The 288,358-nt window shown below is 41.1% G+C and overlaps 3 protein-coding genes and 1 long non-coding RNA gene across 13 annotated transcripts; 2 read left to right on the forward strand and 2 right to left on the reverse strand.

Moving 5' to 3' along the window:
- The first annotated feature begins 22,739 nt into the window (after positions 1 to 22,739).
- Positions 22,740 to 136,302, forward strand: AFDN (afadin, adherens junction formation factor). Of its 5 annotated transcripts, XM_057406951.1 has the most exons (35): positions 22,740 to 23,116; positions 56,634 to 56,829; positions 58,381 to 58,493; positions 60,036 to 60,199; positions 61,390 to 61,550; positions 62,543 to 62,700; positions 68,253 to 68,364; positions 68,810 to 68,977; positions 69,991 to 70,035; positions 74,120 to 74,214; positions 74,935 to 75,197; positions 76,560 to 76,629; positions 78,727 to 78,842; positions 80,298 to 80,300; positions 82,288 to 82,349; positions 83,252 to 83,457; positions 87,061 to 87,081; positions 87,826 to 87,971; positions 90,171 to 90,265; positions 92,248 to 92,513; positions 93,016 to 93,159; positions 93,655 to 93,853; positions 95,215 to 95,318; positions 97,870 to 97,956; positions 113,207 to 113,272; positions 113,433 to 113,506; positions 114,028 to 114,146; positions 115,190 to 115,384; positions 115,634 to 115,725; positions 116,165 to 116,353; positions 119,072 to 120,094; positions 126,648 to 126,782; positions 128,577 to 128,868; positions 133,133 to 133,217; positions 134,150 to 136,302. In XM_057406951.1, the coding sequence occupies exons 1-35, from the start codon at positions 23,006 to 23,008 to the stop codon at positions 134,292 to 134,294; spliced, it is 5,520 nt and encodes a 1,839-aa protein (XP_057262934.1). In that variant the 5' UTR covers positions 22,740 to 23,005; the 3' UTR covers positions 134,295 to 136,302. The 5 variants fall into 5 exon arrangements, with proteins under 5 accessions (XP_057262934.1, XP_057262937.1, XP_057262935.1 ...); XM_057406954.1 differs by lacking the exon at positions 69,991 to 70,035 and having other exon boundaries at positions 58,378 to 58,493; XM_057406952.1 differs by lacking the exon at positions 87,061 to 87,081.
- A 4,354-nt stretch (positions 136,303 to 140,656) lies between these two features.
- Positions 140,657 to 180,769, forward strand: KIF25 (kinesin family member 25). 2 transcript variants are annotated; one of them, XM_057406957.1, is made up of 15 exons: positions 140,657 to 140,846; positions 141,657 to 141,722; positions 145,863 to 145,979; positions 147,573 to 147,711; positions 150,451 to 150,554; positions 151,803 to 151,891; positions 153,367 to 153,409; positions 157,446 to 157,513; positions 163,980 to 164,054; positions 168,873 to 169,022; positions 170,081 to 170,257; positions 174,924 to 175,075; positions 177,394 to 177,591; positions 179,868 to 180,023; positions 180,577 to 180,769. In XM_057406957.1, exons 1-15 carry the CDS (start codon positions 140,772 to 140,774, stop codon positions 180,750 to 180,752), a joined length of 1,785 nt encoding a protein of 594 aa, XP_057262940.1. In that variant the 5' UTR covers positions 140,657 to 140,771; the 3' UTR covers positions 180,753 to 180,769. The 2 variants fall into 2 exon arrangements, with proteins under 2 accessions (XP_057262940.1, XP_057262941.1); XM_057406958.1 differs by lacking the exon at positions 140,657 to 140,846 and adding an exon at positions 145,468 to 145,709 and having other exon boundaries at positions 141,707 to 141,722.
- On the reverse strand, positions 175,138 to 187,025 carry LOC130597956 (uncharacterized). Of its 3 annotated transcripts, none has more exons than XR_008971896.1 (3): positions 186,862 to 187,025; positions 184,758 to 184,839; positions 175,138 to 175,687 (listed from the first exon to the last, which is right to left on the reverse strand). It is a non-coding gene; the product is annotated as an uncharacterized LOC130597956 (long non-coding RNA). The 3 variants fall into 3 exon arrangements; XR_008971897.1 differs by having other exon boundaries at positions 184,758 to 184,842; XR_008971898.1 differs by lacking the exon at positions 186,862 to 187,025 and adding an exon at positions 184,993 to 185,070.
- Positions 187,026 to 193,122: 6,097 nt separating this feature from the next.
- Positions 193,123 to 233,767, reverse strand: FRMD1 (FERM domain containing 1). 3 transcript variants are annotated; one of them, XM_057406960.1, is made up of 14 exons: positions 233,685 to 233,705; positions 224,300 to 224,463; positions 218,548 to 218,638; positions 209,560 to 209,639; positions 207,419 to 207,495; positions 205,606 to 205,792; positions 203,004 to 203,159; positions 200,706 to 200,771; positions 200,430 to 200,498; positions 200,082 to 200,256; positions 198,076 to 198,411; positions 197,807 to 197,935; positions 197,023 to 197,102; positions 193,123 to 195,113 (listed from the first exon to the last, which is right to left on the reverse strand). In XM_057406960.1, the coding sequence occupies exons 2-14, from the start codon at positions 224,393 to 224,395 to the stop codon at positions 194,826 to 194,828; spliced, it is 1,830 nt and encodes a 609-aa protein (XP_057262943.1). In that variant the 5' UTR covers positions 224,396 to 224,463; positions 233,685 to 233,705; the 3' UTR covers positions 193,123 to 194,825. The 3 variants fall into 3 exon arrangements, with proteins under 3 accessions (XP_057262943.1, XP_057262944.1, XP_057262942.1); XM_057406961.1 differs by lacking the exon at positions 197,807 to 197,935 and having other exon boundaries at positions 233,685 to 233,767; XM_057406959.1 differs by lacking the exon at positions 233,685 to 233,705 and having other exon boundaries at positions 224,300 to 224,530.
- Between the last annotated feature and the right edge of the window lie 54,591 nt (positions 233,768 to 288,358).

A 288,358-nucleotide genomic window follows, 5' to 3' on the forward strand; every position in this document is an offset into this window, starting at 1 on the left:
AGTGTAGTGGCAAAACAAAAGGTGGCTGCATTTTTCCTGCCAGGTACACTTTGTATCATCCCAGGGGACACTTGGGGTTAGCAGCAGATACTCTGCCGACTTGTACAGCATAATTTCAGGCTTTCTGTGTCAATCAAGTTGCTCAGTGTAAAATGCCAAAGCACGCTGATGACCAGAGTCATCCAGATCAGGTCATGAGGCAGAAATGCTGTGACTCCTCTGAGCTGGGGTCTTGAGAAGCTGTTCAGCAGCAGATGTTTTGTGCAGCTTCAAGGGCTCATCACAATAAAGAGCATTATAGCTCCTTAGAGGGTGACAGCTTCATTGCCACAGACAGCATTCAGGCAGCATTCCTCAGCACTTCAGAAGTCAACAAACTAAAAACAAGCACTCCTGTGAGCATGCACAAGATGCAAAGGAGCCATGCAATGTGAATGGCACACAAGAAAGGCTCAAGCTAGCCTTCACTCACCCCATCATTTGGATGAGCTGGAATAGGTTGTTGCAAAGAAACCACGCTGTGAGAAGACCACTGCTGCTCCCTTCTGCAGAGGTTTGCTCTTCCCCAGGACACAGCCAAGTGTTATGGCTCATGTGGCAAATGGCTCATTGGATTGACTTTTCTTCCTCTTCTTGGATAATACGTCCCATCCTTTCTTCATTCTTTACGGAGCACAGCACATCTGGCAAGGCTTGGTGCACAGAGGGGTGGTAAGGAGATGGGTGCGCTGTGCTCAGGTGCCTGCCTCTGGGTTGGCACGCTCGTGAAGGCTGCAGGCAAACCCCACAGCATGAAAGCACTGTCTGGGAGGAGGACAGGATGGCATAGGATGCAGGGCTGCTATTGGCATGTTCTATAAAATGCGTGTCTTTCTGACACATTTTATGAGATAGTGCAACCGATACGCATATGCCACCTAGCACACTTCTGGGAGCATGGCAGCAATCCAGCAGTGTTACAGATTAAAGCTAAAATGGGATAGGATGTCATCACTCATTCCAAAGATGTGTATCAGGCACTTAGGGCAGGCCCTCTGGGTAAAATTTGTAACTAAAAAAATTCCTGAAGATGATCTTGTAATTTTTCATGTATTAATGATGACCTGTGTTTTGTCAGATACTTCATCTCAGACTAATGACGTTCTCTCTGTGTTCCATGAAGGACTCCTAGATCCAGACCCAGAAAGAGTCCTGGAGAAGAAGGCCAGCACTTTAAGGGAATAGGTAGCGGAATGATGTGGTAACAGGGAAATGTAGGTTGTGTTTTCTTGTCTGGTGTCAGTTAGATTGATTTTATATGGCAGACATGAACACTTTTTTTGTGGACCAGAGCAGTAAGAACAGTAGTTGCAATTCTCTTCAGATGTACTGGGGGAGTGGAGAAAAGCCCTGAAATTCCAGCCCACAATCCAGACATTTATCAGAGCTACCCCTCTGTCAAAAAGCACTTCAGCCTCTTACCTGCCAATACCTTCTAGAAGAAGAAAACTGTATGGGCAGTTCTCTGCCTTCCTCATCAGTGCGTGGCATGAATTCAAAGCACATCTGACAGAGAATCTCTGTGAGGATCCCGACAGCCATTCCGGTTTTACACGTCTTTGATGTGCAGAAGTACTCCGTCAGCACACTTCCTCTCCTCATGCGTCCGTGACTTCCAGACAAATGCAGATTTACAGTTCTTCTAGGAGCATCCTACTGAGGGCAGTGTGTGTGTTATCCATCTGCTATTAGTATTAGTCCCCATCTTCCATTTCTGCATTGCTGTTGATTGATTTTGTGCTGGCTGGTTGACTCTAATACATAGCTTGTTCACTGCCTTTAATTGATTGCAAGTTCATAATTCTTTGCACAGTACCCTGAGCAATTGCTATTAATTATCATTTACTTATCTCACAGTACTATTTATTGCTATCTTCCTTCTCATTAGCTTTTCTCTTTCCCTTTCCTGTCCTTTTTGCCTCCCCTTTGCCCTCTGCTCTTCCATCTCTCCATCTGCCAGTGGTTCTCTTTTCTTCCTATTACCTCCCTGCTCTCCCACATCATGAACCTATTTTTCACCATGGCCTAGGTGAAACTTTTGCCTGCCATAGTCTCCCTTCTTGCTGACCCCTGCCTTTGCCCTCTCTGTCTTCTGTTCCAGGGGTTAACTGTCCTCACCTCCTGCCCATCCTGCCCTTAGCAGCTCCGAGAAGGAGGAACACATAGGCTGGCACGAAGCACAGCCCAGGGGACTGCATGGACCTGAGCACATGCCAGAGCGATATGCAGTGCTTAGCCCCTCCTCAGGGGCTGCTCAGGAGATGTACAAGTCACGGCGCACCAGATGAAGGAGAGTGAGAAAAGGCAAGAGTTAAAAGCAGGCTTTCCTACAGTACAAAGAATAAGCCAGCCAGTGTCTGCGCTTTGAAGTGGGAGTGTTTTCAACAGCCCCTTTGTTGATCTGCACTGTGGCTGCTTGTGTAGGGACACAAGCCCTAAGGAAAAAAACAACAATAAAAATGAGCAGATGCCTTGTCTGCTGGGGTGACCCTCTTGCTGGTGTGTGTCAACAGTCTTCTCTGCGGTGACAGAGCAAGTGTGTAACCTCAGTGGGTGACAGCCAGGGAGACCATGGGCAGCAGCATGCTGGTGAACACCCACAGCACCCACTGAGAGAGGTAAGCCTGCAGTATGACCTGCTGCACCTGACTAAGTCTGGCCAGAATGCAGCCCAAAACCACACACATCTGTCTTTAGCACCGTGCAGAAAGAGGTACCTCTGCACAGCAAAGTATGGCTATTGAGAAGGATGCTGGGGACAGTGTGCTCAAATATGACCCAGACCCTTATACATTTCATGGATCAGCACCCGGATGGTTAGTGCACCTCCTTGCTTGCTTTCCCCTGCCCAGGCATGCTTGGCAGCCAGAGTGTGTCCCCTCTTCCCAGGCGATGGCTGCACCACAACAACGTGCTGTCTGAGCATTATTTCACAGGCAGGAGGAAAGGGTGAAGGCAACTAGCCTTCAGTCCCCTCTTTGACCCCTTCCCAGGGCAAGTGACATTACAAACCTCAAAGGAAGGCTACTGGGGACACTCAGAATACCCAACAAAAGGCTCATTTTAGACAAATCCATGCCTTTCAATCCCGTATATCTTAGAAGGAGCTCTATTGCTCTTCAATCTGAACCTTTAAAAATAGTCTGTGTTTTGAAATCATCACAGTGCAGATCATCCTTTTCTGGAGGGTTGATAGCAAGGTGTGAAAAAAAGAGCAGACAAGGATCTGGATTCAAAGACAGGGAAGCACATTGAGACGTGTTGATAAGAAGTGCTATATAGTTGCCACATTAAAGGGACTGGCAGATTTCTATCTAAGCTGTTCTTCCACCTGGATGCATACATCTCTCAGAGCAGCACTTCTTTATCCATACTGTCCCTGTGACTGCAATGGTGTCTTTCCAGAAGACCACATTTTGACCACAGGTATGCAGATTTGGCCCCCTTCCCTGTTCTTACGATCTCACCCGAAGCCAGCAAGGTCAGGTCTTCGTCCCTGACCTGTGCAGTGTGGTGATGGTGCAGATGGTATGTGGAGTGCCCGTAGCTCAAACACATAGCTGCAAGACAATGCTTCGGTCTCGTTTTTAGATTAAAAAAATGAAACTGTTCCACCCGCCCAGCACACACCAGAAAAAGCACAAATGAACAGTGCTGGTTTCAGTTCATTCAGAAATTCTTCACTATGAGGGTGGTGAGGCACTGGCTCAGGGTGCCCAGAGAAGCTGTGGCTGCCCCATCCCTGGCAGTGTTCAAGGCCAGGTTGGACTGGGCCTACAGCAACCTGGTCTACTGGAAGGTGTCCCTGCCTGTGCAAGGGGGTTGGAACTTTAAGGTCCATTCCAACTGGAACCGTTCTGTGATTCTACGATTTATTTACCGGACAAATTACACCTAATGAAGAAATGGTGGTGGGGGGACACTACTGAAATGAAGGGTGCGCAGAGGGGAAAACTGTAACAGACGTCAGGGCAGATGCTGAGGCAATCTGTGAGGAGCAGGGAAAGAGGAAAGCCCCCCTGCACTAAGCCCTGCATCTCCCCACTGTGTGTGGGTTCCCAGCACAGGATGGGACAGTGTGGTGGTCCAAGGGATGCTCAGGCCAGGCAGGTTCCACTGGTTTGGGTGAAGGGGCTAATGTGGGTCGCTGCTGGCTGGGGAATGCTGCGGGTCGCTGGCACAGCTGGGTGGACCCGCGGGCACTGATGACTTTGTCAGCCATGTCTCTGTGAGCAGGATGCAAAAGGTAGTAAGAGAACTGAAAATGCATTTCTTAAACTCACCTTGAAAGATATGGTAACATAAATTTCGGTTTCAGACTCTCAGTTCTGACAAATTAAACTTGATCAAAACATGATTCATCATTCTTACTATTTAACACTAGGGGAGAGATGCAAAATTCTCCAGAGAGGAAAGACATGTGTGATACAAAGGTGCTTTAAATAATCCTTCCTTTATCTTCAGTTTTATCTTCCTTTAACTGAAAAGATCATTACTTTTTTTCTTTTTTAAATCAAACCAGTAGAATTTAGGCATTAAGTAGAAGAGAAGGCACGTCCACCATAAACAAAAGATGGTTTGTGGATGTTTGCATTTGACAGCTGTCTTCCAACAGGTAATCAGTTGTGCCAGCTACTCGCTGTTAAGAAAGCTAACAATGACATACAGGAAGATACGACACAGTTGGTTTTAATGGTTTCCCCTGTGGTTTTTACTTCTCCTTTTGGTGAAAGTGAGGCAACTATGATTTCTTTCATTTCCCACCCTCTTCAGAATTTGTGAAAGTATCCTGTCTGTGTTTCTTATTATATCAGCATCTTCATTTTGCTGCCAATTCCGAAGCAAATCCAGTTGTTCAAATGGATTAAGACTAAAATGAAACATAACTGGAAAACCACATTCCTCTCAGTCAGTGTTTTATGCATAAAATCACCAAGTCACAGAATCATCGAACAGTCAAGGCTGAAAGGAACCTCTGGGAACCTCCTAGTCCCCTCCTGCTGCTCAAAGCAGCTGACATATGGGGACTGAAAAATAGGAGTGTGCTCCTCCTGTCACTTCAGTGAAATGCATGCAACAATTTCTGTAAAATACTAACACTTTCTTAGTGCATCTAATGAACAGTCCCTGTTTAGATATTTTGGAATACAAATGGTATTCAGAATTCATAAAGCAGGCCAGAAGCACTCTCCTATTCTTCATCCCAGAAATTAGGATACATAGGAGATGCACAGTCTCCATCAATGTTTACATACAAGAAGCAAGAACAGTGATGTTTTTGAAAGAATGTGCAAAGGCAGCTGCATCCAGTGTTTCTCTATCGGGACACTTGGCAGCAGCACATCGATGTTAGGCACCACCCCATTAAGCATGTGGTCTGCTTGTGTGCTATCCTGAGTCACTGACTCGGGTTTCTCGAGAAAACCAAGCCCCTAAACTTCAGGTTACATGCAAGGAAACATGCAGCATCCTGACTTTAGCCACCTGAACTCTGCTGGATCTAGCTTTTTGTGTCTAGTCCTGTACTACATCACCCTGTAGGAACTGAGGCCACTGAACTCATATGTGCCTGTGCTCACACACAGCTCTGAAGGGAAGCTGTCCATGCTCATTCACTTCAGGGGGCAGGAGGTCTGCAGCAAGGCTCCTCCTCCATACAGGGTTTTTCTCATTTAATCCAGCAGCTGCAGACTTACTTGCAGACTCTTTCTTCAGGTTAAGATTCATTGAGGTCTTTGGTTCATGGTCACTTCACAATTCACTGGGTGATTTTCTTACCCTCTGTTTCTTGCCACCTCTCTGCAGCCATCACCATTCCCATAGCAGAGTCAGGACAATGAGCCCCAGCCTCTGGTTTATGGGTGGACTGTCCTGGGGAATGATGCCTGAAACAGTGATGCTCTAGATGTCTTTCCCATGCCCACTATAGCTGGCCCCGTGCTACTCGTGAATCAGGGCTGTGATTCCAGTTGAGCAGTGGGAAAGCAAACCCTCACTGATTTTGTCTTGCTCAAGATATCCCATTATGAATGGGAGCACCAGAGGGACCACTGCATGAACAGCTCAGATATCTGCATGGCCAATGGGACAGCAGAAGCAGTGAGGAAGAAACTTGGTGAGCCATGCCAAGGTAAGCAGCTAAGCCAACCCCATCCATCCATGCTGGTCCCCAGTGATTTCACTGCCGTGTCAATGGACACATAAATGGGCAGCTGGGGTGCTACCTTCAACCTCTAGTGGGTTTGGCACATCTTGTCTGTCCTCAGCTTAGGTTCAGTTTCAGTCTGTTCCTGAGTGCTTTGGACAAACTTCAGACTCATGCAGAAGATTTAAAATATTTTTAATCATAGCTTTTTGATGCTCTTAAGCAGCTTTAAAATGACAACTACATTCAACCAGCACAACTCAGCAAATGGGAAAGTCCTAGGAAATCATATAGGGATCAGGAAAGGTGGTCTGGAGTTTAAGTTGACCAGTTGACAGGCTCACAGATCCTGAGTGTTGCAAGAAATGAAACTTAGTATCTACACTATTCATTAATTCAAACACCTAAATTATAAAATTAAATATTGTTGTACTCTCACTAATATAATTAATTTAGAATTAATTACGATCGTCATACCAATGCCAGATGATCCTTAATATTATACAGGAATTTAATCAAATTACTTCAAAAATAATCAGTCCTCATGCATTTTAAAAAGAATCTAAGCACAGAGATGTCCTCTGTTTAGAAAGTACAGCCGAAGAATTTTATCCAAACCTGTCAAGTTGTGATTGAAAGCGTTAACCTTCTTAGTGCTGAAATAAAACTACCCTCTGACAATCTGAGTGTCTCAGGGATGATTATTAAGGCTTTCTTCTTAGAATTATATTGCTGAATGGTTGAGTGCTTAAATGGACAGCCTGCTCTGAGGCTTTTGAAAATCATATTGGCAACCCTGCAAATGTACTTGTTATCTTTCCCTGCCTCCAGCCTCAGAGATGCTTATTGATTTGATAAGGAGTTGGAAAACTTTACTTACCTAGAGTTACAGATAATTGATACTTTTCATACTTTCAAATATACAACACACTCCAAAAACCAATTTTATAAAATAATATCTGGACAGTAAAGTCTTCTCTAGATTGACAATACATGTGCTCATATGCATGCATTCGATATGCCTGCTTTCACACAAAAGATTAAGGAACATAAAATGACCTCGGCATTTCACAGCATAGAAGAATAGAGGGGAAAAAAAAAGAATAATAAATCTCTGAAGATAGCTGGAGTCTGAAAACATATCAGCTCTTTCAGGCTTCTGGATTTGTATAAATTAAAAGTTAGGATTGTAGCCAATAGGCCAGATGGTGACCTGCTGGACATCACATCTCTTAGAACAGACTTTTGCTCCATTCAAGACAACTAGCCACATGTTGGTAGAGGGTACTTTTTAGTGCTCTGACTTTTCTCTGGCCAAGGTGGATGGTCATAGAGATTTTGGAACATTAATTTTCCTTATCCTTTTTCTGGGGCTGGTTCTTTTTGCTTTCCAGAGCATCTGTTCAAAGTCTCTGGAAAAATCTGGTATGAAGCCTCTCTCAAAATTACGCAAGTGACTTAAAAACTTTCAGGTTAACTCCTTAACATGAACTTTCAAGAATTCTAGTTCAGAAAGTAATTTAAATACACTCAGTGTTTTGCTTCCCACAGTGCCTCCCTGCCCCAAATATCTACAAAATCCATAGACAGAAGGCCATTTTTGAGGAAGCTGGCGTGGTCTTATCTGGCTGAGAGGTCTTGAGATAACATTGTGTCAACAATTTAGAGAAAGTTCAGCCTAAAATTAGAAGGAACAAAGGAATCATGATAAAAATGAATCACCAAGCATTTGCCCATCAGCGATATTTTGCATGGTTATTCTAAAAGATAAGTTTCACTATGGTGAGCTTTTTTCTCAGAAACAGCTGATACACAGTATTTCTTAGCACACAAATGGGCTCCAAGTCAAGCTGTTTGTCAACTGGAAATTTCATCTCGCAAGGGAAAAGCTATTTTAAAGCCATTCAGGACTGAAAATCATGTAAAGCACTAAACTGTACATATCAGATTTGCATTCCTTAAACTGCTCTTCCTGAGCTTTACAGCTCCCTCTTGTTGGTAGCAGAGAATGTCTGAAATGTATAGAAAATGCCATAGAAGTTTCTTCCATTGTTTTATTTCCATTTGGGGCTGCATCCATGGGAATGTTACCATCTCCCAGTACCACTGGCAGTGGAGAGTATTATTTACATGAATCCACGTAGACATTTATATCATTCTCTCCTAGGATACTGCGTCTGCATGCCATAGCAAGCCACCTTTCGTCTGAAGTCAGAGCAAACAGAAGAAAGTAAACATTGTGCTGGTGAAGAAGACATAAAACATCACACCTGTGACAACTAATTCTTTGTATGTCTTGAAAAACAGCTAATTCATGCTGCTGGCAGAACTACTGTGCCACAGGTACTCTTATAGGAAAACTGTTCCCGTGACTGATGCTCTACAAGGCAGATTTCATCACTTAACCACAAGAGAAGAGCAAAGAGAAAAATATGCTCACAAACTGCCTTTTGCAGCTCCAGTCACTTCTACATGGAAGAAGGCTTGGGAATGGGGTATTAGATACTTCAGGGGTCTGGTACCCCAAGAGGCTCTGACAAGGGCTGCTATTGTGGTCACAACAGAGGGAAGCCTAGGCTGATGGAGTTGGTGGTCATATCTACATCTGGCTACAATCCCACAATACAGAAGGAACACAAGTATTGTGTAAGGACCTCCTTTACGTACAGATGCAGTGGCAGCAGAAGTGGCACTCATAGGGAGTGAGAAGACTCGGGTCACTCAGTTGTATTCCCTTACATTAAACCTGTGACAAACACTGGAGAGTATAATGTGCATTCATACGTTTTTAGTTACACAGCTACATACATATGCATTGCGGCCAAATATTAAAATTCTTAAGTGTCCATCATTTCACACCGACTTTGCGCTGTATTTATATCATTACAAAAGAGGCTTAAAAAAAATTCACCAGATTTTCAGCAAGCATAAATCAGTTTAGCTCCACTGCAATGTGTTGCCGTGACTTTGGTACAATGTAATTCAGGCCTGAAGCACTGAAGGTGCACTGACTTGTGCCAGCTAAAAATATGAATTAAAACCCATCATAAACCAACTAATGTGTTTATCTCCTTGCATCAAAACAAGCTTGGGTGAAAGCAAGCCAATGAGTCTATCTATATACACTACTTTTCATAGGACTGCCAAAATTTTTTTGTTAGGAGATGTGACTGAAATATGAAATTCTCCATGGGAATCAAATACAGAACTGTTAAAATCGCCTCTCTTCTGCTAATGACTTCTTCCAATTCTCATCTATATAACTAAGGTTTTGCTTCTCTGGTAACTAGAGCCAGGATACTATTATGTATTGCTAAATAATTATTTTTGTTAAAATAACTGGCTGCTTTCTTCCTGTCTGAAGGACAGGTCAATTGTATTGAGTTTGTGTTGTTTTTCTTTAAAGCTCTTTAAGAAAAGACATTTTTTCTTAAGGAGCAGTAAAACGAGTTTAAGATGATACCCACTGCCACTATGTAGAAAGCAAGTTGCCAGCACTGCTGACCTATCTGAGTATATAATCTGAGTAACACTCAAAACTCCGAGTCCTGCAATCTATTCTTACGGGTACACTGGTGTTTTGGACTTTGCTCCTAACTCTTCTTCCAGACTCATCGCTCAGGCAAAGCCAAAACTTCTAGGATTTCATCTCTGCTTGGTGCCTTTTTAATTTGATTGTAACACAACTTTTACTGAGCAAGTTACAACAGAGTGGTGGAGTCCTGCCTTCAATGGTTGATCTGAGAAGGGTACAAGCAGAGCCTCTGCTTCTGAGATTCAAACACACTCTCATTGACCTCCCTCTGTAACAAAACTCTTCACCTGCAAGTAGTACACCTTAAGAACAGATTGTGAGTGGGGAGGTCCTCATGCACAGTCCTTTTTGGGAGAATCTGATGACAGAGAGGCAGGTGGCATGCTGAGGCTGCTACTGCTGCCACAACGCATGGGAAAGGAAGGCACTTGCACCTCCACTCCAGCCTCTCCACAGTCCCTGAGGCACAGGAGCCATTTGGACCAGCCTAGGTCCTTGGATCTATCTAGGGTACTTGACAGGTATTCAGCCTAGGGTGGCATTCATGGGCTCCACCCAGGGACAGCTAAGAACAGCTGTGTTTGCTAACACCTCTCACAAATGACAGCCAAGAGCTGCATGACAGGTACCTATGGGAGGTATAGTGGGTGAGGGGGCAGGGAGGAGGTGTAAGAAGCATGTCTCCTCTTTCTGCTTCATCGATTCATTAAGCATCTGCTTCCTCCTCTGTAAAAAGGGAGTTTCTAAGTTCACTCCCAGTTTTGATAGCTGGATGAAAAGAGGTGATGCACATTATGATTAACTTTCATACCATAATTTTCATAGGCAGCTATTAGGCTTGCTCATGATTTTGAGAAGCTCTGTCAAAGAGAAAGTCAGACTGAGATCATGATCTGACTCCTTCCCCAGCTCTAGAAAAACTCAGTGGATACCGAATCTTCTCATGCGGCAGGTTTACACTCTGCTCTTTGAGGTATGGCAGTTTCAAAAACACAGGCAAACTCACCGGTTGGGCATGTCAGAGGAGAGGAATATTCCCACAAGGGAACTTGTCTGCCTGACTTGGATATTCAAATTTTGCCAGACAGGATCTCCCTCTGTGGTAGGTGAATTTCCTTCTGCCCTGTCTAAGGAACAGCACAGGCATTTGCTCAGGAATGCAGTGTCATTAGGTACTTCAGCGCAGGAATAAGATGGGTGCCAAAGCAGGGTAGATTGGGGCACAGCCATGAAAACACCAAGGAATGGAGATCTGCCACAGCACAATGTCTCTGGTACACATAGCTGTGTCTTTTCCCCTTTCTAATTACTCATGTATATGTTTGCTGTGCGTATCCTAAAAGAAAACAGTATGACAAATGTGATGGATTTGTCAATGTCAGTTTTTACCCAGCACTCTCTCCTCAGGAAGGGCCACCAAAGGGTTATTTGCTGTGCCTGGTATCAGTTCTGCATAAGTCGGTGTCCCTCAGCTCCTCAGACTGTGGTAGCAGTGAGCCCAAGGCATGTCACCTGCCACCCCTGCCCTGCACTGGGCTCCTCTGCCTGCTCCTGCCTTCCAGCCCCATGGAAGCCAGAGACAGGCATGGTGTGAACAGCAGAAACAGTGACTGAAGGCCCTTACTCTGAGGCTGGTATGCGAGTTTCCACACACGGGGCAGAGGGTCTGGCACATGATGAGACATGAGGCACGTGGTATGGAAAGGATTTCCTATTGTTGCTCCATAATTAAGGAAGAGAAGCATTTCCAGGGTTTGATTCAGAATAGTGAGGTGAGAATCCTGCCCTGAAGTGCCCTCCACAAGAGCCTTTTTAATGGCAGAGAAGTCACAGTGAGTGTGGCTTTCCCGTGGTAAAAGCAGCTTCTGTGAGCATCTTGTTATTAGCTGGAGAAATCCTTGAAGATCTTAATTAAGGTCTGACTTCACCTAAATGTCTGCAGTCAGGAAAGACAGGTAATCAGATGCATAAGTTAGTATGAGCTGAGTTATGTTCTTCAAAAAGAGGAACTGAGCAAATATGTAAATGCCTTCTAGAATGGATAAGGCAAGGCAAAGAAAGGCAAGGAAGAGAAACGTAAGGAAGAATAAAAGAAGGGGAAAACAGAACATGAAAAGGGAAAAGGTAGAGTGAGAAAGGTGACTTTCTTCTAAAATGGACAACCTTTTCTTTTATTCTCTGTCCCTTCTCTGTGTATCTATTACACGTTCAATGTTGCTTTTGTTTTATCACTGTGCGTGAAGTGTGCCAAATCCCTTTGCAAAGTCTTGAACCACAAATGAGTCTCAGTTTTGGTTTTGCTACAGCCAATAGCAAATCCATTTACATCCATTACATCATTACCAAATGGATTTGCTTTGCTTGAAAAACATTAAATCTGTAGCGAGAAGGTAATTTTAATGTGTTAGGCTGAATTCTTAACTGCTTAATTTAGTTTGGGTCTTGTGTAATTCTATTTTTCCAGCACTGGTGCGAAACACGGAATAACCCTTTTAATTCTCCAGCACACTTAATCCAGCAGGCTGCTGCACAGATATCACAACAAGGCTGGGCCATTGCAGTCTCTTTAAGATATTCCTTCAGGAAAATAATGATATTTAAAAGGAATAATAACTACTGAATACTTTTTTCTTTCTCTCTGCTCAGCCTAATGGAGCCCTTTGAGCTCAAGACTTTACCTGTATATGACAGTATTAAATTATGATATTTCTTTAAACAATTCAATTCCTTACCCTTGCTGAAAGGCTGAGGGCTGTGACACTGGTCTATCTGCTTTCCAGTGACAAACGCAAGTAACTAGGACTTTGGAAGATCTTGTAAATATTTCTGAAAGCACATTTCATATCCCTGCACATTTTCTCTCCTCTTGAAGTGTATGTGCTGCAGCTTGCTCTGAGATGGAACCCCCAACACCGGCCATTGAGCAAAGCTACCGATAGCAGGGATTTTTACCTAACCCTAATGATAACCCCCCCCGACCTGCAGTAATGCTCCTACAGTGTTTCAATAAGTAATAGAGCACTCTATAATCTTTAACAAAAGAAGAGTTATCATATACATACACAGTCTTCAGAGCCATTGTGAGCTATCTGTAATTTACTGAAAACAACCAGCACTGCTTTCATTAAGGATGTCTTAGCATTTTCTCTATAAGCAAGCCATCAGACCATTAGGGGTGAGCTTTAGAGCATCCTGATGAAACACATCACTTCTTGGCCTAGAAGCATAACACAAAGAAAAAGAAAGAAGTATTGACTCTATGTATTTACTCCCATTTAGACAGATTTGTGAAGCTCCTTTGCACTTCCACACATCAAAAAGCCTGGTTCTAAGGAACAAAATTAGTTGTATCACTGCAGACAGAATTTAAATAGATCCTCCTTAAAATACTCTACATTTGTTAAAAGATGTATGGCTGGAAAGAACGCTCTTGTGCACATGAAGGAATGTTGTTGTTATATGTACTTTTTTTTATTAATCTGGTAATGCTTTGTACTTTCAACTGAAACAATACAACACAGGAAGTTCAGGAGGAACTTGATACAAGAAATACGGCCTGATTTATGCAGAGCTAACCTTCATGCCAGGAGGCTCCGAAGGACTCAGTGAGTGCTCTAACTCCTACAGCCAGAAAGACGAATTGTTGTTTGGCTGGATGCTAGTATCCCCTTTCAGAAAAGTCAAGATACACTTGCAAGTGCAGTGAACAGCCTTAGCGCTTACTTTCAAGCTAGAAAAAGTGTGTTACAGTGAGAGAGAGGGTCATCTGTTCAGCCAGTTAAAAAAAAAAAAAGAAAGATGAAGTGGTATCTCTATAAACCAGCAGGTAAGAAAAGAGTGCCTTAAATGGAAGAAAATAGGAAGTACCAAAGGGATACTGAACGAAACACAGAAGTATGACATGAGCTAGTGCCTGAAAGTTGAATTTGGACACGCTCAGTATGATATACCTTTTAGCGGTGAGGCTGATTAACAGCTGGAACAAACCCTGTGAAGTGCTTTATCCACTGTCTCTTGCTATCTTCAGTCTAAGTCTTCAGGAAACATAGGACTTCACCAAATGTAAGTTGCTGAATTAATCCAAAGACCAGAGAAATTGAATTTTACAGTTTGTATTAAACAAGCCAGAACAGATCTGCTGCTCATTCTGCTGTATAATCTATTGGAATATAGATGAGTCTTTCCATTGCTCCCTCTGCACTGGAGCACTTGTGTCACAGCTCATACCTGAAGCAAGGCATTTTATATCACATCTCCTTAGTAGGTGATGTTTTCTTAGCCCACTGTCAATCAAAAGTTACAGTGGGAAGAGGCCAAAATCTCACCACGCTGCCTTCTCACATGATAGTAATTCTGATGGTCAGATTAAGGTCAATAACCACAGGAAAATCCAGCGTAGGCTGGGGATTTCAAAACACCCTCCTCAAGATGAAAAGCTGGTGTCTTGGGATGGCTGCCCTGCCCTAGCTTTATGATGTTGCTAGCAGGATAACCCTGACAGCAGAGAGTCCCACCAGACTGACTCCTTGACTCAGCAGCACACTGGGGTAGGTTGGCTGAGCTCCCTACTGCTGTAACACCCTTGCTACCGATACCCAAGGCTGCTAGTGCAGCCCCGTGCAAATACATCATAGAGCGTGCAACATCTCCACTGTGCTCCAGGGACAGGGCTGATCCAGCAGAGCCCCTGGCAGGGAAAACCTGCCCCAGCTGCAAGCCTCCAGACTCCTGTGATTTGTTACTTTAAGCAGTTTACATCCATACATGCCATAACCATGTTGGGTGAAGTTTTTTGTGGAGCCTCCCTGTGGAATGTGCATATTTGGATAGGTGCTACTGGGAGGCAAAAGGCACATTTTTCATGCCTTGTGGTCTAAATTTGTAAATGCAGATTCAAAGGTGCCTTTGATGGCTGGGAATTCATAGCATTTCAAAACCAGGTCATTAATCTAGGTGCCTATTTCTGTGCATGTGTTTCTAACTTTAGTCAGAATGAAAGCGGTGATCTTTCTGTTTTGAAATGTGTAAGTAGTATGATTCAGGAGATCCTTCATCTAGTGAGCTGTACTCCGTAATCTTTGTCTACAACAATCTCTCAGTTCTTGGGTTCTCATTTGATTGGCCTGCAGTGACAGATCTGGATAACCTTCCTTGGAATATATGCCTTGGAAACCGTACTTTGTTTATGTCAGATCTACTCTCAAACTGTTTATGTTTGTTTGTGGGTTTGTTTTTTTTTTTTTTTTTTGTTTGGTAACATCTAAATACACGTACAATGTGAAAACAATGTAAGGAAAACTTTGCACTTAGAAAAACTGCATACAGGAAAGTTTGTCTCGGAGGTGCTGACACTGAAGGTGCTTACAAGGTAGAGTATTCTGTCTTTAAGATTTGCTTAAATAGATCCTGCAGTGCCTTGCTGGGTAACATTAAGGATGCTCTTACACATTTCTTAAATTACCTGTGAGGCTATATGTTGTGCATGACAGGGTCATTAACAACAAACTCTAGCTGACAGTGTTTCAGCCTGCCTGGACTACCAGGAGATGGTCTGTTTTTTTCCATTCCCTGTTGTACAAAATTGCACTCAAGGGGGAAAGAGCCAAGGATACGAAATGCTGATGATTATGGCACCAGGGTCTGGCAGTCACACTTGCTTTCCAGCCAGCTTTAATACATATTACACAGTGACGCATCCTGTCCTACCCTTCTGAGCTGTGCTAACTGCTGCACATGTGCACATGAAGACAGTCCCTGACTCAACATGCAAATCCCAGCTTATCAAACCCTTACTATTAAAACACAGTAAGGAGGAAAGGCACATAATGACCAGACAGGAACATGAAAGATGTGGAAAACATGGTAAAAATGTGAGGCTTGTGTTTAGCAACACAAGCAGAGGTCACAGCACACCAAGAACCTTATCCATAGGCTGGTATTTTACAAGCATCGTGACTAGTGAATTTAGAAAGATCTGAAGGAAGTACCTTTGTGATTTTGGCTGGGTTTCTTCCCACAGTCAAGGAGTGGCATGGGATGAAAGGTGAGGGTGTTTGACAAGAAAAGCGTGCAATCCAGTATTAAAGGTTGGTCTCACACAGAAGAGTCAGGGCTCAGTTATTTCAAAGTGCAATTATTGAATATTCCTATGCTGGCACAGATGCAGCGTTGAGCACAGACATCCCAGCTAGCTGTCTAGGGGGTGAGGCAGGAAAGACTTTCACATGGACAAGTTAAGCTAGCTGAAAAGGACACTGTATCTCTATGTCATGTTCTGCAACGTAAATATATTTCCTAACATGCTTCCCTGTAACTATTCCCTTCAGTTGTGCAGGACTGAGCTGCAATATCCATGAGGTGAAAAACAAGTTCTTCACTGAGTCTGATGCAGTTGGTTTAACACAGGTGGAGGGATTCATTGTCTTTGTATAAATGAAATGACCAATACAGCTGTGTCATGGCTGATACAAAACCAGTGTCATTTGCTAAGTGAAAGTGGGCTTGGAAGGGAAGCCTATGCCATAATCAAAAGACTGAGGCTTTGAAGAAGCTGAAAGATGGCAGCATTACTCTCAAGGAAGGAGTCAACTCACTTCTTCATGGCCATCTAAAAGTTAGGGTTTAATCCTGTCACAAGATAGATGTCAATCACTTGCTGGAAATGGCTGCTTCCCTCCACTACCTATAGAGAGAGGCTATACTCACCCTTCTTGGTCTAACTTTTAGACAATTTCAGGTTAGATAAAATAAATCCAACTGCAGGTTTCCACAGAGGACTTCCCTGTTGCTTTCCGGTGCTTTTCATGTGTACAAACCTCACTTCTACTCCATACTTGTTCTAGAAAAAGATCTCAAGAATGCAGAAGCATTTCTAAGGAAAACTTGCCAAGGGAAGAATTGGCCTTATTTTGCTGAGCAGGCATTTTCATTTCACAGGTTTACACCAATGTTTTAACTTATAAGCTTCCTGAAGTATTTATATCTCCACATACAGGCCTTATGCTTGTTATATGACTCAAAAGATCAAATAATTAAATATCCATTACATTCTTAGCTCAGCAGTAAGATATTTTTAAGTGAAAATCCTTTCAGTACTTTCAGATTGGTTCTAAATAAATGAAATTAAACGAAAAAGCTAATTGCATTACAACTCGGTTTGCTCCCACATCAAATTTTTCTTACAAAAACTGCTCAGATGTTGCCAAATGACTTCTGCTCACAAGTGAAATGTACGCACGAGTTATAGCCATCATGTGAGTGTGAAAACAGATTAAAATTAATGCTCTTTTAATTTTCTGTACAATGTATGGTTTGAATGGTGTTATTTTTTAGACAAGTAATTACAGGGTGGAGAGAATGCATGGCCAATGGCAGCAGGTTAATTACAAGATCAAACACCCACTACATCTTGCTCAAAGAGCCTTGAAACGATTACACATTGTTGTAACTAATAGCCTAGTTAGGACTGCTGATTGGAGAGCTACCCTCAACTTAAAAGAAATGTATAACTTCTACCTAAGCATCTTCACCATTTTTACAAATAATGCTGTATACCATAGAGAAATTAGCGAAATTTCTGGACACAGGGGATATGAGATTATTTACATTGTCCATATGACAATTTTAGATACAGACTACCTTCATCCCTTTGCCTTCTTGTGGTTGGCCAATTTCTTACCCTCTTTCACAACACAGCAGTCTGGTAGAAAATACTTGAGAGATCTGTGATTAAAAGTCAAAACTATCAGAAAGCTTTTGTAGCACCTGCAGCAGCTCTGAACTTTAACTGACTGCATTTTAAATTATATGGGATAAGGCCAGGAGAGATCATCTGATAATGTGTATACCAGCCGTTAAATTTCTCCTCAATACCTCTACATTGAGAACAGCACTCCCTGGATAAAAAGCATTTTCCAGGAAAGCACTCCGTATTCATCTTAGGATGAATCCAGCAAGATTCTAATATTAGGCTAACATTGACTGCTAACCTCTAACTGGGACCTGGCCCTTGTCCCATGTGCTTCTGGTTTCCAGGAGCTGTTCACCTGAAGACAAACATACATGTTGCTGAAGCCAACACAAACACTCACATACTGCAACTGTCATTAAATTCTCATCCACATTGAATATGGATCAAAGAGCACGCTTCACTACAGGACAGAGGCTGTGTGTGCTCTGAACCTACAAACACAGGTATGCCCAAGCACCCTGCCCAGGAAGAGCACCCTGCCTTGAAGACAGCTGTGGAAGAAGAGCTCCAAGGCTCTTTCTCCACTAAGTGACCCACTGGACATTTCAGCATCCAGATCCACTCCTTTGTGCCTGAGCATATGCAAGTTAAATTGTTAGCATGGTCTGGCTATGGACCTGATAGCTCACAGAGTGCTACAGACTAGGAGTCAGTACGTGTTAGGATCCACTCCAGCAGGCAATCTGCATGTGGCCACCCTGTTTTAGAGCTAAAACAATTTAAAACCATGGAGGTGCCCAGGCTAGGTCAGTTGGCTGTAGGGCTAGAGAAAGCCCCTTACACTGTTTACCCCCAAGGGGTCTTGACCCAAGAAGCTTTTATCAGTAAATTGCTCTGAAATATCTTCCATACATAATGCAAAAAATAAACATCTTCTTTGAGGGAATTTTCTTTACAGCTTTCATAATTTAACCATATATAAATCGAAATTAAGATACATTTATTAAGATAGCTGCCATTTATACAGTTTTATGCTTCCCTCTCCCTAAAAATAGAGCAAGGATAATTGAACTGAAAACCTAAGATTTCCAAAACCCAATTACGTAAATTGCCACACCTGCCCTGTTTTCCCCCCTACTTCCCTCCCTCCCCTCCATTTACTTGCATTTTAAAGAGGTCAAGGTTATTAAACTCCTACATTCATACAGCAAGAAACAGGGATCTAAACATAAAGATCTTTCATGCAGCATGAACTTGCCCACAGAGTCTGTATGTACTGTTTGTTTACCAATTAGGCTATGAAATCGATACTTTGATGTACACAGTGCATACAGTTCACACAGCCGAGATAACAGTGCAATGCAAAACTTCTTTTCCCCTCTTGGACTCGTGTTTATAGTGTCCAAAGCTGCAGTTCTTACTCTGGCTGATTTATCTACCTCAGTGGGTGTGTCATCTATGTAAGGACTGGAGTTTGATGACCCAGGTTTGCAATGTTAATGCTACTTTGACATCAGCTTTTGCATTGCGTTATACAAAATTACAGCTCCGTCTCTCCTGCTCTAGAAATGCATGCACACTTGGGAAGCCATGAAGAGGGTTACTTGAACAATTTCAGTCTTATCTATGAATTTATAGCTTCCAATAGTGCACTGATTTATACAGCATGGCACTATACATCAGATATATGCTGCCTCAGAAAATTAATGCTGCATTCTGGCAACCATATGGGCAGCTGGCGAGCAGCCAAGAGACCAGCAGAGCACAACCCTGCCTTCATGCAAACCTTCCCTACACAAGAGAACTGTTTGCATGAACTGCGCTAGCCAAGGAGCAGAAATAAAGGGATTTTGTTGCTGCTTACACCATCAGACCCCCCAGGGGTAGATGTATACCAACATGATTAATGAGAGAAGCTGCAGAGACACAACCACCTTGTGGCACGTAACCACATGGGCACCGCATTTCTCGATGTCTCAAGGAATGGAGAAGATTGCAAAGGTCTCCTCATGTATCTATTTCTTCTCCATGGATGTCTCTTCCAGTTGTTGCTCTCACATGTGAAAAAATTTAGCTTGCAATCTCTACGGGGAAGGGCATTTATCTTATTTGTTCTGTAAAATGTACATTACGTTTTGAGTGCTGAACAAACAATCACAATAATGGCTTACAGTAGCTTAGTTATCTTAAGCACCTTAAAAAAGAACATTGTTCAGGAAGGAAAAAAGTAAAAAAAAAAAACCCAATAAACCCAAACATTTCTTACTGCAAGTAGAACACTTTTTGTTCCCTGTTTTCTCATTTTTCTCACCCTATTATTTCTTATCAAGTACGTGTATGGAGTTAAATCTAACTCTGCCACTGACTTCAGTGGGCTACAGGAATGCTGGGCTGAACTTGAAACTCTTCAAATAGGATTTTGTCTTCTCATTATGTAAATGATAAAAATCTCAGAAAGAAGACAGAGGAAAATTTAATTTAATGGTTTCATGTAACTTTATGCAATACCTTAAATGGAAGATGCCTTGATGATAGCTCAAACACACAATCCTGTTTATAATGTATTTTATGTATATAATGCTTTCCATTCATAAATATCTCTGAATTTTTTTTTACAACTGTTCACAGGAATCATGTCACTTCCTAGGCTTTACAGCAGCTGTTTTACTTCTCATTGCAACAGCCCTGTGGAAAAAAAAAAAAAAAAGGATTGAAAGTGAAGCAGCACACATTTTCCACTATAAACTGGCTGGTATACTATAATTTCATGCTTTGGCTTCCTGTACACTAGCTTTTCCAAGGAGACCAGGGCTTACGCTTTATCTCCTGCAGTACAATCTCCATACGCATACTGTCCTGCTGGTTCACTCAGCCAGCTACATTCTTGTCTACAGTAGGATTTTTCTTAAATCCTGATGCTGTACTAAAGCTTCTGCCATTTGACTGTTTATGGCAACAACTTCTTCTGCAGGTACAAGCAAGCCTGGTTTCTTTTCGTACTGATTCAGCACTGCCCGGTTCAGTGCAGAGCTAATCAGCACAGTTGCTGTTGCTATCTGACCATCAGTAGCATTTCCATTGCTCCTGCCAATACAGAAATACATTGCAGTGACTTGGGATTGCTGAGAAATGACATCTAAGCACTGTTAGCTCGCTCCAATTCTGCTCAGTTTGAAGGATTTGTTTGTATCCAGGCTGGAGGCTAGCTACAGTTTAGAAATGCTGACTAGCCACGGTTAAAATAGAAATAAATACATTCACAGTGGATTATATACACCACATCAGCCCAGCATAGTGATAATTTTATTCCTGGTGCTCCTCGGCATTTGAAAACCCAGGCACGCCTGCAATGCTAAATCAACTACTTGCAGCAACCAGTTTTCCCAGAGCAACTGCCTCTTTTCGCCCAGGAAAAGCAATTTTATCTATGTAGCTTGTAATAGTGAAATGGTGATCTATGCAGACCCTGAAGTCCCCTTCCAAATCATGAAGTAATACAGCCACTGTTCCTCATCCTGTGTCTTGAACAATCCCATTTCACCAATATCCAGACAGAGCCAAGCATCCAAATCAGCAGAGTACTCTGCAGACGTCACCTGTGACAGAGCAAGCAACTATTCACCTGAGTTGCAAACTACCATATCACAGATTTTACATGGTTTCTTGGTCTTTGCAGGACTGCCAGAACATCCAACGTTACCTGGTAACATACTCTTTCTAGATGTGGGGTTAAAAAAACCAAAAAAAACCAGCATAAATTTTTTTTTCTTTTATGTAAGAAGAGTTTGTTCTCTTTTTTCTTCTTCTATCCAAATTACTTCTAAAAAGAATACAATACAGTTTTACGATGATATTACAACAAACTCTCCCCCTTCCCCCCCCCCCCCCCCCCCCCCAAGCTCTCCGAGGACTCTCAGAAGGGCTTTCAACACCTCCCAGGGTTTAGGACCTGAGAAATAGGATCTCTTCCGTCCTTGGAACTGCAAAGCTCTGGTATGGCACAGTTACAGATGTAGGGCAAAAGCATAACTGACCTTCACCTGTAAAACCAGAACTGCTGGTACTTACACAGGAGCTATACTGCTGGATAAAAACAATAATTTAATTGCTTAATGTAGACAAGGTCTCTGAGGGATCCCCTTCTTCAAATAACCCAGCCAATCAAAACTTCACCAGTAAAGCCCACTTGTCTGAACTCCCTCAGTGAAGAGGAACCGTAAATACTCTGCTAGGCTCACTAAAAAGAAACGGTATTTCCCCCTTTTTAACCACCTGAAGAAACCACAGAAAAATGGGCACTTGGGCAACCCAGCTCAAATATGACTGTTCTAGGATGAAGTTCCAGAGTCTGCCCAATGCCAAACAAATGCGACCGAGGATGCGTTACTTCCTCCAGCGGGTTAAAAAACAAAGCAAATCCCCTCCTTGGATTCGAGTCTATACAATGGGCAATGCCTCTTACAGCCAACTGACACGTTTCGTTAGAAACCACACCTAAATTACGTATCTAAAAACCATCAAAACGCATCTGATGCTTTAACTTCACCTCAAGTTCACCTCAAGCTGTAGCGATTTCTGACAATACAGCATTTTCAGGCAATTCCTTTCACGCAGCGACCCAAAGACGCTCCTTAAACATCATTAACCACAGCAGCAGCACCCAGGGAGAGCGCGGGGTGCCGCCGAGACACAGCAAGGCCAGGGGACGAGCCGGCGGCCGCACTGTGAACGGGCAGCACCGCTCCGGCCTTGCCCCGGTGTCCCCCCCACCACCCAGGCCGTGTGCCCTACCCGCGGACACGGAGGGCACTGGGGGGGTGGGCAGCAGGGCCTCCACCCGCGGGGTCTTTGTTCCCGCAGCCGCCCAAGCCCCTTTGTTGGTGTGAGCGCCCGGCGCGAGGCCTGCTGCCAGCAATGCCCCCACGCTCCATTCCGCCTGCCCGCGCCCCTTCACCGCGCGGAGGCACCCGTCACACCTGGCCCCGCCGCGCCCCAGCCCCCCTTCCCGTCCCGGTGGAGCGGCGGGAAGCAAAGGAAGGGGAGGGGAGGGGGCGCCCTCCTGAGGCGCGCGGCCGTCGCCGGGAGGTGACGGCTGCGGGAGCGCGCGCGCGCGCCCCGGGAGGAGGAGGAAGAGGGGGAGGAGGGCGGGCTGTCCGGCGGCCGGGCGGGGGCGCGCATGGGACGGTGTGTGAGGGAGCGAGCGAGGGGAGGGCGATACCGGGGCGGAGAATAGGCGGCCGCGGCGAGTCCGCTCGGCTCAGGGCAGGCAGAACGGCGACAGACGCTGCAGAGCCGGGAGACAGAGCGGCCGCCGCGCCGGCTCGGGGCATCCTTTTTCCTCCTCTCCGCCCCTCCCCCTTTCTTTTTTCTCTCCTTCCTCGCCGTCCTTCGGGGCCGATCGCTATCGGCGGCGCGATCCCGGAGCGTTTCCGCGGCGGCAGTGCCGGCAGCGGCAGCGGGGGGAGCCGGCCCCTCCCCTCCCCAGCCGCGACTGGGGGACCCCCTGCTCCGTCCCCGTCTCCGCCCCTCGCCGGGGCTCGGCGGAGAGGGCCCGGCCTCGGCTCGGCTCGGCTCCCCGGCGGCGGGCTCGGCGAGGATGTCGGGCGGCGGCGGCAGTCGGGAGGAGGAGCGGCGCAAACTCGCCGATATCATCAACCACTGGAACGCGAACCGGCTGGACCTGTTCGAAATCAGCGACCCCACCGAGGTGAGCGACTCCGCCGCTCTCTTCCCCCCGCCGCCCGCGGGCCGCCGGGGAGGTGAGGCACCGCGCCCGGGCCAGGCCGCGCCCGCCTCCGCCCCGCGGCCAGCCTGGCCCCCCGCTTGGCCGGGGGTTTCGGGCATAGGCCTCCTCCCGCTCCCCGGTAACGCTCGGCCCGCTCTGGCCGGGGAGGAGGCGCCGCTCCTCTGCAGGGAGGGCTGGGGAGCGAGTGTCGGGCCCCTTGCCATGTCCGGAGCAGCTCGGGGGAAGGCAGGTTGCAGCAGCCGGGGAAAGAAAGGGAGCGCAGGGCCGGCGCCGTCCCCTCCTCCCTCTCGCAGGCACATGCCGGCCCGACCCTGCGGGACAGACGGCTCCGGGGCAGGAAACCCTCTGGGAGCTAGAGGTGGTGAAAGGAGGCGGTCAAGGGCGGTAATACAGAAGCTACCCCTAATCCCAGGTTATCTCCGTGGGGTTTGTTTTTTTTTGTGTGTTTGCCTGTGAGTTACACAGAACCGAAAGGCGGCTGGTGGAAGAGAAGGGCTGAGAAGACTGATTGTGGGCTTTTATTGTTGTTGCTGCTTGCTTGTTTCTTGAAACACTCGGCTTTGTGCAGAAGGTGCCTCGTCCAAGGCGACCCGCTGTACTTCAGCGGCTGCCCGAGCCGCTGGTGCAGTCTCCGGGGCAGCTTTCCCCGGGGCGTGACGGGCGGACGGAGTGCTTTGGCTCGGTGCAAAGTAAATATCAGGAGCAGGTTCGTAGTCCTGAGTTCACATGTTGTACTGGAAAAACACAGCGGGTAATTCCTTCCTAATGAAATGGGTGTTTCTAATGGCTGAGAGAGGCTGGGTTTTACTCTTCAAAAAAAGCCCTAATAGCCAAACCACACCCTACCGCTACCCCTTGTCGTGTTCCCTGTGGCTGGTTAGTGCTGTGCGTCTGGTTTGAAAGCGGTGGGGGGGGGGGGGGGGGGGGGGGGGGGGGGGGGGGGGGGGAAGGGAGAGGGCTGGAGAGGCAGGTTACAGCCCAGTGTGTGTGTGTGTGTGTGTGTGTGACAGCCCGCTGAAACCCTGCTCGGAGGGTGGAGGCTGGTCATGTGCATGTTCCTGGGGAAAAGTAGGAAACTCACACTTGCTCTTGGCCTGGCCCTGGTCCCGGTTGTTTATTATCAGAAGCCTCTGAGAATTCACGTTGGCTTGGTCTTTGAGCTTGCTGCTGTTTCTGCACCCAGGTGCTGTCTGCTAGTGTAGCCACGAAAGAAGTCTTGAAAGCAATTCTTAAGATTATGATGGCTTGAAGAGAATTGCTTTGGGTATATTCAGTTCTGCTTGCTACATGCTGTTTCGTGAACTCCAAGGCAAGGGCTTTCTGTGATTATTTTGTACATCTTGCAATATTTATCATAATTAGAGCTTCTTGCTTGCGTTGGTTAGGTTTTAACAATATCACTCTTGGCAGACAAGTCGCTTGTTCAGAAAAGCAGGCTGATGCTAGCGTGAAGGAGTACTCCTGTTTGAGAATAGGTACAGTCTGTCTGGAATTGCAGATTGACTGCTGACTGTAGCTCAGTTTTTGTCCATTCCCAGTACATTCTAACTTCAACTTCTTTTCTTTGTGTTTATGGCAGACTGTGCTTCTGTAGTTTTATTGGCAAGTAGTTTAACAAATAATACCATTTTTTAGGTCAGCTTTATGTGTTGATCATAATTAACTAGACTTTGCACAAAAGCTACCAGCTTTATTGTAGTTACTGTAGAAAGAAATAATAATTTTACTTGCATTAGCTCCACACTTTGGCAGTTAAGCCTCTGAACCTGTCTAGGAGCACTTACCACTGTCAATGATGACATTTCAGTTGAACTATGGATAGTAAAATTAAGTGCATGCATATCTCTTTGAACAGTTGAGCTTTTTAGACTACTAGTTCTAAGAATGTTTAGTAAGTCTGCAGGTGCATTTACAGCAAACAGTAGGTAACAGTTTTATAAATATATTTTCAGATAATTACAAATGTTCATGTATTTTTTTCACTGTTACCTTGAGCTGACCCAAATTCAGCAATATTATCAATGCAGATGATGGTGTGATTCATAGGTGAACTATTTATCAGCTTTACTAGGCTGCTCGAGAGCTGACAATCTTCTGTTGTTTTCCCCACTTTTCCAGTCTCAATTTGGCCACAAGGCACATCTTGCTTATTGTAGGGGCTGCATCGAGCATGGCACCTGTGAAGATGCAGTAACGTGGATGTGACTTTTGTTGGCTGTGCCTGAGCTGGGTTGAACTGGGTCATTTTAAACTGTACAGACATGGTTGCAGGCCTGCAGGGTTAGCTTTCCAGCTAGCACATATCCGTACTGCAAGCTGTCACCCAGGAGCTTCTGGTTGTGTTTATCGTGGTTCAGATACCCAGTCTTGATGCGTTAATAGTGATTCTTCGGGCATTTCTTCAGATTAAGTAACTTGTCTTCTAAGTTTCCTACATATATGGAGAGAATTTTCCACTTCCTTAATAGTAGGGTTTCAGGGAGGTATATATTGTCAGCAAAGAAAAGGAATAGTTAAATCTAATGTAAATTGACCAGAGCTGTGACAGCATAGCTTAGACCAAGACAGTGAAAGGTGCTTGCATGTGACCTACTGATGTACCTCGGTGTTAGTTTGAAAAGTCTAATTCTTTGGTGAGACACAATTGCTCTAATTCCATTGGGTCCTCACCACTTACATTGACAGTATAAAATGTAACTTGGCTTTGAATTCATAGGGTAGTATTTTGAAAGCACTCTAAATGTGTGTGTGTTTTTTGTTTGTTTTTCCAGATAAGCGTTTCATGAAATTAATCGGTTGGAATTCCTGTTAATATTTTATTATGTAGACCAGTCCTAAGGAATTAGAGATTTGCATGTCCACTTGCCTCTTCTGAGAGTTAAACACAAATTATTTCTTAAAGTATATTGACAGTAAGATACTGAAAAGCAAATGCCTTAGGTAGGGCATATTGAGTTCTGTTAACTTTTTCCTAGATTGTTGTGTGATGTGAACAGTCAACGAAGTCATTCAGTGTTACTTTTCCCCAGTGAAACAGGGATGAAGGGAACTTTGTTCCATGCTCAAAGTTGAGTGTTCTTCTGTGTCTCCATGTGAGGAAGACTGAAGACTTACTGGGAGTGAGGGTTTCCTATCTTCACTTCTGTTTTTGCTGATGTCACTTGTGGATTCAGGCTTGAGAGCGAAGTGGAAACTTCAACTTTATTAGATATTTACCTATTCTAAAGCTGCTGTTCTGAGAAATCTGGTAATTTGCATCATTTTTGTTCTGAAGATTTTTGGTGTTTTATTTAGAAAATAGCTGAGAGAAGCTCTGCGGCTTGAGAAGCTTAGAAATGAGCAAACCGCAGACTGTGTTTAAAGTGTTATGATTCTATGATGCTAGGTCCAGACCCTTGCTAAATATGTCTGTAATACTGGTACTAATTTAAATTTGATTAAGCTTTCCTGTCTCTATTGTAAATGATGAGGCAGCTATTCACTTTTTCAAGTCTAAGAAAAATCCAGGAGATTTTGGGGAAATATGGGATGAATCATGTTTTTGTTTGTAGATAAATCAACAGTCAGATTCAAAGTGAAACAGTATGGTAACTCTTCTTTAAATCTGTTTCCCTTTTCATTCCACTTTCACATTGCCTTTGTTCCAAGTATTTCCAAGTTTCTGGATGCTCTTAGTATTTGGTATGCCTTCTTTATTTTTCTTGTTTCTTTTATTTTTTTCTTGGGGTCAAGGATAGAAATGCAGTAAAAAGACTTAGATCTTTTGCAGTAGTAGGTAATTGATGTTCTGATCTTGACTTAAGTCTTGGGTGATTACAGTACTCAGTTTTCAAAAAGGAGTAAGTTTGAATTAATGATTAACAAGTGCATAGTTTTTCAGAAGCTTGTATATAAGAAATTATTTGCATTTATGTCCTTTTTTTAAATTAAAGTGTATACATCGGTTGCAGTTTTGTTTTCCGATAGAGAAAGCTGTTCTAAACTGATCTGATATACCTATGTATTAACAAAAGTAGAAAGATCTAATCAGAAAGCTTAGAAAAGCAGCATTGCATTATGGGTGATTCTACTAGTGGAAGTGTAAGTGATAGGGAAACGTCATCTAAGTGGTGGAAATGCTTGTGCCCTCTGAATGTGTCAGATTCCAGTAGTTTTAACTAGTGTGACCCTGCAAACTTGTATAGCTCTCAAGAAGCTGATTAATGTGTCTGAAAATACTATATTTCTGAGTTTGTCAAACCTATGATATGGAAAATACATTCTCTTTGCAGCAAATGTTTAAGCTAATATTTAGGCAGCCAGGAAAGGTGTCTTAGAATCTTAAAAGCTGGTGCCTTTGTGTTTTAGTGAGCAGAATATTTTTCAGTAACTGCTATCACTAAACACAGTTTAAGAGGAGGTAAAAACACTGAAGTGTTACTTTGAGGTTAGCCATTTCTAGTTGCAGATTACTGAGTCTGTTGAGTTCTGGTTTTGCATTGAAATGGCTGGAGGAAAGAAGTCAGGGACTCAGGTCTGCTCATTTGCATCAAAAGAGCTATTTGGAGACTAGTTTTCTTTTACAGAGTAAAAGTGAATATGTCTGTCTCTTTACAAACGAACTATAACCACTGCTATCTAGAGGGCAGTAAGAAATATGAGTTAAGATCTTGACCACAATCTACAGATACCATAATGTCATGAAAATATTTCTAGGAAGAAGCTTTATGCTGTGCTTTTAATATGCCTCATGTAAGATATTTCTTGAGTTAGTGGCTAATTAGGTCCATACAATTCAGGCATACTGGCTTTAAGAATTCCCTCCTGATGTGTGAATATGTTCCCTGCCTAAAATGCGATTGACAAGCATTATTTTTCAGTTGGAAAAAAAACCTGCTAGTACTCTGGACGTGTTAGAGGTTTACTTTGTTTGCACAAGTGTGGTTTTTTTTTTTGTTTTGCTTTCCTGACAAAAATAATTCTCTTTCAGAAAGGTTAAAAGAAAAAAAAACCACCCCATACTTTTATGATTTTTTGGAAGAAAATCTTGCTTTACAATTTGTAAAATCTTGCTTTTGTCTGTAAATGCTTTTGTCATCTAAATGGGGCAAGAGAAACAAGAGCTAAGCTGGGAGGTGTTAAAAGCTGAAGTGAACTGGTGTTTGTGGTAAGGATATAGAACTAAGAAACCGCTCGGAATTTATCTTTCTGTCAATAGTTTCTTGAAAAGTTGCTTTGTTACAAATGAAAGAAAGTAGATTGTGGCAATGCACAATTCCATGTGTGTTGCATGGAGAACAACTTCTTTTGACCAGTGGTTCTGATGAAGGTGGAAATGGAAAACAGGATGTGAAGTGGTAAACTGAATGTTACAATAAACTTAAGTGAAATCAAATTTAGGAGTTATTCCAGATAAGTAATGGATTATTTGTTCTGTCTTCCAAAATTAACTTCACAGTTAATGGAAGCCTCTACTGAAGTGTATTTGAATCAATATATAGGTAATTCTTGATTTTTAGAGATTTTTAGTTAGGAAAACTAATTAAGTATAAGATACATATTTAGTGATGCTTGTTTCGGTGAACAGATAGGTACGGGATTTTGCTTTTAGCTTGTGAAAAGGCCAAAGCCTGTTAATCCTTTCTGTTAAGGTGTTTATGTTGTTTTTGGAGATCTTTTCTCTTTTCACTAAAAAAAACCACAAACCAAAAAACAAACCAAAAAACCCGCAACAAACCCACAGAACCAAACAGCTGCAGTTAAATGCAAAAACATTTTAGGAGGATGGGCTTTTTTTAAACTGGGTATAAAATCGCAACGTATGAATGATTTCAGTAATTGTTAAGCAGCGTATTCACATAATTGCGTACTCACATAATTATGTTTGTTAAGTAGCTGAGATGAAGGCAAGTGGGCAACATGTTGCATTATGTCTAGCTCATAGCAGAGTTAAGAACTGCCATATAGACAGCTGTCATCTAGTTTTGTACGTCAAGATCTGAAATGGTAAAGTTGAGCGCACATTTCCTTGGAACTTTTTTGATATTTTTGTAAAAATATCATGGAATTGTAGAATGGTTTGGGCTGGAAGGGACCTTAAGGGGTCATCTATTTCCAGCCACCCTGCCATGGGCAGGGCACCTTCTACTAATGCAGCACAATATGTTTCTCTTTCTGTATGGAATCAAGATTACTGAAAGTGAAAATCCTCAAGGACCATTGTTTTTTCTGATTTGTTGGCTTTCCTTTGTTCTCTTTTTCTCTTTGCTTGTTCATTTCCTAACCTCCTTCCATACTCCTTTTCAAGGAAGGGAATGTAAACTTGACTGATTTGCATTAAGGTGCGCCTTTTGTTTTTATTACTTGCTAAGCAGTCAAGAATGTGGAAATTTAAGCTAAAATTTACAGTAACAACACTAATTTTAACATTTTCATTGAGTTCAGTGGCCTCTGTAAAGGAAATGTTCATATCTTTTCAAGTGGCGGCTCAGTGTTTTCTGTAGCCAAATATTGGAACCTGACTTTTTTTTCTGCCTTGGTTTATCTTTATGAATAAGGGGCTTAGAAATACTCTTTAGATAACTTTTTTTTTTTCAATGAATATTGTCAAGATAAAGCCTAACTGGGTATTAGGTAGTTCTTTTGGATGCACACATGACTTAGCTCATAATGCTAGTTAAACACTCTGAAGAGATTCTCCCTTCTCTCCTCCCCCTCCCCCTTTAAAAAGGATAAAAATTATCTACTGCTTTTCTGTAACTGTCCCTCTTTAGAACTTTGATATTCTAAGATTAAATCAGGAGACAACAGAGATAAAATTCTGCATTAGTAGTGGTAGTTCAGGTCTAGCAGTAACTTCTGAGCAATCTTCCTGGGCCTTACATTGCCTTGTGAACTTCTTCATGATGAACAAATGTATAAGGTCATAACTACTTTTTGCAGCGGGAAGGTAAACTTTCCATGTGATTGGTTGCCCTCAGTCATCAAACTGCACGTCTGCCTTTCATTGCTGTCTAGTTTGGTTCTCTAGCAAGATTAAAAAAAACCTGCTTTGACACGAAGTCCCATGTTTATTGCTGCTTTTTAATTGTTTAGTACTCCTGTTTTGCTGGTACTTTCTTATTCTAGGTGACTTTTACTTTTTCTCTGTTAGGCGTCTATAACTTGGTAGAACCATTTTTGTGTAATACTTCAGGATTATGGTCATCTACTTCTGTTAAAAGCTGTAGCCTCAAGGTTATCAACAGATTAGTATTATCATATGTTAGATTTCATTGCATTTTCTACAGCTGCTTGGTTTCCTTGTGTGCTCACCTATAAGTTAGACCCTTTGCTCAGCCTCTCTTCAGATCATCTTTTATCTCAGATAGTTTTACGAGGGAGCCATTCTGCTGATACCACCTTTCCTCCTTATGAAGAAGCTGACTAGATACTGCTTTCCACATTTCTCTCCATATTGGGCAGGGCTCTTTATTACCCTGCTTTGTCTTGAACAGTTGTGGTGTAGATTACTAATTACTTATGGAAATGTCTTCAAAGTTTGAGTCCTGAAAGAATCTGCAAATGGGACACTAGGAAATGTAAATAATATTCCAGTACACATACTTATAATCTGTCTTTGAATTTCATTCTATAAATAGAAGAGTTCATGATTGTACTGATGAAATTGTATATACTCTTCTGTAAGTTTGTCCAGTCAAGAGCAGGAATTACACATCATCAACTTTGCAAGTTTTAAGCTTTCACAAGAATAATTATCAATTCATTTCTTTTTACTCATGTATTCCAAGAGTGTAAGGTACACTAGACCTGAAAAAAGTACTCAAGTTTACTGTAGTGATTATTCTCAAGGACATTAGAAAACTGCTGTGATGTAATTGGAAATTGAGTATCTTGTTTGAATACACGACTCCTAATGCCAGGTCAGCTCTTGGGTAAATAGACCAGATTGTGTGATACAGCGCTAGTTGCTATAGAGTGGTGTCACACTGAAACAAAAAGTGGTGTAGATTAATGGCTTCAGGGTGGGTCTTTTAATTTATCTGTCCATTGTTTTTGTTGCTACTTTGATATGTGTTACTCTGTTGTAACTAGAACTATGGTATATGAAAACTCTCACAACAGTTTACTACCTAGTGCTACGTTATGGTTTCCTGATGAATTTTTTTTAAGGCTTGCTCTTGGTGAGTTGTATCCTAGGGCATGGCTTAATTTTTTGTTTTCTCTGTAGTGAAAGCACCTTTATAGTGGGGAAGAAGTGAAAGAATGAGCTGTCTGGCAACTATGTTTGGCAAACAAAGTGTGTTTTCTGTAGCAGTATCTCTGAACTCAAGTTTCAGTGCCTGGATTTTTCAAGCACCCCATGAGCTCTTTAGTAGAGCATTCTCTTTGTCAGATGAGTTGTCTTCTCAGTCCACACTTGAGTACAGGCAGATGCACAACTTAATTGCAGTGTCACGCTTGCAAAACCCAGTGGAAGATCAGAATTCCCCTTAATGAAGTTTAGTGGCTGTTGTATAGCCTGCAGTTGGGCAAAAGAGTTCAAACCACAAAGAAACTCTCACCCAATGAATACGTCAACAAAGGGTCTACTTCTGTCTGCCCTCCCAGAAAGTGCTCTACTTTGAGCAGTACATCAGCTTGAAATTAAAAATGACCCTTTAACTATTTTGGTTTTGTTCTCAATTTTAATAAAAACAATTGTTCCAGGTTCTGAATTCTAAAAATACCAGGACAGTGCTGTCTGTGTTGCAGTGTCCTCCTAGACAGGAAGATATTTATGTGGAAACAAACCAAATTGTTACCAGGTTGCGTTTTAGAAAGTTTTGCATAGATAAAATCATCTTTGTAATGTAATTTCTTTTATGTTGAGAAATCTGGCTTGTATTCACCTTCCATGTATAGTTTGATAATATTTACTGTGCTTGGATCATATCCAAGCATTGCATGCTTCTTGTAGAATGCTGGGTGTTTTATTAGGAAACATGTTATTTCCATTTAAAGTGATAACTGTACTGAACATGAATGCTATTCATTTTCAGTGTAGAATGGAATGACAGAATGGAAGTTTTAAGATTTAACATCTACTGTGTTTATTCTGGCTATTGAAAGACTGGGATAGATTGTTTTCATATCTGGAAAAGGAAAATAATTTGAAAATTGTGTTGGAAAGACAATGTTTACTAATGAAAATATTGCTCAATCCTGCTAATTGGTTTTGGTGGGTTGCCTGTTACGTCTAGCATTTGCTCTATAGTGAGGAAACTAAAAAGTGCAATTACTTAAGATTACTGCATTTTGCAGTCTAATTCTTTAGCTTTGTCAAAGCTTTAACAATAAACGGAGGGGGGAAACAGCTGTTCCCTACTTCAAAAGTTGGTGAAATGCTCTGACAAAGCCCTTCTTTATTTTGTGTATAAGAGATATATTGGAATGCTTTTGATAAAGTCTCCAGAAATACTGAAATTATGTCTAATATTACAAGTTGTTGCCATAGCACAGCAAGAGCTATTTCAATAAATTCAGCTGTAAATGCCTATAGCAAGTTTTTTTCAGGCAAATAAGAATTGACGTGTAGATTAGAAAATGAAGAGACAAATGAAGTAATTTTATGCAGTGACTGTTGGCATATTCACTGGAGCCATTTACAAGCATCTAAAGACCTAACCATTACAAAGTCATGAAATTATTACAGTCCCAGGAAGTGCTCAAGACATGAGGTGGGCTTACAGTCTGTCTCAGGTGTTTTAGACGTTTAACAAGGAAAAAAAAATGTAGAAGAAGAGAGGTATTGTCTCTGTCGTAGAACCTTTGTTAGGGTTTACAGTGAAACATCTGGTTTTCTGTTACCTTCTGATTACTGTCTGTCTGTAGCTTTTGACTGAAGTTGGCCTGTAAGGTAAGATCTGTGATGACCTTACAGTGTCTGAATTTCAGTGTTCAAAATCACTGAAGTAGCTATCAAAAAAGAATACCTTAATGGTAACAATGATCTTAACTGATACTGACTCAGTATCTTGAGTAGTAGTAGTTCTGAAGGAGTAGTTCTCAAGTAATTAGGAGTTATTAATTCCTATTGGAAGTAAATTCTTTGCAGGCTTCTACAGGCTCCAGAATACTTATGTCACACTTCACTTTCCCACCTGCATTAAGATTGAGCATGAACTCAGAAAATCAGGTCATCAAATTTATGAGAGATTAGAGGAATCTGAAAACTTTGCCTTCGCATAGTAATAACCTTCATTATCTTGTGTGATAACTGTCAAGTGCAGTGCAGAATTTGGGCAGCTGTACCAATGTGAGGCAGTCATGTACTAAAGCAGAGTAATGTACAACACTCTGATCGTGGCGGTCTGAAGTTTGTAAAAGCCTGTTGAAATACAGCACTTACCTAAAGTGTCTGTCTTACCTGCAGTGGTTCACAACTGTCACTAGGTCTTTGAGCAGCCCTGTGCGCATGGATGCTCATAAATACCCATATGCATAATTATAAATGCACTGATTTAGCTCTCTCAGTAAACCTGCTTATGTGGAAATCTCCCACGTTTCTCATACAGACACTCTGCCCTCAAAATCTAAAATGCACACCCCTGAACTGGACACCCAATCTTAGGGTGAAAAATGCCAGTTACAACATTTGTACCTGTTTATCTTGCTACACAGGGAGACCCCAGGAACATGGCTTTGTGATTATCCAGCTTTATCAATAGCTTCCCATAAGGTTACTGATCAGCCAGTCTTCTAGCACGTGCCTTATGGACTTTGGAGTTTGGAACGGGCAGACTGTTGCAGTTGAGCTTCTTTATAACCAGCTAGTCCTTGTGCTGATGGTGGCTGAAGCAGTGTTTTTTTTTTTTTTTCTAAGGGGGTGAGGGAAAAAGATGTTTATTTTTTGCTTGCTGTAATATTGTAAGTTTTCAGCTTGAGTGTTACCTATTCTGGGTACCTGCTAGGTAAAGACAGAATGAGTTTTCTTGATTAACCTTGCGCTGAATTCCTTAGCTGCTGCGAAGGGGTTCTTGCACCAAGGGGAAAAATTACTTCCTAACCACCTCAAAGGCTATTACAGTGGTACTCACAGCAGGTAGAACTAAATTTAGCCAAATCCTGAGGATAAACAGGGTGTTTATGGAGCAAAATGGGCAAGGCAGTTGCTCTAATCGTTGATACGTATGCCTTTTTCTTAGTTTCAACTCCCTTCTTCCCAGGGTAGTACCATGGAAATATCAGTGGTAGTAGAAGTCTGCTAGCAGAGTGAAATACCAGCATATTTCTGATACCATTATACCCTGAATTTCTGAGGTAAAATACTGAAGAGCACTGTTCTTTGCCGTGACTGATAGTTGCTTAAATAATCTGAAGCTTTTTCTACCTCAGCAGCTGTAAAAGAGGATGAATAGTTCCATGTGTGTGTACGTATATACCTCTGTTTTGCAGCCACTTCATCAACCACACCTCAGCACTTCTGAAGCACAGTAAGACAGCTGGTAGCATTGACCTTTCTCCCACCACTGCTGATTGCCATCATGGGAGTTCTTCAGCAGGGAGCTGGCCATCTTTAATTCTCTTCCAGCTCTATGGTGGTGATGACGCTGAAAGGCAGCAATGGGGTTTGCCGCTTCTAATGTTTAGCAGTTGCGTTGCGCTGATCCTAAGCACTTTTGCAGCTTCCAGAAGCACTGAATAGTAACAGTTAAATTTGTATGTCGATATTTACTGTGACTTTCAGAAACTTTGGCCAGCCTTTGCTTTATCCTCCACCCCCAATGTCCATCTGACTTTCCTGTTCTTAAAGGTTGTCAGCATTTTAATTGGTGTTTAGTTTATTTCAAAATTTCTTTCCCTGTTTACATGTATGACATTATGTCAAATATGAAAAGATATTGACAAGTTTAAGTTCTGCTAAAGCTTCCTGCATTGGTTGGGAAAAGTTGCTTGCTGTGCACAAGTGGACGTTTTTTGTGTGTTACTGAGCTTTCCTGTTAATACATACCAGCACAAGTGTTAATATTAATCTTTTTCCTTACATTGGCTATTGACCTAAAACAGTTTCGTATCTAGAATGTATATGATGTGATTTTTGTGTAATGAGCAGTGTTGAGTGTAATTCTTGAAAGCAGGCAGTGCTCAACAATAAAAAAAGAAATAAAAATAAATGTTTGGAGACTAGTGATACTACTTGATTTTTATTTATTTATTTTGCTAGAGTGCTTCTGCAAGATGATGTTAATCAAGATGAGATTATTTAGATTGTACTTAACTTCTACGTGTGTGTAGTTGTAGCCTCCTCTAAAAACTGCCTTGTGTTTGTATTAAAGGCGCATCAAGCATTCTCACATTGTTACAAGATTTCCAGGACGTGGAGATAGCAAAACAGTGATGCAGATACATGAAGTAATGCGTTCAAAACTGTGCTGTAAATTTTATTACTTCAGAGCTAGAAGGAGAAGCCAGATTTCCCGTGTGTGTGCAGTTTGCTACTTGCTGGATAATGCAGGGCTGGGCGGGGAGTTATACTTATGATGTTGTATACCACCACCCCATCTCCAATTTAAATCTTAAACTGACTTGTATGGTATAGCAGAGAATGCCTCTTTTCTTTCATTTGGTATCTACACACAGTGAGAAGTAGGTTATTCATTCTTCAAAGAAAACTTGAGTAATTTTAATATTTGGGGGTACTTCATTTTTGTCTCAGAAATACTTAAATATCAAATCTATGTGAGACTGCCCCATTTCAGTAAATATGTAATTTAAGTTTTGAACTGGATGAATAATTTCTTTTTTCCACGTGTGTAACTTTCTGGTATTCAAACTGCTAGGAAGCTTATAAACTGTTGATTGTCTCAATCAAGACAATTCACTGTTAATTAAGACAAGCATAAATGTTGTATTAACATTCTTAAAGTGAATACTGAAGAAAATGCAAGCCCCAGATACTCTGTCATAATAATAATAATCATCTTCATAGAATCACAGCCTGGTTTGCGTTGGAAGGGACCTTAAAGATCATCTAGTTGCAACCCCCTTGCCATGAGCAGGGACACCTTCCACTAGACCAGGTTGCCCAAAGCCCCATTCTTCAACAAGTCACTCAGAAGTACCTAATCCTGAAGAAACCGTGCTTCTCTTTGTGGATAACAGTAAAAAATACACATCCCAGATAATATGGTGTTAACTAACATATGAAATGTGCATGATCTTTTTGCTTGCCTTGGGATTTTGTTTTATGTTTGTTTCTATTTCTGTACAAGTTAAATATTTTTGTACAAATAAGTGTGGAAAAGTTTGTCCTTTTAGTAGAGGAACAAAACTAACTAGCACGTGCATCACACTGAGATTATTGGTTGCTAATTAAATGAGGAAAAGAGGCTGGAGACTTTAAGTCTCTTTCCACTCTCTGTTTCTTCACAGATTGATTCCCCTTCTCGTTTTGATTCATTTTTCATATTCTTGTGACATACTTTCTCACTACTGAGAATGACAGACCTGTCTTTTGGTGTAACTTCAGCTGCCTTAATCCTCATTTGCTGCAAAGATTCTTTGGGTGATATCACCAGTTAAAGCCTAGATTGTTTCACAGTGAGTCAGAATATACTTGAAATCTTGCATGGTAGTATCATTTATGCTTTAATTAACTGTGTTTTAATATCTGAGTAAGCCAAACCAAGTTACTAAATGCTTTTGTAATCTGAGCCTGTTTGAACTTGAAATACTCCTGTTCACAGTTAATCATCTGCATTAATGTTTGTATTGTAACTTGTCCTTGGTCCATGTGCTACTGAAATGACAGCCCCTTGATAAGAATAAATTTAAGGTTATTTGATACAGTTGTATTTTGGAGCAAGAAAATATTTGAAATTGACCAACTAATTCATGTTCTGGTTGTTTTTTGTAATGTAGTGTTGCCAAATGGAATATTAGAGGGAGTTAACTAAACATACAAGCCATGTCACTGGCTGCAAAACTACCTACTGGCGGAAGTGCAAGACTTGATCAAAATAGGAATTCATGCATAAATACACAGGTGAACACTTTCTTCTGATTAACACAGCTGCAGAAACCAGTTTTGTTAACCGCTGCTACATGATGAAAATATTAATTCGTTGTCTCCTAGAAGAAATCCTTAAAATAGAGCTGCTAGTTCTTTTTAAAATGTAGCTCCTTTGGTAATCAAATGTGCTGTTTGAACAGTGAAGTAATCACATTCATGGGTGTATTTCCCAGTGCAGTGTTATTTCCTGACTGGGGAAGTGCTTTTTACTTTGTTATTCTACGTAAAGAAAATAAAAATCATGTATATATTTTCTAAATACCTGAGACAGATTACAGAAAACTTAAATGCTGTGAATTGCAAAATAAGATTTGCTTAAGTATACTGACAGCTTAGATTGTATTTCCAGGCAGAAAAGCATTTTTTCCCAAAGCTGAAGTGTGTTCCAGAGGGTTGGAATTTTTTAAGTAGTGAACAAGTTAAAGTAAAATGAAAAATAATGCTGTGTGTCTGATCTGGGCTCAGTTATTGTCAAAATCTGCTCCTTGGGATCACTTCTTGAAACAATCATGAAAGTGTTCATTGCTTAGTCATGTAAACCTTACTGATGATGTAGAGTGGGTAGCCTCTGGCACAGGGAGGAGTTGTGTCTCTAAACTCAGTAGTTCTTCATCACAGCTTAAAAATGAATGGATACTGGAATTACTGTTTCTGACTCTGATGTTGCATGTTAGTTCATCTCACTTTATTAGCATGCATCTGTCCAAAAAGAACAGCTTGCAAAATGGAAACTATATCCTTTCAGAGAAAATTATACTTGCTGCTTTTTGTTGTTCAGCAGAACCTCTTGAAAAACTTGGCTTTGGGGAAAACATGTTCTCTTTCTGATTGTTTATTTGTGTACCTTTAGCCATTTCAGATATTACATAGCTATAAAATTTAGGGTGAATACCTTGTGGGGGTGACATCATTAGAAATGTCTCAACATCTTGAGAGGGAAGAGTGTTTGTAGTTGCTCAAGACTTCTGTATAGTTAGTGATGTATCTCAGTTTATAAAGGCACAGATGTGTTTTTCACTGTATGGCAGTTGAATTTCAAGATGGAGAACTGCAAATGTGATTCTTGTCTTCTACAATTAATTAATTGAAGTAGTCAATTTCAGTATTCCTGATTTCTGCTGTATATAATTTTAATTAAAAAAAAAATCATAATTGGCTGGACTAACTTTAGGGATCTGAATTAAGTGCTGTCTCTTGGATATGCATTTCAAAGGTTCAGATCAAAAAGACTAACAAAACCAACTGTTCTTCTCCATTTGATATCAGAAACCTTGGAGCTAGTTTTCCTAGTTTTTCACCATTGAGGTAGCTCACTTATCATTAAGGAAAAGCTTATTTCATTATTGTGATAAACTGAAGAGAAACTGATACAGATTGCTTTGGCAATTGACCATCTGCCTTCTGTATTGAAAATTTTGGAACTTGTGATAATGAGAACCATGTTTTTGTAGTGCTGAAATGGGGAGACTTGTCCCTGTGATTTTGTGGACATTAGATATTTTTCAGATAATTATTGATTACCTGACAAGTACTAAATATCCGGTTGCTCTTAGAAGATGAAGAGGTGATGCACATGTTAAAAGTAGTGTCAGTGACATGTTTACCTTGCTCTCAGTGGAGGAGCAGTCCTCTTGCCTGCTCTGGGTAAGTAAATTCCGATTTGGTTACTGCAGGTACAGGCCATCTAGGTTTTACAGTTAATTGTTGTTAGTTTAGTACTGTCAGCAGAGCTGAATATTTACTTGAGAATTTTCAGTCATGAAATTATTGACAATGACAAAGATCTTAATTTTTAGTGTAGTTGTTTTCTAGAAGCAGCGCTGTGACAAATTCACATCGTGCAGATCCTAGACCTGTATCATAAAAACAGTATCTCCATTGTTGTATAGCTGTATTTATACAGTGGTGTCTAGAAAACAATTCTATTATTATGTAAAACTTCAGCTACACACTAGTAGTAAGATCATTTGTCTGCACAAAGTGAAATTAAGGAGAGATAGAAAGATTAATTGGTTGCCTAATATTTTAAGATTGGTAAATTGAACCACAAGGGCAGATTTCTTCTTAGAATAAGACTGTTATTTCCTAATTATTTATCTGTTTGACTTTTTTTTTTTTTATGTGTGAAGGAGGAGCTTTTCATTTAATTTTGGATTTTTGGTTCATGAGACAAAGAGGCTTCCTTTAGTGTATGACTTTCTCGTACTGTTTGGGCCTCTTTCCCTCTTTCTGTGTACTTGTATGAAGTGAGCAACTGAGAATCTTCAAACTAGGTTGTTCATGTAATGAGATCAGTGTTCCTTCATTCTTCTCTTGATCTCTCCTGTCTTGGTCTATCCTACTTTCCTTTCATTCCTGCTCTTGGAGTTTGTTTTCTTCTGGTGTTCTGTTGCTTTGTGGTGTTCTCCTCAAAATCAGTTTATGTTTCTGTGGTTAGTATATGATTATTATTAATAATAATAATAATTCCACCCACTCTTGCCCTCTTGTGCCCTACATACCCTATAGCAGCTAGAGAATAGCAACAAATTGGTATTGATGCTGGTGAATCGCTTTTCCTGTTGTACTCAGATGCTTGTCTGGAGCTTCAGAACTGAACTGTGTTCAAAAGTAACACAACCTGGTCCAGCGGAAGGTGTCCCTGCCCATGGCAGGGGTTGAAACTATATAATGTTTAAGGTCTCTTCCAACCCAAACCATTATATGGGATATATCCTAAGGAAATTTCACTAGTTTGAAGGTATAGGGAGGGCGGGGAATATTGAATTTATTTTTTAAAAGCTGCTGCTTCTAAGGCCTTGCCTAAATTTCTGTGTGTTTTGCTTTTTTTGATCTTTCATTGCTTTTTGGTTGTATAAACTTTCTTGAAGAATGAACTGGACTTCGATGTTAAAAAAATCATCCTGAAAATTCCTGATGACCTATTTATGTTATAAAATACCACTTTGTATTCTTAAAGGAGAAATGAGCTGCTAGTGTTAGTGTTTCACAGTGGTGAATAGAGTAAGCCTATTTAGAGGCACTGTACAGTGGTTTACCTGTTACTATTAAAAACCCCATATTTTCAGGCTTACAGTTCACTTTATCCATCTAGAAGTGAAATCATTGCACACTTGACTAACTACAAATATGTTCTGCAAAATAAAACTTTTCAGGTGCCAGTGAATAGTCAAGTAGTGGGACAGGTTGCACAGGGAAGTTGTGCAGTTTTTGCCCTTGGAGGTTTTTAAGACCAGATTGGGTAAAACTGCAGACAACATGATCTGACTTCAGAGATGACCTTTCTTTCAGCAGGAGGTTGGATTGGAAACTCCTGAGGTTCCTCCCTCCTTGAATTATCCTGTGATCCTACATGGATCGGTGGTGTATGTGCATGTTCCAGTTTATTTCCGTCTGCGATGGATTGCATTGCATTAGTTGGAGAAATTACTCTTGATACGTGTCTAACTTCTATGTTTTATTCCCATTTTCTGCTCCTTTGTTTCTTCATACTCTGGATCAGACACCTCTCAGTTACACAAAAAGATACTTCTAGTGAATTAATTATGCTACATAATTTTTATTGGTATGTCTTTTTGTGAATAATAATCTGCTTTCACTCCTGAATATTACTACCTTTATAATGCTGGGTTTTTCTGCAGTCCAGTGGGTTGACTAGTTAAATTCTTCATACTGAACCTCACGTTCTTTGTGTTTTGAATTCTGCCATTGTGTTATGGGTCTTTGTATGATGTCTAAAAAATGTCTTAAAAACCAGCATGTATTGCTTGGTAAAGTAGTAGCTGTGGAATGTATCTTGCATTTGTGATGTTTAGAAACGAACTGTTTTATCTGAGAAACATTAATTTTAACCTCAGAAAGGTCTTTTGTCATGGTATCAGAACTTCAGAACCTCTGGTATAGGTGGTTACATATGGAGATTACGTCAGTTGCATGGAAATATAGCCATGCTGATAGGGAAACATTTTTGGTGGAAGAAATTCTAAAGTACTAGTTCAGAAGTAGACTATAATCTCATCTGGCCACCTATGTTTAATATTACTATTTGTTCCTTCAATGGGTCATTCATACCATTAAAGTCTGAATTACTACCTTGAAACTTGGGTAGCATTAATCTGTTAATTCTGTAAGTGTTCTAAGGCCAGTATTAACATAGCAGGAATTTAAAGCCAAAATGAGCCAAGCAAGCAAAACCTTAAAACCCCCAAAAACCTTAAAAGTTTATATGTTGATATTAATTTTAAACAAAGCTTTAAATCACTTTTCCTGCATGCTGTATTGAAATCTGTTTTGATAAAACCTTGCTACCCATTCGGAAGTAGCTAAGTTGCCTCTTTAACCATGCCAAGTGCAAGGTCCTGCACCTGGGTCGGAGCAGTCCCAGGCACAGCTACAGGTTGGGCAGAGAAGAGATTCAGAGCAGCCCTGTGGAGAAGAACTTGGGGGTGCTGGTCGATGAGAAAATTAACATGAGCCAGCTTCAGTGTGCACTCACAGCCCAGAAAGCCAACCATATCCTGGGCTGCATCAAAAGGAGCGTGACCAGCAGGTCGAAGGAGGTGATCCTGCCCCTTTACTCTGCTCTTGTGAGACCTCACTTGGAGCATTGTGTGCAGTTCTGGTGTCCTCAACATAAAAAGGGCATGGAACTGTTGGAACAAGTCCAGAGAAGGGCCATGAGGATGATGAGGGAACTGGAGCACCTCCCGTATGAGGACAGGCTGAGAAAGTTGGGGCTGTTCAGCCTGGAGAACAGAAGGCTGCGTGGAGACCGTATAGTATCTGAAATATCAGTGCAGTATCTGACCACAGCAGCCTTCCAGTATCTGAAGAGGGGCTATAGGGGTGCTGGGGAGGGACTGTTTGTTAGGGACTGCAGTGATAGGACAAGGGGTAAGGGGTTAAAACTTGAACAGGGGAAGTTTAGATTGGATATGAGGAAGAAGTTCTTTACTGTGAGAGTGGTGAGACACTGGAATAGGTTGCCCAAGGAAGTTGTGAATGCTCCATGCCTGGAGGTGTTCAGTTCCAGGTTGGACAGAGCCTTGGGTGACATGGTTTAGTGTGAGGTGTCCCTGCCCATGGCAGGAGGGTTGGAACCGCCTGATCTTAAGGTCCTTTCCAGCCCTCACTATTCTATGATTCTATGATGCATCTGATAACCCCATGGTCCAGATGATTGTTCTTGGATTTCCACTTAAAACCCATGGCTAAAAAGGTTTAGTGCACATTCTGAGAAGTCATTAGGTCAGGACTGGTTTGTCCCAGAAGTTAGAGATGACAGTCTGGAGTTCCTCAAGAAAAATACCTTTCCAGAAGACTCTTTTCATAAATATAAGCTGTTCAGCTGAAGACAGCTGCAGCAGTGTGCGGTGGAGGGAGACTGCCTGTGTTATGACAATATGTTGAACGAACAAACTCTCGAAGGAGCTATTGAGTTGTATTCTGGAAGATCTGTAGCCGTCTGCTCTCCCAATTCTGGAGTGAAGCTGCCGCCTAGTCTAAGCAATGTACAAATACAGAAATGTATTGTTTATTTTTAAGTGCATTATTCCAGACTAGGGTGGATAGGGAGGGTGAGAAGAAAGCAGTAATGTGAAGGATGCTTATGTTATGATTAAGCACTCAGCTTTTCAGTTGCCTTTATGTTGTTCCTATCTCCTCCCAACTCCACACACCCAGTCTCATAACTGGTGATGTGATCGACCTGCCCTCTGAAACTTCCTCAGTCTTCTGTAAGCAGCCGCTGGCAGCCCATTGTTGAAGCAAAGAACAAGCCACTGTGAAATGATGGGGCAGTATTGGTTTAGTTGGAGTAGATTTATTCTGATGCTTCAGTAACAAGTGAGCAAGTGACTCTGGCTACTTAAAACTTTGAGCACTTAACCGAATCAGTCTCATACTTACCTTTCAGCACTTCATCATGACTCAGAGTGTAGCCACATTCTTATCTTACCTGGTATCACAACAAAATGGGAATTCAAGATGCTTTATATAATTTCAAAGATGTAATGAAATATCACTATTTATGAGTGGGGAAAAAACCTGCCTTGGTGCTGTTTCGAAGTAGTTTTTCATAAAGCATGAACAGACTTGCATAGAACACTTAATCTAATTAGAGGCTAGAGCCTAGAATATTTAAGAGAGCAGGATTGACAATTATAAAATAATAACTCAAGCTTTTAAAAAAACCTCAAACCTAGGACCTATATCTTTGCTCCATTGTTTGAAACAATTAATGAAATGATGATTTCTAATCAAATTCCTCTTGATAAAAAGATGCAAATTGGCCTTTATGCTTGTACCATATGATACCTCTTCTACATGATTTATGCTATTATGAAGAGAACTGCAAAGGAAACGAGGAGCTTCCTATGTAATCAAGTGGTCAACTGCTGTTTCCTCTATCGGGAATAGGGTTAGTGATTACTCACAGTCGTTGCATTTGCATTGTTGTGTTGAGCATGGAATAAGAGACTCTGAAGCAGTAGGAGGGAAAGAGAAAATAACAGCGGCCATGGCTGAAATCCTGCAATTGTAGAAAGAGAGTAGCTTTCTACTGTTAGGAGGTGTTTTCGAGTGCTTCTTGTTTTAACGACTGCTCGGTGCCACAATTAAGTGTTACCTTTAGCAGGTAAACATGTCTTAAAACATGTTTAACCCACCCCATCTCTGCAATGACTTTCTTAATTATGACTGCTTCAAATCTTGTTTTCTTTTAATTTGCTTGCTTTCCTCTTCTGGATTGTTTTGTTGAAATGATGCTGTTGTGGCCTCTGCAAGACTTCAGAGACTCTCAGGATTGTAAAACTGTTGGTATTTGTGTGTGGACAACATCTGAGAGGATATCTGATGCAGTGTTTTGCAGAAGGTCTCTTGGGACCACTGAGTAATTCCTCCACCATTTATGTTATTCCTACTTTAACCAAATCCTTGTCAGCATTGTCTTTTTATGCCCAGGACATGGAAAAATGTTTCAGAGGCTAGTATTAGCAGACGGTGGTTATAGCTCTAATGTACTATGTATTCAGTGACTCCTGACATTTTGGGGAAAATGTTACTTCCAGTAGAAAATAACGTCACCTTGGTATTTGGTAACTTTAGTTGTTGTTTGGTTTCTTTTGGTAGAAAGAATAGGAAGCAGTATTTATTTTTAGGCTACTCTTAGATGCCATGTCCTGTAGTATTATAAACAAAAACGTGACTTCTGTTTTCCTCTGTTAAATGATTTATTAATTGAAATAAAGCCTATTTTTAATAGCCTTTCTTAGGCCTTTTATACTGAGTTTCAAATACTCTATTACTTTCATAATGTTTTGTTTGTTCAGCCTTAGACAAGTGAAATAGATGTTTAGACAGGAATGACAAAATGCTTAGGTTCCCATGGATAAGCAGCTTACTGGTGCTGGATGCTGTTAAAGCTAGCCTCTAACATACTCTGGTTGGTTGGGGTTCTGGGTCTGCAGGGACATTCCTTACTTCTGTAAACTGTTGATCTTGGTTTTATTTTGAGTGCCAATAACTACACAAGGGAAAAAACTGTGGGGATGAGATTTCATATTCATAGCTTAAGCTAGTAAAATGGCTTTCTAGCAGCAAGAATGCTCCCCTCACCCTTTCTTCAGTTAAGCATTTCTTTTAATACCCTCCTTTATGTTGCCATTGGGGCTTTGCATGACTCCATGGTGAAGTTGTTAGGAAAGCTGGGGGACTATGATTAATTTTCCTTGGGCTTTTCTCTCTGAACTAGCTCATTAAGAGTTCACCTCAATGCTTGTGTTAAAGCAATTGAAATGACACGTAGCTGGGGGGGGGGGAGGGTAAGTAGGGAAAGAGAAAGCCCCTTCAAATTTAACTGCTAGTTGCTGTTGGATTAGCTTAATGTCATACTCTACCCTCACTGCTATGGTCAAACAGGACTCAGGGAGTAACTTTCCTACTGATATAACCTTGCAGCAATTGGCAATTAGGGACTTCTGGGGAATTTACTTCTAGGTCTATGTGAGTATTATATTCTGTGTTGTTCTAATCATAGGTACATGGAGAATACATAAAAGAAGAAAGCATTTAGGTACAGAGATCTTGTTAAATGAACCTCTGTTTACAGAGCAAGACCTTTCAGCCAATGAACTTGTTTTCACTCTGGCAAAATAGACACTGCTGTAAATGGGAGCAAGTGTGGACCCCCCCTAGGGAAAAAGGAAACCAGTAGGGAATTGGAAGAAAGAATGCTGCTTCATGAGAAGGGGGCTAGCTCAAGTATAACATAGCAGGAGTGTATTGTTAATTAAATGCACTAATTAAAGTGTATTGTTATGTTGACAGCTACAAGGTATCTTCTGCTTAAAATTTAAAATCAAATAGAGTGCTGAGGGAGTAAAATTGGAACTAAAGCAGAGTTTTGGTTGTGCAAGTACCTCGGTAAGAAATCCGTTTGAACTAGCTTTTGTGTTGGAATGGAGGAATTTGTAGTCTGAGAATAGTCAAAAGAAAGCTTCACAAAACAGTGGGTGCAAAATCCCTATTGGTCTGAAGATGCTTAGATGGTGTTACTGCAGAGAAAGACTTTTTTTAACTTGTCAGCAGTTGCTTTTAAATGCAACTAACTGAACCTGAATGTCATTCATCAAGCACAGTGCTTGATGAAATTGTTGCCAAAGATTATAAAACAGGATTAAGTAGGATTTGCAGAGAGAAGGCTATCAACGAATAAATTTTACCGAAGTATTGCAACTAATGTAAAGGTTTTTTTCCAAGCTATCTGTGCCCTTGGTAGTCCTGTCAACCAGCATTAAGATCACTAACAGCATTAATAAAAACAAATGACCCAATTCCTTTAAATAAAATCAGAAATGACCCGGTTCCTTTAAATAAAAAAATAAACAAGTCATTCAAAATTATAATTCCTGGAGGAGTTTTTGAGTGACAGAATTTTTCAAAATTCAGTGTCTCCTGTCTGGAAATTTCAATATGGACCTAGTATTTCTTTTAAATGTTCAGCAAGGTTACATTTGATGCTTCTAGTTCCGTTGGTGTTTTCCTGTGTAAATTTGTCTACCTTTATATCTGTAGTGAACACATACCCTTTTTCTGAACACATATCCTTCTAGTTACTTCTACCACACATTCAGAAAAAGGGTGTCTTCTTGTGAGTGTGTGCTCAAGGCAAAGCTGCACATGCATATTGTGGTTGTGCGTCTTTAGTTACGACACAGCTGATCTCACTGAATTTCATTCAACAGTCCAGATTTTGGGTTTTGGGGTAACTTTTTTGGAGCTCTAATGCTGTAGTTATCAATGACCTTATAGCCTGAAGTTGTTTTTTTTCCTTAAAAAGGAAAAGGGAAGGTAAGTATTTCAGGTGTGAAGGGGAAACAGTAATAGTTCATTTGTTACACCAAAATTGTAGTTTAGGCTACATTTTGAAATGGTATTATTCCTTCAAACCTGCTTGACTAATCTAATCGACTAATCTAATCTCTAATCCGGCAAAATGTTGGGTTTCAATCAATACAGCCTGGCATGTATGAATTTAATGATTGTAGACCAAATTCCAAGAAAGTGCAGCAGTAATTGTGCAACTGGAACTAATTTAAATGTTGCACATCAGTGTCTCCTGAGGTAGTAAAATTGGTAATAAGGTTAATGAACCTGCCAACAGTCTGGTGCAATTCCTATGTTATCACATTGCTATTTGGCAAGCTCTTGACCTGCAAAAAACCTTTAGCAATGTCAGTTTGGCAGTGAGCTCCTGACAGTGGTGTAAACAAGAGAACTCGGATTGAGAGGGGTTTCTTTTGCTAGGGACCCCTTTCCCTCCCAGATTTACCTGCACAATCCTCCCTTGTCAACCTGCCTGTTTTGCATTTTGCTCGATAGCATCCTCTGTACATTTTGTTTGGCTATATTAATCTTCATAGCTACAATAAGGTCTTCTCGAAAACAAGTGAATACTCTGCTCTTTTTAAAATGTTTCTAAAGTCAGCCTGCCATTTCTCAGAGGATGTAGTGGGACATTTGGGAACTGGGTCTAGTCAAGAATAGATTCTGTGTGAAGGTAAGGGTCTGAGAACATTTTGCTGTTGTACGGGATTTTGATTTTTCTTTTTTGTTGTTTGGCCTTGAGGTTGTTTTTTTTTTTTTTTTTTTTGCAGGGTTTTTGGGTGTTTAAAGTCTCAAATTTTTTGTTAGTTGTGGGTTGTTTTTTTTTTTTTGTTCCCCCCCCCCCCAAGTAGGTTTCCTCTTGCAGTTTGTCTCCTGTAGGAGAATCAGGTGCTTGTTTCCTAGTTGCCTTGTTAGCATTCCTTCTTTAAACTCCTGGCTAATTAGCCCGGTTGCCAGAGCACTTGCATGCAGAGTATCAGATAGCACCCTTGTTTTTCTAGTTCAGTCAGTGTAGCTGGGTGTCTTAACCCTCTATGGTGCAGATTCCAGCTCATGCCGCTGGAGGAAGAACCTAACGTAACACAAGTTAATCACTGCAGAGTAGACTTTGGAGCAGTCTTTACTGGCTGTGTGAGCAGAAAAATAAATATATGACATGACCCCTGGGTGCATTATGTAAAATGATCCTGTCTTCATGGCTTCTTTTGAAGGCCTGTTGCATCATACTAAAACCTGATAGTGAAATGGTAAAAATGCAGCAGTAGTTGTGAGAAATTAGCCCAGACAGCTGTTTATTTAAAGGAATGTTGTTGTCACATTTTTTGTCATGCAGTGGGAGTTTATGTCCTGTATTTGTAGTGCACAGGTACTGAGAGCAAATAAAAATGAAGTGAGAGTGGTTTCTAAGCTGCTGTGTGTTGGTTGGTGTAAGCCTATGGATGGGTACCAGCTTGGTACCAGCTTGTTAAATTTGGGTTTTGACTGACCTATTGGTTGTTTGAACCTTCAGCCCATGGCAGGAATGTGAAGTTTCCACAGTAGGTGGTCATATAGAGACAAGACATGAGATTTAGTTTGCACTATGTGGTGTGTGTACTTCTGGATACTATAGAATCCACATAGGAGGTAAATGTTAGCAATAATTTGATTTGTGTCACTTGTAGTAAAATTATGATCAGTTTTGGGAAGGACAGCTATAAGAAACAATGCTTGTTCTTTATACCATTCTGCTGGTTTTAGTGGATTTTAGGATTATTCCTAATAAGTTCCTCTACCAAAGTTGTATCACAGAGGAAACAATTCGATTTTTATTTATTCTTTTTTTTTAATTGTAGAGCAGTTGCTGTGTAGCATCAGTATCCAGCAGCTCTTGTAGTATACCTGTTAAGGAAATGCCCTTAAGACTGCAGTATTCTAAGCTTCAGTTTGTGACTTTAAAAAAATACGATTACTCTTCTGGATGTGTTTGTGGAATGAGTCTTAAATGTTTGAGATTTGCCCTTCCTGTAGCAGGCCACAATTAGCTCACTGGAACTATTAGCCTCTGCCAGGCTCCTACATTTCTGCTCCCTTCTGGTCTGGTGCTTGTCTGACCTGTGCAAAGACTTCACAGTATGCTAGGCCAGCATAGCCTGAAACAATAAAAAGAAGCGCTTGCTGGCTTATAATGCTGTAAAATCTCTGTGCAGGGTCTGGTATGTGCTGGTCAGTGCAAACATGCTAATAGTCCAGGTTGGTAGAGACTGCACATTCATGGTTCCTTCAAGTTAATACAAGGTGCCAGAAGAAGGACAGTTTTTCCCAACTGTTAGTATTGCCAGTTTCCTCCACATTGAGTGGAGGAGGGGAAGAAATCCCCACCTTCTGAGTTATTTAACCCGATTCATGTTGCTGTACAACTGCAGGATGCTGGTGTCTGGCATAAGGGAAGAGGTGGGAGTGTCTCGGCATGAGGAAAGGCTTTCTGCAGCAGCTAGAGTTTCTGTTGCTTCGAAGTGCCTACACTTCTAATGTTAAAGTAAGGGCAGTCTTTTTTATGGCCTGATTGATGCTTAAATACAAGGATTGCAGCTCTGCAGGTTGTTGACAAGTAGCAGTGCCAGTGAAAAATCAGACTTACAGTGTTTTCATTCTCCTTCTTACAGTTTTCCTGTGTTTTGGTTTGATGTGGATATAATAAACTGTTCCTCTTCCTCCAAATCAGACTGTTTAAAAGGAACAGTCTTTAACACAGTAAATAATACGGAGAGCTCTGATTTACGTCAGCTTTTTTTCTAAGACATACTTGAAAGATGCCATAGTGGATTGTCTGTACTTCTAATTCTTCCCCTCTTAAGTTTCTGGAGTTGCTCATAAATATTTGGCTCTTAGCTCCACAGCAGTGACAGGTTGTTGGTAAATACTAGAAATGATCTATTCTTGAGGATCATGACTTTTTATTATTTTTCCTCTTGCCTTTAAATATGTCGTGACTAATTCAAAGGAGGATTTGTTTAGGTTTTGACTGGCTTTTTACTTAGTTTCAGATACATTTGAACACTGCATGTATCTCTGTTTTGTTGTTGGAGACTCTATCAGGGTATTTTGATACACTGAATGTATGTCAATGAACTTTTTTTTTCTTTTTTCCTGTCATGTTCCTAGTAATAAAATGATGATCTTTTAAGCATTTTTCGGGGTATGTTTTCAAAGTGTGTATTGACAATGATCACCAGATCCTCAGTATTATGGTATTGTGAGAGTCGCCGAGTTGCACCAGCATCAATAAAGTTTATAAAAGGTGGTATGATTTAACCTATGGGTGTGTTTATTGCATTTTGAATTAAAGCAGTCTAGTTTATAAATGATTAAATAGTTGCAGAACTCTTAGTAGTCCTCATTGTTGAAAATATTTTTGGTTTTATATGTTTTTTAGTTAATTGTAGCAGACATCATTTTGTAAGAACAATAATAACCTTTCACAATTAACCAGAGAAAATGCAAAGTGACTGTCTAGCGCAGCCTAACAAAAAATAGCCTGCAGGTGGCAGACAGTAGCTGTGAGTTGCAGATCGCTTACTGTAGGTTTGAAACTTACTTAGAAGGTTAAGCCTGTAATGCTTTTGGGGATCACCCTTGGCAGATTTTCTTGTAATGGTAGCTGCTTCTGGAGTCATAAATCTTGCTTGAAGACACTTCATGTTGCTTGTATGACAACATCTTTTGTAGAAGGTGATGAAAACTTAAGTGTTTTCAGAATGCAGCATGGGTGATGGCTGCAGACCGAGTCTGGTGGCTTTGGCAAAAATAGGATTCTGAAAACAACTTTATTTTATTTTTTTGTTGTTTTGAAGTCGGCAGGGAATATACTGCTTCATCTACCTCGTGTAAATGGGTCTGTTCTGAAGCTTAATTTTTTGAATTGAGGTGTAACTCACCAGGAAAATACTCAATATTACTGTAATGTTTGTTTCATCCTGACTTACTGTATTAATCAGTCTTGCTATTGATCATTGAAATATGTACATCAGTGATAATTCAAGGTTCACAGGGGCATTCAAGTTGTACTTATGAAAGAATCCTTTTTTAGAGTATGTGGTAGTTATGTTTATAGACATGAATTTTGGCTGTAGTTTAAGATTTTATTTGTGTAGCATTTGTCATGTACCATAGTGGGTTTTGTATTGACTTTGCATTATACTTATATAATGAAAATGTTTGTAGTACCTCTTGGGTTTTGATCTTGAGGCTTTGTTTGATGTCGTAGTGGGCCTGGTTCCTACGGTGCAGTCCCCTTCAGGAACATAGAAGGGATTTCATTTAGTTATGCTCCTTTTGTTGTGGATTATTGATAATTCTCTCTTGACAGCTCATCTGTTGGTCCTGCTTCTGTGAACATTACTGTGTGTGTAAATTGTGGTGGAATGAGTCATTCTGTAGTGGAAAGTCTTTGTTGATCCAGGTGTCAAAGGTTTGGAAGAGGAAATAAAGCTGATGAAAAATATTTTTATAGGAGCTGGTTTTTTTTCATCTCTATTGCTCTTCCTCACTTCTCTTGGAGCCATTTAAGGCATTGTGTTAATCTTGAAGCTGCACTTTTTGAAGGTGTCTGAAAAGCTGTACTTCAGCAAAAGCATTGCTTTTCTCCTCTATGTGTAAAACAGGATATAACAGTTAACACATTTTTTTTCTTTAAAGATTATTCAGAAGTCATTTTGAATAGTTGGCTGTAGAGTCTGTGTACAAAAGTACTGTCTATTCTTTACTTTCAGGTTGAGAATTCATTGCTGAGAATGTATTCTAGAAACCCAAATCTGATGTAATTGCAGTGTTTACTCCCTTAGTGATTTAATATGCTTAGGCTTTTAAAATCTTAGATCTTGTATGATTTATATCTTTTAATTTTGTTTTTTTATCTTTTTTGTTTTTTTATTCATTAGAATTGCATAATTTGCTACATATTTATAGCTTTTGAAGAGGCAAAGGAAGCAATTCCGTTCTATCCTGTAGGCTGACAAAGGATCAGGTACAAAGATGTTAGATGAATTTTTCAGAATATCCTGCAGTGATAATACTGTTATATCTATATATCTATCTATGCTATATCACTATTGTTACCTGAATTCATTTGGAAGCAACATGTATTTGCTATAATTCTAAGTGTTGCGCTGTGAATTGGGTTTATTGTGATTTATATTTTATTAGCAAAACTCCTGAGCAACAAGTACGTGTACCTGAATAATAATTGCAGCTTAGTTTAGGACTTAGTCTTCTGTAGATTTTGCCTGTAGAATTTGAATGGCACAGGAAGAAAGATGTAACATTCCTAGCACTGGGCTTTGGTATTTTCTAGATGCAGTCATGCAGAATGCTGCTTGCAAGGCAAACAGTGTTATCAATGCAGCTAAAAGAGATCAAAGATAGGCTCTTGGAGGGGTTACAGATGAGGTTTTTTGAAGGGAAACTTGTATGTTCTCTACTGTGCAAGAGATTGAATAGTTCACAAAATGAATAGTGTGTAATATGCTTAAGTATTGAAATATGTATTGGTTTATGATTGATGTGTGTGGGATAGTAGTTTAAAAGTCTAGGGGTATTCTTTGCTTGGCTTGTAGGAATAGTGGTCTTGATCTCCTCATTCATTGCTGTGCCCTACACATAGGAATAATGCTCTCATTGCTTCCTCTGACACTTGAAAGGAGGGGTTTCCTTTCTCGTATGTAAGCATGGCTATGGATTACTGCTCCTGGATATAACTGCTTTGTTTGCAGAAGCCTCTCTGATTCTTCAGGAAGTCCAGGTTTGCCTGCTACAAATCCCATTGTGTCATGTTGCAGGCTTTTTCCAGACCTTGCTTACAGCACAGTCTTTTTATTGCTTTCCACTTGTTTTTCATAGTCCTGCTTGACTGTGATTTTCTTGTGTAAAAAGCATGGGACAGTTGGAAGAGAGCTGGTTTTTCTGTGGGGATTTTCAAATAACCAAAGTATTAACTACAACTATTAACACTTTTTGTATATGTATGTAACCAGTCTCCATAGTTGGAGATGGAAGCTGGAGATGCTCTTCTCTTTTTTATGTATTTTCAGTTCTGTATAACATAACTTCAGAGGAGTGATTATCTTGATTATTACTGGTTACTGCTTTAAAGCAGGAATACCTACTTGATAGTAAATAATTGGGAGCAAGTTTTAAAGATCAAACAAGCTATTTTGAGAAACAGGAATCACTGCTGAAGCTCTGTGGAAAACTTTGGTGATCCATTTGAAAACTTGTATGTCACATTTTAAGTTTTAAATGTGGCTTAAGTGATCTGCGTGACCCTATTATGTATTAAAGTTTGTTTGCTTCCTGCTTTTGTAGTACTCTTTCAGCTGATGATGGTCTGAGGTCATCAGGAGGAGTGTCAGAGGAGGGTGATGGCGCTTGAAACCACATGTTTTGTAAGAGTGTTTCATCAAAGCTTTTCACAAGATTCTATAGAATTTTGAATTCTTTTTGTGTTGTCAAAGTGTTGTTTCTAGTGTGCCGTTTTGATGCTTTGATGTGTGTTTATTCCCCCTTCCTCCCCTCCCCAGACACACTTTTGGAACATTTAATCTGTTAGTTTTGAACTTTATGTAGAAAGTCGTAATGAACTAGTTGAATAGTTGAATCACTGGGCTTTGTGCCTGATGAAGAGGTGTCATAATTTTGTTTGTAAAACCAATAAATAGTGGTTAACTGGCAATTTTTTACTATGTAAGTTGGAACCTTCTTTTAAGTAGGGAACACTTCTGAAAACCAATTTCTTATAGGGATAAAAAACCATTTAGGCTTTGTATTTGAGAAAAATGGCCCTACGATTTGAAAGACCTAAAAAGAGCTGACTTCTGCTAGGTTTTCTTTAAAATACATTTTGCAGTCTAGATGATCAGAATTGAAAAATTGTTAACATTGATTGTGCTTGTGTAGCCAAAGACAGTTCTGTGTCCTCACATTCCTACATAAGGAGTCAAGAGACTTGCACAGTAGATACATGAAATATAAAAAATGTGATTAGATGAGAAAGCTAAAATTGCCTGTGATGTGTATCAACTCCCTAGGGGAGCTGAAAGAACTAAATACATACACTTATGTAATTAGTCACTTTTGGAATCCAAAAAACATTTTAACTTCTCTTTGGTAATTTATAAACGGCAGCTCTCATCTTTAGAGAAAGATGGTTTTAAGAGGTTTGTAGATGTTTTGTATAGATTTCTCCACTCACAAGTACATGTTTGGCAGTAACAGATACTTGTATATCTATTTGGTTTAGGACAAGTGTTTTTTATTCTTTAGTCTATTCTCATGAAACAAGTCCATAATACAAGCTGCCGTGAACTGACATGGCAGTCTTGACACAGATATGTAAGAGTGGAGTGAGTTTGGGAATGAAGTGACTCTGAAAAGTGAGCACTTTAATGCAGTTAGAGTGGAGATAACTTGGAACTTGAGTGGCGCCTACCTTATTGTCTTAGTGTGAGTGGTGGCATCAGACTCTGTGTGTGTGTGTGTGTGTTACTGGTCTGCTAAGCCATGGCCAGGAAGTTAAATGTATCTTGAACTGGAGCTATATACTGGAGCTATATATACATGCATAAAAATCATATATAATGATGATGATAATAATAATGAAGACTAGAGGGGGGGGGGATGTGTCTTTTTCTAGTCTCCTACTTTCCTAATTTTTTGAAATGTGAAGTGGTTACTTCCATGTCACCAAACACTTGTATTTAAATAATTTAATACTTCTGTATCTTCTCTGAATGGATCTGTGTTGCACTCCCTTGCTCTTGAATCTCTGCAGTTTTGTTGTGAAGAATTAAAACCTATAGGCATAAAAGCATTGCTAATGGAGAGTATCCTCAGTAAAATAATCTCCTCTCCTTAAAAGGAAGAAAAAAATAAACTAGAACCTTATATGTGTATGGAAATTCTCACAGTGTGTAACACCTTAAAGAGATTTGTAGAGTGCTCATTGTTCTCTCCTAATTCTTGTTTCAGCAGTACCTTGAGATAGTATTGGTGAAGTATAAAGGGAAATAAATGTTATAAATGGGATATGATTGTGCTTCATGACACTTCTGCAGAAAGCTTGTGTGTCGTCGTTTTTTGCAACCATCAAACAAGTGGGTCAAAACCTTAAGTTGCTTATAAAAATAGCTGTGGCTATATTGGAAGCATTTATGGTTAAGGAGTATTTACAAAAGAGGCAACCATTTTAATTGGTCCAAAAGAGCGTGTGGGATGTGGCTCAAAGTGTTACCTGTACTAGAGATTGAAATGTACTTAGATTCACTTTTCTTACAAGAACTACGAGATTTTTCCAGCCTGACTTGAAATACAGCATAGCTACACTAGGGAAGCTTGTTAGAGCTGAAAGAGGCAACTAGTAGTGGCAAAGTACTTGCCACCTGCTGAGAATTAAGATGCCATGCTGGAGGTACAGAGCAAAAGCATGCCGAATATCAAGGGAAGTGCAAAAGGAAGCTGACATGGCTGAACATCAGGCAGATAGTTATTAGAAAGCTGAAGTAGTATCCAAATGAGGAAAGCTGTAAAGATGTAAAAGCTGACAAGCAGAATATAAAAGTGCAAGATAGCACAAACAAATTTGAGTTTTAAATTGTGAAAGTCTTTAATAATAACTGCCTTTCAGCACATTAGTAGTAGTAAAGCTACCACAAGCCATAGGGCTACAGGATGATCACTTTATAAAAGAAAATTTCAGAAGGTAATGTGTTCATTGCTAAAAATCTTGGAAAGGTTGCTGTGCCAGGAACATTCAATGGGTGACTTATTAGAGGAATGCTCTCAAATCAGCATCTGGTAAGAGTTTAGAGAGCAGCTGAACAACATGGAAGTGCATTGGTAGAACCAAGTAGTGTTTGTCCAATTACTCCATAGAAAGTGAGGGATGAAGTAATATTCTTAAGTGGTATGTAATGATTTATTTAGCTAGACACCTTCAAGTAATTGGATATAAATGCAGTGTGAGGCAGGTATTAAAAGAACCTTTACTCAGGCTGTTGTCTGTGCAGACTAGAAGCTACAGCAGTGTACAGAATCCACGAGCACATAGTAATTAGAATAAATTGTAGAAAGATCAACAGAGCTTTGTGAAACAAAGTTGTGCCTTACGCCTTTTGGAGGTCACTGAAGGTGTTAGCAAGAACACATAGTAAGGAAGTTCTAATTTGCTGTGGTGGGTAGCATTTCCAGAAGTCATTTGATAGCCTTCTGCATAAGAGGGGTTAAGTCCTCGTATGGATAATTCATTAATAAGTTGAAATAGATAATTAAAGACAAGAAATGAGGAGAATAGGGTGCTCTCACCCCTAAAGTACTTATCTGAGGATGTGAATTTACAATAGTTGGAATGGATTGATGTTGCAGCTGGTTAACAGTTGCAGTCCCTTTCTTCCCTCCATTTCACCTTGTGTTGAAACTGGAGCTTTTCTTCTCTCCCAGAATATACAGAGGGAGCTGTACCGAGGACTAACCGGCTGTTCTGTATGTTCCTGAACAGGCTGTTTCTGAGACCAGCATGCTAGCATAAGAAGGAGTAGCTCATGCAGGGGGGAAAGAAGAGAGAAAGATGATGCTTTTCTTCTGTGACAGCTGTTTTCTTTGAGACATGTTGCTGTTCCTCGAGCATATTTAGCCTGTGCTCTTAGAGATGTGGAATATAGGGGCCTACTCTGGGTAACAGTATATATTGAGACTAGTGTCAAGACATGTTTCTGGGTAAAAAAAAAAAAGTTTTTTTCCTTTGCTAAACCTGACAATAGTTGTAAATTGGCGTATTTAGAGATCCAAGTTTTAAAATATTTCCACGAATGTACCTGATTTATTTTTACAGAATATCTTTTTTTTTTTTCCCTTTCCAAGTTCTTGGTGTCCTTGTTAGTAAATTCGACTGCCCTCAAAATTTTGAAAATCAGCGTGGTATTTGAATGTCTCATATTTTCATTAAATATTTATAACTAATAAATTACTGGAGGACTCTGAACGCTATTACTGTTAGCCAGCACTCAGATTTGTATTTTTATTTCTTTACAGGATCTAGAGTTTCATGGAGTAATGAGATTCTACTTCCAAGACAAAGCAGCTGGAAATTTTGCAACAAAATGTATCCGTGTGTCTAGTACTGCCACAACTCAAGATGTGATAGAAACTCTCGCAGAGAAGTTTCGACCAGACATGCGAATGTTGTCATCCCCTAAATACTCGCTTTATGAGGTGCACGTCAGCGGAGGTTAGTACTGAGTCATGAAGCCTTGCCTGTATCCACACCACTTTCCTGCCCACCCCAGCCAAAGTATGTTTACCATCAGCTTCTGAACCATATAAGTTGGGTCTTTTTTTTTTTTTGTAGCTGTTCCTAAATATATTGCTACTAAGTGTTATGTGGGGAGAGGTGTTTAGAAATGTAAGTACTCATATCAGGCCTGCAGTTTATGTAAGTTTTGATTATGTTCTATTAAATTCTGTACTTGACATCCTGTTAATTTGTTGCTAGAATTGATATTTTTAGCACTAGTAGGTAAGGGCTAAATTTATAATGGGTTAATAGGAGTGTCAATTTGAGAACATCCTCAGTTCTTTGGTGTTCCTGCACTTTCCTTCTGGGAAAAGTTCAACACAGTATTATTTGAAGACACTGTGTTTCTTAAACAGATCCTTTCATGTTAACTGTGACCAACATAGATATCTAAGCCTGCTAGCATTTGTCTTCCCCCAGTAGTAGAAAGATTCTAGTTGGAAGGTGGTAGTGGTGGGGACAGGAATAGGAGAAACTAGCATGTTGTTTGCACTTTCTTTTTTGTACTTTGGAAGCTTAGACAAGTGGTTTAACTCCCTTGAATTTTGCTTTTGAAAGGCTGAAAATTATTTAATTTGAGATAGCGAATGGAAATTTATTGGCATATGCGTCACTTTCCAGTCTGTGAATGATGACTTGATGCAAACAAATTGCATGGTATTAGGAAAAAGTGCATGTGTCATCACTAATTTAAGCAATTAATAGTATGTGGTTATTCTGTTTAGGTTTCCTTAAAAATCTGGTAGCACCATACCAGTAGTCAAAATGAAATGTTTTCCTTTGCATACCATGTTCCTGATGTTTAAAATGTGGCTTATAAGAGAGGTGCCTCATCCAATAGGAGTGTTTCTCATTAAATAAAATGTAACTGCAAAGATGACACTGTCTTCCTATGTTTATGTAGTGTCACCTACTTCTAGAAGGGAGATAAATGGCAGCATTTGTTTAATTTTTTAAAACATTCTCAGATTTTTTCATATACTTAAAATATGTATAGTGCGCTAAATGAAATATTGTCTAGTAGATGTATGAAATGAAGAAAAAAGCCGTTATGTGGTCTGGTTTATTTTTGTGTAGTCTTTCCTGAACAGCAATTCTTGGGCCACAATCAGGCTGGTTAAATTTAAAATAAGGAAAACAAGAATTTGGAAGTCTCATGAAGTTATAAAGTCTGAAACATTGTAACTGTAGATGTAACTTCTCCTTCTGAGTGATCATCTTATGTTCCCATATTTAGTTCTGACAAAGGAGGTTTGCAAGACAATTTTATGTGGACCTTCAGCTTATGTAGCTAGAGGGAATATACATAGGCTGGTTGCTGGAAAGGGATCATGCATTACTACCTCCCTAGACTTTCTGTCCCTGTACTTGAGGGAAACATCAGCTGATGTGCACTGTTAGCAAGCCTTCTGCTTTTTAAGACCTGTAACTTGTTTCTCAATATCTTTGCTTAGTAACTTACTGCTTGTCATTTTTTTGAAGAAGAAAGAAGATTAGATGTGGATGAGAAGCCTCTTGTTGTGCAATTAAACTGGAACAAAGATGATCGAGAGGGAAGATTTGTTCTCAAGAATGAAAATGATACGCTTCCTCCAAAGGTGAGTATTCTTATGGAGTATGCTAGTGGTAACAGTGGTTTTGAAGTGTGTGGGACTTGCTTATATAGCAAAACATAATTACTGCTTTCCTAATTCCTGAGAATAACTGCTGCTGCTGACCTTTGATATCTGGAGCTAGTCTTTTGAAATACTTAAAATGCACCTTCACAACACAGCATTCAGATGGAACACATCAGCAATGCATCTTTCAAATGGCTTGTGATGTTTTGATCCATATAGCTGTCTAGAACTGGAGCATGTAAAACCCAGAGAATGTACAGCTTGCTTTGTTCTAACATGAATTAAAACTTTCCTGAAATAGTATATGATGCCAATCCTGCCTCTTGCAGAGCCTTTAAAAGGGGGTGCAAGAGGGAGTTAAATAACTAAAAATTGTTACCTCCCTAGGTAACATGGTGTTTCTTAACAAAACTGCTGGGAGACTCTTCCCTTTGGGGGAGGTGTGTTTTGTTTTGTTTGGGGATTTTTTTCCTTCTAAGTGCAAAATGAGGTACATAACATGAGCCATACAAAAGTGTTATGGTTTGGGGGTTTTATATGTTAATAATTGAAATATAAAATTAGATGAGACTTTGGCTTACTGGAGTCAGATAATTATATATATATATATATCTAACTAAGGAGTTTATATCTTTGGAAAATGTGCTGTTGTGTGGGCTATCTTCAGATAAATTTTTCCTCTTGGGCTGAGCACTAAATTCCTTTTGCTCTTGGAATTAGAACTTGTTAATTGTAAAGGTGTGTTGGGTATCGGGACATGAGCTAGCTATTCTTACACTATATTTTTGGCTGCAGGATGCATCCATGTTAGAGGTGAGGAGAGTAAATTAATGATGTCTTCCACTACATCTACCAGACTTGCTCTTCCTATTCATTGAATTAAGTAATCTTCAGTCTTCTGTGTTCTTTACTTCCTGATAGAAAAAAAAACAAACCCTGCATCATCTTTCTCTCATCTTCTATCTTCAGAAGGCAGATGAGCCTAGAATTATAGTTATCTTTTGATGCAGGTGTGTGCAAGGAGCAGGAGTTGGAGAAGAGAACACTGGAAGGACAACTCAGAAAAAATAAACCATAGGGGAAATGTCCTCTCTAATGTTTTTCCTTCTGTAGTTTATTATTTGATGCTCCAGCATGGTTGTCTTGAAAACAGATGAAGTGCAGTGTTGTTTTGTGAAGTATTTTTGCTGGGAGGCAGAAATTTGTTTGCAGCCTCAGTTAATCTTTTAAGGTGAAATAGTAAGCATTATTCAAGTACATTTCTGTTTTTTCTTTGCTTTCTTGCATACAAGATGCTTAATCAGTCCATACCTGCTTTGGAACTTGAAATTATTTTTGCCTTCTGTTTTATTCTGGAGAGTATTAGTTCCATCCCTGTGTAATGGAGTGTTGTTGCCTGAACTATTGTTTTTGTGTTAGTGATACTATGTCTTAATCAGACTTACCTGGAAAGTTGCAACTGATACCGATATTTAATTGGACTAAGAATGATGGAAGTTGTATTAAACTCCTTTATTTCAGAAGGCTCAGAGCAATGGCCCTGAAAAACAAGAAAAAGAGGGAGTAATTCAGAATTTCAAACGAACTCTCTCAAAAAAAGAAAAAAAAGAAAAGAAGAGGCGTGAAAAAGAGGCGTTACGACAAGCATCAGATAAAGATGATAGGCTTCTTCATGGGGATGATATGTAAGTCTGTTAAATTTTGATCAGCTCATGTAACCTGCATCTTACTTTAAAGGATTCATCCTGTCTAACAAATAAGTTGTTTCTTTCAATAGTAGTTGATGTGGGTGCAATATCATGATAAACCAAAATATGTGATGGCAGTTTCTGTGGTTTGTATGTACATTTTGCCACAAGGTTTGTTTTTAAAGCATGAAATAAGCTTTTTCCCACCTATTTGTCCTTGGACAGAAATTGACATGCTTGATGACATGGACTTTTCTTCACTATGTTTATTTTGAGCATTTACTCTAGAGTGGGTTTATTTCTGTGACTGTGTTTGATTGCTTTGTCTTGTGCCAGAAAAATTAGTATATGTAGGTGTTTGCATTTGGCTTATCCCCTGACTATCAGTTTGCTTTTCTCCGAGATGTATTTTGAGACAGGGCAGGACATACATTAGTCCTTGTACAGAAAGCTGGAGTACAAGAGTCAGGCATGAGTAATTGTATTAAGAACTAGAAAGCTGAGAAAGATCTACATTAAGCTTAGTCTCTGTACCAGATTTTGTAGATTTCATATGTAATACACAGTGGGAAAGGGGGAATCATTAATGGTGGATTTTTAATACACCCAGAAAGTCAGTGATGATCGTAATTGAGAACAGATTCTTAGAGATGAAAGAAATTAGTTAACTGGTTGACATGTTTTTCTTACCTGTAGTACTGCTCTGCATGGATATGTGTAGTCTGTTTCAGATGTCAGCATGACCTTTTCAGTATTCTGCTTGATCTTGATTTTTTTTTTTTAATTAAAATAAAATTGTATTTAAGTGCATTAGGAAAAGAAAAAGCATGAGCTGCAAGCACACGCTAACTGCTTCCACAGGATTTGCAGTATTGTAAATCAGAACAAAGTTAGGGGTACAGTATAAAGTTTCTTTAAGGCCTTTCCCCCATGCTCTTCAGGAGTCAAAACGTAGCAACCGTCAATACTTAGAATGGTGGTTGTCTATTTCAGGTGAACGGGGTACATGAACAGTGGTAATCCTAGCAAAAGTAAAGTTCATGTAGAAACCAACTTACAATAATTGATTTCCTATGTGTATGAGTTCTACTTGCCATTTATCTTTTATGAAATGATGAGGATATATGTATTTTAAGATGTTAATAATGATTTTTTTTTTTTTCTGTTTGCTTAAACTAACTTGGCAGTGAGAATTCTCGCCTTGCAGCTGAGGTTTACAAAGATATGCCTGAGACCAGCTTCACTCGCACAATATCAAATCCTGAGGTGGTTATGAAACGGCGGCGACAACAAAAACTGGAGAAGAGAATGCAGGAATTTCGCAGTTCTGATGGCAGACCAGACTCAGGTACTCAGGTTAAGTTCTGAACAGTAAACTGTTTACTGAAAGAGTATTTTTAAGGCAAACAGTGTCTGTAGATTTGATTTCTGCTTTCTCCAGTGTTTTTTGTACTTCATGGCTGATTTAATCTGTGATGTAACTGAATGAAGGATTTGTAGATGTAGCATTCCACAGGAGTGTGTTCTGTGCTGAGCGCACGTCAAAGCTTTCAGTGATGAGCAAATTGATTTAAGAGAATATGCTAGAAATCTTGCTAACCGTGCTAAACTGGGAAAGAATGAAGGACAGAATTAGGCTTATTAAACTGACAAACTGTGGAAGTTTTTGTGAAATAAATGTCATTCATTTTACTAAGAATAAGCTGAATGACCTGAATGTAAAAATGCAATCAGTAGCACAAATGCAGGATGGCAAGGCATGATTGTTCAGGTCTGCACAGAGGGTTCTGGTAGAACTTGTGAATATAGATGATCAAGTATTTCACGTTTTTGGGGGTGATGATACAAAACCAGTGCTTGTGTAAACATCAGTGTTAAATAAATGAAACAATATCAGTACTGATAAAACTTCCAATGATGCATTCTCTCTGTGTAGGGGTAATGAAGAGGGAGTTGCAGGTGTAGAAAACATCACCTGAGGGAAATCTTAAATGGGCTTTTTAAGGAGGGGAGAGGTTCTTGAAAGTCAGGGCAAGCTTGCTGTCAGGTTGGGGAAAGGTCAGTTCTTCATCCAGTCATTGTGTCTCTTTCATTTTAACTTCAGGTAGCATAAAGAATGGTAAAGGACTAGAGAAAAGACTTGCTGGAGAAATTAGGAAAGCATTGGTGGAAATTTTTGCCAATGGCAAAGACATTATTCTAGGGATGTTATGTAACTTTTCTTGTATTAGTGGATTGACTAAATGATTTCTGAAGGGGTTTGTTCTTATGTTCTGCCATTTATTATATTTCTGTCTTTTTATTCTTTGGTAGCATTATTAATTAAATTTTGTTTCCAAGGTGGGACACTGAGAATTTATGCAGACAGTTTAAAACCAAATATACCGTACAAGACAATCCTACTGTCCACTACGGATACTGCAGACTTTGCAGTTATTGAAGCACTGGAAAAATATGGTCTGGAGAAGGAAAATCCAAAGGATTATTGCATTGCTCGTGTAAGTGAAGTTACTGAGTCACAGTCTTCTCGTGCTTCATACTTGATTTTTTTGTTTGTTAATTCTTTTATCATTTTTTCATTAAAAAAATAAATAATTCAGTCTGACAGCCTCAGTTATCCTGAAGTGATTTGTCAGAGGTTTTGCTTTTAAAACCTAAATCTTCCAATATTGCAAAGTTATTACTTGCTACATGGATAAACATTAGGAACGAAAGCAACATATTTCTGAACGGTGCTGTGGTTTTATGCCACTAAGTGTGCTTATGGTTCACAGATGTATAAACTAATAGTTAATCCTGCAGATACCTAAATTAGTGCTGTTTGTGCACAGAACTGTTCCCCTGAATTAAAAGCGAACAGACTAAAGTGCTGAGGCAAGCTCCGTTATAAAAGGTGTATGTTACATGCTGTTGCCTTATGCCTTTCAGTGGTAGCTTACCCTCATTACAGATCAGAAAAGATTAAACATTTAAGTGAAACTTACACCTGTTTTCAGAATTTAATTGGTTTAGAAGTTCTAAAGGAGTTGTATGGAATTGCTGTTTTATTAGAGATACGGCTTTATTCAAGCAGTCCCATGGACAGTACTGACTAAAGGTTATAAACGTCTGTCCATATCTTCTGAAGAATAATAGTGAGACTTGAAAACATTTGATCCTTGTTTGAGTCCAGTCTTTGATTACATTACCAGTTATTTTTTGTTCAATGAAATTGGATGTATTACTCCTTAAAATGATGAAAGGAAAGGGAAAAATCTTTGTCTCTCGTGATACTGTGCTCTCTTCATCTGCCCCTTCTCCAGTGCTTGAAATGACACTGGAAAAGTAAAGAAGGTTATATTATGTTCTATTCCCACACGTTCTAGCTGCTCTAAGGGTGTGGATATATCTTTGGTCTTAAAGTTGCTTTCCAATTTGTGTTTTATGATATGTTTGAGTAACCTTAGTATCTAATTTCTCTGTGCTTACAGCCTCTAGTGGTAGAATCAGCTGGGAATTGTCATGTTGCTCTAATGTTCTGATTAGTAATAAGGGAACTGTACAGTAGTAGTGCTTTTGTACTTTCGTAACAGTGGACTGTTCTTAGTTTTTATTGTTTCAACAGTTTTGTCTTAGTTGTAGACATACTTTTAATGAAGTTCTGGACTTTTTATCCTTGTCTTCATTAACCCATAATTGGGGTCCCAACTGTGAAAGTTAATTTTACTTAACTTCAGAAAAAATGTTACATAGGTTTTTATTATAGAGAGGAAGAATTTTCTAAGTAATAGGTTTTTTTTTCATGACACAGCATATTAAAATTGTTTTACTCTTGCCTGCAAAGTGTTTTTATGTGTAGTTTTAATTATGACAGTTATCTTCATATTGTGGGTTCTGTAATTGAAATTAACGATTCTCAGGCATTGATCTTATCAAACAGGCTGCTGAATTGGCACGCTTTTCTTTCTGCTGGTTTGAGAGAATTCTGGGTTACAGCAAAGATGTGACTGAATTTGGAAGATAGTTTTGTATCAGTATTTAGTTAGAGGGTATTATGATGTATTACGAAATATTTAGATTTTATAGAATTTAGTGAACTGATTGCACACTTAACGAGGAAGCTATTGCAAGTCACTGTGGTTCTGGTGATTCTATCTTCTCTCCTATGTTCTCTAATTTTGTGTGAGGATGTTTAATGTAGAAAATAGTCTGAGGAATGTTGCTTTGATCTTGAGAAAGATTAACAAAATCTTTGCTGTGAAGCAAATTGATTTAAATTAGCTTTCTGGAAAGCACTTCCGGAAAATACTTTGTCTTTTCTGAGTGGCACATCTTCTTAATGTAGTAAGCTTCTATACTGACATGAGTTGTATGCTTATGTTTACATTTGAAATACGTGGGTGATCTTCACAGGCTAATAGCAGATCTGTTTTATACCCTTAAGTGCAGAAGACGTAACTCTTTTGCTTACCGTAAGCCATTGCAGTTGGTTGAAATCTACTTGGCCTTTCTCTTGCTTCTGCTGATAGAGAGCTTGGGTTTTCAGTATGATAATCCTTCCTTTATTAATCAAGTTTAATATTTGTAACCTAACTTTTAAAATCCACTTTTTATCAGATATTTTATGGAGTTGCTTTTCTTGCTCAAAACATTATGGTATCCTAGCTTTAGCTTTATGTCTTTCATCACTGTTTGTCCTTTTTTGAAACTCACAAATACATTGCTAAATAGGTGTCATGGCCATTGGTACTCCTTTACACTGAAGTCTCATAGCTGTTCGTTACCCCTGGTGGGGCTTTTGCCTGTGTTCTTCTGGCACTTCACAATTTTCCACAGAAGACAGATTTGTTTTGCACGTGTTCCTATTTTCTTATTTGTTGGGTTTAAAACAGTGTTCAGTGGAGTGTGTAAGTTCAGTTTCCTGCAGTTTGGGATTTTTAAATATTTTGTTCTCTTCGGGTAGCAGGTGAAGTGTCTTTAAATAAGACTTAAACAGTTGGCATTTACTTAACTGTTAAGATAGATAGTTATATGACAAAACCTTTATAAGGTTGCGTAAGTTCCTCTAATAAAGTTCACTCACTTTTGAAGTTTCAGCTGAAAGATGAGCACTGTAAGAATTTTTCTTAACACTTACCATTGACAACTGTAATGGTAAATGGCAGTTTCCTGTTAGTTGCTTGTCTTCGTACCCTGGTTTGCAGTGTACCAGGCTGTACCTTTATGCCTACCTGTAAAATGCTTTTCTATGTAATCAAGTAAATACAGGTTTGTTACAATACATATTTTGTTTGTTTCAGTTTGCTTAGCTTGGGTTTTCCTGAATAATAGGGAGTTCACTGCACATATCTCAAGTTGTCAAATTAATTAGACAGTCTTTCAAGCAATCTGTACATATTCACTTAGGGCTAAGCCTTGATCACACAGCAAACTAGTTAACTCTTAAATGTAGAGTTTTGATTGGACTTTTGATTTAGCATAGTCTTACTCTTGAGAATAAGGCATAAAGAACCTTTTGTAATGTCAAGCAAAACCATACAGTTCATAGCAGTTGCAGTTAGTTTTGGGTGTGTTTGCTTAAGAAATAAAGATTACAGACATGAGATTTTAAATATTTTTTGTAGCAAGTTCAATTTTTTGGTTGTTTTGGATTTTTTTGATTTGGTTTGGTTTGTTTGGTGTTTTCTTTTTTTTTTTCCTTTTGGGTGTTCCCCCCCCCTTTTTTTTTCCCAAGGGCATGTGCAGAGCCTGTATTCCCAATTTCTAAGGGATATTGAGGATTCGTTCATTTGAAGGAGTCAATATATTAAAACATAAAATGAATCTAAGTTTTTCATTTAAAAAATGGTGGAATAGCTTATTGAAGACATGTTATAGCATGGGTTCTTTTTTTTGTGTGTGTGTGTGCAATTTTTGTGTGTTTGTGTAACTTTGCTATGGGTCAGTCTGATAACTTGATCTATAGTTAATACTGACCACAGGAAGGCTAAGTATTTGAGTATTATCTTCTCTTGTTTATCCCAGCAAACACCTTGGAAGTTAGGTCCTGAGTTGCTATGGACTTCATTTAAATTTCTTAGGTTGTATTTCATGCATGTTTCACTGCATTTTTAGCTGAATAAAGATTGGAATGACTTTATAAGTATATGCTAATTAGTGCAATTATGAGGAAGCAGAGTATGTTCTTCTGAATCATCTGTTATGCATTTGTTTCAGTTGGTAGACTGAAGAGACTTCAAGTCTCTTCCAGGACTTGTGATCCTAAGCCGGTTTTACCAATCTCCATTTCCTGTGTTGTCGCAGAAATCAGTAAAGTGTGTGTTCCTGGCCTCAGCAGTCTGCATGGATTTAAATTCATGAAAGGATATTTTGCTGCATCTTCTGTTTCTCAACATTAAAGCAATTTTCTACCTATGAGCCAAAACCCAATCATAATATAAACTTGTTCCCATGTTTTATTCTAAAATGTAGGAAATTCAGCTTTGTGGGTGAAACTGAGACAGCATTTGCCTGAAACAGATGTTTTCAAAAACGACTTTTTCACAGCTAGAACTCTCTTCGCCTGCAGGAGCTCACATGTGGTGGTTTGTGTCTTTCCACAGGTTAGGTCACACACTTTTTAAAGTGAGGTATGGCTGAGTTACCAGCTTACGCCTCCTGAGAGTCAGGGAGGAATGCAACTGTCTGAGAGGACAAGGGGCTGCCCTTGAGACCAGTACCCAAGTACAGATGCTCATCCAAGTTCCAAGGCAAAAGTAGTAACAGGGTCAAGTAGTAGCACTGCATGTATTTCATCTGTCCTTTTACTTCACTGTGTTTGGCTTTTCTTTGGTTTGCTCCCCAGTCCAGTGTTGATCAGCCCTGGTACACATACATAGAATGTAGTTCTTGTGTAGCAACTGGTTGCCTTCTGTCACTAGGGTTTTGGAATTTAAAAATCGTTGCTTTTTGAGTAAGGCTTGAAACACTGTTACTTTAATTAGCTAGTCAAAATTGTCCTGTAGGTATAATTGATTTTAAAATTGGAGACACAAAATAGAAAAGAGTGGTTTGGCAAGATTAGATTTGAGTATAGATGTGTTTCCGTTTCCCTTTGGCTTATATATTTTAATGTTTTCCTTATTTTATAATATCTTGTCTACTTGAAAATCTAATTAAAGGTAATTTAATTAGTCCTATGTTTAGCCAGGGTTTGCATAGAAAATGTTTTAGGGAAAGGCAAATGACTCTATTACATACTTTAGATCTTACATGTACTTGTTTCCTTGCTTGGGAGAAGATGAAAGGATGTTTGAGGTGGATCTGTGAGAACTTGATTAAGACTAAAATGGGTGTGGAAAGGAGGTGATAAATAAGAGTGGAAAGTCTCTTGAGTGCTGCAGCACAGAAGGGTGCAGCAGCCAACAGTGCATCACTCCAGAAGGTGCTACCTGGGTCATAGTTCAGAGATGGGAATAATTTTGAGTAGCTTGTTTAAAATAGAACTGTCTGTGAATTTAAGTAGTATCGTTGGGTTCACAAATGCAGTATAAAAAAACACCCTATTTTATTATTTTAGTCACCTTTGAAAGATCTATCTTTAACTTGGAAGATACTCATGCAGTGTAATACTGGCTATCATCGTTTTTCATGCTTGATCACCGTGGGGAGCAGTAATGCAAATGTGCATGAAATCACAGGTTATGTCTCCTTTAGAGTCAGAACTCATGAACCAAGGTTTCTCCCTTCCACTGTCTTGTCAGGATATAGCTGTAAAAGGTATGAGCAGTCTGTTTTTCTGTTCCAAAAGTATACTTGGTTTTGGTTCTTTAGACAGCTTGTCTATGTTACATGTAACTTGCTTTCCTTCCCTTTTTAAATATATCTGGTGTTCTGGGAAGTGTGATTTAACTGTGGCAAGAGAGATGGTTGGAAAAACTCTTTGAAGGCAAAATGCTTTTCAAGTAACTCAATCCTTTTACTTTATCTTTTGTTATAAGCAAGCAAACAAGAAAAAAATCAGAAGTTATATCAGTTCTCTGTTCTAATTGTCTGCTAACAGCTCTAAAAACTGGTAATGGTTCTTTTCTAGGTCACGCTTCCTCCTGGTGCTCAGCACTGTGATGATAAAGGTGCTAAAGAAACTATTCTTGATGATGATGAGTGTCCCCTGCAGATATTCAGGGAGTGGCCTAGTGATAAAGGTAAGTATAAAAATCTTTTAAGAGTTTTTTGTGCCGTGGGTGTTGTAAGCCTTGGTATGGAACCCCTGTAAAGTAAGAAATGGGAATGTAAGAATCATAGAATAGTTAGGGTTGGAAAGAGTTTAAAGTGTTTTGTTTTCAGGCACTTGTAATACTAGGTGTTTTTAGAGTTATTTACTGTTTGATTCAGCACAGTTTATAGTACTACATCTTTAATCAATAGAAGAGTTTTACATTTTATCCTAAAGTTTTTAGATTACATACTGTGGAGGAGTCTGCTACTAATCTTTTCATTAGTTTTAACTTAAAAATAACTACATAAAGAAATGTCAGGAACTTAGTAAGCCGAAAGTAATCCTGTGGAACATTTATAAATTAGTAAATGTTTGGTGTGTGCTTGTTCACTGATAGTGAGATTCAAAGGATGTATAATACTGTGTTTTAGGAATACTAGTCTTTCAGTTGAAAAGGCGGCCTCCTGATTATATCCCAAAGAAATCCAAGAAAATAGCTGATGGAAAGCCATTAAAGGGGAAGGAAAGAGTTGACGGGTCTGGCTATGGCTCTTGCCTTCCTCCTGAGAAACTACCATACCTGGTAGAATTAAGCCCAGGTAAGAATTCTAGTTATCTAATAATCTAAAATACATTATTAGATAGGTATTTAGATTTTCAAAGATAAAACTTTCACTGGAAGACCAAGAAAGGATGATAAAACACATGCAACTTCTATTCTGAAACATATGAAGACAATAGAAATGAAAGTTTTGGATATGGACTTCTAGTTGTGGTGATTTATTTATTTGCAGCTCTTTTTCCTATTAAGTGTAACTTGAGTACACTCAGGTACCCTAAGAGGTGATTTACAATTTGAAGTCTGGTTGTTCACCATTTGGGAAACCAGGCTGGAAGTTAGAGCTGACAACTTTTGTTCAGAACTGCAACAAAAAAGGGAAAAGGTTAAAAATCCAAGTCGTGTGGTGTGTTTAGTTCGTGTTTGGTTGGGTTTTTTCCTTGTTTGTTTTTGGTTTTTTTTGTTGTTTTGTTTTTTAGCCAGATGAAATTAGTACTACACAGAATGTATTATTAAATTTATTTTATACTGTGTTCTGTATGCTGAGGTTTGATTTGCATAGTGGTACTTTGGGTTCTTCTAATAGTGCTTTTGATTTCTTTTCTTGTGCTCTAAACTCTTCATGGAGCCTAGTCGCTTTAGTATTAAAATGTTGTGCTTGAACAGTGGAGCAAGACATCCATTAACTGGGAGAGGAAAAACAATCTGAAATGCCACAGGTGGCAACACTGTGTACTAGGCCTTTGCCATGGTGCCCATGGGACTGATCTATTGTTCATGTTTTTCTTCTAACAGCTTGTTGTCGCTTTTCTAAACAATAGGGATTGTTTCATTCAGTAGCTTGGTAGTACTGATGTCTTTATATTCTGTGCAGTTTCTAAAGTTGAAAGAGTTTAATACACTTCATCCTTATAAATTGAATAAGTGTTGTCTGGCTACAGTTTCACCCTTTCCTGTCTTTTCTTTTCCTGCCCTCTTCCGCATGTTCTGCATGGTATCTGTCCTGCTGGTGCTGCCTTCACCTGGGTCCTCTGCATGTGTTTCTAACCCCAGGGAGAAGGAATCACTTTGCCTACTACAACTATCACGCTTACGAAGGTAACCCTTTATTTAATACTGTTCTCTCATTGGTCACTAAAAACATCACTGGCTGTAAGTCTTCTGATTCTTTTTGACGAATGAAAGGCTGTCTTGCTTGTCTTACTATTTTTCAAGGGATTACTTCTGTGAAGTAGTTATTTGGCTTGTCAGCTGCCATTTAATTATTCAGTCTGTGAACAACTATCAAATAGATGATACCATCCAGAAAGTTCAAAATTCCAGCTAAAGGTTAATGGCTAAATTTCATAGGGTGGTTTGCAGGCAGTGTTGTAGAAAGAAAAACGTTCTTTGATCCATCTACTTGCTGAATTCATTGTTCTAAAGTGAATTGGGTAAATAGTATGGAACTTAACTGTGCTTTGCAGTGCTTTACCATGTGGATTCAGAGGATGAAATTGATGACTTTTATGTGAAATAGTGTTTGGACCACTGGTGAAGTGACCTCACTTTCTGCTGTTTTGTGTTTCATAGCATCCTCTGCTATTTTTACTGCCTGATTTGTGGTGTTGTGTAACATTTATGGTGTGTGTCAAAGAGTTTAGCCATGCTAGGCAGTACAGTTTCACTCCGTTTTATCTGTAGTAGTTGAAAATGATAATGTAATTATGGATTTTGATACTCCTTGGAGCTTGATCAGTAAGCAGGTATGTCCTGGTGTGGCTAAATAGACAAGGATACAAAGCCACTTTATCATGAAATGTCTGTCAAGATACTTTTTTTTTTCTATTTTTTGGGGTGGGGGGGGCATCTGTTTTCTCTTTTTTTTTTTTCCAGACTACTATAACGCTACTAGACCCATCTGATGGTGTTGCTCACCCTTTTCATGGCTATAGAGTACAGTACTGGGGTTTAAAGAACTCTGTTCAAACTTACGCCTGCAGTGATCAACTCTTTGGTGAATTCAACTTCCATTTCATTAATATCATTATTCCAGAGAGCAGAACTGATAAGCATAGAGGAGCTCTGCAAGAGCACCTGACCATTGAGTAGAAAGCTTGAAATTTGGTTGCATCTCACTGGGGGGAAGAAAAAATTACTTTCTTAAATCTTTGTCTCAGAATGTGTAAAAGAGGTCTTAGTACAATAGAGTCCAGTCTGTCTCTTTGGAACAATGCATTTTGGCATATTTGTATTTAGAAATAACTTTGTAGAAGTGTCCTTCTGTCAAAACATTGGCTGTTTATGTTCTTGCAGAAGAACCTGGCAGATTTCAATTTCAATTTCATGTCCTGAGCAATTGCACAAATTCAGTCAGTTTGCTACTGGAAGTTTGTCCTGTTCTTCTGCTTCTCCACAACTGACATTGCTGGTTGTGGACTGGTTGGAGCTTTATGGACTGAAGATCAAATTCTGCACAGTGTGGTAGAGGATGCACTTCAGTGGCTTGTGGCTGCAAATGTGGTAGTCAGCAATTGTCTCTGACTTCCAAGTCCTGTAAATGAACCAATAAATAGAGATGAATCTGATAGTAGCAGAAATAGACTGAATAGATTGAAGTGTATTATGATGGCACTTGAACGGCTGGCACTATCGATGTTATCTGAATATGACTGCTGATGAGTTCAGGGATGTTACTATCTTCAGGCTGAGAAAAATGACAGACTTTTTTTTAGGATATGAGCTCTGAGATTTATTTACAAGCCTGAAGTAAAAATTACAAAGCATTACATAAATAAATTCAAAAAAGGAGGCAAAACCTTAAGGCTTTTTTTCTCCCTGCTTCTTCACAAAAAAAAAAAAAGCAATACTGAACTGTAGAATTGACAGCAATGGAAGATGCTGAAAACATGCAGGTACAAAACCTTGCAAAGAATTGCAGGAGGTTGAAGAAGGTTAAAAGTCTTGGGCAGGGCTGTTTCCCTGGCCAACTTTCTGAGAACAGAACTGCGGTGTGGTATGTGGTAACACTTTTTACACTTTCATGTGAAGGATCTTTGTCATCTGAAACATGTTTACTGTTGGCTGTTTCGGCTGGAAGTGCGCATCTTGTCTGAAATTTAGTAGTGAATTATCTTAATTTGTTATCATATTTCAAATCTGCTCAACCAGTCTCTTAAACTTCCTACTGTTTAAACTATTAGCACTCAGGAATTTGTACAGGAAATCTGCTGTTCCTCAAGCGTGGATTTGAATGATTTTAAGTCAATAGGTGCAGTCCCTTATATGGATGTTTTTGTTCAACTTTGAGGCTTGCTTTCTGTGGTCTGATCTTCATTTGGTTTAGTCTGGCTTTAAGTCTGTACTATTTCCCAGCATTGCTTCAAGCACCGGGCTAACAAAATCAATTGAAATTGCCATCTCCAGAGTGGTGCAGTGCTCACCTTTTAGTGGTGAAGTAGTGTGTTTAAAATACATATCCGTGAAGGCAGGCCTGTCTTTTTTTTTTTTTTTTTTTTGTATTAATCAAAAAATCTACTTTTGTATTAGGAATTACTGGGTTGATGTGCTTAGAGTGACTGTTCAATTCTGTTCACTACATAGTTTGGTGGTTTTGTTGGTTGCGTGTTTTTTTGTTTGATTGGGTTTTTTTTTTCAAATAACACTGCTGTTTGAAGCATGAATGTTGACTTGTAACTGCATAAACCCAGACACAGGTTCTATTTGTGTTGCGTCCTTAGCTTAAAACGGCCTTCTTGGACTGTCATGGTGTGGGGAGCCAGGGAATTTGTCATAGGTATGGCAAAACTTGTGTCCCGGTGTAGTGAGTTATGGGGAATGCATTCCAAACAGCATTTAGGTGAGCTTACAGCTGTTGAAAAACAGGAAATATAAGACTTTGTACTGCAGCATAATGCAACCTTCCTTCCCTCCTGCATCCCTCCCTCCCCTAAAACAAAAAGGCTTTTCATCTTTTTTAGAATTTGTAGTAATTCTCTTCAAGATAACCTTTTTACTGTAGAAATGGGCTTTTAATGATGGATGATTACATGTGTGCTCCAAGTAACTTTCAGCTTAAATTTTTCTCATTTTCCTTGGGGGGGGGGGGGGGGGAGTGTTTAGTGCTGTGGTTTAAACTGTTTACTTGTTACACTGGACACTCCAGAGAAACAGGGCAGTCTTGATTTGCCTCAGCAGAAACGTTGTGTTGCTAAAATACGTTTCTTGTGTGAAAGCATGACACGCATTTATACTAAGGATATATGGTGGTGTGACATAAATGTTGAACTCAGGAATGAAATCCGTAAGTTCTCTTAAATGAGCATTTGGAAAACATATTTTACCATCTATTCCACAGAATACTTCAGAAATATGTAGAACTGTCTTTTTTTGTTTTTCGTTTTAAAATGTCAAAAATTAAATGGGGAGGGGGGAAGTGTGTTTAACGTGGAGTGAAATCACTGGACTGTAAAGACTGCTCTCTAATCTGTGCCTAAAGGGATTAGGAGAAGGTGCTGTAAGAAATCAAAAACAAAAGCCCTAGATAACTGGCTCTGACTTTTATGTCACTGACTTCTGAAATTCCAGTAATTTTGCCTGTTGAATAAGAGTCCCTGCCCCCGAACTAGATCTTGTATTTTTTGGGTGCCAGTTTTAACAAACTGGGATGTGCGTAGGAGGAGGAAATGTCTGACTTTGGGATTCATAAGTAAATAAATGAAGGAGCTACTCTAGGTTTTCATGTGTAAATTGTGGGGAGACATAATAACAATTGAGAGAATTTGGGGTAAGCAGCCAAATGAATGTCTGCATTTGGTGACATTGAAGATGCAGCTGTATAATTTCTGATTAACATTGTTAAGTATGAAAAACTGCATACAGTCTAAGTTGCTGAAGATACTCCTATTAGCATTGCTTTTTTATAGTACAGTGATACTAGTTGTATGTCTCTATAGAGTCAAGTATTGAGATTTAATAAAAGGCTATCCCCGTGCCTGCAAAATGTTCATAGGACTGAGTGCTCTTGTGTTGAATGCTTTTTCTGTGATGGGTGGCACGCAACTTAGTTCCTAACAAATCTCGAAAGAATGTCACTCAGTTAATTTTGGTGAACATTGCTATTCTGAACTAAATTGCAACAACATAGAAATTTTGTGCATTTGAAATTTAACTTGCAAATTAATTTTTTTCACTTGCTGTACAGATGGTTCTGACTCCAGAGATAAGCCAAAGCTCTATCGTCTACAGTTAAGTGTCACTGAAGTTGGAACTGAAAAATTTGATGAAAATTCCATTCAGGTATGGAAAAAAGCAGGCTCAGATGACAGAACTTATCCACTCTTTGGTCAGTTATGTGTAAATGTAGTAACTGGGTAAGTAAAATATTCTGTAGATACCCTACAAAGCTAGAAGGGTTAAATATTGCTGCAGTTTCATGTTAATGGTCATAACTCTGACTTTATTTCCTCTCTTGTAATCTTAGAGGAAAGTAAAGGTTTCATTATTTAAAATGGGGTTTTCTTTTCTTTGACTGGACGCTGGGTCCACTGGTACTTACCAGTGTTATTGTGACTGCTTAATGGCTTCCAACCCCTTTGAGCGAGGCTGGATTTTGTAAATGTATTAAACGAGCATGGCTGCATGAAGTTCATGCCAGAGAGTCTCTTACCAGCACCCTGGGTCCCCGTCAGTGCAGGTGGCTGACTTGCAAAAACTTGCATTGTGAGATTCTACATCAAAACAGCAAGTGGAAGAAAACAGTTCTGAACAGCATATGACCAAAAAAGGGAAAACCTTTTTATTAAGGGATTTCTGCTGCATGTTTTAGTTGTGTGTTTTATTATCTCTGTTGCAAGGAAAATTGGAGTGAAACTCAACTAATTTTAGTACCACTCACCTGTGTTAAATTCATAAGCAAGTGAAGTTACTAGTCTGTAAAAATGGTAAACTGCTCATTTTGTTTTAATTTCTGCTGCTGTATAATTTAGCTTATTCTGTGTTAATTAATTCTATTCCTAGTTATTTGGTCCAGGAATTCAGCCTCATCACTGTGACCTCACTAATATGGATGGGGTTGTCACTGTAACTCCAAGAAGCATTGATGCTGAAACCTATGTGGAAGGTCAGCGTATTTCAGAAACCACTATGCTGCAAAGTGGAATGAAGGTTCAGTTTGGGTCATCTCATGTATTTAAGTTTGTGGATCCCACTCAAGACCATATTATTTCTAAAAGACCTATTGATGCAAGTCTTATGGTCAAAGGTCCTAGACACAAAACTGGGTAAGTAAACTTGGAGCTCTCGAAAAAATAATGAGGGTGTTATAAATGTCCTGTGTCTAGAGTATGACTTCAAATGAGTTCCGAGTAGCTTCTTGAAGTGTTAAATATATAACTATTTTAATACTTGAGCTCCACCTTGTGATTTTTTCTAGGATTAGCAAGTGTCTTTCTCATTGTGAAGTATTCAGACAAGTTTTCCTGATGCTCACTTCTGTGTTAAAAACAGTGGAACACCTTATTTTAATAAATTTCAGAGTTCATCCAATCTCCAGGGAAAGTAAAGAAGTCACTGAATGTTTTCAGATAGCCTGGTTCTTGTTTTTTTTTGTCAGATAGTAACTTCTAAAATTCCCCCAGAAGGATTTGGAAATCAAGCAGCATAGTCACGAACTGAGACAGTCAGGATAGGGACTTAGATGTCTCAATATAGCAACAACTTTTTGCAGTGTGATTACTGTTTTTCAAAGACCAGCAGTCCTAGAGTCCATCCTGTTGTTTCTCTGTATATTCACATTATTGATAGGTGTGTAATAAAAACACTGGTTATAGGTTTAGTGACTTGCAGGGGCTCAGGTATTCTATTCAGTGGCTATAGAAGTTCACAGGAGAAACAATTTTAGTTAGTAAGGCTTAATATAGGTGTATGTTTTAACTATAATTTTTTCTCAAGTTCATTTTAATGTGGAAGTACGCTGCGTGCTTGTTGTAGGACCAGTCTGCTGGAAGGCCTCCAGGAATTTAGCTGTCCTGTAATATTTCTCCTTAAATCTTGAGTTCACTCTACATCAAGCTTGCAGATCAATAAACAAATGATCTCTCAGGTTTATGTAGTCAACTGCAAAGCACGGTACTACTGCAGAACTTTACACCTGGACAGCAAAATCACTGGCAAAGGGTTACTGCAGTTTGAAAAATCAAATATTTTTCAAACTCTTTAGAATCAGCAGATAATAAAATTTATTGCTATGATTTATGAATTATTTACATTATCAAGAAGGTATGTTTGGTACTGAAGGATTGGGCAAAAAACTGTAGCAAGTTTACTACAAGGGAACATAATACCTTGAACATATTTTTATGTGGTTTTATCTTTATGTCGTTTATGTGTATTTCTATTTTTCTCATTTAACTGGGAAAAAAGTTATCAAGAATCTGTTTCTCCAAAGAAAATTACCTGTATAGATACCTGTAGGTGTTTTTATATACTGAATCGATACAGTGTTTTAAAAAGTGAGTATTAACTGGACTTATGGTATACCTCTTGAATTTTAATTTACTGGTTTTAGCTACTCTGTTCCTTATTTGTTAAATGTTTAATGATGTAGTTTCCAAGACTTACTTGAAATGTTATCTTGCTTGTAGAGCTGTTCAGGAAACCACATTTGATCTGGAGGGAGATGTTCACAGTGGAACAGCATTACCAGCAAGCAAGGTATTGTATTATGACTAAATTAGCAGTAAATAATGGAAGATCATGTATAAGGTCAAAATTAAAACATCAGTAGTATTTGGTGAAGTGCAGCTGGTTCATCCTTCTCCCCAGCCATTTCCTGCTGTGGGTGGGCTTTGGTATCATGTGCGTTGTCTTCCCTCCCCACAAAACTGTTCTGTTTAGGCATTTGGCATGTGTTCCATGCCAATAATACTAATTTTTTTTTAGAAAGGGAAATTTCTCCAGCCTGGGATAGTTTCTCCCCAAGCTGACCTTTTGAAGGCAGATTTCATGCAGGTAGACATTCATGTTAGAAATGGTATAAGTCATACATCATTATTTCCTGTATGTAGCCTATGACTGTCATCTGCAGTAGGGTAAATAAATGTTTTATATAAAATTTTAAAGGGCATTTGATTTTAATTTAACTAGGCTTTTAAAATTTAATGAATGTGACTTTTGACTTCAGTACAGCTTCTGTGTACACGCTGACTAAACAGTCTCTGCAGTCAGAATTTTAAACTCTTTATGAGGTGATAATCTTTTCTTGCTTTCTTTCTGCATTGTCTTTCTGTTAATAATTTCTGTGCCAGAGTTACATATTCTAAAAGCAGAGTAAAATGACACCCTGGTTAATCCCTTTCTTGGTGCTTTGGTCACATGCCTCAGATGAAATGAGAGAATGAATTATTTCAACAACATGAAATATAGTAGTCCTCCCAGAAAGTTATTTCTTTTTATGTTTTATTACTACTATTATCAAATTGAAGTACTTGTAAAGAAATTTTGTGATACTGGAATGGCAGTGTAGGTATTAATAATACTTTGATAGCTTCTGAATATGTTAGTCTTATTTTTTTTTCTTGCCACAGACTTCAGTTTCAGTTTTTCTCCTTTCTTGTAGCTTTGTTTGTGACAGTGCTTTATTTTATCCTCGTTGCACTCTTTACCTCAGATAGGTATTTATTTAGTGACATTATGGCAAAAAAAACTCCAAGGAACACTGCAAACTTAAAATACTTCAAAATTGCTGAGAGGTGGAGTTTGTGACATTGTTATATAGCATAGCTCATAGTCCTTTCAGACTCATGAGAAGAATACTTCTAGTGGACTTAGGAAAGCTTGAGAAACTTTTTTTTTTAATTTGTTTTTTTTTTTTTTTGTTATTTGAGAATGTACATTACATCTTGTTAAATTGCTGGTTGAATCACTTGTTTTCTGATGGTTGCTCTTAAGAGTTTGCTGCTTCTATATGGTAAAGGGGTAACAATAGCTTTGTTCAAACTCTTGCTTTGAAGTGCATTTTTTGGTAGGTTTTCTTGTGTCAAAGCAAATTATTTAGTCCTAAAAATTTCTTGGGAAATGTGGTAACGCTTTATTTTACTAATGGTTTATTTTCAACTGTTACACTGAAAAATAATTGCTATATATTTTGCTGCTTAAAGCAGCATGTTTTTTCCTTTCCTGGTAGGGTTTGATGTAATTGGAAGTGATAAATTTAAAGCTTCTTACTAAGGAGCTTGTGACACTGACAGAAAACAACTCATGGAATTGTACATTAAAAATGGCATTGTTTGAATTGCCACTTCTTGCCCTGGAAAATTATGTACTGTCTAGCAGCTCAGCCTTTCCTTAAGAGCAGGATAAATGGTGGCATGGATTAGAAATGTAAGTGCTTGGAAACTATTGCAGAGGCAGAGTAGGGGAGCATAGCCAGTTTTAATTGTGTTAATATATTTCACTTTGTCTCTTAGCTAAAGTTTTCATTAATAATTCATTCTTACTTTTTATTGATAACCACACAACTTTTAAATAAATAAGTTTTACAGTTTCATTATCTGTTCTTGCAGTGCATTAACAAATAGCTGCTTCTCACTGACCACTGTCATCTTTTGACTTTCAAGTGTACTCTTCAAAATTCTTCATTGTGGTAAAAACACCTGCTGAGCTGCTTGGGTTCTGTGCTGTACTCTTCTGTTTTGTTTTCTCATCTCTTTTAAAGCCTCAGATTGACACTTCATTTTAATACTGCCAAGCACAAATACTGGCTAATCCAATGTTTGCATGCTAAGCACCTGTCCTGCTGTTTTGAATTAGAGCACCAGCAGGCTTGATGGTGACAGGACATCATCAGCATCCAGCACAGCCGAACGAGGAATGGTGAAGCCGATGGTTAGAATAGAACAGCAGCAAGATTACCGCAGACAGGAAAGGTAGGAAACGTGTAATCCATTACTTCTCATAATGGAAAAAAACAGGTACATTTTTCTGATAGATAAAGCGGTATGTGAAAATAGTTTAAACTCTGATTTTCCTAATGGAAGATGAGATTTCCTTTCAGGTCATAGAATCATAGCATGATTTGGGTTGGAAGGGACTGATCATCTAGTTGGAATGATCATCTAGTTCCGACCCCCCTGCCACAGTCAAGGACAGCTTCTACTAGGGAAGGTTGCTCAAGGCTCTGTCCAAGCTGGCCTTGAACACTGCCAGCGATGAGGCAGCCACAGCTTCTCTGGGCAAGCTCTATCAGCACCTCATCACTTTAATAGTGAATAATTTATTTCTTATATCTAATATAAATTTATTGTTTGGAGTTTAAAGCAGTTACCCTTGCCCTGTCACTACATACCCTTGTAAACATGTCCTGTCACTACCCACCTTCCCTCCAAATAAAACCTAGGATTAACAACTAAAGCAAAAAAACTTCAGAATATTAAAAAAAATAATTATTTTCCTTCAATATTCTATTATTTGTAGTTCTCTTTTTGTAAAGCCAAGCTGATAGTCATGTCACAATGATTTGTAGTTAGGAATGTCATATGAAATAACTTTAATAATGTTGGTGGCAAGATGATGTGGTTTACTCAGGAGAGGAAAAAGGTCATTCCCATTTCTACGGTAGTCTTGTTGGCAAGTCATGTGAGCAAGAATTTTAGCTACCTCTGAATGCTTGTAATACCTCTGAATGTTACGTAATTTATAAATGCATGTAATACTTCTTGATTTTTGCTTTTATGATGTAGTGCCTGTGATTAGGTAGATAAATGGTATCCCATTTTGCTCATAAGCCCTTTTATGAAGTACAGAACAACATTTTTCGTGTCTTGCATATTCACTTGGTTTCCAAAGTTATAATGAAAAACACTGACTTCCAGTCATGTGCCATTTTCTTGCTATTCGGTATCTGTGTATTCATAATACCATGTTCAATTTCAACTTGCTCCTATCCAAAAGATCTCAATTCCTTGTTAGACAATTTTTTTTAAATATTAGCATTGCTTCAAAAATTGTCTCTATTTCCTGTCATAAATGGAGAAGACCTGGTGGGATACATCCAAAGATGCTGGTAGTTGGCTGACATCACTGCAACCACACAGGGAGAGAATATATTTTATTTTTTTAATGCATTTTATCATAGACAATCTAAGAGAATCCAGAAATACCTCAAGAATGTTTCTGTTTTTAGCGCAATTTAGAAGTGTAATATTACCTGACACTATAGAGAGGAGGCAACCCCTAATCAGTATTTTATGGCCTTGCTAGACATATCCTAACTAGACTTTCAGACTGGTTTAGCTCAGAGAATTTCATCGCTACAGAGAGGATTTTTCTATAAAAGCAATATCAAAAGACAACATATATTTAAAATGCACGGATTAACAAAGCAGGTTGAGTGGGTGCTATCATATTGGAAGCACAGAGAGAATTATTTTATCTAAATTTCCAATTTGCAAAGCTGATTTAGAGAGTATTTCTTTTGTGTGTGATTAGGAAAGGCAGAAAATGGCATATTAATTAAAGGAAATACTTAACCAAGTTAGCTGAAATAATTGACTTACTGCATCTGTTCTTAGAGTATTAATTTACTGGCAAAACTAACTTTTTTTAAGAAGTCTTACCTCTTTCTACTTCATATTAATTTTTCTCTTAAAGCCAATTTTCGAAATTCTCTAAGCAATTACACTAATCCATACCACGTTTCATATCTTCATGCTGCTTTCTCTTCCACTGGAGGGAAGACTGAGAATCCTGTTCCTGTGTGCTGAAAGGGATCACTATCTTTTTGTTCAAAAGAGAAGGAGATAAATCATCAGCTGAAATTTGTACTGGTTCACCAACCAGTTATTTCTTTGTCTGTTACAATTCCTGTAGGGAGAGATTAAGAATTTCTCTGGAGTTGTCACTGTAGTTCTGTTTAGATAATGCTGTGTGAATATTAGTTATTCTTCGCTGAAAGTAATTAAGTTCTTTGTGAAGATGATGCATTTTTGACAGCGTGCAGGTGGTGAGAAATTAGTTAATCTTAAATTTATAGCAATAAAACCTGAGGAAATGCTACAGTTTACACACCAGCTGAGTGTTCTTCATAGAGTGCTGTCATTTTTGAAATATAACCAAACTGGCAGAAATTACCGCATGCATTGCAGTACTGTGCTGCTCCTTCACTTTCAGCTCCCAAAACTTCATTTTGCTGAGTGCTGTTTATAATAAAGCATTACCTGAATGGCTTAACTGAGATATCTGTTGGTTTAATTTTTTGCAAGTTAAAAAAAAACAAACAAACAAAAAACAACCAAAATAACCCAAACAAACAAAACCAATAATAAAAAACCTCAACAACCCACAACACCAAACCCCAAAGGTATTTTTAGTTTTTTGATTAAATCTATTAAAATTTAATTTTAGATTTTCTGACATCAGCCTTCAAAGTTATCTTGCGGATTTTTACTATAGGAGGTAGTTGAATAAAGGCTTTTGGTGTCCTATCTTTGCTTCCTGGAATAACTCGTAATTCTCAGGAGAATGAGGCTTACATAATTGTATTACCTGCCTTTTTTTATCAAAGTTGCTGGGGGAAGTAGAAGAGCTCTACCTATTGTGTTACATGTGATTAAAAATGACTGTTGCATGCAGAAGACACTGAGCTTTTACATGTTCCCTAAAAATAGGTGCCTAACTACAGAGAACAGTTCTGTTAATGATTTTTCTTAAGGGAGTAATGAAATATGTGCTTAACATTTTGCAGATGCCATAAAAATCAATTTTCTGTTCATTTTTCTCCTTTGTGAATTCTCTGATAGGTAGTGATAAGCAAGAGTGCTGCAGTCAGTTTAAGTCAGGGCATAGTTCTCGGGCTCGTGGAATGACTGCTGTTTCTTAATAGCGTAGCAACAGACAAGTGAGGGCAGAGGCTAGATTTTACCTGCTCATCAGAAGAAAGGTAAAATAAATTGACTAAGTTCTCACCAATTTTAGGGCTCTTGCTATTAAAGATGGGAAAGAGTATTTGTTGTAACCAAGCTGATGTTTCAGGTGAAGCTTCATTCACTTTCTTTCATGCATCCATGAGTAATTTGTTACTTGAATCCTGTCAATGGCAGATGGCAAACTGATCCTATCAGTCTGCCATACAGTGCAGAGGAGGATGTTCATTAATATCACAGACTCCACAGTTGAAGAGTCTGTATTTTGATCTGTTGTGTTGCAGGCAAATCTAGCTTGAATGATTCTAGAGGAAAGGTAACAAAAGGATAATTTTGGGGAAGGCTATTGTGTCAGCCGTTTGGAACCAGTGTATTTAGAGAAATCTGTCATTTTACAGTGAAATTGATATCACCCGTGTGGATTGTTTCAGTTTTTGTCATCTTTCTTTAGATCTCAGGATACCCATGGACCAGAACTGATACTGCCTGCCAGTATTGAATTCAGGGAAAGCTGTGAGTAAATTGTGAAGTTACAAAGCTAACCTGTTAACATGTTTTTCTGTAGTGTAGTACATTCAGTTTGAAAACTTAAGGATAACAAACATTGAAAAGAATAATGATTGAATAGATGATAGCTAATCCAGCAATGTAATTTATTTTGTTGGGGAGGGGGAACAGACATTTTGGATATTGAGGCAAGTTCATGCATATCTAATTCTAATTGTATTTCAACTCATTTATCTTCAGATACAAATTTAACTGTGAAAAAATTGTTAGTCCCACCTTTCTACATGGAATTCATTCTCTTCTATACAGTTCTCCATGGCTTGGATAATAGATTGCATCTTGGTCAAAAATCCACTTTATATAAAATCTGATTTGGTTTAAATTTTCATTTAGTGTTCTGTTTTTTGTTGTTTTTTTTGGTTTGTTTTTTTTTTTTTGTTATCTTGGTCTCCAGGTTTTTAAAGTCTCAGATCTAGTAGAAAAATACCATACCAGAGATTGTCCAGAATTCAAATATTTGAAACAAAATAGATTTGTGAGCAAGCAAAGACATTTTTTTATTAGTATAAAATTCCTTTTAATAGGGGAGCTTTGTAGAAAGAGAATGGACAAGAGAAATCTTCCGTTTTCCTGTTCCCCTTGAAGATGCAAATTTTTAGCAAAGAGATAGGAAGTAGCACAGAAATGTTTCCTGATGATCAGATTTTTTAACTTTATATAGGAATGTGTTGTTAGTGTGCCTAAGTAACTGTAGTACACAGTAGAAAATATATAGAGTTCAAATTCCTGTGAATTGCCCCTCCCCCCCAAGAATTCCTCTATTCCCCCAAGTTATAGAATTGTTCTGTTTCATTTTCTTTCTGTCTTTGACTTTATGACATGCAGGGTTTTTTTCTCTTTCTCTACAGCTGAAGATGCCTTTTTATCTGCCATTATAAATTACACAAATAGCTCGACAGTTCATTTTAAGCTGTCACCTACATATGTTTTATATATGACATGTCGGTATGTATTGTCAAGCCAGTACAGACCTGATATCACTCCTGCTGAGCGTACTCATAAAGTCATTGCAATAGTCAACAAGATGGTGAACATGATGGAAGGAGTTATACAGGTGAGTTTCTCTGCAAAAACATGTAAAGGGATTTAAATACATGTTGTAGGTTATCTGATGAAAACCTTAGTCTTTTTCTTAGTGTTTAACCGACTTTTGTTGAGGGTCAGACCAATACCTGTATTGATTGCCCATGTGAAAGGTTTGCTTTTGTGTCAATGGATGATGTCAGTGGTAAGAAACCCTCTCTTGAGTAGTGTGGGAGGTTAGGGACAATCTGTTGCTCTGAAGATACATTATCTGACAGGAAGTTACTCTTCTGTTCTGTAGAAGGTAAGAGCCCTTGTAAAACAAGTTGGGTGGCTTATTAAAGAATATTGTACACTTAGCAGTTATTTTTACTGATTGATGCTTGAAGTGAACATATTAAAAAGAAACGACTTTAATTTTGATCCTGTTACTTTTACAACTTCTGTAACCACAAAAATGGTAATAAACAATGGTAATAAAACTGTACTTTTTGCACCAAGCTAAACCAATTACCCTGTAAAGAGAAACGTAAGTTCTCAGATGTTCCAGCGTCTTATATGTAGTCTGATGCTATTGCTGTCACATGTGTAAGACTTCTACAGAAGCACAGGGGGAGTTCAGTTTTGTCTGGGAATGCACATAAGATCCACTGGGTTGTCTGTGAAATTAAGACAATAACCTTGCAGTGTGTAACGTGATGAACTGTAATGGTCACTTCCTGAAAAAGGGGTGCTAGTGCAGGTATCCTCACTAATTAATTATTGTAACTTCTTTGTCTGCAGATTTTTCTAAGAGGAAAAATCAAAATATATTTCTATATTTACTTAAGACACATGCATATATTGCAGAAATGCTGCCATGGTAGCCCGTACAGAGAAAGGACCCGGTTGTGCTAGGAACCGAACAAGCATAACAAGACACATCAGTCCTGCTTTAGAGAATTTACGATCCAAGTATTACTCACCAGGTTGATTAAGGAAGAAGAGGAATGTAAACAAATGACAGTGGCATCAAAGTCACAGCAGACCACGACTGTTCACCTTTTATTCAGGTTTTGGAAAGATTTAGTGGAGTTTTCAGCAAGGAGAATGTTACAATTAGACAGCTTTGTATCAGTTATAACAGGCTCCTACTTTTCCCAAGAAAGAGTGGGAGAAGATGCAAGTGTTGAAGACGCTTTAAGAAAACAAATACTAGCCTTTCATGTACATTCTGAAGCTGATGAGAGGTTGAAAGGTGTCTTCCATCTGAAGAACTACTGCATTGCTTTGAGGTGGATGGATACTTGACAAAATCAAAATGGTATCAAAAGTTAAATATTCAGATTCCGCTATTAAAAAAATAAATATGGCTGTGGAAGAGGGAGTTTGTTAAAGTCAGAGATTAGACTGTGGCAGTAGTGGAGAAGATTAAATGCAAAGAGCCTGAATATAAACGATGTAATTGGGAGAATGGAAATTGAACAGTGAAAGGGTAGGCGTCAAATCTGAAATTGACAGGGCTTAATCAGTCACTCAGTTTATATAACTAATATAAACCAGTAACAGTAACCCCTAAAAGACTTGGGGTGACAAAGATGGGAACAGTGAGAAAGCAAAGATAAAGTGCTGCATTCTTTATGTTAAACTAAAATGGATAAGCATGAAACAAAGAGAGAAAAAGATTGTCTTGTGAAAACATTCATTTACAGCACCCAGAAGGGCTTCCCAAGTCAAGTCCAGCTTTGTGGTTGTTGCAAGCAAGTATATTTTATATAATCTTGCTAATAGCATTCCCAGGCTGTTAAAAACAAGTGTTTTTCTGGACTGTCCTTTGTGGAAGGCTGTTTTTACATTACTGCAACTCTGTAGTTTGAATCTAATCTCCAACCTATAACTTAAGGAAGTGGTAGCTGTATTTGTGGTTTGTGAAAGATGTTACCTAGTTGCAAGAACTGAACTGATGAGTGTTGGAGGTTGAAGAAAATTGGAAGGAGGTTCTTTGAGATGTCATGCTGAAGAAACAGGAGGAGAGGGGGAAAGCAACAAATTTGATAAAAGAGTGGAACTTCAGTGAATTTGAAGGTTAGTGGGCTGGAGACAAAGAAATGCTTTGGTTCTAAAGCTTGACCAGGAAAAAAAATTCATTAGCTTGGACTTGTCTTAGTAGAGTATAAATAGTACTAGGTAAATTAAGTCAAATTACTTCATCTGAGCTGTAGAATGAGTGGTTACATTGATGGCTGTCAAAGTTAAATTGCCACCCTAGTCCTCACTGTATAACAGCAGATTTGTGTCTTGACTGCAAAGCATACCTGCACTGAAAAGGGTCTGAAAGGTGTGAAAGACAAAGACAGGGAGGCAAGCAGAGACAAAAGTAGGGGGAAGGTGCACAACTTAATGCTGTACTGTGGGAGTAAAATAAATTTAGATCCTGATTTTGCCTGCCTAGATTATAAAGAGACTTTCTGGAGTTACTCAAGATGTACTTGCTGATAAATCTGTGACTTTCAGTAGTCTTTGCATTAGTGTATGCAAATATCATAGAATACTTCATATGAGATAGGGATAAAATTGGAGAGATCTGTGAGAAGGGTCAGTGCTTTCAGTGAAAATCTAGGCATGGAAACTTCATCATATAAAAAAGCCTTTTTTAGCCTGATTTTTATTTTTCCCTTCTCCCCCTCCACCTTCAAATAATTTCTGATACTCTGAAAATTTTAATGTGTCGATTGAAGGAGCATCTCCTTTTGTTCTCTGACTGCACATCTTCAGTCAGTTCAAGACCCTGTAGTTGGAAAGGGAAAAGAAACAAAAGCAATGGCAATTTGGTTTCGTTTTTGAGCTCTAACTAAAATTCTAATAGTAACAGCAAACACACCTCAAATTACTGCTTCTGTCCTGGGTTCAGCAGTGAGCTTCTGTGTTGCTGGTGAGGGAGAGTGGTCTGAGTAGAAAGCCAAAATGTATTAAGTAAGAGCTCAGTTTCAAGTAATCAGCCAGATATATATGGTGATTAGGTGTTGGTTTTGTTTGGTTTTATGTTTTTGATTACACAGTGTAACTTTTGTACCAGCATTTAAGAAGCTTAGTGTGGTATTTCATTTGACTCTTTTGTTGTTTTTTTTTATTCAAATATCACGTATTAAATCTGTCCTAGGTGTGTTATGTTTCCCATTTGTTTTTTTTTTTTTTTTTTTTTTGTGGGTTATTTTTTTCTGGTGGGGATTTTCTGTCCACCTTTGTGTGTTTGTACACTGTCTTCATTGCAGCAGTGTGGACAAATAGATCCCTGGATCTGCCACTGGGATGTCTAGTTACCCCATTGTCCACAAGCAATTCTGTGGGGTTTTAGTGGCACACTGAACTAATAACCACCTATTCTGGGATGTCAACTAGTACAGGGCATTCCTGGAATTAAATGTAACATGTGGGCACTTCAGTTCTTAGCTGTTGTGCTACTAGTCCTGTTAAAGTAATTAATTTTTTAAAAGGGGCTCAGTTGCATCGTAGCTACTGATTAATGCATCTGTGTGTAACTGTGAACATAAGTGTTGTACCTTCATATTTAGTGTTTGATTTCTAAAGCTATCATGATTGTTCACAAGTTTCTTTCTTCTATTCTGTTTGATTTCCTTCGTCCGTTTTACTCCAGGAGGTAGACCAGGTTGATCAGGTAGGATATATTGCTGGGAACTGATCCTAGCTATGTTGGCTTAGCTCAGTTTCTCATGCTGCTTCCATATCAAAAAAACAATACTCAAACAGCTGGACTTGAACAGTTCATAACACTCATTCAGCAACTGGAACATGCAGTACTAAAATCCTTTTTTGACTTTGCAACTTTTACGGCATTCCATAATTTCTGCTTAACGCACTTCAGTGTGGATATGAAATGACCAAAGTTCTTTTTTCTTCCCTTTATTTTCTTTTTTTGTTGTTTGTGGTTCCTATTCTTTGGATTTCATCTGAGGTTGCCTGGCCTGGCATTTGTGGTCGGGAGATGGTGAGATAGATCAGTACTTGATACTGAATCACCTGGTATCAAAGCCAGTGAGCGCAGTATCAGAGTGGCAGTGGGCAGTAGTGAATATGCGCTTAACAGTGCACAGATTACCAGATACTGCATTCCACTAAACTCTTAGCACTTTGTAACTAGGTGCTTATGCAGTGACTTTATTGATGTGGCTATTGGCAATTTAACAGAATTTCGTATGTTCCGTGGATGTGTTAAAATTGGACTTAATCAGTCACAACAATTGCTATGTTGCATATAAACATTTTGCAAATATCTGGTATCTGGGATATGTTTGGTGAAATGGGCAAAGGTACTGGTCTATCTTTTGGAGCCTTTATAAGCTGCCATGCTTTATCAGAATACCATTTCCCTGTATTATTTCTTGTTTCTTTCTACTTACAGAAACAGAAGAATATTGCTGGGGCACTTGCCTTTTGGATGGCAAATGCATCTGAATTACTGAATTTCATAAAGCAAGACAGAGATCTTAGCCGAATTACTGTTGATGCGCAAGATGTTTTAGCACACTTGGTTCAAATGGCATTCAAGTAAGGCTATCAAACATTTGTTTCACTTAACACATTCTGTGTTTCTTTGGGTTTTAGAATAACTTCACATCTCTGCCAAATTTTAGGTATAGCAGTAATGTCTTTTGTATGTTATTAAATATCTGAGAGGAGGACTTCTGAAAGAGGCCAGACTTCCTTCTTTAGACATACTCTGCTTTATGAGAATGGATCACTGGGCTACGCAAGGAGTTTCACCTGTTAGCTGTTCTTATGCTAGTTGAGGCTGCAGTGAAAATTAAGGGAAATGTTATTTAAGTGTAGTTTATGTTGATTGCTTTCTTTTAATTAATATTTTTTATGGAGATGTGAGGAAAAGTTATCTTTCCTGTTAATATGTAAATACATAGGCTTAAATATTATGGGCTTCTAATGAACTTTGTGCACTTTAAGGGCTGCTAATTATAAATCCACTTTCATAATTTGCACAAATAGCAATTTGCACAGTGATTTTTTTTTTTTTTTGCAGTTTTTTCCTTAAAAACGTAAGGGCAGGTTTTAGCTTGAGTTAAAATCAACCTGTGCTCATCAGCTCAGGCAGTTACAATACTTATTAAAAGAAAAATTGAATGAAGCATCCAATGGAAAGGGAAGTCCAGTGAGGAAAAGGGTCCTCAAAGAAAGATGACATGTAGAGAGCACAGCACTAAGCAACGAAAAGGGCTTATTTTTTGTTCATATTTAGATTATTTTTTTCCCAAGTGACAATTGAACAAGTATTTCTCAGCAAATCTGTGTCTCTGAAACTAATGTATAGAGAAGTCACAGTATATCTTGGGTTACTTATACCCACCCTTTCCCCACTCTCCAGGATGTCTTTTCATACGTCTCTAATAATAATCTTATACCATGACAGGCTTGGGAGACTTAAACATGGTTTGTTTAGTTTTTTAAGGGGGGCTGTATTGCTCTGAAGAGCAATATGCAGTATGTGAAACCTTATCATTGCTTTCTGAAATTCCGAAAGGTTTCAGAGAGGCACCAAACCAGTTTGTATGTACTCCCACAGACTTCCCCGCCTCTCTTGGTGAATTACGGGCAGATAGGGTATAGCAAGTAGCTATTTTGACAGGTCTTTCCACTTACATAGCACCTCTAAATTCATAAGTGTTAATGAAACTGTGCCTTTTTGCCATAGGTCAGTGTTTTAGATTTGTGTGTCAAAAAACTCTTCGCTACTTCAATTTATTAGATAGTCACTGAAGACACAACATTGCTGAGGGTAGAAGAAAAAGGACTGTGTTTTTCCCTGTACGTTATGAGCAGGCTGGATGCGGAAGTGTATTTCTGAATGTCAGCTGCATGAATTCTCCCCTAAGTACACTAAACATGAGAGAGTCCAAATGGATGTATTAAACTTTTGAAGAACTATGGAATACATATTTAGAAGGCAAATAAAAAAGCAAAACAGAAGCATGAAAGGATTCTGCTGTGAAAATGTTATTTAATGGTAACAACTGGCATACAAGAATTGGTTGAAAATGTCATGGCTTTTGTTTTCTAGTGGAAGATATTTCATTAAAAATGTTACCAGTGAAACAGAAGGGGGAGTTGTAGAAAGCCATGAAAAATTTCGTGTTAATGTTACTACAGTTTGATTTCCTTTTAGTTTCAGTGCTCAACAGTAAATGTATAAATGAATTATCAAAAAATGCTGTTAAAACATTTATTAGAATACTAAACCAGGCCTTTCGTTTCACTCTTAAGGTTAAGAGAAATACAAGAAACAAAATTGCCTACAGAAACTAATAGGACTATTTCAGGTTCTGTGCACTGGTTAAGAATAGAAAATTTTCAATTTTGTAAGTATTGCTCTTGGTAGATTTTAAAACAGAGAAAAGTGTATTTCTGTTTTTAAAAAAATTCCCAATCTTGCAGAATCAAAGTATGGCCTGGTAGCGTCTCTTTTTGTAGCGTATGACCTTTGCTTACAAGTGTGGTTGTGATACTGCATTTACTTTGCTCCCTGACTACATTTTTCCAGCATTTTTAGGAAAGGTAAGGGAGAACTGGTCTCCCTGGCTTTTTAAAAAGTGTTACTTGGTTCCCTGTAGTCACATACCAGACACTGCAATTTCAGGCTCCTTGTAACTTAATAATTTCTTTTCTTCAGAAACATTCATAGCAAGCACATAAAGAATTTTAAAATGTCTTTTTTTTTTTTTTAACTCTTCCTTCCAGGTACTTGGTTCATTGTCTGCAATCAGAGCTTAATAACTACATGCCAGCATTCATCGATGATCCAGAGGAGAATAATCCTCAGAGGCCTAAAATAGGTTAGACTGCTTGATCTTTCCTTGTTTATCTTCTAAATGAAAAAAAAGAAAAATAATTTGATTTTTTTCTTAACAGTGATATGACATTTTAAAGTTTTCCTAACCCCTGTTCAGATAAGTTTTGTATGGATAAGAAAGGACAGAAGTAGCATTCAGATGATGTCTGTTGAGTTTAAAAATCATGGAATAACGTAGTGTGAAGGGTAACATCTGCATGTCATGTGGTGCAGCATCTTGCTCAAGGCAGGTGCAACTGGATCAGGTTGTTCAGAGTATTACCCAGTTTACTTTTGAATCTCCACTGATGGATGAAGCTGCCACAACATCTCTTAGTAACCTGTTCCAATGTTAGACTACCCCTCACAGAGAAAATAGCTATATATGCATGGAATACCTCATGTTACAACTTTTGTGTTGGTTTCAGTAGTTTCACTGTAAGGACGCTATGGGCGAATCTGGTAAAGTACTTCCCAAGTACTAAGGTTAAGCTGACTGGCCTTGTAGATTCCTGCCAAGGATCCTTGCCACAATATTTTAAATATGGTGCTGCTTCATAGCAGTGTCAGCCTTCCTGGGTTGTCCCTGTCCATGACAGCACTCTGGTCATGTGTGCTATCCCACTGTATCTGTAATCCCAACTCAGCAACAGTGATCAGACTTCTAATGCCCCTTGCTGTTTTCCATGCTGAACGCATTCATGTACAGGCCCCTGAGGCAGGACCCCATGTTGTTCTTTTCATGGGGAAAGTGTGAAAGCCTTTTTTGTAGCCTGATGACTAAAGAAGAAAATGGAACATGTAAAAAATACTCAAGTTTGGAGGGATTAACTGCGGATAAAATGTTAGAAAAATTAATAAAATAGTGACATTCTCAATAATTGAAGTAAAGATGATCTGCAGAGCTATTACATACGGTCACTCTGTTCAACTGTGAAGAGTATTTATCCAAAATTCATATGTAATTCCTGGTCTTTTGAATATTAAACTTTCTGCACTTGGTTTTCCCTGTGCTGAACACTGAAGGAAGAATGTAAAGATGTACTCTTTAAGTTTTTTAATGCCCTGTACTGTGAAAGAGAGTACATTCTGGGAGACAGATGCTGAAAAAGTAGCAAACTGATATTGGAATAAAGGCAGATGACCATTATTTCAGACATTTATGAACTGCTGTATATATTTCTCTCTTGCAACATACAGATAATGCTTTTCAAGTTAGAATCCTGTGTTTCAATTCTAAAGAAATTACTTTGGTGTTCTCTTGAAGAGAGATTTCAGATAGAAGTATTGACTTAAATATTCCACTTCCACCAGGAAGCATATAAAGATGTTTGCTCTTGGTGAAGTTAATAAGAAGTCACTATTGCTTCAAATACAATATCACAGTGAACTAATGGGCAAAAGGAAATGATGTTTTAAAAACCTTTAATGTGTAAACAGAAGGTACGTTCTGCAGCTCAAGTGCATCATGCAATGCAAAAAGTTTCTGCTGAAATTTTTGAGTATTGTTTGATACTCGACTGGATTCAGCATTTATGAGACTGCAGTTGGAGCACTGCATCCAGTTTTAGACTCCCCAGCACAAGCTGGAGCTATGGAATAATCGCGGTGTGCATTTGAAACAGTAGAATATAAAGTTTTTCACTTGTTATTAAAAATAGCAGAAAAATGAGTTTGCCCAAGTGAGGACGTAAGTGTCAGATACAACCAGTGAAGTACTTGCATACTAAATAGTTCTCCAGAAGAGTTTTCTTTGATATCAGCAGTTAAGAAATATATTTCAGCTGTCAGTTTAATGTTGCTCAATCTTGAAAACCATGGAGCAATAAATTTATTTCTGAAAGTCTTTATAACTTAAATACATGTAGGTTCCACCTATCATTCACCAGCCTGTTGTGGGTGTCTTTGTATTATGTTTTTTATGGCCTGCACCAGTTGTACGTTGCAGTCTATGAATGTGGTTTACTTTTCATTCTATCTCTGTAGATGATGTGCTGCATACATTGACTGGAGCTATGTCTCTGTTGCGACGATGTAGAGTGAATGCTGCTCTGACCATACAGCTCTTCTCCCAGTTGTTTCACTTCATCAACATGTGGCTTTTTAACAGATTAGTTACTGCACCGGATTCAGGGTTATGTTCACATTACTGGGGAGCTATTGTTCGTCAACAGTTGGGCCACATTGAAGCCTGGGCAGAAAAACAGGGTTTAGAATTGGCTGCTGATTGCCACCTGAGCAGAATAGTGCAGGTGAGTATGTGTATTGCTGATTGAACACTTCTCACATGATTGTATATTCAGAGAGAACATTTGTATATTCTGTGTCTCCAGAGAATAGCATGAGGACAAGTGTAGTTTGTGTGTAACATTTGTAACATTGAGATAGCATGCAAAGACATAAAATATGCTTTCAGCATCATAAATATTTAAGTTACAAGTGAAATTAATAGTGATTTTTAGCCAACATGCTGTTCAATTTGTTTATATGATTGAGGGATAATTCTGTTGACAGGGACAAGAAGAATAGGTGAAAATTTGATATGCCTCATTTAGGATAGGTTTCCTATTAATTTGCCTTTTATGTACAGGAGGTGTATTTAGTGGTCGTTTGGGGGATATTTATGTAGCTTTTGTTAACAAATCTGGCTTCTTGATTTGTCCTACCTCTTACCTGAAGAACATTCAGAAACAAGGCTTAGGATTTCATTCTGGTTTGGATTTGTCTCTTATGACTATTTTTCCTTCTCCCCAGGCAACCACATTGCTTACTATGGACAAATATTCACATGCAGATGTTCCAAATATTAACAGTACTTGCTTTAAGCTGAATTCTCTGCAGCTACAAGCTTTGTTGCAGAATTATCACTGTGCTCCAGATGAACCACTCATCCCGACAGTAAGTCTCTTCTGTCACTTACTGTGCTGTTTTAACATACCTGAGCCATTGGCCTTCTGTGGATATATGTGTCATGGTGGAGCTGAAAGTCCTGGTTTACACAGGTTGTCAGTTTCTTTTCTTTTTATTTAGACATAGCAGAAGTCTATATGCATTCAACAGAATGTCAGAACTTTAAAGCTGCTGTGATTCCACCTCTGCACATGCATGTTCTCTGTTACATATTTTTAAATATAGTTCTCATTTTCAGTAAAAAACGCACCACAGATTTCGGAAATGTTCAAGTAAATGCTTCTGTTATATTCTCTACATAATTTGTGATTTAATCTAATAAAGCAATATGGTGTACTGACTATACATAGTGGAGCTAAAGAAGTTTTATATCTGATAATTTATTATCAGAATTCCTTTTTCTTGCAGTCTTACTATTTTCTTAATGTTAGGGTTTCAAAATTATCCCTTAATAGTAACAATGTCTTTCTGCCTTCTGTCCAGGAGTTGATAGAGAATGTAGTAACTGTTGCAGAAAATACAGCTGATGAACTTGCTCGCAGTGATGGCCGAGAAGTCCAACTGGAAGAGGATCCTGACTTACAGCTGCCTTTTCTTTTACCAGAAGATGGCTATTCCTGTGATGTTGTCAGAAATGTTCCAAGTGGTTTACAAGAATTTTTAGATCCGCTTTGTCAGAGAGGTTAGTTCTTGTGTTGTTTTATAATTATCTCCTTTTTTTAGTGTAGTGAACACAGATTGCAAATTACATTCTAGTTAAATGTAAACCGCTTTATGTATGTATGTTTCAGTCTTTTTATACTGTGTTCTTCAATTGCTTATTTTTGCAACCCATAGGAAGTATGCAGGATTTTTAATTTCCTACCCTTTTTCCAAGTCCCTGTAATTGAATTTCAGGGTTCTAAATAAGCAGTGCTGAGTTAACTAGTGCCTACTGAAACTTTGTTTTGCCTTTCCTCCAGAGCCTCTTTGGATTTTGGTGCTAGAGCAGCAAAAAAATCATATAAATGTAAATTTTGTAATACTGAAATACTTTCACAGTTAATATACTTTTAAAATGAATGTGAATTAAATCGGCCACTTTTTCTACTCATCAGCTGCTTCAATATAATGTTAAAACCCCACAGTCTTAAAATAGTTCTTTTTATGTTCATCAGAATAAGAATGTATGTTCAGTGAGTTGCAGAGGATGTAGTCTTTAGCCTAAAGGAGACTAGTAGAATTAAATCTTTAACTAAGTATAGTTCATTTGCCATACAAACATCTGTACAGTTATTACAAGTAAGGGCTTTTTAATGCATACTTTCAACATTTTACTTTTTACGTATCTCTTAAGTTATACTGAGGGCCTGGTTTGAGTAAATTAGTGTAAACTGAATTGCTGAAAGATGTCTTCGTGAGGAGGAGAATCTCGGTTATTTTGATGGAGTGCTTTGTAATTTTAATGTGATGTGGATAGTCACTGACCCTGATGTAGGAGTCAGTGTTGGATACCTCTCAGCTGCTGTGGCTCATTTTTTCAAAATTCTAGGAGTTACTCGATTAAGAGGGGAAAAAATATCAAACAAACCCTCCACTTTTAATTGCACAGTTGCATTAAAAAAGGTAATGACTCCAGGTGAAGCTTCATCTCTGCCAAATCTGTGGTAAGACCACTAGAAGCAAAGTTACTTAGCAAAGCAGAAGACTTACTTGGTGCTGTCTCATAGTTCTGGTGATTCGTATTATAAAGATGACTTGGTGTTTAAGGACTTTTCTGAGCCTGTTTGGCACAAGCAATATTTTGCAGCCTAAGAGTTTTCTGTGAGCTTATAGTGTTTGTAAATACATGTTTCTCAGGAGCAATAGCTATAGAACAGTAGGGCTTTGTAGATAACATAAAATTGCAGTGAAGCATATAATGGCATTTGAGATGCCAGATTCAGCATACTAATGAATATAAGAAGATAAATACTGCTATTTGGGGTTTCCTTGTGGCAGTCCATTTGATTTTAATTTGTTGAGAGAATACCATGACTGTGGTGATGTTACTGTCTCTTTTAGGTTTTTGTAGACTAACGCCTCACCCACGATCACCAGGCACGTGGACAATATACTTTGAAGGTGCAGACTATGAAAGTCACCTATCACATGAGAATGCTGAGCTAGTAAGTACTGATTCAGTGAACAATTTACCACTGTGTTTCATGTGATTAGCAAGAACAGGATTCATCATTAAACTTAGTAAACATCAGTGATTTGGTAAATTTAAGGAACTGGTTTTTTTTAGATTTTTTTTAAGTGAGTGTGTTTCTAGGCTGTTGCCTAAATGATAAAGGTTCTCACATAAGCAAACTTTGACTGTTGTGTTCCCCCACCCTGGGGCTAAACAGTGGAGTAATTGCATTTAAACACAAGCAAAAATATATATGGACATGTGTCTGTAAATAACTTGTAATATGAATGCAGCTACTGCTTTTATTTATAAACTGGCAGTTATCAACTGAATGTTTAGTATTAAGTTGTGATCTGATACTTTTTTTCTGCTAGATTTTCAGGAAAAAGTTTTGATTTTTCTTTTTCATTATACTTGTTAAAGAAGGGTTTCACTTCAGTGTGAGATGGTGTTTTTTTTCTGGTTTGGGTGGGGTGGGGGGATTGTTTGGTTATTTTTTTTAATTTGTAGTTATTTGGGTTTGTTTCTGTGGTTTTTTTTTTTAATATCCAGTAGCCAAGAATCTCAGAGTTACAGAACAGCTCAGTTTTGGAAGATGGTGACTTGCTGTATAAAATAGGTAAACAGAAATAGCTTCATGCTTGTAATTAATATTTCAGTGAAATCGGGAAGGTCAACCTGAAACTAGAAATGCGTTTCTAAGGCTTTCTGTGGAAAATACTTGCCCCTCACTGTTCAAAGGGACTTGAAATCTTCATTTACTCTGTTCGGAACCTGGCATTTGTGAGATGACTTCATGCAGTCTTGCTGCAGGAGCATAAAGAACATGTTTACTTTACAGAAGATAGCATCTCCTAAATCTGTGTGACTGGTGTAGCAGAGCCCAGTGCTGAACCACTAAGTCAGGTTCTGCAAACTTGCTATCTTGATAAACGGGCATTTGACTGAGGAAGGTATTGCAGAGACATTCTTGACACATAATGCATCACTATATTGGTCTGAAGAAATGCGTTTTTTAGAGCTAGAGGAAACAGGAATCATCTGACGTTATACTAGGTACTTTCTGTTCTTCATACCAAAAAGAAAAAGTTCTGGCCAGCCTTCCTTGTAAAGGCTTGATAAAGAAATGCAGGATGAGTGGGTGCTACTGTTTGATTCTTCCGTGGAAATGAATACCATGTAAGACTGTTCAAATAACCTGATCTAGTAATTCTTCTGTCTTTTGTATGTGTCTTAGCTGAATGTGGTAGGCTTCCGAGTTCTGAAAGTCATTAGTCTTGGTGCCTGAGCAGTGCTCTAAATCACCTCTTGGTGCAACATGCCTATATAATCTAAATACTATATAAATGTTCCATTTTATAGCTATGAGGTCAGGTTGTTTTGCTTGGTTTTTTTTTTTATTTGGTTTGATGTGTTAAGGGTTTTTCTGTTTTGGGTTGTCTTTTCCCACACCCCAAGCCAAAACCGTTCTCTCAGTTGCGCTTCTGTTGGTAGTCTGTCGAATTGGCCACACTAGGCAGTCCTCCTCAGATTTTCATTGAAGAATTTCTTTTATTCTTAGACCGAGAGAGAAATTCAATATAGACTAACTAATAGCAAAGTTATCTTCACAGTGGCTTACCTTTTCCAGTGTGTATGGGATTTTTGTTGATTTAGTTTAATAATGTTTATATTTTAAATTAATGTAAAAACTCCTCAATAAAGTAGAAACAGATTTTGTTCTTTTGCCGTCCTTGGCACAGGAGTGCTAGAATACTCCTGGCTAAAAATATGCTTTCTTTTCTAATACATGAATTTAAAATTTTTTTGAATTAACTTCCTTTGCTTGTGTTTTTATTTTGTCATGGGTCTTGTGGAACTTGCAGTTAGGTTTGAATATGAATACAAGCTTGGGTGCTTTAACTTACGTGCTTCACCTAATGAAGACTGGGATGGCAACTTTTTGAGTAGGGGGAACTGACAGTGTTGAAAGGTAAAAAAAAAAAATGCTGAGCATGTTCAGGGGCTTGGGCTGCATTTGAGTTAACAGTTTTCAGAAGTGAAATCTTTTTGAACTTCCAGGATTTTAACACTTTGTTTGAAATTAGTTAGATTCTTTATATCTTTGCAGAATTATTACCCCCCAGATGCAGCACTAAATCCTGAGCTCTGTTCATCACCCTCACCTTTCTAATAGGAGCCTACTGAGTCTGAACTTCAGTTTTTATTCAAAGTTCCTGCAGTCTTATAGACCTGTTAAGATTCAAATTATGAATCATTAATAATCTCTGCTGAATTAGAGAAGGAAGAACAGTGGATAGACTTAAAAGCTTAGCAGTGTTCATAACACAGGTGTAGTACTTGATAATATGAATCCATATTAATCAAAGGTTGGAGATACTACCTTGAAAATGGAGTATGAGACATATTATTTAGGATGTGAGATCTGCTGCTGTATTAACAACTTGGTTTTGACTGTAGGTGAAATACTTTGCACAGTAATTTTCCTAGCTTAGCAGTGAATATGAACTCTTTTTTCTTATTTCCCTTTCCCTGTTTGATAGGCTCAGCCTTTGAGGAAAGAACCTGAAATTATCACTGTAACACTAAAAAAACAGAATGGAATGGGCCTCAGCATTGTTGCTGCCAAGGTATGGAAGTTAGTTTATTTAAATGTTACTGGAAAAAGCTTGCTTTTCTAAAATCAGCCGACTATGGAAAATGTTAATGGAAAAATCTATTTCCCTGAAGTTTGTTGTGCACATCACGTTGATCATACTTCTGTTCTGGCTGGGGAATGTTTCTGTAAAATACACAGATGTGAACAGTACAAGAAAACATAATATAGATGTAGTAAAGACCTCTACTACAGGTTTATTCATTTTCCAAGCCAAAAATTGTCAGTGTTATTAAATGGAGTTAATAAACAGGCATGTTTAACACTTCTGCTGAGAAAACCCCAGAATTATCTAGAAAAGAAAAGCAGTGAATATAAAGAATGTATTTTTTTGAGAGGTAAATAAACCAATCCAAATACATACATTAAAGTCTGTATACTTTCTGTATGAAGACAACACCTTATCTTTTGCGCAGTGTACAGATACATGTGTTACTTCAGTTTTGCTTCTTTAGAGTGCTACAGCCTATTAAGTAGCCTGGCGAAGGAAGGCATATTCTCTTGCTCTGACTTGCCAAGATTGTGGGTGTATGCTACTCTTAGTAGTACTTGATAGTAGTGTATAGAATGCACATACGACTCCAGCCACCAGATGGAGGACTCCACTAGTTGGTTGGTTTTGCTTTATTAACTGGGTCACATAGCAGACATAATCTTCTGAGTTTTAAGCATGTTATAAATTATGCAACGGTGATATCAAAAAGCCCTTGTTGTGGTTGTGTGGTTTACTACAGACAGAACAAGTCCAGTGTCTCTCCACTGTGTAGCACATGAAACTTCCGAATGCTGTAGTCCTCCTTGGTACTTGGTGCATGGGCTGAAAACACGATTGTTTTACTGCTTTTAAGTTCTCTCACACAGTTAATTGCTTCTAAAAAGTGCTGTTTTTTTTCCTGTGACTGCTCATTTCACAGTTTGTACTAGAAACAGTATCTTGCATGGTATCAGCTTTTAAGATTTATATCTGGCATCTGTAAAGGAATACCAGGTATCAGGTGTATGTTGCTAACAGTCAGCAGTTATTGGGGAAGCTATTCAGGGTCTGTAAAATGTAACTCAATATTCTACTCTTATTTTGGTAGAGTGGGTTAATAATTTGACAAGTAAATATTAGATCTTCAGATAACGCCAGATTATGTATTAGACTTCTGACATCTGCATTTCTGTTTAATGTTTCAAAATGCACAGTGGAAATTTTATTTTTCTTTTTCACTTTAAGCTGTGAAATCAGAATTCTCATGTAGAGAGAAGCAGGCTATAACAGGAGGGAAAAGTTTCTGTTTTCACTGGAGCTGGCTGGTTTCTGTACACTGTTTTAACAACTGACACTTTATCTCCATTATCAGTATGTAGCGGTGCCACTGGTCAGTGTATAAGCTTGATTTGAAAGGGTTTTAGAAGTTGTTTAACCTATTTCATGGTTTCTTTAACATCATCAGTGACATCAAGACATGAGCAGTCTCCATCTCAGCTCAGTTGCAGAAACACTGGTTCAGGCAGTGATTTCGTTTTGTTTTGCTGCTATGTGCCTGCCACAGTAGTGTAATTCTGATATTTTAAAATGATTATCTTAAATCTCAATCTGAAATAAGTGAGGGGCAAATTTTTCTTTTAGTTTCAGTGTACATAAACGGAAACTTGTTTAACTGAAGAAATTCAGATAGAAATACTCATCTTGCATTAAGTGTTGAAACAAGTTGCTGTAGTAGCTAAATATGATTATTTTCAAGAGGTTATTTCAAAGGGTTCGAAGTTGTCTGTTGTAAGTAATTAATAGCATGTTGTTACTGTAATAGGCATTAGAAAAAAAAAGAGTAAGAAAGAATAACAGTCATTAATTTTCTCAATCTGGCCAGAGCAGAACAGATTAGAGAACTAAGTAACTGTGACTGAGAAGCTAGCAGTAGTGGGTGGATTTTTATTTTGGTTTATCTTGTTGGCTTTTACTAAGAATTTTTTCAACATGTCTAAAGTTGGGTATCTTTTACCAGCGTAAAAATGAAAATTCTTATTTTTTTTCCTTTGACTGGGGAAAATGGAAGAAGAAGTTCAGCAGACTGCTAAATTTTTCTAAATGCTAATTGGATAAAATACCTGAAATGAGAGGGAGGCACAAGTGTGAGAACAGATTCAGTTTTTACTGACTTTTTAAATAGTAAAATGTTGGCTATCACATGCTTACATGAAAGTACCTTGTAGTTGAAGAAGTGAAAGCTTATACTGAGTTTCAGAAATACACAGTTACTGCTGCTACAGTTTGATTGCTGACCCAGTTACAGTGATTGAGCTGGTTTCCAGAGTGCTTCAAAAGTGCTGTAATAAAAGAAAATGCAGCATATGGTCAATAGGTGGCCCTGCTCCAAGCAGTGAAAGACAACCCTGAATCTAGTCAGTTTGCTTAGAAAAATAGTTGTTTTTTCCCTGGGATGTGACAAAATAGTTGCTCTCAGTAACATGTTGTGACAGTGCCTTTGCATGTCAGTGCAGACCTGACTTTGTTGTGAAGTCTTAATGGAATCCTGGTACTTGTCACTGGCTTTGGATTAACATGTAGGTTGGTGATATTCTAGAGATGGATGAAATGGGCAGATTCTTAGAGATCATTTTGAAAGATAAGTCTACCGACTTGCTTTTCTTCCTTCTACCCACTGGAAAAAATCTGTGCTTTCCTAGTAATCTGTGCTCATCTCTGAGGAAACATCTAACAGATTCATCATTTAGTAATTACTTGAATTTTGATTAGCTTGCTGGGTTTTGTAGATCAGTAAAGTCCCTTACACACCAAATGTGTTTAATTACCAAGCGATTGTCACACCTTCCCTGCTGCAGTTGCAAAAGGTGACTGGAGTTGAAGCAATGATTATACAAGCAGAGAAGTGACGCAAGTTGCGCTGAAATGTTGTGCACCTGCTTTTTTTTTTACGATAGGTGGTTTCAGTTTGTGATACTAGGTGATTGCAACCTCATTGACGTTAATGTGAGAACAAAACAAAAACCAAAGGAGATGAGTCAAGGAGTGTATGAAAGTGTTAGGTCCCTGGGGAATCTTGTATTTGTACCTTTTTCTACCTAAGGACAGGTAAAATGTTTAGGTGTGTTATTTCTAATTAGATAAAATACGAATCGCTGTGAAATAGAAGTTTTAGAGGCCTGCCAGGAGTGCCAGAGAGCAGAAATGCTGTACATTCACTTCATTTTGCTGTGAGGGCGTTTCTGAGCCAGGACAGCCCCTTTGAGCAACCATTTAGTAAGCATGTATGCTATATGCGTACATACCAGAGAAAACAAGTTTAGTTATGAAGCAACTGTTAGCTGCCAGAGCACTGTAAACATTGTTGTGTGTGTTAGGAGATCGGTTAGCTTTTTTAAAAAATTGGGAAAATACCTAATAGCATTTCTTAAACTGAATACTTTGCATAGATTTTTATTTAAAGTCAAATTGTATAGCTTCAGATGTGATCCAAAAAGGTAACTTGTTCTACCCTTTTGTAGGTGTTGCATGTTTTCTTACAGTAATACTCCTGTATCTTTATTAGCAGTAGCTTTTATAATAGGTGTATGGAAAAGTAGTTAGTAGGAGTGGTTGGGCAGCAGGAACAGTATTGCTTTTTGAGGTTGTGTGCAGACTTTGGTTGCTGTAACCCTGAAAGATATTTTGATGTTAAAAGCTGCCAGACTCCCAACCACATTGTGGTTAAGTTTTTATGAAATCCAGATGATTTGGAAGCAGTGTGTGCATGCAGTTTACTTTAAAAATATATCGCTTTTTGGGGGCTTTTGCATGTGACTTCTTAGCCATCTGTGGGCCAGCACATTACTTCCTGTTTAATTTGGAGGAGGTTTTGTCTTTTGTACAAAAGGGCTCCCTTTTTGTTTTTCTTTTTTCTTTTTTTTTTTTCCTAGCAGTTTTCGAAGTTTAATAAAGCTTCTAAAGTAAATGGAAGTCAGAAACAGCATAACTGATTACGTAAGAGCCTGAATATTGTATTGGTTATAGCTGGTGTTGATAAACGCTACCCTGTGTCATAGCATCCAGCTCCGAGTTATCTTGATGGGTATCTTGGAAAATCAAGCAGACTAGAGCGGTGGTTGCTGTTGAGGGCTGGAAGAGAAGTGGAGAATTGTTTTTTTTTCTTTCAAGGATCTGTAGTCCCGGAGATCAAAATGTGGTTTTCTGTTGTTGGAAGAACAGAATCCATGGTAAGTCTGTTCAGGTTTCTGTTGGGACTTTTCTCTGAAGTTTTAAATACTCTCCCTGTACTTTTTCCTGCTCTCTTGCTTGTTTAAACCTGCCAGTAGTTATTTGTTCGTGTAGCAACGATGTAATACAGCATGCAGTTAAATATAGTCAGATGTTAGTAGCTAACTTCCTAAAGTCTAGAAAGAAAAAACTAATTTTTTAGCTTATTCTTCACATGCACTTCTCACATTTGTGGAAGTGTCTATTAATATTTAAAGTTTCAGGTGTGATAACTACTGTTTTACTGTGGCAGAGCATGAATAGCATGACCTGTGATCTGTTTACTTGTCATATTTAGTTGGCTTTAATCCAGGTTCCTCTAGAAGTCTGGTTTTCCCTTATAAAATCTCAGAATAATTGAAAATGAATTCCCAAACAGTATATACATAAGATTTTTAATACTCTCTAGACCCTTCTGAAAAGACCAGAACATGCAAATACATTGCAGTTAGGATATCTTATGTTCAACACATTCCCAGAGTACTGGCATTTAAATTCACTTTAGATTGCTGCTGGACCAAAGAAAGCATCCCTGTGTTCTGCGAGAATGACAGAGAAGGTTTTGTTGATTAATCTTTGCATGCTGGTTATATTCATTAGTATGCTACGATTTAATTCTTTAAAGTATGACACACTTCAACTTCTTGCTCAGTCACCTTCTATTAGTATAACAGGAAAAGTTATCTTAAAATATATATAAGCGCTTCAAAATGCAGATGTATATGCCCCTGCTGGCATATAAATCAGTGTATTTTCTAGAGGGGTTTAACACCTGGTCAGATTAAATATTTTCAGAGCGCTAGCTAAAGTAGGGTGAAATGGTGATGAGGTGTTTCTTTTTTAATAAAAGCATTTCAAGCAGTGTGACATTTCGTCAATAAATACTCTGGGGAAGAGACTTTTCTAAAAGAAAGTGTGTGGCATCTTAATGTATTATTATTTGGCAAGCTTGTGTGTTTTTGAAGGTTTAATTAAATCATTCAGAGTTACTTTATTTTCTAAACTGTTGCTCATCACTTTAACAGTCAGTTTAAGGTGTTAAATTTAAGGGGGGTTTCAGGCTATTGGGAATATTACTTTTGATGTGAATTTTTTGTGCAAGTTTGTTCTACAAATATCTTGTAGGAGTTCTGTGTAGAAGGAACAGGCTTAAACATTCAGGTAGAAATTTTTCTCCCTGTCCCCCCCCCCCAGTCCCCCAAGTTGATGATAACACTGGTAACAGAATATACAAATATGATTCTCTTTACTCTGTGTCTGCAAATATAAACAGTTGATGGGAATATTTTTTAACTGTTTGTTAGCTCCTTACTTGTATTCCAGGTTTTAGGATTTCTTAAGATTCAGATACCTTGGTGTCTGAAGTCTTCTTGTGTCTGTGCTTTCTAAGTATTTAAGGAAAATTTTTGCCCTTTCCTCTCAGCATAGATGAATCGAAATGTTGGGAGTAAGATGTAGAAGTTTTGTTGTGGTTTTAATCTTTGATACTAATTCACATCAGCAGTCTGAACTACTGATGTTGCCTTAACAGGCTTCTTAGACAGAACTTAAAGTAAAAATAATTGTTGTTTTGAACACAGATTTCTCAGTCTTGCAGGAGCAAGATGGTGTGCAAGTTGACAGTTTAGTCTTCACTGTGAACAAATAAGTAGCTGTGTGTTAGCAACTTGCCTGTCTCTTGTCAATTCATAACTTCTGGCGGGGTTTTTGGTTAAATTTTGGTACCCTGTAAATGTACTGTAAAACTTCGCTAATGCTTTCATATGTTGCGTAAAAACTGAAGCTTATGCCAGCACAGCGTGATTTTTCTTCTTGCTATCTGTGAAACCGCAGCTCTGCTCAAGTAGAGTATTTTTGTCTTTTTCATTTGTTTATGTTTAGCTTGATACTGCAGATGGGTGACCCAGACCCTTAATGCCTTCCAGAATGGAGTGGGGTTTGGAATTCAAGTGCCAGTTTTTCCTTGCACTAATACCTTCTGCATGCGGGCACTAGCTAGCAAGCATGAAAAAGTTATAGTGCACTTATGCTTTAGCTAGAATTCTTCTACCAGACTTCATTCAGTTCTGGCATTCAAATAACTTCCAAAATTTTGCTTACATATATGTTAATACAGCATTTTAATTTTAAAGTTTTTACTCCTGTTGATGTAGGAGGCTTTCAGAAGTGAACAATTTCTGTGTAGACTTATACCTGTTGAATAATACTGTCAGCTGGAGTAGAAATTGGGGTGTTTAATAGTACATGGCCATGTATGTACTGATACTGGATTAAGCTGTATCCATGTGAAACTGTAGAGCAGCATTATGAGGAAGACTCTGCTGGGGAGGGGGGCTGTGTTTGATTGTAAGTCATGCGCAGCTATAGAGCCAAGAGCCATATCTTCAAAGAAGTGCAGAGATGCAGGGTGGTTTATTTTCCAAAATAGATTACCTGGTATGTCTTGCCTGTAAAGCTCTATCCATAGACCTAATTAAACTGAGGCATTAGTTCAGAGTTGCCTTAGCAGGGAAGAGCATCACAGAACCTGTGATTGATACAATTTGTAGGTTCATATGTAACTCTGAATAGCCCTTAGCATGTCACTGCTCATAGAGTATTTATAGCAAATGTATGTTAAAAAAGTTGACTCTTGTTTGGGGAAGTAGAGCTCAAGCAGTGTATTTTCCTTGAGCTCAAACCCAGGTTTTTCCTTTAAAACAAGAGAGAAACAAATGAGAAAACAGGCTTGTTTATTTAGTTTCTTTAGTTAAAAATGAAGAGTGCTTTTATGCATTTGTAGAATATCATATGAATCTGAAGTTGCAGTGTTTATATTGAAGCTTCCTTTTCAGAAAGATTAAGAAAGACTAATAAAACTTCAGTCTTTTATGAATGTTGCATATTAATCATTTCCCCTTTACTTGCCACTTTTCATATTTCATGAGAGCAGGAGTTAGGTAGGAACTGTTGAATACTTGATTCCAGTCTCAGAATGAGACTTCAGGCCAGTTGCTTTAGCTAGTTTGTTTAGTTGCTTTGTTTTTTGTAGAATGGAGACCATCTTTTAGAAGCACACAGTTTCCAGAGTGTGAGAGAAATCACATGGTTAACAAATATATATACTTCAGTTCAGCACACAGCCACAGCTATTTTCTGTCAGCATGCCTGCTTTCCGTGTTAATCTAATTGCCTTATTGAGGTTTCTGAATACCATGATTTGATAAAATAACCCAACAAATGAAAACCAAAAATCAGTGCTATTTCAGGGAGCCCATTACAGAACATCCTGGTTTCTTTGGTCTTTTTATCTCCTGGGAGAAGCACGCTTTAGTAAGATCAAGAACATGTTATTAACTTGCTTACTTTGTGTGTAGGTCAATTTTGATTGCAAACATCTTTCTATTAAAAAAAAATAAAAATTAACAGGTAAATCTAGTTCCTTTAAAGAGAAGAACAGAACTTTTCAGTCTTCTTTTGGGACTATTTATAAATAGAGCTTCTGGATACATTAGATGTAAAGCTTCTAAGTTGTCAGATGCTACAGTCCTATGGTCCTGTACTGTGTGCAATCTAGCTTTTTTTATCCTCTAAATAGTAAGGCACTTGTTTTTCATCTATTTTTCCACTTAAAGGGGAATTGGTCATAGATGTTAAATGTTTCTTTACCAGTGAATAATGCTGATGGTCAGCGAAGTTTGAATCTCCGCCTGTTTTAATTGGATGTGTTTTGCGCAATACTGACTGCACTGCCTCCATCTCCAAAAAAGTTCTGTGTTTTCCTCCACCACCATGGAGGAGGATTTGTGAGGGGAAAGCTGAAGTTTACATATGTGGAGCATGGGTCACTTCTAAATTCCTTTTAAGTCAGGGTACAACGTGACTCAGAGCAGCTGTAGCCACAACTAACAGACCATTTTTACATACGGTAGGCTGGTTCACCTCATTTATATACGGAAATTATATGGGGCATGCTAGGAAGTATTTTGTCTAACAGTGACAGATTTCCACAGTTTCTGTATTGGTCTCAAGTCATCTGAGTCCTCTGACAAAATGGGGGGGGGGGGCATTTCTTATCTGCAAGTCCAGAGAAGTTTGCCCTCGTTGGAGGTGGGACCAGTACCTACAAAGTTGTCCTTTCTTATTCCTCAGAGCTGACAGCAAGTAGCTTAATGAGATGTAGATGTAGTATGTTCAGTACGTGCAGTAGGTAAATATGTATTCATCCAGATACAACCTAAAAAAAATGGATGCAGCTTCAGGGAATGTGAGTGTTTGGGTGACCAGAAACCATTCGGGTTTGCCTCTTAGACAGTACATTTGTAAACCGACTGCATAGTTTAGTAAACTGATATTCTTTAAAATACTTACAAGCTTGGGTTATGTAAATGCTTCTAGACTAATTACTTGCCAGGGAGGTCAGACTGAGACTTGATTCTGTTGCATAAACTTGCCTTTAAGGATGTTTATAAGAACTTAGAGATCTTCTGTGTCAACTTAAAAGTCTGGAATCAGAGAATTAGATAAAAATCAGTGAATTCTACTCTGGGCGTAGGCAGATAAAAGATTTCAGGCCTTATAGCTGGTATCAGGCTTGATAGCTACATTTGTGTCTTAATGTTTTTGTAGGCGTTTTAGTTGCAGGGTGGATTCATTCTGGTTTTGAACTGTTTCATTTTTATACAGTACAACAGAAGCGTAACAAAAAAAGAGTGCTGAGACACTGGAAAAGGCTGCACAGGGAACCTGTGGCTGCCCCCTCCCTGGCAGTGTTCAAGGCCAGATTGGACAGGGCTTGAAGCCACCTGGTCTAGTGGAAGGTGCCCCTGCCTGTGGTAGAGGATTGGAACTACACTGAGCTTTAAGGTCCCTTCCAGCCCAAACCATTCTATGATTCTATGACTGACTTGGGTAAACAGTGCAATCCTTGAAATGTAATGAGAGATACCAGATCCTAATAATTCAACAAGTTGTATTTGCTTATGCTTATACATAGATGCGTATGTGATATCTACGTTATTAAAATGAAGTATTTTTAAATGGTTGAGTATTTGGGCAAAATCCAAGAAAGTCCTGAAAATATTTTAAAAGAATCTCTGATGGTTTATGTGAACCGGAGTGTTTTGCCATGTAGTCTTGGCCTCTGAAGCTGCTTAAATTGGAATGTTACTTTGAACAGGTTTGTAACCATGACACTTTCTTGTGGATTCAGTCAAACTATAACTAGACAGTGAAGATATCTTCACTTTCGGACTGCTCTTTCTTGTTGCTGTTTATGTGAAGCTTGAAAACATTTAAATGTTCATGTATTTAAGACCGAAATCTTTGGTACTGAAAGTTCATTGGGAACTTTTTTGCATTTTACGTAAAGTACTTTTTGATACGTGTAATGTATTTTTAAAAAATGTTATTGAAGTGTATTCCTTTCTTTAATTAAATGTGATTCTGCCAGTCTTTACTGGAAGCTGTTCCTTGCTCCAGTTTTATTGCAGTGATAAACAAAGTATGGGAAGCTAAGCAGGTATGGACAAGTGATGGTTTAGAACAAGTAATGACAAGACTTTCCTGTTAACTGGCAGGAGCGTTACCAGTTTGGGTAGGTGCTGTACCTACAGATATGTTTTGCAGAGGCATAGTTTTTCCTTAATTACTTAATACTAGATCTTGCTGTTGTTCCTAACAGCTGGAAAGATGTTTTTGTAATAGTTTTCATAGTTTTAATTCTAATTATAGGTAGTGACAGAACTAGGTAATCCTACAGATCTAAAACTTACAAGAATATGACTAACCTCACAGAAAGTACATCTAGTTCGTGATCCACCTAAGCTAGTTGCGGAGCATGATGTTTGAGTAGCATAATGTTTGAGGATGGGAATAGCTTAATTGTTCAGAGGTTATAACCTCATCAACAGATAGACTTTCGTTCCTACTCTGATACCTTTAGATTGGGGTACTGGTAGGGCTGCATGGTGTCTCAGCACCTCCAGCCCATCACTTTGTGACAGGTCCTCACGTGGTGTGGCGTGGCATAGCATTGGTGGCTTACCTGGGAACCCAGCAGTGTGTTGATGCTCACCGGATGAATTTACCTGTTGTTTCCACCATGCAGTTACAGCTGCTTGTGCTGGCAAATACCAAATGGAAGGGAGGAGAAGGCGGCATTTTTTCTGCCTGCTCTTAATGCTTCCATGGTGATTGAGTCACCAGCTTGTGGGCCAGCTGCAATGCTGCCATTAGGAAGACTGTATCTGATGATCCTGTTATTCAAACTGCTACTTTATCTACAGTTGTGCTATATGGCATGTTCTGATTTTATGGCTGATATAATTTATGTGAGCCAAAGTTTCCTCTGTTACTGACAAGGAAGTCTTGAGTTATAGATCTTGTGACATAGCAATAAAATATGTTCTCCTCCTGTCATTTTTGATAATTCACCACTACTGTGGTCTTGCACATCCTCAATTTTATATACTTCTGGTGTAGAAGTAATTGCTTCTTTTTTTCAGATCACTGTAGTTTATCTGCTTCTTGTCTTCATTGGTCTGACTACTCCATAGAAGTAGCTGTAATTTTTTTTTCTTTTAATGCTACCTCTTCTACAGTAACTTTTAAAGTGAATGCCGTATTTTGAGCTCAATCCTGTTAGAGCAAGGAGAGGCTTGCAAAAGAACTCTTAATTGTAAAACAAGTATGGACTACTGCACACTGATGCGTTGCTTGATAGATGGCCCAGATGATAAGCGGATGTGATGGAAAGTGACTAGTTTCTTGTTAGGCTGTCTCAAAAGCTAAGGTTAGATTGTTAATATCCAACTCATTCCTTTGCCTTATTTAGCATCTAAAAATCTTGTAGTCAAGCAGAGAATTGTGCCGAACTTAAAAGGGGCAAACAGTTTTGGGTGTTTTCTAGTTGGCTGTGTGAATATGAGAAAATGTGCTGTAGGTTCCGGTATGTTAACTGGGGCAGGGAATAAGCCATCATTTCATACTGCCTACATTCTTGCTTTCCACAGTCATCTAACTTCTCTACAGTTCCATTCTTCTGTTTGGATTAACAGCTTTGCAAATACATATACTTTTGGTATTCAGAATTGGAGAAAATAAAGTGAGTGAAAAGAATGTCTACCATGTTTTGTTACTGATACACACGTCATTGTTCTGTCTTGTTTACAATAGTTTGTTATGTTGAACTTTGTTCCTTTGAAAAACAGAAGGTTAATAAGCAGTTTACGAAGAAACCTGTTTTATTGTAATGTTGGTACATGATGGGAGAAAAATCCACGTGCTTTGTATGAGAGTTTTGCTTACTTTGGAGATCAGTATGTGTGTCTAACTACATATTAACATCCTTGTTGTGTTCTTACTTACTGTACATTTACTTCTAATGCAGTTTCTTCTCTTTCAATAGATCTTAAGAGTTTTGATTCAAACGACTATAAATCTTAGGGTAAAAGTTGGAGGAAGATGATGAGTTAACTTTGAGGATGCTTAAGTGAGAAGTCTTCCCAAGCGTGAGAGCACTGGCATGTTGATACAAACATGTTAAATGGCATGTGAATTAGGCAGAGGAGGAACTCATTTGTCCTAATAATATATGAGTAGATGTGGTAGCCGATAATGACTTTTTACATAATCTGTAGAGATTTATTTTTAAATGATTTTTTTATGCTTTCAGAATTCATTAGTTTTGTATTAAGTGAGATGACTTGGAGCTAACACATCTGCTGATAACATCTCTTAAAAAACAGGAAACGGATTGACAAACTGTATAAGCTTCATAAGAAACATCAAAGAAGAAGGGGCAAGGAATAAAATGCCAGCTCTTTCAAATCATAATGAAGAATTACTATACAGCTTTACAGTACAGGAACAGTTACAGCATAACTCCATCTGAGCTGGTATCCTCCAGCTGTGGGGTATTTAGCCAAAGAAAATAGCAGAAAGTACAAGATGGTTCCTCCTGGTTTCTAGCTTTCTGTAGTTGCAGAATTTCTTCCAGAGTGCGTTGTATCTGTGTGGGGTTTTTCTCTGGTGTTTTTGTTTCTGAAAGCCCTTGAAGGGCTCAACACCACCATGAATTTGTGATTTTTTTTGTCTATGCTTATACTTTGGTATCTACAGCAGTCTTGTTCCTGGCAGTTTCCCAATTTAATTATGAAATCCTATGAAAAATGTTTTGGGTGGGTTTCCTTGTTGTTGCTGTGTTTTGTTTGGTTTTGGTTTTTACTCTTTAAAATATGCTAGCTATGATGGCATGAGTAAGAAAGGTTTCTTTTTAGGCTGATTAGAAAGATGATAAATAATCCGATTTATGCCACTCGTAATATCGTAGACCTTCACTTCTTTGCTGCAAAGCTGAGGAGTCCATATCTAGTTTGTTCTCTCAAGAAATCTGTTCCTTGTTGCTGATCACCTTTGTTGCCCTCTGAGCCTCATGGTTCTGCTGGTGTCATTTTGTAATGGAGTAATCAGAATTATGAACAGTTTTCTAAATGTGAACCTTTTAAATGTGACCATGGTGGTTTCTGTTTTGTTTGTTCTTTTCTATTAGTTCTGTTGGCTTCCAGGTATTTGAGCTGGCACGCAAAGATAGCTTTGAAAAGAACTTTCTCAAGGAGTTAAAGCTAGTTTAAAAATTATTATATGGGTATTTGTGCAATTGCAAATGCTTCTCTCATCACTGTCTGCAAACCAGTGTACATATCGTGGGCATAAACAGAAGGTTTCACCTTCATTTAGTGTGTACTAACAATCATAATCAAGCTAGCATCTTTTGAAGCTAGGACTGGCTAAAAGCAGTGTCAATCCTGGGTGGCTTCAGAGGCTTCTGGTTAGTCTTGGTCTGTCTGACCACTAAGAAAAGCAGCTGTTTGGTCCCTCCAGTTACATATAACTACATGATGTATAATGTTATAACTACAAGGGTGGGTGGGTGAGTTGCTGTTGACTGTCTTGCCCTTTGGAACTGAAGGAGCTTGCCTATAGGTATGTTTAGTGGTTGGAGGCAGAGGAAGGAGCATATAAACCCAGTCATCTTAATTTTCAGTTCTCAACAAGGGAGGTGGTAATTGGTTCTGCTGACAGTGCCCTGATGGGGCCTGATCCTTTTTAAGGTTGGAGCATTACTTCACATTTGAAACAGTGAAATACATTCTCCCACCCCCCCCCCCTTATTGCTCCAGTGGTCAGCATCATGTGATCCTTCTCCAACTCTTGGTTTTCACTTGATAAATATTCTATACGGTAAATTTAGTTACATTATTGTTTGCCCTCTTTCTGGAAGATTTACAAGCATGGTGAACAACACATTCATTTAGGGCTTCTCTGAAAACTACCATTCCTTGTGAAAACTAATAACTTCCTATCCAATGCTGATCCAGTTATTCATATATAAGGACAAATTCCTTCTTATCCCATGTCACCCTCAAGTCATGAAGCATTCCTGGCTTTACAGCTTTGCCAGATCTGTCTTGGAAGAGTAGGTATTCTGGCAACTAGATCAACCCTCCCTATGCTTCTTGGTTGCTTGGGGAAGAGATTTTTGAAGGTTGATTTAATTTTTCATTGTATTTATCTGTCTGTCTTCTGACTTGTGTTTCCTCACAACTTTAACCAGTTTTTCTGGTATAAAGCTAAAAATATTCTGTAGTTACCTTGTTGTTTAAGAGTCTTTTAAAAACAAAAAAAGTAACTAAATTTTAATTGCCTTTATAGTCCTTCCATACAAAGAAAGTGTCCTTATTTCAGTTATTTTTTGCATATTTTCCCTCCTTTATTCCTGTAAGTATGGCTTAAGCAATTATTATGAAAAATGTGGACATGTAGAATGTTAATCTGGAATCATGGGACTCGAAGGAATTCCTTTTCTGTGGCTTTTGAGCAAACTTTTGGGATTAACTCAAGATATAATGAATAAAAATAGGTCTTTCACTTGCTTAGAAAACAGTGTGCAGCATTAGCTTTTGAATAATTTGGTTTTTAGTTTACTTTATTGTAACAGTGGGAGCAATTGCTGCCAAAAGAGTTCGGGAAGCTGGGTGGGGAAAGATTCAGGAAGTTGCACATTCAGTATTAAAGCAACTTGGGGGTTTATTTTAGAAAGAAACATTACATTAAAAACCGCTCTGTTGAAAACGTGGCACTCCCAAGCAACTTGCAGAGTAAAATGGTACTGTTTGCTATAGCAGATAATGAAATCACAAGTCATTGTGTTACATTGTAAGTGGCAATTTAAAGGTCTGTTGTACTAACATTTAGACTGATCTGTGTGGTGTCTTGTAAATTGGAGCATGTGGATGACGCAACAGCATGGCTTGAATAGATGCTTATGTTCTCTTGTCTTGAATGCGTTGGTTGCCTCTCAGTGAGTTCACTGTTAACAGTCCTTTCAAAGTTTAGCATAATACTTTGTGGCAGATGTTTTATGAACAAAATTGCATGGTTTTGCATAAACTTAAATATCTGTCAACTCTAGAAGACTTAGTAAATATAATATCTACTTGTTTATTATAAAGCTGGCAGCACTGTTCCTTTACAGTAGCTTCTATACAGTCCTTTTACAAGTCAATGTAAAAAGCATTTCTAATTATTCTAATTGTAATCTGCAATTTACCTTGTTTCATTTGGTTATTAGCAAGGGAAACTTAAGTTTTTGGAACATAATACATAGAGGTATAAAAATAATAGTGCGTGTAAAAGTGCAAATAAGTCTTATTAGAAGGGGATTGGAACAAACTTATGAAGTGTGGATTTTAGTTTATGTATTTTCTTTCTTATTCAAGCTTGCATTGAGAGTAAATATTCTTCTAATAATGCTTGCAGGCTTAATAGGTGTAACATTAAAATTTTCATTTGACTTTAAATGAATAACTCTTCTGTATAATTGTTTTTTTTTTCCAGTTTGGGGATATATAAAAGCAATTAAAACTTAGCAGTGTAAAATTCTGATTAACACTTGTGGAATGCTTAATACAAATGTAATGTATTAATGCCTCTTTCTCTGTAGGGTGCTGGTCAAGATAAACTTGGAATATATGTCAAGTCTGTTGTGAAGGGAGGTGCTGCAGACGTGGTTAGTAATATTCTTAAAATCAGGAGTTCAAAGGTAGAAAGATCCTTTGGAAATGCTTTCAGATTCTTTTTTTACTAGTATGTGTGAACAATTGTTTTAATTTAGACCATGTTGGCATTGATGTATTGAAAATTTTCTTCTCCCTTGAATATGTATTTAGGATGGTCGTTTGGCTGCAGGAGATCAGTTGCTCAGTGTTGACGGTCGAAGTTTGGTGGGCCTGTCCCAGGAAAGGTACGGAATGCTTTCCTTGGGTGTCTTTACATGAAAAAAATGCCAGAGAAATAATTTATTCCAAAGGGATGGGGTTTTTTTTTTTGTATTTGGTTCTGTTTTGTTTTTTATTTTTTAATGTTAGGCTTTTTATAACTACTACTTTGTGAAATATTTTCCATATATGATACCGTTACCTATCTAGAAGAGATATATTGCATGTTTGGGCTTTAGTTTTAAGCAAACTTTATTTAGCTCTGATTTTAAATATTGTGGCTTCTGACCTTAATTGTAGAAATTGGGAATAGTACTTGCTTGTAGTTGTTGTCTGCTTAATAAGCTTATCTTCCAGTCAACATCTTCTAATTTTTTTCAAAGTGACTTTAATATTAATCAGAAAAAGTGTGTTTTGTCAAACAAAAGATTACTAGAATAAATGTGAATAATCATGACATACAAACTGGTAGTAAGAAAAACTAAGTAATACTAGCCTAAGTAAGCCTAATTTTATTTTGTTTTGTTTGCTTTGGCTTTTATTGCAGGGCAGCAGAACTTATGACTAGGACAGGTTCTGTAGTAACATTAGAAGTAGCAAAACAAGGAGCAATATACCATGGTCTTGCAACCCTGCTTAATCAGCCATCCCCAATGATGCAAAGAGGTAAAAATGATAATATTATTTATGTCAGTAGCAGGTTTATAAGTCTTAGAACACAGAAAATATAGTAAGTCACAGTAGCTTGCCAAATATCACCAAATACAAATGAGAAAAGAAACATCATTGCACAGAAAAGAGAAGAGTTTCCTTTTTTATGAAAAGTTCATCTGATTTTCAGTATTGTTTGAAATGGTGCTAGCCTAATCATGAATAAAGGCTTTGCATGTGTACCTTTTAAAAATCGCGCATTTAAACACAGTTCTAGTTTGTCCATTTTAACAAATGGAATATAATGAATACAAAGGGCATTAAGCTTCAATGGCTTTTCTTTTTTTTTTTTTTTATTCCTTTCATAAAAGCTTCTCTCGTCCTCTCAGAATATGACTTCCTTGTAACCACAAAGCGCAGTGTAATTACTAAGAGAGAAATAAATAGAAACAGAAGCCCATGGAACATGTTTCACCATTGAATTTTTTTTTACTTTTTTTTTAACTAGAAATATTGAAACATATCTTCTTAGGTTTCTGTGTCTGATAATAAGTTCTCAGATGTTTCTCCAGTGTTATATTTTATCATCCTACTTAATTGACCTAACAAAAGACATACTCAAGTCTTATGTAAAATAATGTTGTAAAGAATGTAATTTTGTGAAGGAAGATGTTTTCTACATATGGGGTAGTATTACAGTGTAGAGAAGAATGGGTTAAAAGAATAAATCCTTATTATCAGAGTTTACACCATCCCAGCTGCCATATGCCTCCGAGAGTCAGCAAGAGACTGCTCAGTAAAGCACATTTGGCTTTTCCAAATATTGTTGTACCTTTTCAAAAGCTCTTTTGAAGCATGCAAATCGAAGGAATCCCATATAGTTGGTACAAGAGTAGGATTGTATATCTGAAGAATTAAAGATTTTAAAATCTAGCATTTGCTTTGCTGGAAACTCATTTTTAATTATAAATGCAAGATAGCTCCGGTTTGGAAAAGAATATTCTAGACAGTAGTTAATGTAAAGTGAAAGGGGGAAAATACATATCCAACTATTACAGTTTCTGACCGCCGTGGCTCAGGTAAACCTCGACCAAAGAGTGAAGGTTTTGAGCTGTACAACAACTCCACTCAAAATGGGTCACCTGAGAGCCCTCAGCTGCCATGGACGGAGTACAGTGAACCAAAGAAGCTGCCAGGGGATGATAGGTTAATGAAGAACAGAGCCGATCATCGCTCCAGTCCCAATGTAGCAAGTAAGTAAGGTTATGCTTCTTTAAGGGGAGATGCCTCCTCCACTAGTTTTAGAGGGTGTTGAATTGAAAAAAGGAGTTACTGTTTTTAAGAATGGATTAAGATGCCAATGTAATAGTAACATTTGCAGCAAGCCTCTTGTTAAAACTATTCAGAGGAAAAATCATAGTTATTTTGTGAATAATACTATTTTATTAAGTTATGTAAATCATCATTTAGTCATATAAATGCTTCCTTTAACTTTCCAACAGATCAGCCTCCAAGCCCTGGGGGAAAGAATGCTTATGCATCTGGAACTACCACCAAAATAACCTCGGTCTCCACTGGAAATCTTTGTACAGAGGTCAGAAGTGGCAAGCAAAATGTTGGCTATTAAACTTTCCTTGACTATCAATAGCGTCAGTGTGCTTTAGTCAAACCAGCATCTCGCTTAACTATTTGAACATAATGCTGGTGTTAGTGACTGGGTGGGAGTTTTGCTTATTACTGCTTATGAAAGACTGAAGCAGCTTTGATTACATTAAGTCTTGTTCATGAAGTTGTTCTTGTGGTTTCTTAGGTTTGTACAACATTCTGTACTTGTTTTCAGATCATAAAAACATGACTCATAACCACAACTGTATTTGATACTAGACAACCTCTTTATCTCCTGCTCCTGACGAGTAATGTTCTTAGGAGCCAAAACAAAAAAAAACATTTGGAAAATGCATGTTTAGAACAATATTCTGTGCTGATCTGTTTGATGAGAAACTTGTACCTTACGTTCTTTCTACCTTTTTCAGGAGCAGACTCTGCCCCCACGACCTGAAGCTTATCCCATCCCAACACAGACATATACTAGGGAATATTTCACATTCCCAGCTTCAAAGTCCCAGGATCGAATGGGTCCAGCTCCGAGCCAGTGGCCAAGTTACGAAGAAAAACCACAGGTCCAGGCAGAAAGTAATCATTCGATCAATAGTACAATGCAGGTGAGAAGTAACTTCTTTCAGTATGAGAGAAAAGCAGAAACAAAATGCTTTCCTTCCACTCCCAGGCTGCTGGAGATGTTTTTGCAGAACACTAAACTCTCTGTAATCTCTGACAAACTACCACACAGGGGAGTGCAGGAGAACAGCAGTTACACTTTTGCGAAGATTGGCTTAGGTTCAGAAACCCTACTCTTTTCCCTCTCTGCTTCCCATAGAATTTATGTTACCATGTTCTGCAGACCTTCTTATCTGGGATGTTTTAATCCCCTGTTAGAGATAATGGGGTGTAGGCTGTAGTAGGGTTTGTCTTGTAAAATGCTTTGTGGTTTTCTGAAAAGCAAAATAAATCTTTCATTCTTCCAAGAAGGTTTATGTGGAAAAATCTCTTTGCCTGCGGGATGCGTGGTTTAAGTGACAAAGCAAGGTGTTAAAAATTAAATAAATGGGTACTTTGAGATCTATCCAGGGTTTTCACTGAAGCACATTCCTCACTCTCAGTTAAAAAATACATCCAAGTTGCATTTGTTATCAACGTGCAGATGCATCTTGACCGGAAATGCATTTACCCCACTGTACCTTTATAATTTAAAAAAATAATGTTGTTCTGCTCTTTGTAAATGAAGACTTTACTCAAATCCACATGGGAAATTAAATCCAGATCTACTAAATCCAGTCACTGAATCATCCTTTTCTCTAACCTGCCAGAGACTTAAAAATGTAGAGAAAAAAAAATATTATTCTTACTATTTTTTTTTATTTTATTTCTTCTTAATTTGGGATAAAAGCAGAGCCTTGCAGCAGGCTCAGTATTTTGGAAAAGCAAAGACATGTAAATTGTCTTGAGATTGTCAAAGACATAAAGTAAGGATTGGGTATTGATTCCTCATGTGTGTTTTGGCAAGTGAATTCAGTCAAAAGCCAGTTGAACAAAAGCTTAGTGCTTTTTTTTTTTTTTTTTTCTGGTGTTAGAGATCATAGAATCAATAGATATAAAATCCTAATTATTTCAGCTGTTATGACAATAGATGTTACACCCGAGGTAAGATCTTAATTTTGATGGAGAATGCTACAAGTTAAATAACCGTGGCAAAAAGCTATGGAAATATTTTGATGAATTTTCGTGCTTAACTCCTTCACATTTTGTGATTTGGTATCACCTAACCTTATCCGCGTAGTTAGTGTCTAGGCATTTCTGCCAGTGATGGGACAGGGGGAGGCTGATACCTGCAGAGAATGGTTCCTACCCATTTGTCTTAATGGGATGAAGGCATTTCTGCCAGTGATGGGACAGGGGGAGGCTAATACCTGCAGAGAATGGGATGAACAGCTGTGTGGTCGTGCATCTCTCCCCTGCTTAAGAAAAGCTTAAGTGAGTAGCTTAAATGAGGTGGGTAAAACTGTTGAGATGAGCCCCATCTGTTAAAGCTGTTGACAGATACTGAATTTGAGCTGTTGTCTTGTGGCTGAATGCAGAACTTGAAAGTGTTTTCATAGAGCGAATGTCTAGAAGCTTTAGCTCCTTATAAGCATTGAAAGTGTACAGTTTTCCTTGCCATACAATAGTTCCTTTACGTTGAAAATTAGAGAAAAACAGACTTTAAAAAAAGATTATAAAAATACCCTTTTCATCTTTACAGCAAGAACTGGGCTTATAAAAAAAGCTGCCACAAGCAACTGGCTGTGAAATGAAATGCCTGTTTTCTGTTCTGCAGGCATTAGCAAACTGTTCGGCTAGGTGCATCCTTACAGCAAATCTAACACAAATAGCTGTGTGTTCAGCTCTGCTGGACTAATAGAGCATGAAAAATACACTTGTTCATCTCAAAGGAGGCATTCTTTAGAGGTCATGCTTAAGGTCATTGATGGAGGAAAAAGAAGAGTTTGCTTTGTTAGTCTTCTCTCAGTTGTTGATAATTGGTACATTGTTATTGAGTGTTTAGTAAATGCCTAACATTCGAAGTATGAGTATGTACTTCAAGAAAACCATTAACAGATTTGATAAACCTGATTTTTGGTATTCCTTTAGAGGTGGTTGTACAGTGCAGTGAGACCCTGAGCTTGTATAAAGAAAAAAAACCTTGGTGTTTGTTGCACTAAAATAGGGACAAAAAGTGCAGACCATGCCCCAAGAATAGGTAAAATTACACCCAACTGTGGAGATGCCATACTTGTGAATGGTGCTGAAGTAACAAGAGCTTCCCAAGGGTCATCTAGCCTGCTGATGGAGGAGAGTGAGCAGAGATTCCCTTGTCTCTCCCTCAGCAGCCTTTCTGTTTGCCTTCCCAATAACAAAAATGTTCAGTCAAGCACGCTGAAGCCTGAATGGCAGAGCTGGTAAAGCTGGAGCTTACTGTTTGGGCTGCCAGGACTCCCATACTCCCATACTCATATGTGGGGGAAGGGGTGTCAGTTATAGTCCTGAGAAATTGTGTGAGCTGTGGAGGTTTTCAGCTTAAACTCAGTCCTGTGTTCAGTCTTCCTCCCAGTCTGGGTTTCCAGGCATTTCAGAGGTTGGTACATCTTCCATCACTTGAACGAGTTAAAAAGAGTGAGAAGAACATTTTATTGTAGGTTTTGGGATTCTTACTAAGCATGGAAATGCTGAAATTCACTAAAAGTAATTACCATCAGTAATAAGAATGTGGTTTGTGAGCCATTTTCAAATATGGTTTCATATAGATGGAATATGAAATACATGCCTTGTTTAATTTTTTCCAGCGTGTAGCTCGTTCCCAGGAAGAACTCCGAGATAAAGTTTTCCAGCCAGAGAAGAATCGTTTGGAAGTTGTTATACGGAAGGATGTAGAGTACATCGATCGGAAGTCAGACAGCGATCAGTGGATGAATTCATCTGTGGATTCTAGCACATCTAGCCAAGAACACCTGAATCATTTAGCCAAACCAGTCTCTCCTGGTTCTTGCTTAACTAAAAGTGGACCTGGCCGTTGGAAAACTCCAGCCAGTAGCCAGCCAACTCCAGTGGCCATTTCCCAGCCCATCAGAACAGATCTTCCCCCTCCACCACCGCCTCCTCCAGTGCATTATGCATCTGAATTTGATGAACTACAAATGGATTTGCCTCTGCCTCCCCCTCCTCCTCCAAATCAGATAGGAGCACAAGCATCCTCTCAGGTAGCTGCTGCTGAGCGTAAAAAAAGAGAAGAGCATCAGAGGTGGTATGAAAAGGAAAAGGCACGTTTGGAAGAAGAGCGAGAAAGGAAACGTCGTGAGCAGGAGAGAAAACTGGGCCAAATGCGTTCTCAGCCACTAATTCCTGCTCAGCCGGTGGTTCCTCCGGTTTCCCTTCAGCAAGTGAAATCAGAAAAACCGTCAACTTTGCAGAGGCCTCAAGAAACAGTCATTCGAGAGCTGCAACCCCAACAGCAGCCTCGGACTATAGAGCGGAGAGATCTGCAGTACATCACTATTAGTAAAGAAGAACTGTCCTCTAGTGACAGCCTCTCTCCTGATCCCTGGAAACGGGATGCTAAGGAGAAGCTGGAGAAGCAGCAACAGATGCACATTGTGGACATGCTGAGTAAAGAGATTCAGGAACTTCAGAACAAGCCTGATCGTACAGCAGAAGAAAATGACCGTCTCCGCAAGCTCATGCTTGAGTGGCAGTTCCAAAAGCGACTTCAGGAATCAAAGCAAAAGGATGAAGATGATGATGAAGAGGAGGATGATGACGTGGATACTATGCTCATCATGCAGCGACTGGAGGCAGAAAGAAGAGCAAGGGTAAAAAGGGATAATTTTTTCTAGACAAAAGTATTGTAAATCTGTATCTTGGTTGGTTCTTTGGCTTTGAGTATTTTGATGTTCTTACAGGGTAAAGGAGGATGAAGCTTTCTTAAATACCTTGAATTTTAATATTGCTAACTTACAGTGGCTTCACCAGTTAACTGATGTATTATGAAAGTATCATAGCTACTTGTTAGGTTAGCAGTTGAATTTACTTTTCTGCTTGTGGGGAAAGAAACTCCCTTTGGATAAAGGGATTTTGCCATGTACCTGGACTAGGATTAGAAGGTTAAATATAGCAGGATTTTGCTTACATGAAGGTAAACAAAAACATTTGAAATGAAACTCTGTAAGAGAATCAGTAGTGTGATTCCCATTCCACCTCCTCCATTCCTTCTCCCCTTCTGTGTATTTACCCCTAAGAGTTCTTACTTACAGTCTCAGACCTGAACGCAGGTACTGAATGCATGCTGTTCCCAGTGAACTGAACTGAGATTACACTTGCTGGTCTGCTCCAGGTAAAGGCATATGGCAGCTGCTACCTCTGCCTTTACTACCACCTCAGTGATGACCCCAGCAGCGCTGGAGGGGAAGCATCAGGTTGAGACATGTGGTTTGGGTGTTGTAACAACTAATATACCCCGTCTAGGGCTCCAGCTCATACATACCTGGATTTTGCTTGGTGTTCAGTTTCATCAGTACTGACAAGTTTTGCTTACTTTGCCTTCAGTACTGTGAAAGCTCATAATATACATAATAAGATAACACAACTGAATAGTGTGATGGAGTTTTTATCACTCTGCTGGTGGCTGTTGTCTCAAATCTGTTGTTACTGAGAAACAATACAGGAAAACCTGTTTTTCTTTTCTAAATAACAGCATGGATACCAAAGTTACATACCAGTAGCTGTGCTTTCTCAGGCTTAAAATCTATCTCTCTAATATGCTGAGTGTCTTCTGTTTGTTTATCTTGAAGAGTTGACTCACTTCTGTGGTATGCAGTTTTTAATTCTTGAGAAATGTATGGACATGCTTATTTTGACATTCAGAAATGGTGATGGGCTTCAGTCGTGTTTGAGTTCAGGATTGTTTTGGCAGCTTGATTTCCTAAACTTGCTCTTCTTGTATTTGCTGCAGTCTGTATTGCTTTCCTTTTTTTCTTGTGGCTAACTTTATTACTGTGTAAAACAATGGATACCTCAGAGTTGGAAACTGAACAAAGGAAAAGCTAAATATATCTTTGGCAAGCAGGTTGCGCTAAAGCCCAGCATCACTAACGTCTAATTTGTAGCACATAGGCAGTTACCTATGGGCATAAAAAAATCCATGCAAAACTGCCATTTTAACAGTGTCTTTAAAATTTCACTGTAGCAAGGCTTAAAAAGCCATGTGTCATGAATAGAAAACCAGTTGTGTTGCATAACATTTTATCAGTCTTCTCCCCAAATGCTGGATTTAATATGCTATTTGTGCTTAAAGTTCTTCCAGCGTTTTGGAACATTTTGGAACTAAGAAAGTTGTCTTGAACTGAAGCAATGTTTGCATTTGGTAACATTCACTGTCTGTACTACTAGAGATGCAGTAACTCACATCTCTGGAGAGTCACCAAGGTGCTGAATGAGTCAAATCAGTGCTTATAAAAAAGCTGGATTATTGATTGTTCTGATTTCTGTATTTCAGGATGATGTCAATTCAGTTCCTCATTCTAAAGCAGCTGACTTAACAAATAAAAGAAAATGCTTTGAAAATGGCACAAGTCTAACCTATCTTTATTTTCACTGTGCATCTTTCTTTTTTTCCCCTTTCTTACTACCTGCAGCAGACTGCTGTGCCAGCAATCTCTGTTCTAGATTTGGTATGTTTGTTTCTTTCTCTTCAATATCTCTTTCCCGTTTCAATTCCTGATGTTACTAATAACCACCCTATGTGCTTTGGATGATGATTTGGCATTTTTGGGTGTTCAAAAATCATTGTGATACAATCAGCAGTAAGTTAACTGTATGCATGCATTTGAATGTTTCCAGATGTGGTGACTGCTTTCCCTGTGTTTCCTTCCTTTTAGATGTTGTGTTCTGCTTGCAGGCTTGATTTGTTGTAGCAGTGATCTAATTTCAAACTTTGATGTTTTGTGCAATGGTGTTTATAAAAATCTTACTAACAACTTCGAATGAACATGCTGTGAGGCAAGATTTCCTTCCTTCCCCACCCTGGCAGATTTTAGAATAGCTCTAGCAACACCATTCCTTTCCAATTTGAAGTGAAGTTGTCCTGAGAGCCTAATAGGGCACACTGTTACAGCACATGCTGAAACACTGGTGTTTACAGGTGTCACAATTTTCTCATTAAAGGGAAAAAATGGATTGTAAACTCTGAAATTGCTTCTGAACTAGTATCTCCAAGTAGGTCACATAAACGTGCAATTATTAAGTTACCATATAATTTCAGTTTCAATTGGTTAATACCATTCTCTTGTGTCTAAAACATGACAGGCTTTCAGATTGGAGCAGTAATTGCTATGACTCTGGCGAATTGTGTATTTTATTGCTCTCATTGGAAATGGGTGCATGGGAAAAGAGTTCTGTAGTCTTCTAGAGAAGAAATACATCCCTTTCAAAGAGTATTTCTATGTAATTACTGTACCAATTTGAAAGAAAGGTAATGCTTGCAAGTCCTGTTAGTATAATTAACTTGTTCTGCTGGAAAGAACTGTAAACGTGACTGTTCAAAATATGGTTTTGAACATTCAGCACTGCTTTATTTGAACAAAAAAATAATCCTCTTTTAAAATGCATACCTCGTATGATTTGCTAAGTCTGTCTGAAGTGGTTGGTTTTGTATGTGTGGTAGATGTGTGTTAAGCAGATGACAGCAGTGAAACAGGTGAAGCATGTCAGCTTTCTGCTTTAATGGACAAGCCAAGCGTCACGGATTTCTCAGACTTGGTATCTATCAATATTTTTTCTTATTACTACTCTTATTTTTTTTTGCTTAAGCCCTGGTCCCTTGTGCTGTGACTGTACAGATAAAGTACTGTGCTAAGCTGGCTGTAAACTTCTGTATCTTTCTGCTTGTGAAGGCAGACAGTACCGTCAGCTTTAAAAATGGATTAGACAAAGTCATAGACATCACGCCTGTAAACTGCTGCTCAAAGGATTAACAAGGCTGCACCAGCTGACATCTCTAGTACCGTGCTGGGGAAATACTAGCAGAAACGTTCAGGATCGTGTGCAGCTTCTTGCTGTGGTCAGAGACGGAATACTGCACTAGATGGGTCCATGGCCTGAATCAGTTGAGGATTTATTATGTACATAAATTTAGCTTTAAAAACAAGAAAGAAATTAATTCTGAAATAGGTGGTGTTGAGCACTGTACTCGGAAAATACCTCTGTTTTCCTAATTTCATACTGTTCACATGACTTTCTGGGCATAGCGGCGTCTATCCTTTGCCACTTCACATACCCAAGTAGTTACTGCTTTGTTTCTAGAAGAAAAATCCGATGCTCAGTGCTTCTTATATATGTGTAAGTGAGCACTGGTGATAGCTGCTGTGCTAATTAGGGGGCTGGTGAAAGATGACAAATGTATGAATGAATGAATTGTGAGCTTGGCTAGTGTGTATCTTTTTAAATTCCCTATGCCACTAACAGATCTGACCCAGCTTTAGTCAAAAATAAATAGGTATACATTTAAGGTTCTTCTGGATCATCTTTTAAAACGTTCAGAGCAGTGCTCGGAGAAATGAATTTTGTCTGGAATCTGAGCCTTCCTGGATGCCTGCCAGTGCCCTTGATATCTTAACGTTGCTGATACGGATCAGCGCATCAGCTCCTGTATGAGGAGCCAATAGCTCAGAAGAAAAGAGGCCTTTTTTGCCATCCTAGGTAGAAGTAGTGCTGGAAGCATATGTGGTGGTGGTAGGGAGGACAGAGCTGTGCAGCTGAGCAAACTGTTGGTAGTTTGCAGTAGAACTGGGACAGAGCAGGGGGCAAGAATAAGTGCTTTGTGCTAAGCTGCTTCATGCAGTCACAGCTGGAAGAATGCTCCTCTCTGTCACGAATCAGTCATTTCTACCTGGTATAATACAAATGCGCTGCTTTGGAGAAACCCTGGAAGTACAGTAAATCAGATGAGAATGTGACTTTCTAAGTAGAGAAAAGCTAATTGGGATAGAGAAGTATCAAATCAAAATATTCAACCTGGGAATCTAATAGCCGTCTTACTAGAAATGGGACATGAAGCTAGTTTTCCTTCGTGTCTTGAAATTTTGGGATAAAGTTTGAAGTGAGTAGTGTGATAAATACAATTAAAAACACGTGCCTGCAAAGTACTTTGGCATGCTTCACCATCTTACCGCTCCCTGCCTTGGTGTAATAATGCTCCAAAGCAGGAACTAGTTACTAATGGTAAAGAAGTGGAATGTCACTCTTAATAGTTGCTCTATTCCTGCTTCTGTCTTACTTAGTAAAAAGGCCAATAATTATACGTATATGTTATGTTTAGCATAGCCTCTGACCTGGATACAGTCGTCTTAGCAATCATTCTGGTTCAGATGTTGACAGCAGTTCCCAGGTGGGCACCCTGCCCAGTTTTCCCTTCTATCTGTTAGTTAAGGTCACAAGAAAGTAAGTCAGTCCTACTCCCCCTTTAACTTAACTTGAAAAATTTTCTTGTTCAAGTGCACTTGAACAGAATATGTGCTGCTAAGCAAAAAGGCATCCGTGTTGTAATCTGGGATCTGGGATCAGGAACTGCCGAGTTTTTCTCCTAATGCAATTGGGCCAGAGTTAGGGAATGTTTCTGTATTTTTTCACTGTGCAGTTCCCTCCCTCCCCTTCACCCTTTCTGGGTTTTTGGTTTTCTTTGAGAGGAAATTACTTCTCTTCTATAAGCCCTTCTGAGTTACTGCCTGTCTTTCCTTTTGACAGCAATATTATCTCTTTTGCTAAAATAATGTCTTTTTAATAACCCAGACAAGAAGAGGTCATAATCCACATAGGGAATTTGTTAACTGCTCTACTGTATATGCTGAGCTTCATCACTATATTTATGTTGGGCTTGGTTAGGAATGATAAAAGTTTTAGCCCTAAATAAGGGAAATTTACTCAGAGGTACCATCCTCTAGTATACATTTGCCAAATGAGTGCCTAAACGAAATGAATTAATTTTGTTCTTTAGCTTTCATGCTCCAAAATAGTGGGTTTTAACACTTGAAATGAGAGGTGTTTTCACTGCAGTGAGTCCGTACAGCAGCTTGAAGATACAGAAGGCAAATGTTTTCAAAACTACCTGTTGTACAAAGTCATAAGATGCCCATAACAGAAATACTGCATGAACAGTGGGGGCAAATTATTACCAGATTAGTAAAAATAAAAACCCAGAACAAAACAACCTTCATTTTTTAGAATTGATTGGAAAATTGATTAGAAAACCTAAAGTTTCTAAAAAGACCCACCACATTTCCTGTTGATTAGCGGGCGGGAAGAGATACCTACATGAAGGTTGTCCTCACAGAGTCTATTAAAGCTCAACTTCTTTTCCTATATCCTTACTGCTTTGTGTCTTAAGGTCCTTTCTCTGTAAATGAAACCAGAGTGTAAAAACAAATCCAGAGGCAGAGAAGTATCTAGGCTGCATGCAGCTTATAACAAGATCCAATGATTTATTGATTTATAGCAGTTGATGTAAAAGGTGGGGGGCGGGGAGGGGTGTCACTTTAAAGCATATGCTGCAGTAAGAAATAACAGCATGTTGTCCATTTAATTTCTGCTTGTGACTGTTATTGTACTAGTAAATATTCCTGTCCATCAAGGGCTTAGATAGCCTTAGCTTTAGAGAATCATGCAAAGTTTAGATTGTTGCTCAGTTTCATCGGTGCAGTGTTTATCATAAGCATTTATAAAACAGTACTGTTTGTTGGACAACAGTTGTTCATGTGAGCTGTTCAATCTCGATGGTCAAAGATTTTGTTGCCTTGTGCTCTCCTTTTTCCAAAACACATCTGTTTGCAGATACAGATGGGAGATTTTATTTATCTCCTGAGACTATTTGCAGACTTGTTGAATGAGCCTGTTACTTTAAATGGATTGACCCTTTGACTAATGAGTCAGGATTTTCCGGTGCTTAAATACTAATGCAGAATGAAAAACCAATTGGCTACTTGAGCTGTGGGCTGTAGGTTCCAAGTATTTAATTTCACTTTACTGTACCTATGAGACCATGATTGCTGAAGCTGTCTGGAACTCGAGTCTCCTCAGTCTTCTGCTAGGGGTTCATGTAGGACTGCTAAAAATGTCAGAAATGTCTCTCTGTGTGTTTTGTGGTTTTATGTATGTAGTTCTGTGCATCTCTTCCCTTCCCACCCTCTTCTTATTGATTTTAGAGAAACCAGCGTAACAAAGTGTACTCTTAACAGCTGGAAATGATACTGGTTTATCCGTAGTAAAGTGTTTTCTATAGATGGGGTTATTTTTAGATGGAAATACTTGGGTTAAATTTGTTTTGACCCGTGTTACTCACAAACAACCAAACAATTGAAGATGCATCTCCATTAGTTACAGGATGAAGAGCGCAGACGGCAGCAGCAGTTGGAAGAAATGCGCAAACGAGAAGCAGAAGACAGGGCCAGGCAGGAAGAAGAGCGCCGACAGCAAGAGGAGGAGCGGACCAGGAGAGAGGCTGAAGAAAAGGTTGTGGTCTTCCAAGTGCTGCAAGGGTTCTGACAGGCCTCTCCTCTTTAGCCCAGCCAGTAACACTTGGGTCAGCAGGGGTTAAATGCACCAGCCCCATTAATAAGGGTCATGACCCAAGGCTTCGATTTATCCAGTATAAGACAAAAAGTAATTAAACAGCCCATTCATGGAGGCTGGAGGATGCAGAAATAGTACTGTAGGTTCACCATTTGTAGGTGCTCAGTGGTGTCGAGGGCTTTCCTTCAGAGTCTTCTCTGGAAGTTATGACAGAAATCAGTTACCTCCTGGTTTCCTTCAGCCCCCAACATAACTTGGCTACCCTCTTTATTATACTACCTTAGTTAATGGTGTTGGGGTTTGCTGTGTCTCAGAGATGGCACTTAAATTCTGCAGTAATTGTTTGATGCACATACAGAGAGAAATGCAAAACACAGTGTAGTGAAGATGGCTACTCCACATTGTCTTCCACGTCTGGACTATGGGAGGAAAGGAATTGGTTGGTTTCTAGAAAGAAAGTAAATAATTCCAGCAGTTAGGTCACTGTGCAGTCAAGCAGATTCTAAAGATTCAGGCTTCTAGGTTCCTTCAGAACATTTGAGAAGCTTAATTGTTCAAAACTGGGCAACAGTAAAACCAACCAAGGCTTTCTTAATTTTGGGCAGTGACACAGCCAGATGACATTTGGATCACCTGCTTGGAAGGGTTCTCACTGTCAGATCTTGACTGACACACTCATGTATCTACCAGCTCAGAACTTGGTACTATCTGACCACTACTGTTGTTTTAGAGAGTAGTACAAGGCAATGAGTTTCATGTCTTTGCTCTAGATGAATAAGATCAGATTTACTTATGATTTTTCTAGGATAACTGACTCACAGAGCTGAGCGGATAAGCAGATATGGTGGAATTCTTTTTTTTAGACACATGGATAAAAAGCAGAAAGGATGGTTGTTTGAAATGCCATCATACTCCCAGCAGAAGTTACACCATGCTTAGGCAGAAGGTTTCTTGTAGCATACAGTTTCCAAACATTTTCGTTATCAAACTAACCCCTGAGTAGACCTTTGTATTAATTTATGATGTGGTGTAGACTAAAGAGCTGAACAGAATTAAATGCTATTTAGTTCAAAGCCAATAAAAATCAAACTGGAAAAATACATAGAAGATATTTCATGGCCTTTTAAATGGTGAATAGGCTGATATAAGTATCACTAGCATAGCTTTTTAAATTTTTAATATTTTTTATTTAAAAACATTTATCTGTAGAAAAGTTCTTTGTAATTTGACTTCTGTAAGTACCAGTTTCCCTCGTACTTGTATGAGAAGCTTTTGTTAGGAGTCATCTATTCCAAGGCTCTATTGATTAATTTACTTTGTATAGGCATGCAGCAAAATGACAAAGTTCCTTTTTTTAAAGGCTGTAGTTAATTTTAGTTCTTTTCCTCTCCCACAGATTCTTTACAGCTTTATTAAATCTGCCTCTTATTAACTGTGGTTACATTTTGAGCAATAAAAGCTGGAATCGCCCTTAGTTCGCACAGGCAGTTAGTTGCCTTAGTTACTGCAGGTAGAGGTAAATGTGGAAATAAAAGCAACGCTGTGTTGCAGGACAGCTGCCCTGGTTTTCGTAGTAAATATTCTTTGTGTGAGTCCATATGGATGCCCTGCTGATTGCCAGAAAAGGAGACAAAAAAAGGTGTTTGTAGCTTGGTGCTGGAGTGCTTAAATTGCTCTTAGATAGAAATGTCTGTGTTTCTGACCACTGTGTTTCTGTTTCCTCTGGACTTGCAGAGGCGACAGGAAGAGGAGTATTACAGTCGCTTAGAGGCTGAAAGGCGCAGGCAACACGATGAAGCAGAACGAAGATTACTGGAGCCTGATGAGCCTGGTCTGTACAGACCTCCGCTTCCACGGGAATATGAACTCCCATCCCCAACCCCTTCATCTAACGCTCCTCCTCCCCCACCTCAGCGAAACACCTCTTACCTCAAAACACAGGTCCTCTCCCCTGACACGATTTATACTGCCAAGTTTGTTGCATACAATGATGATGATGAGGAGGAGGAGGATTCCAATCTAGCAGGTCAGGATAAGTACTCCAGCACACGAAAATCTTATGGTGACTTTCCTCCTGCCACCCTTAAGCCACAGCAGCCCTCCCGCCAGCCTCGCCCAGTTTCAGATGGCCTCTTTCTTTCAAACTCATTCCAGTCATCTCCAGTCAATGCCAACAGTACTACTGCCAAAAAAAGCCAGCCCCCGCCCCCACCAAACAAACCAAGTGTCATCCATGCCAGCAGCTCTAAAGGTAGACACCATGACCTCAACCGTCTCTGCAGAACTGTCCTCGTGTTTTCAACTCTGGTGTTGTGGATTGATCTCTTACTTTGTGATTTATTTTCCTCCCCACTTAATCACTATTTTCACTGTGGTGATCTGATTTAAATCCTGATCTTAATATCAGTTCTCCAATTTTTAATTATTTTGATCTCTCAAATTTCCTTGTTCTTTACCCAAACTCTTCAAAAGCAAAAAATTCCATCTTTCACACAATGAATCAGAAGTGATTTTAACTGTTACTCAACCAATTCAAAGTACTGTTGGTTTTGGCTTTCACTCTGTATCTTTCAGTGATTTGTTTTATATGACTGACCACTGTTTACTCAGGGCATCTGGAAGTGCACCTTTCTTGAACACAGGAAACCTTTTCATATGGGTTCATGGACAGAGCTTATCTTCTGCTTTCATTATTGGTACCAGGGTTCTGTCTTCCAATGGTGTGTGCAAATGGCTTTAAAAATGACCTGTGTAGATGCAGTTCTTAAATACACAAGCATCAAGAGGCATATAGGAACATGCAGTTAGTTTCACGTATTAGACACTATTCCTGTACTTCTGGCTTGTACAGTGCAGTTCTCTTGCAAAAAGAGACAAAACCCTAAATTTCATCTTAGTGCTTTTTGTCTTTGTCGTTCCCTTCCCTTCTACGTCCTGTATTTCTTTGTCACCTCATCTTGTTTCTTTTACAGCTCCAGGTGGGCAACCATAATGGAGTTTAATTTCAAGTAGAGCTCTAGCTGCTGGTAACTTCAGCAAGGTGTTTTATCTGCAGAGTACTACTTTAGTTAGACTCATGAATTCAAAGCTAGCTCAGTCCAAAGTTCCATGCTAAATTTGTTTAAACCACTGCTCTGCAGGAGGAATCTTAAATACTTTACTCTTGGAGTACGTGTCTGTGTAGATCTCACTCTTACAAATTTGCACTTTATTAGTACAGTATTTCGTCTTTAAATAGCAGCATCGGCCACTGCTTCCCTGACATTTTTTCTCTGCTTCTGTATCCTTCTGAGGGGAATGGTGGCAATGACATTTCCCTAGTTTGTTCCTTTTACTTATGCTGGAAGTCAACAAGTGCCTGATGGTGAACTCCAGCTGATCAAACCATCCTTCTAAAACACAAAGGTTAGCAAAGTCACCTGTGAGGTAGCAATAGAAAGTGTTTATGCTGGCTTCTAGCCAAATGGCTAACTTGTTTACTGGATTCAAGGCTCAGTGACAAATGTGGAAACCTACAATATGGTATATCCCTGATCAACTTTTTGGCCACCTAACAAGTTAGAAAAGTCACTGTTAATCAGAGGTGTGGCGTGTGCCCTGATCATAGGGAGCATATGAGCCTCAGAATGGGTTCAGTCTATCAGAAGCACTTCTAATCCAGATGCAGTAGTGTATGAATCTGAATTAGGGTATGGATCAGGCCAAGCAGGTACATGATACTCTGAGCTTCCTGTGCATCCTTTTTAATTGAGGCTCCAGTCATTGTTTCTGAGCAAGGCATCTTTTCCTTTGCATGGCAGATTAGCTTCTGCTACAGTTGGGCTGCGTTCAGTGCCACGGTGTAGCTCTGCACAGTACTGTGTAGTTTTAATGTTGCTGAAAGAACAGTAGTTCAGCTGTTAAAATTGCTGTCCAACTGGTAACAGCTGATGCTTAGCAGTTTCATTCTTTGGGGTCAGTACAGCACCCAAGTTGCACAAGATACTTGTTTAAAGATAAAAAAACCAACTTTTTATTTACTGTGGTGTTGCCGCATGATGATCTTGTGATGTAGTAGTCCCTATGGATCTTGCAAGCCCGTCTGTCACTCCTGTCTGGCTATGTCATAGGTTCTAAATCTTAAAGGACGGTGAGGGAAGGTTTTAGCTTTTCAGGGTGTTGTCGCTAGACTGTAAATAAGACACACTGCATGCTACCTGCGATGTACTGTCATTACAATGGAAATACTGCCATTATGCCTGCCTCCCATGCATGTTAGCCCTCAGCCAGTGAACCCGAATCACGGTTTTGTATCAGAAGGGCTCTAGCTTTTGAGCGCCTTAAGTCACAAAGAATTAATGAGTTAAAAAATAAGATTAAAGACAGGAAATAAGCAGAAGAGATTCTCTTTAAACACTATGACTATGTTCTTAGCTTGCTCTTAGGAATATTCTGACATGAAACTTTTGGACTGTATGTCTGTACTGAGTTTGTGTTCATTCAGAGGACTATCTTTTTCTAGAAATTCTTATTTGAAACCAACTGTAATAGAACACAAACTGTACCTACCATCACAACACATAGGCTCCCAAAGGCCCTTGCTTCCCTTCCTGTTTTGGCACGTTGAAGTCTGTACATGTAATAAATTAAGTAACTCTGGAACCATCAGTCACTGATTGTCACCTCTAGTCTTCTTGCCTCCCATCGTCCATAACCCAGAATGCCATCTCATATGTAACTGCATTTCCCAGTCCTGTTTTTTGTTAACTTCAATGGAAAAATGAATCTCAGGAAAGTGAAATGTTCAGTGATATTTTTTGCGTGCACGCGTTTGTTTTTCCTGGAAAACAATCAGCAGGACAATCTACAGAGATCTGGTTAGGGGTTTGGTAACAATTAAGGAATATTGTAGTATGATGCTTCGCCTTTAATAACCTAATTCATAAACCATACAACTAATTCTGAATACTCTTATTTCATAATTTTCAAAATAGCCATGAGAACAGGTTAACTTCACCTGATTGCTCAAGCTTCTAAGAAGACTGCCTGCGTAACGTACAAAGCCGTTTGCACAAAATGCAGAATTCACTGTGCAATTTACCATCTCCCATCTCGCTGACTCTCTTACATTCCTTTCCTTTATGGCTCTCTTCTGTTCTCAACGTTAACTCCAGTAAACCACGCTTCTGCAAATTTTGCTCTCGTACCTTCTTCCACTGGGTCTCTTAAGACCATTTGGTCTGTCAACTAACCCAGAGAAAAATCAACACCCAAATCAAAACTGCCAAGCAGGTGGAAGTGTGAACCACAGCATGTGGGCCCGTTCAAAGTAGGGACACGCATGTAAGATACATTTCTGAAATGAAAAAACCTTTTATATGCCTGGCATACCTTGTATGATTTGGTCTGCTGCAAAGTTTTGGTGGAAAAAAAACAGCTTATCACACATTAGCTGAACTTGCTTGTGTGTGCCATATGTCTTACTGAGTATTTATAAGTTACATATACCAGTGGAAGAAGCAAACATTTCCTTTTGTACCAAAGAAGGTTCACAAGACATAACACATACAATATTGACACTAGAACTGTCTGCAGACAAATCTGAGTATTGTGCTGACACTTTTTACTCTTTTCCTGACAGTTACTAAGATAATATGGTCCTAAATATCAATTAAATTGATAAACTTTTTGATTGGAAAGAAAATGTTTTGTCTTGTGGCCTTTAGAAACAATTAATATAATGTGTAAAACCTGTGTGTTAGATCAAGTTAAACTAAAGGTGCAGTGCTGCAAGATAACTTGCTTGAAATTTAAATTCAAGGGAGGGGGGTGCATTTTCTGAGTGATAGTTTACTTAATGAGACTAAACAGAGACAAAAAGTGTGACTGCTGAATTGCAAAGATGGTATATCCTAATCCTGGCTTACTTACAGCCTTGTAAAGAGCAGTGGCAGCTAACCTGTTCCTTTGGAGCTTGTTGCAGGATATTTAGTGTGCTGCTCTTTCTGTCAATCTTGAACAACCTCTAATGTCTCTCAGAGTAAGCCATTTTACGATAGAGACTGTGAATCAATATGTGCTGGATAAGCTATACAAAATGAGTTCTGGCTCAAAATTAGGAGTAACAAAACTATAGCTGTTTGGGAGGGGGATGGAATTTAGTAGTACTGGTTTTAAATATTAATGGCCTTCGAAATTTATTTCTGATTCTAGTTTGAGATTAGTTCTTGAAAGAAGCACTGCACCTTTTTGAAGAAATATAAAACTTTCATGTTGTAACTGCAGTCTTTCAACTTTTACTTTTGCATAAGGAGTAAATTCATACACTGGATCTACAGGAGCAGCTGTTGGGGCCCATGAAGTGTATCGGGATCCAAGAGACAAACGATCTAAAAGGTGAAGTCCAAGAGTCAGTTAACTTTTATATACCTGGCTTGGCTGTTTTTTATTTCTGTGGGCTATTCAAGAGTTCTTCATCTGGCTCTGGAGTACCTTGGGTTACTATAATATACAACTGAGTTCTCCACAAGTCTTTCGGTGATCTGAAGTACTACATGACAGCAGCAAATTTCAGTGCTACAGCTGAATAAATGGAATGATCAGTGTAAATGAACAACTTCAACCAGTTTAAGTACATTTGTAAATCAGAAGAGTACCTCTCTAGTGGAATTCTTACCAAATTGCTGATAAGCATAAATAATACAGGCTGTATCTTATATGTGAATGGCAGCTTTACTGTGTAGCATACTGAAGCTGTGACTTGGGCTCAGCTAGGATTCTGTAGAAGCTAATTAGCCCAGTTCCTGCGTTTTAACATGTAGTCAGTGATTCTCTGCAGAGCAGACACCTTGGAGCTAAAGTGAAAGTTCTGATCAAGAAATTTAAATATATAGTAAAGCTTTGTTATATGAGGGTTAATCACATATGTAGAGATTAGTCCAGAATGATTTGAGACCTTCACTGTGGTAAAACATAATGCAAAAATCTGTTTGCTACAGGGATAAGAGATCAGTGCAAGAGCTGAGGCAATGATTGCACTTGTAAGCTTTGCCAGTACAGAACGAGATACAGGGGTGTTGCAGCCGCTGCAGTGTACTTCAGTACTGGTAGCTTCCTTTGCTGAGACCTAAAAGCTTTGTCATGAGCCCTTAATTTGTCAAAATGATAGCACAATGTCAGAATTAAAGGTACATGTGGGGAGCAACACCTTGTGAAACACTAAACAGAATCTTTTGCTGTATCAGTCCATACATGTCACCAAGAATTATTATATTTAGGATTATTATAGATAAGAATTATAAAGACTTTTTTTTTCTTCCCATTTCCAGTCAAGATACAGATTTACCTGGAGCACCAGAAAACTTGACATTCAGGGAACGCCAGCGACTTTTTTCACAGGGTCAGGATGTATCCAATAAAGTAAAAGCTTCTAGGAAATTAATGGAACTGGAAAATGAGTTGAACACAAAATAAAGCACCTTATCAGATGTAACTGAAGATCTCTGAATTGAGGGATTGAGATGGGGGGGCACACTACTAATGAACAGAAAATGAATGTTTTCTGAAAGGAGTGACTTTGATTCCTCTATATCTAAGACTGTTAATTAAGATTTAGAGATGTTGCAATAGCAAGAAAACTGATTACTTTGCCAGGAGCTTGTGGTTTATACAATGAAAGCACTGTAAAATTTTAAAGATATGAATCACGTGAAGGTAACTTTTTTCCTTTCTGTTTTGGGGGTTAAGTTCTTGTGCACCAGACCAAGTAGCACTTGTCAAAGTTCTGTTTCCTGGTGTTCTACAGACACACTTTTGTTTTAGCTGCTGAGCAGAGAGAGTGAGAATAGCTTGAACTGCCTAAACTAAACTGTGCACTAGAAATTAGTAGTTTAGGTTGGTAAGAAGGCAATGTCTGTGCCACCTTGAATAAGACTTCATATGCAAGTCTGACTATGGTGTTCATAGAATGATCAGCATATCAACGCATTTTACTATTATTTAGTACTGGATAACACACATCCTGTAGGTAGAACCTTGGAATAAAAATATTTCTAGTCCTATGTATTTTTGGGGTCCAAAAGGGTTGCCTGTCTGTTATTACAGAAGTCTGTATGCTGATGCATCCCCACTGTAAGTGCTTCAGACTTTTGAAAACGTGAAGATACGACCTTTGGATGGTTGATTTATTAAACATTACGTAAGCAATAGCTAGTAGGCTACAGTAATGGCCCTTCATCAGCTAGGACCAAAATGTTAGGAATGTGTAAAAGACAAGGAGTAATGATTCCTGTTCCAAGGTGAGCAGAACAGATAGGTATGTCTCCTGAGGAAGGTAGATTAGAAGTTACGAGGCGATTAGGCATGGAACAGTACTGCTAAGTCTGCTATTATCAGTTCAGCAATATCTTTATTTTTTTTCTATGGAGAAGTGAACTGGCATATTAGAGACAGAGACTGAAGTGTGAAGCATCAAATACAGTACTGCTGGTTGGGATTGGGAGTGTTTGTAAGGTCGTTAACAGAGCTGGTGTGCTAGCAATGGACCATCTCTGCTTATGCTGAGGAAGCAGTGCTAGTGAGCTGCTCCTTAGTCTACCTGGCTTTACTGGCATTCCATTACTGTTGTCCTGAAAATCTTGTTGGCAGTTCAAGCTATTTTTCCACACTGTAATAGCCTTATTTAATTTTAAATTGTTAATTTTTTTCCTCCCACCATTTCTTCAGCTGTGCTTATGTGGCTGATGATGTTGGGAATAAGGACCTCATCAGAGTTTTTCTCATTGTGTGATGTTAAGACAATATATATTGTGATTCCAAACAAATTTTCTATTTGACAAAGCCCTTTACTGGCTTTAGATGATTTTTTTTTTTCTGTATCATATTGTTCTCTTATAAATATATATTTAGGAAATTGTGCACACTTCCAAATACAAAGGGGTAGACTTTCACTGCCTTGGGAAAGAAATCACTTTTAATAAGAGTTGTATGATAAATAAATGCAAGTTAATGAAAATTGGAGTGTAAATATTTTTTACGTATTTCAGGTTTCTTATTTGAAAGTGTGCTTTTACCGTTTCACCTGTTAAATATGAAGTAGAAGATTAAACTGGTTCAAAGTGTTAATGAAGGATCTGCATGCTTGCTCTGTCTGTTAATCAGGAAAAGCAAGCCTCTCCCAATTTATCTTGAGAACACTAGCAGCCTTACAGTGACAAATTTTTCTTAAGGAAAAAAACTTATGCTGTGGCTGAATTACTGTTGCTGCTAGAATCTGAAAAAGGCTTAGCAAAAAAATACCTATAACCTTCAGTTGAGTGGATTTGGCCGCTATTGGGCATTCGGGTCAAGTGTGAATATGTGTAAAAGTGCTTTTCGTATTTGTCTGTGCATTATTATGAAAAACATCAAAACTGCTGTAGTTTCCCATTTCTACTGTATTTCACTTGCAACCTATTTTTAATAAAGTTTGTATTGTATTTAACTTTGCATTAAATGTTTTTTTGTGCTGTTTGTTATTTGATTCTGCGTAACAGCATTATTGTAAACCAGAGGGACTCCCATTATTATGTTTTGCCTTACCTGTCCTTTTAAAATACCCTGGCAAACAAAGTCAGTGTATTCATAATGAACAGACTAAAACCTCAAATTAATTCTACATGGAGAAGTCACTTGCAGAGAAGGCTAATTCTTAACTGATCGGAGAGGAGAATTTCTTGGCCTGATGTTCAAGATCTGCAGCAGGGACTTGAAAGAATAACTAATTTTTACAGCTTAACCAGCAACTTAGGAAATAGTGAATATTGGCAGGATGAGTTGCGCTGTATTTGTATCCTCCTCAAGTGCAAAGTTGTATTTTCTAACAGTGAAGAGGAACCTGGAATGCAGCTTCTTTCAGAAAAGTAAATAGTATGACAACTGGAGTCTCCAGTGTGATTGCTGTGGTTAAAAAGTCATTTGATCTCTTTATTTTGAACACAAATGCAGGATAACTTTTGTCAAATCTCTGGAGGGTGGAAACTGTTTGGCTGACTTGGAAATTTTGAGGGGTGGGCTCAAATTCAGTGTGTAGTTTTGAATGAAGGTTGAGCTAAATGGTGGTGCTCCTCTTTTATTGTTAGATTGATAAGGCTGGATGATTTGACTCTTGGGAGACACCAGTTAAAGCTTTGCATGGGAAGGATGCAGGAGGGAACTAGGCCAGTAGCTGCCTACTGCTGTTGCTGAATATCCTCTAGAGCTGGGATAGGCACCTTGTGTCTTTCCAGGTGAGTACCTTGATCTCTTGAGTTGTGGGATCTCCATGCTGGAACTTTTAAAATCAATGATGAAGATATTCTAGTTTTTTAGTGTAATAAATGTGTGTGCAAAGGCAGGGAAAGCGCTAAAGGAACCACAGAATGTCAGAAATGCTGTTTAGTATGTTTCAATGAAATGACTGCCAGGACCTCAGGGTAGGGCTGAGGGGAGTCTTTCATCCATGTTTTGAGGATAGCTTTTGACTGTGAGAACAGCCTAAAGAAAAATAACTTTTGAATACAGAATGTGTAGTCTAGAAGAGAAACGATCCATTCTCCTCCTGTATGTCAGCCCCTTAGTATAAGCAAGAGCAAAGAACCAGTACAAAAGCAAAAAGTGATATATTTGATGAGACTATGGTTGTTGCAGCTGTGAACTGTCATGGAAACATTTATACATTTATTTCCAGACTAAAGTAATCCAGGGGTTGGGGGGGGGGGGGGGGGGGGGTGGGGGGGTGGTGGAGGCGGGGAAGGAGCTGTGCACTGTACAACAGTGGTAATGCATTCTCAGTGAGAAAACAAGTTTTGAGCTATGCTTTGCAAAGTTCAGGTCAGGTTTGCCAAAGGATCAAACCAGTATGGTGGGAGTTGAACAGTGATGTGGTTTGCTTTGCATTAGGGACATGAGTTGTCATCCTTCGTAGCACAGCTCTTGCTACTTTAATTGATGATGACCTTTGTGATAACTGTATGAAATTATATTTGCATATGCAGCCAGGTCTGCTGCTCTGAGCAGCCCTCCTGATCTGGTGGTCTGCAACAGACCCCCACAGTAATGTACAGCATCACATTCTCCCTTCAGCCCTTACCTACAGCCTCTCAGTTGGCCCATCACCTGTCCCCAGGCAGAGTTCCAAACTCTCCAGCCTATCCTTGACATAAATAGCTATACCCCCTGCCCACCTGCCCAGCCTGTCTTTCCTAAAGAGCCTATAACCTTCCATTCCAACTTTCCAGTCACAGGAGCCACCCCACCATGTTTCTGTGATGCCAATGATATCATGCGCTTGTATGCACACATCTCTAATTCCTCTTGTTTAGTCCCCATATTAAAGGCATTTGTATAGAGGCATCTCAGCCAAACTCCACTGGAGCTGTTCTGCATCACTCTGAGCATTCATTACAGGTGCTGGCATCCAACTGGTAGAGTTGGGATGGATCAGTGCCACCCCTACAACAAATCTAGTTTAAAGCTGCCTTGACCAGTCTGGTAAATCTCTGACCAAAAATGTATCAGAAGTGTTCAACACAATGCTTCCTCAGTGGTATCTTAAGCTTTATAATCCACCACTGATGCTAAAATTAAAAATGGATTGAGCCATTTTCATTATATATCTGGCCCTCTGGTTCCTCAGAAAGATCTGTACCAAGGAGGGCTCTGCATTTGCAGGGGGATGATGGGATCAAGGTGGTAGAAGTTGGGGGGGGAACCAGAGATTCTTCAAAATTCTTCAAAGTAGAGAATCAGTGTAGACAGGCATGCTTGGAACACAGCCTTGCAGCATTTCCAGCAGATAGCTGGATTTTGTATTCCTTTCTTGCCTAGATCTCACTGACAGACTTTTTTTGTTCCCCATACATCAAGCAACTTCCCCTTTGCTTTGGAAATAGAAGGAAAATGCTATTATGGTGAGTGACAACATACTGTAATTGGGGGGGGGGGGGGGGTTTATTGGTTGTTTTGCTTTTTTTTTATACAGAAGGGACTGATTTTTCAGCACTATGTAACCTGCTGTGTACAGAGGAATGACTAAATAAGAGCAGTCTGGGGCTGCTCAGTTTTAGGTTGCTAGTTTAAAGTCAGAATGATAGCGAATTAAGTCTTCTCTGTTACAGCCTACAGAAACCAGATTCTTAATATCATTCGATCAACCATTACACTTCAGAGGTGATCTTTCTGAGATGAAGCTGAGTTCTGTTGGAACTGTTCTGATTTGATTCCTGCTGCTAGAGGATAAACATGACATCTAAAAATCACAGCTCAGTGTCAAGAATTGTGAATCATACCCCTCAAGCTACTAAACTTCCAAAAATAGCTGATGTTGATAAAAACCTGTCTGCTTTACTTAGTGCCAACATCTCCAAAAATCCACAGTATCACAGTACTTTGGGACTCTTTTTTGAAGCCTGTATCCATTTGTCAGTTCTCATTTTTCCACCGATATAGAACTAGTTGCAAGGATGAACTGTTGAGGAGCTGCCAGTCAGTTTGTTGAGGGGTTTTGGTTTTAGACTGAGGCTACAGTTTGTGGATGTTACAGTACCACCAAGACAGTTGATAGAGCTGCACAGGAATGTTTGGTTTGGTATGTGATAGGTGGGCTTCATCTGGGTTCCTCTGTGAAGCATTGCTATCCCTTTTGTGCCAGACATGGAGAAGTCCACTGCTGCATGCCTTTGGATTTTCTACTGCCTGTGTGAGAGCGCATTCACCATGTTCAGTAGACAGTAAATTGAGACTGCTGTTATGCAGAACTGGATTCCTCTGTAATTATGATGCTGGCTTTGGTTTCAAAAACAAAACAAAACAACAACCCCAAACTCTAGTGCAAAAATAGCATTATTTCCCACTTCCGAGAAGCTGGCATGTTTGTATCTGGTGTATGTTCACATTTAATAGCCAAATAGTATTGCGACTCTTTTTAAGATGTTAATCTTTCAGTGCAATACAGTTGAGCACTACGTAGTATTACTAATGTGTATAGCATTCACCTTAGTGTGAGACCCCCTGCCATAGCCTGAATGAATAGCTTCCACCTGGGGCAGCCAATTAGGGCTCCTACAGCAGCTGGACCCGCAGGCTTTGTCCATCCCCTAAGACTAGCACTGGCTTTGTTCACAGGGTAACTAAACAGTTGCAGTTTAAGGGACCTCTGTGTATCATACAGCCCAAGGTCAGAGCTCTGCTTAATTGGGGTTTGATTATCTCCAAGGACGGAGGCATGGAGACTCAACCTCTCTGAGCAACCTATGCTGGCCTTTGACTACTCTCACAATAAGAAGTATTTAAAGTTCAGATGAAGTTTCACATCTCAGTTTGTACCTGCTGCCTCTTGTACTGTCATTGGGCTCTCTTGTTTTTATAGCCTTCCATCAGGTGCTTACAGACAGTGACCAGATTTCCCCTCAGCCGCCTTTCCCCCAGCCCCAACAACGGATGTTCTTATCCTTTAATCTTCTTTGTGGCCTTTCCAGCCTTAGCCCATAGTACACATCACCAACTGCTCAGGAAGGAAATCCTGTACCCAGTATAGGAGCTCTAAGCTCTATCCTCCTCCTCCCCCTTTGTTGCCGCCACTGACCCTCAACACGAGGCTTGCACACCCAAGAACTAGTGTTCTGAGGAGGAATCTTTCCGTACCTTAGACCTTTGGAGTGCTAGGCTTCCCTTTATCCCTTCCCTACCCTAACTTAAGGATACTCCCACTCAGAGACCGAGGCCACTTATCCCAAGTGACCCAGGCGAAGGAGGGATACTTCCATCCCCTATGGAGCGCCTAAAGGCCGCAGCTGGCGCCCGCTGCTGGGCGGGGAAGGAGGCGGGCCCTGTCACCGTGGCGGCCACGCCAGCTGCGTCCCGCATTGGCCGGTTTAAATCCCCTTGGGGCCTTGCTCGGCCCTGCTGTGCCGCGGCGCCGGAGCGGGGAGGACGATGCGGCCGCGGAGCGGGCTCGATCCGGGCTCCGTGTGGGCGCAGCGCCTCCGGCAGCTGGAGCAGCGGTTGCGAGTGAGCCCCGCGCCGCCGCGGCGAGAAGGGAGGCGATGGGCGGGCACTGGGGCGGGCTCTGGAGCGGCAGGGCGGGGCACCTGGAGGGGCCTTGGGCCGCTGGGAGAGGGGGTGAGGCCCCTCCGGCCCCTTCTGTTAAAAACGTGTGTTCTAGCCCTAACATTTGGGCGAGAATCCTCAATACAGCAGCCTATAGGGGTGTGGCAGGGGAGAGACTGCTTCACCTCGGGCTGGGCTGGAAACGGGGCTTCAGAACTGTGAGGAGCCCTCCTCGGCAGAGCGGGCATGCCCCTGTGAGACAGCACCTGCACCGAGAAATAGTCTTGCTGCCGCACTGTTGGAGGTGTCCAGCAGTGCAGCCTTGGAAATGGACATCTGTGTGGTTGTTTATAAACAAATGAGAATGTTCTGAGCTGGTCAGGGTGTTGGGACATCAGGTCCAAGTCATGCTTTGCCTAGAAAGGTTGTACCAGAGGATCCTCGGGGGCCCTTCCAACCTCCTTTTCTATGACTAGAATTTCTCTAAAGGCCATACATCTGAAAAATGTCAGGAGATGGTTTTATAAAGCAAAAGCAGTTGAAACCTTGTACATATGTATTTCTGTGCAAGCAGGCAAAATGACAAGAGTACAGGAAATAAAGAGGTGTTAAATATTACTGTGCTGAGGAGATTGGGGGTAGGTAGTCCTGTCATTTCAGAAGGCTGAGAAACCTGAGAAACAGAGCAATGCAATAATGAAAGCGATCATAATAGTACCATCAAACTCATGGTTCCGTCATTTTTAGTTTTTGGTGGGTTTTGTTCCTTAGGCCAAAGAAGAAAGAATAGTTGTCCTGGAAACTGAAAATGCTGCTCTCCATCTAAAGCTTGCAGAGGTAATTATTGTTTGTTTGTCCAGGAAGAATTCTCATGAAAATAAGATATACGCTGAAATCTGCCTCCTGTTTTCAGGGTTTGAACTCATCACCTGTTGGGGAAATCTATGAAGGGATCAAGGCTCAGCATTTCTGTGTTTCTGTTTGTTTACATATGAATCATAAATGGTAGCAGTAACAATAGACTCCTTAACTAGAAGTTGGCATGCATTTAAGTAATTGCTGTTGGTTTAAATCTATAAAAGTGAACTGAGGGAATGGCTCTGCTATTGTTAAATGCAGCATACTGCTTTCTGCTTGCAGGGAAATGTATGAAAGTCAAAGGTAGGTTTTGAAGGAATACTTTTTAGACATAATTAGGATCATGCTTAAAAAGGACTGTTCTTAGAGTGCAGAAAAGACATTTTGTTAACAGTACACTTACCAGAGATGCCCTTTTGCATGTCTTCATAGCACTGGTGTTACACTTGTGTAAAAATTGCAAGGTACTGTTGCAGAACTTGATCACAGAGCGCACAGCAACAACTGGATGCCCTCATTTCCTTATCTCATTCTACAGAAACATATGTTGTTCTTAGACCATTACTGAAACAAGAAACAGTCTGTGATAATGTTTGGGGTCTTCAAAGGTAGGATTTCCGAGATCTAGAGAATTTTGAGTATTGATCTGCGCTGCTGGAGTAGAGCCAGCTGTGAATATTAGTTGTGATATGGACTGTTGGCCAAGAGTTTCTAATCTGGGCTGAAACATTAGATGGTTGGGTGACCTCAGGAAAGCCATTTGCCTTCCGTGTGGGTCTGTTAACACCTGTGGATAAAAGTGGATTTAACGTTTTTCAAAGCCTGACTGGAAGCAGATGGTACATCTGAAATGAGTTTTGGTAGGTATACAGAATAATACTGTCATTTATTCTGAGAAAATGTTGCTGTTATTTTTGTTCTGCTTTATAATATTTACCAAAGACCTTAAATATGTCAACTGATTTTTATTTATTTTATTCTCACAAGCACAAGAAATAGATTTTTCTCATCAGTCAGGTGCATTAGATGTAGGAAGAAGTTATATGAATATTAGATAATGAAACCTTGTTTTCCAGGGTTTCATTTTCAAGCACTGTTTCAGTTTAGTGAAAGATGTGCTGAAAGATACGAGCACCTACAGACACATGAGGAGCATGGCAGTGTTACCACCAACAAGGTCAAATGATCCATGGAAATACTCTGCAGTTAACTTTCTGCTGATGTTTCTAATCAGATAGTTATTAAATAGATTTTCACTTCTTGGTTAATTTGCCCCAGCAATGTGAAAGCATGAGCTAAACTGACATCTGCAAAATAGTTCTACCTCAATGAAGAGTCTCTATTAAAAAGAACACTAATTTTAAATAGATGAATTTAAGGTTGTGCTATGTTGCACCGTATCTCCTGGTATTTCATCAGTTATGTTGGCAAAAAAAAAAGCACTTGCCCTCAGCTATCAATCACTGATCCTTCAGATCTGCTGGTGAAGTTGCCTGAACGATTGAGCTGTAACAAGTTCATTCACAGTGACCAGGGTTAACAGAGGTCTTATTCTTAACTTGTAAAAGCTAATTGGATTCATTTTGGATGAAGGGAGTTAGGGAGCTGTGAAGACAAACTTCTGATGATAGCTATAAATTAGGATTTGCAGTGTAAATGTTTGCCTATGGGTTGTATCAGGCTAATAAAAATGTTACCTCTTGCTGTAGACCTTCCCTTCCTTGTATACTTGAGACAATCACAGATACCAGCACTGCCACTGTTTTCTGCAGCCTAGTATGTTTTAATCTTGACAGCATACTGTAAGGGTTATTACTGAACATAAGAAGTCAGATTCTTTCTCTGTATATTTGCTTTTGCCCATTTGGAAATGTGTTTGTCTACCGGCATGCCCCCTGCTTTTGTTAGCAGTCTTTGAGGTCGATCCTGCAGCCTTCCTGTCTTTCCATTCCTGATCCTGCAGCCTTCCATACATAAAGCCAAGTCTGCCAGAAAGGATCCAATTGCAGAACTGATATTTTACTTTGGAGAATGCTATTAAGTAGTTCAGTTTCACTTCTGTTTATAATAAAGCTGACTATAAAAAGTTTTATAGTAGTTTTTTTTTGCCTCTTATGCGTGAGCACAGATTTGCAAGTTGTGACCTTGGAACAAGTCTGATGAAAGCTAAAACTATTTTAATGGAGAAAACCTCAAAACCAAGGCAGGATTTGCAATAAAGATAAACATTATAGTGGAAGTGATGAGAGGTTAACTGCAATGACAGTAGGATAGACCATTCCACTTTTATTGTTCATGTTGAGCAAAATGTGGGGTCAGGGGAACCCTGTGCAGATGGTGGAAAATGTATTAGATATTAAAAGTAGGTTTTAACTAGCTTAAGCTTATTTAACAGTAAGGCTTGAGTACTGCAATTGCTTATATATATGCTTAACTTTTCACATGTGATTAGACCTACTAATTCTGGTGTGCTACTTGTATGCATTTTTGTCAAGTATATATGTAAATACTGTTTCAGAGTAACTGCACTCCTGAAAATCCTTGAAGGAAAAGAGCGTGTGAACACTCTATAGAATCACTCCCAATGTCTGGGAGCTTAAAGCCTGTAAGAAAACAAAACAAAACAAAAAAATAGAGGAGTTGTTGTTTTGGAGTTTTGTTTTTTTTGTCTGGGCTTTTTTGTGTGTGTGTGTGTTTTGGTTTTTGTTGGTTTTGGTTTTTTTTAATAATCTTTTTCTGCTATTTCATTGCCACAAAACAATTATTTATATTAGTGCTAAGGTGTGTAGTTGTGCAGGATCTCCAGTTGCACTTAGAAAATGCATGCTTTGTGAATGTGAAAAAAGCCACATGAAAAGATTGGTTTAGATAAGTGAAGTACTTTTCTTGGAAAAGATAATCTATCTCTATTTTAACAGCTCCACGATGTTGTATTGTTGTTTTTGCAGGTATCATCTGTAGTTAAACTGCAATTAAATGTTTACTTTTTACCTACCATTATCAGATGTTGTAAGTACATTTAGCACTTTTATGTTGTACTCTTCTATGCTTTGTTAATTTAAATAACAGGGAAATGCAGGCATAGAATTTATGGTCTCAATAAAGTAGGAAATAAGTCTGTGCTAAAGACAAGGGCATTCCAAAAATAAAGGAAGAGGCTGTTAGTACTAGCTAAGGATAGATGTCAACAGGTGGCAGGGAAAAGTAGGTGAAGAAGTTGCAGCTCATTTTAAGCACATGGACTGTCAGTAAATGATGAAAATACAGTTTGTCATATAATATAGATTTTGTCATATTACAGCAGTTTGTCATATAATACAGATTCTGTCATATTACAGAATTTCACAAGTACTCTACAGAGATCTTTTTTGTGTTCATGACCTTCAGTATTTAAAGTTGCACTATTTCTTTTTATTTCAACATCTCAAAAAATTTGCCATAAGAATTGCTTTTGCATAATAAGTAATTTTAGATTATTAGAAAGCATTTTTCTCCACATCCTTTAAAAGTTGCTTTGGTTGCTTTGATCACTGAAGACACAGCTTAGTGCTTTATTAGTACCATTTTGCACCACTGCAACTCTACAGAATGTAATGGAATTGGTGTTAGCAGAAAGCTAGAGCAATGAGCACTAAGTTGGGGGCTGTGTATTACCACCTTCTTCAGGACTTTAGCAGCAAAAACGTGTTTATGTGTGTCCTTGTTCTATTTCATGTCCTTTCAGAGACCTTCCTGCACTGAATGTAGTTACCAGAAGACATTTAAACCAGCTGTGTAACCAGCCCTTTCCCCTAAGTGAAGGCAGAATTTTAACCATTCATATCCACCTCACACATAAGTAAGAGGTCTTAGGTACTGCAAACGCGTATTAGTAATCTGCTGCTGAGGTTTGCCACCCTAAGGAAGTAGAATGTTCTGATGTTAGCCAGTTGCCTCAAGGTGATCCTTCACATGACTCAGAAAAAGGTAAAAGCAAAGAAATTACGTGTTTACAACATCATATGTGATCAGATAGTTGAATTAAAAATGTTTACAGGGACAAAGGGGACAGAATGCAACAGAAAACATGAGCGCTTTAAGGTGATTATTAGCTGATTTGGGTGTTTTTTATTTAAACAGTATCAAGGGTTGGCTGGAAGAAGCACTAATGAAGTATTGCAGCTCTACTCTGCTCATAGCCAGCAGCAGAAATTGCAGAAGAGTTCTGTTGTAATCCAGATGTATGGAGCAATAAAGGTAAAGACATTTCGTAATCATGCAGGCATGATCTATGTCCTGAACATTTACGTGCTTATCAAATATAGTAAAACGCAGGAAATAGATATGAACATGATCTATGGTTTTACTGTGTTCACAGCAGTGCTTGCAGTAATGTGTGGTCATGCCTGAGTTGGCTTAAAATTTGTAGTGGTTTTGCTGCAATAGGTTGCAGGATCACCTGAGAAGCTGGTAGAAGTGGCTGCTTCTGAGCTCCAGGATCTTTATATAGGTGCTGTCAATATCCAAGCTAGATATTTGTGTACTCAAAACCTTGCAGTCCCTGATTTGACTATCATATGGACATCCCCTAAAAAACGGTGATTGTGATATATTTTAACCAGATCCTTTGTAAAAGCATTGGAGAGCTCCATTGATTTCACTGGGAGTTTTGCTCTGGCAGACCTCACCAGAGGGAGTAGTTCGCTCTATGCTCACTCGTCTCAATTTTGCATGAAAGAGACTGGAACTGTTCTGCCAGTGCCATAATATTTTCTTTTTTTAAAGTACTTATTCCTTAAGTTACCCTGTAGAATAGTGAATTCATTTTAGAGACACTCACAAATGACAGCTTTTCTCAAGGCAGCACTGAATGTCTGTGTAAAATAACTGAAAGTACCTAGGGAAAGAAAGCTGATTCTTAACAGGCAGAAGGATGTTGTGTAATTGTAGCATAGTTGAACTAGATGATTGTTGTAGTTCCCTTCCAACTGAACTGTTCTGTTCTAATTACAGTGATTCTGTTCAGTAAATTTTGTGGTGGTGTTTCACATTTTAGGTTAGTTAGAGCAGCAGAACTTCTTGTGATGCAATAACAGTGGACTGAGATGATTTGCTATCAAATATCAGTACTTGTTAGGTGAGAAAGCAGAGCTCTCCAAATAAAAGTCTAGATTAATGGTAATCCCATACCCGTAGTAAAAAACAAAACAAAAAGCTAAAACTTCTTCCCAGTTCTACTTTGTGGCTTTTAAGAGTGAGAAATGCAGTGATTTTTTTCCTTTTAGTTTAGATTATGTTTTATTATTGAAACTAGTCTATTAACACAAGCTCTGTACCCCCACTGGAAAAACAAAATGTCACAGAATACAGCTATTCTCATAGAAAGGCCTCAAACTGGCTTATTTAAGAAATGACTTAGAGTGAAGCTTAGCAAGTACCTCCCAATTAAAGTGTGGAAACTGAATGCCGTAATGGATATATGGATCACAATTTTTCATTGGTAATTCTGGATATGTCTTGTAAGTGGACAGAATGCACACATGCTCACACACACTTATTTTTATTTGATGAAATAAGAAAGTCTTTGTTATAACTGAAGCTTTGTTATGGTCGAAGCATGTACCACAACATGGTAAGGATTCATAAAGCCTTTTTAGGAAATGCCATTGCTAAATATCTTGCAGGATCGTTCTCTAAACATGCTTAAAGATATACCGAAGACTTTCCTTCACCAACTAGAGGGTCGTTCCTGATGCTGAGATCTCACCATAATTATCTGTGGTGGTGTTATGTTGATTCTTCTTTAACTGCTGCTGTTGTGTCTTAATATTTTTTGTTCTTGCTGAGAAGAGGCTTAAGCGCGACCTGAAGAGCCTCCATTCATTCGTTCTTGAACTTTCAAAAGACTTTCAGCGTCAAAGCAAGACTTATCTTTACCAAGTTTTGACAGCAGTCCAAGGGATACAGCTGCAAAATGAAGCAGTGCAAAGTAAGGCTCATTACACTTATATTTCAAACATGTAACACCAACAATGTCATTGTTAAATGTTACTAACGTTAAAAGGTCGAGTTTGATTTTTGAGAGTCATTTAAATTGTAGTACTTGTTTTTTTTGTTTGACATTAGATCAGCAAGGAGTTATGATGCATTAGAGTACAAATAAATCTGCAGAGGTTGTGACTAATAATTTGGATTTAGCTTTTGTGTTGATTGCAGCTGCTACTAGACTGCTGCTGAGCTGGCTCAGCTGTAACATTGTAAATCTGAAATTCTCAGCCTTGTTATCTGGACTATTTTAGAATAGCTGAAGAAAGAATGTGTTGCTTTAGTTGAAATTTGTCTGCTTTTGACTGTACCAGAAAAGGACTCCAGTGACTTCAGAGATTTCTGAAAATACTGTCTGAAATTAGAACAGACTGGATTCTTAATATTTCAGTGTATCATAGAGAAATTTTTTCTTGCAAATCAAAATCTGCTCACTAGATTTTCCATTATACTGATGTAACTGTTTGTGTGACCACACACAGATCAGGGAGCTAATCCAGGACAGAGGTTCACCTGGCTCTGGAAGCAGTTGTGTGAGCACAGCAGGAGGTTTGGTGGAGCACTGAATGGGAGGGGATGAAAGGCTCCTTAACCAGGACTGTCAATTAAAGAAACATAACAATTCTGAACATGTTTGCAAGCCATCACTCTTCTACAGCTGTTAGTCTAATTATTGATGAAGAGTCTAACTGTGCTCAGTGATGCTTAAACAAAAAAATCATCATTCCCAGTTCCCCAAAGGCTTCCATATAGGTCAATGAGATGGGCAAAGTGTGGGGGAAAGAGATGTCTATAATGGCTGCAGGCATGTAGTGGCTACTTCTCTTGAATAATGAAGAGCAGGTTATTAGTATTAAAAACAGATGAACCCAGTGGCTGCCTCTAGGTTATGGACCAAAGTACAATTTCTGAATAGCTTGCAGCTGATGTCAAGCAGAAAACTAGAAAAATGTTAAGTCTTTATAACTATGTAACTGTACTTTCAGAAAAATTAGAAGTTCAGAAATAATTGGTGCATCAGAAAATTTGCGGAGCTTCTGTTAAAGAAATTTTTCTGTGCTTCATGTAAAGCTTTACAGAAGATGGACATTAAAACTAATGGTTCACTCTTACAAATATCAATATGCCATCTGCTAAATGCAGCAACTTGACTCATTCTCTGCAGATTGCTGTCCTTCACCTCTCTGCTTAAAAGCCCTGGTGTCAAATTAGGAAACCCCAAGGCTGATTTCTGTTTTCATAGTCATCTTCACCATAGGGGGGCCTGGTTAGAAAAAAATATTGAGTAATTAGGGCTTAAGTTAACTAAAACTGGATGTGCAATGTCCAGTGGGTTTCTCAGAGTCCTCATTAAGAGACCATTTAAGTACTGAAACAGAGTAGGTTTTGTTTTTTTCTTTCAAGACTCAAGAATGGCAGAGTACCCTTAGCACCTGTTGCTTTACTGCTTCTTCAAGAGACTTCAAAATGTGTGTACACAAATTTATAAATGAAGATGCATATTATGGAGATTACTTAATCAATGGATTCCAACCTCCTGTTTTGAAAAATACTGTATGATTAGGGGTCAGTGACTGTACAGATCACTTTGACAGTTTATTGTAACATATTCACGTGTGATTCTCCAAACAAAGACATACTAGTGTTACTCCACATTTTTCTTGTTAATTTTCTCAGTGAAACTCCTAGATTTTGATTCTCCAACTATTGACAGCATGTATATTACAAAAATAAGATCTGTGAAATCTCAAATGTAGACAGATGTCCCTTGAATTTGTCAGATTTTTAGTTACACCAGCGACCATAAATCATAGCTGTGACATGCTGAGATTTTAAGTCTGTTCCTTTGTTTGAAAGGTGCATACTGAGACTGGTGGCCATCCTGCTAACTCAGCTCTCAGGCTATGGTTTTGACTGATACTCTACATCTTCAAACTGCTCACCAATTAATGCTGGAGGAATTGATATCCTGCTGGGGTTCCTAAAAGCTTTCTTTTTATGCAAGTTTGCAGTCACATTGTGTGCCTTTGGGCTAAGTGTTCATTTTAGGCCTGCTCAGTGTTCATGTAATTGTAATGAAATACAACTATTTGTGAAGTTAGAAGGATTTTGTAATGACCATATTGCTCTCCCCGGTTTTGTGAAGCAGACTCCCTGGGGTTCAAAAGATCAATCTTTTTAATGAAATCCTACCCATGAAGTGAGTGCACCTATCTCGAAGGGGATCCTTATAGCTGTTTTACAGGATTAGTAGCACTGTAAATGAGGATAAATGATAGGTTAACTTCTTGTAAAGGTAGCTGGCATGAATCTAATAATCTGCAAATATGTCATGAGCCTTGCAAGTGACAGCCCCATTTAGAAGCAGGTTGCTTCAAGTTTAGGTTTCAGGCTTCACTGACACATAACATTAACTAAATCAGCACATTTGAACTGCCTTTAAATATTTTGTATTTTTGATTGTTTTTCAAGATTTCATATGTATACCTTTGGTAATTATCTGTAATTTCACACAGCAAGAAGTATGATGGGATTTTTCAGGTGTCTAGTAAATCCGGAACTAACCCTCCTAATTAAAGTTTGGTAGAAGTTAAAAAGGTTCATGCTCGTATTTCATGAGGTGCTACTGGAAAGTTCATTTTGTGAAGTAAGAGTTCAGTTCTTTGAAACTGCTTTCTTCTAGTGTTTCAGATAAAAGCTTTTGATCTTGAGCAGTCTCTACAAGAGCTGACAGAGAGATACGAGAAAGAAAAGCAAAAGAGGAGAGCTCTACATAACAGCTTAGTTGTAAGTATATTTAATGACAGATCATTTTCTTATTTTGTTGTGATCACCATTTCCTCGCCAATAAAACTAATGAATATACTTTAAATGAATATATCACCTGCCCCAGCTATCATATATAATACATTTCTTTGCTGAGGCCCATTTGTCTTACAATAAATCCCATTCTTTTTACACAAGTATCTTCCAAATGCACTAGTACAACATTTTGCCTTAAGGAGTATCATCCATTTTGAATAGTGGACAAAACTTGAGTTTCTTCATCCTCTTCTCTAAATTGCTTCTGAAATTGTTTCAGAATTCATAAAATGATCAACTTGAAATTACAAAAATATCGTGTGTTATTTTTCCAGGTATGCCTCTCTGTATCCTGCTCTGCCATAGCTGTATCCTGCTCTGCTGTTAGTGATGGTTCATTTGGAATTAATATTTTCCTTTTTGCCCTTTAACTTTGCTCTTCCTCTCTACCCCACAAATGTCTAGTTTTGGGTTGCCTGATTCAGGACCTGATTTTTAGAAACACAAGCCACTCCCAAACAAAATTCTTTTAAGTTCTTCTTTCTGGGAAAGTGAATGTCTGTTAAAAAGTACTTACTTTCCAAACTCTGCCTTGTGTTGCAGTTTACAGAAAGGCTGTTCCTCTAAGGCAGTGGGGAGTTAATGCCAGTGATCACTAGCCATTACAGGCAAGCTGTTTTAACTGATATAAAATGAGAAGAACTGATCACCAACACAAAGGAAGAAAAAACACCAGGTCAGATAAACTGAAGTCTGAAATAGCCTGCAGAGAAAAATTACTTAATGGCTTTTTAGTCATGTAAGAACACACCGTGGAGAGGAAAAGGTACAAAATGTTTTATATTCTACATCTTCCTCAGGGGTGATGGAAGAGAAATGGAGTGTGTAATCTTGTATGTTGAGTTAATAGAAGAAGCTCAAGTAAAAAGGAGACTGAAGAAATGGCTCATATTGAAAGCCCTTTTCTTGTTTGTTTGTTGTTTTTTTTTTTGCCACATAGACTGGAGAGGGCTGCACCATTCCAGAGCTCTAAAGAGCCTATAATTCCTCAAGTGTTTTTTCCTAACTTCTCAAGGCAAATGATATTGATGCTACTTTTCTCTCCGCAGAGACTAAAGCTGTGATGTTGTACACGCCTGATTTCCTTAACATGTTCCTGTCTGCTTCACAAATCCAGTGTATTTACTCTCTCCAGTAGCTTGTGTTAAATACATCTTAATATTCTAACCCTAGGAACTGAGAGGAAATATCAGAGTCCACTGCAGGATCAGACCTTTGCTACCTTTTGATACCGCTGCTGGGCATTTGGTATCACAAGACAGGTAATTTATTTTGGCTGTTAGATCTTAGCTGACTTGTAATTAATATACAGAGAAAATAATATGTATGTGAGAACAACTGTCTTACTGATTTTTCTGGTTTTATGCATGTGGGGAGATGATGATGGTATCATAAATACTAACTAACTGCATTTTCCTTTTCTTTCTCCTGCTAAATTGGCTTTAGCCAATCTCATCCCCTTGTCTAAAAGTATGTCCATCTGCATAGAAACCCATAGCCATTCTGCCAAGCCAAGATTACCCCTGGCTTTGCAGAAGTAGCACAGCTGCAATCAGTTTAGAGTATATTCACAATCCTATACAAATTCTGGGATACAATAATGGAATAACTGTCAGAAGACATGGGTAAAGAAACACACTTGGTATTACAGTTGTTTTGTTATGCTGTAGAACAGGTTTTCTGTCTGTACAAACACTGGTAGTTCTATTTCAGTGTAATTTGGCTCTGCATCCCTAATTCATAATACACTTACTGAAGTGTCAAAACAAAACATTCCAAGATCCAAAAAGAGAAGAGGGATTAGATGCAAGTATGTGCTATAACAAGCCAAATTCCCCATAGATGACCAACATGAAAGGGTGAAGGGACTGAAACACAGAGAAAGAGAAAAAGGGCAAATCTAGGTGGGTGGCTAGAAACCAGTAACACTGTCATTTGCTGTATCAGTAAATAACTGATTTCGGGTTTTATTTTACTTTTGCTGGCTGGTAATTCTGAAAGAGTACATTCAGTGTATTAAAGTTTATTAATTTCTGGAAAATCTTAACAGAAATATAGAATTGTTTTAATTAAAACAACATCAAAAAGAGTAGACAGAAATTTCAAGGATCCTGAAGGGGAAACTTGCATTGATCTGTGCTTGCTATAGCTGGGAAGGAATCCACTTACTGTTTTTGTTGCTCTATGGACTAGTGCAGTCAGATTCTGAATGCAATGTCAAACAGGATGGACTAGGACAAACAAACAATCACTAAGACTAACTCTTCTTAATATATCAAAAAGTAATAGAACTAAAACTTAATTGTAAAACTAAGGACTGATTCTCAAAACACTTGCTCACATGAATGCATTTATACACCTCAGCTATCCCAGTCAGTTTTGGGGCTAGTAATAGATGCAAGAACAGGGACAAATATCTAAAAAGAGGGTGTTTTCACTTTAATGTTCTAAAGTGAAAGCCACTTGTTACAAGCTCACATTACAATCTCAACACAAAAGCATGGCTTGCATGTGATTTAGTCTTAATTGGGTTTGTTCTATATTTCTTTTTTTAAAGCAGATTATTTTGCTTGGTTGCACATTAATTTGTTTTTTTATTCACAATGAACTGTGGTGTTAGTATGTACTTTGGGACGGTGTGTAGCTCACAGACATTTTGAGTGTTGACTTACCTAAATGTAATGCTTATCTTGAAAGGTGCTGGTCTTTTCCTTACTGGCTTTTTTTCCCTTTACAGGCAAAGAAACTTTTCAGAAGAAGTGGCATATGCAACTGATGATGTGAGTATTTGATGGTAAAATTTAAAAGCACATTCACAGACACTAGGACAGAGAAACAAGAGGGACACATGAGCCATGGGTACTTTGTTGTCAGGCGTTGCCCAGCTTTCATTACCCACGGGTGCAATAGCAGGTGATTCATGCTATTTTCATCCTCACTCTTTGTAATAGTAATACCTTGGTGCTTCTGCTGGTGCAGTCACCCATGAAGTGGAGGTTGTGTGTTTGCAGTAGTCAAACCGCCGCAGGCTTCCTGCAGTCAGTTCCTTGGAGACACTTGTGTTTGCTGTAATGATTTCTAAAATTAAGTCAGGCTTTTTTCATTTTATTATTGCAACACACCTCATGCATTAGGAGAGAAACACGGTATCTCATGGGTCACAACAGCCTACGTGGTACTGTAGTCAAGCATATTAAAGTGTTCTGGCTTAGATCTATCGAAGGAGAATGAACACTGAGGTTGCAAATCCAGATGACATTCCAGCATTAATGGAGGCCATTACCAAGATATAAAACTTAAACAGGCACAGTAGCGTGAGCTAAGGTCAAAATATTAACTTAGGATTTAATTTTCTTTGCTGCCAGTGTTCTTAGTTACTGCTCACTGTTACTTACATGGTGATTAGCTAAAATCTCCTCAATAGTATCATGATTAAAATATTGCTAAAGTGACCTACAATGCTCTATGCATTTAAATCTTCTAAATTGCAGCTTCATTAGGCAGATCACTCTTGCATAAAGTAGATACTTATATGTGTATATATATATATATATGCAATTAGGAAACTAATGGAGCACATGAAGTCTCAGCTAAGAAACAGTAGATATGCCAGGAGATTTAAAATCAGGGATCTGTAATGATAGATGTATTCTGGATGTCATGACCCATTTATTGTACTATAAAATGCCATGACCATTTCTGACCTGTTAAATTTTATTCATAAAGATTAAATTAGATAGTATTTAGGTTTTGGATTCTTTAATATAGATAACTGATATATTACAGTACCTATATACTTACAGGCAAAGCAGTGTATGCTTGCTGATGCCAGTTCGTGAATTCCAGTTTGTATGAAATAGTGATCTGGTAACCTTCAGTATGCTAACCTGTTCTCATGTTTAAAAATCCTTATGGAATATTGCAGGAAAATACATGTATGCATGGACTTGTCTGTAAAACAAAATTTGCAAGGTACTAACTTCCTGTATTTGGAAAACACCACAATGACTTAAAATATTTTGTTGGTTTGCATTGGCATTTGGCTAAATTGCTTTCTTGTTTTGATCAAACACCTTAAGTCTTTGTGTTAATTTCTTAGTATAATTTTTTTGATATTTTTTAAGAAAAAAAATTGTTAGAAGCACCCAAGTTCATGAGGGAGGATAAAAGTGCACTGACTTTACAAAAAGAAGTCAATTTAGACCAATCTAACAAAAGTAAACAGTGTTTATTGCCTGCTTATTTTGCTTTTAATACCTCACAGTGTTATTGTTTTGGCTAGGATAAATATGCAATTTTTAGATAAAATTATGGGGCTTGTCTTGTTATTGAGATTTTAGTTGCAACGGAGTCAAAGCTCATATTTCTGGAAACAAATTAACCATTTCTCAGACAATTATTTATGATTTAAAGAAAACTTTAGATCAAGGTGAAGGAAAGATGTGTTGGAGGTGCTGAGTTTATTAGTTTTGCTTTTTAGATCATGGCTGTCTTTCCAGATTTTTCCCTGAAAATACTGTATACATGTAATATAACCAGGCAGTTATATGCCATGATCACTTTAGAACTAATGTGTGTTAGAAAGCAGAGCGGTATTTGAGAACCAGTCACAATGCAGTCCAGCATACATACAGGAAACTATGGTTGGATCTTCTGGACAAGCTTCAGCTTGACATTACTCCTGAATTGGATGGTAGCTCTGGTAATCTGCTGATCTGTTTCATCTGTGCTACAACTTTGTCATGTTATAACTAGAATTGAAAGACCACAACAGAAATGGCAGTATAAAGCAGCTTTGCTTCTCTTCTGCCATGAGCTGTGTTAGGTCTTCAAATTGACTATAGATGGGCAGAACTGATACTTGGACAGAATAGTTGAGTATCTATTTGTGAGACTGAGACTACTTGAATTCCATTTAGTCTTTGAGTGTTTTTTCTTTTGTTTAGAGATTCATATCATTCTTCAAAACACATATGTGATCTTTACTATAATCTTGCTTATCTTGTCTAGAGAATCATTATTCTCATTCTAAGTCTAAAAAGAGAAAAGTATTTCATTTCAGGCTTTGAGCTACTTTAAGATTTGTGAAGTTTTCTTTTTACTTTCCCATGTATGCCCAACTCAACATTTCCAACGGTCTGAGCCTTTCTCCTATAGTTTATTGTACTATAATGGTGGAAAGTAAGTACATAGTGCGCATCAGGTTGAACTGCTCCACATGGATTAGGGAGCAAGCTTGGATGTCAGGACAGATTGTGGATATTTATGAAGTATACTTTTGTCATTTCAAGGATTCATATTGCCCTGAAAGAACTCAGACTAGGAGTATTCCGTGACTCTGGGGTGAAAAAGAGATTTTTCAGTGTTCTTGTGAGACACCTGTCATAAGCACTATTGACAGGGAAACTTGATGAGATTTTGTAGGCCAGTAGCAGTAGTGGATATATTTTAGCCTGTACTGATCTCCTGAGAAAGGAAGGTCATTACAAATGCTCATATGGAGCTTCAGCCTATTAACAATTCTTCTGTTACTGTGTCATCCAGATAGCTTTTTATGTTCCATTTCTCACCTTATGGAAAGCTGGTCTGCAAGTACATCGATCTCTGAATCAGAAATGTGTTCCATAACAATATAATTCTTTTCCTTTTTTTTAATTTTCTTTTTTTCTCCTTCCCCCAGTGCCTGTTGGTTACTGATCCTATTAGAATTTTGGTGTCAGGCCATTCTGTAGCAAAGTGTTGTACTTACATCTGCACTGCGGCTAAATTTGCCAGTATTGGGATGGGTAACAGCTCATTCTGTAGAGTGAGTGTAGTCATCATTAGTTTGATAATGGTTGGCCTTCTCCAAAGGAGAGAAATACTTGTAAACTCAAACCAAGAAATTTGGTTTTTATTAGCCATTTGCATGCTGGACATAGTGTTACGCAATTGTTATTTGCTCAGTTGTTTACAACTTCAGTCTGTAGCAATGCTAATTTGAAGGCCATTAGTTTAGTACTCCAATCTACTTGTCTGAAGCACAGTAGGAATTTCAGCACTCCCATCAAATGCAGTAATGTTACCCCAGGTTAGTAAACTAGGAAACCTCCTTGGATTAGATGAAGTATTTTCTGTGCTTTTCTCTGCACTTAAGCAACATTTGCCAGAAGGAACAGACGGGCACAGAAGTTGCTATGTAAGGAATGTCAGGCTGCTGTGACTGTACTCTGGTAATAGTTTAAAAGAGTTACTTACTTACTGTCAGAAAACTACTATGTAATCCATCCGGAAAGTGGATTTCACTATAAACTCATGTAATTCCGGCTATTGTGCTAGTGCAGATCTTTCTCACAGTGGTGGTCTAGCGTGTTACTCTATAAAGTGCACATCTTCTGCTCAGTTCTAGGCACAAATGTACATAAAATCAGTCTGAAAAGATACTGTGAAAACTGGCTCTATAACAAAAAAGAGTTTTTTGCCTTTTTTTTTCTACCTGTGGTGGCAGTTAGGGAGGTTGGATTTACTTGCCTGTGGCTTTCTACGCACATAAGTTCAGGTAAGGGTTTGAATCATCCTCATGAACTTAAGTGTGCATATTTTGTGTTGGTTGGTCTTTAATAATCCATGTCTTGAGATCATGTCTTGTAGTCTTGCTGGTTTCACTGCAGTGTACAGACTGTACAGACTCACATGTTGGTGACTGCTGGAGAAGGACCTTGGACTTCATGATCCTTTATTACTGCTGTCAGCTCAAATGTTAGAATTGATAAATATTTCTTTGTGTTTCTGTGTGAGCCTATGATATTAACTATGACTATTTTGGTTTTGTCTTAGGAAACTGTCCTTGTAAAGTGTAGCCGTCCTGGTCATGCATCAATAAACAAGACTTTTCAGTTTGAAAGGTAGGTAGTCGTATGCAGCAATCTGGATTGCTGGAAGTTCTATATAATCAGAGAATCACAGAATAGTTAGGGTTGGAAAGGACCTTAAGATCACCTGTCTGACCCTCCAAAAGATATCATGATGGTTGAAGTCCCTCATGAGGACAAGGGCCTGCGAGCGTGAGGCTGCTCCTATCTTTCTGTTGTGAGCTACATGCCTGCTACATGTTGTGAGATAGTAAAATGTTATCCCCATTTTAAAGGTAAGGAAGTGATGTTTGCTTTTCAGTACTTAAAGGGTGCTTGTAAGAAAAATGGGGACAAACTTTTTAGCAGGGCCTGTTGAAACAGGACAAGGGGTAATGGGTTTAAACTAAAATAGTGTAGATTAGGACTAGATATAAGTAAGACAGTTTTTACAATGAGGGTGGTGAAGCACTGGAACAGGTTAATAGGTAATCCCTGGAAACATGGGTGGGGGTCTGGCTGGATGGGGCTCTGAGCAACCTGATCTAGTTGAAGATGTTCCTGCTCATTGCAGGGGTTGTGGACTAGATGAACTTTAAAGGTCCCTTTCAACTCAGACTATTCTGATTCTATGAACTGAGGTGGATTGCATGACTTCAGCATTAGACATACAGCATGACTGAGCAAAAAACTGGACTAAGGACTTGTAAGACTTTGTCGAGGTTTAAACCCAGTCAGACAGCTTGTTCACTCACTTCCCCCCCCTTCTTGCCCTCCCCCTACTCTGCAGCTTGTTGCTGGGGACTCCATACAGCTGCCTTCCATCTCCGACTCTTCCAAAGCACTGGAGGGGCCCAGTGGACTAGATACTTGCCCATACTGTCCCACACACCCTGCCACTCATGACTGTCCAGCTTTGGGGAAAATCTCCTGGTCCTCCTATATCATCGTCTAACCCCAGACAAGACCCAAACCTGACTCTGCTTAACTTTTGAGATCAGACAAAATGGTTGTGGGTAGAACACAGCCTGTGTGTGTGCCAACATGCTGATCCCCATCACAATCAGCAGGCAGGTCCCAAGGATACCCAAAGGCCATTCAAAACCTTCAGAACTCTCACACGATGCTGCTGTACTTGTCACTGGGGCTGGGGTAGCTGCTGTGCTTGCCGGCTCTCCCACCACCAGCTTCTCTTCTGAGTCCAGCTCTTCCTCCTCTGCCCTGCTGGGAAATGCTGCGTGGTCTCCTGCATCCTCCTGGGGCTCGGCGGGCGGCTTCCGGGGAATGCTCTCGGCCGTCGCGGGGCTGGGCTCGGCCGCGGGGCTCGGCTCCTCCGCCGCGTTCTACCGCTGCTTTGCAGCCGCCTCCTTCCTCTCCTCGACCGCCCCGACCTCCTCCACCGGCAGCCGTCCCCTCGCGGCCTCCGGCCCTGCTCCCGCCGCCGCTTGGTCCCCGGGGCCACTCTCCCGGGCCGCTTCAGCAGCCGCCGGCTCCCGGGGCCGCTCCCCCGCGGCTCCCCGCGGCCTCACCAAGACGGAGGCGAGGGCGAGGGCCAGGCCGGTGAAGAGCAGCCGGACGGCCAGGTACAAGTCCACGGCTGCGTCCGTCCCGCCCTGCTGCTGGAGCCCACCCGTGTTACAAGTCATTGCCATAAAGTACAGTGAGACAAGAACCTTAGCCCAAGCCCCACACTTGATAAACACTAACACAGCGAATACCGGCTGTAAGTAATGTACTGCATTCTGAAACTGTGAGATCAAGAGGAACAACTCTGAGAGCCAATAAATCAGCATTGTGACAAGTGACTATTAATCTGGTCAGATCTGTCGTTATCTCAACCCTTCGAGCCCCACGTTGGGTGCCAAAAGAACTGTCGTGGTTTAAACCCAGTCAGGCAATTAGTTCACTCCCCCTGCCTTCTTGCCCTCCCCCTGCCCCCGGGGGGACAGAGAGGAGAATCGAAAAGAATGCAACTCCCACGGGCTGAGATAAGAACAGTTTAGTAACTAAGGTATAACACAGATCACTACTGCTACCACCAATGATAATAATGATAAAGGAAATAACAAGGGAAGAGAATACAACACCTCACCACCAGCTGACCAATAACTTGCCCCCCCCTCCCCCAGCCCGACCAAGCACCGACCCATACTTCCTCCAACCCCGCAGTCTCCCAGCCCTTCCAGGTAACTCTCCGTTACCTCCTGGGCATGACGTGCTGTGGTATGGAATACCTCTTTGGTCAGTTTGGGTCAGGTGTCTTGTCCCCGCTTCCTCCCGGCTTCCCCTCCTCCCTGGCAGAGCATGAGGCTCACAAAATCCTTGGCCAAACCAAAACATCATTGTTATCAGCTCTGTTCCCAGGCCAAAAGTCAAAACACTGCACTGCACCAGCTACCAAGAAGGAGAAAAATGACTGCTACTGTTGAACCCAGGACAGACTTGAAGATGAGTTGTGTTCCTTTTAAGTTAGAGTTAAAATAGCCTGAACATGGACAGCAGGGTAGAGTAGTGGCATGTAAATCAGTGCTCTCCAAGGGAAAGGCTGTGGTGTGACCACTTACCTTATTAGATGCTCAATAATCCAAATAAACGAGAGATTTTGAATGCACTGGCTGTGGTAAGGGTTTTAGTTAGTGTTTGTGCCTTATGGGCCACCAGAGAGTCAGTCCACAAGACAGAAAACTGCAGGGAATCAGGCTGAAAAATGCCTTATGTACTTTCAGAATGGAGCTGATCTGAACTTCTGAAAATAGGAATGAAGGATTAAATTAATACAAATGAGATTGCTGTCAATGAAGAAATAGCGAAATTTGCCCTATGCCTTTTTCTAGTGCAAACTTTGTGTCTGTACCTCACAATGCCTCATACAGTAGGCTCTCTACCCTGAACCATGCCTCAGAACCCTCTGGAAACATAACACATAAGGACAATTTCATGCTTCCTTGCTCGGAGACAAAGCTTGATTTAAAGTCAGATTTATCCAGCATGAATTATCTGTCCTGGTTTAAACTTAAGTTCTGAGCCTGCTCAGCCTGAACTGCTGTAGGTTTGTTAAATGTTGCCAGTCATTCACCCTTTCCTTGTAGAATCCTTCTAAGATGCTGCCTTTTTCTGCTTATGAAGACTGGGGACTGCTGTTTTATAGGCCACCAAAACCTGAAAATTCCCAAGATAATGCAAATCTTGGGGAAGCTTTAATGACCCCATAGGTTATAGGACTCCTTTGATACCAGGCATAAGAGATTTGTCAAGGTACATGGCCTCATCGCATGTATGCTAAGCTACTCAAAGTAATTTCTTTCACTCTCCAGCTATACCTAATACAGCCGTGCCAGTTGAAGTAAATGCAGAATTAACTCCGTAGAGCAACACCACTAATAGTGTTGACACAGAACTCCAGAGATGCTGTGACTCTGGACATGTGGTGGAGATCCTGATAATCAGGAAAAGGGTTAAAAAAATGTAAATCCCCCAAAGAATGCAGTTCTTGGGGAATGTTTTTCTAGTGTCCCAGCACAGCTCTTTTCTATAAACAGAAGAGCATATGGTTCTTATGAACTCAAAAATGTTTATTTTTTTAGCAACGTTTATGGAACTAATAAATGTCAAAATATTTGATTTCAGCTCACGAAGAAAATTCCAGCTTTCAGCATGTTATGCTTTTATAGTTTTATTGGCAAATCAGTTAGCAAAATAAAAAAGATGATCAAAATTTCAAGGCAAAATTAACATTTATCACTGCACAGGCACAAATCTATCATCGTTCTGGTAAAAATACATGGGCTTATAGAAAGAGATTCCCTGGGTTTGCTGCATCTTCCATGGTCTCAGATTAATTAAGTGGGTGTCCATGCCTCAGCTAGTGATGTGATTACAGCATAGCATAAACTAGTTGAAGACAATTTTAAGCTACTTCATTTGGGTACCAGTAGCATATGAATCACAGCACCTAAGCAGTGGCAATAAAACCTCTTTAGGAAGTTGAGTAAACATTTGGAGTAGTTACTGTAACATGGAGCCCTGTGTCTTTCCTCTATAGAGCTACTAGAAACTGAACCTGACATAGTTAGCTACTGCTGTAGTTCTTCACAGTGCAAACAGACTACTAAGACTGGTTTATTCTACCTGGTAACGGTTGGTAGCAAGACAGTATGAATGTTCTCATTCCTAAAATAACTAAGTTGTAGGGTTTTTTTAATGTAGTAGCTCTGAGATGTTTTGATATGTCACGAAAAATAACATCATTTCAACACGTACCGAGTTAGAGACCTAGCTGGTTAAAATGGAGGGCTCAGTGCTAATAAGTATTTTATGAATTGTAGATGATAAATTAAGCAGAGAAAAGTGTTTGGAAGTGCTTTTTGCTCTCTTATATGGACCTTGCAGATTTGATGTGCAAAGTTTACTGAAGCATATGCGTCTATGCATGCAAAACAAGGATAGGGGATTGCTATTCAGTGTCTATGTCCTCCTAGTACAGGCTGTGCCACATCTCTGCATATTTGTTGGTTTCTCAGTGTAGTGTGACAGCACATCAGTGGAATGGCAAGACAAGCAGTATTTGTCCATCAAGCCAGACAAGTGCTTCTTTCCTGATTAAAGAGAGTACGTTTTCATGCAACTTATAATTAGTCTGTGGAATACACTGCCACAGGATGTTACTCTAGGCCAAGAATTCAGCAAGATGTAAAAAGAAATTGAATGCTAATTCTAATAATATTTTCTTTGAAACAGAGATTCAACTCATATTACAGTTTTGAGGCCAGTTTACGTATTTTAAGGATTAGGATGTGGCACAGAGTTACAGTGTTTCCAGCCACCAGTGTTTCTTGCTCCTTCCTCTGGCTATTGTCAGGAACAAAATGCTGAATTAAGTGGGTTGGCTCCAATACTATATCTGTTTATCAGTGATCCATCTGTAAAGTCTTTTTTTTATGGAGAACATGAATGCAAAATCTGCATTTGTGCAAGCTATAGACTGTAGTGGCCAAACCGTGGTCAAATATAGTAGAGCTTGAGCAAATGCTAAAGTGCACAATATGTCTTCATTCAGTTACACTTGTAGTATAATACACAAGCTGTGGGATACACTGCTAAGTGAAGTGTACTAGTATACTACATACACAGGGAAGTGACTATGCTTTGTAATGTTTGTTGCTACCCAAAATTCCTGTTTCTAGTTAGTCATTTTGCTATAAGCCATAAAGAACACATATCACTCATTGTTAAACAGAGCTAAACAAAACAAAAATCACAACAGAAAGATATCAGAAAAGGAAGCTTTTTCCAAAGATAAACATCCATACCTCAAATACTTAAATGTGGCTAATGACATTCGTGTTTTATATTCTGTTCATCTTGTATAAACAGCGCTTGCTGCAGGCTGTAATCTTGGGGAGGATATATTTTTGGTGTGCTACGGAAGAAATGAGAGAGTTAGAAGTCCATGTTTTATGATCAAAATTATCCTCCCTTTGATGATTTCCTATTTTCAGGTCTTGATTTTATGTTGTACAAACTTGAAAGGATCAGAGGAAATATTTCTTTGAAGGGTCCTGTGTTAGTTTGGGTTTTTTCCTTGGATTTGAAAAACATACACAGTTGCTTTAGATGTTGTTCTGGCCCAAGGATTGTACTGTCCTTGTTTTCTGAAAGGTAGAAGAGCATTCAATTTCATTGTCTTTCCTTCGGTTTAAAAATTAGTTTGAATCCACATCACAATGTAAAAGACAGTCTTCTCTCCAGTGAGAAGGGTTTATTTCAGAGCAGATAGTTCAGTTGGGATGGGGATGGATGTACCTTAGACTGATGCTGTCCACAAAGACAGTGCATTCTTAAGCAAGATCCTCAGGGCCTTCTTATTTCCTCTGTGTCACTGACTCTTGTTAGACAAGCCACGTGGCAAGTCTGCAGCCTCTGTACCCCAAAGCCTTACCTGCATCTAAAGGGAAGCACAATGTGACCACTCCCTTTCTTAGGGATGCAAAGGAGACACGGGAGGCAGGGATATTTCAGTTTGGTAGGTGGGAGAAAGTAACAGGGATCCAGTACAGCCTGAAAAAGTAGAGTCTGTCTGTCAGAGAGGCAGGCAGAAGGATTAGGATAAGCTCAGAGAGTCACAAGTGTACACCTGTGGGTTGTTCCCTCCAGCACACACAACAGCCGCTCTCCAAAAATGGGCGAGAACCTTGGAGTTCTAATTTTTAGCTCTCTGACACAGAATCATAGAATCCCAGACTGGTTTGGGTTGGAAAGGACCTTAAAGATCTTGTTCCAACCCCCTGCAACAGACAGGGACACCTTCTACCAGGTTGCTCAAAGCCCTGTCCAACCGGGCCTTGAACACTGCCAGGGATGGGGCAGTCACAGCTTCTCCGGGCAACCTGTGCAAGTGTTAAAATGTCAGCAGGTCACAAGTTTTATGTCACTTGCCTTCATTTCCCCTAGTTTATGTTCTTGAATTGTGACAACATAGTTATTTTTTTTCTTCAGTTAATCATTGCACTTTTCTCCTCAGAGTTTACAGTGCTTCGGAGTCACAAGATGCAGTATTTGCAGATGTGGCCCCTTTGCTAACATCTCTCCTGGATGGGTAAGTTAAAAGGTGGAAGTAAGAAAGCTAAAGCAGAATAATCTACTTAAATACATCAATTGAAAAAAAACCTCAACATTTAGTTAATATCCTGTTAAGTTTTGTAGCTTTGCAGTTCCATTTTCCTGTCTTCTTTCTACTGAACACCAAGTAAATGTTTCTGCATAAGGACAGTGAAAACACTGTTTGCAAAATTTAATGGAGCAAATTTGGAAATTAAAAAGTGTGTTGGTTTTTGTGTTTTTTTTTTTTTCTGGTCTCCTAACTGGTGAAGTGAAGCATCTGTTCTGTTGTTGTGTACAGCACAGGCCATATGAAGATGAACCAGGAATCAGTTCCTGGTTGAACCAGAACTGAGCATTCTCAGTCATAGTTCTAATGTTCCTTCAGGCACTGGATTTAAAACAGAATTCTGGTTTGAATACAAAACTGATTAGTAAGAAGGACTAACAAATATATGTAATTATTTCTAGCCAGTGAAGTTCATAAGTGTGATTTTTCGTTTATACTAGAGCCAACTTAAGCTACTTTTGCAAAGTAGTCTTGATGTGCATATTGAATCTTTGAATTGTGCGTATTTGAATTGTGCAATTCATGTGAATATTGAATCTATTGAATCTTTGAGTCTTGAACTGAGATTTATACAAAACTTAACTTCTCCTTTCTCAACCCCGCTCCAGTTCCACTCAACTATAGACGGTGGTTGTAGAGTTGTCATGGACCTTTCCCTCCCTGTAGAGGTAAAGACAGTCCATTTCTGTCCACAGTGGCATAATTGGACAGTAGCAATCCTTGTTCCTGTCAGCCTGCGCACTGAGGTGTCCAAGTCTTCTTTTCTTAAAAGCAGCTTTGAAGAGGAAATCAGGATATTGTGAATACTGGGAAAGCCCAGCCATCCCTTTACACGTGTCACAGTGAGGCCCACAGTGGCTACCTGGTCTAAAGATCCTATATGACATTATTCTCGTTTACCAAAGATGAGTAAGTACAGTTTCCACAGCTGAGCAACCTAGGGACCTAGGTTGGAGGAGCCTGAAGAAATCCTTATAACCACTGTTTTCTCTCTCTACTTTATTTAGCCATAACCGTTAAGTTTTCTTTGGCTTAATATGTCATTTCTGTATCTTCAGACATACCTGATCTGTACTTGATCTGCTGTACTTCCCACTTTCTAATTCCCATGTTGGGAGAATCCTGCCCTAAAAGCTAGGGTTTTATGTTCAGTTAGGAAATGCTCTGCTACTGAAAACAAAAGACCTGTCTTGTTCTTCCAGAAGTGTCATTTAAACAGAAGCAGATTTTCAGGGAAGGCAAGGCTGTGCATACAAGCCCTGTTTCTCAGCAGCTTTGCCATTGTAAATGGGAAACAGACATACATAGTCTGAACTTTGAACCTCTTTGCTGCTCCTGGTTGTTTTAGTCTGGACTCCAAAGTGGTCTGTAACAACTTTTAGCTTAAGTAGAAAGGTGTGTTCCACTCCCTTTCTTTATTTTTCTTCCCTAATGAATTGTTTCACTTTTCAGATTATTCCATATGCAAAAGAGACAAAGTACAGCAAGCTTCAAAGTTTAAAGTTAGATATACAGGGCCAGCAAGGGAGGAAGATAACATTTCTTTTCTTTACAGCATTGAGGAATCCAACTTTTTATTTTAAAGAAGAATACAATTCTCTGCCTTTGATTTCCTTTAATAGTGTTCTCTCCTAGTGATAACTTTGCTGGACTGAATACCCATACTCTTTTTAGGAGAGAAATACTATGAAACTATTTTATATCATAGCAGCCTTCCAGTATCTGAAGGGGGCCTACAAGGATGCCAGAGAGGGACTCTTCATCAGGACTGTAGTGATGGAACAAGGGCCAATGGAATCAAACTTAAACAGGGGAGATTTAGGTTAGATATAAAGAAGCAATTCTTTATTGTGAAGGTGGTGAAGCACTGAAACAGGTTGCCCAAGGCAGTTGTGAATGATCCATCCCTGGCAGTGTTCAAGGCCAGGTTGGACAGGCTTTGAGCAGGCTGGTCTAGTGAAAGGTGTCCCTGCCCAGGGGAGGGGGGTTGGAATTAGATGATCTTAAGGTCCCTTCCAACCCAAAGCATTCTATAATTCTATGATTCTATTGATATTCTAGCTTGACAATAAGAACTTTTCTACTCAAGAATATAACTAAAGAAGCAGAGAGTAGAAGGAGAAATATCAGGGCACATAGATGAATCATAGTCTGAAATTTTCAGATTGCTCTATTTCTAACCCTTTTGTTGGAACCGGAACACCAATGAAGTAAACTAGTTAAATACAAACTAGTCTGCTGTTTGTCATCTTGTTGCATCTGTCAACAGTTCATTCTCTCCTGTGCCTATTTAGATGTGATACCACTTTATCATTTTAGGTCATTTGGGCTTACTGTTTTTGCTTTGGTGGAGAAGTTATCACTGATTGATACTTGAAGATTTGAATATCTTCAATGTTACAAGCACCTGTCTACTTAGCTTCTAATCTGACCATCTGTATCTTGTCAGAGCTATTTTGTACATAATGCTTACTTTCTAACAACTAGCAATGAAGGAAAACTTGAATAGCTGGACTATATGAAAGTTTGAAGGACTTCTAAAAAGGCTTCCATTCTGGTTTTCCTAAGGAAAACTACTACTTGCAAAGTTCTGGCTCTCTTTTTGGTTCCAACGTTCTCTTTAATTTTGGAGCAGGGCTGGAAATCTCAAAAAGCTATGGGCTGGCCACGCAGTGTGTGTTAGGATGGAATTGTGAAAATGGCTCATTGTAAGCCTAGTTAAAAACTACCAAACTTAGTAGGAGCTCTTCCACTAACATATATGGAAGCAGAGTTATGTCAGCAGTGAACTCTTAGAGAAATCATTCATTTCAGATTTACAGCTCTAATGTCTAGCCCATTTCATTTTGCTGCAGTGCTATTTTCAGTTAATCCCCTTTACTTCACCAAATCTATGACTAGACTTCTATTTTATACTCTGCATCCCGTGAGAGGACCTCACTGTAGGTTCACTGGCTGCAACTTTGATTTCGCATCCCCAGAAGAGGTACCCAGATATTTGCTGTGTTGCTTATCAGCCATTTTTTTCTAGCAAGAGAAAGCTTGCTAAATACTTCTCCAAAAAATAAATGCTTCTAGGCATGTTTAATATGCAAAAAATCACTGCAAATATTTTTCTCTGCATTGGCCATTTAAGTATTTCATGACTTGAAACCATAAATTTGAAATAATTATATGAGGGGTGTTCATTGAAATACGCTGGCATGGGCTTGAAACAACATTTTTGATACGAGGAAAAGCATCGGATAACCAGAAGCAGCTGTTCAGGTCTGCCCACAGAGGAGGTAGCTTAAGCAGTGAAATTTTACTCCCTGGCAGAACAGGAGCAAGCCCATTGCTTGCAGCCTCCAGTAGAATAGAAATTTCAGCATACTGCAAAGCAGTCCTTGAGATTCTGCTCATGGTGTGCCTCTGAGCAAACAAGATGATAGTCCAGGGAAGGAGCAGTCCTGTCAGCATAACTGCGTATCTTCCAGGAGTGTTTACTGGCACAGTTCTGTGGTCAATACCAAAGTGATGGCAGATGCTGCAGGGCAGATGCGGCTGAGTATGGACCAGCCTTCAGCCATACAGTACAGTATTGGTCCTCAACACAAAGTAGTACTGTGGCTGGATAAATCACACTTTCTGGATAGGACTCTTACATCTAAATTCAGATCCCTGCTGCACAGACATCCACAACAGAGCTCATAGCTATGGACTTTATTTATTATTTTCAGTGCAGAGAGATGGGCATTTTCAGAGTCCTGTTCGTGAGATGTACTTTACCTGTCTACTTCAGAAGATGATGAATTGGGTTTCGTGGGTGCCTGTACCTCTGCAATGACAGTGCATATTTTCACCTTCTACAAGTCCGTATCAGAACAGTTCCTAACGCCTTTATTCCAGAGTATTCTTTGTGTGCATGCTTATACTGACCTAATGCATTTGGTTTAAAATGTATGCCTCTTACTATTAAGGCAGTCTTATCTCTTCCAAGTGGCTATGACTGATGAGCCTGCCTGAAAAAGACTATGAAAGCTGAAGAGTTCCCAGCTGTTAAGCTGTTCCCAGCTGTTAAGATATTAGTGCTGTGGTTTGTAGTGTAGTGCTGTTAAGACAAATCAAACCCAGCAATGGTTTACTTTAAAATGCTGTTCTTTAAACTGCAGTGGTTCGGGAGCTGATTAACAAGCAGCTCAGTAGTGCATGAACTGGAAGTTGGGCAGACAGGAGGTTTAACCTCGTCAGTCATTCCAAGCTAAGCATCCCTTAAACTCTGCTTAAAAGCATCCATTCAATTCTGTTTAAAAAATAAAATCTGTTTAGGCAATGATGTGAGCAGTACTTTAATTTCTGTCAGACTTTAAGATCTCCAGCAAGAAATCTGCAGGGGCGCTGTATTTATTTTTTGTTTCAGTTTTTGTTCCCTGTTGTGAATTAAGTTTAGTTAGCGGACCAAAATTCACCAATGCACCAAGAGATGCGTGAACAGTGTGTGATGGTTGGGTGCATAGAATGTAAGGGTATAAAACCCCAGGAATTTCTTTGTTCTGGATCCCTCCCCAGAGGCACCCAGTTCGAGCTACTCCTACCACTCAATTATTAAATTATTTCTCTAAGAATCAGATATGTCTGAGATTCTGCTCTGAAAAACCTAGGGTGACGCGTTTTCTTTAACATTCCCAAACTGTTTGGGGTTTGACTTGCTACCTAACAAACAAATTTGGTAATGGTAAAGAAAATGAAGGCCCTTTTAACTTTCAGGTACAATGTGTGCATCATGGCTTACGGGCAAACCGGAAGCGGGAAGACATACACAATGTTGGGACCGCAGTCAGAGGAGAACCTTGTGTTTGCCATAGAAGATGAATCAGAACTTGGAATTATTCCTCGAGCTACCCAAGAAGTGTTCAGGTAACAACCAAGTGGCAGTGGCAGTTATCTTAAACTTTACAGAAAAGATGAAATTATGTTTGTAATGTATTTACCATAACAGATTCCAGCTTCATAGTGATTAATATTTATAGTTTCTCTGACTGCCATTCAATATTTGATTTTTGATACAGATTTCTAGACTCTCTCCTGCTTAGTCTGATTTTCTAAGAAAATAAATAAGATTACGCAGTCTTGCTGTGTGTGATCTGCCTGTCTGTCCTTCAGACTCCTAATTAACTTTTGAAAATACTTCAACCATAGTTTTAGGAGTCCAAAGATTAATTAAGTGCCTACATGTTTTGTGAAGACTGGTGATGGGAATAGATTGAAAGGATCCAGATTAGAACCTGGTCCCCAGGAAGAATGATAGTAGAGGTTTTAATCACAATCTGTTCTTACTTTGAGAATTCTTAGATTTTTTAGTTTAAACTAATGCATGATTTCAATTGATACACTGCTGTGTTATAGTAGAAGAGCCATTAGAGCTTTTCCAGCTAAGCTTTTTCTTTTGGAGAAGGGTATAAGCTAAATCAAAGATCCAATTTTGTATCAGATAACTATATCTAACTGTAAATACTCTCCTTAATTAAAGGAGAGCTATGGACTCTGAGGCTATGGACTGGCAGTCTCTCTTACAGATCTAGCTGTGCAGTTTACCCTCTCTACCTGTTCATTGCTTGCACTCTGTTTATCATACCTTGAGCTCTGAATGCAATGTCTAGCAAAGAAATGGTATAAAAAAATCTTAAGGAAGGAGGGAGGCTGGTAGCAAAAACCAGTTTAAGCTGGAACAGCTGTTTGGAAAATGAAGTTTTATTTACTGCTTCATGTGTAATTTAACTGTATATTCTGATTCTTCAGCTTAATCTTAGTGTATGGGTGAGGCAAAGCCATGGCTGCAGATACTTAATAAACAATTTTATCAGACTGTAATTAGATTACAGTTAACGAATAGTTCTTTATTTACAGACTGGGGCTTGACTTCAACATCGTTTAGCTTTTTTCTTCCTTTTTTTTCCCCTATTTTCATTCTCCAGGCTTATTTCAGAAAAGCCACCAGGAAGTTACTGGGTTGAGGTTTCTGTTGTAGAAGTGTATAATAATGAAATTTTTGATCTTCTGGCCAAAGATAGTTGTGGAAAAGGATCTGGCGTCAAACGTGATGTTGTCACAACCAGAGAAGGAAAGAGCGACGTTCCATTGCTTACACATGAGTAAGTACATGATTTGACCCTTATCATCTGACCGTGATCTGGTGTCAGTGCAATGTATAGCTGTCACAAAACTGCATTACAGGCACCAGTTATCACTTCTAAACAATGAGTCCTTGCCATATGCAAAATAACACATGGCAAACTCTCACTGTTTCCATTAGCTCAGTCTATTAGACTGCAGTGGGCTGCAACTGTCAAAATACTTTCAGAAACAACAGTACAGTTAATTTGGGTCATAATCCTGTATTAAGCATCTTCTGCTCAGAATGCCTGAAGATAGCTGTGTGTTTTGTTGTTGTAAGATCTATGGCCTCTCATAAGCTGTAGAAAAAGGGGTAACCTGTTACAAAGCACTTTCTCTTCAGTCTTACTAGATTATAAAATTTACATCTTATAACAGTAATGTATGTAGTTGTAGATTTTTAAGCAGCTGTAGAGTATTAGCTTTCCCTACATGCATTGGGGTTAAAAAAAATACCTTAGAAAGAATAAGATTTGAAGGGATCTTTTAATATAAATACCCTTCTTAAATGCTTAGTGTTCTATTTTCATAACTGGAGGCATTTGAACTCATAGTTCTTGAAAATCCAGGTTCTTCAAACTAAAAGCTAAGAAGTAGCTAAACTTCTACCCATTCAGTGTTAAGATATATACCTTCCCCACATCAGTTCATGGTCAACTGGATTCTTATTCACACATCTTGATGGTATAGGGACTGCTAAGGTATTTAAGACTACCGCTATACTTATTTTAATGTTTTCTTGTACTTATTAATCATTATAAAGGCTTGTCCTAGTTCACATGGGAATAATTCCTGGTTTTACATATGTGTAGAATACAAAGCAAATGTATACTACTTTCTTGTTATACATAAAACACTTGGCTGATCAGACTGTAAAAACCACATGTTCATAAAAATTCAACTATTAAGAAGAGTGAATATGTTTCAGATTTTAGTAATGGCTGTTTTATTTATGCCAGTATTAAATCAATGTTAGCAAATAAAAATTATGACAAGCAGTACTAGTGCCACCAGAGGAGTGATGCTACCCAGTGGAGTTAAGCTACTGGACATCTCCATGTGAGCACCCAGCATGTGAACACATTCCAGAAGGGGACATCTTTCTTGTGTACTACAGAGAGCTCTAGAAACTTTAAAATATTATATTCTGCTCCTAAGCCAAATTATGTTTGTGAAAAGAAACATCTTGCCCTATTGAAATGTTTAGCACGGTATTATGGTTTTTTATATTTCTGAGGAAAACACAATGGTTTTCTTCGCTTCTTATAATAATTGTTTATCATGGTCTAATCTGTACTTTTCCAGAAGGAATTAGAAGTTAGATATGAAAAGCATCCCTCCTTCCCCCCCCCCTTCCCTTAAAATAAAATACACCCTCAGTGGAAATAATTGAAGGCAGTATTTTGTCTTGTGGGACTTAGTCACATAAGCAGACTCATAGTTGTTTGCTCATGTGGGTTTATGCTATTGCCAGCAAGCCTTGATAAAAATACAAGGAAATACTGGAGGACTGCACGAACATACTTTCATTCTACCTAGTTATACTTATTCATTGATTTCTATTTTCTAGCCCTTGAACTGCTCATAGAAAAGTGGGAGCCCAGAGAAATGGTGAAGTGCCTTTTTTCACCATGGGGGCTATGTAACTGTCCTTTCTTTCTATGAAATAATAATCACTGCAATATTCTAGGATGAATTAACATTTGTATCTAGGGTATGCCTGCTTTTCAGTCTTGAGGTTAAATATGATTTCCAGAGAAATTCTGCATCCTTGATTGCACTCTGCATGCTCTATATAGAGCATGGAATGAATTAAAAATGACTGGAGCTTGAAGTGATGAATCCTTTTGCCCTGTCTGTATTATGCTGACTTGTAGGTTTCTCAGTCTCTGTTCTTGGATTTTGCCAACTGTGACTCTACTCCAGCTTTTAGCGTCTCGTAAAGGTTCTGCTGTCAAGGGAATGAAAAACTTCAGAAGAGGTTGGGAGCAGAGCCTAACCTTTGTGTGCCAAATCTTTCTTGAAGGAGCTAATCTTTTTCTTTTGACTGGAGAAAAAGGAACCATATGACTTAGAAAATTAAGACAGGTACATATAGTGTGGGTATGATGGGAGTTAAACTTTTCCTGCTTCATCAGAACCTCCAAGTAATTTTTAAGTATAGTATTTAAGCTGGTTTCATTCCTGAAAAGTGCCTACTTGCCTTCCCAAGGGATCTTTGTGTAGTTAGTGGGTGACCCATCTCTTTTCCTAGGCTTTCGGGAAGGACAAGATGTAGCTTGTGCCACACAGACAAGAACTAGAAGCTACAATAAGGTTTCATTTGTACTTCTAGTTAACAAAATGGCTGCTTTCTTTATTTCTGTAATTTTTAATTTGTGGTAAAGGAACCTGGAGCCTTGAACTAAGCACCTCTTAAAACCCACTTAATTGATAAATACTGAATTGTAATGCAAATACAAGTAAGAATATGGATTTGTATCTCAATTACAATGCAAGCAGCAAAAAAAGTCCAATTCATAAACAGGTTATAGTAATAATTACACAGAAAGGTTAATAAGAAAAAGCAAACCCAAGCAAAGTAAGGGAATCATTGAAGGAGGCTACCCAGCTGCCCAAAATCTAAAGTAAATAGCTGGTGCTTTGAATAAAAACACATCCTCATTTGTGATAATATTTCATCTAGAATATATTGGCCTGCTAGGTCTCATTGGCTTCTCCATATATCCAATAATGTCAGTAGTCTCTTCTGCTAGCATGTACATCTTACTGAATCACAAAAACCTCAGTCTCTTTCTTCTTTTATGGCTTGGTTGACTTTGGAGAACATTCAGCATCAAATTTTTAACCTAACCACAACAGGGCTTCTCTTTGTAGGATCTGGTCCTGGAACATGCAGTATGTACAGCATGATAAAGTTGTAGAGATTATACTAAAAAATCATTACTGTCAGTCCTGCTGAGAGGTTGTTGCGCCAGGTTTGCAGCACTGGGCTGGGGATGCTGTTTCTCTCCAAAGTCAACTGCAGTTTCCCTGTAGGAGACTAGCACTGACAGCTTAGTCCAAGGCCTATATTCTGCAGACACTAGTTAAAGGACAGTGGCTTGTAGCACTGACCCCTTGCCAATGCACAGCAGCAGCCTGCAGAAGCCAACAGCTTGTTGCTGCATCCTAGGAAAGGCTGCTTACCTCTCAAACTTTTCAGTCCTGGCTGACAGCTACTGGAAAATGCAGTTCAAAACTCAGGAAGGTAGGATTTGCCTCCTTGGACTTGAGGCAACTGTCAGATCACTCCAGTGTGCGGCTCTGTCTTCTCTGCCAGTAGGAACTAAAGCCACTGGTTACCTCCTGGTGGCAGGTCAAACAACCGGGGAGACATTACCAGTGGCTGTACAGAGGTAAGAGTTATTACAGGGGAGGCCAGCATGTGGATTGACAGGCAAAGTCTGTAGTGATCGTTTAGTTCCTGCAGCCCTGGTTACACAAGGAACTGCTTTTAGGTGGCTGCTTCTCTTCTTACTTGTCTATAAGGATGGTGTGGCTAAGTGGTATTCTGTTCTTCAGATGCCCTTGCTTTGTTTTCAAAGGAAATTGTTTTACTTGGATACAGCTCTTTTGTCTTCAAGTATGGCTGCTCTTAGCATAAAATAAGTCTGTGCCCAATGTGACTTTCATTGAAATCAGCCAAATCTAAGTCACTAAGCCCTCACTTTATATCACACGACTGCTTTTGCTGACTGCAGTGATGTGGAACCAAGCCTGCAGCCTGTCAGGAGAGTTATTAATGGTGCTGGTGTTACAGGGCATTCAGTAACCAGGCTGTGATATGCAGGCATAGCAATTTATATCCCCATCTAGAAACTAATGTTTAGATGATGTAACTTGTATGGTCTTTGAAGAAGGCAGTGCACTGACAGGAAAGGGTAGGCAATCTTACCTTGTTTGTTTTAAACACTGCAAACCTGGAGGGAATCATAGTGGTTTTCTTCCTTACCAAATCCCTTTATTTCACTTTCTGTGTTAGGTTTTTGCCCTTCGATTGGTCATATTTGCATATCTCTGGAAAAGCAGATGGATAGTATGAGATAATATCGTCTGTAGAAACTTATGTCTCTGTATTCTGACGCTGTGGTGGAGTCCCTGCTCATTGAACAGTGTTACTAACCTTTTTACCAAGAATTTTGGACTTAAAGGCAAAATATGATTTCCAAAGGCTCAGAGATACCTTTTTCCCCTGATTCTGTACCTCCCACAGAACAGGAGCTACCTTAGCATAAACTGGAAAACTCCACTTCTGTAAGACCAGATTCTAGGAGTGTCTAAATCTGTGCCTTCTCTTCCAAAGTGTAGAGGTATAGGAATTTTAGTCACTTCTAGAGCTGAGCTACAGTACCTATACAAGGCTGGAAGGCCAATTCTTCACTTTCAGTACTACAGCTCAGCTTTTGTCTTGAATTTTCATCTTGACTATATCCCATCTGAAAAAGTCTGCAATACAGTTGTTTTCTAGCTCATTACACTATTCTCAGTTTTGAGCTGCACAGAGTGAGGAAGTGGAAATGCTCAGATTCACGTCTAAGTTGTCAGCTTTCTTGTGATTTTTACTGTGAGTCAGTTAACTCTTCTGCTTTTTTTACTTCCTAGGACTGTTGAAAGTGCATCTGAATTTTTGCATCTAGTCAAAAAAGGCCTGCAGCTGAGAGTCAGGCACCCAACACTGGTGCATGCTCATTCCTCTCGTTCTCATCTGATAGTTACACTGACCATAACCACAGTTGTCTCTGGAGATAGCTTTGGTAAGTAGGATGTTACTGAAATAACATCTAGAGCCAGATGGTTTTTGAAAAACAGTCTGTGGCCTGAGAGATTCTCATATTGTTTTTTCTCCTTTTTCCAATGTTTAATCCATTTCCTCAGTTCTTATTCATTTTTTAACTGCTACTTACCTTCTTAAATAACAAACCAGTTTGATGTTTGGATGCTACTGAAACTTTTACTTTCATAAAAACTTTTCATTTTCCTTTATGTATCTTTATGTATGTAAAGAAGTCCTTGAAGTTTTATAGTATAGTTCATAGTAAGTTTGTTGTAAGGTAACCATGCATTTTAGGGATCATCATATGCTTCTGGTTGAGAAAAAATGATTTTCTTAGTGGCTGTCTTGCAAAAACATCCATTAAATTGAGTTTCTTGAACTGCTAATAAAAGGCCATTGGAGGAACAGACAGCAGAGTTATTTTTATTTACTATGCCAAAACCTTTATTTCTACTTTTCATTACCACACCACGACTTACCAGTTTATTGCTTTAGGAGTAACTTTGGCTGTGGGGGGTTAACTTTGTTTTCTTTTGCTCATGTTGTAATTAGGCTCTGTGCTTTCAGTGCCGTGGTCCATCTCCTTCATGCTCTACAACAACAGTATGGGTTTAGAAAGTGGTAAATACTTAACATTTTTTCCCTTAGATTGCTATCAGAAATTAAACCAACAATATTAGCAAAACAGAACAAACAGTGCCCTCACTTATCCATGGGCCTTGCCAAAAGACACAGTTATTTCATGAGTTGCAGCTCCAGTGTTCCAGGTGTTAGCTCTTGCCAGTTCCAGATTCGTGTCAATCAGACAGGAGGCACTTTTCAAAACAGTGTTTGCACCAATAGGGCACCAGTCATCTTGTCTAGTCCAGACTTCCCTTTGCCACTTCTCATTGCAGTCACTCTTCTATGCCATATTTTCTGGTAGCAAAGCTTCACAGAAATGTCTGATTTATGCTGAATGCAGACTAAGGCTTCCAGCTTATAGCACATGGATGAAGATGTGCAATATGGTGGGTAGAGCAGCACTGGAAATGGGACCTCACTATAGCAGTGTGACAGCATATCCTGTCTTGTTTAAAAGGAGAAAATCCTGATTTAAAAGCTAGGTGCAATTGTCAAGTATCTCAGCACCGGAGACTTAAGGTGACTAAGTTAAAGAGTTGTAACATCTGTGACGAATTCTGTAGCTAAAGCCAGAGCTGACCAGCCAGTGCTTTTTCAGGTTTGATTAAAGTCTTTTAGAATTTTGTTTCAGCATTACCAGTTTGAGGAGAGCAGTTTCTTAATTTCCTCATCTAAAACTGAAGAGGAGTGAGAACACTTATTTTTACACACTATGGCCTAAAGCCACTTTTTCTGTATATACTAACACAGCTGCTCTGTCTACACTGCAAGCAGCTAGCTTGGGTTTTAGCAACAGCCTAGCTTGAGAAGTTGAGAGCTCTACAACGCAATTTAGTCTGCTCCTTACTCAAGTTTTGCAGCTGGGAGCCTATTGCAACTAGGCTCTTTAAGTCTCCAAGTCTATTGTTTCTACTACATGTAGCAGAGTATGTGCCTTTTACTCTTTCACGTCTGTCAGAGAGATGGATGAAAACCAAAACACTGAGGGGGAGAAAAAAGAAAAGCTGCTTTGGGAAAATGCTTTTGCATATACTCCCGCTAAGCTAATGTGAAAGTGGCTTTCCCAGAGAATCTGTCTTCCTCTTCCTTCCCAGCAGAGAGTGAAAGACAGATGCTGCTGGTCAGGAAAAGGAAGGATATGAAGCAGTCTAGCGCAACTACAGAACTACCAGCAGTAACCAACCTAAACAACTGGGACTTGTGTTACTGAGGATATTAGCTCATCATGGGGGATGCAGCAGTGGGATATGAGAGCTGAAGGAAGTCTAGAGGGAAAAGCAGCAAAGGGCAAAACTGCAGAGGCCCGGTGAGGATTTCTTTTTTTGCCCATAGCACCAGCAGGTGATGACATTTCAAAGATCTAAAAACAGACTTCAAAGCTTACTGCTCCCAAACACCCAGTATTCACTTTGAGTGAACAGAAGTGTGAACAATGTGGATAATTGGATAAACCACAACCTATACCAAGTCTTGTTACCAAGTGGTACAATCGGTTTGATGAGCAAAACCTTAAATAAAAAAGTGATTCAGCCAGCCTATGGCATTGATTCTGACTTGTATATTGCTTCTGTCAGAATAGGTTGAAACAACATATATTGTACTTCCTCTGTCGATGCCCCATTTTTCCTCATCTCAATTTCCATTGTCAGTGAGAAACTTTTTTCCACTAACCAGGTACTTCATGGGAAGATGAACAAACGAGTCAGAGACTACACAAAGAGGTTTCCTGCACCTTCCCACAAAAAATGAAAGAAAGTAAATCTACCTCTTCTTCCAGAGCCTCTTCACCAGCACAGCTTGAAGCAACTGAGAAAATGAAGCAAGTCAAAGCTAGATTGCAACTGGTGGACCTGGCTGGTAGTGAGTGTGTCGGTAAGCAAACACATCTGTATGGGCTTGGATCCTCCCAGATCCAGGTTACAATAGTAGCCTTTACTCTTTATGTATGCATACATGCTACCCTGCTTTCACACATGGGGCATAAACACACATCCTGGCATAAACAGAGTTTTGGGGGCGGATTGTTCTAGCTTTAAATCTGACTGCACAAGCTTGAAATAAGCCTGGGGCGGTTACCCATATCATAGGTATGTTATTTGTTCAGACTGGTTTTATTAAGCCTGTTTTTCTACTCTGAGAATTAGCATATCTTTGCACAGAAATATTTAAAGTGCATAAATTACTTAAATAGTACACATATCTGTAATAATTGGTATCATCATGTGTGGGGTTTTCTGCCTTATTATAGAAAAAGTCTTGGAGGAAGTTGATGTTGAAAAGATAATATTGTTTTCATTGTTTCTTCAAAGCATTTTCCTCCTCCTGCCTCCTGTATGCACACAATAATTTCAAAAACTTGATTATTTCCTAAAGGACAAGCTTTTTTACCAAGAAAAGCCATGCAGCCAAACGTACCATTCCAGAAATAATGTTTTGAAAACTGAACGAGTATTATGAAAGAGTCTTTTACTTTACTGCCAAGAATTCTTGCTGTTGCTCGCTGCTAAACTTTTGTTCTAAAGAAACCTAATATAATTCATCCTTTTTCTCATTTGCTCTGAGTGCTGGAAACTGTTTGGTAAACACATAATTGAGCAACAGGGTGTGTGTTTGCTCTCTCAACCGGGACAAACATTTGCCTGGTCTGGGGCTCAGTGGGCCAGGTCCTCAAGTGAAGCCTGAAGAGCTGTGCTCACATTGGTGTTAGATGTGGCCCAGCACATGCAGCAGACTAACCTCTGCCACTAGCTACACTGGTGGACTTACTCTGATAAGTGAGGGCAGCTGGTAACTCGTAATTGTGCTAAAATGTGAACAGGTCTAAGCAAGCAACAGTACAGGAGGCTTCTCACACACTTCGGCACCCTGCCTTCCTAGCTCTACAGCCATCCCGGATCATGTACAGCATTTACAAGATAAGTGGTCCCTTTTTAGCAAACCAGGTTTCAGTTTGAAAACTCAGCCAAATGCTTTGTGGAAGTTTATCTAACCAAATGTAGATAATCAGCAGTTTAAACATGTACCCCATCACCTATTTGCAGTTTTCTGCTTTAGGGTGATACCCATTGTCTCAGGAGTCCATTTTTACTTGCAGTCTGGGGATGGCTACATACACAATGACCCCAGTAAAGTTAGTCTGAGATACAGACCATGACAGGGTCTTCCAAACTGTTTTGCTCTGTGCCTGTCAAGAGACTTTACCACTCCAGCCCCATCCCCTTCCACAGTCACATTTCTCCAGCCCTCACTGTCCAGACTGTTGGGGGTTTTGCTATTACTGAACCTTTTCACATTTGCCTCTTGAACACCTCTCTTGTTCTCACAGTTTGGAAAGTGCTGTATTCCTGAAATGGAAGAGGTAAAGACAGGAGGAACTCTTAACTGCGTGCTCACTGAGACCAGTCAAAGAGCTGAGCTTGCAGCATCTCTTAAAGCGGTGCAATGTGATGCGTAGACCAAACCTTTCCAGTTGTTCAAGGGTAGCACAGCTGCATACCATCATGCTGGGTGGATGGTAGAAGGGCATCATTTTTCTTTATCAGTTTCCTTGCAGCGAATCATACCACAGATCAGCACCTTGCAGACTCTGGTGAACATAAACCCCTCACATTTATAGCTGCTGTGCAGTTTTGTCTCTGGAGCTTGTGCCGTCACTGTCACTTCTATTTTTCCTAAGGAATACAAATGGGACAGTTAGTTAACTACTATAAAAAGTGGTGGACCACAACAGGCTCCTCTGTGGGGGACCCTGTGGACTCATGTTTTCAAAAGCAGCATTGTCTTGTCTGATCTTATGGTGTTCCTACTTTCTCAGTTCCCTGTTCTTAATACATGTGGAGACAAGATGAATTGTACAGCTAAAGAGAGCAAATTTAACATGAGACACTTCATGCAGACCATCTGCTGGCACTGAACCTTCTTTAACCTTCCTTCAAGAGAGCAGAAGCACTGAACAATGTACTAGCAGTCCAGAGTGAAAAAACGCTGTGTCTTGCTTTTGGCATGGGTGGACTGGAAGTCATGGTTCAGACCTTGTATTTAAAAATGTTGCATCAGAAGGAGATGATACAGCAACAGAATTTTTCACATATTACAGTTGAAGCAGCCTTTGCTTTATCTTACCCTTGTTTTTATCTACACTGTTGTAGGTATGTCTGGAGTGACGGGTACAGCACTGAGAGAGACCTCATTTATTAACCGCAGCTTGTCTGCCTTAGCAGACGTTCTTGGAGCAATAGCAGAACAGCGATCTCATGTACCATATCGAAACAGCAAACTCACACATCTCCTGCAGGACTCTGTAGGTGAGGGATGAATTTTTCCTGTCTTTTGTTTAACAATGTAGATTTCCCAATATTTCCCTTCCTTTGTTATATAAAACTAGAGGATGATCTTGTACTCATCCCTTGTATGTGGGCCTCTGTTCAAAGACTCTGGCTTTGGAGCATTGTGAGTACAGTGAGAGTTCTGAACTGCTCCTGAATTTGGCTAAGCCTTGCTGTTCCCAAGGTTCAGTTTAGGAATGCACTTGTAAAAAACCACAACATCTCTAATAGGATCATGTAAAGGGTAACAATTGCATTTCACTAATGTTTCATGTCAGGTACAGTTTGCAAGTTAAGCTTCAATCTTTATCACTACAGGGTGTAGTCACATATTTACACATTCCTTAATACTATGTTTGGGTCACTTGAAGGAGCTGTCTGTTGTCAACAGCCCTTCTTATGGGCAGTCTTCTGCTTCATAAAAGCAACAGCAGGAAGCCTATGCTTGCTGTTCTGTAGATCAGTACATTATCAATGTATAACTTCCAGAAAATAATGAGGTAATTGTGTTTTGTCTGTTTTCTTCTTTTAGGGGGTGATGCTAAGCTGTTGGTGATGCTGTGCATCTCTCCTGACCAGAAGTACTTAACAGAATCAATGCAGTCTCTGGGCTTTGGAACTCGTGCTCGGCAAGTTCAGAGAGGACAAGTCAAGAAAAAGAATTTCCCTGTGCTAAGTAAAATAAAACCTAAGACTCCTGTGGATTAAAGTATTATTAATGAGTTCCTCAGACTGAAATGTATATTGCTGTCCTAAACCCATTCTTTTAGGTATCAACTGCCAGATAAAATAAACAATCCTCAACATGGCATTAGTAAGTCATAAACCTGCTGATAATGTTCTTGCTCCAAAGATAATAGCAAGTATTGACAACAGCTACCAAACATGGTGGAACGGCAGAGAATAAATCAGGCTGTTTTAGGAAAGCTACTTCAAGATGTGGTTTTGGCAATGTCTTTTCTTTGGGCAAGTAGAACTAAATCAACAGAGCCCTGATTTAGGATGGCTTCTGAAAGGCCAAGGGTGCATTCTGTTTTCTCAGTAGAAGACAGAGGTCTAAATATCATTCCAGTGCTTCAAAGCAGCAAGTGAAATACTTCCTTCCAGCTTGGATTAAAACAAGACACATCACTGTAGCTTGCTTTTCTGTCTAGCATAGATAGGGTCATTCCTGATGCACTACCAACAGGTAGGAGTGTAAATGAATCCATCATTTGTAATGAGTGGAGTTCTCTTCTCTGGTTTTAAGTAAAAAAGTAATGGCACTAATAAGAAGGAGAAAAAAGGAGTAAGGCTCTATGCATCCCTCTGGAAAACAGCTTAGGAAGCTTTTTGAAAATGCTCAGGTTAAATAGTTGGAGTGAATGCCAATGCTGCCAAGTTCAGCTTTGCCTATTTTGGGGTGGGTTTTTTGCTTTATGAGTGATAAAAGGCCCTGAACTACAGATCTTAACAGGACCTAACTTGCACAGCTGCTTTAGTAGTAGTCTGGCTTGTTGTTTCCTTGTACTTCTGATGCAAGTTAACCACAGCAGAACCTTGAAGATGTGCCTGCACATTAGGAAAGGATAGCTAATTGCTTCCCATCCACCACATGAACACAAACACCAAAAACTCAGCTTGTAATACGATGTTTGTCATCTTCAAGAGGCTTTCACTCTCTTACACCAATGTTGAGACACCATCATGCAGGGTTTGCGAATGAAGTTGCACTGGGAGAAGTTTGAAGGAAATTCAAGCATGAATTCTCATTTCAAGTCAGAGATGAGAAGCAGTTCCAAGATGAGTAGCTGGGTTCAAGTAACACCTAATGTGCTTCATGCACTATGTTACTGCTCAGCAGAGACCTCAGGATCTGCTGAATTTTTACCTCCAGCACTCACTCTGCCTCTAGACTGAGAGAAAGGTCATTGGTAAGTCACTGCAAGAAGGCTTAAATTGCCATGGCCTGTCCAAAAGGCTGGAGTTAATAGTACTCCAAGTCACTTAACCTTCACAAGCATAAATATTTATCCAGAGATTATATAGCATCCTATTATTGGAATTTCACCCTTGAATATGTAACAGCTGCTATTTTGCAAGCAGTGCTCTACTGCTCAGAACATCAGCATTGCAACCAGAGCTGCAATACTACTTGTCTTCTCAAATAATGCTGTGAGGGTAAAAATGCCTTAATTTTACCCGATTCCAGCAGTAACATATGGGTAGAAAAAGAATCTGGATGCAGGACCTTAGGAAGCTGAATGGTCACTAAAGCCATCTTGGGTCAGAAAGTGTCAGAGCAAGGGATGTTAGTCTGAAAACAAAAGGCAGGATCAGACCACGTTCACCTCAGTCTCCTGAGAGGTATGCTACTAAAGCAGCCTGGATTACAGCTCCTGGGGAGGTTAATTGACAAGGAAGGGCTAGAGATCCTCCAGCATTTTTAAGTAAGTTCCTTAAATATTTTTAAGGATTTGGCATTTCCTAAGTGTTACACAGAAATGTAACTTGTCAGGAACTGCGCTTTCTTTTCTGGAGCTGCTCTTCAAAACTTGGCATTTATTTACAATCTGTGTGGTAGTGGAAAAGCAGCAATACTGACTGTTAAAGCTGAAAACTAAACCCCTGAAGTATCAGCAAATATACTTGCAGCATTCCCTATTCCTGTTTTCCTTGTCAGCATGGCGTATCACTCACTGTTTGGCCTGCACAATGAGGTGTATGAGATATGCAAGGCAGCAAAGTTAACATCTTGGTCTAAGAACTTTCAGTCTTGGAATTTCTTGGGTTATGGAGACATGATTGCTCAATCCCAGTGTCAGATGTGACGCACCAAAGGACTGACAAGAAAGTTGAAAGGGTAAAATGGCTTTACTCTGGTGTCTAACCTGAGTTGTCTTCTGCCTGAACATTCACTCAGACCTGCTACAGGAGAGGCAAGGGTCTTCAGACCCTTTGAACTGATGCCCTGTGTAAGGCCTTATACCTCTCTGCTGTATTTCTTTTAGTTTTCAGATCTTTCATGCTCTGAAATAACAGCTATGTTAGAAAAGCAGGTGTGACATATCCACACATGTAAGTCTTCCTTTGTGCCCGCAGGGAGAAACTTTGTGCAGAGCAGCTTACTCCGAGAGCACCTGACATGCTGTAAATGCACAGTGCAGTTCGCAGCACCATGCACCCCCTGCAGATAGGTATTAATCTTCCCCACCACTGAGGAGTATACCTTTAACCAGAGCCCAAGGAGGTGATATGATCCACAGTTGCTTAACAGTGCTGCATCTCATCACAGGGTTAAAAAAAGCAGTAATTAAACCAGGCAGCGCCTTTGGCCCATTCTTAAACCAAACCTTGACCTATGCTGATGTTTGAAAATTATATATTTAATTTCCACATGTGGCCTCATGCCTTGGCAGCAGCTACACCACAAAGAGAGGCTGCTCTTGGGTTTAGGCAGGCTAGGGAAAACCATAATCAACGTTGGAATGTTCACAAAAATGTTTAATTTGTTATTAAATTGCCGATTCCACTTTATGAAGCACTTTTCCAAACCTTTGCAAAATGGGAGGACCAGGCAGAATGAAGTGGTTACTGGAAAAGCCTTTTGGCTCCTGCTGTGGACAAGCAGTTGCAAGCTGATGGGCTTGCAAGCGTCTTCCAACCAGGGGGAGAAGCAACAGCATCTGCTCATGGAGGAACAGAGGGACTCAGAGTGCAGGAACATCAAACATACCACTGTCTTTCACAAAACCAACTTGGTATTTTAGCAACAACAATCACAGCCCAGCCAGATATAAACGCAAGCCACGTACCATACAAAGGAGGACACAGGGTGATCTAATTGAAGGGCACAAGCGAGGGGAAACACTGCCTATAATTCTGATTTTTCTGGCATCCATTTTATCAAATCAGGTTTTATCTCACAACACATTCGCCCCTATTTTGTTTATATAGGGGAGAGAAAAAAAATCTGAGATAAAATCTGAGCCCTCCTGAATTCCTGCAAGTATCTCTCGAGAGGCGAGAGCAGTGGTCAGCTGCATTAGTTTCATTTACTTGAGCTCATCTTGAATAAGTGGAAAGGTGCCTGTGGTCTTGGTTGGCAACATGTCCAAACGATAACCATCCTAAAGTGGTGTTCAATTATACCCTAGTGACATTTTGAAGCAAGCATTTCCCAGAATGCCCTGGGGTCAGGAGAGCAAACACAGTAGCAAACGTGGGCACTGCAGTGCCCAAAAGCCTCAGCCTGTGCCAGGCAATAGGCTGGTGCCTGGGACTAAGGCCTATGGCTACAAAGGCACATAGGTGCTATTGATGTGGGGTATAACCTGTGGCCTCTCTGATGGCACAGAGCATGCTGAAGCCACTGGGTAATGCACCTTTATGAGCATTCCTCTCTGAACTCTTGGGCTGTGAAAGTGTTTCCAAGAGATAATCTTAACGACCCCTTCCTTCACAACAACGCTCTCCTCTGCCTATATTTTTACCCAAGATCTCAGATTTTTAAAACAGGGATGATCCTTCCTTTACTTAACCAAGGATTTGGGATTTATCAAAGTATTTGGAAGGGGGGTCCAAACCCAATACTTGAATAACATGATGCGATGCTCCAAATTCACCTCTTGTTTGTTCAGTATATGACATGTCTCCAACAACTTTGGGATCTGCCCCAGAAAACCTGCTGAAATGCTGGTCAAGATACCAAACACATTCAGGTGTCAGTCCTACCTGTTCAAACACCAGGGCCTAAATTCAGCAATAACAGAAGGGAACTGCAGTGCTCCAGCTCTCAGGACCAAGTATTTAACATCTGCTTTAATGGAAACAATGTGGGAAAAAACAAAAGAAACAACACAGATGTCAAACTCCAGGAACATGAGGTTTGCACATTTTATCCATAGACTGGCAGGCTTAAAGTTGCACCTCTGCTCTTTTCCCTGGGGATCCACAGCTAAGCTATCACCCCATTGTTCTTTCAGCTCCTCTAGCTCCATGCTTGCAAGTACCTCCTCCAATACATGTCTCCTCTTAGTCTCTCTCTTACATGAAATTACTATCCTGGCTGAGTCACTGCCCAGCAGATCACTTAAAGGCAAGCACCAGAAGCAGTCATTTTCCCTCTCTTTTTCCTCTGGACTTTGCTAATCAGTTCCTTCCCTCTTCTAAACAAAAAGAACAGAAAACAGCAACAACAAAACCCATCCCACTACCATAAAAGGTTTTGGAAGCCACACCAGAAGCTTTGAAGATCCAAGAGGCAGAAGATGGTATTTCCTCCCTCACTTCAGATGTTTGGATTTCTGCAGTGTGAGCATCCTCTACCTCTTTTTGAGCACACATAGACTCTGCCCACTATACGCTGTGAGCTGTTTTTGAATTACATAAGCTCCAGGTTAAACACATGGCTAGATTAAGAGGTGTGAGCATTTAGCACGGCAGCCCATGCATTAGCAAGCAGTCCTTCTTCACACTTTAGCCACAGGCCTCTAATACTTCCAGCCCTACGTGCTTTGGCCAGGCAGCCCCAACGCTCCCAACACAATGTGCAATACATACGCTCTGATGAGTCTCATCTGCATTTGAGGTCCACCTGCCCGCACTCCTTTTCCCCACACGCATTTCTCAGGGTAGGTGGCTCAGCATGGGCAGAGGCACACACTCATCCACGTGTGACTTAGAAAGTACCCATGCTCACTCACGGGTTTGCTCCTACTGCATCCATCCTGAAGTGAGCCATGCACCGCCACAGGACAGTGAGGTGGTCCCTCTGCAGAACAGACCAAGCCCAAGGAAGGGGAAGTGTCACTGGGGACACCTCTGCCTGTTTGCTGGCAAGTGTGGTGCTGCACAAGGAAGCACCAAACTGCCTTCAGCCAGGACACCTTTCTGGAGACCCCAGACAAGCACTCAAATACAACACAGTATATAGTGACCCCAAATGCACTGTGAGACCCAGAGAGGGTTCCACACCATCATCAGACCCTACCAGGGCTGCCAGGGACACGGCCAGGCACAGAAGGCACACACAAGATGCCTTCAGGCAGCTGAGCTCTGGGTCACACACAGTGCTGCCATCACAGGGTAGCCTGAAGGCAAAGAGACACCTCATCACGGGCACAACAGCACAAAAGTACCCAGCCTCAAAGAACACCACCTACCTCCCATAAGGGCTGGAAAGGGAAGCAGAGAAAAAATGCAGAGTCCTGAGCGAGGCCTGCTGAGGTTCCAGCAAGCATAAGATACCAGAGAGACTGTGACACTAACTCATACAACATTAACTAAGGCCCCAAAACCAACCCTGGGAGTTCAGATTTCCTCAGCACTTTGCAGCCAGATGAAGTCCCTGAAAAACCTCAGTCAGGGCAGAGGTTTTGCCAGACCCTGGCCAAAGCCTCAGTTTAGGCACCTGCTTTTAACAGAGCAGGTCTAAGAGTCCCTTGGAGAAGACTGATAGTGCCCCCCACCCATTCGCTCCAAGCAGCACTGCCTGCCACCAGGCAAGTCCTTGCAGTGTCCCACCACCATGTCCCAAGCTGACACCTTCACCTGGCTCCTCATACTGCCAGGTATGTGGGGTCTGCAGATGCAAAAGGCTGTTCCCAGGAGGTCAGACTCAGCAGCCACATGTGCCCTGGGAGATGACACTGCTGGACTATCAACACATGTGAGGCCAAGGTCCTCTGCAACCCAAGACACTAGAACTGCAGAGCCCTTCTCTTAGGAGAGCCTCAAGCTCCAGATAAGACAAGAGCCACAAACAAGATAAAATAAGGACAGCCAGACATAAAATAAGCCCTGGCCTACTGATGCAATAATCACAAGAGTCTCTTACCAAGGCCCTGCCAAGTTACTGCTGCCCTCACCCGTGCCATCACTGACTGCAGTCCTTGAAAGTTACTCCTTACACCAGTGCATGCCGTCAGCAGCTTCACCACTAGGACACACCTGACATGGGGGAAGAAGAGGCAGTTTCCAGGCCCCATCCCAGCAACTGCTTAGGACTTCTACAGTGAACAACATTTAGACAAGATGGAGAAGCAAGCCCTACCCCACCACACCAGCAGAGCTCTCCTTACTTCTTCCCGGGGCAGCTCCTCCATAATACCATGACACCACAGCCTGCTGATAACTTCTCCCAGAAGATACACAAAGACCTCCTCTTTTCCCTGGCCCTTCTCCTCAGAAGACAGCTGATTTCCTGTGCCTTGATTGCCTTTATCTGGAGGCATCGCCACCTGGACCTGCTACCAGCTGCAGCAAGGTAAACACTTGAGCCAAAGAGCCCTTTCTTTCCAGCCCACTGCCTTGGGAGCTTAGGGACGCCGGAAACCACCTTGTGCTCCTCCACACCTGGGATGTCACCGCTGAAGCAGCTGTCCCTGTGCCTCAAGGGGCTGTGTGTTTTATTCATACATCCTTTACATGGGAAGGAATTGTATTTGAAGCTCTGTGGACACCTGCCTGACACTACAGAGGCAGCTCTGAGCCTGCAGGATAGCATCAACAAAGCAGGGTTGGAGTGGTGGTAGCAGCAGACATGGGGAGCAGCTTTGGGAAGTCACTAAAGCTTGTTAACCTTAAAGGTGGAGGGCTGTCTGAAAGATCAGCTGATGCTCTGGCAACGCCCTTGGGAAAGGCAGCCTTCAAGAGCTCTTGCCCTCCTCTGTTTATTCTGAAAATAGGATAAAATCAGCACCGTGGCTGTAGAGCTCTCCCTCAGCATACTACCCTATATTTTTCAGCAGTAATCCTTCTTTGGATCTCAAAGCGGTTTGTGTTGACACAGATTGAAAAGCACTGGTTTGTACCCTCTCTATTATTTGCAGGGCACGTGTTGAGCTAAATGGTGCCCAGCTGCTCCCACAGCAAACCCTGCTGCTCATCTCTGCTGCAGGATGTGGTGAGTGGAATGCCAGTGCTGGCAGGGGCACTGCCACTCAGAGGAAGGCCTCACATCTGCACTCCCAGCCTTAAAGCATTTCTTAAGTGTGAGTCTGGATCTACATGTTCAAATACATACCCGTACTTGGGGCTTCCTTTATTGACCTTCTGGCATGGGCCCTTGGAGCAGTCCTATTGCCAAACTTTCACTTCAGCCAGGTATGCTGGGAAGGGTTCCTTGTTTTTCTCATTACAAGCTGTTAGCCTTGGGCAAAAGTGTGACTCAGGGAGCTGAGGCTTTGAAAAGAAAACGTAGAGCACTGCAACACCTGCAAGAAATGTGGTCAAAGCTGGCAATACTAATAGTGTCACCCTGGCCCAAGTACCTCACCTGCCTTAATGTACCCACTCTGGTGACTGGCATCTCCTTCTGAGCCATCCCAAGAATGGGAGCTCACCAAAATGTATCTCATAACCCATTAGCACTTTAACAGAGGGATTATGGAGCCCTCTCTTCATGTCTAACTAAAAAGACCGTAGTAGAAAATTTGCTTTAGCTACAGAAAGATCATATGAGCAGAAACCCCTCCTTGATCCCAGCTGTTCTTGCATACCAGAGGAGAGGAGGGGGCATTGCTGTTCCTGCAAACATAGAGAGCTCAGAATCCACTTCAGGGGATGCTACAGCCAAAAGCCAGTCTGGCTTCCCATGCTCCGCCCCTACACACACCCTAAATATAGGAGCACAGCCCACAAGCCAGACAAGAAAGATTTCAATACCACCACCAGGAACAACAATAAACTGCAATACAGACCTTATTTCTAGCAGTGGACAAGCAGAGATACCTCAGAACAGGTCAAAAAGCCCCCTTGCTGTCATCCCCCAAACTTAGGCATCAAGGAGAGAAAAGTACCTGGCTTCCTATAGCATATGTTTTTGCTCAGAGGTCTCCATCTAGATAGCCAGAGCTCTTTTGAACACACTTGGGTCTGAGGTGGTATGAGGGGAGGGTAACTCCAAAGGCTGCATCCAGCAGAAGAGCAGGGAGCCAGTCTGAAACCCCTGGTTAAGAGACCGAGCCACATTCAAAGCTTCATTTCCTACAAGGGTGGTGAAATCAGTCCGTGGGAATCAGTCTCTGTTGCCACAGCCCTCAAATAGCTTGGGCTATTTGTCAGCTGGTCATAGCAAAGAGGCTGAGTATGTTATGTGGCTAATGCAAACTAATTTTTCCTACACTGCTGCTAAAGCATTCAGAGGTATTTTCCACTTAGTAGCTTGAGAATTGAGGCTTCTAGCACATGCCATACTTAATTCTCTAACTGAATATTGAGAAGAGCAGTGATTTGAGAAAGAAAAACAAAGACTGGCATAAATACATTTATGAGATTTTAGATTAAAATGTGAGTCTGATATTTCCAGGAAAAATATAAAGCAGAATTTTTAAATACCACAGCTATGCTTGTCAATAGCCCATATTCAGCTCCTCCCGCAGTCTACCAGAAAGGATGAATATGATTTTTGCTCATTACATCTCTGTGGTAGAACAACAGACTTCCAATGCACGGGTCGCTATCTGGATCTTACACTAACAGCTACAATCTCCGCCATGCAAAGCCAAAGTCAGGCTTCAGAAGGACAGACGCAGCTGGTACCTGGCTGACCAGCAGTGTGAAAATGCAGCACGGCCATGGGCTGGAGTATGCCCCCCAGAAACAAGGTGCAGGGATGCAAAATGCCAGCAAAGGAGAGGTGAGAATTATTCTGAGGTGGGTTTACTTTATAGAATGTCGTTTGGATGCAAGAAGTGAAATAATCCGTGGGGGAAGAAGTCCTTCCCATTCATTTCCCCATCATCCCATCCCAGCGGTTATATTGCACAGAATCACAGAATGGTTTGGGTTGGAAGGGACCCTCGGAGATCATCTGGTCCAACCCCCCTGCCAAGGCAGGGCCACCTAACAGCAGGTTACACAGGAACATGTCCAGATGAGTTTTGAATGTCTCCAGAAGGGGAGACTCCCCAGCCCCGCTGGGCAGCCTGTTCCAGTGCTCTGCCACCCTCAGTGTAAACTTCTTCCTCATGTTGAGGTGAAACTTTTTGCGGTTTAGTTTATGGCCACTGTTCCTCATTGGGCTTGTCCTCCATACACTGACTTACTGGAGGGAGTTTGTGAACTAGTGTCACCATTTCACAAACCAGCATCCCCACGCCAAGATTCCCAGAGACCGAGAAGCAAGAGCTTTGTCCCCAGTGTAGCTGGGGCATACAACCCCCCCTGCAAGAACCGGACATGCTCCTCTGGGCCCAAGGGATGCTGCCCCATGACCTGGGACCGCGTTTTGTACACGGTTCGGCGAGCTCCCGATGGGCACCGCAGGTCTTGGGGTCTGCTCGCTCAAACACAGCGCCTTGTCCTGCGCGGGCCCTCCGGCCCACCCCCGTTTCACAGCCCGCCGTGCGCCCGCGTCCTGCGGGCAGCCTGGTCTCCCGCCACGTGTCGACGGCAGCTCGGGGCGTCCCCTCTGGCTCCGACACGGCCCGGGCCCGCCGCCAGCTGCGTGAGACCGCCCGGGACAGCCGGGGCCCGCGGGATAGCGGCCGCCGTGCTCCTCGAGCGCCCCCTCGCGCCCCGGCCCGGCACTGCCGCCACAAGGCGGGTGCGTGGCGCGCCGCGTCGACCTCTGTCTCCCGCCCCGCGCCGGCCCTTCAGCGCCAGCCCGGGGCCCGCTGTTAGTGCAGGGGGCGCTGCGGGAGGGGCGGTCGGAGGGGCCGCTCGGGCGTGCCGGCTGCACCCAGCTTCTCCGGAAGCAACCCCCACCAGCTTGGGAAGACGTGGAAGGGGTGTGACGGGAGACGTTGTGACCGGTTGTTGTTGCTCGAAAGCGCTCAGGCTCCTAAAACGCCGTGCCAGCCAGCCTTCGGTGTCTCAGACCTCACTGCCAAGAGCCGCACTGAGGAACTGCTCTCGCTTCAAGCAGAATTCCTGGGTGTTTCATACATCAGCTTGAGCACGCACCTCCAGACCTTACCTCTGCATATAGCTCCGGCAGTTGGTGCATCTCACCACAGACCTGGGGCAGTACCATTCCCCCCTGCCCACACTGTATCACTTTATTTAACCCACACAGGATTTGGTGGTGCCACGAGAGGTCCCATCCTCAGAGACAAAACCATCCTATATATTATGGTCAGCAGCAGTGCACTCCAACAGGCCAGGTGCTATTACTTGCCAAGCAAGGAAACAAAACAAAGTGACAAAGCCATTCAGGTATAGGTGACTTCGTATTTGCCTATTATTTAATTTTACCTCCATAGAAAGCTCGATGTGTAACCTAGCCACCTCCTTCCAGCATCCCCAAAACTCCCCCCCCCCCCCCAATTTACAAGGGAACCCCAGTCAACAAGCTTCTTTGGGATGGGGATAGTTATACTATGGCACTCCTTCATAGGTCCATGTGTCATGCCTGGCCTCAGATGCAGCCACCGGGAGGATGCTGGTATATCTCTCTGCATCCCTGGGAGTGCCCACACTCAGTTTTCTTGACCAGCTGCCACGAGCAGCTCAGCTTGTCTCTTCAGTCAGATTCATCTCCCATCACTGATCTCACTGACTCCAACCTGACTTGAGTGGGTCCTCGGTGCCCGACAGCAGCCTGATGCCAAAGCAGCCTCCAAGAGTGGTAGGGAAGAAAAAGACTTGTTCCAGTGACTACAGTGCCTCTGGGGTTGCCATCACAAGCCAAGATCATATGGGTTAGAGCCTGGCAGCAATTTCATTTCTACAACATGCCTATCACACAAGGAATATGTCACTGACATGCACCGCTTAAAGGGAAAAAAATAATGAAGATAGACAATTACCTTTTTCTATCCATACTTTATTGCAGGTATACATATAATTATTTATATTTTATTTTAACAAGAAATTCCTTTCATGGAAAGGAGAAACTTTTACCATTAAAATAGAGTGATTATACCATGAGTATTTTACAAATATATACAAATATTGGCAGCTAGTTTCTAACATGAGCTAATAAATGCTTACACATTACCCTCTACCAAACTAATCCAAAATGAAAATAGCAAGAGACCTTCTAAATCTAAAGACAAACAAAAAATAGACCTATTACTAGAAGGAACAGGGTTGTGGTGTTGTTTGTTTTGTTTTTTCATATGAATACAAAAACTTGCATAATAGATATTCACAGTGCTTTTAAGATATTCATTCATTATCAGTTGATACACAAAAGCGTCCAGTCTCCCCTTCATACACATATGTAACTTGCAGTTCTGGAGGAAGCTGCATAAACCACAGAGATAAGACAGTCAGACCTGGAGAGTCTGCCTTCCCCACCAGCCATGAATAAATACAAGAAACCCTTATGTACATACAAGGCAGTGGATGCTCATGCAAGAGCCAATTATACTGGTTTTGGGCATTGGTATGCTTTACAACCAGTGACAGCAGGATTACAGGTGGATTTCACCAAATCCATTGAGTGCTTAGTCATTGCAACAAGAAACTACCAATCTGCCTTGTGGCAATCACCACTTCAGTAAGGTGGTTAGGCTGAAGCAGGTATGAATGTGATTGTCTTTTGAGACAAGTGTGCACAGATGTGAGCACGTGATGCACACACACGTTTTATGATATTTCTCCAAACAACTATACCCACTGAATTTTGAGCTTCTTTCCTGTTAACAGCCATTGCCACAACCACAAGTAACTGTATGCCTGCATGGTTGGAGAGCAAGTTTAGCAGGACTGGTGCTCCAGACCCCTCACCTTTCCCTTGGACAGACAGGCACCACTGCTGTAAAAACCATACCTCTAGCTGTGATGCTGCAGAACTAAGGCTGCTCCCTGCAGCACAGCCCCGGGCCTCCTGGATCTGGGTTGTGTCTGTCTCCCATGGCTTATGGCTAAACAGAGCCCAGGTAACAAGGAGCAACCAACAGCAGGATACTTGACTGTTTGTCCATTTAGATCCATTTAGGGGAGTATTTTGGATGACGTAAATACACCTCAGGTACTCTGTAAAGGTGTTTTGGCTTTGCTTAGAATAAAAGAGGTTATGGTGAATACACAGCTCCTAATTATTCATTACAAAAAGGAAGAGTAGTGTGATCAAAGCGGTCACAGTCAAATAAGTCATGACTATGGTGAGCTTGTGCTCATTCATTCCTCAAACACCCAGCTAGGGTTCATCTCAGGGGATGTACAACCACAGATGCCACTTTAGTAAATGCAGATGAACCTGCACACACTGTCTCTACACCTCACTCACTTGGATAGGCACAGCGAGATGAAAAACTTCATAGATCTGCTATTTTAATAAGTTATGGGAACACAATTAAGCCTGCAAGCCCACTGTCAAAGCAGCAGCTCCAACCCTCCTCATTGTGGTCCTCTTTTCCTTTCCTGAATCTGGCTATCTTCAGCTTTTGAGTGATGGACACTGTACAACACACACTTCCTCAACCAGAACAGTATCAGTCTGTTTCTAGAGTTCACAAAAGAATTATTAGCTTCCACCTGCAAGGCTGTCAAAACCTGGGCACAGGTTACACATGCCTGTAAGTACAAGCTTCCCAAATGCTGGGAATTGATATGGGAAGGAGGTACTGGGGGAAGGCAGGGAAGGAAATCAAATGAACATAGGCTTATTTGGATCTAACAAGGTAGCAGGATGCTTTCCACACCAAGTGTTTCCATCAGATGGCATAATTAACATTATTTTCCTAGTGAGAGCCAGCACAGCCAGCTCCACCACTCAAAATCACCAAACAAGTACCCTTTGTTTGACACACAAACATCCTATGCTTCCACCACTGCCAGCCCTGCAGCACCACACACACATTTGCATGACCTATCCATGACTAGGTAGGACACAGTCACTCCGTCTGTCCTTCCAAAGTGACTTTTCTCTGGTCCATACTTGCCTCCTAAGCAGAGGGAAAGATTTCTAAGGAACAGATTTATTAAAAACAAAGGAAAGAACAACATTAAAGTATGATTCAGCGTTAAGGGGTGATCATGCCTGGGCAAATTCTCCAGTCACACTCCTGTCTTCAAGAGCCAGTCAATTAACTTGGCCGCTTCTGAGAGCACAGAAGACAAGTCACTTGTTTTATTCCCTGTCCCATCTCCCCAAAGATATAAGCATTTATTTACCAATCTGCATCACAGCAGTAGTAGTAAACAGCTGAGAGACGGTTCAATTTGTTGCATTAAAGAAAAAAGGAAAAAAGAACACATAATGTATTTGGCTGGATGCTTACAATAAAACAAAAGAAAGAAAAAAAATGAAAGAAGAGCTTCTGGCAGAGCAGGTCTTGCTCCCAGTAAAGTGAACAGGCAACTTGTGTTCATTACAACAGCAACAGGCTAGACACTTTCAATACACGGCTCTTCAAATGTGCTCAGAGTATATCCTGGCCTGACAGCTGTTGGCAGTGGTGTAGCAGCACAAACTCAAGACAATGCTAGTGTACAGATAGTTTGGTTAACTTAAGTGAACCACAAAAGAAAGGCAGGAAGATAAACTGACACAGACTTTAAATTTCTTTCTGATAAATCCATTTAAGACACAGTGTTTGCTTTACTAGCTCAGTGCCAGTTTTGGTCCAGGGTTTTTTGGTTTTCATGTTGGTTTTGTGACTGCTAATGGTGCAGGCCACTTATATTTTCTGCTCAGACAGACACTTCAAATGCAAACATTAAGTGCTACACTCCAGTTGATTTGCCCTTTAGTCAGGTCTGCAGAAGTGATGCCACTTACTGATTATGGAGCTGAATAAACAAAGCTGCTCACAATCTCCTGCAAGAACCAGAGTGACATCACACGTGTTAATGAGGTATATATTTCCATGACGAGCTGTTTCCTGGTATGGAAGAACTCCAATCTCATTACACCACAAATTCCTCTGGGAGCTGGTCTTCTCCAAGAAGATCCAAGGAGAGGCAGTTCATGGATCGCTTCCCATAAAGAGCAGACTTGGTTTTGCAGTCTGCTGTGGAATAAACGCAGCCATAGATAGACAGCTTATCCTCCAGGCTGCAGCCAAATGTGTAGCTGTGGGACGTGTCTGAAGACAGCGTGGCACTTAGTGGTGGGTGCCGATGCTTGTAAAGGCGGATGTCATCCAAACTCTGGCTGTGCTGGTCTGTGCAGCTCCTGTTTTTGAGCGATCTGACCTGTCAGTTCAGTCACACACACAGGAATAAGACCAATGAGCTCAGACACAGCCTGAGGTTGCTGGCTATGCATGCTACAAGTTTCCCAAAATTGTTCTTCTACTCCTTCAAAAGAGCCCCACCAGCCTGAAGGATGTTGGCTTAATGAAGAAGCTGTGAACCATTGAGAAATTACAAGTGCATTAAGCTGCCCTGCCACATTCAGCCAGATCCTGATCTGTCTGCACAGTGTCCTCAGTGTCCAGTACAATGTACCAAATACTTGACAGGTATTGACACCTGACTGACCTGGTACTTCTTGGGAGATCCATGCAGTCATCCTCAAACGGAGGAAGTGCACGTGACAAAAAATTACTCCAACAGCAGATGAATATGCCGAGTTAGTGAAAATCTAATAAGCTCAAAAGAAGGTTCAAGAAGGCAACCATGCAAACTGGTAAGTGTCCAAAATGGTGTAACACCTAATGGTGCTACTGTGTCCAAAATTAACTAAGTGTGACATACAGTTTCATCTACATAACTTTGTTTAGCAACGAAGAAAACAGGAGTGACATACCAGCAGTAATTCCCAGAGGCAGCATCTTACTACACAAGCTGTAGTGACTCAGCCTCTGTGGAGAAATTACTGACCATTCCAGACATTTCCAACTTCCCCACCTGTTTTTTCTTACTCTGTCTCTTAAATTATCAGCTTTTAAATGCTAACATTAAGGCTGATTTCAGGAATGTAATTTTTAAACAAGATACTTCTGTCAGAAACGCAGAAAACTTCCTCCCAGTATCATTTCTCTCACCTCCACAGGATGGGAATTAAAAACTACCCTGAGGAAATCCTGTGCTGGCTCAGCCGTGCTCCCAGAAACAGGCACATGCTGTATAGTCTAGTCAATGCTAAGGAAATCCAGTCCTGCAGCATGGCCTTGTAAGGAAGTTTGTGAGGTTTTTGAAGTACCAAAGTGGCAGCCAGGTCTTTGCAATTGCTTAGGCAGTCCTATGTTGATCAGAAACATTCTTATAAAGCAGATGCCTCCTGATCAATTAACAGTACAAAGCATGTGCTCGTAAAAGCATTAACATCAAAAGCATTACTTTAAGCAAAATGCCCGCTCCCTGCCTTGCAGTCTGTGAGTCACTCCACTCATATAGGAATAAGTTCATTAGGATTTGTTCAGCTTTGGAGAAAAAAGTTAAAAACCTAAATCATTCTTTTAGCAGATAAGGCTAATTTGGATTCAGAAAGGAAAGAAATGGTGGAGACTTGGCTTTGGTTTTGTTTTTATCTACCCCAGTGGGTACAGCTATACTTTGAAAAGAAATATTGTTTGGCCTTAGAAAGGCATTTTAATAGGCTTTTTCCAAGCACAACTTACGATATAACATATTTTACCATATATAGTTGTCTTTTCTCAAGGGCTTGATGAAAAGAAAATGTTGACAACAAAGACTTAAGCACACACATAGTATAATCACACAAATAATAGTAATTAGGAGCTTGAGCATCTGGTTTTGCTCTGATGTGAGCTCCTTTTGGCTTCAGGAACAGGAAGATTATCAAGTTTGCAATGCACATCCAAACTGCATGGATGTGTGGCTATGACTTGGCTCTATCTTGCACTGAAAATTTGGAAGTGGGTTATTTTCCATTTCCCATTTCTGGAAGGCAGACAGAGCTGGACTGCAAGATTTTCCCACCGATGGCTCCAAACCCCTTTATGCTATTCTGGGCCCAAAGGCTGCTCTCATCCTACTCCTAGTGAGCAGTAGCTGGCCAGCAGCTGGTTTTGGTTACACCATTTAAAAATCAGTCAAATCCAGACTAGTTAAGGTCATCTGATTTACTGCTGTCTCCATTGCACTAGACCTTGGTTCAATGCCCACACACCGACCCTCCTGCAAAGCACCCCCTTACCTGATGAAGGGATTCCACACTTTGGCCTCTCATTTTTATTAGCGTGACTTGGACCACAGACAACGATTCCTGATTTATAGCTACAAAGGAAAAGGAAGAAGTGAGAAGCATTGCAGATTTGAGGTTTTGTGGGCTGCAGAAAAGGGAAGTCGTTCTCACAGGCCACATTCAAGCAGTGCTGGCTTATAGGTATAAATATACATCAGTAAGCACCCTCAGCGCTCTGGAAGGTTTGCTCACAAGTAATTCTTTTCGCCCCTAAGGATTAATGTTTAAAAACCTCAAGAATACAGCTTCTCACCAATGTGTCCCATATTCACCCATCTTGTTTTGCTATAAAGGCTGCGTGTCTTATGGCCAGACAGCTTCTGTGTGACTCCATTCTCTGGCATTCCCTGTATTATAAGCCACAGACCTTTACCTCTTCATCCCTGTGACTAGCCTGTTAATCTGTGGTTGAACACCTCGTCTGTTTTGTGGTATACAAGATTTTACAGCAAATTCTTTCATGACAAAAGGTTATCTGTTCATCATTAACCGAGTATAACCTTGGCAAATTTGGAGAAGGGAGACCTTGAGGAGGACAGAGAAGAGCAGCATAGTATAATACAGGGTGCTCGCCTTTAACTGCTAGATGAGCTGACTTCAAACCATGTTGCAGTAGGGCAATAAGTAGTACTGGCAGTAGTTTGGAAGAAGATACAGCTTTCTTACATCCCCTCAGATTACGTCTGGTGCTAAAGCCTAAAGAAAAGCATTGAGCAGTAGCAGAAAGCCGTCTCACCTTGGCAGCTAGCAGCATCTAGAGGAAGAGATTCAACAGATTCTCCCACAGTGGCCTCCTCTAACTGGTCTCCCTCTAAAGGCTCATCTACAGGCACCTCCTCTGGCTCATCTACTGCCAGCTCAAGCTCTAGGAGGAAGAGAGCAGCAGGAGGAGGGTTAGCATTACACTTCCGCTCCAAGCTGCTTCACATTCTCTTACTCCCCGTTTTCCTGCAGGAGTAGAAAAGAGCAGGTTTAGAAGTTGATCTGCATCTCCAAAGCCTTTACCATCATCCTGAGATTCGTCTTCAGCCCGCCCTTTGCTGCCACTGTCAATGCCTGAGCTGCCGTAGCTGATGGTTGAGCTGCACGATTTCTCTTTCTTGTGCACCCGGTCGATGCTGAAGGGCTCATCCACCGACATTTCCACTGACACCCGGTGCCTGGAGTCAGCCTCGATGCCTGATGTGTGGGAGCTGCCGTGACTCCCCGTGGACTGGCGTGAGAGGCGGTTGTCTCTCCGGCTGCCCCCGCTGCTCCCGCTGCCACGCGAATTCTTATCGCATGGGTCTAGGTCCATGTCCAGTGTGTCACTGATATAGGACTCCCGGTAGCGCTTCTTCTCTGAGGAAGAGAGGCGAGAGAAACCAGTGGGAATTTTAAGCAGGACTGATGGAAGAGTAGCAAAAACAACATGGGCTGGGACAAACCAACCATTAAACAACAGCTGCAGCTACTGAACAGGTACAGAGACAGCTTTGTATTTTGCTTCCTCAGCAGATACCAGGATGCTCAGCTAGTTGTAAAAGAATTAGTGAGTCATGCTTGCAGTAAACCCAGCATCTCCTGAATTAGAACAGGCAGGTAGAGGCAGTTATGATACAGAAAACAGTAGCTTCCAAACTGAAGGAAAGGTAAAAAAAAAAGGGGGGGGGAGGGGAGATTACTCAGCTAACCCAAGTGCTCAGGTTTTAAGAACCGAGTGCAATGATACCTTCTTGAAACAGTCAATAACGTGTGGAGACAGCCAAGAACAGGATCCCTGTGGCTGGCATTTATTAATGATTTATTAATTATTTTCCGATGGCTTGTACCTGTTACCTACAGAGAGGTGTGCTGAGGGTGGTCAAGAAATCCATGAGACACTAGTAGACACAAACCAATCAAAGGCCTTTTGCACGCACACTTGATTAGTGAGCCTTTCTACAGGCAACTGGCACGTGCCACTGGCTGCACCCACACAGCTCAAGGCCACTTTTATAACCCCACTGAAGAGAAAGACAACCAAGCTAGATGAGACCAAGCCCTGCCTTGCCCTATACACTGATTCCACGCAACCGGTGATCACCACTTACACTCCTTAGAGCTAGTTGAGATGGGACGTAACCAGAAATAAGTTTCCAACCAGAAACAAGTTACCGACTACTGCTGGCTGACTTCTACTGACCTTGAGCATAACAACACAACTCTTACAAACCCCAGTGAAAAGAGAGAGAGCATGAATGGAGAATGCAGGGAACAGCAGTTAGGAAAGAAGTGGGGCAAAAAAGGCACTCAGGAGAAGGCTAGAGGGAAAGGACACAATCCTCTGAACGAAAACCTATGCAATGTGTTAAAAACAGTCACCAGGTAGAGGCAGGCTGAGAAGTTGTAGGAGATCCTGCTTGCAGAGTTGGAAAATGGAACAGCACAAGCTGGGAGGTAATGAAACAACTGAAATTTGTCTGGAACAATACTAGGGACTGTCAGTTCACATCACTGTTGCTACAGAGAGGGGACCCCATCAGAAGAGACAAATTCTGGGAGTTCTGATCTCCTCTTGGGCTTTACCACCTGCAACTCCTAGCTCTTAACTGTCAGACACTATAGACTAAATTGTGTGCAGTCTTTAGCAAAGGGCACTAAAAAATAAAGACACAGGCTCACAACTTGTACTGCTGCTTGAACACAATAAGATCTAATCCCAGTGGAAAGCTTTTTATTCAAAATTACTTCCACTTAGAAACATGTGTCAAATGTGCACAAATTGGGAGCATAAAGAGCAAAGATCTCCTCACTTAAAGTAAGATATTACTCTTCTACTGCACTCACACTTTCTGACCAGAGTCTAGCAATGTGAGAACCATAAACACTTCCCAGTAATGGAATTGAAACATACCTAACACCTCTGTTTCTCTCACTGGCTTCCTGATAAGGCAGAAACACCATTAATTAGGTAGAGAGCAGCCAGCATGAAGCAACAGCAGAGCCTAACTCTTCCCCTTACCAAAGTCACCTACTCTTCCATCACATACCTTCAGCCTCCTCCAGTTTTTGGATTTGCTTCAGCACCGGTTGGATATTGAGAAAGAGCCGGTGGCTATTGCTGAGGAGCTGCAGCAAGTGCCGTGACCTGAAGGGGCAACCCGTGTAGTAAACCAGTTTCCGTGCAGAGGGCAAACCATCTGGCTGGATCTCAAATTTTTTCCCCTGCATAAAGAGGAGAGATGCCAGTGAAATGAGCATGTTTCCAGCCACAAACCTACCAGAGATAGCTGCAGTCTTGTGTGTATGAGTAACAGGACTTGACATGGCAGAATGGGCTTTGCCAGGTCCCAGGTTGACAGCCCAATGCCAGATGGCCTCTGTTCCGTCATACTCACCAGAAACGCCAGCTTCCCAATGTGTGACCAGGGAAAGTCGTAGAGGAGCTGTCGAACGTGGTTCACCTCCTGCAACACATCAAGCTCAGATTGACACAGGGACTGGCAGGTACAGGGTGGAGTCAGCGATGTGCAAAGAATTTGCAAACAACCAAGAATGTGAGATATGTGGGTCCTGGTGCTCGCAGGGGAGGCAGAGGAGCCGCGGCTGGGGGGAGGACAGGGAGCTGGGCAGAGTTAATGCTACACCAGAAAGCTTTCAGAGCAGTCTGTTACCTGATAGATGTGCATTCCTCTGAGGGTCAGGCCCAGGATAACTGTCGGGCGATCTTCCTTCTTATCCTGAAAGAACAGAAGAGCTCAGAGTAAAAGGTTAATCTATAAAGACCACACTCTTGTTCTAGCACCTACTGCAGGAGAGGTAGCAGGACTCCTCTATCAGGCAGATTCCATCAGCTCATTCAGTTTTTATTGTGCTTGTAAAAGGCACCTTGCCTTGTTGACCCCTGAAATATCTACACCTAAAATCCCCTCTTGCTGGGCAACTCAAGCATTTCACCAGCAAATGAACACCCTAGCTACCCTGGCCAGGCAATCCAGCTTTAGTGATCTGAGAGCATGGACTCATCTGAGAGCATGACTGCTCTTAGAGGTACCTTGTAACCTCTCATGCTGCTATGTGCCATGTTTGCTGTAACCATGAACATGCACCACTCACTCTGCAGGTGACAGGGAGCCCAAAACAGAAGGGACACATGTCCCCTTCACCTTGCCACAGCACTGCTGCTAGAACCCAGGGACTTGCTGGACCTTAGGTGTCCCTTGGCAGGGAGAGGGCTAATCAATGTCCAGAGTTACAGAAACTTTCTTTATAACCTTTTGACCTCAGTGTTTGGAGCAGGTGATCTTAAATGTTTGCAGCTCTGCTGGAATACTGCCTTGTTTTTCCTCATACCGTGTCTTGGTATGATATACTGTCTCTAATGAGATTCCTCTGCTTGAAGACCAAAAAAATATCATAAACCAGTTCTTTCAGTCCTTCCTGGCATGGCAGACTAAGGGAGGGGAACACATACTTTTCTTGCTAGGAGGAAGAAGAACATTTTGGGGTAAAGATTTATGGGGCACAGAACTCAAACTTGCTATCAAAATTTTGCCTCCTCATCTGGCATGTAAGATACAAGCCTCATGCTTATATCATCCCATTACTTCCCCCTTTGCCCCAGTACCATCTACGTCTCCAGTCTGAAGTCATTAGGAAATGCTTTCTGCCTCCTAAGAGCTTTGTAAATCAGTATTGGTCTGGAGGGAAGACATGGTGCTCAGTGCTGTGTTTTCCTTCAGAGTTCCCAACCTCAGTAGCAGGCATGAGGAGGGCGTAAGACAAAAGTAACTGCTACTGAAATCTCAGGGCAGCCAGCACACCAACACATTCACCTGGCACCCCTGCGTGTGACCCAGGTATCACCTAGGAGGAGGAAATCTCCTCATAAGATGAGATAACTGTGTCACACAGCAGGAAGAAGAGCACATTGTAGATCAAACAACACATGAAAGAGTCAGCAATGAATAAAATATAAATTCAAGTTAGACAGGAATTTGGATATTAAGAACAACTATTTCACAGCCCCAGTGTTTTCAGATATAAATTATATCCTGTCCTGCCAGGTGGATTTCTTATGGCATTCAAGTATAACCAAAAATCTTACGACTGCATCATTAACAGTACTGGAATCAAAACTGTGAGGACAGAGGAGAGGTAGGGGGAGCATCTACAGTTTGCAAGGAACTGAAACTAAGCCTGGACTGTAGACCTGGACTGTAGAACAAACTGGAACTTATTTCTTCCAGAAAAATGCTCCAGTAACCAGAACTGCTAGATCTGGTCAAAGGACATGGTTACCTCCCAGACATAATTCCCACTGAGCACAACCAATCAAGATACTTAATTATGAGTCTGACAAATTAGAATATCTCCATTTGGAAAAAAGAGGTCCAAGGCATTCCTAATTGCATGAGCAGGTTTCACTCGCTTTAAGCTGAACAGAAAACTTCTAATTCTAGACCTAAACTCTCTTAGCATGTGAAAATGAAGTACATTCTGTTTAAGCCTGCTTGGGTAAGGAGTCTAAAACTCAGGGACAAACAACACAGGAATCCAAAAACTGACAGCTGAAAAAACACCAACCACTCTAACAGGGTTGGAGGCGTAAGGGAATAAGAAAGTCAGGATGACTCAGTGTCACCTCAGTTATTACATGGCATTTATGTGAAAGCTGGCCAACCTCTTGTCACCATTTCAACTGACTGTACAACAACAAAAAAAAGGCTTCTCTGTGATTCCTGATGCAAGTCCATTGACAGGCAGGGACAAAAATCAAGTTTTGCCATTCTGCTGCCAGTTTCTTGGCCAAGGAACAAAACCAGGTTGCAGCTATACCTGTGTATCGACAACAGATTTGTCTGCGGGGACAGGCCTTGTAGGCTGAAAGTTTTAGACTTGTTTTGCACGTTCAGTGGTGCACCCAGTTAATGATGGGAGGGAAGGTCAAAATAAGAAGGAATTTGTTTAACCTTCTGCAGCCTGTAGAAGTGGACAGGCACATCTTCCAGCAGGCAGGACTCCTTAATGAACTTCAGCACTGCTTCCTTAGCACTCAGCCCTTGCTGTTCTCGGTGCATCTCTGGGGCATGTTTCAAGATATAGTCGCTCCCCCTCTTTGCAATTATCTAAACCACAAGGAAAACAAACAGGTCAGCAACTCTTCAGCAATCCCCACAGGAGGCAGCAAAGCAGAGACTGGAGATGGAGGAGGTTCATACAGTCCCTCAAGATGTTAATCCACATTCACCTCTGCCTCCCTGGAAGACAAGCGTTTAAAGTAGATGGTACCAATGTCTACAAACAGATCCTAGATGGCAAAATCGTAACAGACCACGACTACAGAGGTCGTGTCAGCTCTTTTCATTTTAATTACTGGAATTAGCTTTTCTAACCCCTGGCATCCATAAATGCTTGTAGGCAGATAACAAATACTGCTCTGCATGCCAACACAATCAACAGCAACATCTCTAAACACTGCAGAAATGCTAGGTGGTCCTTTGAAGACCAGAAACTACACATTACCTTGTTTAGCATTTCCATCCTCAAAGGGGTGGATAACACTATCTCAAGGTATTTTTTTATCTGTTAGGAGTAGCTGGCTGGCATGTGGCTTTGCTAAGCAGTATTAAAACCCACACTGGGCCATTTGCTCTTTGCCTTGCAAGTGCCCAGTTTCCATGCTTGCCCACATGCCCTCTCCATAGGAGGCTACAGGGCAGCCTAGCCCCATCTCAGACCACAAGCAGCGGTGACAAACAAGAGGGGCATTGGCTGAATTCACTTCATAAAATCCCTCACCAGTGGGGGCATTTAAAACTGGATCCCACTGGATACCTGAGAACATCCTGCCAGGAACAACCTGCCTAGGCTCAAAACAACCAGACCCCATCACCACCTGGTTTATATTAAGCCCCCTATTTACTCTGCTTGGTAACACCTCTGCCCTCCCCAGCATGCCTTGCCAGATGATTTTGCCCTCCCATGAGAAAGGCTGGGCTTGGTGGAGGACAACACCGATGCCATCAGCTGTGCCATGTTAGCAGAGAGAGATGCACTAAAACCACAGTTCAAAGTCAGGCTGATCACTCCAGGGCATCACCACCTCTCCTCACCAGCACAGGGCTTGGGGCAGCCCTTGGCCAAATTATCTGAAGCACGTGTTGGAGGAAGAGTTCATGTTGGAAGAGATCACTCAGTATCTCCCCATGGAAGCCCAGGGGCAGGGAGAGAAGCGTCCCCATGCCTGCCAGATTTTGCTCTTTGTAATGATGTAATAAATCACCCACATACCTCCTTGGGGTTGTGGCTCAGTGCAGGTGAGCCAGGATTTGCCTTGGCCTTTGCAATGTTTGCCAGATGAGCAATAGTCTGTGATAAGACTTTTAACGGCCCCAGAAGTGGCACAAATGAGACCCACCTTTTCCAGCCCTTTGTTAGCTACCTTCTGCCAGGCAACATATAACAAGGAACAGCAAGGGAGGAAGGCTTCTTGCCTGGGAGAAAGGCTCATTTCTGCACAGCAAGGCAGGCAGGCTGGGACTTGTGCATGAAGGAGGCTCTACCAGCCTTGCCTCCCCAGTACAACTTCTGTCACTGCTCTGAACCTTCTCCCCAAAGCAGGGGACAGTGCCACCAATCAAGGGAGACACAACTTGGTTGAGGACCAACTACCTGAGGTTGTTTGAAGCCCAAGCATCTGGGCTTGAAATCTGCTGTCACAGCAGAGAAGGGGGCTCCAGAACTAAATCAGGTTGCAGAGAAGGTTCTGTCCAGGTCACAGGGAACATCCCGCTCCACCAGACATCCTCAGACATTACAAGGATGTGCCTGTAGCAAAGCTAGCTTCCCCTTCTATTTTTATGGAAGCTAAAGTGTTTATCAAGTTTCCTTGACACTTACCACTAGAGGTGAACTCTCTGTAGGTAACCAGCTCTGTCAGCGTCTTAGCTAATTCACCTTCATTTGATAACTAAACCAACTCTTAGATTTCTAAGTCCTGAAGGTCACAGCCCATGCGCACATGCTTGTAAACAAACATGCAAACCCATTTCCAGGCTCTTCCTTTTCCTCTTACTGCAGTTGAGCTAGAGGTTAATGACAAAGCAAGCACTAGAGGTATTGCACAGCAGTATTACCCCTTAGAGTTTGGGTCTAACCATCCCATTGATTGGGACAAAGGGCAGTGGACTTGGCTTCAAGGCACTAAGGTTTTCTGTAGAGCTTAGGTTGTGCAGATCTTGCTGATGTACCACTGCAAACATGCAACCCTTTGAGCCACAGAAGAATTAAATTAAGACAGCTGCACTGTCAGAGTTCTTAATTTGACACCAATACAGTCCCTCACCAAGGAAGGTTACACACCTCACTGATGAGTAAGCCCAGGAGAAATGGGCACCTACATCCAGTGGAAAGAGATGTCGTCTCCTGCGGGAATTCAGGGTCCCACTTTACCATTACGCCTGATCATTGCAGTGGGAGTTGTGGATATTGTGTGGCTGCAGTTAGGTACCACCTTGACATAGCTCCTGCTGCACATGCAGTCTGTTGACAGAAGGATGCCCTGAAACTCACCCATTGCGGGAAATAAGCCTGAGGTTCAAAATATTTGCCAGTGTGGACCTTTTCTCTGTAGTTGCCCAAGTCTGCCTGTAAGCTGTAGGCCGCCAGCAAGAAGTAGATTTCTTCTTTGTGGTTGCACCGAGACATCAGAACTTGCTCTTTGAGATGGCAGTAGTAGAGCTGCCGTGCTACCTTATCACTGCAAGACACAAAGGCAGATTTACTTGAAGCAGAAAGTCTGGGCTCAGACAAGGCCCCTTAAACACATCTGTTTTGGAGAGGAGGGGTTAAACTTTGACATCCCTGATGTGTGCCAATGCCACCCTGATATAGCTGTGTGTAGGGGGCACCAAGCCAAGATCAAGGTGTTCTCCCACTGAGTGCTGTACAAACATGGGAAATAGTAGCTCCTATCTTGCCGAGCATGAGATCTAAGAAGTTAGGGTAGGGGGTAGATGAAAGAAAATCACGTCACACCTGTTTTGGAGACTGACTACATTAAGCACTCTGTTTCTCTGGGAAGCCTGTAGCAATCAGGAGAGCCAACCCCCTTGAATCCCAGTCCTGTTCTTGCACACCTGTCCTCCTTTCCCCTCTAAACCCAGCACTGCTTTTTCATTTCACCTTGCCTTAGGCGCAAGGCACTTTTCAACAGCCAATTCCTTGCAAGGTAGATCAAAAGACACTGGAGCCTTGGGCTTGTTTTTGTCTTCTTCCTCAAGCTGCTAAACAGGGATAGTCTGATAAGGCATAACTATCGCATAGCATTGATAACCCACACAGCCCCCGCTGTAAGAGCTCATGGGAAGCAGGCTGCTGACGTGTGCATGTACAGATGAGGTGCTGGACACTATGGTCTGGTTAGAAAAGTGTGTCTGTGTATAGTCTGAAGGGGGCATGCAGCTACCTCTCCAATTAAATTACTAGTGCAAGAGAAAGTTGTTTGTGATGCTAAAGGATATGTATGTCAGGGGTGGTAGAATGATATGCAATCTCCCTTTGTACCTATAAGCAAAACTAAGTTAAACACACCTAACAGCCAAACAGACTCCAGAAGAAAGACTCCCCTGTATCCAAAATGAAAGACTATGGTGAGAGAAAAACAAAACAAAAAAAAACCACCAAGCTTTGTTCAAGATGAGAACAAATGCCAAAAATTTGGTAAAGATTTTAATCCACCCAAATGATCCCAGCTCTTGGATTGCCCTGAGGTCACAGCGATGCCAGAAGTGCTGATGCAAATTAACTCTGTCAGTTGTTCATTTTTAACTACCTCATCCTTTGTTCTGTACCAGGGGTGAGGGTGGTGGTGTTTTGAGTGCAGCCCATATTCCATGTGAATAGACTGCAAATGCAAAACTTATGAAGTAATTTCTTTTGTCTGCTTACAAAAGTCCATTTCCAGGAACAGACTGCACAGGGCACTGCTCAGATACAAAAAAACAGATTCAAAATTATTAGCACGTGCTCTGGAGTATAGACAGATATTTTTGGTATATTCATCTGATGCTTTTCATACAACCAAAAGACGCAAGCAGAAGAGTATTAACTGTGCTTTGGATACTGTCGTCATTCAACCTGCTCTCTAAATACAGATGGAAAAGCAGTCACTATTTTCACAAGGATAAGGAGTATGATTCAAGGGCAAAATATTCATGGCTGGATGAGGAACTCTGTGACAGATAAAAAAAAATAAAGCAAATCTTTTGAGCTTATTTCTGAGACCTCACAGAGATAAACTCAACAAATAAATGTTATTTTACTTGCCTCCTAAGAAAACAGTGACTAATTCAAAACATAGTAACAGCCACAGAGGGGAACTTACCTTATTACTCTTCCATTTTCTACGTAGTATTGTACTCTGAAGAATGCAACAAAAGGAGGGCTGAATTTTTCTGTTCCCTAGAGCAGAGATAGAAGACAGATTAAGTAACTTTCAGCATCCAAAATTCCTGTTACCCATCTGGTAACTCTCTCTTCTCCTTAACTCCCTCTCTCCATACTGCTTTTCATTTTCTGCTCTTAGCTCTTGGCAAGTTTTAGGGAGGAGATCCAACCGTCTTGCAGGCTCACAACAGTGAGACATCATAAAACATAAAACAGGCTGAATGTCAAAACATCCCAGGGAGGGTAGAAGGTTTTGGATGGGGGCAATGAAATAATAAATAACATAAAGGAGTCCCAGTGTAGCCTGGGGATGCCCAGCCTGGCCCAGAGTAACCCAGCTCAGCACCTGGCAGCACATTAGTGCTGAATGCAGCAGGTTGAACACAGCCTCCCTAGAGCACCAGGCAAGGCGGCAGGGCAGCGTGCCACACTGGCACACCTAGGAGTAACCAGCTACCATAGTGCCGCACCACATCACTCAGCACGGACACACGCGCTGCTGCATGCAGCATCTACTGCCTCGGGCTCAGGTGCACCAGCCTGATATTAGCTCCTTGCCTGTTGTTTGGCAGGGCTAATGGTTAGTTATCCACACCTTCCTGCAGCCACAGACCAAAGGGAGACATTGATGTCTGCTTCACACTGAAGAAGTCTGTTAGAAGAAAGCCAGCAAGAGTTCTGCTGTTGCTTTAACTCCAGCCTTCCTTTCAGACTTAGAGGTTTGTTTAAACAGGAGAAAAAAAAAATATATGTCTATGAGAAGGGAGGGAAAAAAAGGAACAGCTTATGTCACTAGCTCATTCTCTCATCTTTCCTACTTTGCCACTCACTTCTTTAGCATTCATACAGGTAACTTAGCTCACACAGCCAGTTTCAAGGTTTTGCTGGTCAGACCATCTCACTGGGACAAGGTATATGGCATGCTGTGCACATCTGATGTAGACAGTGATTTCTTGATCGAGTATTTACATGTTATTTTTCTGGAACTTGTTCATAGTCACCCTATATTGTCAGCTGGATGGGGCTTTCCACCTGAAACCTCTCAATAGGAATTAAATCCCTGTCTGCTAACCCAGTCCAACAGCCCAGCTCCTCTCAGACTTCAGTACTGCCAATGGCAACTCATCCAGCCTTTTACGATTCACCTTGCACCAAGGGTTTGACACTTGTCCCAACTTAAAAAGTGTTGCAAGAATCCAGCCTCAAAGCAACCACAAAGCATACCACATTCTGAGGTGACCAGAAACACTTGCCTCAGAAAAACCTCACTGGCTGGATAGACAGCCCTCTGCACAAGTGGTAGCTATCTTTGGAGTAACCCTCATGTATTTGGGAGAAGCAGTGTGGGATAAGATTGATCCCCAAACCTCAACAGTCACCTGCAAAGTTCTCTAAGCAGCAGAAACGGCAAGCAAAAACCCTTAAGGAAGGCGGAAAAAGTCATGATGAGCTAATTAAGATATTTGAATGTAATTGCACACTACACTGTGTTCTAGACTGTGGCTCCTCTAATAATGACACATGCAAACAGGCACTATCATGTCTGAACGACCAGCACTACACAATTATGTAGGCTTGTCTTTATTTCACATAGCTTTCCTCTCCCTTGACAGGCCTGGGTAGCCTTAAAGAATTAAAACTCTTCTCAAGCAAAATATTCTTCTCACTGCACTGTCCTTCTGCACATACTCTGAAGGAGTCAGAGCTCCAGCCTCTTCCTCATACCAGGTTCAAGTCACAAAATGTCATTTAAGCTCTTCTGCTTAACCACAGTGAAATCTCCAGACTCTTTGTGGGCTCGGATAAGTTCAAATGGAATACTGACCAAGTGACCTTCTCTACTCTTGTAGCAACTAAACAGCAACCATGCAGCTACTATTGCTCAGGTACAGTTGTGTAAGGGGCTGGTTTAGATCTTTTAGTTGTACCACCATGCACAAAACATTGCACTTTGCTACCAAACAGCATTCTGCAGACCTTCTTCAAGAAATGCTCTATGGACCTTAGCTTAAGAGCTTTAGTTTCACTGTCTAGTCCAATACAAAAGCAGTAGCCTCCAAAACCAAGCATTTGTCTTACTTTTGTGGTCTCTTTCTTCCATTCTTTTGAGAAGTATTTGCTAAGCTTCTGTTCCAGGTCTATAAAAACATACTCATTATCTGAAAGACAAGAGGAAAAGGAATTCAGTGTTAAAGAATTTCTAATTCTTATTCATTAAGTACTTAGATGACTATACAAGTTGTTTCCAAGCAATGGACTTTGAAACAAAGCTGACCAGGGAATAGACAAGGCAGGGAAAAGAGAGGGCACCAAGTCTCTTTGGTATGTATGCTTCTGAGACAGTATGGAAGGAAGGTCAGCTATGCCTCAGTTCGAGAGAGCCAAGGTTTCCCAAACACCCTCATCAGAAATGCAGAATTCCTGCTTCATAAGGAAGGAGCCACTTACAGAGGGGAAACATCACCTTACCAAGCTAATTGTACTGCCACAGTTTAGCAGATTCAGCTTTTTATTATAATTATTTAACAAGTAATCCCTACCCAAACTTACATTCTGCCATCACACATTGCCACAGCCCAACATGGCATAAGCAAGTGGAGAGTCAGGTATTTGACAGGTTTCATCCTCTATATATGAACTGGGTCCTCCAAAATGGTGAGGAGGACAACAACCAAACCCAAATGTCCACCTCAGAAGGTGTGGTATCTCCTGCTCACTTCTTTCGTAGAAGAAAGAGATGAATAAAAGGAAGGGAAACCTGGCCTCTCACAAGACCAGGACTTGCTCTCCACCCAGGTGAGTGTGAACAAGAGACAGCCTGAACAGCACATCACCTTCAAAGAGCTTTGTGCTGCTTTCAAAGGCAATGCTTTGTTTCACTGCTTACCAATTATCAAATCCAAAATAACTCTGACAGTAAACAATTGTTTCCAGTCTGCACAAGTCTCTTTAATAATAATTTTTAATAATAAATAAATAATAATAATAGTAAAACCTGATGGGTGTTTCAGGCTTCAGCAGCAATGCCACCTGAGCATTCACTTGACCAGTCCCTCTACTCTTTGGTCTTGCCCAATAAAGTGCTTTGACAGGTGACACAAGTACCAAGTTGAAGAACTTGTTCCTTAGACATGAAAAGAGCAGGAAAAAGGAGGGGGGGGGGGGAAAAAAAAAATCCCAAAACAGGAAAACCAAAGGAGAAAAAAAAGAACCCTTCACAAAACAACCTTCCACCCCTGATGACCAGCCCAGACGAGAGCCTGCACTTCTGTCTGTACAGCAGATGGAAGATCCGGTAGAGGCCACGGTTCCAGTTACAGCAGGTATTCAAGGGAGCTCTGAGCTACCTCACAGCCATCCTCCCAGAGCATTCTAGTTCCTTACAGGGGCAGATACAGCAAATACTTCTTTTGCAACCTTTTAAAAAACAAGCAAGCAAAACAACCCCCTATTGCCTCCTCCTTCAATTCCCATCTCAAGTCAAAGAAACCACATGGGTCCATATGCCACACTAACAGGAAGCCTTACATAAAATACCAGTAACACTGGACAAAAACAAAGAGGACAGTCCCCCAAAAGTCCCTTTTCTGCCTCTATGGTCTTCCTTGCATTGTACTGATTGCAGCTGTAGTTTTAATACAATTACACTTGTTTACCACATTGCTTGATATGTTACATACATATACATACAACAGTACTTAACAGAAGTGTTGAAACTGTACAGAAATCCTGAAAATTTTAGTGGTGGGAATCTAAGTGCCGCAGCACACAAGGTGATACAGAAATTGCTTTGCTATTTTGACAAGGAGAGGAAGGTTTTAGCACCACAGAGACTACATCTTGTACCTGCCTTTTCACTTATGCCTGTACAACTGGGCAGCTGGGGGCCTGTGCTGGCACCAACCCTTGATTCTCTAAATCCATTTGGATCAGATAACGCTGCCTTAAGAAGGTTGATAGAAGCCCCAGTCAATGACAGAGATGGGTTTGGTGTATCTCTTGGACTTGTCTCTGCCGCTTGTCAGCTGTCAAGCTGATAAGCATCTCACTGTAAAGCTTTTTCTTAAAAAGTAAGTAAAATCTCATTTAGGAAGTGACTGTACAGCAAGCAAGAGGAGTGGGATAACACAAGCACAGCACGCAATCCCTGCCTGGGCTTTGGCAGTCCCAGGTCAAGGGTACTTGTGCATGATAGGCTCCTGCAGTGGGACTGAGGCTGCTCCTGGCACAGGAGTGTTGGGTGAAGCCTGTACTGGTTCTGCCAGCGCCCGTGTTTAGCTGCTACCTTGTAAAGAGGGTAGGGTACCTACATGGTTGTACAAGCCGAGGGGTCAGTTTTCCCTTCTTGCTCAGGAAATGATGGATACATATATACACAATGAATCAAGCCACAAGGGAAAGACAGCAACAGAAAGTGCAGTGATATACCCTGAGCCATCCCAACATACAAGGATACTGGGACAGAAAGGGGAAAAGGATGACAGAGTAGTTACACCATAATAAAGCCATTTGTTACCTACAGTCCCTATTTACCTCTGTCATGTTGATTAGGTTACATGTGGCCCCTAGCACGGCCCACATGCCAAGCCTGAGGTCTCCAGGTCACTATCATGCCTACTGAGAGGTGCACACAAACCCCAAGAATAAGCCAAGATGAAGGAGGAGGACAACCTGATGTATCAGCTCTCCCTGGGGGTCCTGCTCCTTCCCAGCCCAGCATCCTCCTCACCCTTCCTCCCTCCCATGCAAGAATGCAGCACTGCATTCCTGCCTTAATGAAGTTAATATTGCTGGAATGTCAACCTGCAGTGTAAGACTCTATCTACAAAAACAAAGAGGTATTTCCCTCCCCAGCCTTATGTGGGTTGTGGTTTTTCTTTTCTCCCCTTAAACTGGATTAGCAGTGAAATTTTGCTATCTTTTGCCAGATGCCAAAACTGTCTGCGGCTTGAAAACAGCATCTCTAACAGAGATGAGGGCACCAAATTGCAGCACTCCAGAGCAGTGCTGTAAAGTACTGCATAGAAACACACAGATGGCTGCCGGCCCAGGGAAGAACATGTCTGATCTATGGATCAAAACAGTGCTGGATACTCAGCAGGTACAAACTGTCATTGCTTCACAGGCTTCAGCTGAAGGACAACTGAAAGGTAGTAAGAAGCTGGCTTACAAGTTGCATGCAAATATGCACACGTCCACCTGCAGCTACTGACACTGCATTCATGAATCTCGTCTCAGCACTGTCAGTGAGCTTAAAAATAACATATCAGCTTCTCTTAAAAGGTTCCCTCATGTATGTGTGTACAATACCAGACCTGGCACAACACACCCATGCGTTGCACAGCATCTGGATACCCAGCCAGTTTCCAGTAACATAATTTACTTTTAAGAGCCCTCAAATGAAATGCGAGGTTTATGCTGTAAAAATCTCACTTCAAATGAAGCACTCACCAGAAATGCAAACATTCAAGTGCTCCAGCTCTGCAAAGCTAGCTCAGTACATTTACATATTTAAGCAAATATAGGACAAGCATTGTTGTGGAAAAATAATGGGCCAGGTCTCCAGTCAGAAAAAAGTGACAGTTTCAGGGAGTGATGCGGATTTACAATAGGAATTATTTACACTGCAGGGAAAATGGGAATAGAAAATTATGGCTGTAATACAGGGTCAAATAAATTTTGAATCATTGTTAACTCTAAAAGCCAATGTTATGCATTAACCAGTGCCTCCCCATTAAATTTTTTATAAAAGGTAAGTTTCCCTGCAGAGAAAGTAAGTAATGGTGAATGCCAATAACTTATTCTCCTCCTGTGCCCATTTTGGGCTAGGAGCACTGAGAAATTCCAGAGGGCTAAGTCCTGTCCTACCAAGAGGCAGAGCTCAGGCCCCACTGGCTGCCAAGAACATCCCTTTAACTCCTTTGGTTGAGTGAAGTATATTTTAGTGTAACTATTTAGACAGTCCAGAAAATTAGGATTCAAATAAAATATGAATTAGTGCAAAGCCAAACACAGTGAGCATTTTCTGCCTTAAAGGGGAAAACCCCCAACACTTGGCTATAGCGCTTAACTTCTCCTCACAACACACACTGTAGACCTCACATAACCTGTTTAACTTCCCTGCATACCAGCATGGATTTTTTTGTTTGTATTGAAGAAGAGCTGACTACACACAGGCATGTGGAGTTCCCCAGGTTTCCAAGTTCTGGTGGCCTGGGAACATTACCACCTGTACATAATCTCTTGATGCTCCTGGTGTTACCTTTCAAGCCAACAGAGAGCAACCTTGTCCATTTTTCAGTACCTGGCTGATTAGTTTACTAAGTGATCTAGAAGAACTTGGTTCAGGTCATCAAGCAGGCTTGTGCGTTTAGTTTCAGCTGGAAAGTACATGTACACCAAGTGAAGAAAGAAAGAAACACAACAGACTGAGAGTAAAGCAAGGGAGGCCCTGACCGAGATTGATTTACCTGGGATGGGCAGAATGTATATGGAGGAAAGAATGAAAGGAGGCAATATCAAGAAGCCCAAGGCTGTGTGGCTGTTAGTAACTGTTGAGGTCTGAAGACCAAGATAAAGGTTCAATCATTCCTGATGATGGATAGGTACTGCAGGAATTTTATGTTGGCATCTTACAGTTAGCAACAAGGCATGCCCAGGCACAGATCTTCAGACTTTTGGCACTGTCACAAGGGATTCTTCTGCACAAGCAGAGCTGCAGAACCATTTCCAGCACTGCTCATCCAGGAGCAAACAAACTCCTTGCAATTCTCAGGCAGGAGAGCACTTGGTTAGGCAAAAAACCCATCCAAAGAGTATTACATACTTTTTGAACACCTGAATCCCTGCAGTTCCCTCTAGGTGGCACATTTCTGCACGTTTTTCTTGCATCACATTTAACTCATTTGAACTATCAAAGTCGTTATAATAGAGGTGTATCTTACGTTAGCATGCAGAAGAAATTCATAAGACAGATGTAACTATCCAAGCGGATTTAAGGGAGAAGAGGCAGAAGAAGGGATAGAGGGAAAAGGACTAGGGTGTAGAAGTCAAAGCGTATTTTGGAGAAATTCTGTTGTCTCTTAAGAGAACTTTTGTTGTAATAATAATATAAAGATAACATACTAGCATATTCCATCCATGAACTTCAGTACTGGAGGATACACAGATGCAGGGAGTTAACTGGAAGTGGAATGGCCCAGTTAAACACCAAGTTGCTTGCTAAGAACGTGCTGGGAGGCATAGGTCTGGCAAGGTGAACAGCACAGCTGTAATAACTAGAGGATGATCCTTGAGGCAGGGGAGCTGAAGTGAAGGGATCTGGTTTTGTTAGAAAGCCAGCCTAACAAACTGGTAAGAAGACACAGAGACAGCAGCAGGGTGTAGGAGCTGCAGGCTTGCTTGCTCCCTCTCAGTCAAAGGCTTCCATCTGCTTGGGTCAAGCAAGGTTTGCTCCTGGAAAGGAGAAGCCCAAGATTCAAGATCGGAGGGATCTAGGTTATAACAACAAAGGAGGCCTGGCTGTTCTTTGTCTGCTGACAATCAGTTTTGTTTTAGAAGACTGAATTGTGTCACTGCATATGCTTTCTGATAACAAGGGGGAAACCTCCTGTAAGCTACTAGATAAGATTGACCCTGCAAGAAGAGCTGCAACATAAGACCCATCTGCTGAAGCTTATGGAGCCAGCTTGAAGCTGGCAGGTTTGCACGGTCTTTCACTAAGCAAACTACAGGAAAGGATGCACTGCAAGCAGCAGCACACAAGGTACAGCCTGCTTGATTATCTGTGTCAAAACTAGAGGAGCAGCATGTCCCAGGCTTTGTGGTGGTGAGACCTCCTATTAATATATACTCCTGACCTCAATTTTCAAAGTGATCAGCTAGCTTCTTACAGATGCAAGTTTTCTTCCTCCCAAATACAGTCGGTTGGAGTGGTCTGCTCAAGAGCAGAAAAGGTGAAAAACTCTGTCCTGCCACCATTACTGACAACTTAAATCCTGAACCTTGCCCTCAGCATCTGTAACAGTCAGAAGTGAAGGCAACAAATTTGGACAATAAATGCCGGAAGACAGGCTCCATAACATACATCTTACATCTCACAGCATTCGTGGTTCCCAGTTTGCATGGTGCCGTTTTCATTTTTGCAACACTTAGGGGTTAAACTTATGTTTATGATTAAGGACCCCAACCTTCCCCCCCCCCCATGCTTACTATGAAACCAACTGAGCATTAGTGTATCTGTACAGTGTCTGCAGGTCAAATGGGCTCCTAATCCAGATAATCCACCCAGTGTGATTGGTTACAGTTCTGTAGAAATCCTTTAATTTTCATTCTCTTGCCACTGCTGACAGTCAGGGTTTCGCTGACAAATTAGCAGCAAGGTAATGGATATAGGTGGATTAAAATACCTTGTTTTGCATGTGGCAGCATCAGACTGCCAAAACCAAATGCATGTTAAGAAACTGGGAAATCTACCCTTATTAAAACAGGACAGTTGTATCTTTGAAAATGACATCTTAGAGCTGCAGCACAGAGGTGAAAGCATGATGCAGAAGAGGAATACTTTGGTCCAAAACACAGGTGCTTTCTCTCCAGTGTTTGGAGCTCTAACCTGCCCCTGCCTCACTGACCAGCCCCATGCCTTCCCTTCACAGCCTCTGCAGGAGACACACCGACTTGCTGTCTGGCCAAGGCAGTTGATTTAAGTACCCACATGACAACCCTGGGCAATGCAAAACTTACCCAGGCCTCCCCCACAGCCTGACTGGATTGCTTCCCTTTCTTGACATGACAGCTTGCCATGAAACCAAAAAACCCCGAGAAGCAGGCCCTGAAAGGCTACTTCCCAATGCCAGAGATGGAGAGTGTTACATTTGCAAGAGAAGGAAAACCGCTTACCACTGGCAGCAAGGGTGATCACCAGCCTGCTGGCCAAAACGGGGTGGGGGTGGAATTCAAGTTGGGGAACAGAAAACAAAGTATTTCCTTCTCTACAGTAGTAAACATGAAACTATTTTGAGAACAAAATAAAGATGACACTTAAAACTACTCCACAAGACTCCGGTCAGCAGCTTACTGAATTTTTACAGTAAGGACCATAGGAAGCAATAACAAACAGACCATGTTGGCTCCCTCACTCAAGAGTGGGATGCAACCTTCCTTTGGGCTAAAATCTTTCAGGCTGAGAAACTCACTGCTGATGCTTTCCTGTTGGCCAACCCCAACAGTTTCTTAAACAGAGGCACAAACAACAATAAATCTGGTCCTCTGTCCAAAATACTGACACTTGCCTGGGTGGTGGAAGGAGATGGCTGTCTGGAGGAGCCAGGGCGAGCATGAGGAGCTTTCAATTAAGCAGCTTTACAAACTGAGCTACAGCAAGGATAAACGAAGAGCCGTAAAGAAGAGAACAAACCAAAAAGGTTAATTCAGTCTGCTGGGCTCCTGCAACTCTTTTCCTTGATGTTTTTCTGAGAGCTGTGCAGAGAATTAGCTGCTCTAAAAAGGAAGAACACTTTTGTGAAGAGAGAAGATTGTTTATGTTTAAAGCCATGGGTAATATTCTTTAAGGTCTAGTCAGCACAGCTTTATTGTGCTCTTTGGGTTGAGTAATTATACTGCATTTCCAACAGGCTGAAAGGCATTTGCCACAATAGGGTATTCTGGGGCCCGAGTCCCTGTGCTTGACATGTTCAACTGCCGCATGCAAAAGGTGGGAGAAGTTAAAAACAGGGTACAGAAAATATGAAAAAAGGAAGATGGGGGGGGGGGGGGGGTGTGAAAGAAACATGAGGAGAACAGGAGAAGAGCACTTAATTCAAAGAAAATGGTAATGAAATTGCCCTGTCTTACATGGGAGGTCAGGTGCTCCAGTTTCACCGAAGATGTTCTGCAAGTGTAATAGGTGAAAACTGGTGTTAAAAAAGGCAGTGAGGAGGGGTGGCTCACAGGTACACAGCTGGTTCATGAAAAGAGTTAAGAGCATTCAGGTCTTCCTCACCTTAAAAAAAAACCCCAAACCTTTGCTGGTTTAAGCACAGAGATATAGTTCTTAGCTACTGTTGTAGTTACACTGATGGAATTTCCTGGAGACTCTACACACCTTATGGAGATAAAGAGCTTATGCCTGTCTTAGTTTGAGGACTATGCTCAAAAAAAGTGCAAAAGTTCTCAGAGAATAAGAGCAGAAAGGAAATGAGACAAGCAAACTTAAAGGGAACTATTTTATCCCATGTAATCATTAGAAGGCAAAAGAAACCTTATTTGGAAGGACGCATAAAAGACTACTCTCATTTCAATGTAACAATATCTAGAGTTGCAGTAGTAAATAACACACTTGAGAAAACTTGGAGGGAAGTCCTTTCTGTGCTTTTGGAAATGGGGGGAGGCAGGATAAGGAGGACAACAGATCCGTTTCTTATTACTAAGAGTTGGGGACAGAGGGGGTGCCAATGCACACACCATCCTAGAAATGCAATATCTCGTATCAGTTTGCTCATTTAAGGCATCAGCTTACACTGTTACCTGGTCAATACTGAGCTGTAGGACCAAGACTGGACTTCAACCCACGGACTAAGAAGTTTTGTATTTCCCATGCAACATTTCAAAACCCAGTGTCCCCAACACATGCATTCAGTCCCCCCAAACCATTTGGGTTTCCTCCCCCTGCTGCCACATTCTTTTCCTGTGACTTCAGAAGTAACACTTTCAGCCCCAAGGTCCTTTTAAAATTCACCTCTTGTTCAAATATGGACAGTTCTGAATTCAGTGACAAACATGTTGGCTAGCAACTTGGCTACAGGAGAGAAAGAAAACCCCACGAAGAGGTGGAATGTGAGAACAAAGGTGGAGAACAAAAGCCCCCCCCCTTCTCCCAATTTGTCTGCCCACATACCAAAGATCAAAAGAGCTTGAGAAGCCCATGCATAATCTACATACTTTGTGACCTTACTACAATCAAGTTCCCTGCAGGCACGGCTGCTGTGTATATATGCACACACTGTAAATACACAAGCGGGTCTGTGGACGTTTGCCAAGTCATTTGCTCCGCGTATTGAGTTTGCTTACTTTTAACAATGCTGAGGCCAAAGAAGTGAGGCTCCTTAATCTTCACTAAATCACAAACTTGCTGAAAGAGCTCCTGTCCAGTGGCTTTGACCTGAAAGAAACAACCAATCCAACATTACAGAGGGCTCACACACCTGGATGGAGCAATTCTACTTCACATTGGCCAGTATATTTTGAGGTACCATAGCAAAAAAAAAAACCAACCCTGAAACAGCCAAATAAACCCCCAAATTCTCCCAAAACAACCAAAAAAAAAAACCAAAACAAAACCCCAAAACAGAGCAAGGTTTGTTTTCAGTATTACTGCTGTTATCACAGAATAGTAATTAATGCGTCATTCTCCTTCCTTCACAGCGCAGCGTTGCTCAGTTTAGCGAGATGAATTTAAAAGGTTTCCTACCTATTGGCATCTCTGTGTAAGAATCTGGAGCGCTGCTGGAGCCCTGGTTTTGTTCAGTACTGACCAGACTATTTATAGGTGCTCTTACAAAAACGTGCTTGTAATTACAAAAATGAAAATACGAATTTCTTGAAGAAATTTTCTTTTAAGAAAGAGAGGTTAAGAGCAAACAACAAAACCAAAAGGCTTTTATTCAGGAGAACTAAAAACAAAAGTACAAAACTAAACTCATAACTGCATGGTTTGAGAGCAGAAATAGATCGTGGGTTAGAGATGAGGTTGCTCGGTACTGCCACAGAAGAGCTTATTCTGTCCCCTGCTGACTCCTGGTCACAGAGCAATTAACATCTTCATCTTCTGAAGCTGCCACCAATGGCCAATAAGCTCTTTCCTATTTCCATGAGACACAGAGATCTTCCAATACCCTTGCTTCCCATAACACTGTGCATGCTCTGAGGAAGCACTGGGAAAAGCAGAGCTGCCAGCATACCCTCCTGCGTGGGATCAGAGGCTGGGGGGAATTTGCAAGCATGGTACAAGGGCAAGAGAGCACCGTAACACTGTGGCACAGATACTGAACGCACCACTAGCAAGGTGGCTCAGAGTACAGGCTCCCCCAGTAAGAATGTGATGCTGGCTACCTGCATATGCAGGCCTGGATGTGTACTGTGATCACAAGATTCCTCCACTAAATGCTCCCCACCTACAGCCTCATTTCCTTCTGCCCCATTGCACCACCCCAGAAGCACAGACAGATAACCACAGGCACAATCAAAAACCCTCAGAGGCACAGGGGCAAGAGCAGATGGGGAAAACAGTACAACAGTGACACAGATAAGCTCAGTTCTGCACAGGGTGCAGCCAGCTGCAGACATGAAATGGGCCAGAAGCTCTGAATTTCACTGCATTGCTGCTGGATGATGCAATTAGCAGCAGCAGAAGCAGCCTTCCCGAGGGGACACAGTGCAGCACTACCTTCACAGCAGCAAAGATAACTGGGCAGAAGCCAACTGCTGAACTCTCCTACAAACTAATCACCACCAACAACTAACTGCCACTGCAATTCTTCAAACCCTTTTAGTGCCACACTCCCCAGAAACTGGCTGCGCTCCCCTCCCTGCCCCAGTCTATGCCATGTCACTAGACATGGACAATGGGAACAGGAGGTCATTTAATTACTCGTTTTCTTCTACTTGCCAAGCATCGCTAGCCAAACACTCACTACTGTTTTATTGGGAGCTTTGAAACCTGTGCTACACCCATACATACACGCATGTGCATGTATGTGCTTTGGGAAGAAAGGAGGTGATGCACAGTTCTGGTAAAACCCAAAACCACAGCCAGGTCTTAATATGGGTCTCCATGTGAGACTGCACCCTTACAGTCTCTCAAATAAATGCGGTATTTACTCAGCTGCCAGGAATACACAGGTGGAAGGGAAAGTTAGGCACAGATTGACCTCCTTCCTGAAGGAAGCTCTAAGCCTGTTCTCCTACCTGGGAAGGACTAAGGAAGAGGTGACCTGCCCCTAGCCAGAATGGTGACATGAGTCACTAGCAGCACAGGACTTTATGGAAAAGTTGAAATCAGATGAATTTTGTAAGTGGCACACTTTCACACCTAAGGGAAGAAAAACCTGCTTTAAGACACTTAGTTCCAGGGAGCTGAGCACTTTAGTGTTTTGTGACACTCTAAAGTACTGACTTAATCATATTTCTTGCACAGCAGGTATGTGAACTACCATTTTGTCCATTCTCCTTTTGGCACTTCCCTTTTGTATCAAGTTTTACTCCCAGCCTTCAAGGCTATGCAATACCAGCGACACTTGCAATGGCTATTCCCTCTTCCTGCCTTCCCCTATGCTCAAAACAACCAACATTTCCCTTTTCATTTTTAATCCGTGCACTTCTCTTTGGCCTTTCCTCCCTTTGCATATGATTCCTGTGCCAAGCTCCATCCCAGACATGCCATGAATCATTCCTTCCACTGATCCTCAGCTTTGCCCCACATCAGACTCAGGGCTTCTTTACATGTGGAATTTAGTCCAAAGCGAAGTCAAGTGCAAGCTTACAGAAGGTACTGCTACTCCAGGGTCATTCTGTATACAAATATTCACATATATTGGTTACCCATCTCTATTTTAACTCAATCCATATGCTTTAAAACATCAGCTCTCCTGCTCACAGAACAACTGAAAGACTCGAGACCTACGCTTGCCATTCACCAACACACAAAATCTGCTCATAGGACTTCCTCATGGCAGAAATTCCTGCTCATGGTCCCATGGTTTCTCCAGATTCTAGGCAAGGAGCAATATCTGCTGTGGCTTCTTCTGAGACCTAAACACAGGTAGGGTGGCTGCCTGCCCTGCTACCCTCCTTGGCAGCCAGACCTTCCCTAGCATAGGGGTCTTTACTTTATTCAGCTGCTACCAGCCCAGAAAAGTTTTAGAAACCTAGTTGATCAACAGGTTCAACACCACCAGGAAGATAAGCCACAATGCTGGCAGACAAACAAAACTGAGCAAATTGGATACCACTCCAACATCTCTGGTGCAAGCAATACAATTTTTAGTTACCCCATTCTCACTCAAGCCCACTTAAGCTCTCTGGTGCTCATACTCCACCTCCCAGCTTGGGCTGCCTGGAGCAAGGCAGATGGCTTTGCTCTGTGCTCAGAGGTCCACTCTTCCCCTTTGCCTCACTGTCCTCAGGGCAGCTGGTGGAGCTGCAGCTCCCACTAGTTCTCCTCACTGCTTTGCTTCTCATGCTCACAGCTGCATCCTGGAAAGATAACCTTCCTCCTCACCATCCCCTCAAATTCACCTATACATGCAGAAAGGTGGACACCAAAGTTAATTAAGAGATACCCAATTATGAGGGAAGAAACTTTAAAATGCCTCCTGCTGTTCCCTCTTCAACAGCACTGTCTGTTAAGGACATAAATCCATTTTAAAGAGCAGAATTTAATCTACCTGTGACCACATAAAACATATAGGTAAACTCTTATCTGGAAGGGTGGAATTTATATGGGAGGGAGGAGAAAGGAATTACCTGCATAAACACTGTGCTTATCATGGGAAGGATCTATAGTTTATTCTGCTGCAAGGATAACCATTCCTACCTACCTCACTGAGCTGCAAGCTTGTTTAGTATTTGCATTCCACACTGAAGAGGTTAAAAGGCTTTGAAAATCATAAGTAGTGGCATTATCATTCTAATAAATGCACAAAGTATCATCTGCGGTTGTACTAATTGAATTTGAGTTCAACATCATTAGAAAATTGCCTTGATGTTCCTTTTAAAAATATATATAGATCTCCAGGCGTGAAACCTTATTTTTTGTTGCTGTTTTGAAGGGGTGTTGTGGTAAAGACAGAAGCCAAACGAAAAGCTAGTTTTGGTGACTTGCCCAGTTTTAACAGGTCATGTTTCACCCTCTATGCAATTAGGACACAACTGCACATTAAGGTCTCATGTTTTGGCCCAGGCAGCTATTCCGTTTCACACAAAAGCATCTCCACATATATATTTTCTCCAGTTTTCCAGCCACCAAAGCAAGCAGCAGCAGAAGCAAGGAAGGGCAATGTCTTTAGAATCATAGACTAGTTTGGGTTGGAAGGCACATTTAAAGGTCATACAGTTCAACCCACCTGTGATGAGCAGGGACATCTTCAACTCAAGATCAGGTTTGCTCAGAACCACAAAAAAGAAGGCTGCTGGGAGGTGCTGTGACAGGGACACCCCTGCGGGACAAGGCAGCAATGCTCAAGGCACCCCAACTCTTTGGAGGGGCAGCAGGCAGGACATGGCACCTTCCTTCTGTCTCTGCCAGCACTCAATACAAAGGTCCATTTCTTATGCTTATTAAATACCCCAGAGGTATTTAAAAGATGTATAGATGTGGCACTTAGGGACATAGTTTAGTGGTGGACTTGGAAGTGTTCGGTTTATGGCTGGATTCAATCTAAAGGGTCTTTTCCAACCTAAATGATTCTATGATTTTAGGATAAACTGCAGGTATCCAGGATTTACTGTAGAGTCTAAAAACTGCCTGAACTTAATATGGTGGAGCGTGACCCAGCAGTGGAGGAACAGCCATGTGCCCAGGAAGGAGCAATGACAGCACCAGCCCTGTTGATACACTGCCCTGCTACACACCAGCCTGCACTTTCCCCACGGCAGTGGCCTCCACTATCTCAGATCATCATTCTCCCTGATAAAAGCTATAAGAAGGTGAGATTTAGGGTCAGCTTCAACAGACCATTCCCAGGCCTGTGCACCTGCCACCAAGAACTTAATTAAATTGTCATTCTGAGGCTTGCACAAAAGCCAGCAGATTGCAAAACCCCTCTGGGGCAGTAGCTGGGCTGGGTTTGAACGGGTAACCTAGAAGCAGAGTGCCCCAGATTTTGTTGTTAAAGCCCTATTCCATCCAGCCCTGGTGGCTGTTTCAGTTAATGATGCCACACAGGCACAGCAGGTAGGAAAATTCCTACATGGATTTTGAAGATTACCATGCAGAGTTTCAAAAGCCACCAGCTCAAATCAAGTGCTTGAAATAACAGTTCACCTCAACTGTCTTCTCCCCCTCCCCATCCCAGAGGGGGGGAAAAACCCACGCAAAACAGAGCAAAACCTTCCCAGCCTACACATGAGTGCATGTACACACAGGAGAGTGCTTATCTTGCAGGCTGGCTTGTCTTCTGAATGTGAAGTGCCTCTGTCAGCTCCGTTTCTCACAAGTTCAAGGAGCAGCCGGCATTGCACAAAGAGGCACCATGCCCTGGTGGACACTGTGCCACTCTGGGCTGCCAGCTGACCTGCTCTGCTGTCACTCATGCACACACTCTTGGGCATTTGAAGTGGTGATCAAAGGAATGAAGTGACTTACCTCTAGTTTTTGTGTGTACACGTACTCAAAGAATGGAGAAAACCCTACCTGCAGTGGCTGTTTCCCTTAAGACTCTGAAGCAATCTGCAGACTATCAAAACCAGAAATAGCTAAAAGTCGGAGCAAATAGTCATGTGTTGGTTACAGCTGCCAAGTCATCAAGGCATTTCAGGCTCAGCCCTTAAAAACTGCTAGATTATTAGCAGTGACAAAAAGACTCTGAGAAAATAAAAAAGAGCAGGGGGGACCCTCTGTCCAAAACCACCACAGAGACCTTTAAGGAACTCTGCAAATGAGTTGAAGCTGCCCAATAGAAAATGGAGCACCAATTACCCTAAGCTGGCTAATAGCCTTTTGGTCAGCAGACCCACACCAGGCTCTTGGGAGAACAATGGGAGCTAACAAAACTGAACCACAGCCCTAAAGCAGAGACCTCCCGTCCTCCCTCCAACCACTCACCCCAACGACGAGGCTGAGCTGCTCGCGGGTGGGCAGGAACACACAGACGCTGCGGCTCTCTGGCTGCATCCTGCCTGCCAGCAGCACCCTGCTCATGGTGGGCAGCTCTGTGGGGACAGGGTCTCCTCTCTGAGCAGGCGTCAGGCTCAGTTCATCCCACGCACCTGTAGAGAAGGTGAGAGCATCAGTGCCATGCTCCAGCCAGCACTGGGAGCAGCCCATGGAGTGCATTTGATGGGAGGTTATCCTCCTTGCTGTTTAAAACAGAACAATAAACAAGCCACGCACATTTTACAGTGCCATTGTCAATGTTTTCACCAGCATCACAGCACAAACTGGGAAAAAAACAACCTTTAAATAGCTTGTGAGTCCTAAAAGAGTGCCATAAAGTGATGAGGTCTCCCTGAAATAACCAGACTCAAGGTTTTGAGGCATATTAAGTGATAAGGGAGATGACACCATGGACTGCTCCCCAGAAATGCCCACAAGAGAGGGAGGAGTGCCTGTCTTTCAACCAAGTACCTCACTCTCACCCAAAGCAGATATGTCAATGAGCCACCCAGCAGGCATGTGTCAGTGCACAAGACTTCATCTGAGCTGCTTTCTCCCTGACCTCACCCCTAGTCCTTAGGAAACCACTCCCACAAATCCTCTATACCTCAAGGTAGAAAAGCATCAACTCACAAGGCTGAGTTGCTGTATCATACTTTTTGTGAGGTGAGCACTGCCAGCATCCTTCCTAAGATTGATCCCAAGCTACACAGGCCTCTTAGGAGCTTAAGTTATGATAACAACAGAAATAAGAGACAGAAACTCTGCTCGCACCCAGAAGCGCAGTAGACAACATCATCTTCATGTTATAGCTAGGCTACACACAGTTCCCGCAGCAACTTGTGACATTTTACAGCCCTCTCTACTCTGATGCTCTCCAGAGCAAGGAAGGCTCCTCCAGGCCCTGAGGAATCCATTGCTCATTGAGGGCAAATCAGGGATGAACACCAGCAGACACCTGAACCAGCAAGATACCAACCAGTTCTGGGGTCCACATCATCCCTGTGCAAGATGTAATGCAAATCAAACCCTGGCTGCCTCAAAGTCACCCTGGCATGACTCCCTTCCAGCAGCAACACCAGGTGCTGCTGGCTGATGCCTGCCTGCAAAGCCCCCAGAATTGGATTTACCCCTCTCCCTTCAGTTCTGCACTCAAGCATTTTATTTTTTTCTTCATCAAATGCAAGAAAGAGATCTATAAGTGTCCTTTTGCAAGTACAAAAGCTGTTCTGTGCACCTCCTTCCCTGAGCTGGAATATATAATGCTTCTTAATAAAGCATTTTGATACAATTTCTTTATGTAGAGCACCTCTTATGAGGCAAGTGCATAAAAATTGCATTTACTGTAGTAATGAAAAGAAGGGGTTAATAAAGGGTGCTATTATTACCTTTTTTCAAAAAAAATTTAAACAGGAATGAGGAGTTTTAAAAAGGATATTACTCTAAATTATTAGCAAGCGGGAAAAACATTTGATTCCCTGAGAAAGATAAGAGGTTCTATTAAATATTAAGAGAAAAACTATGATTTATCCTCTCTTATTGATATAATTATACTGATGAGCCCTCTTGAGCTCCAGGCTACACACTACTAACAGTTGTATATAAATTACAGATGTCTACTGAATGACTCAGGGGCAACAGATCACCATCATTATTGCCAGCTGATGTCATATGCACTATAAACTTTATCAACAGCATAAAGGCCTCAGAGTACGAGCTCAAGCTTTCCAGTGCAAGGAGACTTGTCAAACTGTTGCACTGGCCTGTACATATTCCCACTCACACAAGGAGATCATGACCTGCAAAGATATTAATTTGGCTTCTAACAGAACTGAAAATAGAAGGAAGAAGTGACCATTAAAAACACAGCCACAGAAAACTGTGTGCACGACCGGAGAAGAAGAATCCCACTTCCCCATAGTCTCTATAAAACAAAGCTTCTGGAAAGATTTTTCTCTGGTCTCACACCTGCTTTGTCCGTTTGGATTTTTATGAGAAAAAGTGTGGACCCTGGGAGCAAGGAAATGAGAAAGGAAGGGGAGAAAGTGTTGTCCTCCCTATGTTTTTAAACCAATGATCTTGTGGACCCAGCCACAGCAGGCAAGAGGTTAAAGAGGCAACATCCTTAATCTGAAGGGGGAGGTCAAACACAAGCCCAGCTCAGCCTTCTCCAGAGGTATGTTAGGATGTGATAAACCATAGTGAACCATTAACTTGCTAGCATTACATGCTTACACCTTTAAAAAGAAAAAAGTTGCGTGCCAGGAGTAGCTGCCCAATGAAAACAAGTGGCCAGAAGGAATGCTCTTACTTAAACATACACAATTTCAGACTGCCCATATGCCATTCTTTTGTTTACCACAGATTCCAACCTCTTAACCTCAATTAAACCCTGAAAGCTTCAGCAAATGCACTGCAGATGAATTAATAAAAGCTGAAGTCAATCACTGGCCTCTGAGACACCCTACAAGGTGTTTGGGTTTGTTTGTGGTTTTTTTGTTTGGTTGGTTTTGGTTGCTTTTTAATTATTATTTCATTTATTTAGAAATAATATCACAGCATGTTTTAGCTCCTGTAGAAGTGCATTTCAAGATGTAATTGCTTGGTCAAAGGCCCGGAAGTCTATCAATGAAACAGTCAAAGGCACTATTTATTTGTATTCTTCTGGTACCCGTCAGGAAGCTTATTAGTGCCAAGAGAGGTGTCACAGCTTATTTAACACTGTTTACCTTACCTGAACACACATACAGCGGAGCTTTGGAAAACCTGTCATTAATTTCAAGACTCTTCCAATTAAACAGTTCTTACATGGCTGCAAAAACTCATTAAGCCCCCCAGTCATCCCCTCTTCTCTCTACAGCCCTTTGAGCTGCCTTCCAGCACTGGTCCAGAACCTCAGCACTTCCTGGGTCCAAGGAGGAATGGTTGAGGTTTGCCCCAGCAAGAGGGATAAGAGTGATAGAGACAAGGAGGATGAGTAAGGAGACTGCTTTGGATTTCAATGGAACAGCTGACTAAACCACCTCACACAGCCCATATACACAATGGCACAAGGATGACCTGCCACCACTGAATTTGGGGACCCAGTGCAGCCACAGCCTGTCTGGAAGCAGATCCCATCCAAACAGCACATGGGCTCACACAGCCTTATAAGCACTGCTGTATTTTACACAACAGTTCATGGGACCACAGTGAACTGGGTCCCGATCCTGACTTCAGCCTCTAGGTACTATCACAACTACATCTTAAGGGGACAAAGCAGTCACCTACCAACTCATAGCAGAAAACCAGAATGAAGTCATCTTCTATTGAGAGAAAAGCACAGGTAATTCCATGCTTCTCGGGAACACCTGGAAACATGCTTTGTAAGGTTTATTACAGTAAAAACAACTTGGGAAAGCTGGTTTTGCTACAGCTGACAGAAAGTGAGCATTGAGCATCCTTCCCAATTAAACCCTAACAGAGTGACCCTATGAAGTCCCATGAAAAACTGTCCAGAAACATTAAGACTCTTCTGAACATTTCCCAGACATTATCCAGAGATGTCTTCGGCTTCTAAGACAACCAGACTCTTAGACTGCAGTTTCACAATCAGCTTAATCAGCTTTAATCAAGGCAGTCCTGCAGCAAGACAGACACACAACTGCCTGGAAACAAATCTGTCTTTGGCAACAACCCACACTCAGGCTGCCTCATAGTCATGAGGAAACACAGCCTTAAAACTGAGAACTCCCCTCACCTTCCTGGTATTTCGTCTCTTCAGAGGCATAATGTATGGCACCTACAGAACAGTAATAAAGAGCTCAAGCGAATGAAAGATGTAATGATGGCATGCATTAACCATTCCCAGCAACCTTAACTCCCCACCTACCTCCTTTGACTATCACCTGAGATGATGAAAACTTCTCCAGAAAGATGCATCAATCAGGAGGGAGGGAAAAAAGGTTGCTTGTCAGGCCAGAAAAGAAGACTGAAGCTAAACAGCTTTGTGTCACAGGTGAAGATGATATGAAAAGTGCCACCTACAACCAACAGCCAAGACAACTAGGCTTCCCTGCAGCAAATTCCCAGAAGCACACTGACTTTTCAAATGTATCTGCCTCAGCATCACTTCAGGGCTAGCATGACACATCCAAGGCCACGGATGCCATAAGGAGGTAATGTGCTGAATTTTGTGTGCAGACACTGCTTTTAGGGTGGACTGCACACCTGCCTTCAAACACCGAGCACTACTTAGTAGGAAGTCCCTATTCAAAGCCATTCATTGAGGAATACTGATATACCTCCCAGTTACTTGCGTGCTCTGAAGGACTGGATCCCAAACCAATGTAGCTTGGTTACAGGACAGACGCAACACTGGCAGCAAAGACAAATATCTTTCAGTCCACAGTATGGGAGATGCAACTCCAGTAGGCCTTCTGCATCTGCAAGCAACACTGGTTAGATCTGAGTGCAGTCTTCTTGCAGGAATGGGATGTATGCCTGGCTCCCACATTTCCTTTAGGATTTTCAAAAGGTACCATGCAAGATGTTTCCACATACTACAGCACTGTGGAGCCCTAGAAGGCTTAACCATCACCCTGTACCTTTTGAGACATATGGAGAAATCACTGAGCATTGGTCTCAGATAGCAACCAGCATCCTTTTTCCTTTCTTCTTGTACAAGCAGCACACCCTGGTGACACCGAGCTTTAACAATAAAGAGGAAAATGCTCTCTCAGTCTTCATTGCAGGATTAGACACAGCTCTTAGCGAGGCATCACCACCCACACCTTTGTGCTGTGAAGTTTTCCTGCCTCATGTCAAACAGCATAAGTGACTACTAGAACACAAAACACGCTCTTGAGTTTGTAACTCTTCTGCTCTGCACCCCTACAACATGGCCAGTGTGCTCAGGAAGAAGGGATCTCCCAAAATTCCCAGGGACATCCATTCCTAACCTGGGACTGAGACGCTGTGCTACTTAGTCTGTAGGCTGCACCAGCCCTTAAGCTCAAAGACGGGGACAACTCTTCTACCCAGGGCTGGTTGTGTTGTCTGGTAGTCATGTAAAAGTGACTCTCACTTCTGGGCACACATCAGACCTTACTGCTGCTAACTAGTCTTCGAAGAGAGGAAGAAGTCTTAGCTGACACAGAGTACCAAAGGACATGACATCCTACAGCACATGGAAGCACAGCAGCAGGGCAGTGGTGGCAGGACTATGCAGGGTGGCTGCCACACTTCCATCTGGCTCTCCCATGGGATGAACAAAGCTCCTCAGCAGTTTACTCCCTGTGAGGAGAGCCCAGCATGAATCATCTGGGCTTAATCTTTCCCTGAAACCAAAACTGAATCCAAAGCCTTCTGAGAGAAACAGACAATGAGTATTAAAGGCTCCAGGCAAAGGGACAGAATCAGGATCTCACAGGGACTACATCTTTCCATCACTGCTAAGTGATGGAAAGTGCTTTTGAATTTTTGTACACAAAACCATGCAGCCTTTAAAAACACATTTTATCAGAAGCATATGTAAAACTTAGCAATATACATGCTTTAAACAATACCCAAACAGTAAAGACTGCAGTTAGAGCATGCAATTCCTTGCTAGCAAGCCCTTTCCCTGGGAGGACAAACATTCTCTTGCCAACAGGGGAACAGGAACGAATCAACTGATCCTGCCTTTTCATTGATTGGTAAAAGTAGCAGCATGTACCCTATCATGCCTATCTATCAACATGAAGTTTCTCATTACAATGAATTTGTTTACTTCTGCATAATCTATTAATGGACTTGTTTATTATTGATTACCAATCATTTATAGGGCTTCCTCATACTTCATAAGCCAAGCATATTAAAGTTCATGAGTAAGTAGCAACTGAAGGTGTCGATTGGCCTAAGTAAATGCAGACGCATTAAGAAAGAACCAGCAAAATATGGGACAAGGCATGAGGCAGCCTCAGTGCCCATTACACCTTGCATAAAGCAGCTGCAAAGGAAGCCTGCTCACAAGTGCAAAGCTCTGTTTTCTAAGCTGGATGACAAGACAGCATTGCATGAGAACTTCCAAAGGTTAAGGGAAGTGAATTACTTGAATAGCCACTCAGTAACACAAGCTTGCCTCCACTAAAACCCATAGACACATCTTTTCCAAGATGCCTACAGAAAGCTTAATCATGAGCATACATATAGAGAGCCAGGAAATGCAACTGGAAACACATTCCTGTTAAGTTTACTAAGGCTATAAACAGGATTACATTGAATGGTTTGGGTTGGAAGGAACCTTAAAGACCATCCAGTTCCAACCCCCCTGCCATGGGCAGGGACATTTTCCACTAGACCAGGCTGCTCAAAGCCCCATCCATTCCACCTGGCCTTGATTCTCCCAAGCAAATCTACTGTACTCTTGGCCTTAAGCACAACAGGTGAGAGACACTACTGTCTTTGAAGAAGTTATTCCACAGCTGCACTGAATTGGGACAGGTCACTAAGCCTTCTGAAATACCTTCCAGAGCTACCCAAAAAAGTGTGAATAAACTCTTCCTTCATTTTCTATTCTCACCAAGATCTTGTAACAGAACTATTAGTAAGCAGACTATGAAGTCTTTAAAAAGGAAAAAGCATCATTATAATCTCACAAGCAACACCTGGAGCTGCAGCACAAATAAGAACAGACAGGCTTTCACCAATATATCATGTAAAGAACTCTTCTGAGCAGGAATAGCTTTGCTACCAGTAATAACCAGGTAAAAAAAACAAACTAACTTGGCTTACTTCCCCAGAGGAAGGAGAAAGTCCACTGCTGATCTCCCGCATCTGAATCACCATCTAAATATTCAGACCAATTAGGCAGCTTACGCATCAGCTTGCTTCTACCTTTTTTCCTCCTAAAGTGTCCAGCTAGCCCTGATAATATTCAGAGCAGATAGGAATATTGATCTATGTAAAGTGGCCAGACATCCAGAAAGAATAAATAAAACTCCGCCTGGAACACAGCTTGCCTCTATTACAAGTGTGAAAATGCCAGTCTGCTGATACCTTGACAAAATTAACACAAACAGCAGGATCTTTATGATTAGATGCAGCTTCAGAGACTGCAAGCAGTACTGCCAGGCATCAGCATTAGGGAAATGGGAAAACATGGCCCAAAAAAGAAACAGAACAGAAAAAAACAAAAATACAAAACCCCAAAACAAGAGTGCTGCATTTTCTGAGGTGATGCCAAATTCTGCAAAATGATGAAAGAGAGGGAAGCAAAAAAAAGGGCAAGCATAAGGCATGGTTTAACAAGAAGCAAATTACTTCCTCCTGCAAATCTCCAAGGAGCAGCTCCTCCTTGTCAGAGAACCTCTCTTGGGCTGAAACCACCATTTGCCCATGCTCAGTTACTAACCACAAACCATGAATTAAGGTACCATTGATAAAAATCACCAAGATAACCAAGCAGCAGTGCAGTAATACAGGACTTTCTGCAAGAAAAGAAGTGTAACCCTGGAGCACAGAAGCATGCAAGCAATTCACATTGTCTTGCATTGGATGAACAGTAGGGCAGCCACTTTACTACAAAAGCTAACTGATGCAGTTAATCACTGGATTCAAAGACTTTTACCTGCAATGTTGGGAGCAGAAAAATGTGCTATAGCTTTAAAGCCCTATCGGTTTCACTTTTCTTAACAAAAACAAAACAAAAACCACTTTAAAACCTACGAACACTCCCCCCTCCAAAATGAAATTACATAGTTCATACCTGTTATCAAAAAACTTCCTCTATCAAGAAAAGACTTAAATCAGAAACACACATGTAAATACAATTTATTTCAGGGGATTTAAGATTTTTTAGTAGAGGGAAAAAAAAAACAACAGGTGAAAAGTTTGACACTGCTGTTTAGCACTATACAAAATTCCACATAAAAAAGTCTTTAGAGAAAAAGACCTGTCCAAAGAGCAGAGACAATATTTTTTTGGTAAACCACTGAAAAATAAAAATCACTACACCTCAGGGTCTCCAATAGCATTTTGTAGATGTATTTTTGCTTATACTTGTCTTACTCTTCTTTTTTTTTTTTTCCCTTAAGGTAATCTTTGCAAGAAACCATTTTTCCCCCCCTTTTGGATTCCATTTTGTTCTGATTTGGCATTCCTCATGTGAGGCCAAAACACTGGCTACTACACAGACTCTCGGCATCGCCAGTACTGAAAATAGGACACTGATTAAAAGTGCACAATATTTAAAAGGGAGGAATAAACAACCATGTAAGGCCAAGGCATTCTATTGCATGCCACGTTTTTCCAGGAATAAGAAAAAATCGTAATAATAATATAAAACATTATTTTATAATATTAAAAAATATACTAAAATATACTAAAAAATATAAAAGCTGAACAAATGAATGGGACACCAATACATATATATCTGGTTTTTTTTTCCTCCTTTTTTGACATCACAGGTGCTAGAAATAAACCCTCATTATTTTCTCTGGGAAAGTGCCCTATGCTTTTGAAGTATTTACTGTGACGGCCTGTGCATCACAGCAGTTCTCTGGAGAAGGGACAAGGTTCAGACAGCACATTGCAGTGGAAAAAACCAGATGTGCATTTTAAATGCCACAGGGGAGTTAACCTGAGAGCCCGTCACTGCCGAGCAGGAGGAGAAACATCTCTCGATGCAGAGGAGGATGACTTCCCACCACAGGAAACCCAGAACCTTTCCCTGCAAATCATTACCAAGAAGAAACTTAAGAGGTGCAGAAAGAACGAAGTATGGAGACTTTTTCCTTCTTGACACCCATCCCTTCCCCTGCTGGGACACTCCTGCCCTATCCTGTCCCATGCCGGCAGATGGATGTCTGTCCTCACAGTCAGACCAGCCTCACAGGATGCCTCCAGCCCCTCAGCCCTAAGGCCCTAGAGGAGTCCCAGACGCTCAGCTACTTGCCCCACACTGCTCACACTGCCTGAGATGCTAAAGCATGGGGGGCAACCCGCACCCCACCGGCCCCACAGCTGTCCTGAACCTTCCGACTATGGCCGTGTTACTCTCCATCAGCACCTGCTCGACAGGTACCAGCTGACTATACGGCTACTGGGAAGCGTCCAGACTTTATCCCACGGGAGCCCTTTGGGACATAACCAGCTGCCTCGGGACATGCCGGAGGTGTCTCTCAAGGAACGTGTACAGGTATCACCTCTTCGTCTAGCACCGGCGAGACCCACCGGTGGCAGAGGATGACGGCGGAGTTGCCACGACTCCAGAGCCCCATTCCCTCCCGTTCCCAGCCGGTACTGCCCACCCTCGCTGTCTCCAGGAGTCCAACATAGGTGCAGGAGGCATCGACAGCCTCAGCCCTCCGCTCACCGCCGCTTTAACGGCAAAGTTCCCTGATAACATAACAGCAACACGAGAAACCGGTGCAGCGCTCCAGCCGAAACTCAGACCTCCCTTTACCTACCAAGTTGCAAACGTACTCCTGCAGCGTGCAGCGCACGGGTACGCGGCCGGCTGCACGCTGGGGGGGAGCACCGAACACACACCGCTCACCGAGCCCTCCCCTCGCGGTGCAAAGGGCTCCCTCGCACACCCCGGCAGGCGAGCGCAGCCGGGCGCTTCTCAGGTCTCCTCGTTCAAAGCAGCCGCACCGTCCTCCGAGGTGACCGCTCCCCACAGCCAGATGGGACAGGTGCCCGTGCCCCTCCCGCCCCGCACTTGGGACCCGTCCCACGTCCTTTGTCCCCGGCAGCTCACCGGGGCCTCGCCTGCCCCACCCGCTGCCAGAGGAGCTGCAGGCGGACACGCACTCACCGCGGGTCTCCGCAGCGCTCTCCGGGGCAGCATCCAACACCAGCAGAGCAGAGCTGAGCGGAGTAAAGCACTGGTGCGGGCGGGGTGCCCTGAGGGGGACCGGTGGTGGGGCGGGGCCGGGCGGGGCCAGGCGGGGCGAGACACGTCCCCAGCCCCGGGCCCGCCCCGCCACTGCACTCCGACACCCGCGGCAGCCCCGCGCGGGGTTCTCCCACCCCCTCCCCGCCGCCGCCTCAGCGGATTGGTAGAGCAGCGCAGCGGTGGGCGGGGCGGGTTGCGACATGGTCTCTGGTTGGCCAGCGCGGTGACGATCGGCGCCGCGGTCGGTGCCGAGGGAAGGGGAGCGGGACCGTCGCGGTCGGTGGTGGGTTCGGGTCTTAGTGACCCTGCTGAGGGGAAAAAGGGGGCGGCGGGAAGGTGATGTGTGCGATGGGGAGACCCCAGCAGCTGCCTGCGGCGGCTGGCGCGGGTTTGCCCCGTTTGGGATCGGTTTTATTTCTGGCAGGGTAGTCCGTGCTCCGCGGTGGCAGTGATGAAGCCTCTGTAGGCTTCTGAAGTTAACTCTGCGTTAAGAGTGATGAAGGCAAAGCACGATCAGTTCAGACCGGGTCGCCCTGCCGTAACCGGGTTGGCCGGGCAGAAGAAATAGTACAACGTGTAAAGAGATGCTGTCGGAGAGTCGGGGTCAGATACGGAAATACGGAGTGCCTGGTGGGATCCTGGAGCCTGCGTGTGCAGGAGGCAACGTGCTTGGGAAGGAGATACTGAAAATCTTCCTGCCTCCTTCCTTCTTCTATGTTATAATTCACTTTTTAATGCGATTTTCCCAAAGAAGGCTAACGTCATAGAATAGTTTGAGTTGCAAGGGTCCTTCAAAGGTCATCTAGTCCAGCCCTCCTGCAATGAGGAGGGACATCTTCAAATACATCAGGTTGCCCAGAAGCACATCCAGCCTGGCCCTAAATATCTCCAGGGATGGTGCATCTGCCACCTTTCTGGGCATCATCTCAAGTTCTGTAGTGTAGCTCCCTCTCCCTCATAAGTAGATTGTTGTTTAATTTCCCCGCGTACCCAGCTTGTTTAAAGGTGCAGCCCGCAGGGGAGCTGGGATGGCAGCAAGCTCTAAGTCGAGCAGGTGGGAAGGCTTTTGTAGTGTTGTGCTGCTCTGCAGAAAACAGATGAAATTTGCCAGGAGGGACCACAGGAGTGAGCCTGACTCGCTGGTGTGACATGGGCATCTGGCAGGGTGAGGGAAGCAGGGCATCCCTCTCCTTCCTCCCAGGTTTTTCTGTGTTTCAGGTTGAGCATGAGACTGGATAAAAACTCAATGTGGATGACAATTCTGCTTCTTCCCAGCTGGATTGTAATAGTGAGGCTCCTCTGAGTTCAGGGGACATCTCCCCACCAACCCTTTCTCTTCCCACAATAGTCTTCTGAGAGAAAATATTGGCATCTTACTCATGATCTGAGGAAATGTGTAAGCACCACATTTCAGGAGTAGTTCCAGGGCTGTGGGTCCTCAGTGAACAGATGGGATCCCCACTGTCTAAGGTTAAGTCCTTCATGGCTTGTTCTTTTGTTAAGCCTATGCTGATGTGTAGTACCATCTCCACATGCCAGATGTTTCTAAATCTGAGGTGCCTAACATGGGGTTTCACAGGCAGCTGAGCTGGCATGACAGCTCCCCTCTCTGTAGAAAGATGACTCACTGTCTTCTTTTTACTTCTTCCCATCTTCAGTCTTCTGTCTCCTTCGCTCCCTTTGCTCACTGTAGGAGCACTGAAGGCTGTATCATCTTCCTTGTGACAGCACTGAAGGTAGCACTTCAGACTGCTGGTCAAACTGGTCAAACTCACTAAAGGGACAGAAAAGAGCAGCTTCTTTTTTTTTGCTGGAAGAGTGTTCTGTCATGTTGGTGAATTAGATTGTCCCACGGAGTGATCCACTCAGTGCTGGAGTCAGTGTCTTGTAATATCACCACCAACATCTCCAGTGAGCCACTGGAATGGGTTGCCCAGGGAAGTTGTGAACGCCTGGTGGTGTTCAAGGCCAGGTTGGACAGAGGTTTGGGTGGCATGATTTAGTGTGAGGTGTTGGAACTAGGTGATCTTAAGGTCCTTTCCAACTCTAACTATTCTATAATTCTATGATTCTATGCCTTACTTTATAGCATGGATTGCAGGATTGAATGGGAATCAGTCAGGCAGGGAATCTGATGCCCAAGTTTAGGCTCTATTTTCAAACTTGTTCTTATTAAACCTGCCCAATACCACATATGTAGCCTGCTTCAGAGCCAGTTCACCGTAGGACTTTCTGTCATGCCTTGACAGATAGTGGAGAGCTTGAAAAGTCAGCAAACAGCTCTGAGCAGTTGCTGCATGCTTCTGGGTTTTGATCATTTGAAAATAAAATGTTATACTTGCTTACAAACTCAGCTTGGGTTTCTGTGGCAGAGTCCTTTATCTATCACAGGAACAAAGGGCTGCATCTAGGCTTTTGGGACTGTGGTGTGCTTCATGGCACCTCATGTTAACCTGCTGTCCTCATTCCCACCAGAATGCAGTATCATACAGTTTGTCAGGTATGACTACTTTAATTAGAAGTATAGTCATTATCTTGCATAGCTGGTCTCTTAGGGTTGGCAGATGTTGCTTGTCACCCTAGAGAAAACAAGCTGCATTTTGAGAAACATCAGAACTGCAGGAAAATTGAGATAGTGTTAGCCTGTTTGTTTTTGGAGGAGACATCAAAGTGTTAGAGGCTGTAGATATCTGTGCTCAAGGAAATACCACTGCACATTTTCAAAGCGTGAATTCCAGCTCTCCTTCTTGCAGTGCAGATAAGCCATTTCATCCAGCTTGCTCTGTGAAGTGTATGCTGGAGAGGGGGATTTGTGGAAGGGTTCTTACAAACCAGTGTCTTGATTCAGAAAATTCAGAAAATAGAGCTCCTTTTGTAAGCCTGTATCTCATGCAGAGTCGTACTGAAGTCAGAGGGACCCAATGCAAAAGTTTGCATAAGCAGATGTCTGCTTATGGTCTTGGTCTATGTTGCATGTAGACAAAGAAATCTCCCAGTGCAAAAGGGAAAGCTGAGGTTTGCCTTCAGTCTTGGAAACTTATCCCTTTCCTTTTCTTACCACAATTTTAGCAATGAATATAGGGGTTAATTTTGTTGCTACTATTTATTATCTAGTTCACAAACAACACCTAAACTTGGAAAGAAATGGATTGTTTGTAAGAGTCTAGAAACAAAAGGAGTTCTCACTAATGATCTCAGGGAGCTGAAGCTGGCTTCAAGCTGTTCAAGTCATGAGAGGATGACTCAGAAGTCAGAAATTTGAGGCATTCTTATGTCCAGCATTTAATCAACAGGCAAAGCGTTGGGAGGTAAGCAGAGGAAATCAATGGCAAATCAAAGAAGAATAGGTCAGCTATTCATTAGAGAAAGGTTTGATCTGGGGGATATTAACAGAAAGGAGAGCATGAAATGAAACCTAAAAAAGTTTGAAGTAGCTGTGGCTGCAGTGAGCTGACAGTCAGGGAACCTTAAAGAAAAATTACTTTTCTGACTTGCATGAAAAAGATTATTTGCAGAACTCTGTGTTCTCAGTTTAAACTGGTCAGATTTAACTAGCTGCAAACGTTACAGACACCTTCCAACCATAATGCAGCTCTTGCAGGAGTAATAATTCTTTGCATATATTCATTGTGCATACAGTCATCATAGGCATTACACATGAAATTATGATAATCATCTACTTTCTGTTAGCATACATGCTGAAGCCAAATCTTATTTTGCGATGTTTTCAAACATGTTAGAACTTGAGTGTGCTGGCTCTTGCCTTATTCCTAGAAAATCATCGATAGCTCCAGTGGGACTATTAATGATTAGCATGTTGCAAAATCGCGTTTAGTTTTGAGCTCTGGGACAGGGGGTTGGTGTTGTTTTTTTTCACCAGTAAAATATGAAATTTTTCTATGATAGCATGCAAACAGTAAAAAATATTTGTAAAGTTGCAGGGTGGCTTATATGCCAAAAACATTATTAGTAATAACTACTCTGTTATACCAAAAGCTGTGTACAAGGTATAGCTATAATTGGTGAGGTTTGAAATGACAGTTTACATTAAATAAAAATCAAATCCTTGTTGCAATGATCATTGAGCACACTACACTGCAAGTGAGGCCAAGGTACAGATCTGGTGCCATAAACTGCTTGTGGGCAATTGAGGTATGGCTTGCGAGCCAGGGACGTGCCATGTGACTGTGCAGGCATAGGTGACATTGCAGTGTATCTACTGGGTCTGGTGTCTTATAGGCACTGTGTACTGGACCTTTCATCCCAGCGGATCCTGATGTGCTTCCTCCATAAGCTTTTTCATTTGCCATTGAAAGAGAGGCACCTGCAGGTAGTTAGGGAATAGCTCTTTAACACTGCTCCATCGACAAACTTTGGAAACCATGTGAGTAACCTGGGTAGGGAGAATGGATTCATAAATTTGGCCCTAAGGCACAAGAGGCTGTAACTCTTGCCCTTGGCAGCCTCCGGGACTGCATTTATTAAATGGTCATGAGCTTCATTTCACTTCTAAAGTGAAACAGAGAAATAGTCTTTCAGTAACATTAAATCATTTAACATCATTACAGGCTCATGCTTTTCTTCTAACTCAGACCAAATTCCCAGGACCCTTTGTTTCAAGATTTCCTAACCCAAGCTCTAATCAAGCCCAAACCTGTATTCTTTACACAGTCTTCTGAGATCACAGCTAGTGATGGTGTGGCCGCTGGCTATGGGGAGTTTAAATCGCTTTCTCTCTCTGATAGGACCCGTTTGACATATGTGTGCTTGTACAGGAGCTCTAGGAAGTTGGTATCATCTGTAGCTAAATACACACAAGGTGCATAAGCTGCTGGTGTAAGTCCCTTTCTGGGGACAGGAGTTGTCAACGTATTTAACCATATGCTGCTGTTTGATCTGTGAAGTTTTGGTTACTTTTTAGAGGATATTGAAACCACACCAGAACTGTTAAATCCCTGCTTATGGTTTCTCAGTGCTGATCACGTCTGTGCTAGGCTTCGATCACAACGCTAAAATAATTATATGCCCCTGCATGGCAAACGTACACACACATTGTCAGTTGCTGCTTAATAAAATATTCTTTCCTGCTGTCTGTTCCCTGCAAGTTTTCCTCTCTCAGCCCCTAAAGCACAACAGTAATCCTACAAAAGCCATACCTCCCAAAGAAGTAAATGCTGTCTCTGGAGAGGGGTGTCACAAGGGCTTTTCTCTGCTTGTATTTTATTTCAGATACATGTTTATTTTGGCTCTGATTAGAATACTTTCTGTAATATTATTTTCCTATATTTTCTCTTTTTCTCCCTTACTTAACTATTTTTATCCAAAAGGAAGAATAACGCCACTGGATGATGGGGAACGGTAGGTCTTGGTTACAAAAACGGATCAATTTTTGAAGTATTTGGAACAATATTCCCTGGTTAAACTTTTTTTTTTTTTATATATATATGAGATGCAGATTTTATTTTTCATCTGAATTTCAGTGTTTTACCTTCTTCAGATTTTTCATCTGCATTTCTCTGTTGTTCCCCAGATCAAATAATGGAAATGTCTGCAATTACAGAGTGTTGCAGTATTATTGAGAGGCAGGAGAAGAGAAAGATTCTTCTGCAAAATCACTGTGGTTTTTAAAAGTGCTGCCCTTTCCTGTGTTTTTGGAAATGCTGTGTGTGTTCCCTCTGATCCACCCCGCTAGCAAATTGAGATGTGGAAGAAATGTAATCTTGGCTACTGGAGTCCTGCCTGCAGCCTCCTGCCTGTGGAGCACCTTGCGCTTTCACACAAAGGAGAGCTGGTGTTCCCGGTGGGGGAGTGGGGAGGGGGGCTGGAGGGCAATGGGGAGTGAAACGTGCCTGGGAGCAGCTCCACATGCTCCAAAATCCTATAGGCAGGAAACAATTGGATGAACAGAGGCCGCCACTTGCAAATGCCTCAGCCCCTTCTCTACCCCCTGCTAGCAGGCAGTGTTGCGGATTCCCCCACCTTGTGCCTAGATGAGAAAACACTGGAAAAAGTGGGGAGAAAGCCAAAAAAGAGGCTACAATACTACAAATTTAAGGGAAGAGACTAGACATCCTTATGAGCTGTGTCATCCTGCTGCTTAAATAAGAAATAGGGGATGCAAGTTAAAAGAAAAGGCTACATTTAGGCTGAACCTTTCCATGAAGTAATGGCACTAAGACAATTTGAATTACCCACAGGATGAATTCAGCCTGACATGTAAAATCTATTTCTACCATTATCACTGCTAACCTAAGCCTATTTACAGATAATTACAGTCAAGTACTTACCCTACTCTTGCTCATCTCTTTTTCCTTTCTGCCCATTTAGTAAATGCATCAGTTATGTATTAAGACTGATATGCTGTGTCAAAGTAGCAAGAGCTTTGAAATTAGGCAGCAGGAGTGGAACATCAGGAAAGAACCAGTGAAATCTGTAAACAAAGGGTTGTAAAAATGATAATTACAAGTCAGACTATGTTCTAACAAATTAAGATCTTAGAGTGAAATAATTTGAATTTACATCAGTGTCAATGCAAATGCAGGCCAAATGTAGTAACTTCGGCTAAAGCATTTTTGCATTGCTTGGGGCAAAACAGTTCCAAGCATAAAGAAAAGGCATTGCCTGTACCTGACTTAAAAACTAGTGGAATTCACAAGTTATCTTATGCTGTACTGTGTTCATTTTCTGCACGGATAAATTCCATAGATATTCTTCTTTTCTCCAGCATGTTCTGGGTAAAATTACCAATGTGTAGGTCCCATCTGCTTCCCTCCTCATCACATTATCTGGGCACTGTGCAAGGGGTTTGGGTGAATTCCCAGCTCCTGTGCAAAGCTGAGAGAGGTCACTGGAAAGAGTGCTGTGATACCTGTCCGTACAGGAGGTGACATTAGGAAAAGTGACTGGAATACGAGGTTTATTCCACCTAGAGAGTGTATTTTGAAGTCAATGAGTAAAGAGGCAACTAGATCTCCCTTCATTGCTGGTAAATGTTGGTCAGATAGGTGCCCCAGGATGGAGTTAGTCAGGCTTTGCTCTCACCTCTGAAAATGGGGGTCGGGATTAAAGGAGCTCCAGAAGCTCCACACAGCCCCCTTCTTACTTACAGGTAGGGCTCTGCCCCTACCCATTGTGAGTAACACTGCTCCAGTCAGAGGCTCAGCTGCCTGTAGCAATATCTCCTGCCTATTTGTGGTTTTGCCTCTGAAGAGGATGATGGGTCTTTAAGTGAACAAAACCATTTACCCAGAGTTGAGTATTTCAACCTGACATTCTCCGGGAAGAAAAATGGCATGCTCCTGAAAAAGAAATCAGAGCTGATTTCAAAGCTTGTATCAAGAAATATAATCACATTTCACCAAACTCTCATAGTTTTAGAGGCTGCCTGGAGGTGTTAAAATGTCTGCTGCAACTCTCCTCATTGAAGTACTTTTGACTTGAAAGCTATTTTGTCACATTATAAACGTTTCATCAAGTTATAAAAAACAACTGATGTGTCTTACAAGTATAAAAAGTCTCGAGCACTGAAACCACCTTGTAAATAAAGAATGTGGCTGTGAAATATAATCCTTGGTGGGATTGGTTTCTGTCCTTTAAAAAGGACATTACTTTGAGATAGGCAAAGACAAAGTAAAAGCTGGAGATGAAGGGTGGGAAAGGGAGAAAAGCCTAAAGTGATAAAAAATGTACACACAAGGGTTACTAATCTGCAATAACTGCAAGCATGTCTCACTGACTTCAGTTCTGAATAAATCATGCTGTCTATACCAAGGTTATCTCCTTTTGTCATCATACATCAAGTAAAGATGAGAAACACAAGTCAGCCTACTTCACTTAAGGTTGCTTCCAAATTGTATTCTAAAACTTTAAAAGGTAAGAACTGTTTTCTGATTCTTTCTACGTATCAGTTATGTCTCGTGAAAACACTTACTGTTATTGATTGTTTTTAATCTTCTAGTTCAAAGTTGAGGGTTGAGTTTTGGTTGGTTTGTTTTGGGGGTTTGGTTTGCTTGGTTGTTTTTCCCCATGGGGAAGACGTCCACAGCCTCTAAAAATGATCCCATAAAGAACTAAGACCTACTTTTTAAAAATAGCTGGTTTTATTCCTTCCATTAAAATGACAGAAGAAATGCTTATCTGATAGCAGTGAAACCAGTTTTTAGAGCTAGCCCTTGCCATCTTCAGTAGTAAAGCTGAACTCCAGCAGAGGGAGGCCCTGCTAGCACTGACGAGAGTCCCTTGGGCATGGGTCTCATTCTTAGCGGATGCAGTGGGCTCTGGATGCTCATGGAAATGTAGCACTTTGTCGTGTTGATACAAGCAAGTAAGTGAGCTGCTGGAAGAGCTTGCTTCAGCAAAGGTCAAAGCATGTTCAACCAGGCATCTTAGGTTGTAGGTTTCTCCTTTTTCAAGTTAGTGAGAAATTTTGTATTAAGGTACATAGCACATTATAATGCCCACCCCATATTTCTTTCAGTCGTTTGACTTGCTTTTAGATGACCAAAACCTTTTTTCAGCAGATTTTGTGTTGAGAAAAATTATAAGAAAAGTAGAAACAGCTTTCCAGTTACCATACATGTCCCAGTTATGTGGCCATCTGTGATCATCAGGTTTTTATTGACTGCACTGCGGCATTATAGGGGTGAAAATAAGTAGGGTAAGTAAGTACTTTTAAGTAAATAGAGGTACCTTTGTCATGCTCTTAATTAGATGTCAGATATAGAAAGCCAGTTCCTGCACGAACAGGTATAAAGTACTTTCAGAAGAGAAGGCTGCTTGGAGACCTCATAGCAGCCTTCCAGTATCTGAAGGTGGCCTACAAGGATGCTGGGGAGGGACTCTTCATTAGGGACTGTAGTGATAGGACAAGGGGTAATGGGTTCAAACTTAAATAGGGAAAATTTAGATTGGCTATAAGGAAGAAGTTCTTTACTGTAAGGGTGGTGAGGCACTGGAATGGGTTGCTCAAGGAAGCTGTGAATGCTCCATCCCTGGTGGTGTTCAAGGCCAGATTGGACAGAGCCTTGGGTGAGATGGTGGAGTGTGAGGTGTCCTTGCCCATGGCAGGGGGGTTGGAACTAGATGATCTTAAGTCCTTTCCTAACCCTAACCATTCTATGATTGTGTGATACGTACAACATTTTTGCTATCTAGATACTTAGCATTCCGCCCTGCAAGCTCACCTCTGAAGCAGGTAATAGCATTTCCAAATAATTTGGGCTTGATCACCTCATTTTACTTCATCCATAAATGCCTCTATGCATGCATCCAGGCATATCCTACATTTCAAAGGAGGAGGGGAGCATCACTGATACCCATGTACTGGGGATGCCCATGGTAGAGATTGCTCTTCTGTGTTGCCCACACATGACCTGAAAACAGGGATGTCATGACCTGCTGAGGAAGTAAAGAGATAGCATGGTTTCCTGATGACTGCATTAATGGCATGTGGCCTGAGCATTGCTCCTGGGTGGCAAGGGGGCAAATTCCTGCTCTCTGTGTTTGAGGCACCTCATTTATGGCATGGTTTCGAGTTACAGCTAAACTGGTTTGGACAAAAGGAAGGCGGGGAGGGGAGTTGCCCTTTATTTTAGGGATAGGCTGGAGTGTATGGAACCCTGTCTGGGGACAGGTGAGCAGTCCACAGAGAGTTTGTGGGTCAGGGTTAAGGGGAATATAGCTATGGGAGACATTACTGCGGGGATCTGTTACAGACAGCCTGATCAAGGAGAACCTGTGGATGAAGCGCTCCATAGGCAGATAGGAAAAGCCTCACGCTCACAGGCCCTTGTTCTCATGGGTGACTTCAACCACCCTGACACCTGTTGGAAGGGCAGTACGGCCCGGCACAATCAATCCAGGAGGTTCCTCGATTGTGTGGAAGACAACTTCCTTCTTCCTTCTGCAAGTAATAGAGGAGCCGACAAGGAGAGGTGCCATGCTTGACCTCGTGCTCACCAACAGGGAAGGGCTGGTTGGAAATGTGACTCTCCAGGACAACCTTGGGTGCAGTGATCATGAGATGCTCGAATTTGAGATCCTCAGGACAGTGAGAAGTGCGTGCAGTGAGCTCACTGCCCTGGACTTCAAAAGAGCAGACTTTGGCCTCTTCAGGAACCTGCTTAGTAACGTTCTGTGGGATATAGCCCTAGAGGGCAGGGGGGCCCAAGACTGTTGGTTGATATTCAAGGATCACCTGCTACAAGCTCAGGAGTGTTGCATCCCAACTAGAAGGAAATGCAGCAGGAGGGCCAGGAGACCTCGTTGGATTGATAAGGGGGTCATGAGGAAAATTCAAATTAAAAAAAGCCTTATAAAATGTGAAAGGAAGTACAGGTGGCCTGGGAAGAGTACAGGGATGTTGTCTGGGAAGCTAGGGACCAGGTTAGGACAGCTAAGGCCCAGTTAGAATTAAACTTGGCTAGGGATGTTAAAAGGAAGGGATTCTACAGGTACATAGCAAATAAAAAACTGACTAGGGAGAACGTAGGCCCCCTCAGGAAGCTCTCGGGAGAACTGGCTACACAGGATTTGGAGAAGGCTGAGGTTCTGAATGACTTCTTTGCCTCGGTCTTCACTGGCAAAGGCTCTGACCACACCACCCAAGTCTTGGAAGGCAGATGCAGGGACTGTGAGAATGAAGACCTTGCACCCACTGTAGGAGAGGAACTGGTTCGAGACCATCTTAAAAATCTGAATGTGTCCATGGGTCCTGATGAGATCCATCCGCAGGTCCTGAAGGAGCTGGCAAATGAAGTTGCAAAGCCGCTGGCCATCATATTTGAGAAATCATGGCAGTCAGGTGAAGTTCCCAACGACTGGAAAAAGGGAAATATAACCCCCATTTTCAAGAAGGGGAAAATGGATGACCTGGGGAATTACAGACCAGTCAGTCTCACCTTTGTGCCTGGAGCAGATTCTCCTGGAATGCATGCTAAGGCACATGAAGAACAACAAGGTGCTTGGTGACAGCCAACATGGCTTCACTGAGGGGAAATCCTGCCTGACCAATCTGGTGGCCTTCTATGATGGGGCTATGGAACTGATGGATGGGATAGAACAGTTGATGTCATCTACCTGGACTTGGTGGAAAGCGTTCAACACTGTCCCACACAACATCCTTGTCTCTAAACTGAAGAGACATCAATTTGATGGATGGACCACTCGGTGGATAAAGAACTGGCTGGATGGCCGCACACAAAGAGTTGTGGTCAATGGCTCAGTGTCCGGCTGGAGACCAGTAACGAGTGGTGTCCCTCAGGGATCGGTGTTGGGACCGGTCTTGTTCAACATCTTTGTTGCTGACATGGACAGTGGGATTGAGTGCGCCCTCAGCAAGTTTGCCGATGACACCAAGCTGTGTGGTTCGGTTGATACGCTGGAGGGAAGGAATGCCATCCAGAGGGACCTTGACACGCTTGTGAGGTGGGCTGATGCCAACCTCATGAAGTTTAACCATGCCAAGTGCAAGGTCCTACACCTGGGACGGAGCAATCCCAGGCACAGCTGCAGGTTGGGCAGAGAAGAGATTCAGAGCAGCCCTGCAGAGAAGGACTTGGGGGTGTTGGTCGATGAGAAAATGAACATGAGCCGGCTTCAGTGTGCGCTTGCAGCCCAGAAAGCCAACCGTATCCTGGGCTGCATCAAAAGGAGCGTGACCAGCAGGTCAAAGGAGGTGATCCTGCCCCTCTACTCTGCTCTTGTGAGACCTCACCTGGAGTATTGTGTGCAGTTCTGGTGTCTTCAACATAAAAAGGACATGGAACTGTTGGGGCAAGTCCAGAGGAGGGCCACGAGGATGATCAGGGGAATGGAGCACCTCCTGTATGAAGACAGGCTGAGGAAGTTGGGTCTGTTCAGCCTGGAGAAGAGAAGGCTGCGTGGAGACCTCATAGCAGCCTTCCAGTATCTGAAGGGGGCCTACAAGGGTGCTGGAGAGGGACTCTTCATTAGAGACTGTAATGATAGGACAAGGGGTAACGGGTTAAAACTTAAACAGGGGAAGTTCAAATTGGATATAAGGAGGAAGTTCTTTACTGTGAGGGTGGTGAGGCACTGGAATGGGTTGCCCAGGGAGGTTGTGAATGCTCCATCCCTGGCAGTGTTCAATACCAGGTTGGACGAGGCCTTGGGTGATATTTTTTAGCGTAAGGTGTCCCTACCCATGGCAGGGGGGTTGGAACTAGATGATCTTAAGGTCCTTTCCAACCCTAATTATTCTATGATTCTATGAATGCTCTGCTCCTCTTCCTCTCTCTAGTGCTTCTTTAGGGTGCAGCCTAGTGATCCTACAGCTGCAGGGGGAACTGGTCCATTTGGCCAACTCCAGAAGACTAATACTGTCCAAAAATGAGCCAGCTGAATTGAAGCACTAATTGGTGCTTCAATTTCCAAGAGGATATGGGGAGGGATGGGAGGGACGCTGCAGTTGGAGACTTTGCAGCAGCAAACAACCTTCTCAGCAGAAACACACTGTTTAATCAGGTTCACTAAAATGTGAAGTGGTACCTAACCCACAGAAAGAAAGGGCCTACGTCTTGGCAATTGCATGCTTGCTACATTTGAAGTTAAGCAGGAGAGTGGGAGTGGATAGTCGAGGCAGTTGCAACCGGAAGATGAGTCTATTTGTGTTCCTAACAGAGAAAACAGAGATGCTACTTAGCAGAGTGTATTCTCAAACTTTTCATGCTATGCCTCTTCTGGAAGAGTTTTGGGGCTCCTTATATACCTGGCACATATTCTCTTTTCGTTTTCTTTTCTGGATGGGGCACATCACATCAGCCAGTTTAAGAAAAACAAAATCCCTACCTCTGACTGACTTTGGGAGGCCTCTCTTCTTTCTGTGACTGTACAGGTTGCCTCACTAAAATTAGGCAGCATAAATAGCCCTCAGTAGTCCAAGTCTGCATTACTGTGTGGTCACCTAATTTCAGTAACTTGAATGAATTCAGGCATGTAAATAAGGCCACAGTGTTTTCAGAACTGGACATTTAAGTATGTGGTCTGTACTGCTAGCAAGGAAAATCCTGAGTTTGGTTAATTTAGGTTGGATTAGAGAGAGGTTTGGACGTGAAACCCTGACCATGACACCTTCAATCTGGGGGACAAGAAGCTTGCCTGAGTCCAAGAAGACACGCTAAGCCATGTATACATTTGTATAAGACTTGGGTCTGCAGATAGCACTTGCAGATGATTGCAAGGACCGAGGGTAGGGATCCCTCTATTGAGCCTGAATACTTTGACTGAAAGAATTCCTGCTGCATGTGATACAAGTCTTCATGAGGACAGGTAGATCCCTTACTGAAACGATCAGTAACTGGTTGTTCATGCTGACTTACTAAAGGGTAGTATTGCACCGCCACTGTAGGTGATCAAGCAAAGCGTGACCTCCTCTTTGTTGGGACATAAGCTAAATGGCATCATCTATCCTGTATTAACTTACCCTTAGTCTTTCATGGGGATAAACTGATGAATGAAGCCAAAATACGATGAGATAGTGAACAAAAAACAATGTCAAGATTTATTTGTGTTTAGTCAGTAGCTCAGGAATGAGAGTTGTGGTGGTTGTGGTGATGAGCCAGAGGAATGCTGCTTGTATTGAGAGCTCTTTGCTGTGTCACACATTCCTGTATTTTGCAGTCACATTAGGATCTGAAGGAATTAGCCTCAGGAGAGCTCAGGGTTTATTTCAGGTGGGTAAGCTCTGTTTTCTGGTCTTTCGGTCAGTGGTGGGAAACATTCATCGCGATTGAAGAAAAGATCAACGGGCTAGATAAGAGTTTGTTATCTTCCAGATGGCAGGTTATGAAAGCAGAGGAGAGGGCTGTGTCTGTCAGGTGAAGGCTAGGAATGACAAAGAAATTTAACTCCGTTCCAAAAATGTTAACCATATTGTTCACGCTCAGCAGTAACGGGGCCTGTGGCTGCTGTGAGATTAACCTTGTGACCCCGACAAGAGTTTAGACCAGCCTGTCAAAAGCATTATGCTTGAAGGCAGTAATCATTCTTTATTAAAACAGTTACTTTGCCTGGTTTCTGCTGCCCACCTATGGATTGCAATTTGGCTGCAGCACCACCTTTAGGAAATGGTGTGTAGTTTAATCATTAACGACAGTGGATTCCTAAAGGCTGTGCACAGCCGCTTCAGTGTGGTTTAAGTCACCCTTAAAAAGCAGCCCAGTATAACAATATATGGTATAACAATGATTTTCCATGTTATGGGGTTGGTAGTAGTCCGTAAATTATTTTGGATAGTGTAAATATTTTTGTTAAAAGAATTTGGGAAAGTTTGAGCTTGTTTTTAGGCAGACTTAAAAGCTATGTTTTTAGAATGGCTGTGCTTCCCTTTATGGCCATCAATTTTGGATCAGGCTGTTGATACATCCTGTGAAAGACACTGGTCTGTCTGAAGACTTGCAGCACTGAAATCATTGCAGCCTCGGTGGTCCAGAGAAATGCTATTAGGAGGCAGTAACTGCTCATACAGCTGTAAAAAGTGAGTGAGCTTTGGGGCCCATAGGCTCTTCAGTAGGTTTGCAGGGAGTCATCGTCTGCTCCTGAGTGCTCAGCTTCTATAGCTTGGTGGAGCTGTGGCTGCCCTGCCAAGTTTCCCAATAAAAGTTAAAATTGCTATCGTTTCCCAGAGTTGTTTCGCATTCTCTGTTGATGAGTTCTCTGTAAGATAAAGTGTGAAGCAATTTAGTTTCTCATTCAGTTGGCTGATTCACTCAGTATTGCTTTGTAGTGGTTCAGATATTCTCTCACAACTGTATTACAGCATGTATTTGTAATAAAAATGCACTGAACACTTGTGAGCAAGAAAATAACTAATGTAAGCCACAGGATATATGCATTGTGGCCATAAAATCCAGTATCAAAATACATGAAAAGCATCGTCATCCCTATAATAATATAATTTCACCCCTTTAATAACATAATTTCATATGGAAACTGCTGCAGGAACTTTAAAGCCACAGCAAATTACTTACAGAATTTCCTGTAAATGTCTGGGTCCTTACTGCATCCACTTGTCTAACTTTTAGTCTTTCTGTCCCCACATGCTGTGTGGATGCTGAGAGTTACATTGGGAGCATTGTTATCAAATGCACCTCATGCTCTTTTTCCTACCTTTATAACATAAAATTTGTTATATTGGAGAATATATAAGGAGAAATATATAGGAGAATATATGAGGAGAAAAACAAAGTATGTAATTTCTACTTCTCAGGAGCGCTGAGTCTGTTCACACTAGTAAAACACCCGAAATAACAACTCCTACTGTTGCTAACTACTTATACCCCAGGAGAATCTAAACCAGTGATATTCCTTTAAATTCCCCTTTCCCGGTTTCCATTCTGTCCATTTGGAGGTGCTTGATTTATCCCTGTGTTTATTTTGATGGGGATGCTGTCACCTGTTTTTTGCAATCAATAGATGCTGCCAGCGATCGTAATAGGGCACTTTCAGCTGCAATCTCCCTTGGGACTGGTGAGTGTCTCTCCTAGCCTTTGAGGACAAAAAGCTGCAGCAAAGCCATTCATCCCAGGGCACAGACATTACACCACAGGGGGAGGTGCGGAGTTTTTAATGCATGAAGTCACTGCCATTCACAGTGAACTAATGAAAACACTGTCTTCGCTATGTTTAAAATCCCTTGGATGCCTCTGTGTGTGAGTGTGCACTGAGGGACAGACGAATGATACTGTGAGGTCTTTGATACCTTTTTCAATGAGACTAATTGTCTCTGCATAATTTTCGGACAAGCCTGCAATAATGATGTTTGGTTGCTGTGCAGGATTAGCATGTTTAGCAATAGGAGAAGAAGGGAGAGATGGCATCCAGTACCTAGGTGATGGGCCTGGCTCAGTGACATGCATCTGAATGAGACATGCCTATTTAACCCTAGAATCATTTTTCTAGCTAATCATGGAATGTGCATGACATTTGTTATTACTGACATTATAATGCATCTATTCACACTACTAGAACTGCTAAGCTGTTCCCACTACTGAAAGTAATGGGAGCTTTGTATAAGCTGAAGGGAAACAGAATTGGGTCTCACTGGAACAGGTCAGTAAGTTTCTCTACTCAGCTTCATTTTTAGGAAGCTGCACAACTGAAGCACCAGCCCTCCCGCTGCAGTTTTGGTAGGTACACATGGACAGACTTAAGCCTATATGCTTTGTGTTCATCTCTATTTCCACATTATAAGGTTGTTTTAAGAGTATCTCTGAATTTATTGGCCTTCAAGCATGTTGTTTTATTTGATTATGCTTTATATTTGCTATGGAGGACACTGTAGTTCAGTTTTCCTTCCCATCAGAAACACTGTGTGATCATGAGATCGCCTCAATGCATGGCAGTTGAGCTAGGATCCTGAGGGAGCAGCCTTGGCCCTGGCCTTCCTGAAATCCAGAGGAGTTCTTCCATCTGCATCCATCAGCTTCTTGTCCCGGTTTTGTCACTGACAGTGACCAAAATGCTAGCCATTTTGCTTACTGATTTTGCACTGGGTAGTAACATCATTGCTGCGCTTGACTTGCCTGCCTCTCAGAAGTGCTACAGGAAATGTCTGAGATCATTTAATGAGTTCCCAGTACTGAAAGACACAAATAGAAAAGAAGCATGGGCCAAAACTTTAGACAGTTATATACTGATGCCTATATGCATCTTCTGGCATTATATATATGTCTTTGAAAAACTGGGCCAAAATGTTCTAGGACAAGATGTCAGTATTAAAGCACTCCGCAGTCTGCAAATAGGTGTGTAACTGGGATGCCTTTGGTTCCCAGGCAGAAGTTTTCTCAGTCCTAGCTGGAGTTACGTATCGGTTTGCTGTTGCACAACCAAAGAGCACTACGAAGATTTTTTTGAACGCTGCATATTTTCCACCTTTTTTTTCAATATCCTTTGAAATACCTCTGCCACTTCTTGTTGAAAACAGAAACCAGGCTCACAGAACAGGCATACTTCCATTGTTTCTCAATCAATCTGGCATGTAAGAGGTCTGATGCTGAGATTTTCATTAATCTCAAGGTGTTGTTAAGGAACTGATCAGCCCCCACAATGCCCTGATGTGTTCTATTTCTGCATTTTATGTAACTGAATTTAGACAGTAGTCGAATAAATGGATTTTAAATGTAACAAAAACATTGCTCTCTCTTTTTGAAGCTGGTGACAAACCTCCAATTGCCTTCTTAATATTCATTACCTGTAGAACCCAGCAAAGCTTCAGGGACAAGAATAATGTTTTTTAAACATTTACACAGCATTAGTTCTACATCAAGTCATGGCTCCCTGGAGCCTAAGCCGCTAATCAATATGGAGCCATATCTCTTGAGGATACAGTGCTGTAGAATTAGTTGAATTATTGAAGGTGATGGGTAGCAATTCAGCTGTGTCCTTTCAGCCAGGATATGGATCTGAGCGGACAATTCTTCTTTCTTACTGTGCAGCACTTTTCTCAGTCCCAAGCTTCAAGAAGGAATAATATTCTGGAAAAAAGCTTCCTGACTGTACCCCAGAGGTCCATGTGGGGACAGGTGTGTGAGCAAGTTAGGCTGACATACTGATAGCAACACCTGAGTCCCTTCCACTGCAGAGCTCCTGCTATGCTTCTTCCAGGGCTATCACTGCGGTATTAATGAAGGAGTGGGAGAATGGGTGAAATACAGCTGTGAAGGTGCAGGCCTGAGCAAGGCAGCTTTAGTGAGAGTCAGGCAGCCTGCCCTTTGAAGTGAGGGAACAGTTTCCAAGTGCCATTTGTGCCCCTGGCTTAGTTTGCATACATGGCATTACATCACCCAACAAAGCCGCCTTCAGCCAAGACGCACAATGGTGGGGGGCTGGCTGTGCTCAATGGGGGGCCAGCAGTTGCCCTGGGAACGCCGCATTCCAGCATCAGCTGCTAATGTGCAAAGCATGCTGCTGGGGGCTGGCCCGAGCAGAGCATGGGAACATTCTTGCATACTTTATGAGACAGAAACAAACCGACTTTCAACAGAACAACAGCCAGGCATAATCCCCACCACCACCCCTCGCCCCGCTGCCTTCACCCACCCCTCCGAAACCAAAGCACTCCGGACCTTTGTGTGAGGGCTGGCAGGTTCATACTCCAGGGTATTTTGCCAATAAAACAAACCGTAGATATATTCTGATCCAAGAGTGAATTTTCCACATCTTGGGAGATGAATGGCCTTAGTGTTAAATGTCTTAAGTGTAATTTCATGCAGTCTTTTACAGTGCATCCAGACAGTCTTGGCTCGGCTTCCTGTGGAAGGTTAACACCTGGGACAAGTGGAGCGGGAGCTGACCTAACATCATGAAACAACCATTTGTCTCTCAAGCCTTCTTTCTCTCTTCTTGTGCACTGGCAGCTTACTGCTCCAATAATAGCACCACATTAGTCTGTTGCCCCCATCCATGCTGAAGCAGCCTGCCCGTTTACCACAGGCTGGTAGTTCTGTATACCACCACTAGGCTTTTGTGGGGAAAAAGTGAGACCAAGGAAGGCAAAATGGCACAGAGGACAACTTCTCATTTCAGGGTTTAATAAGTGTGAGTGCATCAATACAATGCATGCTTGGGTTCTCACATTACCCCCGTTACGGACAGAGCTGGCTTCAGCAGAGGCAAAACTGGTTCATCTTTGATTAAGAAGAGGCTAAACAGTAACTTTATGAAGTAATTCAAAGCGTAGCATCTATGTAGCAGAAGGATCAGTGGTGTGGAGATCCTGTCAGCAGGATGCATCAGCAAGCCCAGTTTTAATACTACTGTTCATGGTCCTCTAATTAATTGTACAAGGTTTCCACGTGCAGCAGTTACTTGCTTTTTATTTCTACATACAGAAAAACGTACAGCATCACCTGCATAAAGCAAGCTGCAGTTGCACAAGGCAGCTTGCATCCTTTCGTAGGTGCTTTTGGCAAGGAGTAGAGCACTTGTACTCCAAACCCCTGCAATGTTTGCTTCAGAAAGTGTCTCTAGGAGAAATGTCAGACAGGGTTTGTGTAGCTGGTTTGCAGTTGTTGGCCACTGGGCTGCCAGTCCAGTGTGCACTGACAGTGGTTCTCAGATACTGCAACTTGGTGCCCCTTGATGCGACTACTGGAAATGAATTTGGTGACAAGCCTTTGCCTGCTGGTAATCCAGTAAATACTGTTTGTTCCTAAACCAGGATTTTAAGAGACAGCTAATGCTGCAGCAGCAGCACATGACAAACTCTTTAAAGGAACACTGGTTTCAAACCTGTCTCATCTGTGCTGTGCTGCGCTAATAGCTGTGTGCTGTACACAAGGCTCTTTTAACTAAAGATTTGAGAGAAGAAAGTTCGCTTTTGTTTCCCCCGTTTGTTTACTTTGTAAACATGATGTTATGCATTGTCAGTTCAGTTATTTCTGAACTGCAGTCTTGTCATAGAGATTCTTTATATCTTGCTTTCACACAGCATCTGGGGAGAGAAATTACTTGCCGTGTGCCTGTGAAACTGTAACAGTGAATTGTTCTGGACAATAGTCGATGCAGCACTTACTGCTACTTTAAAATTAGATCTTTTAACTCCTGTGGCATGAGGATGCAGCATTTTTGGTCTAATAAGTGCCCTTGAGTTGGATTTACAACATCATTGAGCTATGGCCTGGGTTCTTCTTGGGAGCCTGAATAACCTGGGACACATCTGTAGTAAATCCCTTCCATCACTAGTTCAGTGCCTCCAAACCATGTTGATTATGACTGAATACTGCTATTGTTCTCGCCTTCTAACATGTCTCTTCATCCAGTTGCTCCTCAGTTGAGTGGTTGCACATGTCTTTGCAGGCTGCCTTCCCCATGATGGAAGGATTCCTGAGCTGTGAGAGACCAAGCCTGGCCATTTGCAGCCCTACACAGATGTCCCACAACAAGTGTGGAAGCAGTCCAGCAGTGTTTACACCATACTGAATCTGAGTTAACAGTTTCAGATGTCTCTGCATTACGTTCCCCATCGTGTCTGGTTCTGTTCCCACGTGAAAGCAGACCCAAAGTGTATCTTGCAGTGTTCACAGCGCTCCCCAGAGGAAAAGGCCAAGTAGCATGCAAAGTGAGACTGCCCTCCAGGAGCCTCCTCAAGCACCTGCAGCACAGAGGGGTTTAACCTCTTCAAAGTACAGTCAGAAAGCAAAGTCTCCAGCTGCCAGTCCCACTCCCTGCCTCCTTGAGATGTCTCCACACCACCACCTAAGCCGCAATCAGTAAAAGCATGGTGTCCTTCAAAGAATCAGCACGTCTGCGTTAGGCAAAAGCAATGCCTGGAGACATGTGCCTGAATGTAATCATCAGGCAAAATATGCTCCTAAGCCAGACAAGAGGGAAATACACTGAAAAACATTTTCTCCACAAAAAAAAACTTTTCTGAAGAGCACCATTCCGCAGTGAAAGCACACTTCCAGCTGGAGGTCCTTCTGTTCACCACAGCCTTTTTGGCTGCCCATTGCTGCAACAACAGCTACTACTATCCAGAGCTGACTAAACTGTGCAGTCCACCTCAGGGCTGCTGGCTGCGGTGGCCCTTGCATTTGTGAAGCCCAGCTCTGGCTCCGGTGCTGCAGTAGAGGCACATAGCGCAGAGAAAGCCCATCAAAATTTAGAAACAAAATTCAGTGCAGAATTTAGAAGCTGTTTTGCTTAACTGTGTAAATGAACTGCTCCAGTTCCAGCACTTCTCTGCATGGAGAGGTTGGGCTGGGCCATCTCTGAGCTTTGCTTTATGGGAAAGTTATTGCTAAGGAATTCTGCACTGGCCTGAAGGCCTGAGTAAAGGCGGCAATCCCACCAGGTCTGGGAGAAATACCACTCCCTCGGTGAGTGTAAATGCACCATTGCTGTGAACATTGCACAAGCACATCCCCTCTTGGCAAATAAAAGTACATCTTTATCACGCTTTCTGGAATTCTGTAGTATTTAAATCTCCAGTTCATGTAGTAGGGTCTCTGATATTCCCAAGCTGCTGACTAAAGTAAGTCCCAAACCAGAGTTTGTTTGGCTTTCCCATGCCTCAGTAGTCCCCAAAAGGTGTTTTTATTATCTTAAGTATTAGGCATGTGCATGGGAAAGTATTTTGTTAGTTCAGCTCGACCACTCCCTAGCAGTTTTCATGTCTCTCTCAGCGTCTCCTTACCTTAGGCTGCTCACGTCTTTCAGCAGATCTCACTACTGGACTCAGCAGCTCTCCTCTCCTTTTCCTGACTTTCAGTGCAAATCTCAGCAGGGCTGGGCACCCACCGCCCTCACCAGGCAGGGGGAACCCATGGTCTTTCACAGGCAGAGGTCTGCTCCTGTTAGGGGCAGAGACTGTAAGGGTGAAATGTTTGGTCCAGTGTAAAAGCTAGTAAAGTCTGTACACTGCTTAGATCCCTGACAGGTTTCAGAGTCCAGTATGAAATTAATGTATAAGACGTGTGCTGGCTTTCTGCATACTAATGAAATCCACTGCTTGTCCTTTACTCAAATTCAATGTTTTTTGCTTATTCTGTCTCTGAATAACAATAGTGCAGTGATAGTGCTTTTCTCTGGCTAAACAGCAAGGCGACCATGCTGAATTTTACACCATAGGATTTTTTTTTTTTTTCCCAGTTTCTAAATACTGAGCAGTGGGCGAGCCACGGTGGAAGGGTCAAGTAAATAAATTCAAATAGGAAATAAAGAGCATGCTTGAACATTCAAGCCCATTCAGGATAAAGCTACCAAGTACTTTTGGAGCAGAAGAGCTAAAATGTTTAGTAGTTTCTTAAGGTCTGCATGAGTCTAATCCACTGAAATTGGTTGTGAATAATGCAAGAAGAGGTGCTGTAGGCAAACAGAATATTGCAAAGCAATTCCTCCTATTTGTATTTCATATGGTTCGTATTACCGGAGTGATACGCCTCAGTTCAGCAGAAAGCATCATGCTGAGTTTTCTCCTGGGCTCCATTAGCTTGTCAGTCACCAAACAGGAAGCCCCAAGCTGCCCTCATTCGAGCTGTTCTTTGTTGGAGCTGATGGGGCTCACAACATGGTCACAAAGATGAGGCAACCCTGTTTTGTTGCGCATGTCCAGGTGCTCTTTGCTCTCCAGACTCCTGCTGTGACTTTGTCTTTTGTTAGCTCAAAGCCTGGGCTCTCACAAGGCTGGGCTGATCAGGTCAGGCAGGACAAAGAATAAATGTGGGTTAAGTGATGAGATGCAAGAGTGGGTACAAAAGCTGGTGGGTCTGTGGAAGCATTGGTCCTCCGGTGTCAGCACGGACAGTGTCTGGAAGACTATTTGCAATGGGTAAAAGAGGCAATGAAAGAAAATGCCAAGTGGTGTGGTGTTACTGGCAAAGCAGTCTCAGCTCAGGGAATTTTTACTTTATTTTATTTCCAGTTAACACAAGCTTCTAGTCATTGATTTGGATATTGAGGAAAAGAAAACATGAGCAATTAAACAAACACTTGGGTAATCATGTTTCTTTATTCCTCCCCAGGCACAGCTTCAGTTAAACACCTCTCCTTCATCCTTTCTAGTCTCATCTCCCTGTGTTTTTGCTGCATGTTACACTTACCCCAGAGGCTGGGGCCATGTATGTAATGGGTTTGGTCTGCTGCTCTTTCATGCTTCTTACTGGGGTTCCTTTGGTCATATGTCATTCTTACTGGATTTTCTCACTCCTTCACACTTCTCACTGGCTCACCTGATTTTCACAGTCCCTCAGGGTTGCCGGTTCCCTGGTGTTGGTCACCCACAGTCCGACAACAGTGTCCCTGCCTAGGCTGGGTTGCCCATGCAGGGGGAAACATATCTCAAGTGAGGCTGAGAGATAAGGAAACTATTTTTTCAGGGACTAGGTAGACAGTTGAAAAGGAATGCAGCATGCAAGGAAAGCATGGTAGGAGTGAAGGCATAGCTGAAATTCATCTCTCCTTCTACAGATAAACCTTTACTCATTCTTGTGTAATACTGGAATATTTAGTGAAATGGAAAAGCAGCATTTTGAAAAGGTGACCCCAAAATTCCTGCTGTAAAGTAAAAGGTTTAGGTCTTCATCCATGCATGAAAGGTCCCTATCATCAAAGCCAAAGTATTGACAATGAAGTGGCTACAGCAACCCCAGCTGATATGGTAGAGGGTTCTTGCAATAATGCTTCCACTAATCTCTCCCACATTTCACCACTCCCATATCAGCTTGTGACAAATAGTCCATGCCAGCCTAAAAGCCTTTCCTACATCACAGAATTGCTTTTTCTTTTTTTCTTTTTTAATGAATAATGTAAGAAGTTGCCTATAGATGCCATAAAAATAATGGAGTAAGAGAAAGATGTTGTTACCTTGGCTGCAAATCATCCTGGAGATCCTGATGCAATCACCTACCTCTCAGACTCCCTTTCCATTTGTGATATAATCAGAGGGCTTGGACTTGCTCTGTCTCCTCCTGGTACAACCTAGCTATGCCTGGTTGTGATTTGGTTGGTGTAACACCAGTCCACCTCAGTGCAAAGCTGCAAATCATAGACTCAAGCTGCAATTGCATTCTGTGTTGGGAACAGAAAACATAAAGCCTCAGACAGCCTGACAGAGCCCTGGGAAGGGCTTTCAATGAGGTCTGCAAAGTGCAGAGCAAGGATCAGAAATGCCCAAGGAGTTTGGGTGCTTAGCTTGGGCTGAAAATTACATTGCAAGCTGAGCCCTTGGCAAATGTACCCATGAAAGCCACGACTGCTCTTTCTTCAGTCTCAGATCAGGAAGGGTAGCATCAAACAAATTAATCTTTGCAATTGCTTTGGAATTTTTTTATACCTCATGTATTTAATCTGTCCCTCTTTATAGGGACTCTTCTCTGCATCTTCCCTCAGGTAACAAAATGAGGATCTCATGAGGGATGAGATTTACCTATCTTTTACTCTCTAAATTAAAAAGCCTGTGCTAATTGCCTGCCTTTTTAATCAATGAAGAAAAAAACCTCTTCCAGAGAGCAACTGATCCTACGTTAAAGTAGATGTCTAACACATGTGGGAAGAACTGTCCTTTTGAGGTGCCTTTAACACTATCTATCTCCATCATCTGTAGATGGAGCTCAGTCTTGATAACTAGATTAACACCCAGATTTTAGATGGCTAAGGAACTGTTGGTGACTGGAAAGAAGGCAGAAGGTGCTTTTCATACTCCGACTGAGGAAGCAGCAAGATTGTTCATCAATCTTTTTTTACATGACACTTTCCTGGGCTTTTGTGAGGGTGGAAGAAAAGTCCCAGAGGAAGTGAAGGGCATTCCTGGAGCCTGGCCAATACCACAGGCAGTGCTGGGTGTCTTCAGGCTCAGTCAATGGCTGGGTCTCATATGAAACTGAAAGGGAGGGTCCAACAGCATGCATATCCTATCACATGCCACAGAGGAGGTGAAGGGTGCTTAGGGATATGGTAACACTTAAAATCAAGTATTTCACCTTATATAAAGCATTTCTTTCATGCCTTGTGCTTAGTACTTGTCAAAACTTTATTAGTTTATGGAGTTTAACAAGCCAAGATGACTCAGTTCTGTTTTAAAGATTATTGCCTAAAGTTTAGATTTTGCAGAGGTGGGAGAAAACATTTATTTTTATAGTCGCAGACCTCAAAATCAGCCAGGTAGGGTTTTCTTGCTGCTTCATGATGATTCATACTTTATCAGAGGAGCTGAAGAGAGTCACAACTGTTCCTGGCTGTGCCGGAGAGAGTATCTGTTGTGCAAAGCCCAGACTGTGATTTGTGTATTATTTATGTATTCACATACTTGAGCTGTAGGTAAGCTCTAATGAATTAAAGAAATACCTGTGGTTTGACCATGGGGAGTACAGTGAATGTCCATACACAACGTGCCCCTCCCTACCTCTTTTTGCATTTAACGTAACCCCTTCTTACCTCAGACCGAGAGATAAATATTAAGCTACAGATCCTGTTTAAGGGAGAAGTTTCAAGGCTTTCTGTTCCCCGGTCTTTTGTTTGCTCTTCAAAGCCTAAGATGAAAGCCTCCAGCACAAGCTGCCTGCTGTGTTCAGCCCCGATGCCTGTTTGGTGAGGTCAGGGCTACGTGCGGTCAGGAGCAGTGCAGTTGGCACTGACATCCCGCCAGCAGAGAATGGATGTATCCCAAGCAAGCCGAGTGCGAGAGCCTTTGGCATGGCTCTGGGATGACCCCTAGGTGAAATCCTGCCTCATTGAGCCTACAGAAAATGATGGCTGAAGGGCCAGTGAAGCCCAGTGAAGACTTCAGGGACACAATTGCTCTTGCAAATTCAGGGTGCGCAGGGCTGTCTTCTGCCTCTGAAACTGACTGTCACAGCCAAACTGCTCAACTCCTTGCATCCAGAACAGGGTGCTCTCAAACCTGGGCTTAGAAGGTGCCTGGAAGAGTGTTCATAGGCTTCAGCTGGGCCCTGCCAAGATCTCATTGTGCAGGCAGCTTGTGGAAGAGCAGTTGGGCATCAACTGGGCAAATCAAACTGAGCTGCAGCATGAAGATTTGCACCAGTGTTGGTGTAGGCTGGCTAAAGCTGACATTTTAAGATAATACTTTAAAATAGGATGTTTAAAGGTGTTAAGAAAGTCACACAATGTAGAAGCCAGCGATAGGGCTGTCTTTAATCTTTGGCTGCTGAGGAAACTGCACTACTAAATCCCTCTAGGAGTCTTACAAGTGTAAGACATGGTCACCTGCAGATGAAGCTCTGACCCAAATTTTGTCATGATAGATTTCCTTATTTTATTTTATTTTATTTTATTTTATTTTATTTTATTTTATTTTATTTTATTTTATTATTTTATTTTATTTTTATTTTACAGCACAGTTGAAGATACTAATAAATATTTTTTCCAGCGCTTCTGTTTTGTTTTGTGCTTCTGTTTTGTTTTGTTTTGTTTCTTCCCAATGTTTTTCTATTCAGCTGCTCTCCACAGCTCTCTGTGATTTGTGCCTGGCACAGGGCTGGTTCATTTCACACTGAGCAATGCTCCCTGGGGCTGCAGTGGAAGTGGAGAGGAAAGAGCATCTTTTGCAGAATGAGGGGAGGTTGCTGACAGCTGGTGACATCTGTGTGAGTGAGGACTGGCCTTTGCAAACCCACAAGCCAGCAAGCTGCCTCGAAGCAAGTGCGTGGCTCCATGCATGTGCCTGTGCATGCTGTCAAGGGTGTACAGACTCAGAAGCACACCCTGCCTTTGGTGCCATCCCAGTTTCTCACCTAGGACTCCCCTCTCTCCATTCCCACAGATGTCTGCCCAGCACAAGCACAAATGCTTTCTCTTCCTATGAAGGCTCACAGGGAGAAGCAGGGCGGCTGAACTTCCCACCTTTCCACCATGCCCATTCCCAGACTTGCTGTAGGAGTTAACAGCATTGTGCCAGGGGTAACCCCGCACTCTGGTGGCACTGCACTGGGGTGACAGATCCCAAGCAGCCCACCAAGTAAATCCACTGATGAAACCAGCACTTTCAAGCACTAATACATGTCCAGTTTTGTCAGAAACTCTGTGGTTAGAATCAAAGAGACAAAGCACAGATCTGGTGATACAGCCAGGCCCACCTAGGAGCTCTTCCCCAGCACAGTTATGTTTGTGAGGGAGAACTGTTCTTCACACCTTTGACAGATTCAGCTTTGCCAAGCAGAAGTCTGCGCTGCAGTCCTGGCCTCGCTCTGTCCTGTGTGTTTGAAATGTGCTCTGAGAACCACAGGTATTTTTCACACAAGATAAGAAAGCAGAGGAGGAGGCTGAAACAAGGAACAGTTGTTTTCCACTCAGGACAGTATTGTTCAGCAAGTTTATCTTATTTGTATTTTTATCACATCACCTCTCAAATGTATCTGTACTACCTGCAGTATCTCAGGAAAAGATAGGAGAACTTGGAAAAGACAAGGTTTGGAGTCATTTAACCCATTCAACAAAAGGGTCCGGGCAGTCCAGTGCTTATACAGCAACCCTGTTCTCACCAAGAGACTTCCCAGCTTTGGTTAAGCAATGGGCAGATGAGCCATGCTTCAGTGCTGGTGATGGCAGGGAGTGTCCTGCAGCTGTGTTCCAGCCCTGGCAACAGCCAGTGTCTGCAGAGCAATGGGACAAACATACCTCTCACTGGCACTGTGAACACGTGTGAACACTGTTCCATGCTTAAATAACTGGCAGACTGACAAGGGAAGATAGAAATGCCATTTACTGTGCATTGCCTTTGCTCTCTGTGCTGTGTACCTGATATCCACTGCAGCTATGGAGGTGGAAAGAATGAAGAAGATAATAAGGAATAAAGAAGTGTAACAAAACCTTAAACAGGCACATTGCTGAAAGAGAACAGCAAAGGAATAGCCATCTTGGGTACAATAAATCTTATCTTTAAATACTTTAGCGGTTTCTCACAATGACATACCCCTTTGAGAGACTTCAACTAGAATAGTTAAGGAGCTAAAGTCCTCATTTGAAATCAACTCTCAAAAGCAGAGCTAAAGCTCTCTCTGTATTAAAATTCAAATTGAACCTGGCTAGGCAATAACTTGTCTCCAGGGTGACTTTGTCGCTATATATATTTCCAACAATACCACAAGCAGCAGAAAGTTAGAATGGAGGAGCCTCTGATGTTAGCATGGTGGCATGGATAAAGTTACAGGCAACCTGAGGTTAACACTTGTCAGACTTTGAGAGCAAATCATAAAATATACTTTCAGTCACAAAAACCCCACAAACAAACCAAAACCACCACCACCAACAAAATCAGAGAGGAAACATCTAATAGACACAGTAGACAGTCTCATACTTCTCTGATATGAATTCTGATACAGAATACACTATCTAGTTTACATATACACACCCGTAATGCTCAGGCTGTGTTTGTGTCCGATTAGAAGTTGTAACCTTTCCTATTCCAGTAGCAAACTTAAAGAAAAACAATGAAGATTGAACAGGAGAGCCAGCACACTGCCATTCCAGGAGAAACAATCTCTGCAGTTAATAAATAACATGGAGCCAATAGTTCTCTCTGTGAGACCTGGGCTGGGTCTGACCAGAGGAGCCCAAATTCAACATGCCCATCAGCAATGGCCCCTGATGAAGCTGTTCCTACCTCCAGCTGTCTCCTACTCCTTTTGCTAGGGAGCATCCCTCCCTCCAGGGCAGTGGCAGGACAGATGCTGTGCTTGCTCCTCAGCTGTGTTGTGCTATTTTAATGATGATTGACTGAACTAATGTATTAAATTAGTGTTTTGAGTGGTGAATGGGGCAGTTCAGCAGAGGACAGGCTGCCTGTTCTGCCAGCTCTGCTTCTTTGGGAACATTGATCTCGAAGAGATTGGGACAGGCATGGACAGCTTGTACTGTTATATCTGACAGCAGCTCTCTGAATCAGAGCACTGAGATCAAGCCACTGTGGGCAGCATTGATCCAACTGTCTGGACAACATGTGATTACAGAAGTGGGGCAGGGAAACAAATACAGGTGTTTACATCTTGAACTGGAGCAGCTTTATCCGACAATGACTGAAGATCAAAGCTGTAAGTCCCACTACAGGCAATGCATATTTTGCCATAGGTTTTAACTGAGATATGAGTAAGACTCAAGGTGTGTAGGTTTTGAAAGTTTAAAAATCATTTCCTTCTTAAAATATCCATCAAAAGGAAAATTGTATGTGTGCAGTAGCTATTTTTTCCAGGAACGACTTAAAGCTTTCTATGAGAACTGCATCAGGTGTCACAGGTGCTGGCTTGCATGGGGACTTTAGTTGGTTCACAGTTCAAACACATATAGTTCTCTTTTACAACTATATGAGAAGTTTGTAAAGTCTCTATCTGGGGCTCAGGATGTGTTATTGCCACAGTGCAGGATGTCATGATACCATGGTACTCGTTACTTTTCCACCACTCCTCCCTTCACCTCTGTATAGGCATTGCATGTGCATCTGTGAGGGATCTCTCACTATAAAATGTAATAGGTTCAGAGTTTAGTGAACTACAGTAGCACGTGCTCTGAGGCACAGAACACCTGCTGAAACGGTACTTGTGCTCATGTCTCTAATTCAGCTGCCTGATAACCGTGAACACTGCAATAAGACTGGTTTATCCCATGCACAAATAGATATCCATTTGTCCAACCTGGCTACATGGCACATACATGTGGAGCTACTGTGTGAGCACATTATGCAATTCACATGGCTGACTTGGTAAAGCAAACACAGCAGCCCTTTTGTACATATTAATGTAGTTATTTTTACTAATATTTTATATGTCTTAACAATGACATCTCTGATTAATTATGGAGTAGGATTGACCAGGAACTTTAAAACATTACCTCCCACCCCCATGACAGTGGCTGCTGAATGAAGCTGAGTGACTAAAATTAGGTGCATTAATAGAGGAATCCTGACTTGTTATTTGCCTCCAGAAATCAAAATAAAATGCTCTGTATTTTGTTGCAATGGCAAAATCTAGTCATTGTGCCTTCCAGTGCTGTGTGGCTACTGCACAAAGGGCTCTGCTATGGGGTTCTACTTTCCTGGTATGACAGTAGCTCACCCAGAGTTAATAACATCAGGTTTGTTCAAAGATGCCACCTGCACACAGAATGGTGTGAGGCTTTTTCCACCAAAGAAAACTGGAACTCAAAAATTTGGAGCAATAACATGCAAGAGCAGCTTGGTTCAAGTGGGTTTGATCTGGTTTTTGCCCTTTCTTAGGCAAGATGAGTTAGTTCAGAAATAAACTTTGTTATTACTGCAGGTTGGCGGCCAAATGTGCTAGAGGTGTACTTATTTGTTAAATAAATACAGGGAGTATGCTTCACTGATTCACCGCACCCACATGAAGCTCTGCATAATTACAGGCTTGTTGCCAGGCAAGCTAGAATTGTTGGGTTTTTGTGGTTTTTTTTGCAAACAGAGGTGTTATTCATAAGTCATAAATAACTGGCTTTGGTGAAGGAGATAAGTTCTCACAGAAATGCTAAATGATTGTTCTGAGTGGACTTCTGCAACCAGAATGGGGGTTGTATTTAGTTATTGCTAATAATCATTCACTGCTAAACCTCAAAAGACAGGTGCAAACCAAACTGAGAAAGCAGAGCATTATGTAGGGTAGGGATGCTCTCTCCAACCTTCATTGCGCTTACGAAAATTTGACTTCAGTAATTTTAAAATGCTTATTATAGGTGCCAAACATATACACCTCAGTGTGTCTAACTCCTGTCTAAGAAACTCTCAGAATTACATCTTGGAGAGCACATTTTGACATATAGGAATGTATCAGTCCAACGCCGTGGAGTTCTGGCCCCACGTATCTTCATGTTCTGATGGCTGTCAATAGTCAGTGATCTGTCTTGCTCTCTGGCCCCCCTGATTGCATCCATTCCTTATAGACATGTGAGCAGATGAGTGCGAGTCACTGCTCTTTAGACCTGGTCACTTGCTGGCACAGGGGGAGAACAATATGGGGAGTCAAATCTCCGCAGCTTTCCAGCTGACATCTTTCACCATGTTTATGCAAAAACTGAAGGAAAGGGAAGGATTGCTTACTCTAAATATCCTTTTCCAGTTAATGTTTTCAGTCTCATCTGAAGTTGTTCACATTGGCTGGTCAGCAGTAAGAACCTCAGCTAACAGCAGAACTCCAAACATCATGTGGCCATGCTGCTATGCAGATTGCCCCACAGCTAGTGGCCAACAAGCTGGTTAAAGGGTATTGTGTACAACTAGTGGTCACCTTCAACTTGCTTACCTCCTGCGTCCAACAAATCTGCAGGAATGAGGCCTTGTGGTAAGAATGGGAGAAGGATCATGTTGTACACTGCCTGGGAGGACACATGGTGGGCATCCACTGCTGATCAGATACCCTCTGTACTGTGGGACTGCAACTGAGAACTGTAGCAATATCCACCCAGTTCTTCCGTCTTATGTTTCCTTTTTACCTTTCATTGCTCTTGCTTAGAATTCATCCAAATCACAAAGTCTTGGCAACTCTCTATCAATACCATGGGATCTATGCAGATCTGCCCACATATTGATAGTGCTGGCGGGAATAACTAAAGCTAACAGGCCTTGACTATAAAACCAGCATATTAACTGAGTGGGGCAGAGTATTTCTTTCTGTGATAAATGGACCCTTTGGGAATCAAAAAGATCATTTATTATCTCTTAATCCTTTTTATTCTTTCATACTATTTTTGTTTTTCTCCTATTCATCTTTTTCCCCATTTTGATAAAAGAGGCACATAACATATGACACATTTTAAAATATTAATACATTTTTGCACAAATCATCACCTTCAACTCTGCCAAGGATGGATGCACTGTGTAGTGACTCTGAATCTCATAAACATTCCCTTCTGCCTGCATCTTGTTTCAGAAGTTCTCCAGGCTTTTTGATTGGGATTTATTCCTCCTGTAGTTTCATTATTCTCAGTCTACTCTTTCTGACATTTCAGTAGGGTAAGTAAGAAAAGACTGTCACTATTGTACAATGATTATCGTTTCAAGCACTCTTTATCTCTAGCTGATTTATATTTCGCAAAGTTGGGGCAAGGAAGAATGGTTGCAACAATGTGCGAGAAACAATGGCATCCTCTGTCTTACAGAGAGATTCCAGATCACAGTTAAGACTTGGAGGTAAGCCACTCACTAGATTAGAGTTGCAAAGTCTACAGTAGGTTGAATGGGAGAGGAGAAGGGGAAGCTGTGAAGAAATCTTTTTCAAAACCTTTAATGCGTGGCATTTTTGTGGCTTTCCCTCTCCAGGAGCTGATATTGCTAATCCCTTTCTAAATGGTGCTTGAACACCACTGTCCTCAGGGGTCCACCCGTCTCCCAGCTCCACCTCCTTATTCCCTGCTCCTTTGTTTATGCATCCTGGTCTAAATCCTTATGAGATTGATAAGAAAAATAACTGCCTTGGCATTGCACACTATGGTACCAGAATGGTTGCCCAAGTTGATTAACACCAGTCAAAGAATATTTTAGGTTGACTAATTACTTGCCAGGCTCTGGAATTAGGTTGACGAAGTTTGCACTAGAAATGAAGGTATTCCTTTTCACTCCCCTCAGAAACTGGTCTAGGGAAACTTTTGGGGGGAAGACCCTGGAAAAGACTGGAAAATATGGTGCTTGTCATAGCACAGCTCTACTATTCACAGATTAGTGAGGGTCCTTCTTTTTGAAGGAATGGTTGGGAAAGACTGATCATAACCCATGGTGTTATCCAGCTGTTGAGGGTCAGAGATCTGCAGGCTGATGTAAGTGTTCTGCTGCTGGAAGTGACCTTTTTTTCAAGGGGACAGTGGTTCATCCTTTTGTGTGGGATAACACAGCTTTGCTCAAGTTGGTAGAGCTGACCCCAGCTGAAGATGCAGCTTAAAGGCTGTACTCTGAAAATCTATCCTGATTTTTTCCTGTTGCTTTTACTTTCCTAGTGGAAATGCAATCCTCAATCAGATCTAAACATTGTGTTGATAAAAATCACCATGAAACTTCAATGGGATGTGATGTTCCCCTTCTCATTCTTGTAAACCGTTCTACTGTGCACCCTAGTTTGTTGTAGATTGGTTTAGTATCCTTTTGTCAAGGCGCTAACGTGCTTTAAATGCAGACAGGTTATTTCTGATCCTTCTTTTAATACATTTGAGAGATCATTAACCAAATACACATTGTCCACCTTCAGCAGAGAATAAACACAAATAAATAAATGGATATCTAATTATCTGCTTTATATCATCATTTTATTGCTCTTTACAAGTTTTGTTTACTAAATGGAAACATGTTTAGTGTGTTAATATTAATATGATACAGCAACATGGTGGAAATCAGGCAAGTCAGATAACAAATATGTTTGGTTTGTGATAACCTGTGGAAGCATATTGTGGAGGTGAGAAGACTGCTCTTCAAAACAGGATATGGGCACCTCCAGAGATTTACTGAAGGAGTAGCCAGATGTTGGACCATTCTTCTTAGCTGTAAAGAGGTTTTAAAGGCATACATTCATTATAGCTTCCTTTTATTTTATAGCCTCACTCAGCGAAGTGATAAGATAGCAAATAGCACAATGTGCATTCATCTCACTAGCAAACAACATGGGGTAAAGTCAGTCAATAAAGCTAATTGTACCTGCACAATCCAGTTAAAAGCATCATTAGCCAGTTGTCAGGTCTACTCCTGCTTCAGTCAACAGGCACTAGATACTTTGCACTCCGACATTTCTGAAGTCTAGGATTAGGTCTGGCCCTTCAAACCGAAACTGCAGGCCTCTTTCAAACAAACAAAAGCAGGCTGGCTTTTGCTGTTTGCAGATGTGTGCTCTATCTGGATAGGCACCCTCATTCAAACTACAGACAGTAACAATGGTGATGTTAATAACAGTAGTACTAGCATATTGAAATGTGAAGTAACAGACCCCTAAGGAAACAGTTACTGTGGTCAGACAAGTTTGTACTGGATACGGTTTTCTTTGCAACGGGGAGCCAGGTCCAGACATTGCTAAACACTTTTGAAATACTCCTCACTGGACATAAGCTGGCATTTTTATCTCATTAAGGCCTGTGTGAAAATGGAGGGACTGATCATGTCTAATAACACTGTTGAGGGTTATGGATATTGATAATGAGTGTTTCAGAAGAGATACGTTGAAAAAGATGTATATGCATCAGGGGATGCTAATTCTTCAGCCCAAAGTTGGATGGGAAAGAAAGGCAACATGTCTGCCTACTGAGGTATCCCACAGGCTGCTGTGGGATGTCTTCTTCTGGGTCATCTCTGAGGTGCCACTGAGCTCTGCATCTGCAGCCTGATTTAGTTAGTCCCTATGTCCCTATACTACTAGTAAACTGCTGAAGCTGTTTCCTTCAGGCTTGGCTTTGACTTCATAGTCTGTTTAAAGAGTTGAAAAGGAGGGAAGACAGAGAAGCAGAGCAGCACTAAACCAGAGAAGCTGTCAACCACACCAGATAAAGTCATCTGCTGCTCTGGGATGCAGCACAACTGCATGGTTTCAGACTCAGGCTGGTCTGGGGGGTCGGCTGCTGCCACCTTTCTCTTGCAGGCAAATACTGAAACCTTTCCCTTTGGAGGTCTGCCGAAGGGCTCAGAAAGGATCCAGTGAATGTGTAATCAGGGCTGCTGTCTGACTGTCACAGCTCTTGTGGCTGGGGACACAGCAGTGAAGCAGAGCATGGTATGCTGGCGCTCAGCCCGGCATCTGGGGCTGACACTAGTTGTGCTTGGAGGCTGGAGGAAATTTTAAGTAAATACTCTGTTCAGGAGGGCAAATGTCGAGGCTGGGATTTAATGGAAAGATTAATCCCCGAGGGAAGCGTGCATGATGTGAGGCTCTCACAAGAAGATGCAGACTTTTGAAGATGTCTCTTAATGACATTATTTATGTTTATTTTTCAGTGCTGTGGTAGCTCCCAGGAGCTATGAACCAAGTGCCTCTTAACCTTGGGACTCTATAAACACAGGCTACAAGAGTGATCCTGCTCCGGAAAGCTTTCTGTCTTTGGCAAGCTGACATTTGAGCTGATACTGTTTTGCTTAAATCGAGCTAGTAAAATATGCAGTGAGTGCCTGTTTTTCTGGCTGTCTGCTTACCTGACTCTCTATGCTTCGCTTAGTCACGTTTCTTTCACCTTTATACACTGTGGCATTTCTTGTGGGGCTTCATCATTGTCATTTTCAAGTGTGTGCTCTGATTCACTCATGCCTGATAGTTACTTGGGATAGTGTAAATAATTTAAAAAATTAAAAAAAAAGAGGAAGAGATGCATCTTTTTCCCAATTTTCCTGGCTTTATTTCATCATTTTAGGAGCTTTCTGTCAGGGAGAATGATGGTCTGTGAAGGAAGGTATAAAACACCACTCGGAGCCCTGCTCAGCACAGTCCCTGTCCTAATTTGCAATGGGGCAAAAATGAGGTGCCGAAAGAGGATCTTATTCTGGCCTGGACATATCTTGCTTAGGTTCTAGTCTGCTTTACACATAGATTAATACCCATTTGCCCTGCTACACACAGTAAAATATATGAGCACAATTAAGAGTCAACTTCTGCTTTGTTCAAAATTGCATCCAAGTGTAATTTAATATTCCTTAGGGAAACAAAAAGCCACACAATTTTGATGAAATTAGGTTCCCTTTCTATATAAATTCTGTCCAAACTATTTTTCATGGTGGCTGAAAGCACCATTGTCACTAATAGAGACAGCTCATAGAGAAAAGGTATTTCATTTCTTCCAGTTTGTTATGTACAGAATCGCTATAGCCTAGTTTAGCTTGTTAAAGTTGACCTGGAATTAGCGCCTTAGATGCTAGGCTCTAAATGAATAGTTTGACAGCTGTTTCTTGACTGTCTGGGCAGTGCTTGTGGCTCAGCTGATGCTTTTAAAGCAGAGCTGGGGCTGAGTGTTAAAGGCAGGGACTGTTTCAGCAGTTCCCAGCAAACCAGATCCTCCTGGAAGTATGAAGGGCTCCCAACAGCAGGTCTGTGAGGACCACTATAGTCCTGCCCTTCCTACTGCCCATCTACCTCCCTGCATCCCTGACCTCCCCACTGGTGCTTCTCTGCCCCTTAGCGCATTAGTTGGGAAACCTGAACAGGCTAAAAACCAAATCCACAAATAAAAGCAAAAAGTCTGCAATGAGCAGGGAGTGTGGCCTCATGATGAGGGAATAGCAAAAGAAAGCTAGTGATAGAAGGATTACACCAGGGCAGAAATGTAACAGCTGCAAGTGCTGTGGAACAATGCCAACAGAGAGCCAGGACAGGGATGAGAAATATGGAGAAGAAAGACTGCATTGCAGCAAAAATTAGAAGAAAAATCTTTATAAATCATAGCATACTTCAGCTCAAAGCAGGGCCAACAGTGATGCTAAGTTATGTTGTTACATGATCAAGTAATTTCAATGTCCATGTGGTATTCAGAAAGAAGCTGGTCTAGTTGTGCATGGACTACTTTTGTTCTCACTTTTGCTAACTTCTGAGTACTTGACTTGTTAACAGTGTTCTTTCACTAGATGAGTACTTTCTGGTGCTAGCCTTGCAGAAGGAGTTGGGTAGCTTGCTGTGTAAGAGTTACAACTTGTTCTAGCAATTATAAACCCCACCTGCAATTATTTTTAGGCATAAAAGGGTAAGCTAGCTTTAAAAACCATGTCTTAAGAGCTGTATGAATCTAGCAAAATTGCAACATTGCCATGAAGAAATGTGCTGAGGCATGTAAGCCTTGGGCAGATTTAGTCTGCTGACAGGCTGAATCTTGAGTGGCACCATCTTAGTGAGCCAATTAAATAACGGGCGCTAGTTTCCTAAGGCTATGACCCAAGGGAATTTTGCCTTGTTCAGCTGAAAGTTGGAATTAGTGAGTCAAAGTCTTCCCTGAATAACACTAGTTAAACAGTGACCTCAAGCTTTGTTACCCCAGATTTACATTCACCAGACACAGGGCCTTATACTGCAAATGTACAGTAGAAGGCATTAAATTTCCATCCAGCTTTGGAATGAAATCTTTCTCGTTTTCTCTAAAACGAAGTGGCTACAGTGAGTGTCAAGAATATGATGAGGAAAAAAGTTTGGTTTAATTGGGAATAAAAGGGGAAAGAGGGGAGAGGATAGACTTCATGGAGGAATGATTAGGCACGAAGCTTCAAACTTGAGAAGGTTTGCAGCTATGAGCTCATGAACAAGCAGGAAGGTAAAATGGGATGCAAACTTACAGCTCAGTCTCTGACCTATGTTCAGATTCACAGGCTGAGGGATGGGGGTGCATGTGAAACGCTACACCCTACCTGTCAGCAGCACTGACCAGGATGGTGGGTGACACCTTCACAGACTTATGACAAAGCCCATGTTCATCTGGGAGCTCTGGGAGCTCCAGAGGTCTTGTGCACTGTCTGTGTAAGTGCTGGGACCCTGAGGTCTTTACAAGGCAGTCTGTCACAGCAGGAAAGAGGGATATATTGAGGAAGGACTTCAGTGAGCACAGCCTTGTAGTGCAGAACAGGGTAAATGGGATCAAAAGGAACCAGGAGGAAGAAGAGACATAAGTCAATGCAAGCTGGCTATGGAAAACAATGCTTGAGCTGTGTAAAGCAGTGCAGTGATGAAGTGCAAACAGCAGAATGAAACTTTACAGCTTTGTACAGGCCAGAAAAAAACAGTGCCATCTTAATGGAAGGAACAGCATGGTCATAGTTCATCTCCATGAAGGGTATACTCTGGTGGGCACCCACTGAGAAGCTGCTATCAGGTAGCAGAAGGTTTGCATTGTAGTGTCTGGGAGAACTTACATGCTATGTTGAGGCCACAAACTGCCTATGAATTCATATGTTTCAGCAGTAAATCATGTGAAGGAAAGATGCTTCCCCATGAGGCTCACAAAGCAATGACAATACTGAATCAGAAGTGCAGTCAAGGAAGGGTTTCACAGCAAAAGCAAAGCAACGATATTTTCCTGCCAGTGTTGCTCCAGTGCTGTCGGCTATGTGTAATATCCTATCACCTTGTCATCTACTAGGCTTTTATGGGATGGGTGGTAAAGATGACTGCTTTCTTTCAATAAGCTTGCCTGCTGCAGTCTTCAGGAAATGACCTCACATAGGACCCAGAAGCCAAGAGACCACCAGTCTTGGGCCAGGAGCAAAGGAGAGGAAGAATGGAGTCTGGAGACCGATGAAGAGGTCAAAGTCCCTCTGGCTATCAACCCAGTCAGGCAAAAACAAAAAGCAGGAGCCTCAATGAAACACAGATCACAGGAGATAGCAAGGGTTTGGGAACAATGGTGGCGGTAAGATCAGTAGCACAGTGGCGTCTGCTAGCCAGAAACTTGGAAAAGGTCCAGAATATGAAGAACCTCAAGTTATCTGCTGATGAAGAAGAGCCGTAAGTAACATAGACGGATAACGAGAAGGGACAGCTGGACCCTGCTCTGCAGAAGGAAAGCAGTTTGAAGGCAAAACACCAAAACATGAAGGGTGTTCAGTAGGCACCCTAGGGCTGTGAGGCTTATCCTTCTGCAGTGGGAGTTCATTGAAAGACATATTCTCAGGAAGAGTTACATATCAGGAAAATCCTGCCAGTGAGTCAGAAAATTCAGAACACAGAAAGGAAGACTTGGAGAAATTCCACAGAGGCTGGGGAAGGAGGAGTTTGGATGCAGCAGCATGACACTAGTTTCTGCATATCAGGTCAGAGTCTACAAGGATAAAATGTCTGTAGGGAGTCACTGAGCCGCTCTGGTTTCACTGCCTGGAAACCTTTCATATTGAGGGCTACAAGGTGAAATAGCAGCACCCTGTTACTGAAGTTAATTAGTTTTGAAGCTGATGCTGGCATTATTGGTGCCCTGTTGGATTCTTGCTTTCACCACAAATGAAGAAGGAAAAGCTCCTAACCAGCCTAAATTCTTCACCTGAGGATTTTGGGTTTTATCTCTGTGTCTCTGCTGGGGAAAAGAAAGTAAACCTGAAAGTGTTCTCATTTTACAGTGGGGTTCATTAGCTTTGAAATTAGCAGGAAAAAGACTGTCCTTCTGCCCTCAGAGGAGGCCTTCACAGCTCGCCCGGTAGCTTCAGAACACGTCTGGGTGATGTCCCCATGACACGCGAAGCAGCTCTTTAGTGGAGAGGCATACCCTCTGCTCGCCGGAGAGGGTCCCCCTGCGCGGAGCCGCAGTGCCACCTCCCGGCTTGTGCACCTCTCCGCCGCCGGCCTCCTCCACCGGCAACGTGGTTTTCCACACATCGCTAAATGTGATGGGCAATCCCCCCGGCGCTGGTGCATCCCATAAATAACGGTAAATGCTCGTTTACAAGTCTGCCAGAAAGTTTTACTGCGTGCCCGTAATGATGCCTTCAATTACTTTCTATTTGAAGTGCTGTTGTTATTTTACTTTCACTAGCACACCTCTTTGGAAGAAATACAGTTTGGTTTCTCTGATACACTTCATAATGTAAATTTGGTTTGTAGATTAAGAGAAGATGGGGTATGTGACAAATTTCTCCCATATTACCCGTCTTGGTTGCTGAATTTAATTAAGCTTTGGCAGTTCCTTGTTAATCCTTGGTTTGTATATAGCTGTTTTTCTACCTTTCAGGTCCAATCAGATCCTAATGAGGCAGAAGGAAGATCTTAATCCATAAATTAGTCACTTCATAATCCTAATGATCCAGAGTGTTAATGTGCTGGAGCCACATTTATTTATTTATGTCTTTATTTATCTACTTATTTCTTTTTAAATATCCTGCTTTTATCCCCATTTCTATAATCATTGGAGACATAGACATCAGTCCACCTGGGAAAGAGCTCCAGGGCACTACCTCATTCTCTGCTCAGACACATTCATTCCAGTCTTGCTTGGACTGGGACAGGCCTTGTGTGATTACAGGTCCAATCTCCTGCAACGGCAGGCAACCGTGACCATGTAATTGCTTTCCTTTGATGATGTGGTCAGGGAGATCTGGAAAATCAGTGGTTAGGATAAAAGCTCCTAAGAAAGCAATATTTCAAAGCTAAGTAACCTGATGACCTGGGGATTTATTTGCCCAGAGTTGTGAGTTTTGATTTATTTGCCTCTACTGAACATGCTGAACACCACTGAATTATTTTTTTCAAATAATTTCAACAGTGTTGGAAAGTTTTTGAACAAAATACACGCACTCCTCCTCCCAGCTGGTTTGAGAAAGACAGGATTTGAAGTCTCATCTGTCCTCAGGACTTGCTCTGGATTGTTTATGTTTTACTACATCAGATGATATGGACAGCTTCATTATTTAGGGTGGTAGATTTATATCCTATAAATTGCTGTAAACTGACACATCCTCTCCTCTCTTTAGTTTAAAATGTATCCCAAGTGGAAGAGTACTGAATACTAGTGCTGGTCACTGATTTCCCTCATCACTGGGTCTTTCTAGGAAGCACAAGCTTCCTTTTCTAGGAAGCACCCAGGTCTGATTGCAATCTGTATGCCTGTGTGCAGCAATGCCTCCTGCAGGATGCTTTGAGCTCTGTCCTCATCTAAGCTGACAGTTCAAACCCAAAATCTTTCATGTGTTTCTGGAGACATTCTGCTAAAAGTGAAGTGTTTCATAATGAATCAGTTCAGGCCATAACTCTGCTTGGAATAACTCAGACTCTGAACTAGGTTTGCAGATGCCTGACTTCCTGCAAGCCTCTTGAGGGGATCTGAGCCAGCCTTTAAATTTTTCTGACTGCAAGTTTTAGGAGCCAATATCTTTTTAATGTCACTTTTATGCATATTATAATGGCTTTGCCATATACCACGTTTCTGAAACCATATAAAAATAACAGTCTGAGTGCTACGTGGACTTCAAATTCTGAATGCTTCACACAAATGTTTACAACTACTAATCCCTTTTCCTGCAGCTGCCCTCACAAAAATACTTTGTGTCATTGATGGTGTTTCTAGCAACTGTAATCAGAATGCCTGAAAATTATTTGAACACAATAGCTATACCCATATGTGCAAAAATTATGTGTACGTATATGTAGGTGTACACACAGATGCACTTACAAGTCAGGAGCAGACAAGTGGTATATGTTTTTGAGGCCAGCTTTTCTGATGAGCTGAGTCTCACCATGTCAGCTTTTTGAATCTATAAAAGCCAATCTCAGTGCAATTTCCACCCACTGCATTTTCCAACCCTGAGGCTTGCTCCACGTCTCAGAGCTTGACTAGTAGAAATACTTTTATTAAAGGTCTAATTGCTAAAATAACCCCAAAAAGCTTAGATTGGTAAAAGCTCAAGCCCTGCTACAGTTTTACCAAGATATTGGGTATATATACTGAGAATTTTATTAGCATGGATTAATTAGTTATCTTGTGTTTTTTTATGCGCAGGAACATGAGTGAGTTCTGGACAATTTCACCTTCCAAGCTCACCTTTTTCTCCAAGTTTGTAGCCAGCACATATGTGGGGATCCTGTATACTTCTGCGTCCTTTATAACCAGACCACTGTGATTTTTTCTTCCTGGTTGAGGGTTACAGTATGTTTAGCAAACTAACACATAAATGCATCCAAGCTCTATCTGTGTATGTGGTGGGGTACGGGTGGGTGGGTATGCAAGGGAAAGTTAATCACTTTGGTTGTGTAAACATAGTTAGCTAAATGTCATCAGTAGAAACTGGTTCTGGTCAGGTCTGCCAAAATGGTGTATTCAGAATCCATAAAACATGCAAATAGGAAACAAAAGTCAATACTGTGACAGAATTTGCCGTGCATCTTGCTGTCTCTGTTGGATAAATGGCCCTAGTAATTGCTTAATGTGTTAAGCTATCCTAGGCTGTATTCTGCAGGGTGGAGGGAGTGCTTGGATATCTGTTGCCATCTACTTCCAGTGGTGGCTGTGGGCAACAGGATGGAGAACCTGGTCTTCTTTGTAGCCACAATTTCCAGAAATTAGCACATTGATGAGGAACTTTTGGTGAAGTGCTTCATTTGTTGGAGCATGTTATCCTTTGAAAAGCTCACTCTGGGTTCTGATGGGTAGTGGAGGTGCTTGTTGATAAGTGGGATATACAAAATGGAGCAATGATAATAAGCCATTTAAAATATTGTAAAGTACTATTAGTGTACTTTCTGTCACTTCAGGCATCAGTGCATACAGGTCAAACAAGTGGTGATGAAGGGTGTGCATTTTATTTGTGCTCATATATAATGACTCATGTTGTTCAATTGAGATTTCTGTGCTTGTGAGTCATGTAGACTTTTAGAGCAATTATTCCTAAAGCTTTGACAAGTTGTAGTGATATTGCTAAGCCTAGGAAGACCCTGAACAGCAGGTTCATTTAATCCAGGGTGACACACTGATCCATGTATTCATGTAGCAGTTTTACTAAAAAACAAAATGAAACCCAACAAAAACCCTAGAGTTTAAATGCTGTGCTTTTGGAAATGAGCTGCTCTATCACATGACTTATTTAGGAAAACACATTAAAGTTCTCTTAATGCCAATTTTCTAATGTCAGTTAACTGGCTACGCCAAAGACTTCTAAACTGTGACTGCTTGGCTGAGCTGACTACTCGAAACCTGTAAAGCTCAGAGTGGTAATCCACACTAATCTGAGTCATGGCTTGAAGTTGCCATCAGTCATCCACATCATCCAGGCTTGTGCAGGTCATTTGCCTTAGACTCACACACATCATATGGCATGCTCATTTGTATTCAGCAGGGCAGATTTATCAAGGCTCCTGCAGGAGAAGGGAGTTTAAATCATTCTGCTTTCACAGGTCTTCCTACTTTGCTCAGAATGAAACTCAGACCTTTCTATCAGGATTTAACTTGGGCTCTGAGTCAGTTCCTGAAGCATTTCCCAGGAAAATGTTGCCATGTGAAGCACAGACAGGAGTATCAACTGAGCCTCCAGAAACAGAAGGTGGCTGACATAGTGTGTGGTTGTCCCTGTTCAAAGGACACACTGGGTAGAAGGTATATTTTCTGTCAGGTTAAGTCTTTTCCAGACTTATCTTGCAGAAGGGCAGCAGAAGGTGCTAGGGAGACATAAAGACAGAAGGAGCCTGCCTCCCACCTAGCCAGCCTACAATACTACTCTTTAATTTAGAAATGCCTTCAGGTGCACATAGGGCTGAGAAGTTAAATTTTTCTTAATTTAATGCTCATTTCTGGGACAGACATTCACTAAAATATATGGAACTCAAGAGAATCTGCACAGGCTGAATGGAGGCCATAGCTGTTCTGTTGTGTATTAAGCCATTGATCTTATGTCATGTACATACTGCATCACAGATGAAATTAAGACAGTAAGCGACTCTACCATATGGGCATACCCACAGTAGGTAGGGAACACCAACAGAATGGAAAATAGGTGTTTCAGTTAGATGCAGAGATTTCCAGTATATGTTTTGGCATTCTCAGGGGTTGAACTGGTTCAACAGGCAGGATTTTGTCTGAGTTCAAAGAATCTAATAAGTGAAGTCATATGTGTCAAGGCCTTTTTTTTCTTCCAAACAGCTGCTGTGAATCAATGCACTGGAGATAACATCCTTGAACAAGACTAGTTGAAGCAAGGGTTGTTTTGATAGTTATAAATTCAGTACTTAGGCTCATGAACTTCTCCTTCAGCAACACTTTGACTCAAAGCCGAAATATGCTTGGTGACTGGAACAGTAGATCACAGAAATGGGGAAGGAGAGAGGGAGGGAGTCGCAAACGAAAGGAGGGAGCAGGCAGAAGGCCACAGGTCACAACAGGAAGTGCACAACGCCGACAGGATTAAATTTCCACCTGTTGAAGCCGCTTTCCTTGTTCCAATGAGATCTTTCCTAGATCACAGAGCAGAGCACAACTGTTATTTTCCATTGTGGTCAAGAAACCCCAACTGTCTATCCTTACCAGAATGGGCCATTTTTTTCACCTGTTCTTCTCTTCCTGTCATGTTTGTTACAGACCAGAAAGAGCTACTGAGAACACCACTTACTAGAAGTATGAAAAAAGTCATCAGAAGAGGAGTGGGATTATTTCCTAAACTTGATAAGTGAAAGGTGAAATTGGCCTAAAATAGCACATCTTGACTAGATCTTCCTTGTGAATTATCAACCTTGTTACTCAGGAAACAGGACTATTTCCGTCTAATAAAGACTTCACTACAAAGAGATCTACAGATGACATCTGTGTAACAGGTTGTCAAGACCTCAGGAGCTGGGAAGACAGATAACAGTCTAGATAACTTTTCTAACTGAGGTTGCTGGTTCCAATCCAGATGTTGACATAGTTGAGTCTCCCAAGTGTAGACCGGCATACATTCCTGATGCCTCTATTATGTGATATGATGGTTTGACTCTGGTCTCCAAATGACCTCCCAGACATGGAAAAGAGTCTTTATCTGTGGAAGAATCAGCATGGAAAATGGTAGCTGGGACAATGGGTGACTTTCAACCATTGTATAGCTCCCACAGCTCAGCATAGCAGCTGAGACAGAAGTTGCCAGTAGCATTTCCAAGTGCTTTGGAAAGGGGTGTGCTTATTTCTTTGAAAACTTCTACAAGTGCTAAAGAAGAAAAAAGGGAAGAAAGCTAGAGAGGTAGCTGGTGTTTATAGCAAAGAGGTCATTCTTCTGTTAGAAGGATTTGGGTAGACCTGGTTCTTCAGACTGGCAACAAGCAAAGGAAGGATGATGTATTTGCGGCTGATGGCCCTCTCTCCTGCTGAACTAATTCCTGTGAGTTAATACAAACAGTTTTTGCCAACATCCTTGTTTTCACTGTAACTTTTGCTCAGACAAGAAGGAAAAATGTGATAAACAGCATAAAAACTGTTCAAAGTATACAAAAGCATTTCATGCTAGCAGGAGATCAATGTAACTTTTCCTTTCTCTAAAAGCTTTCTGGAAGACATCCAGCAGCCTTTTATTCCAGCAGTTATATATCTGTACGTTCAGGCATTTCTATTCTAATGGTTCTTTAGCTTTATTTTTTTTCCTGAACTAATGCTATTGCTGGATATATGTTTAATTGACCCTTCAGGGCATTAAACTAACTGTCTGAACATTTAGGAAAAGCAGCCAAGTCTGACATTGTGTCATAAATAAGGGAGCTTGCCAGAGCCTGGACATAGAAGCCTTGTGCATGAGTGTTTGGCCGAAGCACAAGCAGAAATGTGATAGCTGGGGAAATACTCTGTAGTTAATGGGCACGTAAACCGTAAAGCAAGGAACCGCTGTGAGATTAAGTATCAGGTACTAATACACTCTGAGGCACTAGGACATCTTTTTGGTTCAAAGACCTATTTATATAGAGCCCTTTACTATGCCTGAGTTGAGTGTATAAATGCAGGCCCTCTCTACATATAAGGAGTCCTTTATTTTCTTGTAGGGAAATAGAGGTTCAGCTATGACCTTTGCTGGCCCCAAGTCCCACCTCTTCCTAGGGCTCTCCTCAACCGACTAAGTGACTGTTTGAAGTTGGGGAGACCAGAAACAAGGGGAATTTGTATTTGGTTCCACTGAGGCTTAATGAGACCTTTATTATTGCTTGTCTCTGCCCCTACTGATGCTGGAGCTCAGGGAGCTTTTTAAACAGATCAAGGCACATTTTAAACTCTTAGCCCAAGGCAAATTGGCCACTTTGTCTGATCGCAGCCTCTGCGCTGATATAAAGGTCCATCTGTGAGACTGTACAGACAGCTCTTGTAAAAGCCCCACTGACCTTGGTACATACTTCAAATGTTATGTACTTGGTATTAGTCAATATCTTCTCAGCTGCTAGGGTATTGTTAGAGCTCTGTGTGTGTGTCTGTCACTACAAGGGCAATGTTTAGCCTTTGAAACAGTTAAGTAGCTTTTAACAAAATATTGGAAAAGTGAGGTGGTAATAATAGCTGCAGAGTGGCCTTCCTTGTTAGCCAAAGTGCTATTTAAAGGATATTAGCATTTTACACCATACAACTGCTGTGTTTGGAATAGGAGGGCTTAGAAACCTTGAGGTGCTAAGTCTGCAGTAAAACTGTACAAAAAAGTGATTTGTTTACTGGCTGTGCTAAAAAAAAATCCAAACTAGGAAAGCAAACATCTTAAGTTAATCTGTCTTTAAAAACATTTGAAAGTCAGCAAATATTTTTGTATAATTGTCAAAATTGCTTTTATCTTTTTCAAGCAAGAAAGCATTTAGGTACATTGTCTAACAAAGTTGGTTTGAAATAAAAGGCAAAATAATGGTTTTGAAAAGTTAGTTCATAATTGTAGAAGCTAAGGCTGTTGGGTATTTGTAGTTGCATAATAATAAAAGCAATAGCATGTCCTTGTTTATCACTTCACATCTTTCAGTAGGTGGATCAGTATTTGTTGGGATTTTGTTTAATAACACTAAAAAAATGTTCTGGTCATGGTACATTGCTTTGGGAGAAGTGGTTTTGATTTTCCATTTTAAATTCTTTTTCACTCATGTGTGTTTAGAACTACATTCAGGTTGCATGTTTTTGCAGAGCTAGGCATATCACTTGTGTCTGTATACTCCACCAGCTACTGTGTTCTATAGCTTGTGGCCCTTAAGTAACGTAACGTTTAGGAGGCCATAGTTTGAATACACTTAAATCTCCAGGTCATTCAGAAACTTTGATTTTTACCCAAACACATCTGTTTACAGACAGAAAAATAAAATTGTAAAGTAATGTTCAAACATCAACAACTGAAATAAAAGAATGTTCATTCAAATTGTGTGAAATGTCAGAAATCATTCATGGAGGCAAGGTAGTAGGGAATAGCTCTGATATGCATTGGCTGTGTATTTTGATAGTGTTTCTTTATGTTTTAATTCTGGTTTTGCCAATAGTTTCCCACCTTTGTAAAATGCTTTGAGCTTTAGGTAAAAGCATATGAAAGTAGGGCAATAATATCTTGCTACCACCAACAACAGTGTTACTGCAAGAGACACATATTTTGCTGTTTCTGAACCTAAACATCCTTTATCTTCTGCCTTCATTGCGTATGAAAGATCACTTCTTCCTCCTGGAAACACTTTGCTGTGAGGACAGTTAAATACCAGCTGAAGCATGTGCATTGCAGGCATACTGCAAATTTTAACTTCCTGGCATTGAGATGCTGGCATTGAGCTACGCTTTGGTATGAAGTGCATGCACTAGTGGATATAAAAGAAATGGAGCAGCTGCTTTCTGTTCTTAGCCTGAATTCTTTTTCAAAACTGCTGTAGCATTTTGAGGTTGTAAATGAAAGCAAATCACAGCCCAAGCTGCTGCTTTTTAAAGTTCAATCATTTTACTTTTTGAAGTCCATCTTGTTGCTGTGGATTTTTTTCTTATTTCTCAAGGCTCCCATTACAGTAAGACATCTGTCCAGCTAGAGTCCTGTGCACTTAACAGCCTGAAACATTTTGGGGTTTGGACCTTTGCAGATGGGGTAAACTAAAACTGTTTGTGCATCAAAAGCAGTTCCCGTGTTATCCTGTGATCTCAATGACCCTTGGCTGGGATCTTACATCCTCAGGAAGGGACACCACCATCACTGTCATTTGGTGGGTTCGTCTGTTTGATTTGCACCAAGAACCCTGATTTCAAAAGCAAACCAGCACATTAAAAAGTGAGTAAATTGAAATAAAATGTTCACACCTTATTTTTTTTATTAGTTTTTTCTTTTTTTTAAACAAACTCTTTCTTACATCTGCCAGTGGTCTAAGCAGTGTTGCATATCTGTACCTCAGGGTACAATAGCACAGCAGCTGTCATCAAGAAGCAATTTTCCCTCTAGCTATGAGGGCAAGGTCCCCTTCAGCCCTCCTGGCATGATAAGCAGTGAAGGACAAGAGTGAATAGTTCCTTCTTTCCCAAACAGGCCTAATGAATGATTCATTGCATATAAAATATATAAAAATAAAATATAAAATGTTTTAAATATATAAAGATAATACATATAAAAATTAGCCGAAATGTCAGCTGCTGTACTTAGTGGGGATAGGGTTACTTATGTGATGCTGTAGTGGGCTAGGTCTTCAAAGGACTGTGTTGAAGGGTGAGGGATTTGTATGAGCTTGTAAACAGATTTGGTTTCTAACATCCATTGTCTGCTTTAGGAGATTTTAAACGTCTTGATGAGCATCTCTTGCAGCTTTCAACCTCCTAAATAACTCTGAAAACCCTCTTCCTCATGTCTGTGAAAGGCTGAAAGTACATGGAGGACTGGCAGTGTACTTTAGACTCCACCTTTTCTCCAACAGGGTGACCAGGCTCCTGTCATGAGGAGCAGCTTTTTGTGCACTCTCAACCATGTAGGCTGAGCATTCCCCCCAGTGTCTTGTATCAGCCCCTTCATGAGACAAATCTGGCATAAGAGATCAGTATTCATGGGAGTACCAGCTTATTATCCCAAGAACCAGTTTGGAAGGGGCTTTGAGCAACCTGGTCTAGTGGAAGGTAACCCTGCCCATGGCAGAGGTGTTGGAAATAAATGGTCCCTTCCAACTCAAACCATTCTATGATTCTACAATTACTAGTTTCATTCTGACAGAATCCTATTACCATTAAGGGACTGATGTGATAGCCATTCTTACGGTGTTCTGGGGAGGTTTTTTGCTGGGGAATACCTGGCTTTTTAGCATGAATGAGAACAGCAGAATTAGGCCTTACATTTTGCATTTAGGCTTAATTTTTAATTAGCCAGGGCTGGGGCTCTGCTGTCTCCAGTGGGAGTGGCAGAAGAAAACCTTATTTACCTCCATATTTGCATGAATTTCCCATCAATGTCTGTTTTATTTTTCCAATAGAGATGTCCCATCAGGGAGCAGAGAGCAAATATGTGAACTTATCTCAAGTTATCAGAAGCCTGGAAGAGTTAGGCTGGGTAATGGGGACAGGGAAAAGACATTTACTTTTCAGAGAGGAGTGATGTCATGGTTCATCCTGACAGTGTCCGGGTGCTCGGATGCAGTGGGACCTGCTGCAGCTGCTACAGGGGAACATGTCTTTTCAAGGCATGGTGCAGCTATTGAAGTATAACACCTCCCTCCTGATATGGGGCTCTGCACATGGGGTGGTTGTCTGCTCTGGCATACAGGTGCTGCAGAGGGTCAGGCACTGATGCTGCTCTGAAAGGACAGGGGAGAGCTGCCCAGCAGGGTGGCAATGATGGGAAGAGGAGACTAACTCAGGGTCTTGTACTCAGACCTGACTTGACAGACATGGATCCGGGATTTTTCCATGAAAAGGTATTGAGATCTCTGCAGCTTAGGGGTGGTGTTGGGATACCTTCTCATTAGTTTTGTCAGTCACAGCTGGTAACTGAGGATGGTAACACCTGAAAGTGACAGGTCCATTTCCCCTTTCCTTCTGGCAAGGGAGTCTCTAAAGTCCTGGCTGAAACAGCATTTTGTTTAACAATCAAAAAGTCTGAGCAGTAGGCTTATGGATATTTTCAACAGTAACAAATGAGCACATAGGTGGCCAAGGTGAACTCTGACGCTCCAGCTAAAAATGTGAATGAGAGCTGAAATAGGCATTAAGTTATTCTTTTATTTCTGTTCATGGTGAGACAACAAATAGATCTGGAGTTCTTCCAGTGTATCTGTGATTCAGAATAGTTCATGGGATTTCTTCAAACAATTGACATTGCAAATCTTTGCATGCTCACAATAGCACAGTTGCACGTCACAGTTCATGCTGCGATAGTTAATAGAGATAAGGCGCTGATCCTACTGAGTATGAAATCCTGGCATTAGTGAAATCAAGCAGGAGTTTTGACATTAATTTAATCGAGACTAGGATTGAATCCTGATGCAGTCCTACCAAAGCCTTCTTTTACACTCTGGTATTCATTCCAGAGATGAAGTTCAAATATGTATGTTGAGTGAGTAATACATGCAGCCAGCTCTGTTTGGAGGAGAAGTAAATCATCTGCGGCACATCTGTTGATTAGTGAATGTTAAGAACTTGCACATAAATTAGTAAATTAGAAGATTAAGCCTCCTTTCCTGCTAACAGGTAACTGAAGGCATTTTCACTGAACCACACGTAACTGACAAGGTTTGGCAGATGATGAATGATTTTGCTCTTCATGAATGCTGATTGACAGCTGACTGGCATTTTTTCCTTAGACGACAATAAGTCAATTTCCCCCATCATTCTATTTAAGGAGGCACTGCCCACTTTGTTTCCAAATGTGACATGGGCTTATATGGTCTGGACCCGCTCCAAAAGCCCAGTACAGGAGGCTCACACTCACACAATTACAGGTGTGGCTTTGCAGGGCTGGGGGTGCACAGGGTCCTGGGCTTGTGGCTACCAGGATTACCACAACACAAATGAAAGCCAGGCACGAAAATGCAGGTTCCTGTCGGCGTTTTAATATTTACACAGGCCAAAACCGATGCTATTGGGCTCTGCACCAGGAGATGGCAGGGTCGCGCTGTTCACGCAGCCTTTACCGGCATTATATACCGATACCGCGCCTTTCTAGGGAGGGATTTTAAAGCTCGCCCAGGAGCTGCTATATCTTGTTTAAAAGATACCAAACCTGTGCCTCGCATTCACGGAAAATATACTGAGCTCAGCAGTTTATTTAAAGAGCTATCACTCCTGACTTGAGACTGACCTGAGTTAAACTCCCCAAACAGCCGCAGTCTTTATGAAAGTGCAGAGGAAGGACAGAAATTTCAATCGAATCTGTCTTTTCTCCAGATGCTTCTGTTTCACTGGTGGTTCCTCAGGCACCTAGAAAATGATGCAATAGGTGATGCCAACCCGAGTCTTCCAGCTTACCTTTTCTCTCTCCCTATGGGTTTTCTTTTATTAAGTGTATGCTGAAAGTGAGTTTGTTTGGTTTTTTTGCAGTTATGCTTCTCTTCAGCACATTTCAATCTCTAAAAGACAAGAGGGATGATGGTTTCATGCACCACACAGAGAGGGAATCCTTAACTTATTCTACCTATTAAACCCACCATCTGTTTCAGCAAGTCACAAAATCATACAGAGAGAGAAAATGTCACTGACTGTTACCATTAAGGGAAAAGCCTACTTTGTCTGGATCAAGTTAAAAAACCCAGGTAATTTGTGCTGACCTCTTGGTAAATATAATAGCTTTCCCCTGCTAAATTTATAGCCCTACCTAAAAAAATAACTTATGTACTGCAGTGACTTTCCAACCACAGACTAAGTGTGAGGTTTGTGGTAGGGGATATTTGGACTTGTTTTGGTTGAGGCCATGCAAGCTACCTGGAAAGCTGTATTTTTTGCTATTCTATTATGTATGCATAAGTGGAATTGCCATAAAAATGGAATTGTATTTTGCAGTAAATTGTTAATCACAGTAATAGCAGTGGTGGTGATTAGCTGATCAGACAGGACACATGGCAGTCCATGGCAGTCACTGAAAAGGGGGTGCTTTTTAGTCAGTGGCAACTTGTTGCTTTAAGTCTGGGAGATCACAGTCCCTACCACCTCTGTGGACAGTGCCCAGGTTAACACACAGTGCTGACTTTCCTGCCTGCCTCCCGTGTGTCTGTGTGGTGTTTCAGCATGAGACAACTCAGGTTCACCAGTATATCCCACTGCCAGACCAGATCCTGCTGCCATTTGTGCTCCCACTGGCTGCCTGTATTGTGTCGGAGAGACCACGGGGAAAGACCAGCAGCCCCAAATGTGCCTGGACATTGTTTGGAGAGAGAAAAAAGCATGCCAGAAACTAGGCTTACTCTTTCATGTTACAGAGGGCCAGGGCCAGTGCATGGACCTCTGCCAGGGGAGTGCCATTGCAGAGTGAGGTGGGAAAGTATGGTGTGCCTGGGGCTCATGTCCTGGAAGAACACTGTGTGTCTCCAAGATCTGCTGGGTGGTGTGTTGAGGACTGGGGGAGTTTTGGCTAGAGGCTGCTGTGCCCCCATTGTACCCATCCTGCTTGGAAGGGTTCAGTGTCAAACCAAGCCAGTAACTGATGCACGCAGGAGGCCCAGCCTGGCTTGTGCCAGCCATGTCCCCTTACCAAACCCACCGTGCAAGCAGCGCAGCTGGCCACAGGGTGCAAAGCAGGTGATGAGCTCAGGCACAGGCAGCCTTTGGGGCCTTTGGTTCTTCTTGGGCTCATGTCCTCAGGTAACAAATGTGCCTTTCAGGGAATTAGTGGAACATCATCATATTTTTCTGCAGTTCAGTCACTTTGTGGCTGGGGCAGGCTTCCTGCCCGTTCCCTCCCATTTGGTGCCGGAGGGCTTTAATGGTCTCATAGTTTGGCTGTACAGCAGTTGTGTGGAAAACATAACACTGTCAGGAGAGGAACAGCGAGTGGGCAGCATTAAATCTCTCTTTGTCAAGAGCGCTGGGTTGTTATTACAGTACACGCTCTGATTCTGGCATGGTTCACTGGGCACAAGCAGGACTTTGGTCCTGAGCAGTATGCATGATTTACGGCTGTCACCTTCATATTATCCTCCTGCCAGAGCAGTACCCAGAGGTGCTTCAAGCCACACTGCGTTAGGGCAGTGGTGATTGTGTCAGATTAAATGGAGGGCACGGCTGACCTGCTCTGCAGTGTGACAGAGACCAGGAAAAGAGATCTGTGTTGACGTTAAAAGCAGATGGATTCCTTAGATTGAAGACTGTTCTGAAACAGCCTGCCCAGCCAGGTTTACTCTGTTACCACCAAAGGCATTGCTCAAGGGAGACAACTCACAGCATGGGGAAAAATGTGTTTTCAGTCACGTTTTCCCATCTCAGAAGTCTTCTTCAGAAGTTCCTGTGTAAAATAGTGCTTTAGTATCATGGGACTCAGGCACACTTGGCCACAGTTATGGCTCTCTTGCTTTCTAGTTACTGTTTGAGATGCCTTGAAAAACCCATAATTCACTGCTTTTTGTAGCCAGACCACCTCAGGAAGGGGTCAGGGTTGGTGTCCATTGCTTGATCTATTTGTGCTGACATGCAAAGAAGAGGACCATATTCCACACCAGGAATTCATTAACATCATCTCTGACTTCTTTTCTCAGCTGCCATTTCTTTTGCTCCAGTGTAGATCCCTTTTTGTCAGATTGTTCCCATCTATTTCAGAGGACCAGCTGGTCTCTGTGCTTCTGAAAAGGGCCTTGCAGCATTCTCTAGTAATTGCTCAGCTCAACCTTGCGTACAGCTGGGAGAAGGCGTTGCTCCAGTCATTGTAAGACACATTTGTGTTTTCCACAAAGTGGGGGAAGTTTCAGGGAGTCTGTAGCGTGCAGAGGCAACCTGCTTTCATTTGGTTGCATAATCATTTTATAAATGCTTTCGGTTGAATGAATAGGAGGAGGAAGTTTTTGCATGTATAGGTCTTAATGGGCAAAGGTAGCTAAACAGGGAACTGTGCTCTTCATCCCTTGGATGCATTTGGCAGCCGCTGCTTCTGCATCGCAGTGGTTCCCAGAAGGTGGTTTACCGGTGCAGGCTCACCCTGGTCATGCATGGCTCACGGCAGTCTGTGCGTGAGGAGTGCTACAGAACTACGCCGTAGGCTTGCTTGCGCATCATAAAGCTATTGTTTCAAACAACTTCTCAAGCCTTTTAAGTTTGTTTTAATTTCTTAAAGTTTAATATTTTCAAATTTTCCCTTAGATTTTGAAGACCATGACTCCACTGTCTCATGTATCTGTATAAATCTGGAGTGACTGTTCTAAAGAAAATATCACGAGAGCACTGTCTATGTAGAATATAGATATGGGTCAGAAAGGCCAGGTCAGCTTGGGGGCTGGCATTGCCAAGCATCAGGGCACAGAGAAAATCTGAGTGTTGTGAGCACTTTGGTAAGGGACTAACAATGGTGGGTCAGCTAGTGGCATCCTGTCACAGGTCTGTAAGCCAACATCCAAGTGCTTCCCAAATCTTACAGGAATTAAAACTGCTTTCTACCTCACAGAATATCCAGGCAAACAGTTTCAGAAGGAATTTCAGGTAAGAACTTTCCCTTTGCCCCCATTGAAGCTGTTGGACACTAAAATACTTTAAAAAGTGTTCTCATCTAAAACACAAAGCTTATGCCAAGCTCTTAGAATTTCTGGTGACTAACCTGACCAGCTCCTTGGCATGCAGCTTCTGCGATTTGAATTAGGTGCCTCCGCTGTTCATGAGCCTAAACCCAAACCTTGCTGCCTAGTTTCCTTTGTGCACCTCATCCTCAGTATTATTTACCCCAGCCATTGCCAGGCCATCTCCATAGCTGCTGCCAGTGTGGCATTTGTTCAGAGCCTGCTCCCTTGCTCCTCAAGCCTAGGATTCAGGAGACTGCTGGGGAGGAAGAAAGCGAGTTTCAGTGCTGCGAGGTTCAGGATTTGTTTTCCTTTTGCAACCCAGCCATGACATGCCCCCGGGAAGCTTGGGGATCAGGGACACCAAATGCCAACAGGCCATGGGGAGACCAGGGCTGTGAGCCCAGACAGGTCATGTCCACAGGGTCCTGAGCCAAGGTCCCACAGCAGGACTCTGCCAGCGCTGGAGTGTCTCCATGAAACGTCTCTGCTTCAGTGTCTCTGATGGCATCCTGGTAAAGCCAAAAAGAGATCCTTTTGGACTACATCTGTAAGGCAGGTCTGGGAAGCTGGTAAAATCCTTCTGGCTGCACAAGGGAATTTTACTGCTAATTTGGCAATATTTCATTTCTAGAGGCTCCTCTCTCATAAACACCTGTCCTCCATGTCCTCCTTGGCTATTTTTGTCATTTCTTCACTGCAGCC

Source organism: Pezoporus wallicus, unplaced genomic scaffold, assembly GCF_028554395.1.
Source record: "Pezoporus wallicus isolate ANWC-B61680 ecotype Strahan unplaced genomic scaffold, APGP_CSIRO_Pwel_v1 scaffold_6362, whole genome shotgun sequence".
Classification (NCBI taxonomy): domain Eukaryota; kingdom Metazoa; phylum Chordata; class Aves; order Psittaciformes; family Psittacidae; genus Pezoporus; species Pezoporus wallicus.

Coding starts and splice junctions, on each gene's coding strand:
- FRMD1 (XM_057406959.1), bottom strand. CDS start 224,530: ATGCACTCCATGGGCTGCTCCCAGTGCTGGCTGGAGCATGGCACTGAT. Junction 203,160..205,605: donor AGGCTTATTTCCCGCAATGG/GTGAGTTTCAGG, acceptor CTTGTGGTTTAG/ATAATTGCAAAGAGGGGGAG. Junction 200,499..200,705: donor GAGGAATGCACATCTATCAG/GTAACAGACTGC, acceptor GATGTGTTGCAG/GAGGTGAACCACGTTCGACA.
- AFDN (XM_057406951.1), top strand. CDS start 23,006: ATGTCGGGCGGCGGCGGCAGTCGGGAGGAGGAGCGGCGCAAACTCGCC. Junction 58,494..60,035: donor ATGATACGCTTCCTCCAAAG/GTGAGTATTCTT, acceptor CCTTTATTTCAG/AAGGCTCAGAGCAATGGCCC. Junction 62,701..68,252: donor AGGATTATTGCATTGCTCGT/GTAAGTGAAGTT, acceptor GTTCTTTTCTAG/GTCACGCTTCCTCCTGGTGC.
- KIF25 (XM_057406957.1), top strand. CDS start 140,772: ATGCGGCCGCGGAGCGGGCTCGATCCGGGCTCCGTGTGGGCGCAGCGC. Junction 140,847..141,656: donor AGCTGGAGCAGCGGTTGCGA/GTGAGCCCCGCG, acceptor TTTGTTCCTTAG/GCCAAAGAAGAAAGAATAGT. Junction 157,514..163,979: donor AAGACTTTTCAGTTTGAAAG/GTAGGTAGTCGT, acceptor TTTTCTCCTCAG/AGTTTACAGTGCTTCGGAGT.